General features: G+C 43.6%; 3 protein-coding genes across 10 annotated transcripts; 1 reads left to right on the top strand and 2 right to left on the bottom strand.

Annotated features, from left to right (window-relative positions):
- Positions 1 to 66052: 66052 nt before the first annotated feature.
- SETD3 (SET domain containing 3, actin histidine methyltransferase) lies at positions 66053 to 129837 on the bottom strand. Of its 4 annotated transcripts, XM_055716820.1 has the most exons (14): positions 129690 to 129821; positions 128656 to 128787; positions 105027 to 105136; positions 103316 to 103408; positions 99856 to 100004; positions 98844 to 98916; positions 98065 to 98321; positions 81054 to 81112; positions 79063 to 79177; positions 74658 to 74732; positions 71760 to 71926; positions 71043 to 71128; positions 69170 to 69330; positions 66053 to 68585 (listed from the first exon to the last, which is right to left on the bottom strand). In XM_055716820.1, the coding sequence occupies exons 3-14, from the start codon at positions 105127 to 105129 to the stop codon at positions 68142 to 68144; spliced, it is 1782 nt and encodes a 593-aa protein (XP_055572795.1). In that variant the 5' UTR covers positions 105130 to 105136; positions 128656 to 128787; positions 129690 to 129821; the 3' UTR covers positions 66053 to 68141. The 4 variants fall into 4 exon arrangements, with proteins under 4 accessions (XP_055572795.1, XP_055572798.1, XP_055572796.1 ...); XM_055716823.1 differs by lacking the exon at positions 128656 to 128787 and having other exon boundaries at positions 129690 to 129837; XM_055716821.1 differs by lacking the exon at positions 128656 to 128787 and having other exon boundaries at positions 105027 to 105171; positions 129690 to 129804.
- On the top strand, positions 128841 to 148538 carry CCNK (cyclin K). 4 transcript variants are annotated; one of them, XM_027804931.2, is made up of 11 exons: positions 128841 to 128989; positions 132203 to 132455; positions 133453 to 133534; positions 134139 to 134270; positions 135080 to 135185; positions 135325 to 135382; positions 137718 to 137887; positions 139476 to 139759; positions 143849 to 143882; positions 144953 to 145027; positions 147208 to 148538. In XM_027804931.2, the coding sequence occupies exons 2-11, from the start codon at positions 132259 to 132261 to the stop codon at positions 147828 to 147830; spliced, it is 1761 nt and encodes a 586-aa protein (XP_027660732.1). In that variant the 5' UTR covers positions 128841 to 128989; positions 132203 to 132258; the 3' UTR covers positions 147831 to 148538. The 4 variants fall into 4 exon arrangements, with proteins under 4 accessions (XP_027660732.1, XP_055572799.1, XP_055572800.1 ...); XM_055716824.1 differs by lacking the exon at positions 128841 to 128989 and adding an exon at positions 130193 to 130339; XM_005438855.4 differs by lacking the exon at positions 128841 to 128989 and adding an exon at positions 131409 to 131776.
- CCDC85C (coiled-coil domain containing 85C) lies at positions 148269 to 264056 on the bottom strand. Of its 2 annotated transcripts, none has more exons than XM_055716827.1 (6): positions 263141 to 264056; positions 194583 to 194659; positions 178013 to 178114; positions 161858 to 161953; positions 154042 to 154140; positions 148269 to 152405 (listed from the first exon to the last, which is right to left on the bottom strand). In XM_055716827.1, exons 1-6 carry the CDS (start codon positions 263850 to 263852, stop codon positions 152316 to 152318), a joined length of 1176 nt encoding a protein of 391 aa, XP_055572802.1. In that variant the 5' UTR covers positions 263853 to 264056; the 3' UTR covers positions 148269 to 152315. The 2 variants fall into 2 exon arrangements, with proteins under 2 accessions (XP_055572802.1, XP_055572801.1); XM_055716826.1 differs by having other exon boundaries at positions 178013 to 178117; positions 263141 to 264053.
- Positions 264057 to 276014: the final 11958 nt, after the last annotated feature.

The raw sequence follows: 276014 nt of genomic DNA, 5'->3' as shown, positions 1-276014 counted from the left end.
TTTTTCTACAGTTGTTGCACAGATGTCTTATCTCAAGTTGTGCTTCAAAAATTGTGTTTACAAAAGAAATACACATTTAAATATCTGTTTTATGCTTTACCTACTATGTGTTGGAATAAAAAAGCAGATGTTCAATGAGGCCGTGTTTTAAGGCTAGGTCATCTGTACTGTCTTATATCTATGGGAGAGAATGTCCAGCTTAAAATCTCTGCCTATTCTTCTGCTGTTATTTCTCGACAATTCTTAACAGGTCAACTGAGCTATTGTGATAGTGAGAGACAAACTTCACATAGGTAAGGTTTCATTACTCATTTTCATTAAAAGAAGGGCAGAGATGATTCCTCTGAAATTTCAGCTGTCAGGAAGTGATGATTATTGTGTAAGTTATCTTTCTTTTATTGATAATTCTAACATGTCAGTTACTTCAAAACATATAGATACCTGCATAGGAAGTGTCAGATATTTATACATCCTGATGCCAAACAAAGAGGCAGTTGGTCCCACTGTGATTGCACTTGAGCTCGTGTAGATGGAATTGCTTCAGCTGTAGGATGGCACCACTGGTTTTAGAATTTGACCCCATAGTCTGCAAGGAGATGTGTGAAAGCATGTGGCCACATGCCAGGCACTTGGCACAGTAGGCAAACCACAAATTTAGCCATCTCTTAAAAATACAAGCTGAAGAAATAATTTTTGATGATTATTTAAATTAGCGATGTAAGATCTATTGTAAAGTATTATAATGCACTTTTTGAAACCGGAACATATAAGTTCTGGACCTGATCCATCTCTGTCCGGTACCTTGCGCAGGCATTCAGATGTGTCCAAAAATGAGTGCCCAAAGCTGCCAGGTCAGGAGAGAGTATTTTATCCCCCCTTTAGCCTTTATACATGATGCACAGGGATGTACAATAAGGAGGTCTCTGCAGTGCAGACAGTGGCTGGGCCAGATTCTCTGGGAGATGTTACCTCTTCTGACATGGCACAGGGAACAGAGCTATGCCCTTTAGTCCTGTTCAGATCCTGGACATGTCCCACAGAGACTGTCTCCTTGTAAATGCGGAGGGTACTGGGGGTTTGTACTGTGACCGGAGGAAGGCTGTGCACTGCCCCGGTGCTCTGCCCTGGGTGGTGATCTTGAATGTCAACTGTTGTAAACTCTGAGCAATAATATCTCATTCCGTGGATTTATTATCAACAGCCTTCATTGCCCATTAACCTCAAGGTGGTTTTATTGTACATCACTGTGATGTGGTCACATTTCTCCAGGTTAGAATTGCTGCTTATTGCTTCTTTCAACAACATCGCAGCTTTATGTCCCAGGTGGCTCTGACCTGGCTGTTGATGTAAGGACAGATGTGGGATCCAAAGGCTGGTGGCCACGCTGTGCTGGGTGTGTGGACCCCAAAGTCCTTCTGCTGAAGCCATGCTGTGGGTATCTGAAAGGCAATCCGCTTTATCATTCCTTAGGAGTTGCAGGATGGAGGCAAATGTTCTGCTTCTCTACCTCTCTTGCATCTTTGCCCTTGCCAAATACTTTTTTTTCAGCCTTTCTTGTTGTTTCACTACAGAGCTCCCACACTGGCCTCTGCTGCCTGCATTATTGGTAGGCTGTTCCCTCCCGCTTTGCTGCCTTCCTTTGCTGTATTGGTTTGACCTTTTCCTGGGATAGCTAGCTGTTCCCTTGCTATCTGGAGGTGTTTCTCCAGGGCTAGGTCTCCTCTTTTTATGCTTTTCTGTAAGAGGGACTCATGTGTCCTACAGATGATCTTGGCTCTATTTAGGGAGTGTGTAACATCTCCAGAGCTATAGATTTTGCAGCTCGGCAAGGCGGGTGTCTATCTCAGCTCCTTCTTCTTGAGGTGGGGTAAAAGATACAATATTTCTCCAGAGTCTCATTCTGTCTGCAGGGTCATGAGTCTAATCAAACACCTTTATCAGCTATTCCAGTGTTTCAGGCATTATTCCTGGCAACAGCATCTCACATGTTTCTTGTCCTTTAATTCCCAGTGAGACAGTAAAAATCTTTACCTCCGTTTTCTCATCTTTATCTCTCATGGTCAGCTCTGCATACAGACTTGTTTCTGGTTTCCCTGCTACTATATGGGTGGGTTTTGTCTCCCTTCACATTACTTGTTTGCTCCCTTTCTAGCTGCTGCTCTATAAACTTGCTTTTCCTTGCTTGCTGTGGATACACTACCTGGGTTCATGTACCACATGCTGTGTGATCCCGTGAGAGGACTGTAATACTTCTAGGTGTGGCTCTCTGTTAAGACAATTTCTTTGTTGATGCTGATATGCCACAGACACTGGTTTCCTGGTGCCAATAAACTCTTCAGTCCTTCAATTCCTTGTAATTCCCTTCTTTCTTCATCAAAAGAAGCAGAATATCTCCAGAATGGAGATAGCATGAAGTGACTTTTTAGGAAAGAAGGATGCTTAGAGAAATAACCCAGGGAAGAATACTGATTTGCTCTGTTTTGCTGGGAGAAGGATAATAAATCCTTGCTCTGTTTTACTTAAAAAAGGTGAAAACTCTGGTGTTTGCTGCAAATATTCAGGGTCCAGCTCTTCTGTGCTGCAGACTTTGATGTGGTTGCTACTTTTCTTTACTCAGTGCAGTTATCCCAGTATAAGACTAGCAACAGAACACAGAACAGGCCATGTAGTTTTTGAAAAATAGATGAGGAAAATAGATGAATGAAAAGCCCTGCTCTCCTGGTGTTAATGGAAGCCTTCTTTGTATTTAATACTGTGGAGAAAATTTGTCCAAGAGCAATTCAGCCAAATGTAAATATTGCCCCCTACTAGTACTGCCAAGATCAATGAGAAGCTGGATTATCTGCCTCATAAGTGCTACCATTTACGTTAGATCAATGCTGGGGCTGGGTACATGTATGCACCTGATTTTCCAGTACTTTTCTTTTATGATTTTTTTTTTTTTTTTTGTAATTTCCTCTCAGTGAATGCAATGCTGATGAAAGCTCTCAGGTTGAAATCTCTGGAAAGCGAAGTCATCTGGTTATCAGCAGAGCAGCCTCAGGTATGGCACCAGCCTGTCCCTGGGGTGTTTTCAGGAGACACCCCCCAGGTGGTTCCAGTCTGATGCCCTCTGGGCAGTTGGTCAGTCTGACAAAGGCACTTACATGAGTGCAAACTGCAGGATATGTCTGTACCCCAAGGTTTTCTCACTCAGGATAAAAAGCTGCAGAGATCATTGCTCACTGTTCATGTAAACTTAGGTCCTCATTACTATGTTGAGTTGTTTGGTGAACATGATAAAGAAGTGGAAATTAATTTTCATTGCATACTCACACATTTGAATTAATTTTCCACAAACATTTATAGAGGAAATGTTTTTGTTTCCTCCTTCCAAGAGCATCCCCAGAAAGTGAAAGTCTTGCAGTATCGCAGTATCTAGCAAGAAAGTTGCACCCCGATCCAGCAAAGCAACTAAGCATGTGCTTAAAATTACAAACTATCCCACTGACTGAAGCACTCTGCCAGAACCAGGACATCTTTTTCCAGTCCTGATTTTTACATTTTGTGGTTATAAATCATCTGAGTAACAAAAGACAAGGCCGGTGACACAGGGTAGGCTTATACCACAAATGTACAAGTGTCATCCCCCACAACCAACCCCAGAAGCAGCTAGTCGGGGCCTAGAAAGCACATTTGTACTTTGTCTCGCTCCCAGATCCAAACTCTAAAGTCCGCGTAGCACTGCCCGCCCCAGCCTCCGACAGGACCCTGTGAGCACTGCCCAAGCACCCATGGATGGCACAGACCCTATGCTCGTGCGGGATTTTCCTTGGGGGGGATTCCTACAAATAGACCAGAGGCAGATCAACACCAATTCCTTGGAAAAGTTCCTGTGAGAAGGGATCCCTACAGCTTCAGTACAGCCACAGCAACGTTTTTGAGCAGCTCGGGCTGGAAGCAGCAGTGCCAAAGCTTTACAGGAAAGCTGTACTGCACGGAGCAAAAATGGTTCAGGACACCCTGAGGAGCCTTAAAGCAATATGACATTTTGTCAAATTTAATCCAATTCCACATATTTTGCCAGTGCTTTCCAAACTTCGTTGTCCTATGAATTTGGCAACTCTTCCTTGTCTACCCTTACAAAACAGGATCAGCTTTCAAAGAGAAATGTGCCCAAGCAAAATCTGCATCTTCCTTGCCAGCAACTATGGGAACATTTTCCATCTCCTTTGCCTTTCTGTAAGAGCCATCTCCCTCCCATTCAGCATAGACTTTATAGGACATTCAGTTCTTCACCCTGATGTCCTCTAGAAGGACTTTCTAGCTAAGGAATTTCCAGAGCTTTCTCTTTTGGAAGCTGAATCTCCTTCAAGAAAATGAACAGTTTGGAAAATGTGTTTTTACTTACTGCTGAGACAAAGTATCCATCTTCCATAGCAGGGGTGAAGAGGTGGTATCTCTGACAAGGGTAAAAGAACCAAACAACACTCATACAGTCTGATAATAGCTGAAAGAGCAGTGGGTTATATACGTGCACGCTCACAGGTGCATTCATACCTTGCCATCTGCTTAACAGAACCTGAACTGTCAAGTTGTGTTGCCTAAAAGTGCTAAGAATTAAAGGAAATTTTCCTTTGGCTCATGTTGTCTGAGTGTTTGTCCTGAGAATTTGAGAACTAGGACCACTGTTGTCACAGTATAGCAGCAAGTCTGAAGATTCAATGAGCCTATACTGTTGCAATAGTTTGTATTTTTAGTGCTTTTTCTTGTGGAGTTGTTTTTTTTTTCAAATACCATCGGTGAAGAGGTTAGGTGGGGTGAGGGGAGAGATAACTATCGAAGAAAGTAAGAATATACATCTGTGAGTCATCACTTGTCTTAACAGACCAGTCCTGAGAGCAAAGAGTGCTATAGAAATGTCTATTTTAGTCCAACAGAAAAAAAAAAAAAAGTTTGGAGAAGTGAACATTTCTGCACAGATTGTCACTACTTTGTGAATACTCACTGAAAAAGCCATGAATCTGGTACAGCTCTACAGCAGACAACTTTGGAGGAAAGCTTATTCTCCGGCCGTGAATTATGCACAGATAATTATACTGTTCTTTTTTGGCAGCCCACTCTGTGGTTCCCATCTTGGCACATCATCTTCTGTTCCAAGTCGTACATCCATTAGCTCAAGCCTGAGAGCCCTTCCCCAGGTCACACGCACAACACCCTCTGAAGGAGTGGAACCATGATGACAATTTGTCAGATATGATAACCAACAAATTAGTGCCTCACGTCACCGTCAACGTTTGGGGTTTCTGATACAGTGCGTGTAGAGCTATTCATTAGGCATGTTTGACAGAGGGTGGGAGTGGAGAGGTTGTTTTGTCTTCCTTCACTTTTAATTCTGACAATTGCAAATACGCTGCAGGCTTCTCAGCTCAAACGCTCATTGCACTACCCTGGCTAAATCCTAGTGAGGAGAAGAAATGAGCTCTCTTGGGTGACCACTCCAGTGTGTAGGAGTGAAGCATCCTTTTCATATTCTGTCAGCGCTACAGTAAAAGCAAAAATCTTTCAAAACATCCTTCATGTATATATTCAGATTCCTCATACTTTTATTCCACTTTAGAAACATAAGATCGTTGGAGACGTCCTAGTTCTAACAAGTATTGTGGAAATACATTGTCAAAGCCTTTTAAAACGTTTCCCTTAGATACCTCATCTTAAGAGGCAGCCAAGCTTTCAGCAGCTGTGAGGTACTGTAGTTAGCTACAACTGCTACAATTTGTTGCAGCTCAGCCTCCTGGAATAATTCCTGTCAATGAATCATTATGGATTAGGCCATACTTAAAAGGTTAATTTATATACAACTGCTGGAGCTTGTATTGACCCTTCTTACATTGGTCTAAGGCGCTGAATGTTTTATTGCCTCTCTGTATAAACAAAAGTTCCAGATAGCTGCATATCCTTGACAAGATGTTCTTAACTCTTTCAGCAATGGGCAGACTTTCTGAGACAGCTCTGCCCATGAGGACACCAGGAACAGCGTGTTCGGGGTCGTAGCGACACCTCCTCTTTGGGATTCCTGCTGTGCTGGCAAAGGCCGTCCCACTACATCATGGCAGTGCCAAACTGGATTTTGTAGTTTTATATCCCTGATAAAAATATGAGAAAGGAAAGCTGTGCAAGGAGAGCTGAAATCTTTCATTAGAGGAAAGGATGTGATTTAAGGGATGTGCGTATTGTTTGTGGCTCTTGCTTCTGCCTGGAAGAAGGAATTGTGTGCCTGGGAGGTTGTCCACTTCTTTTCAAGTCTATCACCTTTCTAGTGAAAGCGTGATTCATCCTTACAAACCTCATGTCACCTGATGCATGCTTCCCCACAGCACAGGTAGATGTTAGAGCCTGAATAAAGTTAACCCTATGTCCTGCACATTTCTCTGCACCGTAGCCACAAGATGACAGGTACTGTTCAGGTACTCAAGGTATGGTTTAATCCCCAGATATACACAGTGCTAATATGGCTTGGCAAAACAGTAAAAGCACACTGCAATAAAAGCTCAACGGTGGTTTAAATGTCTGCAGTTGCTCTGTGCAGTAGAGACTGTGTTTGCAATCCTTCGTGGTGCAACCATATGTTATGGGAACGGAGGCTGATCTCAGCCATCTTCTCTGTGTGTCAGCTGCTACAGCTCTGCAGCCTGACCCTCCGCACCAAAATGCCTGTCAGTACTGCGGCCAGGACCTCTGCCACCCTGAAATGACTGCAGCAGAAAAATCAGATGGGAGACTCCCTGGGCTGCATTCACCATGGTCATTTCACATTTCCAGATACTACTGGAACCTGCAACCCCATCCCAGCTGGAGTACCCCTTGCTGTAACATCTGTCCCACAGCTCTTTGTGCTACACAGATTGAGACTTGTCAGCACACCTTAGGCATGGTATGCCTCACATAATACCTGATCTCATTGTATGTATAGCACTCTCCACCATGCGTACTCTCAGCCATCCATTACTCAGGCATCCACTACCCACATATGAAAACAACCTCCTTGTTGCTGCTTGCCTTCCCAAGGTTTGAGAGGCAAAGACATGGGATGCATGACTTTGTCAAGTTTTTCCTAGATGGAGAGACCTAGCCCTTCCAAAGCCATTTCAGCCCATATTCGCCAGAAATCTTTCCATCATTTCTTCCTTCTAACATGGACCAGGATAACTATGATCTACAGTTTTTTCACAACTTGGGATGGTTTTGGTGGGAAAAATGCGTCACCTTCTTTTGCCGAAGAGATACCAGTCATCACAGTGTTGGGGTACAGTGAATTCTGTTGCTGCCATGGGTTGTGTGGCTATAGCTGGGTGCTGAGGTCCCCAGGCTCCTGTGAGACAGATGTTTCAGAGCTAGACAAAGGAGCTTCTAAGCCAGCCTGTATCCATCTCTGTATATCTGGGCAGTACGGCCACAAGCATCCCGGTTTCCTGGGATGGCAGGAAATGTGCATGGCCACCTGCAGATGTATGGCTCAGAGCTAAAATGGAAGTACTCTTAACATATAACACTTTGGGCTGCTCAGGTTAAACTGAGCTACCTTATCAGTACTCATAAACCCTACCCTGACATATCTAACAGTAGTTCTCCCTTCTGCCAAGACAGTAGAGCATTGTTCTCCAGGGACGAAGGACATAAGCAAGACCTCTGTCTCCCCTTTCCAAGTACCCAGAAAGCACACAGGGCCCTGCTGTAAAACATAAACACCATCCCTCAAACAAAGCCTGTCCTCTTCTCCCCACAACCATCCTGAATATATAGAAAAAGTTTTTTGTCTCTCCCAAAGAAACATGTTTCCCAAGTCCCATGCTAAGAGGTTTCCCTCCTTCATCTATGAGATTACCAAAGGGCTAAAGAGCCTTTTCTGCAAAAGCCATGTGTTAGTCATACGTAGTGGAAGGCCTCTGTTAAGCGCAGCTCTAAAGCTCCCCGGGCAGGCTATCAGTACCTCTTTGTTGCTGCTTGCCCCGTATCTGTCTCTCCTCTGTGTAGAGATCCTGTGTCTCCCCCAGGCTCAAGCAACACTGCAGCCCACTGCTGTCCTTCCTGGGGGTACTCACCCAAGCGAACAGGGAAATGAAGAAATCAAACGGACCTCCCTGGGTCCTCAGATGTAAGGAGGTGGCACACCACTTTATACCAAAATGTACATTTAATATCAACTGTACACTTAGATCAGATAAAACCTGCAAGCCTGTCTTAAAAATAAATGCAATGACAACCCAGACAACAGCAAAACCAACTCGGCATGCCCGGGATGCCCAGTTGTGGCATCTTGCTGCTGTTAGACCCCTAGCAGAGCTGGGTGGGCTGGTGGCTGGGACAAGCATTTGAGAGATTTTGTTATGGGAGTGTGACTGAGCAAACACAAAAATGCCTCTTGATCCTGCTTCAGTTCCTGCTTCTCCTGCTCTGGGTAGTGGGGACATGAGATGCCTGGTGGGGTCAGTTTTGCTTAGGAAGGGTTCACTCACTGCTTATTGCCATGTCCACGCCCAGCTGTTGGCTGCCAGAAATGATTTGTGATGTGGTGGGTTATTTTTGATGAAAAGAGATATTTCTGCTAGGAAGAGAAAATGGATCTAGCTCCTGCCCCACAAAAGCAGATAAGGATCCATCTCTGTTTGAAACTAGGGGCTGCTGTAGAAGCCTAAAGCAGGTCAGCCTTTTCTCGTAAAGCCTATGTGGAGGGAAAAAAAAAGTCTCCTCCCATATCCCCTGGACAGAGATGCAGCACAGAAGGGAAGGCTTGCTTTCCTCTTACCATTCTGCCTGAGCTCAAGGCCAGGTTTCCCCCAAGAAGAGGCCCAATCCACCATACACTGTTTTCAGCAGTCAGACTTCTCTTGCAGAAAGCTCTTCCACTTGTTGTACATAATAAAATATTTATTTGCCCAGAGATTCGGTCCTCTCTTCCTTATTTCACATTAGCGTGCTAATCTCTGGCAGCAGAGCAAGTCTCTCTCCCCCTCACACGTGCACAAGTGCTCTCCTCTTCCAGTTCAATGGGTATTTATTTTTCATATAAAGCAGACTAACTGGAAAACCAGAGTATCTGATTACCTGGGGGCAGTGCACAGTGCTGAGATGACATGCAGTGGGCAGGCAAAGAGTTTAAAAGGTGGTCTCTGCTTCCCGTTTTAAATGGCATGGTTGCCATGGGGTAAAATGGGATACCTGTATGCCTTAGCAGCCTTAGGCCCATATACAGTGGGCATCAAAAGTTTCAAACGTAACTCTCCTTCTCTAAAGGACTTCCTTCAATGTCAGGTCCCTCTGATGGGACATTTGGCTAATATCGAATTTTGTGAAAACCCAAATCCACAACCACCTCATCCCTCTTGGCTTAGACAATACCTCTCTCCAAAACAGAAAAATTTCCAGCCCATTTTTTCCTTCTGACGCACACCTCATTCTGGAGAATTGCAGGGGGTTTTTGTCTAAGAATTTATGTTATTGAATTCTTGAGTCCAAGACTGGCAAAGAAAGAAGCTCTCAAAGACCTTTCTGAAATTCCCCTGCATTTGTGAACTTGAAAATAAACAGAAATCTCAACTGTATCATGAATGCTGAGCTCTCCTTCATACTCAATAATCTTAGAAGTCTCACGGGACGACTTACATGAGTGGACAATTACAAATCCAAGCAAGAAGACCACATTTTGTCTTCTAGAAAATCTTTCAAACTTTGACAGGGGGGAAGCCCTACCCCTTATCACCCTTCCCCAAAGAAATCAGCCAATGTAACTACCTTGAAAGTTGACTGTACCTAGAATGCTACTGAGAGCATTTTTCCAACATTGCAAAAAAAATTGTCATGACAACATATTATTAATAACTAAACCTGCTACTGTTTTTCCTCTGTGGCACCAAAATGCTAGAAACTACTTAAAGCAGAAAAGATAATAATCTGTTTAATAAACATGTTTGATTGTGGAAGACAGTGCTTCTAAAGCTTTTCTATTTGAAGAATCACCTAATCTGTATAAAAAAAAAAAAAAGACAACAGGGGAAATCTAAGAACTTCTGGAAATGAAGTTCATTTATTTTTGTCAAACTCTTTTGTTTGAAGGTTTGTGAATGAGAGAAAGCACATATTCGAGAATGTAAGTTTATTTTTGCAGTATGCCTCTGACCAGCGTGGACCAGAGTGTGGGCTCCTGGGCCGGATAGTGAAGGTTCTGTGGCTTGGCCGACAGGATGCTTCGGTGATGAGAATTACTGATGCTTTTTGCCTCAGTTACTGGTTCCAACACAGCCGTTTTGTAACTGCCCACCTCCAACAGCTGCTCTCGATAAACTGCTTGGTATCTCAGACACGACCAGCACTAGGACTGCCTTACTTAAAGCTCCACAAACCAGTATGGCTCTAAGGTGCTTCTTTTCAGCGCAGACCAGCAAAGCCATGACTACTGTTAATGACTGACCACCCATGCAAATCTCACCTAATCTTGGTCTCTGCACCAGGAAGTGTGCTGGTGGCCACCTGCAGGTGCAGCCTCTAATGTACACAGGACATGAGGGCACTACCTCTTGCATAAGCAGCCCTGTTGCTAACCCCTAGTAGCTGCAGCGGTCAGGCTGGGGCTTACACAGAGAGGAGCTCTCCTCCCCACACCAGGCGCCCTTTCAGAATCGAACTGAAGCAGGCTGGCAGGGTGTGAGACAGCAGTTTGTGCAGTTATCGTTCAACCTGCACCTATGTTGTGACTGAATATATGCCCTCAGGTCTACAGAGAGCAATAAACAGCCTTTCTTTAAAAAATATGTTATATTGGAAAGCATTTAGTGTAGTACAAAGCCTGTAACTGGGCGTGTTTGTTGAAACTCTGAGTCATTTCTCAAGTCCACTCCAAAGCCAAGTCATTTGAGTCCTAACGGGCAAAGGAGCAGTTAAGCAATTACTGCAGCACTGCAGTCCACACTGCTGATAAAAGACAAGGGCTCAGCTTGTTGTCAAAGCTCAGAGAAATGGCCATCCCCATTTTGATATTAATCAACAGGACTAAGGTTTTAATTCACACCCTTGTCAATTTCGTGGCAATAGGATGTAAAACAAAATTGGATACAGATTCATTCCAGTCAACCCAAGTTATAATTATTGGTCAAAAGTCACAATGCCAGACACATTTATTGTTAGTTATCTCAGTAATCTTTAACCTTCCATGGCAAAAGATCTCCAAAGAGAAATAGAAAACAAACAAGGGTTGGGCATTAAAACATAATGAGTCAACTGAACCTGCACTAGCCTAAGGCACTATTTTCTCTTCTTTTGTTTTAAATGTCCCTCCAAGCTGGTAAAGCAAGCCTGACATCTGTATCAGGGCACAAGAGGTGTTAGCTTAATAGTGATCTTGTTCATAAGACATCTGTGAAAGCAAAAGCATTAGGTTCTCTGAAATTCATGGGTCTGGTCAATCAAAAACAAAAGCATCCGCTACCACTATGTGATAACTTCACACATTGCTTAGAAGTCATATTTAAACTGAAGATGTTCATTAAGTCTGTGCATAAGCTTCAGCCTCTTTCTTAGGTACTGAAAGGGTAGATACTTCAGATACCGTGCAAAAAGCTCTGAAAAAGTGCGTATCGCTGTGTGAATTCATATGCCACTAGATATTATGTGCACCAGAGCACATGAGGTATGTCCAGAGAAAGATCACTCACCTATTCTTTAAATATGCAAACTGAATCATGAAATGTCATTGGCACAAACAGAACTAGACAGCACGTCTGCTAGGAAGGCAGATGAGCTTGATTTTAAAGCTCTAAGGAGACCTGTGCTCAAACCTTAGCACCGACTTTCTGTTTTGACCACATGTCAATTAATTACTCCGATAATCTTCGCAAAGTGATGGGACACCTTTGGGTGAAGGATGGTGTAAAAGCAAGGCGATACAAACTTTTGTTGATTCGTGGTGTCCCTAAACATGATACTGAAAAAAAGAGCTGGGTGAAACTATGATTTTATTTCACAGGGATCCATTTCACTTTGGTCTGCAAAGGAATAACGCACCCCTGTTTCGTTTTGGCTTTTGGGGTTCAAAAAATCCAGCTTTGGCCCTAAAACTATGGCAATCAGTAGGATTACTGAGGCACTTCAAAGGAGATTTTCAAGCCCTTGATGAACCAAGTCTGTGGCCCACAGATTTGCAGGAACTGAGAGGATGTGACTTGGCTGTTGTTTCCATTTCTTTTTTCTTGGAATGAATCACCTACTTTCACCTAGTTTTGAACTGACATCATGAGAGAGTACTTTGGGCAGGTTTTTTAATCCAAACCTGTGAGCCCTCCTAGCTCCTAAAAACTGTCGAAATAGTTTTAGAAATTCAGGCAGATTAGAGAGGAAAAGAGAGAAAAGGAGCATGCAAGGGAAAGAAAGATAAATTTCTCAAAGGGCTAGCAAATCTCAGTAACCTTTTGACAAACGTGGTCTGAGTTCCAAGTTTGCAATGAAACCTGAAGCCAGGCAAGTTTCTTGTGATTTGGGGCTCTGCTATGAACATTTTGCACAGCTCTAGCTAAAAGGATCTGTCCTGCTGTGCTGCACTCTGTGCCCTGTGTGCAGTGCATTTGTCACTGTGCAGAACAGAGGAGGGGAGTGCAGATCAAAGGCAGCAGAGAAAGATGGGCTCAGCAGCATCCGACGATGAAGGTGCCCCTTAAAGTTTTTGTGTTTTTCTATTTGTTGTTAATATTTTTTGGGGGGACGGATGAGGGGGAGATGCAGCGAGGAATCTGCAACCCTCCAGTCTGTGTTTTCCTGATCATTTCTGACCTTTGCACACTGAGCCTTCTCATCAATGAATGCCCTAGCACTCATATAGAAGTACATTTGTGATCTTGCATACAGAAAATCAATCTAAATTCCTTTCTGGATAAACCCTTGTCTCCCAGAGCAGGGCAGCTCCAGAAGCCCATTTCCAAAACAGTGTTTGTGGTGCTGCAAAGGAAGGATTTGGATTAATTTTTGTTAGCCTGCTTATGTGCAGAGATCTTCAGGCAATCAGAAACATCACCTGCAAATCTTCCTGACAGTACAATTTTGCCTGTAGCTATGAGGTTCAGTCATACACAACACGTCTTCCTTCTAGTCTCATTGCTCTTAGAACAGTACTGGGCACATTTTCTGTTTGCATTACACTTAATTCATAGACTCAGCATTTGGCACTGTTTGTAAGTCTATCATTATCTTTGTTCACATTGACATCAAAAGCTTCCCTTCATGTGTGTGTCTATGAGCTCGGTGGACCCTCTCCATCAATCAATCAAGCAAGCAGGCAATCAATCAATGTACAAGTATCTGAAGCTGCTAAATACAACAAGAGAGCATGTCAGGCAGATACCTGGCTTCTAATTAGGACTAGGTATTATTCTAATTTCTCTGACTTGTTCTGTACTTCATAGGACCTGGGGAAGTACTTTGTCATTAACATGTCAATAAAGCAATACAAATGAGGCTGGAGGGAAATATCATCTCCCAGCACCACAGTGTCAGCCCTGGTCTCTGATGCATTCTTTTGCTGGGGGGCGGGAGGGGGAATGCACTTTCAGACCTAGTTGATCAAAGAAATATCATATACAATAGATTTTCTTTTTTTCAGTCTAGTGGCTGGGTGGCCCATTGTGATTGATTGAAGTTTATGAATTAAGTGAATAAGTGAACACACAATGACAAGGAGGTTGTGCTACAAAAGCTAGGATGCCAGATTCTGCATCCCTTAAACCAGTGTCAGTTGGGAATAATTCCACCGACAGCAATGGAGTTACACTACATTTCTTCTGAGGCGGCTTGGATCTGGCCTGCCTTGTTTTTTGATGGCTGCAATTTAGTTTAATTATTTATGCTAACTCTTTATGCCATACTTGAAATGTACTATGATATATTTTCTCAAGGTAGAGAAAATTTTGTGATATAGGTCATTACTGCAACATTAGCACTATTACATCTTCAGAGAGAAGAGATCCCACTGCTGATGGTGTGAAAATGACGAGGTGTATAGATTAGCATAGAGTAAGAGAAAAACATTTGACTGTAAAAGGGGGGGGGGGGGGAGGGGGGAAATTCCTTTTAACATATCATGTTATTTGGAAATATCAAAACCATCTTATTTCTTTTATTCTTTATGTGATATCTGTAAAATAGAACAAGAAATAAGGAAGAAAGTCTAAGGATCCTGAAAACATATGTCTGGAACTAAAAGGATCCATCTAAATACTCTTCCCATGACATTGCACTTTCCCCTGCCCCCTGAAAATTTCTCCACTGCAGTGACAACAAAAAAAATCCCACAAAAGAATATGAGAAATAATAGCTTTGATGGCTATAGAACCTGGATAAGCAACATTATTTCACTTAGTAAATTATAAATCTTTATTCTTAGGTGGTTGCATAACACAACTTTCAGGAAGAGCTGATCTGTTCATGAGATTTAGGGATTGTTTAATGCATGAATGAACTGCTGCCATCTTCTGACTTTTCTCAGTTCTGCAAATTAAAAAGACAATTTTCTACTGTAATCAAGTGCCCTGGGGAAAATACTTGTATTGTTAGAACTTGGAGGCACCAAGGACTTTTAAAATAATTTTTAAAGATGATGTAGATTTTCGGGTGTCTTTTGCAAGTATATAAAGAAAGATTAAAATTTTGATATGAATACACTGGTCGGTTACCGTGAAAAGAAGCAGATGAGAACACTCTCATCATTGCCTGAAAAATGTTCCTTATCACAAAGTTAGATTCTACTTTGTTCCTCTACAGCTGTATGGACAACTCTAATAAGCCACTGAGCAATGCCCATGTGTAAATGGGGTGAAAACGTGACTTAATGAGCTGGTCATACTGAGATTAGGATGCCATTTGACAATGCAAGCTCTAAGGGAAGGCTCATACCTTACCCTTTAAAAAAAACAGGAGCAAATGAAACATCTGGCTGAGAAAAGCCTTGAATTTAAACAACTCGGTTTCCAATATTTTGTGTGACTCTTCAGCTTTACAAGAGGCCAAGTTGGAACCTCAGTTCTGAGCATCCACAGCCTCGGGGGCATTTGAAATAAGGAACAAATTCTGCAGTTTGAGCCCTTTTGATTATCAGCACCTTTTTTGTTGTTTTGGGGTTTTTTGATGCAGTGTTTGCTCACAGAGGCTGGATATATAATCGTATTCACTTATCTATCAGCCTCACATCTGCCATCAGGGAAATTCAGGGCTCTTTTAAATTTAATAGTTATTGGTAAGAAATAAAGACATTATGGGCTACTTTAAGTGAACTGTGGCTACTGCCTGCCATATTAACTGGTTTTGGATTGCCTTGTCCTTCCATGTGGACCCTATGCAGATAGGATTGCTTGAAGAAAGACTGCACTGAGTCCAAAGACTGGCTATTCATATGCTTCAGGAGGAGATGTGACAATCTGCCTGGGGACAAAAAAAGTTTTGAGAAAGAAACTTTAGGTCCAATGGTAGGAAGTTTTTGGCTGCCACCGCTGAGTTGTGCTGAGCACCAGCTGTTCCCAAAGTTTACAGCTGATCTTGGAGAGGTGTCTGCACTCAGCCCATAGATCTGGGTATCTGGACACTGATTTTGGTACCTGATGGGGCTAAGCCCCTGCAGGCAGCCCCTTTTATACACCCCTGCCAGCAGAGGCACCCAGCCAGGGCGAGCACATTCTGCAAGTGGTCATCCTGCTTTGGGGAACAGCTGCTTAAAGAAAGTTCCCCTGGAGCTCAACATGCATCCAAAAGGGAACAGCTCTGGATAATTTAATAAACCTAGAAATTCACTGGGACTGCACACATAGTCATAAGGAGCAAATTACACGTCAAGAATCACAGATACAAACATTACCTGGTCAGAGAGCCGCCTTCTACTTCCCTAGGAGATGTATCTCTGCTCTTTTTAATTTCTTTGGCTCTGAGGAAGAAGAACAAGCTGACAAGTACAATAAGAAAGAGTCAAAGAACATAACATAGCTCTTTCCCGTGTGCTCCCTTCCTTTCTAGTAGCTGCCCAAATCATACAGGGATGACGTGATTTTCAGTGGGACTCTCATACCCACCCTGGTGCATATTCCCGAGTGAGATGAGGTAGAAATGGAAGATTCCCTTTGCCATGTGAATAAGTAGGTAGACCAGGTACAAGAGCAGGTACGGGACAGCAGCTACTCAAGGGTACTTCTGTCAGGGCAGGGAGAAACCCCAGGCCAGACAGTGCCTCTGAGTATGGAGCTTTTCACAGTCATGGCTGCAGGCAGCTCCTTGCTCTGGTGACACAGCCAAACCCCAAAGCCTCCTGAGATGCATCTCAACTCCCAGCAGCTTCTGTCCCTATCAGGCCAGAACTGACTCAACACCTCAGTTACCCATCCTACCCTTTGCCCTTCACTTCAGTTAAAAAAGAGCAAAGCGCTCTTCATCATGCCTTCATGCGGGTGGCTAGGAGCCCCTCAAGGCATGGTGACCCGCTCTCACCCTGGCAGCTTGCACCATCATGCCTACACAGTATTTACAGCTCTCCTGTGCCAGCCCCACTGCCAGCTGTGAGAGTGCCAACATACTTCCTTTCTATTGCCTGTGGAGAGCCACGAGACAAGAAGGCTTCTGCCTGTGTGCTGAAATGGTGTTGGCTTATGAAGCATATTTAACATCCAAAGGCCAGCTGTGCTCCATTCCATTCCTGAAATCTCGAGCCGGTGAATAAAATGAATGAAATGTAAGCACTGCTTTATTAGCTTCTTTTATGTAGTCACCTCGGGCTGCACAGGTGTGCTAGGAGCTGTTGGGATGTTAGATGTATGCACTCGGTACGTGGTTAAACGATGTGGAGGCATTTCATCTGGGAAGGTCATGATGAGGGAGAGAAGAGCTCCCCAGTCCATTTGACTGTTCAGAGAGACCAGTGACCTGGGCCCCTTAGGAGGTATAAGGCTGAAATACTGATCGCATGTGGCTGTCAAAAATACTCTCTCCTTAGCCCTGGCTAAATTCCAGGAGGGGAGTAGGTATATTTTATAAATTCACGTTCTTTCTCTATGTTCCAGAATAATATAGTTTCTTCTTCTTCCTGTCTTAAACCACCAGCAGTTCTGCCTGGAACACCTGTACCCTCCCATCCCAGGGATGCCCGCAGCTTTTCTGTGCAGCTTCACTGTTTGGAAGGACGTTCCAAATAACTTAGCAGGTTTCCGCATCATCTTTGGTTAGGAAAGGTGTTTCTGCCACGTTATAAATCCTAACCCCAAGAATCCTCGAGGAGAACTTTGTGTTATTAAATGATACTGCTAAGGGCTGAAAGTGGCGGGTTTTCCACATGCTGTTTTTCCGGCCCCTGTCTTGCACCATTACATGCAAGAGCCAACGTTTTGTCATCCTCCCCAGGAACAGGCACAGCTGCAGTCATCCCCATGGCTTCAGAAAGTACCTTCTTGCTTGACAAGGAAAGCTCAGATTCTCTAGGACCCCCTTGAAAATTTTTGTCCATTTGCCCAAGACATTTACCTTTTGTGATACCTCCTGCATTTATTGACTGTGAAAGAAAAGAAACCAAGATTTTAGAAGCAAAGTACATTAAAAGCCTCATGAGTGTTTACTGCAAAATGTTTCGAGTCATGCCCATAGCATTACTATATTGAGCTTTCCTCAAGAAACCTGGCCGGACCTTCTGGTGATTTACAGCCCTTGTTTACAGACATGCAAACTGTGGCCTGTAGGACTAAGGAATAGCTGTACAGCCCAGCATGTTAGAGCTTCCACGCTTTTGGTCTCCACCACTGACCGAGCTTGGCACATCTGATGAACGTAGTCATACGAAGCCTGTGTGGCGCAGAGAGCCAGCAGCCCAGGATGGCCACAGGTCTCCGCTGGGCCAGTTCAGAAGCAGATGGTGCCTAGGAGGGTGCAGTGACATGTCTGGCAATTACAAGTCCCAGTTTTGCTCTCCTTGTTCTCACCTCCAAGAGTAATCCTGGTACCAGGTCAAATATCTTCCCCCAGTGGAGAAAAAAATTTAAAAAGCTCTCAAGTTCATCTGTTGTGCCTTCCAACCGAACCCCTATTGCTGTTCACCCAGGGGAGAACAATTGAAAAATCTTCTTTCTCTACTAGGAATGGAATATGGTTGGTCTTCCATCCGCCCCGGTGGCAGCTGCTTTCCAAACCCAGTAGAGTCACTGCCACATCTGTGTACAAATGGTTCATCCTGAGCTTCAGTGCTCAGAGTACCATTGTTGAGGAGAAGAAATAAGAACTGTGACAAAGCTGCTCCATTGCACAAACTCTCTGTCCCAGCTCCAGACTGACAGAAGTTTCGTCGGGAGAAGGCTCTTTGCCCCAGTGAGTTTGCAAGTGGGGGTGGGAGGTAACACGGCCAGAGCTTCATTTGCACAGGCTTTCAGTGCAGAATTCATTTGGTGACACTTTAGGAATCGCTATGAATAAATGCTAATTCAGAATTCTCAAGTAGTAAAACTAGAAAATGAGGAGACATTGCATAGTGCAGCAGGAAATTTTTTTAAGTGTTTAATTGCTTATTCTGTTCCTTGAGAAAATCTTTTACTGAAAGGGAGGTTAACTTGCATGTGATTGAATAACTCCAGGTGATATATATTTCTATATATCTGTGTGTATACTATAAATAAACACCTCAAAGATTAATATGTGTTTCTTTTTCCAGAAGATATTCCACAGTTGATGTCTCTTTTCACACATCCCACCTACATCTTAGTGTCACTCACTTATTTACCTTCATTTGGAATGAATGTATCTTTGGAATATCTTCAAAGATAATTCACATAGAAGGTTGTCCAGCAGAGAGAGACTGCATGTTAGTTGTAATAATTTGGATTTGATGACTGCAACTCAATTAGTATGTTATATGTTGTGGAAGGTAGAAAGGAATTCCACACTCCCAAGCACAAAGTACTTGACTAGAATTGGCTTGAACCTACATGCTGCAGCGTTGGTGTTAGAAGTGTGTTGAGTCAAATTTAATTCTTAACTTTGAAATCCAGAGAAATTCAGGCTTTACCCACTCTTACTTTACATGGAAGTAAGGAGAACTGCATTAAGGTTCTGACTAAGATCTCTTCTGGGCAGTTTGTTCTAGAATAAATTGAGTCTGCTGTATTGCTTTTTAACTCAAGGATCTCTTCCTTTGTAATGCTGGTTAGAGGACAGCACAGAGGTGCTTGGTGCTCTGGCAGCAGAGGACCATCTCGTTCTTGATGGTCTTGGCATTATCTTCAGTCCTCCTTGGTGCAGTTTCAGCCCTATAACAGCAAAAACCAGGGAGCCCAGGGCTCAGAGTTGCCAGCCAGTCTTTATCTAGGAGGTTGAAACAGTAGTTGGGTCACTGCTGTGGAGTTTCCTACCAACTGCATTGTCTTGATTAGGCTTGCAACTAGACTGACTGAAAGCTGCATATTATAAATTAATTTGTCAAAGGACGGGGGGAGACTGTAAACATCAGGAGCGGTAACCTTGGACCAGCAAACATGTATGCAGTTCTCTAGGTCTGCCTGGTTTCACAGTCCTCCAGGTGAGCAATGTGATCTGCTTACCAGTGACCCCAAACAGACTGTGAAAAGAAACAAAAGGACTGACATGCTTTATGCACATGGGAAATAATCAAGACATTAAAAAATTGTTCTCTGCATGTTATATGAGAATGATTCTTCTCCCTCACTTTCCAGGGCACTGGGGAGACAGTAGCTGTAAGAGAAAGCAAGTATTTTGGGGTTTGTGTGTGTTTGCTTTCAAACTGCAGCCTGAAATGTTTCTTTAATTAAATCCAAAGGAAAGAAGTTGCATTACTGATTTCCCCAGAGATGCTTCTGGTGGATACAAAGGCAGTACAAGCCTTCTGACCTCTTCAGAGGCCAACTTCAGGCACCTTCCTTGTGCCATCTTCTTATATTGCTGGACACAGATGCAAGCTATGAAGTCAATATCAAAAAGTTGTGAAGCTGTAAGTGTTCTGGCAAATAGCAATGTGAACTGCTGGCTAGAACAAATTGTAAATCCAAGTAAATGTACCAATGCAGTACTGAAACTTTTAGCGCTTTCCTGCCTGCTCCATCTTCTGCCACCTGCTTTGCCTGTCCCTGAGGGCATTGCCACCCCTTGCCTGGCACTCTGTAATTGTCTTTTAATTATTGTGTCCTGAATGTCTCTCCTGATCCTGACCAGTACTGGAGGGGCATAGTTGTAAACCAAGTGAGTCTTAGTGCTGGAAAATCACCTGAGAACCATCTGGCTTACAGGGCTACTGACAGGATAAAAAGTGGAAAAAGTAGATATTTTCAGATTAATTTTGCAGTCCCTGTTGTTGCAGGCCAAAGCTACTTGGACAGCCCACATAGCCATCTGTGTCTCAGAGTGCTTACCTGAACTGAACTGTCATTTTAAAATATTTTATTTTAGGCTTATCATTAGCTTTGAACGGAACTTTGTCAGGTCTAGGCAGGGAAGGCAAGTACATGGCTGTTGGCTGAGTCTGTCTCCCGCCACCTTCAGCAGAAGGGATGAACCTGTCAGGGGCTCGTTTGCCTCCAGGTACCCTGTGGCAGTTATTTGTTAGTCCTGTTACCACCGACCCGCTGACAGTGACGCTGGCTCCTGGTTATGGCCATACAGAAATTATAAATTTCATGTTGGAAACTCAGAGACAATTATTATTTTGCGAAGAGCCAGCTCCCCAAGCATGTGTTTGAACACATGATTGTGATTTTGTTGTGAAGGCTTTCTCTGCCCATCGCTACTAAAAATGATGAACCCCCGTTGTCAATGAATCTCACAAAGATCTGAAATTAATCTTTCAGAGACCTGCTCTGGGGCCTTCTGTGTTAGAAGAGAATTTACAAAGGAATGTGTTAGAAGACCTTACAGCCAGCAATGACTTGCAGGGAATCATGCTTTAAAAGCAAAACTATCGTTCAATGGTGCCAAAATTCATTCATTCTTGCAAAGCCTCAGATTTTCTTGCTGCAGCACATTCATTCTTAAATGTCAGGCTCCATGCACGCAGCCCAATTTGGTATTTATATGATGAACGCTGCAAACCAATGCTCCTTAATATAGTTGCAGCCTTGTGATGGGATTATTTCCCTTGTGAAAAAGCAGGATATTAAGTCCATTAAAAGATATGTGAAGTATGGCAGGTGCACAGCAATTCTGCAAGACTGAGGGAAAAAATGATACCTTGATATGCTGAGTTGAGGCCTTTTCTAATTTTTGACAGTTTACATTTCCAAGCTATCTGGTAAAAATCCTCTTTGGTTAGCACCACTGGAGCAAATTCAACTCTCAGCAATGTGGGTGTAGATCTGGAGTAATTCCATTCGGAACAACAGAGCTACTTCAGACGTACTCTAGATCCGTCGTTACACAGGTGATGCGATGGAAAAAGACCAAGAGAGGAATCCAGCTCTTGAAACGAAATGATGATTGCCAATGGCTTGACCATTGCTTGTGTTTATCCCCAGGGGAATTACAACTGGTGAGGTGAGGGACCCATCCTCTGAGAGGAAAGAGCCTTATTTCAGACTCATTTTGTAAGAAACGATCTGAAACACAGGCCTCGCTCAGAGCCATACAGCTCTGTGTCTGGCAGGGATTTGTGTCACCTGTCCCACTCTGCCTGGTGGGGAACTGGGGCACAGAGACAGAAATCGCTGCAGGGCACTGGAAAGCCACAAGCAGAGGGAGGACCTGACTCTGGCTTGGAGGGTGAGGCAGGTGCATCGGCTGTGTTAGAAGGAAGCATTGAAGTAAGGGTAGGTGTGTACAAAACAACTGGCTGGGTTTTTGCATATGGTTGGGCAAACTCTTTGCAGGACAGGAAGAGTTTATGTGTGCAGGGATCAAGAAATGGTTGTTTCATGCCAAGTTTCATGTTGCCGTTCAGCCAAGTTTCCATTCTGCTTCCGCCCCCCTTCCAAAACAGTCAGATCAACAACAGGGTGATGCAGCTTCCCACTTGCTGCGGATGGATTCTGCAAGTCTGTCCATCCAGGCAGCCACTGGCTTCCACAGGGGGCCATAGAGGCAGCATGAGTATGTTTTCAGGAAGGGAGCCAATGCCAGCCGCATGATGACAGGTGTCCCCTCCTCCCCACGTTCCCTATTTCTCCCCTTCCCTTGCTGTGGATCTGCTTGTCAGTCAAGCTGTGATTTTGCCTTCACAGGCGGGGCTGGAGTGGGATGTTGCTGTATACCCTCGATGCCTCTCATTACTACCATGTTGCTAAGGCTTTCATGATTCTTGTCCAAGCCTAGCAGCTGGATTTTGGCAGCCTTCCAGGCACTTCCACTAATGTAACTCAAAGTTACCACAGATTTTCTCAGGGGGTTCAGGATGCTGTCGGACTTTTAGGGATGCTCGCTTTTCCTGTCTGCCTTTCTCTGAGGCTTTAGCTTTAATTCTGGGTAGTCTACATCTCTGGAGCCTTTAGAAAGCGGGACCTGTGTGCTTGTCCCTGATTATGTATCACACCAACATTTCATCAGAGCAAGGCGCAGCTCTGGTGATGTATGACACCAGCGCATCATCAGTCAGCCATCGCAATAATGATGCATTAGCGTAATATGCCTTCAGGATGGAGTTGTATTGATGATGTATTTTCAAAAAGATGGAGTCCCAGAGAAAAGAAACAGTCTGGAGCTAATTCAGTATGAACGTGGCCACTGAGAGCATAGAGTGTGCAGCTGATGGGGATAAGAAGGATGACTTTGCATTATCCACTCTGACCCTGATCCTTTCTTTTTCCCTTTTAATCTTTCCTTCTCCTTTCCCTCTCCTTGCTTCTTTTCTCCTCCACTAGCACTTTTCCCCTCTTACTCTTTGTTCCTCTCTCTCTCTTCTCCTTTTTTTTTTTTTTTTTTTTTTTTTTTTACACTGGTGACTCTCATGGCCACTGGCTTTATTCATATATTCTTGTCTCTCACAGTCTGACCTTGTGTCATGCTGTATAACTTAATATTATCCCGCTAGAAACTTTTTCCCCCCTCTGAGTGAGATAATATTAAGGTGACCTGTAAGTGCAATAGATAAAAATCTCCAGGCCATCTAGGCAGTGACATTAAAAATCATCACAACCCTAAGTGATGGAGGGGGGGAAATCTTATGGGATCTCTCCTTGGCAAAGGCAGCAAATGTGGGCTGAGGAGTGGCTACCCCTGGGATTTCTCATAGCCTTCAGCTTCTGGAAGATGAGAAGTGTGTTAACCCATTCACACAGCTAACAATATTAAAACAATAAACAGTGCTCAATCAAACCCAGATTGTCATCATTCATTGGATAAAAAGTAACCTTTCTAATAAACATTTCTACTAATAAAGACTACAAAAGTAATTATACTATTAGCTCCCCAGCCCCTGACATCCAGACATTCATTTCAAAGTAACTTTCCTGTAGTGTTTAGACTGAGACAATTGAATGACGGAAAGATATTATACCAAGACGAAACATAAATAAAATTGGCTTCAGTCTCCTCTGGAATTCAGGCTATACATGGAACTCAGATAATGCCCTCAGTCTAGTACTAACATGTTGTTAGCATCCACCTCAAGAATAGATGAATTCTAGGAATTCGATCTTTCAACACTTTCAAATGTATATTCTGTGAAATAAAGTATTTCACAATACCTCGCAATACCAAAGCATTTTAGAGTAAATATTCACTATGGAAAATGTAAAAGACCTTTTTGACATGTACAGTTATTTTCAATTTGTTGGGGGTTTTTTTTGTTTTCTCTTGATTTATTAGTACAGTTTTTTATTCAAATTACATTAATACACAGAGATTCCAGTCAGGACATAGCCACCCGTTGTGAAAGGACCTGGGCACACACACTTAAAAAGGCAGATCTTGCTTGGGCACTTAATCACTACGTCCTACACAGCACAAGATTTCTCTTTATGTTTAGAGTGAGTTAAAAATCTTCTGAAAAATGCAAAGGCTTGTAGCCCTGGTGGCTGAAATAATCTGTTTATTCATGTATAACTCAGGCACATCACTGTGCCTCAGCACTGAGCTGAACTGACACAACAAGTGTTGATTTTCCATGTCTAGCTTGTGGCCTTTCTGCTATAAAAGCTACTAAGCAGGTCAGGTGTGGAGACATGCAGAAAATGGACTGGAGCCCCCTCTGCTCATTTTCCATAGCCTACCATGCTCACTGCAGTCAGGACTGGGAAGCAGTGACCTGCAAGCCTGGTGTAGTTCTGCTCTTGTTGCTCCAAATTCATTTCCAGTTAAATTGTTCAGGTGGGAAACTGTAGTATCACTGGAATGGATGTCTTGCTTTTCATTTACTTCCAGTATGAGCTAATTCGTCCTCAGCTAATCCAGATGGAAACCCAGGTAGTTTTATTCTCATTTTACAGGTAGTGAAACTGAAGCAAATTTAATTGACATATTCCGAGTCATAAAAAGAAGGAAGAGCAAGGAGAGGCTTGGAACGAGGAATTTGCTATTCTTAAGCACCAATTCTGATTCAGCCCGGAAAAGCCAATTCTGCTTTTACCTTTTACCCCTTCCCAAATACAACTTCTAAATATCTATTCACTACATATCAGCATGAATAATCTTGCGATTCTTTGATGTTCTTTTCCCATAAACTGCCGTGAGTTCCTCTACCAGTATTAGGTCATAAAGGTTTGGCTTGCACAATAAATGCTGCCATATATAGCTAAGAGATGATCTCTGTTGCTCGCTAGCACCAAAGCTCTAATTGGCTGGTGAGATTGATTAACATGTGAAGCAAAGCTAAGGTCTTTAATCAATCTTAGAAGTCATTTATTGAGAGTATATGACAAAGCCATAAAGGTTATTGCAAATGACATATTTTAATATTAAAACCAGAACCTTCTGCCTTTGTAGAGCCTTAGATATGCTTTTTTCCCCCTGTTTATAATAAATTAAGATTAAAATTAAACACATACAAAATAAAAGGATGAGTTCAGGAATGTAAACCTCTTTATCATTAGTCAGTAATATCCAGAGCACTGAAATTCCTTGCTCCAGAATGCCTCAGAGCCCAGCCCAAGGTTCATTCACCCCAGCTAACACCTAGTATCACTCCGAAGTGGTTACTTATCATCATGTCTGATCTTGATGAGAAATTGGAAAGCACTATGCACACTATTCTCATTTCTCTCTTTGTAGAAGTAAGGTTGAATAAAGTGTAGGTGGTTACATGAAATGTCGGTCTCGGTGTATAAAGAAGTCATATGCTGAGGGCTGATCCCCTGCTCTACAAGGCAGAAGGGAGCATTTGTCCTGCATAGATATCCGATTCAGAATGGATCCTCAGGGAAGGCTGGGGGTTGTAAAGATAAACCTGTTCCTAAATCTGAAAGCTCAGCCTGAGACTACACTTCTGTGTGAGGAGGGTTGTGCAAAGAAATTGCATAAGCATCTGACAGCTTGCTAGCTGGATAAAAAAAGAGAGAGACACCTCTTGGGTGATCTAACATATAGATAGAAAAACATAATTATAACTATTTCTATCTACCTGTCTTGAAATTGAGTAACTATGCTGTTAAATTTGGATTGCAATAAAAACAATCTTCTTTGCGTTTACCTTAACATTTGCCTTGTGTTAAGAGTGACTTTAGAGTAACCGGAAGTCATCTCATTGTAAGGACTTCACAAGCTACAAAATCAAAGTCTTGGACCAACACTTAGAATTATCTCATAGGTAGAGCTGCACGGGACTGCTTAGTGACTTGTTCAGGTCCTCAATGACACCTGAAGAAAGTGTCCATTGCTTCTCTTGGCCCAGGAGCTTCTCCAAAGGACAAGTGCAGAAAGCAACAGCCAGGATAAAAATTTACTGGCAGTTACTGTTTTTCCAAATATCACATTTTCAGTATTGTTCTGACTGCGGTTTTCTTATACATAGTTTTTTGTTTGTTCAGCTGCTCTTCAGCTCCTTTTCAGTCACCTCAGGTGAAATGAAAGGCCAGTCACATTCAAGATCAAACAAAACTGTCATAACAAGGATTTCCAGGATGGTTCAGAAGAAGCCTGATTTCATCCCCTAATACAGGTAATACGAAAGAGGAAGCACCCAAGTGTGATTTTCACATACCTTGCAAAGAAGAAGGAATTTAATTCCACAGAATTTGCAACCTAGATTATCAGATGAGGAAACTGAGGCACAGACATAGCTACCATTCTTTTTTTTCCTGTGACCACACAAAATAGCAAAGGAAATCTAAATGTCTGAAATGCAATTCCAAAACCTTGACCAAACACTAACCTCCTTTTTATTTTTTTACTATTGCCAGTCCTTGACGTGTAAGAGAAACAACTCTAAATGTATGTCCTCAGCATTTAAGCTATTTCCATAAGAAGTGAGGGCTTCCACGGGCAATTGAGTAATCTGGCACAAAAAGATGTGAAAGACCCCACTACTGATTGCCAGAAAGCCAGTGCTTGACCTAAGAAGAGTAAACCCCATACCTTTGGTTTCTCTGACCAATGTAAAGTCTCCTAAAATAGGAAAAGGCCAGCAACAGATAGGAAAGGAGATCTGCAATTTTGTTTCTAATGATGGAGTATGTACGACCCTTAATGATCTCCCATCTTTGGGCTCCCAGTGCCCTGAAGAGCAACAAATGCACAGCTGCTAAGGCTAAACCAGGGCCAAGAACACAGCAAGATGGCTAGGGAAGAAAGAGAACATTTTTTCAGATGCTAAGCCTGATCCTTTGCCCTTTATTGTGTAGGAGTGTCATAATGAGGGAAGTGTGCATATAGAAATTACAGATGGGAAAGGCTATCAGGTCATCTTGTTCATCCTCCTTATAATGAAAGAGGTTCTGAAAGACATATAGTATTAATGTGGGGCCAAAGAACAAAATAAAAGGTATGAATTAAGTGAAATAAGTTCCAAAAGCATTAGTGGCTGTTATAGGTAATACAGGTTAATAAATAACATCAAGGCAGATGTGGACATTAATTGGCCATTTAGATTTGTGTGTGCATGTGTGTGTGTGAAATTATTAGTGACAGACACATTCTAATATATCCTGTCCATGTCCAAAGTATAGGTCAGAAAAAGTTCTCATTCAAGAGGATAATGAGGTGGTTAATGAATTATCCAGTTATTTGATCTGTATTTTTAGTGTGTTTAAACAAAATAACTACAAAATGGCAACTACAGCTGACATCCTGCGTGTAAAGAGAGAAAGAAAGAGGAAGATGACATTTCCTTGCAGGGAAAAGGGCTGGAAGCATTACTTCAAAGTTCACATGGTGCTCAAGAGGGGCTGGGAACGGGGAGGACAAGATGTATCACGTGAAATACCGCACTCCAGAAACCTTTGTCAGGGCACAACCCTGGTTGTGAATGTCATCAGGGAAGAACCATACCCCCATCTAGTTCATTTTACTAGGGTTTGCTGCACACCAGTGCTATCTGTGATGGAATAGGGGTTTGCTGGTTGCTGTAGTTTAGATGAGTTGGGGACTCTATGCCTGAAACACCCCCAAACCTGCATCACAGTGGTTGTATCATAAGCAGAGAACAACTCGTGACAGCTAAGGGGCATTCTACAGAGCTGTCCAGCTCTTACCGGTTCTCAGAAACCTCAAGACAAAGAACAAAACACAAAACTAAATCCAGGTCATAGTATTGCCGCTACACACAGCCTGTGACTGTAGGTGACACAGCCCATGGTCTTTGCAAAAAACACAGAAACTAACAACTCTCCTGATGCTTGCTGGTCTTTAGAAACCTGTGTGGGGCTCATTTGCAGAGGTGATGCTGTCACTGCCTGAGTAGCAGACTGCAGGGAACAGCACGATCCCAAAGTGCTCTGTCCCAGCAGCCATCCCCAGCCATGTTCTCCACACAGATGGCCTCTCCTTGGCATGCACCAAGACAGCCTGAACTCAGCGGGACAGGATCAACTCCACTGGCACAACTGGGCTCATGAGACAGAGAGGCAGATCTCGTGCTATGTGAACACAGCCCATGCTCATTGGAAGCAAATAGCAGGAGTATAGAGTGCGGCCAGACTTCTTGTGTGGCTGGGGCCAGAAAAATGCACACATGGAAGAAAGATGGAGATAATCAGCTAAAAAATAAAATAGTTCTGTAATAAAACAAAAAAAATAGTCCCACAGCTTAAGTGGACTGTAAAGTCCTTTTCGTACTCGACCTGCTGGATAAGTGTTTCTCATACCGTTGTTTAGAAATGGATTGGGGGAATGGAGATGGCTTAACCTCATGACTGACTTTGACAAAATATTTACATACAGAAATACTTAAAATGTGTATAGCACCTCTCCTGTTTGCCAATTTGTGTGGCTCATTAAGCCCCTCCTGAAGAGCCCTCTGCACCTGCAGCAGTCCTGATCCTCCCCTGTCTCCGCTGGCATGCCAGCAGGACCTAGGTGCCTTCCCAGGATGCTGACCCAGCGGGCGATGGGGCTGCATCACTGCATGGGGTGACACCAGCAGCGGGGTGGCTAAAGGGGAAGGTCAGTGCAGCCAGAGCACCGAGTCTTGTTCTGAGGCACTGATCTCAGCTTCTGAACAAGGGGATGGGAATGTTTCCAAAGAAAGAATTAAATAAAGTAAATCCCAGGTAAATCCCAAGACGCCAGTATCTATACATCTGGAGAGAAGGCCCACAGTACAGATATTAACAATGCGGGGTTTAAGAAGACATCCTCACAGGGTGTTTCGCTCTCCCAGAGGTTGTAGGTGAGGGATTGAAAAGCTGTATTCCCATCCTTTTTTCCCCAGAGAGCCCAGCTACCGTGTTTCCCACCCTCCCACAAGGGTTAACGAGAAACCTTTTCGGTGCCCCTGACTTTGTCTTTCCCCCCTTCCTATATTCTAGCTTCCCTTGCCGCATCCATTTGCAAATGATATCACTTGTCTGCATATTGTCACTTGCCGCCTGCCCACCCATTTATCAAGTGTCTGCAGCTCGGTGCAGGCTTGCCCTGTCCTCCCTGCTCCATTGTTCCTCTTGACCCAGGGGAAGGTGTGTGTGCGAGGCGGGAGGGACGGCGGGTCTCGGTGGGTCTCTCCCACCGCTCCGGGAGCGGGGCGGGCAGCGCGGGCAGCAGCAGGCAGGCAGTGCAGCTGGGAAGACACAATTAGGAGGGGAGACTGACAGCTCCCCCTCCCCATCTGGCATTGACAGATGACCTTGCAGGGACAGCAGCCCTGGGCCTCCCCACAGACATTAGCTGATATAATGGGCTAGACTGGACATGCCACGCTGAGAACGTAGGAGGTAGGTAAATCATCCCAGCTCGGTAGAAATAAACTCCATTTACTTTCACAATAGGTTTCCCCTCAAACTCATAAACTTGTTTCTCAGTAACCCTAAAGCAAAATGATCATGGAATTTGAACACAACATTTAGCAAGTCCTAATGAATAACATAATTATCACTTTATGCAAATCAAAGCTCATTTGCATCTGTGAATATTTAACTATTAAAAACAACGCTTTGATCTTGAATAAAAATATGTATATCACATAATCATAGCCTTATGGAACATGGAAACTATCTTTTTTCTTTCTTTTTTTTTTTTACTGTACAGTTTTGCTGCACTTGGGTTTGCTGTTTGAACCTTCTCGGCAGGGACTCCATCTATGGAGCTTCTCCCCCGAGGATGTCTGCTGGGGTCTCTCGGTGGCTGTCATCCCAGCTGGGCACATCAGGCCTTTCTCTTCAGGTCACTTCATCCTTGAGCATGGCAGCATTCCATCACTTTGCTTTTTTCTCCTCTGGTACTGTCCACTTCAGTGGCAGGAGTGAACCCCAGCTCTAGAGCTCAGGTGGGCCGAGTCCTAGCATGCTACACATCACGCCAGAGATATTGCCAAGAGAAGGGTACTTTATACATTAATTACAAAGTAAGGGAAGAAGTCAAACTCTGCTTGCATATTTAAATCAAGCCACAGTGATGCAGACTGTTCTCTTAGGGAAAGACTACCAGGGATAACAGAGGAAACCAGTCTTTCATGGGACATTTCCCACTGAAAGCTCTGAACCTGGGGTAGCCCAGTCAATTTGGGCCAAGGATCTAGCAGTATCCAGGTGCCCCAACACCCACTGATAACATCCTCAAATTGCTAAGAAACAGCTCTTTGTGTCTGCCTGGAGATTCAAGCCATGCACTGTGAGACATTAAATGATAAAGCTCCTGTTTTCATACACTGGAGGTAGTATCACTAGCTGTTATCCTGGGTTATGCTTCATTCACAATAATAAGTAGATTTAAAGAAACCCTCCACTTTACAAAATAACTCCTTGTCTACAAAGATCTTCACAGGTTATTTAACCGAATGAGCTAATGATGAGTAACTGGCAACCCAAAATTCCTCCAAAGGCTGTCACTGATTAGGGCCTCTGGTCAATGAAGTTATCTAGCAAGTGGTCTCAAATGCACCTACCAAATGGGTGGGTAAAGAATATCAGAGCATTAATTGCCCCTTTCTTCTATCTGGTGGCTTGATGTGCCTCACCCAGGATGTGAAGGAGTGGCTCCTCCAGTGACAATGGAGACATCCCTTCTCTGCTGCCCTGCCATCCCCTCCCAGATCCAAGCTGTCAGTTACTACCTTGCCCTGTCTGCAGTAATCCTGTACGCCAGACGGGGACACAAAGCATGCGCTTGACAGTAATTTAGAGAGGATGCAAGAGAAAAAAATAAAACACAACAACAAAAACATTGATTCCAGCTCTTAGCTCCAACCCCTGTTTAAGTATTTTGTCCTAAGGAAGTTTTTGCTGGAGCAAGGCTTGGTACCCACATCCTCTCCATGTAATCTTGCCTGGGATTAAAAATATCATGCTCAAATTCCTTTTTTTTTTTTTTAATGTATTAAATCTGGGATTTGATGATTATTCTACAAAACAATGTAAATGCCTCTCACAGGACTCAGTGAAGAAGTGTCTCCTGAGGATACAGTCAGAGTCTGCGGGCTCAAATGCTTTTCCATCTCTCTGGAAACTGAACTTGGGTCATCCCCATCCTGGCGGAGCACACTAACCGCTGAGCTGTTGCAAAAACTGGGAGTGGTGAGGATGGAAACAGGTGGTAGCACTTGCACCTCTTCTGATATTTTGTAAGCAAAGGCTGGTGTAGAAATTTAACTCCGGGACTGCTTGTAGTGCCGTGATTCCCAGTTGGACTTCAGTGACTTTAAAGTCTGCGCTGTTTAGAATTTGAGTGTTGGTTTGAACTTTGCAGTTTGGGCTTCAGTCTAGCAAGTGCATATTTTAAACAAAGAAAACATTTGGCAAATAGTTGATTCTGCATGCAGGCAATGTCCCTCTGCTCCACACGATTTATTTTTACAAGGGTCTGAGGGAGACACATTTCTCTAAAAATAAAAGGCATCCACATGAGGCTGACTTATTCCTTCCCAAGTAAACTGATCTTTTGCTTGATTCCAAGCACTCTATCAATTTAACTCAAGAAGTACAGTGCTGCTTTGTTGTTATAATGAGTCTATGACTGCATCTTTCAGTCTTTCCCTTTCCAACACAAGACACATGCCTTGCTCCTCTAATGCTTTTGTCCATCAGAATTGATACCATGACCCCTGAAACTTTACAAGTTATTGATGACATTTCGTACACACTGTATAACACAGCAAAGTCAGCAGCTAACGCAAAAGCAAATGATTGGAGAAGAGTAACATACTAAGGACCTTAATTATGGAACTTCTTTTTGCAACAAGCACAGGAAGATTATTTTCTTCAAATGACACAAGGCCTCTTAACATGTATAACTTAAAGTTTAGTGATATGTAAGAAAAAAACTCTTGTAGATCTGTGAAAGGGACTAGAGAAAACATAACTCAGAAACCAGCACTAATCTGGTATTTTTAATAGAGCACCAGAAATCTTCCAGCATGTGGTGAGTTGGCCCTGGCTGGATGCCAGGTGCCCACCAAAGCCGCTCTATCACTCCCCTCCTCAGCTGGGCAGGGGAGAGAAAACATAATGAAAGACCCATGGGTCAAGATAAGGACAGTGCAATCACTCACCGGTTACCATCACAGGCAAAACAGGCTCCAGTTGGGGAAATTAGTTTAAATTTATTATCAATCAAATCAGTGTAGGATATGAGAAATAAAACCCAATCTGAAACCCATCTTCCCCCCATCCCTTCCTTCTTCCCAGGCTTACCTTCACTCCTGATTTTCTCTCCCTTCTCCCCACCAGTGGCACAGGGTGACAGGGAATGGGGGCTGTGGTCAGTCCATCACATGTTTCTGCTTCTCCTTCCTCCTCAGGGGCAGGGCACCTCACACTCTTCCCCTGCTCCAGCATGGGGTCCCTCCCATGGGAGACAGTCTTCCGTGAACTTCTCCAACATGAATCCTTCCCGGAGGCCGCAGCTCTTCATGAACTGCTCCAGCCTAGGTCCCTCATGGGACCACAAGTCCCACCAGCAAACCTGCTCCAGCCTGGGCTCCTTTCCCCATGGGTCCACAGGTCCTGTCAGGATCCTGCTCCAGCATGGGCTTCCCACAGGTCACAGCCTCCTTCAGGTTTATCCAACTGCTCTGGCATGGGGTCCTCCATGGGCTGCAGGTAGATATCTGCTCCACCATTAACCTCCATGAGCTGCAGGTGGATGTCTGCTCCATTAGCCTCTACAGGCTGCAGGGGGACAGCCTGTCTTGCTGTGGTCTTCACCATGGGCTGTAGGGGAATCTCTGCTCCGGCTCCTGGAGCGTCTCCTCCCTGCTTTCTGCTCTGACCCTGGTGTCTGCAGAGTTGTTGCTCTCGCATAGTCTCACTCCTCTCCAGCTCAAGCTGCAGTTGCAGTTGTGCTGCAACATTTTCCCCTCCAGACTGTCATCCCCAAGACACTACCACTGTCACTGATGGGCTCAGCCTTGGCCAGTGGTGGGTATGACTAGAAGCTGGTTGGCATTGGCTCTGTTGAACACAGGGGAAGTTTCTAGCAGCTTCTAACAGAAGCCACCCCAGAAGCCCCCCACTACCAATACCTTGCCATGCAAACCCAATACACAGCATATTTTGAATAAGTGACTCTTCTGTTTACCTGCCCAACACAAAGCAGTGCCCCAGTGCTGTATGCAGAAGTCACTCTGCTGGGTTATGTCCCTCCTTCACTCCGAGGACTGCCCCTCAGGAGGGCATCCAGGAATGACCAGCAGAAATTTATGCTTGAACATCTTGATTCAAAACATGTCCAAAACCAGGTGAAAGAGGATGTGAATGCAAAGTGTGTTTGTCATTGCCCCCCTTTATTCCAAGGTACAGAGCAATGAGGCCCAGATGTTATGACTGCAGGAATGCTAAAAATTTCATAAGTTATTCTGCAGGCAAGAAAAGCCACAGAAGGTCAGGCCAAACAGGCTTAAGGTTTGTGCAGGGCAGGAGCTGTTCCGAATGAATCTTTTTAGTGTGCAGTATCCATTACCAATTGATGTCAGAGATCCTCTTATAGATGGATCATCTAATGTTTTTCCTTAGAAGGGAGAAAAAATCCATGGCAAAGTTTCAACACATGTATCTGAAGGGAAAGTTGGAGTTATGGAGACAGAACTTCTGTTTTGACCAGCTAAGAATGGCAAGTTCAAGTTTTATCCTGCTGTCTTTCATTCTCATGGTAGGACGATTACCACTACAAAAAAAAAAAAGTTGGAAACTTCTATGCTGTGTAAGAAAAATCTTCTGGAGCTCTCTATTTCTGGATGATAAGTGAACCAACCCTGCTTTCATCTAGTAGCCTGCTGTCAAGTAAGCAGGTTTGAACAGGCTTGGGTTTATTAGTACATAAAGTGCAGCATGTGTCGGTCTGTGTTGCTAGGACAGAGCCCCAGTTTAAGTAAAGTTCAAGGTTATACCCAAGGCAGAACCATGTGGATGGTTTGCAAAGAACCACAAGCCTCCAGCAGCTCCCCAAAACTGCTAGGTTTGCTCAAAATGATAGCCAAACTATGGGCATACTGCTGCCTCCTGGCTCAAGCAGGAGCTGCAGCTTCTTTGCCAGGATGTTTCCTATATCACAGGGGTTTCCCACATTAAAGTACCTACATGCCAGCGTTTGCATGGTGGCTGCAGGAGCTCCTGCTGCTCCAGGCCACAGCTGAATCAGAACCCCACCTATGCCCTCTGCTTTGATCCATTTTGAGTCCTCCCTAGAAGTTTCCTATCCCTTTTCCTTGACATTCAGAGCAGTTTTGGCAAAAGGTCAATCAGGCGTGATGGTCTGAGATAAAGATGCAAGGGTCATCAGGACTCTGGCCAACTCTAGGAGTCGGAACCTGGACCCACCCCAGGACTTCAGTTGGTCTCCTCCAGCACCCACCACCCACCTCTGGCTCGGCCATCCTGCTCACAATGTATCCATTGACAGCACATCAGCACCCCATCCCTCAGGGTGGAAGGACCACACATCCCAGGAATTTCCCCGATGTCCTCCCTTCTAGTGCCCACACACCTGCAAATGTCCCTTCCCCCAAGCAGTTTCCCCATTCAGAGCTCCCATTTCCAGCCCATCCTGGTGGTCTGTGGAGCATTGCCCTCACACCCACACCTCACACTCTCAACTACCCACTGTCCGAAGAAACTATCGGCATCGAGAACATTAAGAAAGACAAAGAACCAGCTGATGGCTTGCTCCCATTCAAAACAAAACAGAGTGCAGGAGCAGAGGGCTTTTGTCTCGGCTGAGTGGGGTCCTACACTCAGTGTTTGCCCCATTTGCCACCAGCCCTCTCTTATCACCTTTCCTAAGGCACTTCTGCAAGAAGGGCTGGAAACAGGTCACCCTCTGTGCCAGCAAAGCTGGACTGTGAATGAAGAAAGGTGAGGTTTCCCCAGTGCAACCACCTTCCCTTAGCTTCAGTACAAGCATATAGCTCTTGCTAATGGTGAGCCTTTGCTGGCCACAACCTTTGGTAGGACCAAAATCAGGGGTTTATTTACTCGCATTTCCTAGGATTTCTCTTTAGTTTGTCCATAATTTCATATAGGCATTAAGCTTTTTTGCTATATATATATATATATATCTCAAGTAGAAATCCGTTCAACCAGAATTCCCTTAATAAAGGTTAAAAGATTTGCAGTGAGGAAATGTCAAAATACACTAGCTTATAATTGCCCTCAAATATGCAGTTTTATATATTTACTTCATGGAGAGGAACCTTAGCATATATTTAATTAAAGAAATGGAGCCTGCAGGAGGCCTTGGAATGGAGCTCATTGTATTTTGGTTTGGGGTGAATTTCACAATCTACTCTATGGTTTTATTAATTTCCCCAAGCATGAACAAACTCCAGCTATTTCTGTAGAAAATGGGAAGGAAATAAAACTTAGAAGCCTTTGGAAGTGGTTTTAAACATAGCAGGAGAAATTACAGTATTTAATGTCAGAATCTAGACAATTATTAAAGATTAAATGGCTGCATGCAAGAGAAATAAACTTTGAACCAAGACTCCTAATTGATACTTCAACAAAGGAGACATTTTTATGAAATAGAGATTCTGAAACGGACTTTTAGCATTTTTGTCAATTAACCAAGAATAAATGTTACAATTGGCACTGGGAAAGCCTACAGTATGACTCTTGTTGACATAATCTTTTTGGATTAAAGCTGGTAAGGCTAACCAGAAGACCTGCAGAACAGGAATCCAAGAAGTGAAGCTCTGCTGAGCTTCCTAACATCAGCTACGGATCCAGGAAAGAGTGCAGAAATATGTCACTTAAAGGGTTAAAGTTGGTGGAGAATATACAGCCATAGCTTGGCACCACAGAAAATGGTGTCATGCCAATTGGAAGGTGACAAGACTTGTGGACCGCCTTTAGCAAGAGGTGGAAAACCTGATCTTATGATGCAACTAAGAATGGGAAAAGCACACATGCAATGCCATGTGTGCCAGGACCAGGGACATCAGCATGTGGGGAGCACCACTCTGAGCTTTGAATCTGAAGGTGTGTCACATCATCAGTGAAAATTAACCTCCTGCCTTCTGAAGGGAGAGAGTTCTAAGACTTCAGTGGGGCCAGCAAGGGACAGGCTTGGGATATTTAGGTGGGAATCTGTGACAGGAGCATGCTGCTATAACCTTTTACTTGGCTAAGGGAAAAGGGGGATGCTGTCCTGAAACAAAGACTAACATTTTCCTCCTCCTCTTTCTTCTTCCCGAAATGCCAGGGCCAGAGGAAGAGTGACCAGAGTGGTGGAAACAGTGAAATAACATGTTACAAAATGTGACTAATTCTATCTATCAAGTAGGCTTAGGTGTCAGAGAGCTGCAGGTCTAAAAACCAAGCCAACCCTGTTATTTTTCACTGCTTTACTCCTCCTCGCTTCTACTTTTTCTCATAGGAAAGATAGTGGAGGTTAAAATGTGTGGGAATGGGGGTATTTTCCACTGAAGTAAATGTAATTTAAGTGTTAAAAGGGAGAATACAAATTTCCATGGCAAAGCAAAGAATTTGAGAAACATCCCATGCAAAACCAACTTGTTCATTAAGGAGAAAAAACCTTCAAGAAGTACATTTATCTTTCCCTGGCTGGTAACTCAAAAACTTTTTGATCTATAAACCCAGAGTCGTGTACCAGTAGGAGTACAAGCATTATACCTCACCAGCTCCGTTCAAGTCCCATACACATGACAGAAAGTATAACGTAGGGTGAGTTTTACAGCACAAAGACCTTAAGCACACAATTTTAGCCGAAGGGAACTCCTTACAGAAGGTCTGAGTCAAAGAGTGTCATAAGATCACAAGGCTTGATTAATTTGTGCATACTTCAGCCAAAAGTACTGCTTTCCTCACTGTTCAACATGCTTATAGTTGAGGTAAAAGGAGATTTCACACCAAAACAGGAAAACCATGCTGTCCTAATACCTAACTTCCACCTACCCCAGTGCATACTGGAATCCTCAGCCCTGGGTTAGAGGCACAGGCATCCCAGGGTGCCAGCTCTGGCACAGGGGAGAGAGTAAGTCTGATACCTCAGGATGGGATTAGAGGAGCTGGAAAGGAGAAAAAGAAGCCACCCAAGCTGACGGATAAAAAATGTCTACAAGAGGCCTTGTGTGAAGTATTTAGCGGTGAGGCAATTAAACAGAGGCGGTTACATAGCTACCGCTGGGAGAGAAGGTGACACCTATCTCCTCTGGGAGCCCTGGCTGTAAATACTTTCCTGCAGATAAGAAAAATACAAAAAAACAGCTAACAGTCATCTCCCCCATATTTTTCCCTTAGCCACATAAGAGGTAGGAAATCTGCTTTCAAGTCTTCCTCCTCTCTTCTCGCCCACACACCTGATTAGAAAGCAGATTTGAACCTTGGTCTCCCATTGAGGAGACTGACCTCACACCATCCTCTCAGGTATTTGGGAACAGGACTTTCTTAATACCCTCTGCTGAATCTGATCTACTTTGCCATAGCTAATTAAATACCTGCATTCAATTATAAACCAAACCTGACTTTCCCACCTTTCTCTGTAAGGCCAAAGGACAAGGATATTCCCCTATGATGTGAGAGATTAAAGTTTAAATCACTGCTCCTGAGGAGATGGGCTCAAATGGCTGTGAATTTTGGAAGGACTGGTTCCCAGAAGACCTATAGGCACTTCCCACTCCACTAAGCATTTTCAGAGCATGCCACGAAGTGATCCCACGTACTTTCCTGCACCACTGTAGCATCAGCTATACATGGAGCATCCCTTGCAGGTGCTTCTGTTGCTAGTTCTTGAAATCTCTGGAGATACAGACTGCATGACCTCCCCCAAGTAATCCACTCCAGTGCTCCTCCTGGGGCAGCTTTGGGCAAGGCAACCTCAGTGACACCTGAACACTGGGCATAAATACCCTTTGTACGACTAACTCCTGGCTCAATCAAAGGTACCTCATTTTCAGAGGTGGCTGTTACCTGATGCTCTCAGTGGATGTCTGATGGGTCACATATCTGTCTGGGAAGTCTAGCTGGAGCATTGCTCCTCCTCCTGGATCACTGCAACAGTGAGGGTGCTTGTGCTCATTGCTCCACAATAAGTAACAGCGCCAGAGAAACATTTTGCCAAGGATAGGAAAGACTGGCTGTTCCTCCACCTACTTTCAGTAGCAAGGGGAAGTATTAGAGTCCTCTTAAAGAGGAGAAAATGCATGGACATGAAAATAGGGTGGGAGGATGAAACCTGTCTGCATCAGGCATCCTCCTCCCTCCGGTACTACAGATGCCCTATCAAGAGAAAAAGGTTACATAATGAAAGAAGTCTGCCTACAAAGCCTGCTGCTACAAGAGTTTGCCAAGAAAAGAGACTCGAGAGAGAGAGTGCCTTACAACAGCCTTTAAAGCAAGACATTGCAAGCTAGAACCTCAAAGCAGGATCTCTGACTAATAACCTAGAAGGGATTAAAAGGACGGAAAGACCACTGAATCAACCACAAAAGCACATAACAGGGGATCTCAGGAGATTCTCACTCATCAGTGTTACTGCTATTCCAAATAATAACACTGTTTGTTTTCGGTTACTGTAGAGTGTGGAGGCCTGAGTGACTGGTCACATCTGGAAATCAACGAGCAAGGAGAGAATTTAAATCTAACAGGATGATAGACAAATTATCATACCAAACTTCTCTGCTGTTCAGTGCCATCTCCTTAGGCCTGTCTAACAAAGAGTATTATGAGAGTTGTATGACTGATATGACCGTGAATCCTGTAATAAATATGACTGATATGGCCAATGAACAAAGAGAAATAGCTTTGCTGCCCACTACCTCCCTGTTGTTCAGGTAGTTTTGTCTTGCTCTCTTTTTGTTTCAGCTGTTTTTCTTGCAGCCAAGACCTGGATATGCATTGGCACAAAGGAAGGAAAATAGAGGTGTTTAAATACATAGCTGCCCAGTGAACCATGAAAAGATTCAGACTTGATTTGATCTAAAATTTGGTTAACAGTTTGATATTGCCAGAGACGAAATGCCAGTAAGACTATTACTGTTCCCAAAAGTGGCCAACGTCTGATGCTTCACTGATACTTCCCGAACCGTTCATTGTTTGCACATACCTGTATTAAGTATACATTGTTCTCTTCCCTTGATCATTGTGATTCACACACTGACAGGGTCGAGAGATCCCCATCGAGATCTCTCAGGCCCATGTGGGTTTGGGAGCAGCAGTGCATTTGCTCTGTCTGTTTGAAGGAAAAGCCAGGAGCTAGAGAGCCCTGTGCCCCCTTTTTACGCACACAGAGCAGAGGTACAAGGGACCAGACTTACTCAGGATGCCACAGGCAATCTATGGTGGGGCTGGGAACTGAATCCAGATTTCCTGAATCCTATCCAGTGTCTTAACCTCAAAAGCGCCCTTTCTCACTAATCAGGTATATCAGACCAGTCATCAGACACCTATATGTATATCTGCTTACCCTCAGATTTGTATACCTCTGTGGTCCTGAAAACTCGTTTGTTCTCTCCTGCCTCACCCACAGAGGTTTGATAAGGTGGTAAAACCAGCTTAAAGTCTTCCTTTGTTCTGATGACAGGCGCTGCAAATACAAACTCTATCCAAGCCTCTGACCTTGGTTGTGAGGTCCTGAGAGACGAAACAGCTGTCAGATGGGCTAAATCCATATGGAAACTTCCTCCTGGTTTGTGCCATGTTAGGTGTCTGTTGGAGTATCGGTAGCTGGACGTGCCATCCTAATGTAGGCAGCGTAGGCAAACTGCTGAAAGAGGCTTATCAGCAGCTCTCCAAAACCACCTTACCTGTAGACAGAAGGTAGGAAGGACATGGTCTGCTAGACAGAAAGTGCACAGGACTCAGAAAGAAGCCAAACAGTCTGGAAGCTGCCAGAAATCACTGCCAACGTCTGCAGCTTAGGATCCTGTTACCTTACCCTCAATAAATCCTACCAGATTAGTGAAGCACAGACTCAAGGGCCATATGAAAATTCCAGGTGAATTTGTTAGCCATGGCTCTGTTAGTGAGTCAATCTTCACGAGCAGATCTGTCTTTCCATTTCCTTTGAGAGCAGATGCTGCAGACCTTGTCTCTAGGCATGATCGAAGTCTGCTGTGTTGAAAAGGACGTTGACAGAGGTAGCAATAGGCATGACAGGAGCATATGAAACTCCTTAAGCTAATCATTAAAGCCCAGGATCAAGAAAGCAAGTGCTTGCTTACATGTGTCTTTGACAGTCTTGTCAAGGTAAGAGAAAAAGAGGAGATGGGGGATGAACTGAAAAAGTAACAGCTGAAAAGTGAGCCTGGTGTGATAAGGTGGCGATTCCCCAAAAACAGTGATTCAAATAGTAATATATACTGGTATTAGCTAAAAACATAAAAAGCACATAAGAAAAATATTGTGATACTGGGAAACCTTATGGAATTTAAGAAGACATTAACAATTTTGAGAGATTAGACTATTATCACTGGAAAACCACTTTTACTTTGACTGGAAAAATAAACAGGGGATAAAGTTTTAGAACTGCTGTAGCTGGTGGCAAAACTTGTACAGATATCAGTGGTGCCAAGACTTCATCACAGGAGCCTTGTTGACAGAAACCACCACTATTCTGATCAGCTGAAAGTCTAGAGGAGGGAGAGCCTGAGCTTTTCAGCTTTTCCGCTGTTCTCACCACCCATGGATTTTCTGAGCTCCCCATAATACCAGCATCATTCCCGAAGACTAGTACAGCACGTGGGTACATCTGTGCTGCACATTATAGTGCTAAGTGAGTTAGCTCTAAAAGAACTAGCTTGAGGACAAGAAGCAATCCAGACTTATTAGCATGGTGCTCTACCCATGCTAATTTATTGTGCTAATGTAGCTGTACCACTTCTAGGTATCCCTGAACAACACAGTGTTGTGAGATCCGGATCTGCCAAGAACACAGATGTGTCAGTAGGTTGAATGAGGAAGGTCTGAGACTAACAGGTTGGTTGGTAATGTGAGGTACACCGAAGGAGGCTATTACTTTGTGCTGCTTTAATGCCTTCTAATTTTTTTAATTAAAGCTCGGTTACAACATCCCGTAGGGAAAAATCCCTTGCTGGCAAAAACAGTAGGCCAAAAAACCTCACAAGCTCTTTTCTGGCATTAATGTCTATTACTCTAAGTAGCAGTCCAGCCCAAACTTGTAGGAGAAAAAAGCTACCACACTCCTACCACAAAGGCTGCTGTTCTTTGCCAGTAATTGCTGTTTTTCCATATACAAGGACCAGATCATCTACTTTCATTCAGAATGACTTCTTTTAGATTAAGGGAAAACAGTAGCGAGAAAAAGGGGGGTGAGGTGTGGAATTAAAAAAAAAAAAGCAAGGTCTCCAAGAGAGACCAGCATGCATTTGCTTCCATGACAGGCTGGAGCAGGCAAGTTGAAAATGGCTGCTGCCTATGCACACATGCAGAATTTCTTTGAAATTCCACGTGTTCCTGCTAGGCTTCAATGTTTGCTTTATTACATTGGCCTTTCAGGGCTCCCAGTCGCTTGGGTGCACTGGTATCAAGCCTCACAAATGGCTGAAGTCCCTTAAGGTAGCAACTGGATGCGTCTTTGTGCTTGGGATCAAGACAGGTGCCCAGTTACATAAAGGTTTGGCTCCAGAAGACCAGCAGTGCTGATGTTGATGGTGCTGTCTCCATGGGCACCCTGTGCTATGGTTAGGTCTTCACCACTTGACCGTGTCCACCCACTATCTCAAGTCGCGCACTGAGAGAGTAAATCATGTGGGGAAGAAAAGAAGCATCTTGCTAATTCTGTGTTTGTACCATCTCGCTGGTGGTCTACGGCCAGATCCCATTGGTGTTACTGTAATGCAGCACTAATGCCCACAAACCAGAAGAATCAACTCGGACAAGAAGATCCTTGTGCAACTTTTGCTGAGGCAGTCGGGGGGCACGCTGGCCTCGGTGGCGGTGGTGGCTGCAGGGCACAGCTGCTGGCAGCTGCCTGCCTCTCCCTGCCGGAGGGGGACCGCAGGGCTGCCAGAAAGTGATTGATCTGTGGGGCTCAACGTGAGAGCGACAACCTGATTTATGGTTATGTAGCTGCATTAGATAAAGGAGCTGTGGCCTTTTCCTTTCAGCATAGGTGTGGTCATCACTTAATTATCCCTGGGAAGGTGGAAAGCGTTAGAACCTCAGGAAACTCTTGTGTCTCTGAGTGTGAGAGTAAGAGTGTAAGTGTTAGGCAGCTAAAATTACCTGCTAAGAATTAATTTTACTTTCTCTGAGGCTCTGCTCTTGTTTCCACCCCACACACATGTACGCTCCAGCACGCACAGACAAATACATGCATGCAAATACTAAACAAATACATTCACCTTGAGAGCATTATTGACTATTCGATATGGTCATATTGCTTAAGTTAAAAACTCTCCAAAGAAAAGAGTTTGCAGATTTCTGTCAGCCAGAGATCTATTACTCATGCTCAACCATCTGGTATTTAATGAGAATATGACAAGCTGATTGTTATTTTTTTTTCACATGGCAAATTGAAAAATGCGACTTTTTGATCTGTATTTTAATTACACCCCCTCTGATCTCTCTCCCTTGCACTCTCTTAGTAATATGAATTTGGAGAGTAAACACTCTCTGACTTTCCCTGTTAGCCCTGCCTTTCAAATGGCTGAAAAACCCTTCATTTCTTTACATTTCTCTGATTCACCTGTGATCTGCAGAGGTTTAAGGAAAACTCTTTTCCTCCCAGCTGAGGAGCCAGGGAAGGGCTTCCAATGAGAGGTGATGCTGCTTGGCTCTGCATCCACCCTCCCTCCACCGCAGCTCCCTGGCACCCTGCTTTTTCCATGTCATTGCAGCACTCATGGAAGGGGAGTTATTTGGTGTTACATTTCATGTTATGGGCACTGCTGTTACTGAATAGACTCATACTTTTGCTCGAACGCTGGAAACACAATTAAAAAACCCCAAACCAACAGCAAAACACTTTTGCCACAAAAAAAGGGGAAGATGTTACAAGTCCTAGAAATCGGGATTTTTGTCAGACTGACCCCACCCCGTTCATGACAGGTTGCTGCCTGCTTAGTTGGGCCTCATGCCTATAGCTGCAGCTAAATCAGACTATATATGAAAGCATAACTTTAAAGGGACCGGACTCAATCACATGACACGTTTTTGTCCAAGTTCCACTATCATGTGACAATCTACAGTAGATTTATGAAATTAAGCACAGATGGCTACTTTGTTTTTGTTCTTTGAACTGACAGCTGCTGGTGTAAAAATAAATTAAATTAAATTTCATATAAGTCAGACTTTGAGATTTTTTTTTTTTTTGGTTAAATAATCTTTAAGGTCCCCCCCCCCCCGCACACACACACATACATTTTAATGTTTTACTGGTTCTCGCCTCTCACCCCACGCTCCTCGCATACCCCCAGGAGCCTTCCCCAGCTGCCCTGGCAGTGTCCTTGCTCTTCATCTGGGCACACATCTCTCAAGGGACACCGGACATCCAGCCCCTGTCCCCAAACAGACACCAAGTGACAGTAGGGACAACCTGTGCCAAGCCTGGCCAGTGGGCATAGCTGAAGCAGGGCCATTTAAAACCACTTTCCATCAGGAAACCCATCTAAAAGAAGGGAAAACCCCATGAATTCTCCACCCTGCAAGCCTGCGGGAGAGTATTCCTAAGCCCTTAGGAACTGTCAGCTCTGAAAGGCTGCATCTGCCAACAGAAGTGGGAGGATTGTTATTAACCGAGCTGCTAATAATCCAATATATAGGGAAAAATTAAGGAAGTCACTTCTAGGTAAGGAAAGGAATGGCAGGTGCACAAAAAAGAATGAGCTGACTTTTTTAAGTAAACAATGTTTCAGGATTAGCCAAAGGGTTCTCCTGTATTCACAAATCTCCACGGAGCACTTTGAAGTCTTCTGTGTTTGTATCACTTAAAGTGCTGCTATTTTAGGTCAGTGTAAATAAGTCATGTGTGCCGTCAGCCTTGTACAAGTGCTTTCTGCTGCTTAATAATACATGTGCTTGTCCATTATAGGGGCTACATGGGTACGTGTTGGGATCTAGAGGCAGTCATGCAAAGATCCTGTCTTTGTCATGGCTGCTTAATGTTTAGAATGAGGGCATAGGGTATATGCTTGTGATGACCTAGAGCAGGGCAGAGGCTAAACCTAGCTCTGATCACAGCACCCAATAAATAATTCAGGAGAAACCATCCCATGGTATCGCTGCTTTCGTCCTCAGCTACGCCAACAATCCAGCACCATTACCTTTTACTTTATTTATACACAGATACCAGGGTTGGAGGTAGCAGGGGGTTAATTTGCCACATCAGAATTCTGCCATTTCAATTGCATTTCATGAGTTTGGTGGGGTTTGGTGAGTTCTTTGAGAATTGTAACATCTCAGGTCCCCTCAGAGAAGTGCTTGGCACACATAATGCTTTTGAGATGCAGCATCCTATAAGACACAGTCAGCAGAGCATCCCGGGCCTGATGTCCCCTTTGAATACACGTAGATGCTGAGCTCCAGTCTCAGCTGTGGTTTGGGCATCCAACAGACTCCCACCCCCGTGAAAGCTATTCAGATGACTGGCCTCAAGTGGGAGTAGGACACCGAAGCCGAGATCCCCACTGACCTGATGCCTGGGGCTCCTGTATGGTTCACTTCCTTCTGTGTACCTGGTTGTCTGGATCTCTGTTCCCATTTATATAATGGTTTCATCAGTATGGGGACTCTCATTATGTGCTTATCCAGAAATTAGCACAACAGGGTCCTGTTGTCCACGGCCCTCTAGGCAGGACAGCAGTAAACACAATTAGTTTCACTAATGGTCTAAATTGCACAGTAGTGCTGTGCAACAGGCTGAACGCAGGACAGAGAGCGTGAGATTTCTAGATATCAATCATTTGATCATTTTGCAAAGTTAAAATGAAAAGTAGAAGTGATGGTGAAAAAGCAGGCCTGTCCATGTTGCATAATTACTGAGTTAGTGCTGGAAAAGCACTCAGGTGTTGGGAACTGTGAAGCCTGTTAGGAAGCGGCTGCGCCACATTTTCTTCAATCCATCTGCACGGATTCAACCAGGTAGCCATCACCCTGAATTTGAAGTGGCTTCTCATATTCTGAGCCAGATACTCTACCTTGGAGTTTGTGGGGTGAAAATGGGTTAACGTGCCTGTTTTTCCTGATGGGCATCTGCTAGAGTTGATCAGGTTATATTTGTAAAGGATCTTGCCTTGTACTCCTGTGAGTTTGCTCCCAGAGGAGTCAATTCAGATTTGCCATTCCTCCAACAGAGGAAAATTCAAACAATAAAAGAGCAAACTATCATACTGGAAAAGCCAAATCTCTGAGTTTGACTTGCTGGGAAGGAGATGCCAAAATACCTTTACAAATCTGTGCCTCAGTACCAGTGTCAGGTTTGCAAGGTGCAAACACTGTTCTGAGAAAAAAATGAAGAGGGTTTTGCTAGCAACTTGCCTAATCACACCTCAACAGACCTCCACAGGCTACTGAAACTAAGCACAATGTCTGTGAAATTGATAGCTGAAGAGTAATCTGGTAAAATAAAATATTGAAAAGAAAAAAAATATATTCTGCTTAAATGGTCCTCTACTTTCCCCTTCAAATGTTACAGATCTGATTTCTCTGACAGAAAAATAAGTATGTGTGTGCATCTATATGAAGAGTTTTAAGGAAAGGTTTAGAAACAAGATTTTTAACAGAAAACAAAGGCACATCAGTTAATAAGCATGCATTAATGTTGAAAAAGCCCCATAATAGTGTTTCTTGTGCATATGTGGGAGTGAGGAATTGTAAGAACAAGTGGTGGCTGGTTGCCTGGGTTTATCAAAGCCCAGTAGGGCAGGATCACCTCTTTGTCTTTGCTGTGCTCAAAGTCATCAATCCCTCCTGTTCCTTCCAGAGCTGTGAAAATGTCAAGGGAGAAACTCCTCCTCCTCTAACAAAACCCAAGTGCCATGCAAGCCCCAGCACCAGGCAAACGCCCGCTGTGCCACGCGGCTCGCTGGGGCCGGGGGCAGACGATGGGCAGAGATGATGGGCAGCCATGGGCAGCGCTCCTGGCTGGTGGGATCCCACAGCCCAGAGGCGGTGCTCCCCCAGGGCTGGGCTCCCAGCCCTCTGCAAAGCAAGTAAGGGCAGGCCTGGATGGGGTGCCATGGGATGAAGGACTTTAAGTTACCCCTGAGCAGGGACCGGCCACATTTCCACGCCCTTATGGGGCAGTGCTGGAGGCAGTTCTGCTTTACAGTTGCACTTGCACCCGAAACCGCAGCTCCCAAACAGCCTCGAGCCTCCAGTGCACCCTGCTCCTGAGGGCTCCTGCCCATTGCTCCCCTTCCCACTGCCTCATCCACTCCATCACCGACCCCAGAGTCTCCCCCTAACAAGGCAGCCCCCTACATGCCTACCCTGCCTCCCCAACCCCCAAACAAAATCCTGCTGGGGGACACACTGCCAAACTCCATCCAGGAGCCCTCAGGGAGTCCCTGGGGAGTTAGAAACCACCTCAAATACAGCCTGAGGGAAACGGCCCTTGCTGCCCACCGGGGACTGGTGCCTGGTGGAGAGCTGAAGGTGGCTGCCCAGGTCAGCATGCAGAAAGGCACGGTCTGTTAGATGCTGTGGTCAGAGGCAAACAGGGCAGACGGACAGGAATGCAGACAGGGGAGTGGGGATGGCTGGAGGGGCAGAGAGGCAGCCTGAGGGTGGCCGAGGAGGGTGGGAGGGGAGTGGAAAGGCTGGAGGATAGGGAGGAGGGTGGAGAAGGTGATGATGTGCTGGATGATGTGGGAGATGTAATCTAAGGCAGAGCTGTCCAGAGCCTCCAGCCTGGGAACCAGGTGACTGAACATGATCTGGGGGAAGCAGATGCCTTCACAGCACCTGGGGCACAGCCCTCACCCAGGGAAGCAGGGCTCTCTAGCTCACTGCCAAAGTGCTCTGAATCAGTGCAACCCACGTGTGAAAGGCTGAGCACCCAGGGAAGATGTTCACCCAAGTGTTGCTCCATACCGTAGTGTTGACAAGCTGTTATCAGAGACCTTTTCTTCTTCCTTGCCTGGTGCCCTGCTGGGACAGCATGCAGGGGGGTTATGCTGCTGCTTTCCCCAGGGGGACCAGAGGCTGAGCTGGTGGTTCGTGGAATGCTACTCCCTTGCCACGGCATGTACGTGTGATGGTTTGCAAAGACACCTGTGCAGCTCTGTGGCCGCCTTCCCACATTCAGGCAGGGGCTGTGGGCAGAACAGTATTTTGCCAAGCTCAGCCTGGGAGTCAAATATTTCCCTGCCCTCCATCATTTTATTGCAAAATGATTCTACCAAAAACATCCGGCCCAGGAAGTGATTTCATGAGGAAACAGCCAAAGACATGAATCTGAACCAGGTAAAACCCCAGATCAGTAACACAGGATTAAGCACAGTATTTGCCTCAACTTGATAGTGTTACTGTGCTTGTAATTAAAAGTCTCTTTTCTTCTGATTGCAAAGATAACCTTCTAAGTGTTGCCAACCATAATCCAAATTAGTCTCATATACTCAAGCCTGCGTATATCCTGGAACAGCAAATACCTCTGAGGAACAGATACTGTCCTATTGCTGTCAACGAGGCATCATTGCTAGTGGCAAGAGTTCGCTGTGTAAATGTTCAGCTCATGTATTTTCTTTGCTGCTGCTGGGCACCATGGCACACACTGGTGGCAACATTTTCAGCGTTGTGCTGGCTTTGCCAGGAGAGCTCATGACCCTCAGATGTTTTAGATCACATGAGATTGTGTGTAATGGACAGATAAAAAGATTCCTCCTTCTCTCTAATTTCTGCTTTTAACATTTCAAAATCCGACATTACCTCCTACATCACCTACATTTCCCGGATCCCCTCCTCTCCATCCAAAGCAACAAGTAACTCACAGCGCCTCCCTCTTTGTCACTATGAGTATTGAAGGTGTAGCTTAGGAAGAAACAGAGAGTATTTACAAAGTAAAATCCAAAGTTTCTACAACAGCAGTTGTGGAACCAGGTGGGTTAAATGAATCTCTTGAGGTGCATTCCACACTAAAGGATGAGGCAATGCTTTCTTCCCAAGGGACACTGTCAGACACTGTACCTGCTATGCTCAACATGGCCCATCAGTCTAAGGAACTCATCTTTGGGAAAAAGAGCTGCATCACCATATTGTTTTCAATATTTCCAGGGAGAGCAGACAGGGAGCCACTCTGAGGGGCAAGTCAGTAACTGCCTCACAGCTCAAAAGCAGGGATAGGGGAGATAACCTTGGTGGGAGGATCAACAACAGCCAGGACCGGCCCACATCGCTTCTTCCTGCCCCTGTGCAGGCTTTTGGCTGCCTCTCTCAGCCCGTTTCCTCCTCTTGTGCCAACCATCTCCAGGCAGGCAGGGGAATATATCAACCCAGTTTCCTAGAATAGAGACATTTACTTCTGCACCACAACTAGCTGCTGCCACCTCTGGGAGTCGTTATCCTCCTTGCTCAGGAAAAATACAGTGAAGGGAAGAGGCTCAGATCCCACACAGGTTGGGAAAGAGCTACCTTCTAGTCCAGGGGAGCAGAACGTGAGCCCCACTGTCTCCAATGCCCACCCTAGCTCAGGAAAGCAAACCCTATAACACTACTGCAGATTTCATTGCCCTCAACAGCTACTGATAAGCCATTAAAAACTACTTCAAATAAATCAGGCTAAAAAATAGCCCTAGGTTGGCTCATGGCTTCAATACACATTAAGAATTTATGCCTGCCAGCCCAAAGTTTGTAGTAAGAGATGTTTCTTAGTGACCTGGGAGTAGGTATGTAAATAGTGAATTAGCAAAATGTCCGGATGACACGGAATTTTTTAGGTTACTCAAGACTATGGGGAGCTACGATGTGTTCCAGAAAGACTTGACCAGACAGCATGATGGAAGTAGACATCTGCAAGCTAATGCACACTGCAGGAAATAATTTAAGCTTTCATACATGCCAAGGGACTGTGAATTAGTGATGAGAGGCATTATGGTGGACACAATGCCTTCAGTGGAGCTGGCTGCTCAAAGTGTAGTCCAGGTCAGAAAACGCATGAGGGAAAATTCAGCTATCTGAAGGTGAGCGGGCTGTACTTACTTTGGAGAAACCTTCTGGGTCAGGCTGGAACACAATTTAAAGTTACCTGAGAATAAGGAAGCTCTGGAATCAATTCTCTCCCTTTGCCTCAGCCAGGTCTTTCAGGGCTCACGTTTTACACATCGAGAAGGTCAGAATTAGTTGTCAAACCTTGTAAAAGATCTGGACCTCACTGAATCCTTTATCCATCCATGAAGTCCTTGAAAAGTAATAGATATCCTCACAAAGGCTCAAACTCGGCAATTAACTTCCCATGAGCTGGAATTAGAAAACGTGTCCCATTTACCTGAATAGATTGCATAAATTGTATTTGGAGGAAATTTCAACAAGACAGGTTCCCTGGGTTTTGCTGTGAATAAGCTAAACACGCCTTCAACATAAGGTCCTACTGCACTATCACAAAAAACAAATCCCCCTTTACAGTGTGTAGTGGAAAACAGGAGACACATTTTTTTTTACCTTTCAGACAAGAGGTGTAAAACTATTGCTGGGAATGAAAGCCCTGTAAATTAATTTGTATTAAAATTTCTGCAACACCTTTGTAGATAAATGGAAGTTACGTACATAATTTATGGAGGATGGTATATGTGGAGTCTCAAACCCCCTCAAACACACTCGCTCAAGCATAATGTGCAGAACACTAACACTCTCAGACAGTGTGCAGATTGCAATAGTAAAAAAAAAATCACTCTAATATTGTGCGTTACAATAATAAATGCAGGAATTAGAGGTTTTTACCTCTCTGTAAATAAATTATGCATATGTAGTTTTTAATTAACCAAATTAAATGATTAAAGACACTCCATTCCTTCATAAACTTGTCATGCGAGTAAGGAACATAGCATACAAGCAGAGGTCTCCAGTTCCTCTGAGCTTCACTGTTTCATTTGAAGCAATCTTAGATGCACTTCCTTTTCCTTCCAGCTTTGCAAGGATAGAAGGCACTTTATTTTCCCTTCAGCTAATTATTTTCAGATAAATGCAAGTGTTGAGACTAGAAGCACCACTTTTGTTTGCATCCCCTTGGCGGAATGTTGCTGGTGCTGGAGAAGTACCACATAGCTCCTCAGAAGTCAGTCTGCCCACAGCCACCGGTTCCAACTTTTCTGTCCCTGGATTTAACCAAGGGAGTCAAATAGTCACAGCTCTTCAGGCCTGGGCTGGCACTGTAAGTGGACGACACTCCTGAAATGCAGGTCCATAGCGCCTTCTCTGCAGGAAGTACTGTTGTGCTATTTTGCCAGTGATGACATGATTTGGACACGGTACCACATGGGACACGGTACCATGATTCACACTTGGCTACAAACACCGCTGTCCATTTTAATGTGGGGGGGAATTTAGGCCATAGCTCAACAGTCTCACTTCTTAATTTCATCAAACGGTACTGTAGCCTTAAACCTAAACTCACCAGTCACAAGGAGAAACTGCAGAGATTTGAAGAGCGTTTCTTCCCCGGCATTACCAGTGCTGTCTTACCGCCATGTTACCAAACAAGGCTTAACTCTGCTACATGCTAGATAGCAAATTAGGTCAGTTCTTCCAGGGAATCTCTGGACAGTATCTGTTACTCTCAAAGCACTTAGTTCAAAATGTCATTTTGTAGGTAGAGAAGCAGGCACAGAAAAACAGGGCACCTTTCTCAAGATCCCAGGGTAGGGCTGTGGAAGAGCTGGGACACTCGGCTCTCAGTGTGCGTTCTGCTCCTGGGCAGCACCACCTCCACACCATTACAGATGTTAAAACTTCCTAAGGCTGTATTAGCAGAAGGGCCTACTGAAATTCGCATGTTTCAAAAAACCCAGGAATGTCCACATAATACAGCTTTCGACTGGATTTTACATGTCTCTGCTAGGGAAGAGTACACAGGCTTGCCACTCTGTGTGAAAATGTGCATTTTAGTGCCACTCTTGCCACACGATTCAGCTCAAGTGATGATGCTCTGAAGCAGTGTGAACACAGAAGGAGTTTAAGTGAAGGCAGTGCAGGTATGTCACCGTTCACGGAGCTTGCTGGTATTTCTTCTTTAGTTGCACCAGTGTGCTGATACACGCTTTCATTCACTGCATTTTGACCATATTTTCCTTTCTTGCTATGAAACCAGCCTCAGGCTTAACGAGTTGCATGTAAGATGGCAATATCTCCCAAACCATTCTCGGTGTTTTGGAGATGAACCCCATTTTCAACAGCAGAAGAAACTGACTCTTCATACTCACTTCAACAGGGCTGTGGGATCAAGAGCACAACTGGTTTTAAACTGTGACTTTATGACTTTATGATTTGGATTATACATAAATATGAAGACCAGTAGCTTCAGGGGACCAGATTTACTAATACAGAGGTGTCTGCCCATCCTTGGTACAGTAACCATGCCACCCGTCCTGGGAATTGAGGTAGCTGTTCCAAGGTAACCAAGTATTAAGACTTCTGTGATTCAGACACCAGGTAGTTACAATGGACTGAAGTAAAAATGAAAAGAGTTACTTTGAACTTTAAAAACCCCAACAGTATTTATTCATTTGATTTAAGCTTTGGAGGAAAGTAAGGAGCAATTTTCATCATTCAGCAATCATTGTGCCAATAATCATTCTGCTTGAACCAAAGCAAACGAGGTTCAACCTTCTTCCAAGATATTTTTAAAATGTTATATAAATATGTCATTGAGATCTTTACTGCAAGTTTCTGAGTACAAACACAGTCTTATGGTGAAATGAAGATTACTAGCTCATTTTGTTCGTAGCATGAACCAGGGGTTTTGGATATTAATGGGACATACACACTGGAAAGAGCTGTGATCTTTCGTTTAGAAATTTTCTTTTCCAGAGCTTTATACCTCTCACCAGCTGACTTGTCATTAGGATTTGGAGCAGTGGAAGGAAAAATTCACGCAAAACAATGACAGGCCATTAGGCTACGAGCTCTTTGGAATTTGTTTCCAGTGTGATGGGTCGCCAATCTGGCCGTGCCCTCCAGCATCAGTACAGTACAAATAATTAGCATTACATTTTCCTTTTCCCAGCTGCTTGCAAAACTTATTAGTACACATTTTTGACATGGCAAGAAGCTGCTACAATCTGACATTCATGTATGAACACCAAAATGTGAATCGCATGGCTGTAAAAACCAGGAAACACTTCACACTCTTAAACCACTTAGGTTCTTGGTTTTGTGCTTGGATTCTGTGTGGGATGTATGTGAAGGACACGTGTGAAGGACAAAGACCACAGCATCTGTGGTGGCAGGTACACAATGGGGTGGCTGGAAGAAAGCATGGGAAGAATTGAAAAAAATTTGTCTGAACAACAGAGGATGGGACGAGCACGGCTCAGGATGGAGAGGAGTGGCAGGGCTGCACCTCTGCTCCACATGCGTGCAGGTTGGCAGCATCCCAGGCAGATCAGACCCCACTCTTCCTTGCACAACTTCAGGTTGCTCATGGCCATGGTCTTTTCTGCAGGTGCACTTCGATACGGCAACTCAGGCAATAACACAGGGGTTGTCCGCTGGAGTTATGGAGGAATTGAATGTGGATGGGCTGAGTTTAACATTCACCTCCTGTGGGAGATTAACAGGCCTGATCCCACTTTTTTATATCACTTCACAGTGTGTTAGGAAGTATTGGATATTGATAGCCGAGGTAAGATAGATAACAGTCCAGGCCAAGCTACTTTCAGCAAACACATACAAGAAAACGTTTGTTTAAAATTCATCTAAATATTCTATAACACTCATAGACACCAGAGAACTGAAAGATTTTCCTCACTCCTCAGAGCTTTCCCATTCTCCTTTGCCTGGTCTCTGCCTATTTCCCACATCCCTAGGAAGTGCTTCTCCAGCGCAACTTCAGCCCTTAACTCCAGAAACCGCTCCGGGGAAGCAGCTCCTACTGCCTTTCCAGAAGTTCCCAGATGTTAAAACAAGGTCTGACCCAGCCTGTCTTTGTCACCAAAGGTCTGCCACCCATCTGTCCTCCATACAGACATGCTTAAACCTGCATACATTTTGACATTTGTAAATCCATCTGAAAGTGCAATCTGCCCTTGAGAGCCCAACCGTCCCATGGCGAAGGCTTGCGCAGTCCCTGGTCAGAAACCACGCAGCTCTGACACAGCCCACAGCTGTCTCTGCCCTGACAGCTGGCTGAGCATGTCAGACCATTGCTAGGAGGTGCCTGCCTCAAGAATTGCCCAGTGCAGATGATCCATGTTCTCCCTCACTGAATGGCTGTACAAACTAACTGCTGAGCACACATGTATTTAACAAGAGCCATAAACACCCCTGCAGTACGGTCCTTGTCCACAGTAAAAAGTGAAGGTACCTAGAGAGATGAGTTTTGATTTAACGCACTATTGGGAAAACCGAATTTGGAGCTGAACTTAACAAACTTTGCAAGCAGTTCTGTACTGTTGTTTTTCTAAAATTATGACTAAATGTGAAAAGTGTGGAGTTTAGCAATCTCTGTTCCAAAAAAATGTACTGGAGAACATGTCCCTATTTTTATCTACGTAAGTAAAAATATTCCAGAAGACATTAAACTTGACTATAGAGCTTCTTGTCAGAACATGGCATGCAGCACACGAACTTAGGAAGATTAAAAAAAGCCCAACTGACTGGACTTAGAGAAATAAGAAAATTCATCTGAAAAAATAACTGAAGAAGACATCATTTCAGGCACTATAAGTGAAGATCATCATGGAGCTCTTAGCTTCTGGTCCAACATTCTTGCTAAAATGGGATCATGAAACCTGAGAACTTTTTAATGCATCTGAATTCAAAGCCAGATGTCTAGAAATCACAATACAGGCTCCACCTGTGAACTGTGGAAACTATCATCAATAGTAGTGATTCAAACAATGAGCATGGAACGCGATCGGAGCTTCAAAGAAGCACTAAGACAAAAAGGACCACTGAAACACTTTGATATTTGACCAGGCAAAATGGTCAGATCAAAGACATAAACACCATCACAAACAGCCTTGGTGTTACAAGTACCAGCATATGTTCCAGTGGAGGAATCTTTGAAGAGTGCTGAAAAATTAGAGGAACACAGAGAGGACACCTCAAAATTACTCCCAGACTGGAGGAAACAGCTTACAATGGGAGGCTTCCTTTGCCTATCTCATCAAAAGAAGCCTGGGAGGTAAACTTGATTATTCCATACAAGTATATTCACAGAGGGAAATTTCCAGGGACTACAGAGACAGCTTTTGCATCCAGCAAAACAAAGCAGTAAAAAGTCTACCATTAGGACCCGCAGCAATAGGAAAATTTTTTTGCCTGAAAGTGAGAGTGATCAAACGTTGACACAAGCTGCCAAGAACAGCAATGGAATCACCATCTTTTCCTATCCCTGTATCAACATCAGATGCCTTTGTCTTAGCCAAATGCACATTATAGACATGTACCAGGTAACTGGATGCAATTGAGGAGGTCAGGGTCAGTGATCTAGTGGATGCTTCCAGCCTCAAGGTTTAAATTGAGCTGGAGCGGTTATTCCTACTGCATTCTGGAAAGGATATAACAGCTTCTCCTAGCGCTTCAGGGCTTTCATCAATCTCTTTAAAGGATCAGGATAAGGACCTTCACAAAAGCAGTTTCCCAAATCTGCAGATTCCCAAGTTACTCATTCTACATTCCCATTAATCATCAGTGGTGTAGATCCTGCCTCCTAGTGCTTCATTTGTCTTTCGCATGGTCTTTTTGGCTACCTGGACCATGCCTTTTCAGATGTTTCTAGCTGATAGCAACTCGCTGGGTTATGTGCAAGACTTCTCATTCCTACAAAATTATCCAAGATTCATGGAGTTCAGCTTGATTCTATAGGTGTTTCTCTGCAGTCCAGGGTTAACTAATGAACGCCTCGATTACAGAATTCATGAGAGATGATTTACATTTTTTTCATTAAAAATGTCACTGGAAGTCCAGTCTTCCCATGCTACAATATTTGAAGCCACTGCCAACAGCATACACAGCTGATATTAATTAAAGTAGAAGATGACAGCACTTGGAAAATTAACACTTTTCTCTGCTCAGATAAATGACCTTTAACAAGTGCTTGTTCTTTAGTTAGACTAGGTCATTACTAGACATTACCGAGCATTTTCAATAAAACTGGAATCTCTGGCTCACCTTCAGTTTTAAATGTGAATACTGGAAAGTAATGGAGACTCTCCTGTGAGGCACACAGTGCTGTCTACCACTGTCACAAGCCTGCCCACCACAACAGACAGCTAGTAATCCCTGAGTATCACTTTGCTCTGAGCAGCAGGAGAAGGGAGGTGGTAAGTTCCTTTTGTCCCTTACAAGCAGAGCCTTTCCTTTGCTGCACAGGATCAGGCTTGGCAAGATTGAAGGCAACCATCCCAACACAATTCATTTGATCATCAACGCACAGGTTATGAAAAACGGACAAGTAAGCTTGCAGTCTGTGTTGTCACAGGTAGCAGCCATACCCAAAATACAGGCAGAGTAAACCTCAAATAGCTGCAGTGCTGCACCAGATCCCTGGGTAGAACCTTCTCTCCACCATGGCTTCACACCAGGGCAGTGAAACTGCAGCTGGTTGTGATCTGAGCTCCTGATGCTGCGGTTCTTCCTAGGTTCTTCTGGGGTGCTGTCCTCCTTACAACACTGGAGTTCCAGATCACACTGCTGGAAGAAATCCATTTAGAGAAGCTCTCTGTGCTGGTATCTCCATTGCACACAAGATGTCATGGAACCCAGGACAAAGCTGAAAGCATGACACACCACACGGAAGAAAGGTCAGTCACTCTGTTCCAGTACTTCTGGACAAGATGGGGTGAGGGAAACAAAAATCTCCCACCCAACCTCCTTGTTAAGAGAGGAGGGCTTCCCATCACGCTCCACAGCTAGTGGGCTCCGTCAAATCCTGCAACTTGCTCCTTTCTGTGAGAGACCTTAAATGGAGGTTCTGGCCATACACCATGCTGAGAAATTATGCTGCAGTTTAAGACAGTCAGAACAGAAGGCCTGCTTAGGAAGCAGTTTGAAATTATTGAGAGCAGCACTTCACATTTCCACAGCAGAAGCCTTTATAGGCTGGAAGTCTCAAACCTTGATCACTTCCAATTGAACCACTTATAAAAAAATGTGCACTGCTGGAATATTTTAAATGACTGTGTGCAGTGTGTACTGACTGAACATTAGGGGCTTCAATTAAATAACAGTTCAGAACATAATGAACTGAAAAATTTCACACTCTCTAAAGTGAGATAAGTATGAAGTGAAGGAGAGAGAATTAAGAAATAGTGCTCTGAATGTGGCACCAGCCACTGCCTGATGAGATTCAGCCAGAAACACAACAGAACAGCTTGTGAATTAGTTTTGGGTTTTTTTTTTTCCCAGATCCCCTCAGAGGGCACAGGAAACTGTCAGGTCCTTTTTCATAAAAAAAAAGGGTAACGTTCCTTGTGCTGAGATTGGAGATGCACCTGCCCTGTGAACTTGGCTCATCATGTCTGAAGTTGGGCACTTCTGGATGTGCATTTAGAGTCAGCTGTTCCCTGCTGTGGGCTGAGTGGATAATCTGGAGCCCATGCCTAAGGTTCTGGCCTGAAATTCAGCTAAAACCGAGTCCTCCTTCAGTTCTTACATTTACTAATGAAATAATCTTCTCCTACAACCCATCTGACCCAGAAAGTAGTAGTACAATGTCTGAAACTCTGCTTACAGGTATGGAGAGCGATGCAACGAAGACTGCCCATGCTGTAGTTTTCTCTGTGTGTCAATGAAAGCGGAAAGAGGGACAGCAAAGGTAGAGCTCCTGCACCACAGCATGAGCCACTTGCTCCAGAATACTGCAGCATGCTTTACAAAGGAAAAACGCTGGCACTCAGGGTGCCAACATACGGCACTTTGGTAACAACCGACTTCAAGCAAGGCTATTCTCCCTTTGTTCCAGGGCTGGTTTGTTAGCTTTGGAGGTAAATCCCTTTACAGACTTCCCATGATCTCTAAAGCAGGCGTATTTGGTTTGAAACGGAACAAAATGAGATCTCATTCCAGCAAGTACCGTATTTATCCCTTTACCAGAGAGGGCATGGGTGGCTTTAGAGATCTTGCAAATACAAAAGATGTTAAAATAAACCAACCCAACAAAACAAACCTAAACAAACAAGAAAATTGACACACTTCAGATTTTTAGCCTCATTAGGTTTAACATTTCTGTGTTTGAGGTTACATTTTCAACTGACTCATTAACTATTGCTCAGTCGGTATGATTTCATCCCAGCCGTTTCAGCTACCTCGGTGGCACCTGCTCTACGCACGTTCTCCTCCATAGTAATAACTGGTGAGGTCCTATAGCCAAATGCAGCTCACCAAAGCAGCTGCAGTCTGTAGGAGCCTGTGAAGGCTGAAGATGACGGACAGCCCTATCAGCCTCTACTGAGGCTGATATACTACTTTCATGCTCCATTTGACTTGTAAAGAGACCAAAAAGGTCAGAAAGCTGGAAAGCATGTGGACTTTATGTAGTGACTATTTCAGGTGGTAGAGAGTTAACTCAGTTTGCCAGCAAGTGTTCACAGGGATAGCAAGAATCAGGTGGGAGTCAGAAGCCTGCATTTATTCCAGTTTACCTAATATAAACCAACCATATGAAAAAATTGAAGCAGACTACAAAAGCCATTTACAAGTGTATGCGGTAAGTTTAATGATTTAGGAGTTCTATAAAAATTGTAAGTATGCTCTGATCTTCAAAAAAACGTTGTCAAATAAAACAAAATAGGAGGGAAACTTATGCACACTTCCTCAAGCACCATATTGCCAAACTGATGCGTCTGTTATCAAAGACTCGGTCTGACTGGTCTTCTGAGGAATGTAGGAAATCCAGCTCAGACCACTGAACTTCCATGCTGTCATGCATAGAAAAAGCATCAAAAGCAATGCAAAAACCTTGCTCCTTAGACAACTGCGTAATTACCTGCCCATGGGATAAGTTTCTACCTCCACTCCTCAATCTGAATCTGCTTGTTAATCTTAGGGCTGAGGGCTAATTATCTTCTTAATTTTGCCTTTTCCTTTAACAGAAACCTGAAGCATTAAGACTGATGCTTTGCCTTTTCAGACTCCTCCCTAGTGGTGGGTTTCTTGTTTCGTTTGCTGTAGCATGAAGTGCCAGCGGTCAGCTACGCTTTATGGGGTCAGTTTCATACTGCCCCCGGTCCTCCTGCATAGGGAAGGATCAATGGGACTAGGGCTGGCCCAAAAAGCAACTTTCTAATTCAGATCCAAGTTTGCTTCAATTCGCAGCAAAATTAATTCTTGACCATTCAAACCAGAGGACAAAAAGCTATTAGGATATTGATCACTTTGAAACTTTTACTTCAACATTTCAAGGAAACGGGTTGAAGTCTTTAAATCGTACTAGCTTACACTCTTAAATAAAAGGTCATTCCAAACCCAAATCTGAGATTTTAAATCTGAGTTGCTTTTGTGAACCATGAGGCGCAGTTTTCCTCTGGCTCTCATGACTGACCGTGAACTGTGATTAGGGCTGTCTCCGCATGGATTTTCTGCAGGTTAACCATGTATGAGCTTATGAGGCAGGTCTGTCACTAAAGCACAGCACTACCTGGCTGGTGATTTTCACAGGACTCAGCAATCTCTGAGCTTTCCGCAATTTTGGCAAATTTGCAGATGATCGACAGATTGCTAACACTTGAGAATTAAGTAACTTAAGAAACACCTAAATAACATGTGGGGAAATGCAAAGAGATCATGTCACTGCCCAGGTTTTGTTTCTTTAACAAATCAGCCCCGAAACATCAAAATCGGATGCCTTAAAAGATCCAATGCTTTCAGAAGTTTTCTAATTGAGGAAGAAACGCTAAAATCTCCCCCTTCCCTGCAGAATTGTGCAGTTTAGCCAAACACATTCCTGAGAGAACTTTTTTGTCACCAAATCAACCAGTTATGGCTTTCCCTACAGCACCTTTTGTTACTTCGTGTATCTGTAGCACGACTACTCTTTAAGGTAGAGTCTTTAGAAGCTCTCTGGCATAGAAGCTCCACCTTGACTTTTTTTGTCTGTATTTGACTCTTGGAAATGGGATGACCAGACCACATCATTACGTGTTCTTCAGTGTTTCCCCAACTAATGCTTCGCTTGCATTTGCCACCACCTAACCCAGCGAAGCAGTCAGATCAGAACAGGTACAATTACACCCATCAATGGCAGCCTGTGACAGCTTTACTTTCTTCCCCCAATCCATGGCTAGGGAGAAAACAACCCCAGTGCTTAATAATCTTCTATACCTAAAGATGAACTGCTTATTTTAGTGAACATTTATTCTAAATAAGTAGCAGGAACATTTTTCCTCTTTCTAGAAACAGTCGTGTAGTTTGTTCACAAAACCGTTTCACACGATCCTGAAAGTGTTTAACAAAACCATCTCTCATGACCAGAACCACAGATACAGGCTCTGCCACCTTATTGTAGCCCCTTCCTCATGTCAGAAAACATAATAATGCTTCTTAATCTCAGAAAAGTACTGCAAAAATTCAGCTTTGTGAGAGCTGCAAGGCATTTGGAAACCATTGGGAGAAAACGTGCCATGAAAGTGAATGTCTTCACTGCATGATGCAAATATATGTTAAGCAATAAAATTCTAGTTCCCAAATAGGCTTGTCTTGTTTTGATATTCAAGGATATGAAAAAAGACATACATACTTCTCATTTAATCCTGCCAAGATATAAAACTTGACTATTTTTATACAGTTGCCCAATATGGACAACAAAAATAGCTTTCTTAATAAAGAGAAAGAAAAGGAAAAGGCTGGCTAATTTCTTGTGATGCAAAATCATGAGGTCCACCTCAAGACTGCACATCATTTTTAGGCTGAAGTTCTACCTGTTGAACCTCATTTCACTGAGGAAAAATGCTGCTACTTCTTGAAACCCAGCTTAAGATGACTGAACTGTTCTGTCTGAGAATATTACTACTCCCAAAAGTAAAAGCTGAAGAAAAGATTAATATACTTTGCTGAGAGTAAGCCTGGTAACTATCACTGTGCTGTGTATTTGCTTCTTGTGACAGATGATATTTGATCATTTGGAATGATTACTTAGCTTTAGCTGAAAATCTTTTGGATCCAGTGGCTATAAATCATCTGTCTCACAAGTATTGCTAACTAGTGAGCATTTAGGCAGCATTAGCACAGGCTAATAACTCCTCTCAAAGGGAGAACGGGCAGAGAGTACCTCAAGCACGTGTGTGTGTGCATGCACGTGTGTGTAAAAACCTCTGGGGACAATGCAAAAGTTTTTAAAGAAACAGCTAGACCTCTCCTGTGAATAAATAAGGCACATCACTGCCAAACCGTACTGCAGTATTTTAAACTCAAAGTCACACATTTTTTTTCCGGGGGGAAGTAATTTGGTCTAACCTTGCTTGATGATGTTAGAATAGGAATGTTGTGCAATTACATTGTGCACATGTTAATAGTGCCAGATACTTCGTTACCCCTGTACTCAGAGTGACCCTGTTCAGAAGCTCAGAGTCGAAGCTTCCACAAAACAGGACTGAGAATCTGTGGCAATGATACCGCCATTTCTAAGGTTTGGCCAATAGCACTTGCAGCACTTCACGAAAACATTATACAGGAAACACTGTTATTTTCAATCCACAGCTCCTTATTATTTGAAAGATTTGTGTGCCGTTCCTGCATTGAAGTGTTCAGCATCAACCTGTAAAACTCCTGCAGTAATACTCCAGAAGGCCTCACTACCTCAGCTGATACCTAAAAACTAGGCAAAAATGTACATGAAAAATACATTTCCAAAAATCACTCAGCACTGACATAATACTAAAGTGGCCATGATTTTATTAACATCGAAAGTGGCTACTTCTGATTCAACTGCAAACGCTTCTTCAGTTGATGCAATTTAAAATTAATAAACATGCTTTTTCACGGATACTTTACAGAGGTTTCAAAAATGACAACATACTTCAGTTCTAATTTTTAAACGATAGCTTAAGAGACTCAACATACCGATCTATCCTTTAGGAACTGATGCCGCTACACAGAACCAAAGGCTTATTTTTATCTAATCTTGTGGCTCATTGAAATCCAGGTATTATTAAAACACAGTATAACTACGCTTTGGCCATCTGAAAGCACCACCACCATTTCCTTATTCACTTTGCTTGCTTATACCTTTCAGCTGTGGTTAGACGCTGCTTTAGAGCTGTGAGAAAAATCACATGTATACATGAAAAAAAATAAAAGGACAAATTACGGATTTGCATAATTAGAAGCTGAAGTAGAGTTAGTTAAAAGGGATGTTAGTGGAAATGATTTTAAACAGCTTACTGTGATCTATACTTTTCTATTTCATTTTCCTGTAGTCTGTTTTATGCTGTTCCTTTTACTTCAAAACCATAGCAGTTCTGGTCCTTTTGTTACTAACTGTTCAATAGTATCTTGACAGCAGAACTACATCTTCGTTCTCATTTAATAACTATTTATCATTCTGTATCTGCCCATTTTCAAGAAGGAATAAAGTTAAGTGTTCCAGAAATTGGAAAAAATTGAAACTTGACCTTTATTAAGTGGGTTAATTGTCACAATCTCAGCATGTATGAAATTAATGACCAAAAAGTGGAACTTCAGAGTTTCAGAAGACTAGGTTAATGTCCAAAAAAGTCTAAACTCTGACCTTCTTGACATATGCCAAAAGAAACAGCCACCCTAATAAATTACTACCTGTGTGCAATTATAATAAACCATTCCTAGCATCCAATCACTTGAATTAATTGCTGCAAGGCACTGGGGCTTTCTTAAGATATTCAAGTTAATCTAAAAATTCCTTCGCAGTTCATAGGAGACTGTTTGTGCATGCCCATTTCAGCACGGAGATTCAGTTTTAAGGCACATTTTTATGCCTTTGGACCACAAATGTTGTGCTGAAATGAGGAGCCTTGGCTGAGTAACTAACAGCACTGAAAGTGGTGAACCAGCATGAAATAAAGCAAAGGGAAATGAATTTACCTTAACCCATACCAAAGTAATTGCCGAATGCAGGGCACCAACATAGTTCCCAAATTCCTTACAGAGGAGGAACAACTTTTGTAAATACGACAACAAACTGCAGAATATTTAAATCAAACAGCATTCACAAAAAGAAAGTTAAAAAAAAAAATAAATGAGAATATTCCATTTGCACAGATCCAAGTCAGCAGCAAAACACAAAACCTACTGACTTCCACACCACTGGGTCCAACAAGGATGAATTGGCCAGGAGGACAGCCAGAATTTCTCCTATGGATAGCAAATGCATCTAGGGAATGGGTTGTTTGCCCCAGCCTGGCACAAAGCAAGAGGCCACCTGGCCAGTAACATCGGTAAGTGAAACAAGGCACCATACTGGAATTAAGCTACTCTTGGTCTTGGCACATGTGGGATGCTACAGGGAAAATTGCTTTTTGCCCCTGTTGATTCTATTCAAAGGACAAATGACTTGTGCGTCCAGGGCTGTCAAGCTGGCCCATTTTTCAAGAACAATATATGCTTAATATTGAAAAAAATGCTAAGTGTTTAAGTTCAATTATCTAATTCTGCTGGTGTCTGAATCTGTGCATAAGTAACGGTGATTCAATTGGGAAATCAACATTGCTCACACATGCAAGATTTTATTCCCTATCCTCATGCAGATTTTAAACACCTTTCTGAAGAAGCAAAGTCAAGTCTCAAAGGGCAACAGACCTGTTTCACTCCAATTCATGTTAAGCTTCTCAAAGGCACAAGCTGTGGTGGTCTGCATTACCATTACCTATTTTTGCCATGTCTGAACCGGATTTAATTGGAAAATTATTGTCTGGTTTCTCCAGATTGGGAAGTTAAAAAATTCTGCACAGACATACTCAAACATCTTTACATAGTAAAAATCAGAAAAACAGAAACAAAAGGAGTTCGGAGCACAATCAACTGAACTAATCACTTGGAAGATGGAAGAGCCAGGTTCAAAAGCCTCTTCTGTGCTTGATCAACTTTATACAATAAAATAGTCACAGGCACAAAAATATTACGTGGACAAAGGTCCCAAAGTCTAGACACATTGTGTTTCAGGTGAGTGTCCTGAATACACCACTATCTTCTGTTTTCATATTGCTCTCTGGGGCTTTGTCACGTCTTTCCGTGCTGGATTCCCAAGAGCCTCTCCTTACTCCCTACACAACGAGTAGCTCTCCCGCAACGGCAGAGGAGCAAGTCCCCACACAACAGTGACACCAACCCAGACTTCACCCCGGCTGCCCTCAGCACTGCACTGACAGCCAGGCGAGCAGCCGCTGACATTTGTTCTTCACTGCCAGTTCAACACATTACAACAATTTGTAAATCTTATGTTTTCATCTGCTCCTAGGAAAAGTTAAGTCCTTGTCCAATTGTAAAATGAAGAATCCACAGTAATTACAGTACTAACTGGAGATAACTCTTTCTTTGAACACTCAGCAATAATTCCTAAACTTCTTTTTCTTCAGGACAGCAACCCCTGCCTCTGAGACAAGCTAGCTAGCGTTCTGTTATCCAGCTTTGCTTTTCCATTTAAGAAAGGCCATCTCCTTGCTTTCCCCCCCACCAAGCTTAATGTTTCATGATGAAAAATGGCACCAGCTTCAGCTATGAAAACTTCCTAGCACGAGACACAAAGGCAGAAGTCAAATATTTTTGGTTTTCAACCGCACCAGTCCTGACTGTGTCACTTTCTGGCCAAGCGCTGATGACCAACTTGATTGCTTTTGTAAACTGCTAGGTCCAGTTCGTGCTGCTACTAATGTAAAAAACCGACAACCACCACCAACAAAAAACCGCAAAAGATATTACTTAATTTGTAAGTGAAATTTGATGTCTATATACAATGAAAAGACAGACAATTGTTAATGACTAAAGACAGCGTGCAAGGCAAAAAATCACATTTCATTAGAACATGAGTACCATATACCACCCAATGTGTGCCGCTACACAAAACAGCTATTCAAGCATATTTCAAAGCCTGTTGCTGATAATCCAGGAGTATAAGTACTAGAGTACTCCACATTCAGCAAAAGGCTACCAAAAAAAAAAAAAAAAGCAAAACCTGGGTGTTTTGGTTTCTGCTTGGTACTATAACATAGGCACTTTGGCCTTTGGCAAAATTTCTGTTTGTGTTTTTCACTGAACAAATAATCATAGATTTTATTTGTATTATTTGTATTACACTGAAGCTCAAGTTTATGTCATGTATGCTAACTCTATAGGAGTCATTCAGTCAGTTTTGAAATACACTGAATAAAATAGTGAATTTAAGGAGACATGAAACACAAAAGAATCCAGGACTACTTATGGCTTATTTTTCGGAAGTATGGCTTAGGATTTTTTTTTTTTTTTTAACTGAAAAATTCTCCACATGGTTTCCAAACTTGTGGCATTTGTTAGGAAATAGATGTAGAAACAGAGAAATGCAAAGGAAGCTCTTCTAACCGTGAGTCACCAATTTACATGCTGTACTTTGTACAGCAAGCAATGCACTTGAAAAAGATGCATGTTAGAAACTATTAAATATAGATGGTAATGATGTGAAAATCATGTGGTCATATCCAACTTCAACAAAGATCAGTTAAAAATCCTCTAGAGAAAAAGGAATGGGTATTGCTTCATCAGATAAATTTGGCAGAGAAATGTTTTTTCAGCACAGAGTACGAGAAATAGCAAGGACTGACTTTCAGTCCATAAAATCAGAAAAAAAGCAGTGTATTTCAGGAGCACCTTTATCATGTCAGACTGAAACACTTCAAATTGTGCTTCATAATTACTTCATATGCCTTTCTATAAAATAAGGGTGACAGAAGTGGCAGCAGCAGATATTAACTACTGTTTCTAAACGTGAACTAGAGAAGAACAGTTTGTGTAACCTAAATCTTCCAGTGTACCTCTGAAACATGCAGGTTTTGTGATTCCCTGATGATCATTCCTCTCTAAAGGCAAATTAGCCACAAGAATGCAGCTACTGGTGAGTTATATAGATTTTCTATACATACCACCTTTTAACAATGTCCAAAGGAAGGAATACTTCTTTTAGCGGAGATCCTAGAACACAACTTATTTCAGCCAAGATCCTAAACCATCTTACCTCCACAGCCAGAAGGCTCTCAGCTCTCGATTACTCATGACACCACTTAAGCTAAGGTTGCATTTATATACTTTATAAACATCTTTTCAGAGTGGGGGTAGTTGCTCAATTTTGTAGATTTGACTTTATCAGCAAGGCTATACGGACAACATCTTGCAGCATCGAGACAGGCTGTTAGGGAAACAACTCATCGTTAGGTAGGTTCATGTAAAATTCAAAAGAGGGGTTTTTTCGCCCGTTTTGTTTTTGGAGAGCAGTCCGAGAAATCCAAGTGATGTCTTACAGGAATGCTTCAGATAGCTAGCTAAACAGAAGCAAGATTTGGCATTTAGCCTGGGATTAGTGTGAACAGCCTCTTAACCAAACATTATGAAGAAAGTTAACTTTAAAATGCTTTGAAAGGTCTGTTTTCATGACAGATGGTAATAAGGGCTCATCAGTGCCAATTTTTTTGGTTTCCACCTCAGTTTTCAAAAGCTTAAGTTTTAGGTTATTGCTTCTGAGAAACTATTACATGCATAGAGGAAAAATGCAAATTACAAAATTAGATTACTCACAGTTTTTATTGTGCGCAACATATTTTTCTAAATAACACTAACAGATGAAGAGTAAGAATTTGACCATGCGCTTAATAGACCACTTTCCCTTTCTGTTTACTAGAATCCCTCTTTCCCCCCCCCCCCCAGCTATTTCTCCTTTAACCTTTTCCTGCACACCTGGACAGTTATTCCTCTCCCCACAGACCCCAAAAGATACAGCAGTAGGTAGCAGGTAGAGGTTATGTTTGTATAATACACTCACTAGGGAAGACATGGTAGAACTATATTTTATTGAAGAAAACCCACACATTCTGTCCTGTGGTGACCACAGGCTTTGCTAAGTCATAGTGATCAGCAAATACTGGAACAAAATACAGTGTATCAGATTGAATCAAAGCATTTAAGTTCTGAATTACAGATATAATTTTCAAGGAAGGCTAGTTTCAGAATTGCGTCATAGTATCTAGTACAATGTTGTGCAATGTTAAGTGGCAGAAACAGAAATGGAATATTGGTCCTAATAAAAAAATGTAATGACTTTTGTATGACATTTAAACTGTCAAGACAACAATTCATAACAATCTACCAAAGGCAGCATATAGTTACAAAAATACTGGTTCAGCATCTTGTTAGTGGTGAAGCAATATCCAAGGTGCAATGGCAACGTGCCATTCTTCGTGAAATACTTTTTAAAAAACTAGTTTTTCTATTTTCCCCACACTGATACTAGCTGAATACCAAAACTGCTATGACAACCTGAAAAGAGTCACTACTTACTATGTGTATTGCACTGAAGAGTTATGCAAAAACACATTTTCCAAGTTGCAGTATAAAAGAAGCAAAATATAATAAAACTATGAATATGCCAAAAGACATTCTACTGCAACTGATCTTGGATGATTGCAGGTTGAAATATCTATTGAGCTTTAAACAATTGCCCAAGCTTGTCCATTCTACCCATTATCTTGAACTTAAGGATACAAAGGTAAAAGACAAAGTCCTTAATATTGAGAACAGAATTAAGTCGTCATACTTCTCTCCATTCACCCACAAAATACAAATATTCCACCCTCCTCTCCTCCCAATACCCAGGTAATTTTGAAGTCAAGCCTTGGAACTACCCTTGTTCTGATATTGCACTGTGCTAGGATTGTACTGTTTCCACGCAGAAGTTAACACACATAGCGTGAGGGTGACCAAAACTACTGGAGACAGTAGAACTGCTTAACGTGCAGAGGTATCCCACGAAATGTGCAGAGATACAATCTAAATGGCAAAGCATACTGCAGGCCTGGCTGTGGTCTGGACTTGGGCCAGAAGTACATTAGCCTGCCTGCCATTTCCTTCAAGAGAACAGCATCAATTAATATCTTAACCAAAAGGCAAAGTTGAGTAAGATCAGGTAACCATGTCACATTCAATGCTACATCCAACAACACAGAAATGAAGGAGTTGCAGACAGGAATATTAATCACATTTTCCTTTTAGTAATGGTTTAGTCAAAAGTGTAGCTTTGAAAATCTCTAGCTAGTCGTGAAAACCTGAAGAAGCCGGGAAGTGACCTCACTTTGAACAGTACAGTTTAAAGCTGTGGCTTGGCCTATCTGCTTTCAAACTCTCCAGCAGCACTGCCAACCTTGTAAATAAAAGGTACCACCTGGAAATAAAAGGAAGTCAGCCTTTAAAAGTCGGTGAATGTTGTATTGTAGCAGCCTAACTGACTGAAGAAGAAAGACGAGATATTTTTATGCAGCAAACAAAAGACGAAGTAAACTGAAATCTTCAGAGATCACTTTAAGTGTATACAATTTGGATTCTCATCAACATTTAAAACTACCAATCATAAGGTTGCCACCTTACCTTTTTCTGGACTGGCATACCTGATTTTAAACAGGTTTTCCTCCAGTCTCCCAAGTTTCTGATCCTCTTATCCAGTTTTCTGCTGTACTGCTCTCCCACCTTCATGCTGAATACCGAGTCAGTCCTGCCTTCTGCTTTTCTTGGCAGGAGGCAGAGCATGCTTTTAATTTCGGTAGTCAGAGTGACAGAACAACAAAAGCACAGCAGATAGAAGAGCTTAATTCTTCCCCAGGAAGAAAATACATTTGGTTCAACAAAGGGCTGCAAAATCTTCCAAAGGCACCTCTTTCCCCAGTTTTTGCCTGAAAGCAAGATGGCAATCTTAATTGAAAAGGGATGCTAAATCTCTTAAATAACTTAAAAAATCATTTTTATATAAAGCAGCAAAAACATTTTTCTCTGCTGAAAGAAAAATGTTAACAAAGAAACACACCAACATAAATGCACTGTTCATAAACTTCAGCTAATTTAATTTCACAAGTAAGTAAAATTTTAGGACTATTCTTTAACCTCATCAGTACTTTCCGAAGAAGATTCTTTGGCATCTTCAGTCTCTCTGTTGCTTTTCTCTTTATTTAGATTTTCACTTTCTGATTTGGTCCCATTAAATAGAGAGTTTTCACCATTTACAAACCCATTCTCTGTGACTTCAGCATCAATAGCTTCACTAATCTTTAAGTCCCCTTGCTCTTCCACATCTTCTAGGTTTCTCAAGACAATAGGGAGTCTAGAGTCTGCCACAGTGTTCTCCAACAAGGCAATATTACTCTCTTCATATTTAGGAAGCGGAGCTCCATCTGCCATTTGTTTGGTATAATACTCTCGGCTAGCAGCTGCACTCTTCACTGCTTTCTCTAAGATCTCTTTTTCACCTAAACGCAATTTGATAGCCATTGTCGCGTGTGAAGTAAGGTTATGGGTCTCCAAGAAGGACTTATCATCCTGTTAGAAAAGGAAAAAACAAGTCTGTTAGTAATAACCAACACACACACACACAAATCAACTTTCCTCTCTATGGGTTAACAATAAGAGATGCTAGCTCTTCAGGCTGAGCCAAATGGACACGTATGAACGAGGCGGTTTGCATGGAGTCTCAGTGAAATTTGTCAGGAATTCATAAAGAAACCAAAATTTCTCCTCACAAATACATGAAACATGGCGCTTCACTTATCTGCTTGCTATAGCGGCACATTTCTTTGCAGTCTGGAGAATACAACTAATAGACAACAAGTTGAAACCGATTCCCCATTTTACTTGCACAGAAAAAGCAAGTAGCCTCTACTTGGAGAATCAAAGAAAAAAATACATTAACAAAATTACATTAACAAAATTTTCTTTTCTGTAATCTTACTTGATTTTCCTTAGATAATGCAAATCTGTTTCTATGCTTTAAAAGTACAGAATGAATTATGTACTAACATTCAGATTAAAGTTTGTAAAGACAAGATGGGGGACAAAATCTCTTTTCCTACAACCATAACACAGAACATTTCAGACATTTAAATTAGGTATAACAATAATTTTACCTCCACAGTTGTTTTATAGGTTTTCAAAAGAAGGGATGCTCTGGCTTCTAGGAATGTCCAAAGTTTAACTTCATTGTCCCAGCTAATGGGAAACTCAGAGTTGCCCAGAGTGAAGATTTTGTCAATGGCATGCTCGCCTATCAAGTGTTCCTTCAGCTCTTCTGCAATAAGTATAAAACCAATCTGTTAAAAAACAATCTCATCATTCACATTGTCAGTTGACAAACTGCAGAAAGATTTATTTGCAATAGTATAGCTTTGAGCAGCTAACAAAAAACCCTCTCCTCAAATAAGAATTATCAGATATGCTAGTTATTTCTAGGATTCTTCTCAAAGAGGCAACTGGGAAGGCTTGAGGTTAGCAGAAAATGGACCTTTTGCTCCACTTGGAAAAAAAGAATCTTTATACATCATAGCCTCTCATACACAGCATCACTCTGTGACAGTGAGACAGAATGTTTTGTACAATACTTGATAAACAAAAGGGAGCCATTCTTTAAAGAGTTCAGTGAACTTTTTGATGATAAAAGGAACAGGCCAGAGAGTGTGCAAATAGCAATGGAAGTATTTTTCCTATTGTTTTGGTAATCTTTTTCAGTAGCAGAAATTCTTTACAGTTGGTCAGAAGAGACATCCATCAAACAAACCTCACACAGAGCAGAAGATGTTTAATCAGCTCCTTGACATTACAGAAATTCCATTAATCTTTTAATTACCGAATTTCACTCCTACAAAGCAGATACCACAAACTTTACAAACCACCTGCATGTAGTTTCTCAATAAACAGGTTTCTTATACAGTATTTAAGACTGAGCACAATCGCATATCAGAAATTCAACTAAAACGTCCACTAGCTATATCTTTTTCTCTGAGCCAAAATTCACCCCCTTATCAGCATCCTAAGATTTTCTTTACTTGAATTTACTCCCTGAAGTGGTCAGGCAGTTGGACTAGATGGTTGTTGTACATCCCCCTTCAACTATTCTATTCTAATTTCTTAGTAAGTTCTAAAAGATGGATGACAGGATGCAGTGACACTCAATTAGGCAGAGGGGTATTTTTGTTAAAGAAAGCAAACAGAGCACATGCAAAAACTTAACTTCAGCATTCTACTTGTATCAAAATCCACATAATCTGCACAGCACCCGAACTGGAAGGGAATTCTCTCACTGTCATGAAAAACTGTCACATCTATAACCTCCAAAACTGCATCTAACCAGCAAGCATCTATCACAAACATTTAATCAGAAGTCTCACATGCACAAATTAGGTGAATACTTATTAACTGTACACATATTTTCCCCCCCAAAAGAACCCTAATGTAAGAGAAAGACTACAAAAACAATTTGAAAATACGTAAGTTGGTTTTAGATTATGAATTACCAAAATACTGCAAATACCCAACTTTGAAATGCCTCTTCCATATTTCTCCTATAATACAGAATATTAATTCCATACCTAAATGATTCCAGCAGTGATGGCTAATACGCTATGATTTTAAGCATGTAAACCCCTGGGTCTCACACCATCTTGTTCTGTGAACCATTTTAAAACCTAAAAACTAAAGATAAGCTCCAAAGCGCTCTCATTCACAACAGCCTGGGAGATTAAAAATAATAAAAAATTGCATCGCCTCATGCTTTAGGAGTTCCAAAAAGGCCTATGTTACTGAAACACTTCCTCAGACAACATGCCCAAAGACTAGGTTTCTCACTAGCTTATAGGTCCCTTTTTAACCTCAGCTCCTCACCTTTTCCCATCTTCTAGCTTAACGTTTTATATAAATGTCTATCACATTCTTGCATTAAAAGAAAAACACCACCACCACCCCCCCAACAGATGTAAATTAGGTTTTCTTTACAGAACATCTTACCTTCACTCATACAAAACACTCGAAGGAAAGCCAAAAGCTGGGCAGAGATTGGAGGCTCAGTGGAGTGCAAGGCAAAAACACTCGAACTAATAAAAGAAACAATCAAACAACAACAGTAAGTGCAAGTTCTATTGTCATACCTTCGAACCTATTTCAACGTAACAGACTTTAAAGTATACCACAAATGCACTGTTACAAAAGTAACTTTTAAAAAATTAGGTAACCCTAGTTCAAACCCCTAATCTGTATCTGAAAATAACTATTACCTCTATAATCCTACATTTACAATTATTTTTATATGGCTTTCACAATAAATTAATGAAAACACAAAGTTTCACGTCTGCTGCTCCTAACAGTACCTTCTGGACTGAAAAGACTAAAGGAAAACGCCGTGGTTCACATACTGAGCATCATAGTATGTCTGCAAGGGATAGGAAAGAAAGAAAAACCACAGATTGCTTCGGATTAATCCTTGCCCTGTTTTTGTTCAAATGGTTATTAAAGCAAAGGCTTTTTTCCTTATATATGGTCCAAATTAGATGATAATATAGCTCAGAGAACTTCTGCAAATATTATTACAGTAACTTTAATTTGCTATACAAACAGGAGAAATATTACATCGAAGAAAACTATCATAAACAGCTTTATATATGCTCTACTGGACACTATATACTTTGGAAATGTTTTAAAAAACCCATGGCACTGTGTTTTACTTACGTTGGGATACCAGCACGAGCTAAGACCTCTGCCTTCATAGCATACAGCCTGTCACTTTTACTCACGCCAAGCTTTATTTTCACTCTGTCATGTGAATTATTATCAAAGAAAAAACCACTGTGGATCACAAATTCAGCGTTTGACCGGGTGCCATAAAAAATGTAAATCTAGAAGGATGAAAAGAGAAGTGAAGGGACAGGAAAAAAGCTTAAGATCAGCTCACAAAACTGACATAATTTGAAAGTTATTTCCTGAAAGAGTTACTATTCTGAGTAGAAGGTATATTTGGTTATATAAAGAAACATGCTTTGTTTTCTGGTATCGACTCAAATGCTGTATATAGTATGGCAATATACCTTAGAGGTAGATGTAAACATATCCATGTAACTGAGACACTTTGAAAGGAGAGAAGAGGTTCTTATTCTATACTTTAAAATAAAAATGCTTTATTTTCTCACACTGTCATAAAACACCAGTATCTGGAAATAAGCTTTCAAAGATCCTATGCCTTTTAAATGCTAAAAAAAAATCTGAGACAAGGAAGGCCCATTAACAGAAATGGTGTTTCTGGGGTTATTCCCCCACCCCACCCCCCAATACCCACCCAAAAGAGGAGTCTACACTGCTGAGGGATCAGCTTTGCTTTTGTTTTAATGTTACCTTAAGGTGTGAATATACCAAAGTATATCATACAGAGAGATCTGATCTGTGTTCAACTGGTATTTGTTTTTGTGTTATACTCTGAACTCTTTATCTAAAGCATACAGGTTCTGTAATTCCCATTAAAAAAGATGCAAAAAGGGTTTAACTGGGGGCTAGGCTGTATGAAGTACGTGGGACAAGAGGTCAGAGTAGCAATTGTCTTCTCCCGCATCAAGAGGATATTTTCCCCTTTTGTTTGATAACGGAATTGTGAGGAAAAAAAAGTTTCAACAGTTACAGAAGTTCTTAACCTCAGGGTACAGCAACGCTCTGGATACCTGTAAGCTTCTACTCCTCTCCAGCTAGCAGAGACAGAGTGTTCTGTTAAGGGCTCAGCTACAGTAATGATGCCATTTACTTTCTTTGGTTTCAATTTTAGATTAGAACTATTTATGTTAAGCACTAAATGCTTAAGCGTGATATTAAATTATTGTAAACATTGTACTAACACACTCATACAATGAACAAGTGACCTGCCTGGGTATGTTAAGGCAGTGGTTAAGGAGAGTGTTGCTAACCCTCTCAAGTTTGAAAACTACTGTGATACATCTCATACTAAACTAAAACTCACATTTAATGTGTAGATTACACAATACACTCTCACACTCTAAAACTGTTTTACAAAAAAGCCAATTAAACAAAATGAGAGAGTTGTTTTATTCAAGGCCAGTGTTTGATAGATTCTATGGACTGCTGCTGCCTCACATTTTTTAGTAGTAAAAGCAGGGATCATACACTCTTCCTGCTGAAACTGTAAGAAATAACATCTGCAGAGTATATTAAAAGAGTGAAGCATTATTTAATTAAAGCACTTTAATGATGTCAATAAACAGTTAAAGTTTGCACAGAAATAATAAAAAAAAAAGTCCGATAAATAGCAGACAAAGTGAAACTACTTTAGTAGTTTATTTTAATAAAACTGAAATAGTGGAAGCCTCTATAATTAAAATGGAGAAAGCAGCCAGAACAGCTATATGACACATCCATTGCCAGCTGTGGAAAATTACAAATTGGATCACTTCTGGAAAAACTGTGGACCCCTTTTAACTCATCATACCGGTATTGGAAAAAACAGCAAATATTTGACTACCATAACAAATTCTAAAAGCAACAAAAAAAACATACAATCACTGTAAACCCCAGCATAGCAATGAGGATAAATATACCACTGGAAAGACACACTTAAAAAAAAATTCTTCAGGTATACGTCTTTGTTAAAAAAGAAGGTAACAATACATAATAAAAAAGAAAATCAAAATATTATCAAGTGTAAGGCTCGCAAAATAATACACTAAACTCAGAGACTGAGTTACAAAACATTTTGGGATGTTTCATAGACAAACTCTTTTTCTGGGCATGCTGAATGCAGTTGCACAAGCAGCAGGAAAAGCGGAGTGCTACTACACTTGAGGGTTTAGGCTGGCTGCTGACACAGCACAGGAACCCTCCTAGCAGAGATTTCCTACACTGCTGGAACCACTGTCTTCAATGCATCACTAGTTTTAACGCCCATTTCTGTTTCTTAGCAGTTCTGAACAAAATACTGGATTCTGGACTATTCCATGCATCTTTGCAAGATCTCCCGTGGTACTTTCTGTTGCAGGATGAAGGGGTGCGTACATGTATGCATGCCTGTGTGAAAGGGAGGGTGTATATTTTTTGGTCCTTTCTAATTTTCACTAAACATGGGAATAACAACATGGGTAAAATGACTTGCAAACATACTGCCTTTAACCTCTTTTAAATGAAGACTAACAAGAAATACAAACTAACAACACTGGTAAGAAAGACTCTACAATCTGCTATTGCAGATAAAGTGACACCCCAAATCTAAATTACGTTTATCTTTGGACGTTTGGATATTATGGCCTTTTATTAATCTCATCCAGAATACCAAACTTAACGTCTGTGTAAGTGCATTTACCAATGATTAAATATTTCAACTACTTCTCTAAAATATGAGGAGCCAAAACTCTCCTAAAGCTGCTATCTATCAAGTGATAGAAAATATTTTATTCTGAAAAACACACATTTACTTGGTTTGGTAGCATTTTCACAGAAAATTAGCTCAGCATAATAAAATTCACACGTAGCAGGGCTTAATCCATACCACTCTGGTATTAAAATTTTGTAGGGAGTTGCCAGGTGTCCACAAAACTTAATTAAAGAATAATTATGTAGATAACTTCACATTACCTGTTCTCCAGCCTTGAAATCCTGAAGCGCTACACATTCACACCGGTCATCTTCTAAATTGTAGCCTGTGGTGATCTATCCAAGGGAAGAGTAACAAAAGCACCTTTAGCATTTTGTATTTCTCTCTCCTGCCATTGACAAACATTGTCCTATGGGAAATAGGTATTAACAACAGCAATTGCATACATTTCTCTCTATACAATATAATATAGCTGGTAGTGATAGTTTTATGATTTCTGAGCAGTCTCGTTTCAAAAATACCTCTGCATTAAAGAAAGCTAATGGAGGAAATAACTTACCTGAAGTGAACAGAAGGCTCTGAGGAAAGTACCCTCCATAGACCACAGACAGTCCCGTGCTAAAGCCAGCAGCTTGTTAAAAAGTTCTGGAGCTTTCAGTCACTCCCATGAGACCCAACGGAGCAAGGCACTGACAGCTCTATATGCTGTGCTTTATCCTTCAGCTGCCAACATATTTGATCTCTCAATGAAAAAGGATTATAGAACTGTGGATCTTTAGGGGATACAATCTTCAGAGAATTATAATTTGCTTGCAAATAATCCCTTTATCTAAAAGTTAGGTAACACTCTTAAAATGCTAAAAGGATTTTTTTGATGGTAGCAGGCAATGGAGGAGGATAAACTCTTCTAACCAACCTGTACTTCTCCAAAAAAATTACAAAACTGTAAAGGGGTCACACTAACAAGTGAAGCTATCAAAAATTGTAATACTTTCATAAAATGACAAACAGCTTGTTCTTGAATAGTATTACCAAAGATGCCGGCACAGAGGCAGCCATAGGGTGGAACATAAGCTGCTGAACAATCAGGAAGCAACTTTTATGGTAGGTATTCTGAATTCAGTACTGACAGAGCTAGCTTAGGGAATAATAAGCTCTGGGCCTGGGGAAAAACCTAGAAGAAGCTGAAGACTCTCTCTCATCCCTTGTAAATTAAAACATACTGTTTTGTAAGCTGACATGTGAGTTGCAGTATATCCTGATTCCCATCTTGGATGCAGTTTGTCCAAAGACAGAAGTCCATGGATTATTTTGAAGACTTGGTTGATGGTTTCTATGTTAACAGTGTTGTGCTGCTTGCACCATCAAGCGTGCATTTGTCAGCCAAAACAGTGCTTTCAAAGTGAGCATGGGGAACCTGTCTCCAATCCAGCAAATCCAACACGGCAGCCTGGCCCTGTGGAGGCCTGCAGAACTGCTCTGCATGTGGATGCCACCACCTTGGGTCTATTAATGTGTTTGTGGTACGTTGAGATCTGAAAAGAACATGAGAGTCCTGCAGTACGGCCTGCTGCAAAACACAGGCTGTAGTAGTTGAACACAGAAATTCCTGTACATTTACTATGCTAGACTGAACAATTTTTAATTAAGATCTCTCATTTAGAAGGTTACCTAACCCCGAATTGCAGGTTACAAGTGCTAGAGGATTTACCTTCGCTATGATAAATGTTCTTTATTTGAACTTCCAAGTTCAAATACAGTCATCTTCTGAAAAACTGTAACTTTCTATTCAAAAAAAGGGAACTCTTGACAAGCACTTGACCTGTCCTGAAATTTTCTTAGCGTATGAACTCAGTGAAATACTTCCAAACATGAAAAGTCCATTGTAGTCTCTTGAAATGCCTGTGGAACAGGAGGCTTTCAAGGACTGGGGAAATTCCAGTACATTAAGAGGAGGATTCTGTCAGTTTAAGCATGCTTCACTAGAGTACTGCTCATTTTTTGGATTATTTTTTATTCTTGCCTTTGGTGTTTTTTTTTTTTTTAAATACCAACAGACAAACCAGCAGCGCTTCTGAAAGGCTCTTCTATAAAGCATAATGGAGCACTAGACTCTTATTTCCTCTTTCTTTTAATAGCAGTCACGTAAGAGAATTAACAGGGTGTTTACTTCTCTTCCCACATGATAGCTGACAAATTGCATCCCTTCAGTTTTATTTCTGAAGCAGACTGATACATGAATTTCAAGTTGTGTATAAAGCATCCAATAGTCTGCTTGGTCAGTGATTAAGGATGGACCCAGCCCAACAGGCAGAATGTAGCTTATTCAAAGCTCTGCCAGAACTGGTAATCAACCTCTGACTGTCAAAATACAATCCTACTAAAGAATAACAATGAGAAATGCATGAAGACAACCATTTTGATATAGTTCTTAGAGGCAGGTTGATCTAATTAATAGTGTCAGAAGCAAGAAAAAGCTGGATGGACCTAGCTTCAGTTAAAACCCAACGAGCATTTTATTATCTAGCTCATGGAAACGGGTCTTGCGGAAAAAAACAAGAACAGCGATACATAGTAGCTGATTGACTCCAGAAGTATTTCAGCACTATGTTTGGAATAGACTAGAGGGGTGCATACAACGCCATCTTTTGTTTCTTACTTTCCTGCAGTGAAGAACAATTCCCTTGATGTATTTTAAAGGGATGTGCGATGATTCGAGAAGAACCCACCCTCATCTCACTTTGCAGTAATATAAACTACCACACAGACAGCTTACGGTTATCTTAGCAGCTTACAGTTACCTTAGCAGTTTTTTCCCCCTATTTCTAACAGTACAAGGAAACTAGCACATGACAAAAATAGGCTTAGTAGCTTTTCTTAGCCCATCATCAATATTACAGTTGTTTATCCTTCCTAAATCTATAACCATTTGATCTATTTTCTGTAGAACTATGAAACAAATGAGCGAAGTCTGTATATACATACAAAATATATAAGCGCACCCCCCACCCCTTTAGGATACACTTCAGCATAAAAAAATGCTTTCAACCCTGATATACTACTGCATTAGCAGGTTTAGCTCCAGAGGCTGGCTCCATATCAAACCCATTGTTAAACAGCATAATAAAAATAAAAATTACTTTATCAATTTAAATAGAAGCTTGAATGATTAAAACAACATAACTACTGCTCTTTTAATATAGACTACTTAAGTTTTTCCCTCCTAGAACCTTAATTCTCTTCCTCTTTCCTCTAATCACAACTTTGAAGGTATTCATTAAGAGTTGTCTAATGAATACAGACAAGTCTCTGCAAAAGCATCCGAAAGAGATGCCCAGCAGGAAGAGGGTACAGGAAGTACTTACGCTTGCAGCTAAGACTTCTATTACAAAAATATATATTTCTGATTTTTAACCAATTTTCTTTATACTGGAGACTCTTTTACAAGCTTTATTGCTAAATCGAAATTATGAGATTGCATAACAAATAGCAAAAGACAAGAATCAGTGTTAAAGAGCAACAAGTAATCACCTTTTAATAAGGAAAAAGAAATACATAAAAACCTCCAAACACTTGCAACTTTGTAGCCTAGCCTACCATGCTGTATTTGGTACAGTCACAGTAACAATAAATCAGCTAAATGTCAAGTGAAAACCAACCTGCTTTAAAATTTGTTCTTTTAAACCAGGCTTTTCTTATACCAACAATACTAACACATGCTGCTCTCCTAACACTCAGGTCTACTCTCCCACAAAAGAACCAGATTGCTTGAATAGCATGGTCATATCCACTGTCTACGATAAGTAATACTATCTACTGGAAACACACTTGGAGTATGAATTCTGAAGTGTACCTGAGAATGGCTAAACAACATTGATAAACCATCCTCTTAGAGATTTCCATTTCCTCACTTCAACATTAACTAGCCTGTTAATGAAATCAAGACCTCATCCTCTGAATTAGCTCATGTAAGCCAAAATGTCAGCAGGTCTGACTTTCTATACACATATGTCGCCTTTTAAATGTTTAATATGCCCTAAAGTAGTATTTTTGCATTTTGTTTCTTTGATGTAGTAACAGATGTACTGTTTTTGTTGAACCAGGCTTTGTTCTTGTTGTTTCTGTCTCCATAACAAGGCTCTTTGGGCATGGTTAGGAGAGCAGGCAGTATTTCTTAGTTGCAAATTTCTAACCACTTTCCCTTGTGGTAGCTACAAGAGGCAACCTCCGTCATTGTCTGCTTTGCTATTCTCAGAACACATCTATCCAGTCCTGTGAATCTTTTTCAGCCTGTCAGAAATGAAACTCCATATCAGAAAAATATTCAGACTTGGCTGGAAAAAAGGTATCATGTAACTGAAAACTTTTAAAGGTGCATTACATGTATAGGAGATATGCAAGCATCCAATCACTTCTGAAGTTTTCTCTAGGTGAAGAAAGTTCTCCCTGAAGATGAAGAAAGTTCCCCCTGAAAAAGCTATCATAAGATGTTTAAGAAACTGACAAAACTTTCTTTCAGATATTAGTTTTTTTAGAGTCGCTTGGGAAGATAAAACCCCTATGTTAAGAAGCATAATGAAAAGTGTTATTAAACTGTTCTATGGCAGTTGAAAGGCTTAATACTTAAGCCCTAAAGCCTTTCAGCAACACTGAAGAAATCCTTACCAATCCATTAGTATGATTACACATGTCCCATAAAGGTATTAGAGCCAATGTAACTCTGGAACCATCTTCTGTTGGAATCTGGTTCTGCCGTGTCATAACAGAGGAAACGGCCCATCTACAAAAATTAAAAACATTACGTGGTCAACATTCAAATTGTCAAAATATGACTGGCTGTAATCCAACCCGAAGCAATCATTTAGGCTGGGAGTTTCCGAACTCCGTTTTCTTGAACATCACACAGCAGAAGGCATTACAACTTGCAGGAGAAGTAGCAGCTCCTGTTTCCAAAACTTACAAATAGACCAATCTCCAAATTGGGATGGCAGTCCCACCCCTCTTCTGCGCTTTTTGCAACAGAGCCTTCATACCTTCTATTACCTTAATCAGGACCCACCCCCATGCCACCTCCTGCTTCCCCATCCCTTCACTGCACACATACCTCTAACCACACATCCTGGACCTGGGGTCAGCTATTCCTGCAAGCTTCAAAGCAGTTCACAGCTACTGCTTGACAGCAGTACCTCTCATCTATGTGCAGACTCTTGTAAGAGCCAGGACATATTTCTGCTCCTCACTCCCTAAAAAGCTGACGTGCTGCATGACCTGGAAGCCGGTGTCATAACCTGACACTTGCATGATATTCTGGTAAACTCTGCTCTTCAGTCTGCGAACTTTTGGCTTAGATCAGTATGGCTATATTTTCTGCTTAAGAGACTAAAAAGAAAAAAAAAAAGCCCCAATACTCTGAACAGATACATAGGTAAAAAGAACAAAGAAAGTGTCACAGTGTAGCACACCAACAGCATTCAAAACCCTCCTACAACAGGTTAAGCAAACAGCCTACAGGCTAACTATTCAAACATAAGAATCTTCAGAAAAGCTTTTCTAGTATTTTCTAAAATTTCACTTTTATTTTAGTTCAGAAAAATTAATATTAAATGCATGATGGGAAAAAAAAATCTTAGTTTCACTGTGTTCTGGCCTTCATACATATATCTGTTGTCGTTTTTTGAGGGGGGGGGAGAAGAATACCACCAGAAGAAGGTCAAAATAATTTTAACTCCCACAGAATCCACTACTAACGAGTATTTAATATACAGTATTAAGCTTTCAGAAGAATTTTTTCAGAAGGACTACAGATTGCTAAGAAAGTTACCATCAAATTGAAAGCTACTTAATTCTAAAAAGCAAGTTAAAATTGTGGATAATTTTGATATACAAACACTGACTGAAACATAATAGCAGTATGTTTATTTTTAATAGTAATTTATCTGCAAAATTTTAGACCACTTCACACCTAAGTTGGTGTGTTCCTCGGTGACCCTATAAGTGAAGGAGGCATGCTCTGGAAATCCCGCTTTCATAGACTTGCCCAAAAGTACAACTAGGCTAAAAAAAAATAATCCCTGTAAGACCTCATGAATGCCTTTTATTCAGGTTATTTTAATCACTTAACAGAATTAAAGCTCTCATTATCTTAATTATTCATATTTTTATCACCCCCTATAGCACCTTCAAGTGACTCATACCTCACATGTACAACTGAAGTTCTCAAGCTCTCCTTGACCAACAGCCACTATAAATACTAGTTCTTACTACTATTTGCTGGTAAAGCCGTTTATAAAAGAAGAAATTACAAAAAATCCCCAAACCCAAACCCCAAGCTCCTGCACTTTCAGCTGAATTATTTTCTTAAGAAACAATGGATTACCTTACTAATCTCAGACTATGCGTGCCAGTTGGCTAAATTATGGCTCATAATGACTATTCCTTTGTAACAATTAAAATCTGCATATTTATTTTACCTTCTTCTTCATTAAGAAAGTGTATTAGTATCAAATCCTACATTTAATATTTCAGTAACAACAGGGCTTCCCCACCAATGAAGCATTTCTAGGGGCCCACAGCTTATTTATGTTTATGTACATGTATGTGTATATATATATATATATATATATATATATATAAATAGTATTAAAAGACAGACCAACCTGTAGTCATCATAAGTGAAAGAATCCTTTAAGGGCAGTTTGCTGGCATTAGGATGGGTCTGGGAAATGCAAGTTTCAGAAAAGGTGAAAAGAAAAAGAAAAGAGAAATCAGAAATCAGTCAGCAGAATTTCATTATTTAGCTGCCTAACAGATCCTAACAAGAGCCAAATGAAGCAGGAGGCGTCCAGCCGTGCTACAGAGGGATCATCATGCTATTATGCTCTCATACATCACTGTCAACTTAATTTGTTGTGCCCAGCAGCCGCCATAAATCTGTTTCTTCATATTTCAAGACTGGAACCCACAGACATCGTACAAAAATAAAAAATTTAAGGTGGACTGCATATGTGAAGGTAAAAAAAAAATCCAGCCCTTGATGCAGGGTGGGGGACAGATACCAGACAATAAGCATACATTAGGTTTCACCAACTTCCACATTTTCCTTTTCTCTGGGATACCAGTAAGGTATTTCACAAGTGCAAGAAAAATTATACAAGATTTCATTCTTCCTCGATACCTGTAAAGTTGTTACTCCATAAAAGCTGCACTATACCTCTGAAATAAAAACAGATTAACATGTTTAAATAGTTTTGGTGAGAAATGCTGCTTAGTATCTACATCAACCCATCTACACATGCTCCTATCTAAAAGCACTGCAATGCCTTTGAGAATGCATGCTGTAGTTGTAATTAACAAGCAAAATATTTAGGTTTTAACAAGGCATTAAGAAGCTGTAATACCTGTTACTTTTCTGATCAATCAACTTATTAAAAGCTCCAAAAATACAGGCAGCTTTAAGCCCACACTCACACACGTTCTTTAGAACTGGGTTCCAATTCACAAATGGAAAGCCATAATAGCATAAATTTTAATCTTCAGGTTCAATTATGTCTCAGAGACGAATTGAAGTAAATGATCAAACGGTTATTTCAGAAGATACAAATGATTTTTTGCATAGCTCTATCTTTGCGGCACTCTTAATGCATGAAGCTCCATGTAGTATGCAGTTTTTTACTCTTGATGCATTAGCATCACAAGTGCATGGTAATTTATCATTTCTCACCGTAATGTACTTGCTGGCACCGTGTGCAGGACAGTAGGGGATGAGGTAAAAGTGGCTCAAACCGTAAATCAATTAGAAAACAAAAGCTTGTGCTCAGTGCGCAATTTTAGGCAAATTATATATTACAAAAGACTGCCAATGGGGTGTGAGGTCCCAGGTGCCCGCTCTCCCTCAGCCCCTCCGGTTAACCCTTTGGATGAGCTTTCTCTGGAACGCGACAGAAGTTCGCAATCCCAGCGCCTCCTCTCCCTTCCCTCACTTTTTCTTTTTTCTTTTTCAAGCACTCCATATGATTTCCCTTCACACCGATGATACGGTCACCGGGTGACCCCCCCACCGGAGCTCGGCTGCAACCCGTGTCGCGGGGCTCCTTCCCCTCCGTCTCGGTAGACCGGCCCCGGCAGCCCGAGCGACCCCCGCTGCAGCACGGCGCTCCCGGCTCCGCTCCCCCGGCCAACGCCGCAGCGCTGCCTTCGGCTGGAAATAACAATCTTAAATCCAAATACCACCTTAATATCATTCCTTTATGCCGCTTTAATTTCAACTTTTATTGCTCGCGTTAAGCCTATCTTTACAGCGGCTCGATAAGCCGAGCAGCGGAAGCCAGCGCCAGCAGCGACACGTACGAGCCCACCAGCTTCACTTTGAACACCATGGTGTCCTCATCTGCTGCGCGGCCGTCGGCTGCGGAGGGTCGGGACACCCGAGGCCGCAAGGCAGGCGCTTCCCAGGAGCGGAGCCGCCCGGGTCCCGCACCCCCAGCGCCCCCGCCCGCTGCCTGGCGGACCGCGTGCCGCACCGGCCGAAAGCGCCCCCCGCCTCGGCCCCGCACGGCCCCGCACTGCCCCCTGCCGGCGCCGCCGCCGCGGTGCGGGCCCAGCCGCGCCGGCCCCCCCGCCCTGCGCCCCGGCTCGGGGGGGGGCAAGGCGTGAAAGCGAAGCGGCTCCGCAGCGGCCCTCGGATGTTATTCCCACACTCTGAGCGCCTAGTTTTGGATAAGTCGCCTTTAGCGCACGGGCACGTTTGCCTTAGTTCAAACGGGGGGTCCGGCAAGTTTATCGCAGGAGCAAGACCCCAGGTATGCCAACGGATAACCCCTGTCTGCTGCCCTCTGCGCTCTTCTGCTCTCTCCCTCCTCGCAACCAGCCGCTTTCCAAATTATTTTGCAAACGACAATCGCTGTGTTCACAATGCACTGCGAGTAAAGCGGCACGACTGAGGCTACCGTCGGCTGAAGGGCGCAGATGTGGTTTTCACTGCCCGAGCAGTACGTGGGCAGCGCCCACCAACGTGCTCAACCCCAACAGGGGGCAAATACCTATAGGAAGCACGATATATACGCGTTGCCATTGTCCTCCTCCCTCAGAAAAGATCTGTTATAACTCAGCAGATTGCAGCCTGGTTAATTGCTTATTTGACGTAAGTAGTCCGCCGTAATGAGCAGGTTAAACACGCAACCCATGGGCCAAGATTCGGGATGCCACCAAACACTCCGTAATGCTCCTCATTTGTAAATCTGTGAAACTTAGAGACTGCCGCTATATGGAGACCGTCCAGACATAATTCACACAAAACCACTAGTAAATTACAATAAAGGACAAAATATATGGTCTTAAAAGACACCAGGCAGAATAAAACCCCAGTGTACACAATTACCATATTTATAACATTCTGCAGTACAATATTCTAGTAGCTATTTTAAAGTTAAGATACGTCAGCATATTTTATTTCTGACTTGGACTATTTTATTATGTAACTTAAAACCCCTATAGATTACAAGAATCTGAAAACACACAAAAAAGAACAATATTCTGATTAAAAAATTGATTTAGTATGCAGCTTCTCTTTATAGTCCCTTGGTAAAAATGAAATCTCCCTAACAAACACTTAATAAAACCTGTCAATATATCTAGAAAGAAAAATGACACAAATGCATTAAGTATTAAATACCCTTGAAAAAAGTCACATATTCCATGAATTTTTGATGTACTATCTTGACATTAATGTAAAACCTTGATATTTATAATTGACAGATATTTAATAAAGTATCGAAGATGACTGCTGCATAGCATGCAAATTGCTCAGGCTGATCAAAAAAGACACAGACATATTTAAACTAAACAAACACTTAATACATAAAAAAAATCATATCTAGCTTTTATAGGTTCACACAGCTAGGTCTCTACAGATTAGCTTTGAAATGTGACATTATCCACTACATGAACCCCAATTTTAAGTTACCAAGTCTGTATGAAATAGTTTCAGGAAGTTGGGAGGGGAAACTTTAAAAAATGGGAACATGAAAATGTGAATATATTCATTTAGATGCAGGTCCTGACATTCTACTGAAAGAGTTATTATAAAGAACAAATACCATCTATTTCGTTACCCTTTCTGTGAAAATATTGTCAGAGCTGGCAATCAGGGTGATGGCCACTGCAAAAACAAACAGTGGCATGCTGAATTTCAGTTTCCTCCTAATGCTGCTATTCCTGAATAATAATTTTTTTTTTAAAAAAAAAAAAAAAATCTTGTTCCCCTTCAGCGTTCCAAGCCTTCTTTGAGACATTTGGAGGATATCTCAAAATAACCAGAAATATTAAAAAGTAACAGTGATTGCTGCCAGATTGTCTGCAGCCACTGCGGAAAGAGACAGACTGTTATTCTAGTCACCTAAAACACTATCAGACTAGAAGCCAGTTACTCAGTATGGCAACTAGAGAAAAAAGGGGGAGGGGAGAAGTAAAAAAACCAAAAAGATAAGAAAAAGATACTTTCAGACATTTTTCTCTTTCTGGGAAGCAGTAATATCAAGGGGTTCTCGTCTCACAAGAAAGCACAACACCTCATGCCCCATAGGGGCCTTTGCATGAATAATTTCTCCACCATGTTTCTGGATGGACATCACAGGATAATGATGCTCAAGTCTTACAAATTAGATGCTGGAGTACTCCTCCACTTTTGAGAAGGCTCGTTTGTATTTGGATAGCATGAAGGCTTCACTGTAGAAAGGGTGGATGCCTTTCTAGCCAAGACACCATCATAACCTTCACTGCTGCTACCAAGCCTACGTGGGCATTAACCTCCCATAAAACAGTGGCCACACTATTAGAGGCAGTAACCCCTTACCTCATCCAACCCCAGTATGCCAAAGCTCATTTGCCAGAGCTCCTAATCTTGACAAGGAATTTCCATTAACATTAGCTTAATATTTGCTTGTTTACCAAGTGATGCAAAGTACACGTGCCATTACTATAACATGCAATAGAATGTCTGAGTAAAATCAGAGTACAAGTTCACGTAGCGTTAAATTTGTGTTCATACCTATGCTGCTAGATGTCTTGAAAAGAACTGATACATTTCCACGTGAAGTCATATTGGCCAGTATGTTCCTTTGTGCCATTAGCCCTTGTATACTCCGAGTAAGAAAAAACTGAATCACTGGATGTGATCAGTTAGTGGGCTTTTTTGAAAAGACACCACCTCTCAGCTGAGATAAGCTCACCCTTGGAGTCATCTACTACTTTGTTCTAATACACAACTGAAAAAAAACCCCAACCACCAAACCCTTGTTTTTGTTGGTTTCCTGAGTTTGTAGAGACAGAGATGGATGGATTTCTGTGAAGAATATTTCAAGTACTCACAAGTCCAAGGCAAAACTGCGGGCAATCACTGCATCAATATTACTAAATCAGATTTCAATATTCTCAAAAACCTCTTGTATACAGTTGAAGTAGAGACAGCTCCGCTTCTATCCCAGGAAAGCATCAGATGAAGTGTTGAGATTATACTGGGAGGGGATGGCCTATCACTCCACACTCCTCTCAGCCCCCAAAACACTAAGGGTGCTTGAAACAGTTAAAGCCAAAACCAGTTTAAGCTTCCACCTTGTTAAGTTTCATTCCTTTGAACATAAAGCCCAAGGGTTCATTCCTTTTGACCAAACGATTTTTTCCTTCTCTTCTTTGCAGATTCTCCCCTTTTTCCAATGTACTCATTAACATGGGAAGATTTCGTTATGAGCCTTGTTGGATGCTACTTGATGGTTTCAGGCCAATGTGTAGGTGTACAAAAACACAAACACACACCACACACACACACTTCAGGGCCAGAAGCAGGAAGATCTGTCAGCATTTGCTGGTTACTGTCCCTTTCCCAGCTCTGGAAATCCTTTGAAGCAGCAGCCTTGAAGAGAAACTCCTCTCTGTGGAGCTGCTGAGGCTTTAACTGCCCTAAAGCTAAGTAAAATAAAGAATTCAGAATGGAGGATCCTAGTGATCTACAGGGAAACAAGAATTCACTTTTTCCATTGGACATACGCTGCCTAACCTAACAAGGGAAAGCCAGTTCACTCTACAAGACAGGAGACAAAGCCAAAGATTATTTTACTTTGTAATAAGAGTTTAGAACTACAGTGGCATGCTCTGGAATTTCCAAACAGCCCAATTCATGGAGCACTAGGAATTATATCCACAAACCTGTGCTGTTTATATGACTTCTCTAATGGATGAAAGATCATCCTACTTTGCAAAACCTTGTAGAACTAATCTTAAAATTAAAAAGGTACCACAGGATTGAAACTTATTAAATCTAAATAATATTCTTGCTTATTCTTTATGTCAGCAATTTTTATTTACTTTCTGCCAATATACACAAGAAAGCACTGTTCCAGACTATTAGGGGATTCATGCAGCGGAAGCAGAGTGGAATGACTCCTTCTGGTGCAATGGAATTTAACTGCACAGTTCCTTTTTCTGTACCTTCTACCTGCAAAAATAGTTCCTAGCTAATGAGACAGCAGTGGCATAACAGGCAACTCAAACCATGACATCAACTAACTCAAGGGTCTGAAGGACTGACAACCTACTCCACATGCAAAGTGGACATTACCATTTGGCTGACGTTGTACACAGAAATATCTTTGGACTGATTACAAACGAGTACCCTGCCTGCCATCCTGTGGCATCTCTTTTATTAAATAGAGGCAAGACAGTGATGGACTTTTTAACATCCACTTCTTGATCACTCTTATTTGCAGAATACTTCTTAACATAGAGGATTCTAAAATACTAATCTTTCCCAGAAAAGAAGTTACTTGGATATGACACTTAAATTAGGGACCAAGTTGTCTATACCTTTTCCTGTCCTTCTACAAAATCACTGAAAGCTGAATGCAGCCCCACTAAGGGCTGAAGGGATGAAGCGGGAGAGCAAGCTGGCCTCAGACTGGATGTGTTTTGCAATGAGACAACCTCCCCAGTCCCTCCCGTACCCATTCACGTAACAGAAAGACACACTAGGACCATTATCTCCTGTGGTAAATCTCCTCACAAAGTATGCGTTTAGTGTTCATGTTGAGCATTAGATTGATAGGTTCAGTCTGCAGTACTTCACTCACACACGTACAGTGAGATAGCTACTGTTAATTGTTTCCTCACAAGGGCCTATGCCTGCATACCATGACGTTTCATTTACTCTTCAGGCTCCTCCCAAGGTACAAGGCTTACCTTGTTCATTTTGCTCGGAGCAACATGTGTGCTATGTGCATGCACAATTTCATCACACAACTCCACTATTAATTCAGTGAATCACAAGCCACAAATAGAATGCTGTCATGGAAAGCCTGAAGTGAACTACTTTAAAAGGACAGGGACAATATTTCCTATTCACAACCACACCATATCCAAACAGTTTCCTAACAAGCATCAATATTATGCAGTATGGTCAAAGTTTTGTTACCTGTGAATCGACTACTCAAGTTTACAGACAAATCATACCAGGACTCACTTAGGTGGAAGCTTGGCTCACAATAACTTTATAGCCAAGGTGCTGCACTGCACAACTGGCATGGTATTTGGGGCATGGTAAATCCTACAACCAGATGTACTGGAACTATTGTACACACACCCCCAAAACTAAAAACTTATCACTTCCTCTTCAACTCACATTCAAATCATAGTACAAGAAAATAAACTTTGGTTTACTTAGCAACATATCAATCTCCTACTGTGTGGAGTATTAGCATCGAGTCTGACTGGAGAGGATAATCCACTTTGTAATTTAGTTAAATTACTAATTTTAACAAAGATAAGTCCCCTGTATAATTTTGCAGTGCTTAAAGAATACATCCTCTGAGTATTCCATTCTAAGAAACGTCAGCTTGTTACCATATTTTAAATTTATGAAACATTTGTAACTGCTGTTATATCAGGAAAAATATTAAATCTGCACAGTAAGTACAAACTTTATATGAGAAAGTATACTTGTAAGTGCATGATGATCTCCTGATGTCTGCCGAGGCACTCACTTCCACAAAAGACACAGACAAGATCTCTGGGGACAAACTCAACTGCCCCAGAAAGTACAACTCAGTTAAAAAATAGAAATAAGAGCAACTAACAGAAAAACAAACAAAACCTCCTCTCCATCCTATTGGCTGTAAAACCTGATGCGTAACTGCATGCTCAACCAGGAGAGTGGCTGAGAACCCCATCTTCCCCCAAAATGACTTAAAAGCCCATACTACTAACAAGAGAACGTATTATTCCTCCCAAACGTGGTTTAAACTGTGCAGAAACAAATTTTGTTTATCACTAGCATATACGCTTTGAAGTACATCTCTGCTTCTCTAGAGGAAAGAGGCCATTTAGGCTAGTATAACAGAATCCAAACCGTTCAGACTATAGAATAAATTAAAACCTACTGATTAGGAGAGCCTAACAATAAATGTCCAAAGAAAGATAACATCTATATCAAAAATGAAAGATATGTTTTATCCTGTCTGTTCTCCAACTTTAAAACGTTTTGACTGCAAGAAATAGCAGACACCAAGTAGGATGTGCCTGCATTTCGATCTAGGCCAGCACGGTCCAACTGGCGCCTATCGGCTGAATCTGGACCATAGGATGCCTCCATATGGCCTGCCACCTTTTCCTTGGAGGAGATAGGGAACAGCTGTTTGAGGAGCAAACGCTGCCCGAACAGCCAAACACCTCCTCCTGTGTCCGGCTGGCTCAAAGCCCAGAGCTGTCGCCGTGTTCCTGTGGAAGGCAAGGAAGGAATGGGGGAAGAAGGCAGCAGACCTCCTACCCACGCAAGGACTCGAGCTCTTCATTTGTCCGAGATGGACAGATGCAACCCAGCAAAGCCTGTATAGCTGCTTCTGTGATGGAGAGGGGCAGCCACAGGAATGGCCCAACGAAGCCCCAGGATCTGCTGTTATTGTCATCATAGCTGAGGGTGGGATATACCAGAAGTGACACAATAATCAGGAATTTGGCGCATGTTTGCAAAGTCTAAACCACCTTACAGTAGATACCCTAAGTGGTACAGTACAAGCACACAGTCAATCTTCAGTTTGCTGCCAGCAAAACAGATTAATACAATATTTTGGCCTTCACAGAGAGGAAAAACCACAGAAAGGCGTAAATATATTGCATTATTAACTGCCTGTTGATTAATTATTGATCAAGCAGAACAACTCAGGCACTGAAATTAAGACAAAGCAAATTAGACAGCAACACAATTTTACCTTTGTAACTGCCCACTCAATGGAATTTTAAATCTCTCCTTAAGGCGACATGTGTAGTAGACAAGTAAGCAAAAGGGAAAGATTTCATAGGGTTTACAACTGTGCCATCTTTCTTCCACCCATTTTTCACAGTGTCACTGACATCACTTCTAAGAAAAGCTATTTGATTGGCATGCCAAGGAGTATAAATCAAACAGGGAGAAAAACCGAGAACCCAAAGGGTCTACCTGGTACATGATCAAAACAGTATTATTCTTCCCAATACATTTCCCTTTGACGACATATTGGTTGAACTCAAATGTTTGAATCATTTAAGAGTGTTTTATAAGACAGTATACTTGTCTGCACTCAACACAAACATTATTTAGCACATGAAAGTTAAATGGTAGTATCTTAAAGCCAAGTACAGAGAGATACCAGACATTCTACTTCACACTGACCTGGAAAATCATATGCTTATTGGAATAGGATAGATTAGAAACAGTACCAAAAAAATAACATAACAGCAGCGTAAGTCATATTGAAAGTATCATCACAACTTCAAAAATTGGTGTCAAAATTAAGCTAGAGATGTGAAATCTCACCTAATATACCCAATATTGAAGAGTCAAATGTGATACCAGATTTTAAAGATGCTATAATATTGAGATCTAGAACTCAATGTGTTAAAACCTAACTAAAATGATACTCCAGTGCCCAACAGCTAATAAATGGATTTTAGAATTTCATTCACGCTAAATCAATTAGTCAAATTTTATATGAATAATAAATCAAATTTAGTATCTGATCAAAAGGGATTTCACCTCCAGAAAGTTCTCTGTCCAATAGTGCACACAAACAGATTAAAATATCTTTGGATAGATTACTGCAAGGATTGTGTTCACAATGGGACTACAATTACACTTTCACAAACATTGTCCAGATGTCAATATACACTAGTCAGAAAACTGGTATGAGAGTGTTCCTGTGGAGCACTGGATACAAACCAGACTACAGATACTATTTAAAATTATTAATGATCTCTACCAAATAGGTTCTATTAAAAAGGAAAAACAAAAAAACCAAAACAAAACAAAAGTGATTCACGGGGCAGCTCCTGACTTCTTAAGTAACAGCAGCTTGACAGAAGGCAAAGAAAGCATTTGCAAGTATTTGCTCATTAACTTAGCAAAGAAACATAAAACTAAGTAAAAGAAAACTAGAATTACTTGCTAAAATTGTACTTCAATAGGCAACTTTGCTTTCTCCATTTGGTTTAATTCTAAAATTCTTTCTTCCTGATCTCTCTTGCACTGGGGAGCCCAGCACCGGACACAGTCCTCTAGGTGTGGCCTCACCACCGCTGAGTAGAGGGGAAGGATCTCCTCCCTCAACCTTCTGGTAACACTCCTAATGCAGCCCAGGATGCCACCGGTCCTTTTTGCTGCAAAGGCACACTGCTGGCTCATGTTCAGCCTGGCCCCCAACACATTAATGGGATTATGCCACCCCAGGTGCAGGACTTTGCACTTCTTGTTGAACTTCTTCAACTTCAGCCCATTTCTCCAGCCTGTCAAGGTCCCACTGTATGGCACCTTCCCAGGGATCAAAGTGAAGCTGACAGGCTTATAGTTCCCTGGTTCCTCCTTCCTGACCTTCCTGAGAATAACAGCGATATTTGCTTTCCTCCATCCTCGGGCACCTCTCCCAGTTGTCATGATTGCTCAAAGATCACTGAGAGTCATACAAACATAGAATAGTTTGGGTTGGAAGGGACCTTTAAAGGTCATCTACTAGTCCAACCCCCCTGCAATGAGCAGGGACATCTTCAACTAGATCAGGTTGCTTAGAGCCCTGTCCAACCTGAAAGTGAACGTTTCCAGGGATGGGGCACCTACCACCTCCACCTCTCTGGGCAACCTGTTCCAGTGTTTCACCACCCTCATCTTAAAAAAAAAAAAAAAAAAATAAAATTCTTCCCTACATCTAGTCTAAATCTACCTTCTTTTAGTTTACAACCATTACTCCTTGTCCTGTCACTACAGGCCCTGCTAAAAAGTTTGCCCCCATCTTTCTTATAAGCCTTAATTACAGAAAGGCTGCAATAAGGTGTCCCCAGACCCTTCTCCTCTCCAGGCTGAACACCACCAGTTCTCAACCTTTCCTCACAGCAGAGGTGTTCCATTCCTCTGACCATTTTTGTGGCACTCCTCTGGACCTGCTCCAACAGGTCCATGTCTTTCTGTGCTGAAGGCTTAGAATGCAGTACTGCAGGTGGGGTCCCACGAGTGGAGTAGAGAGGGAGAACCACCTCCCTCGACCTGCTGGCCACACTTCTTTTGATGCAGCCCAGGATACAGTGGGTCTTCTGGGCTGCGAGCGCACATTGCTGGCTCATGTGCAGCTTTTCATCCACCAGCACACCCAAGTCCTTCTCCACAGGACTGCTCTCAATCCCTTCATCCCCCAGCCTGTCCTGATACTGGGGATTGCCTTGACCCAGGTGCAGGACCTTGCACTTGGCCTTGTTGAACCTCATGAAGTTCCCATGGGCCCACTCCGCAAGCTTGTCTGGGTCCCTCTGGATGACATGTGAATCACCTCACAATAACATCAGCCAGCTCCCTCAGCACTTGAGGTGCATCCCATCCGGGCCCATGGACTTGTGTACATCCAATTTGCTTAAGTATCCCCTGATCTGATACTCTTCCACCAAGGGTACAGTACATCTTTCTTGCTCCAGCCTTTCTTCCTGGGGTCTGGGACCTGGGATTCCTGAAGGCTGGTCTGGCTAGTGAAGACTGAGGCAAAGAATGTATTTGGTACCTCAGTTCTTTCCATGTTCTGTGTCACCAGGCCCCCCTGCTCCATTCAGCAGCAGGCTCACATTTTCCCCTACTCTTCCTTTTGTCACCTACGTACTTACAGAAGCCCTTTTGGTTGCTTCTGACATCCCCTGCCAAGTTCAGCTTCTGCTGGGCTTTAGCTTTCCTGACCTTATCCCTGGATGACTGGACAACATCTCTGTATTCCTCCCAGTTCACCTGTCCCTGTTTCTACCCTTCCACCTGTCCATGCTTCCTTTTCGTGTTTGAGTTTTGTCAGGAGCAACTTGCTCATCCACGCAGGCCTCCTGGTATTTTTGCCTGACTCCCTGCTCATTGGGATGGACTGCTCTTGAACTTGGAGGAAGCGATCCTTCAGTATTGACCATGTTTTCTTTCTCTGGTCCCTCTTCTCTCCAGAGCCTTATCTTCCAAGCAGATCCATGAAGAGGCCAGTACTGCTCTCCTGAAGTCCAGCATCATGACCTTGCTTTTTGCTTTGCTCCATCCTCTCAGGATCCTGAACTCCACCACCTCATGGACACTGCAGCAGAGGCCATCTTCCACCTTTGCATCCCCAACAAAACCTTCCTTTTCTGTGCAAGGTCCATGAATGTGAGTAGCATCTCTCCTAACTGGCTCTGCTACTGCTTGGGACAAGAAGTTGTCATCAGTGTTTTGTGCAAACCTTCTGGACTGCTTATACCCTGCTGTATTGCCTCTTTAACAAATACCAAGGTGGCTGAAGTCCCCCATGAGGACCAGGGCCTGCAAACGTGAGGCTGTTTCAAGCTGTCTGTAGAAGGCCTCATGAACCCCTTTCTTCCTCCTGATCAGGCAGCCTATAGCAGATACCTGCTACAATGTCACCCATATTGTGTTTTTACAGACAGCTAGCTTGCTGGTGCCCTTCAGAAAAATCTGCAGTCCTCCAGTGGTCCAGAGTCTACAGGCTGAAAACAAGTGTTTAAATCAATGCCAAACTGCCATCCTGGACAGTCTTGCAAAACCAATCCTTTTTCCAGCGCTTGAGAAGCAGCTACATAGAGATACTACTTTCACATAGAGCGTCACTACCACAGCTGGTTACCATGGCAAAAGCTATGGCCAGCTGATTGGCTCTGCTGATTTCAGACTTATAACTTCGAAGGCTTAAAAAGTTAACCAAAATTACCATAAAATTGTCTTTTGGTAAGGCAGTCTTTAACCTGTGGAAAAGAAACAACACTGCTTCAGACCCACAGTGTCCAAAATGTAAATAGTTTGGGCACTGCCACCTTCTTTAAGAGCACTCCCTGTCTTGATTGACATCTTGTTTTGATTTACCAAAACTTCTCTGTAGTAAACTACAAACAGGCACACAGATGCAACTGAAAGGCAAACACAAAGACCACTGCATATTCTTTTCAAAAAGCTTCAAACTTGATTGTATTTTCTTTAGGAATATAATCTCACTGTGAATGTCTGCAAACTATATGGCTCCCTCTTGTGCCTATTATACCACATTTCAGTGTACAAGAAAAAAAAAAGTTAACAGTAAGCCATAAATATCAGGGCTCTGTTCACCCTTCAGTAGGCATGCAATGCCCATAAATGTTAATGGAAGTCACATGCATACCTTCCAGGGCAAGAAAAAACCCTGCAGCAAAGAAAAGTTCTCTTTGGAACAAACTACAAAAACATCTTGCGAACTACAAGTCTGCTGCGATGAAAGTACTCTTTTGACCATTTGCTGCATTTTGATAGCAATGCAAAGGCCAAATACATCTTTAAAGTACATCTGTTAAGAACTTTTTAACTATTTTTTAGTTATCAAATTACATATGTTTAGAAAGGTGTCAGTGTGATTTATAGAGCCTGGCTAACATGATGCTCAAGGGTTTATTTTTGTCTACTCAACATCCCACCTGTTTCTGCTTATCAAACCAGACTACAGTTGAGCTTGCAACAGCTGTGAAATTCATAAAACTGCCCATTCTTCCTGTGCGTCCAGCCTAAGCACTTGAAGAAAGAGTTAGAACTGCAGTGTTCAGAGAAAGCCACCCTTATGGAGAAGCTAGGGAAATAAAACAGACCAGCACTTGTCAAACAATGTTTTAAACTGCAAACCTATCATTTCAGTAAGTCTAGCAATCCTATTTGGAAAGAAAGTGAAGCATTTAAAGAAATGATTTGTTAACCCTTTTATTTCCCCAGCCATAGAAACATTTTGCAGACTAAAAACACTGCAAAGGAATTAAAAAATCTTGCCTTTTTCAGTGTCTTCAACTATCAACAACACACCTTTCATTTCAAGATGCTACAAGTTTTACTTTTGCAGTAGAATTGCTATCAAGAAAGTAAATTTAGTTATAAGATTTTTGTATTACAAACAGTGCATTTATAAATTCAAAAAAGTATTAGTCTGCACACCTGAAGCCATATCAAAACCCCGGTCACACAAGACAGATTTCATTACAGTGCTTATGATAAAGCAGTAGTAGTACTGAATGAAATGATGGTCTACAAAAATCTAACATTCACTTTCATAAAGCTTGCAGAGTATGCTGCCTTCAATAGGAAAGCGGTTTTACTTTGCGTTTTTTCATTTACATGATGAATTCCTCTCTCCCCACCTCTTCTTACCTTTCCCATACGTTCATAAATTACCCTTAGCCCTAGTATTTTGTGGGTCAATTTTGTTCATAAAATGATATGAGTGCATGCAAGATTATGCTAAAATTCATTTCAGCTTGCTCTTATTTTTGACAGCAGAAACACAAATGAAGAAGTTTCAAAACTTTTCCCCAAGTTTTCATTAAAAGTGTTAGTAGTAGGTACCCAGTACATTCACTTGGCACTCCTGGAGCCAGTTGAAATTATGTATCTCCTTAACCTGCCATTTACTGAATACTAGTAACAAAACATTTAGCTGAAATTGTGGTTACATGGCTGTGCTGGAACATGGCACTAAACATTAGAATACACCTAAAATTTACCTAACATTTATTACCACTCATTCTCTAAGAAACAAGTAAATAAAGCAAATGATTCCTACCTGATCTACCTTCACGCTCACGCTCAACATGAAACAACAGCTATATTATACAAGAACATGAAACAAGCCATAAAAGCATTTGTCAGGAGAATGAAAAATCTGGTCTAGATTTCTGCCCACATGTGGCCAGAACCTACATTTCAACAGCTCATACAAACGGCAGTACTAAACACTTTCTTGAGTATACTAATATAAAGCTCAAAGAGAAGACAGTCATTTATTTAAACATTATTTCCACAAAGGTTTCCCATTGCTGCAGATCAAACTGAACTGAATCAGTTTCTACAATATCAGTTTGAGAAGTCTTCCTCCACGAGCTGCCATATCAGCTTCTGTAGAATTGCAAATGTAAACCAGAAAATATAACAGTGCAGAGTATTAAAGGTTTATTACCATGTTAAAGGAACATCACCATCACTGGGATTCTAAAGACTGTCTCTGCTCCTAAAGTCATCTCATGTACATTGTTTTCTTTACTTAAACTGTAGCTTTTCTTACTTGTAACAGTAAATAGCATGGACTTTGATGTGGAATATAAATTATTTTTTCATGAGACATAACTTTGAAGACATTAGCTCAAATACTATACAAATGATCTTTGATTAGCTTTAAGAGACAATAAGAGAAATAGCATGTTATTTGCCATCCTTAAACAATTGTGTACCACATGAAACTTTCATAAGCAAAAAGTGTTTTGTCAACCATTTAAGCTGCTTTTCACGTAAGAGGTATCTCATGCTTCAGCTGATGTTACACCACTGCATTTCATATACATTCTTCAGTTGTGCTTGCATCACTTTGATATCAATCTACATATATTCATCAACAACTGAGAAGTGGTTCTGAAATACTGGACACATGGCAGTCAAAATCCACAGTTTCAATCCAGAATTCTTTTCTCTGTAAAACTGTATTTCGTGGTTTTTTTTTAATTAATGTTGTGACCACATAATACTATTACTGCGGGATTAGTCAATGAAAATGATGGAACTAGTCCCAGTGATAGTTTAGCTATCTGCAAGTGTAGTATCTGCATGTACTGCAAGAACATGAATAGCAGTCGGAAGGGAAGAAGTGGATGAAGTTACACAACATTCTGCTAATAACTAAAACCAGTAGAACTATTTAGGGGTAAAAAAGATATTCTAAAGAACTAAAATTTAGGAGCTGTGTTTGCTCAGGTAGTACACTTTGAGAAACAAAGTGAAAAGCTGGAAGGTCAAGTGTGAACTGGCAGCCTAGAAGAGCACATGACAAGAAAAGACAGTTGGCTAAACTATTGTATGAATTGTGACACCTGGAAGGAAGAATTCTGTTCCTTCTTGATATTAAAGCCTTTGTTCATATCCTACTCCTTGTCTCAAAATGAAGTGCATCTTATTTGGGTTTCACCCATTATTTTTAAAGACTTTGGTTTTCAAAATGCATTCCTCCACTCCTTATACTTGGTCAATTGATGCTGTGTTTGAAACATATGAGGCTTTTCAAACACCAAAGAGCTAAGCAAAGTAATTTAACTTTTGTTGACTTAAACCAGTTAATAGAAAAGCTCTGGAACTCTGAAAGCATTAAAGGAGAACATTACTTTATGGCTTCTGACCTCTCCTATGGCCAAAAAAATGGTATCTACATCACACAATTGTGGAAATTCAGTACAGAGTCATATGCTTTTCACACAGATGGTGCCATAAAAAGCTCTGGATGTTTGGACATTGAGCGCTACCTTAACAACAACACATTACCATTCACTTACAACATCAATTATGTCTAGACATCAGTCAGAGTAACAGTTCTATCTTACAAACTCCATTTTAATCATTACTTCAGAACATGATGAAAAGTTCGCCCATCTCAAGCCTCCCCATATTCAAATTCTCACCAGATGGGCTTATCTTTGTACTTGAAAGCAATCAAAATAATTATGTTAAATAGAGAACAACAGTTAATCCAGGGTCATTGGAAATACAACATATGCGGTGGTTTTATTCTATGTCAATTAACAATTATAGTTTTACTTTGTTTACTGCAAACTACACATTTTTTCGAAGAGTCATAGAGGCATAGGTTGTAGATTTCTGCAGGTCACCTAGCTTAACTTCCCACTGGCAAACTTCTGATGTCTCGCTACCAGTAGCAAATTGAAAGCAGTAACTGGATAATCCCTTACCTTCTTTTCCTCAGAATAAACACATCCAGCTCCCTCAGTCTGTCCTTGTACAGATAAAGGGCTGAAGCAAATGACATCTTAATAGCCCTCCTCTGCTCTCATTCCAGTTTGTCAACATGTCTCTTGTACTGGTGGGCCCAAAATTGTAAGGTATTCCAGATGAAGCCTCACCCAGTGCCAAACAAAAGGCAGTAATCACTCCTCTCAATCAATTACATTCTTACATATTCATAAGCCTACTGAACTGCAAAATTTTAACAGCAGTTCAAAAAACAGCAGGAAACTGCTTTAACAATTTAAACACCTAAGAGCAATACACTTGGTCTATTATTTTGCATCATTGTTTTCACACTTCCCTTAATAATAGGGAGAACTACATATACTATATGCTACATTTAAGATGCTTACCTGAATAACTTTGTAGAAATAGGCATACTGTCGAGCTGTATTTTTATATTGGCTAAAAACATCATGTATGGCCTGAGTTGACTGAAGATACTGCACTTCATCTTCTTCAAAATAGAGAGGAGTGTCATATTCACTTGGGAGCGTCTGGATGTAGGGCAGCCAGAAAGAGTTGGGGTTGGCTCGCTCACAAAGAAGATGGAATGCCAATGTTATATTGCCCATGGCTTGAAGAATTCGATCTTGAGAATACAGGGATCCTGAATTAACCCAGAAAGGTGAGGCACTGAATTAATTGTCCATGGAAAATGTCAACTAGATTTACTTCAAATGAACATGATGTGGTAACATTAAGAATTTTCAATAACAACAACCACAAAAAAGCTTTTCAGGTTTCTAAAGTATTTAGCTGCCCACATTGTATTATGCTGCAAGTTATTTCACACAGTAAACACCTCGTGTACCATTGCATGACAGAAGACATGAAGAAACTAGAACAATACTCTCAGTACCTCAGAACATTTCATCTCTAAGTGTTATACAAGCTACATGATACGTGTTCCAAATAAGACACACACTTCTGGAAGAAAGTGCACTCAGTCAGAAACAAAGAGGAAAATTAAATTCTTTCCACTGACACTTCAAGCTTCTAGGCATTCCAAACCTGATGGTTGGCATGATAAGCAAGCCCTGTAATAAAGATCAGCTAAAAAAAGAAAGTCTCCTATTGAATAATCCCATGCATATCAACTTCTTGCTTAAGAACTTCCTTAAGCTCTTACCTAATACTGAATTTTTAGCTGACTCAACTGTCATTAACAGTTTTCTAGGAACCCATAGAAACAACTCTTCAGCCTACAGAAAAGAAAAAATGCATAGAGGGTCAGTTAGCATTTATATAAATATGCCAAGTGTTTGAAATGTTCGAATCTGCATTACACAGAGCTTAAAACAAAGACACTCAGATTACAAAATAATAGTGCTTGACTTTGGAACTGCTAACATGTAAATTGCACGCACAGTCTCAAAGCTACCAGATACATTATACTGTTATTAATTACATGATCAAATATTTTCTCTCAGTAGAGGTTTTTTCACATTGCCCATTCATAATTTAGAAGAACTGTTCAGGATTTTTATCAATCAGTAATACTAGACCTAATAACTGTGTGCTATTGAAGCCCCAGAATTAATATAGTATATATTAATATATTCTTTCCAACAATACCCGATTGTTCTTCAAAGCTGTTTCCCATCTGTAAAATGGGAATGGAAAGAGGCAATCTTTAATACTTACCTTTTAACAGTTAGCTAACTGTGTGTGTATATATTCATTACCTGATGATCAAAACAGTATTCTTTACAATTATCAGGTAATATTTGGGGGTTTCTTAAGGGTTTCTTAGATTTTCACTGGAAAGTAAGTATTGCAAATACCTCTTTCTGAGGCAGAAAGACCAATACTTTAAAAGAAGGGACATGAAAGAGGAGAATAGACTAAGTAGTTAGAAAACATGGATGAGAGGGATACATCAATGGGATAGAGCACTCCGGCGATGAAGTAGAGAGTACAGGCAAAAGAGGGGGCAAGAAAACCTGATTAAAAATTCACAGTACTATCCAATAGTCTTTATCAATAATTTTATTTCTCGAGTATGCATTGTTGAGAGCACTTCAGAAAAGCAGTTTCACAAGCAGTCAAAAGGGGGAAGGGAAGGTGGTGTACATTTCAGAGCTCTGCAGCTACATTCCAAACACGATTTTCTAATCTAAGTCAAATGTTCACATGCTCACCTTTATCTCTCTTGTTGCTTTCAAACCAAACCCCTCTTCTTCAAAGTTAGCTATTTCAAAACCCTCTGTGGATGCTCCGTTTTCAGTTGCCCATTTTATCAAATCAGGGAAATAGTCATCTCTTTTTCCATCAAAGACAACAGACAAACCTATATACACAATTTATTAAAAAACATGCAGAAATAAGAGGATCTAGATAGACAAAGAAGTTCAATATAAAAGCACGTGTAAAAAGCTATCTGTATCCCACAGCAGTTCTACTTTGAAGTAGCTAAATCAGAACTGGTCTCTGTTAAGTGTTACTCAATAGTATACAAATGTCAAACTCAATTTTCATGAACTTAAATATTCTGCCAAATTGGCTTACCAGTCATCCTAAAAACACAACCCCCTAAACTGAGCTGTGATGAAATATGAAGCCCCCCTCCTCTTTCCCTTTTAAAAAAGCTGAGTGAAAATATTTCCCAGCTTAATATTAATGATAAATGCAACCAACACAACACGTTAATGCAGTCACGAGGAGGAATTTGAGAGGCAAGCTGCAATTTCATTAATTCAGTACTGGAAATGACGATAAGCAGATCTCAAGTTCCTTCTCTCACATACAAGGCATTTACCTTTCCCTGTAGTGTACGGATCTACTAAAACAGCTAAGGACTGATTATCTTCCTGACATCACAGAGCTTGTCCAAATTTTTACACATTGCTTCTCCAACAGACATGTGGTCCACTGGTGAAATCACAAGCCTCATTCATTTCCTCAGCCTTTTTCCCCTTTACCATCATCTGATTTAAACCTATGCATTATAGTTCCTGGCTATGCTCAGCCAGCTCCTTCTGTACCTCTTTGCCTCTTGCGTTCTCTAGGGCCAGATTATGTCAGAAGTGTCCAAATGCCCCTGAAATGCTCAGGCCATTTTATGGGTGACAAAACATCATCAGTAAATTGCTTACATCCAAAGATATGTTGGTTAAGCACAGGGGATAAATGCATCTTTAGATTAAAAGGATTTTAGGAAAGTAGCATTAGTGTATTTGAAATATTGCCCCATCTCCAATTCATGCATTTCAAGACCCAGAACCAAACAAATCTGCAGTTAACATAAAAGTGTAAGTATCATCTAAAACTATATTCTTTGATGATACAGTATAAAAAAATAAATATTGATAAAACATTTTTTTGAACACAATGAGAATGTGGTGCACGGTGCTTTGAATTTTTTTTTTTTAGAAGCTAGTGTTTCTGCTTTATTTCAAAGTCCCTTCAGTATGCTATTTTCTGTGGAATATATTCAGAGCTAAGGCCTCACAAATCTAGTAGAGCTAGTTGCATAGCTTCTGCAGAACTTGATAGGTGTTTATACTGTCCAGGACTTTGCTCTTTTGGTTTCCAACATTTACTACTGCAAAAGGCTACTGGAAGCTTTTAACATCCAGCTTGTATTTGGAACCACTCTGTAAGCATCTCTGAAATTCTACCTTTGTTCCTCACATATGATGTAGTCCAGTATTTCCCACATTTCTCCAAATTAAAGAGAAGAGCAGCCCCTTTAAATTACAAGCACTAATGGGGAACAATTTATTTCTATACTGCACAAAATATAGCTATACTTATGAAAATCTATATTGAAAAACTAGTTTTATTTAAGATTTTGCTAATGAGTCAAGGAAAAATTTTAGACAGTAATACTACTCAGCTTTCAAATTAAGAGTTTTCTATAATCAAGATCATATTAGTTCACATTCTGCAACCCAGTGTTTTATTCAAGAAGTACGATGCTTTAGGCAGTATATATTCATTTGTATGTCTCAGAGTTCCCAACAGCAATTTATACTTCCTTTGCTAATAGTTTAAAGCCTTTATTAAGCTAGAAATCTCTGTAGTATAAATCACTATGTTGCATTAAAAAATAGTTTTGAGACATCATACTATTGATACTCACTATGTTTGTAAAAATGTTATATTAAAAGACATGTGTATGTCAACAGTGCTGTGGTTAGCAGGCTTTGCATCTTTCAAGGAAAAAAAAGCCACACTCCATTAACATAATGCTGTTATACTAATTCTGCCACCTCCACCAGCAGCCACGTTCCCCATGGATGGTTCGATCTTTCTGGTACAGAAGAAAGATACAGTGAACAGGCCAACCCCAATGCCAACTCTGTTCTTGTTAACATGAATTATGTTTTACCATAACACATGTATCACATCATAAAAACCTAGACATGTACCATAAATTTATAGAAGTCACGGGACAGCAAAACAATGAACCAAGTTCATCTCTCTACAGCTACAGGATGCAGTCACTCCACCTAACAGTAACGTTTATTCTTCCATATGCTCTCTGCCAATAACCAATGTTCAGAGGTTTTAAAGTCCTTTCGCGAAAGAAGTTTTTTACACATTAGTCAAAATATATTAAAAACTGGTGCGAAAAGGACATTTCAAGCCTCTAAGTACTTGTTTCATCAAGCAAGTACATGAACCACTCAAGCTCCATTTTAAATGCAGTCTGGCTTTTTTTCCATCACTGTGTAAATATCAGAGAAGAAAGAATTGTTTCAGGACTTTTTCAGGTATGTCCAGCCCAAATCTATTAATTTCAAGGTTAAAAAGTTATTTCTCAGCCATTAAAATACACTAGTTATAAAAGAGGCTAATTTTAATAAAATTACTTGAAAAGCATTTTTTAGAGCATACCTCCGAATAAAACCAAAGCTAATATGAAAATAAAGTATCACAGTGAGGTTTGCAGAACATATCGCGAGAAAACTGTTCTAGCCTAAAGAATAAGTGTACCTTAAAGTCAGCATGATTGGCAATAAAACTCCATATTAACTGTGGTACCATAAGCATTTCTTTATTTTAGTTGTGTGCTTGATTTATAGCAGATAGATTTATTAGATGATGCAGTTATTTTGTGCATTTAGATATTTTTATTTTGTCATAATTTAGCATCATTATGTTGAACTGCTGAAACTGTTTCTATGTCCAGTAAAGTGTTCATGTTAAAATAAAATGGTAAGAAAATTAAATACAAAATGTTCAGATTTATAGAGGCAGAGGGGCATAATATGCTAACAGAAATCAAAAAGACCTATTATTCTCAAAGGACTTTTACTTCTAGACTTCAGACTGTCATCTCATCACAGTCTCAAGCCCCTTTTTCTACTTATCAGACAGAACTATCACAGGAGCATTTATCTGTGATATTCACTCAGAATTCTAAGTACTGAAATGGTTAACGCAAATATTCATGCCCACCAGAACACTGCAGAAACACTTGCAACTGTAAAAAGCAACTGTATGTCACAGAACTAAGATTTTCTGTCACAAAATAACAGAATTGCATATTTATATAATAACAAGAAAAAGAATATTCCTTTTAGATGCCAACAGACAATTCCTTAGGCAAATCAATACCCTGAGATGCCCTTATCAAAAGTCTTTCACATTTACCTTTTTGCTTTTTGCGAATTTTCTCAACAAGCAAACGAATCTGAACATATTCTTCCCATTCCTTACCAGGACCTGGTGTAGGACTACTGCATTCTGAAAATACAAATGCCAAATAATTATTTTTTTTGTTAATAAAGTGTGTATATATATATATTTCAACATAAGAGATAAAGATCATGGTTTCACAGCAACTTTAACTGAATCTTAACACTACTTGTCCTTCAAATACGCTTACATGGTAAACATGACAATCTCCATTGTTACAAACATCCCCTTCTTCGACATGTGATTAACAGAGACTTTTGAAATTTTCACAGTATACCTTACCTCAATTTCTTTTCTTTTCTTTTTTAAAATATTCTTTCAGATGTAAGAAATATCAAATGTTTAAAAAGCTAGGAAGAAGAAAAGGTAAACAACCAGACCATTAAGTACACAGTTTCTCAGATAAAACAAACAAAAAAAGACTGTTTTCAATAATCCAATCAAAGTACTGTTTACATTAGCCTGCTTGCCAGCATTCTTGCAGTAACAAAAGCAGATGATAATAGCACAGAGCTTACCTTCAGTAACTGAGAAATTTGCTGGTACATGCATTTGACCTGCCTAGTCAATACTGTTTTCATAGATGCATGCGTACTGGAAGGACAAGCAAAGGAACACTTAGCCAAGCTTTAGCTTTAGATCATATCCACAGTGTCTCTGACAAAATTCTAAATGCCAGCGTGTGGATTTCTTGATCTAAGCTGCATAAATCCAAGTGGACAGCTGAAGATTACCTTGCCTAACTGATCTGAAAAATCTTTGCATTGAATAAAATATGGAAGCCTGACAAAAAGAACAGATGATACTTGTCTTTGCTTAGAAAATTAGATCTATGTTTTATATTTGGTAGCAAAGCAGAGGCCAATTGTAGCATAAGCATCAAACTGCTCTGCCAACTCCTTGTCTCCTTTTCATGAGCAATGCTAAAGAAAAATTACATATTTTTTAAGGCAACATTTAGATGTGTCCAGGATATGAGAAATGGACTTTCGTTTCAACAAGCAGTGTAATTCAGCACAGTTACTAATGACAGTAGACAGAGCGAACAGCATTTTAGCATCGTCATATGAAATTATGCTCTGCTTTTCATATTTACTAGAAATAACAGAGGAGCTCCAAGTTCCTCAACTACTGAAACAATCTTTGGTCTACAAACAATGACTAAGCACTACAAAAAGTTTCCAAACAGCAAAAAAAAATTATTTAAGCAATAAAAATATCAGTACAGTTGAACTCAGTTGTATTGCTGCTTTCCACAGTTAGTTTCTCTACTCTGATATCAGTTCAAAGTACTGTTCAAATGATAAACAGAAACAGTGCAATTCTTACGGTTTACAAGAAAAATATTTTTGACAAAGCTTCAATGTCCAGTTATCTAGAGCAGTGTCCTTTTAATCTAATCTCACCCAATATTTATGCTTGTGTTGAGATGTAAAGCCAAACACTGCCAGAAATATGGCAGGTCCAATACATACACAAATAATTATGCCAATAATGGCATATAGTAACAGAGCTAGATACTCTAAGATACATACTATACTATCTTAAGGAGGCTGAAATAGCAAGCTTGGCCAGTTACAGGAAGTGAACAGTTTCAATAACGTAATGTTTTTGAGTGGTCTGCACACCATCCCTTTTCCCAGAGAGGCACAAAAATGAAACTTACTTTGCAATAACTCACTAATTAGATTCAACATTTCCTTTGGAGACACCGTTGCTGCGGCTCCTGTACCTGACTTCTGAGTTTTTACTCTGCTTTTCTTCCCCATCTTCCAACTAAAACAGATGAAGCAGCACACTGTCACCAATCACTAAGAAACAAAATACAGTACTGATGAATGGACAAGACCACCTCTGATCGGTCACTGAAAAAAATAAAAAAGGATGAGGAGTTGTCTCTGGCATATATACCTGTGAAAGTGTTATTTGCATGGCCTGAATGTCAGGCAACCATACAGTGCAATCTGAAGCAATATTTCATGTAGTTGCATATTAATTACCTCAGAGCAATTAGAAACTAGAAATCTTAGAGAGAAAATAAATAAATCATTCAGCTCATAGTTGTGACCATGCCGAAGTAGTAATCCAAAATGAATAGAAAATTAAGTATTCAGTTTCAAGATAAAATCAAAATAATGTATGTATATCTTTGCAGCAGCTCCTTCAGGTTCAAGACAACCAGTTAAGAAAAACTCTTCAGTTACCACAAATAAATGGAACATCATCCTTGGCTGCTTTTTCCAATATTCAAAGTCCCTTGTTCTCATGGAGGACTTAAATCATACATCATCTACTGGAAGGGCAGTGTAGCAGGGTGTGAAATATTCAGGGAATTTCTCACATGCACTGGAAGCAATTTTTGATGCTGGCACTGAACAGGCTTGTAGGGGAGGAGCTGCACAGGATCTGGTACTCACGAATAAGGAAGAGCTGCTTATGCAAATGATGGCCAACAGCAGCCTGGCATGCAGTAATCAGGAAATGGTAGTGTAAGATCTTGAGGAAAGAAAGGAAGTAAAGTAGTACACTAAAGACTCTGGACTCACAAAAGTAGAGTTGGTGCTTGCTCAGGGAACAGTAAGTAGAACACCCTGGGAAGCTACAAAGGATTCCATGTCAGCCCACCATCTTCCTGAGCTCTCTTCCCCGAGCACAAAAACAAGCCTTCCTCACCTACAAGAAAATCAGCAGGCACAGCAGAAGGCCAGCTAATTGTACACGGGACTCCTCACTGGGTGAGCTCAAATGAAACAGAAACATATAAAGTGGAAGTGGGGACAGGCAACCAGAGCAGAACACAGATGCACCCGTCTGGGCAAGCAGAGACCGAATTAATGGGGGCAAAGCTTGTCTGGTGTTGATATTGAAGAGGGATGTCAAAGGCAAGAAGAAACACTTCCACAGGTACACCATGCGCAGAAGATAGATTGGGGAAAGAGTAATTCAGCTATTAAATCAGGAAGAAATCTCATAATGAAAGGTACAGAAAAAGTTGAGGTGCCCAACACCTTGAGCAGGTCTTTACCAGTAAAGTCTATCAGGCTTCCCAAGTTTCTGCATCTAGCAGCAAAGCTTGGGGGAAAGAAGCTATCAAGTTAAAATGCTGTTTAGGTAAGATGGACCTACACTAGTACATAGGACCAGATGGGAAACATCCAAGGTATAAGAAAGCTAGCTGACATCACTGCAAGGCTGCTGGCTATCATCTTTGAAAAGTCATGGTGATTGTCTATGACAGGAAACAGATAACTTACAAACAAACAAAAAAAAACCCAATAGAAAAGCAAGGTGGGGACAGGAGAGGATAAAGGATGCAGGAAATTAGATAGTAGTCTCACCTCATGTGCTGTACAAAATGTAGAGTGAGACCTAAATGGAAGCTACTTCCAGGCACAATGGACATCAATATGACTGGGATCAGACAACAGACTTATAAAGGCAAACCGTGTACAACCAACTTGACTGCCTTCTGAAGAAACAGCTCTGTGGACCAGGGAAAAATCGGCGGTTGGCAATTTGATTTAAGCAAGGCTTTTAATGCTGTCTTCCTGGGTGTCAAACTGAATAGGAAGACAACAAAGTGGACAAAAAAATGCCTTGGACTACGAGGTTCAAAGAGTTGTGGTCAACAGTTGTAAATCTAACTGTCAACTGTTAGACAGGGTATTCCTCAGTGGCTAATACTGGGCAACATCTTCAACAGATTTGGATTCTAGGACAGAAAGCATCTGCAGCAAACTTACAGATGACATAAAATGGGGAAAGTAGTCAACATGTTGGAGGGCAAGGCCACCATTCAGAGGGACCTCAACAAACTGGAGGAAGTAGCCAACAGGAACTTTATAAACAAAGACAAATGTAAAGTTTTCTGCATTTGGGAAGGAAAAAACTCTATACAGTGTTACAGCTGCTGACTGGACAGGCAGCAGCTTTGCAAAAAAGGACTTGGAGACTCTAGCAGACAGCAATTTGCAGTGCACCCTTAAAGCAATGAAAACTAACTGTAGTTTGAGCTGTATAAACAAGAGCACAAACAGCAGGTCAAGGCTAGTAATTATTCCCTTTTGCTTGGCACTGGTGAGGCCACATTTAAAGTACTGTACAGTTTTGGGCCATACAGCACAGGAGATACATCTGTGAAGGACATTAAAATAGCAAAAGGGCTGACACATGAGATGAAAGACATGATGAGGGAGCTGGGTTTGTTCTGTTTGAAGAAAAAAAAAAAAGAGCCCATACTGCCTTCAACTATGTAATGGGGAGTTACACGAAGGGTGGAGGCAGATTTTCTCAGGCAAGCACAGCAAAAGGTCAACAGGCAACAGTCACATGATGCCACAAAGGATATCCCAAACAAGTACAAGAAAACTGGCCATAAGGGTGACTGAATACTAGAACTGGACAGAGATTTAACAGCATCTCCAAGGAACCTTGGAGAATTAAAGTTTGACTTGGCAAGGCCACAAGCAACCCGATTTACCTTTGAAGATAAAGCAGAAAATTGAGCCTCTCAATCTCCAGAGGTCCCTTTCCATCTACATTTTTCTATGATTCTACGTGTTGCTGCAGCTGATGTTTTCATCTCTACACAGGCAGTCTATGCAGTCTATACGGTATATAATATCTTCCTGTACAGTACAGAAGATTCTATGTTCAGTTACTTTGCAGTGAGAGGAGTGTCAGACACAATTCAGGTAACTTTGGCCATCTGAAAGATATTAACTGCCTGAGTCATCAAGATCACCTCAGTCATAGCAGCTTTATCACACACTGCACAGTAAAATCCATAAAAGTGCTAAAAATCACTGTATAGAAGTAGTACTTTGGATTCCAGGTGTTCTGAGCTCCCTGTATATATAAAAGGGACCCTTTTACCCTCAGTCAGTGCAGCTAGCTTACCCAAAATGAAATGTTTCCTCTCATACTCTACCAAATGCTCTTTGGCAGCTGATATTAATACTAGAATGTACTGACCAGCAGCTGAAAAGCTGCTTCTTCACACCAACCAAGGCTGAAACAATTGCAGTCTATATGTTAAGTAACTATATGGCAGATCATTTAAATACAAATGCTATTCATGACAAAAATTCTAGTGGGAAAGGTAGATAATCTGTCTGCTTTCATTTTCTATTAAGATTAGAGTGAACAAGAAACTGCCAAGCCCAAAGCTTATTTTAAATAGTAACTCTGAATGATTAGAAAGCAAGTTAAGGTTAATATTGTTAACTTACTAACTCAAAATTAAAGGAGCTTAAAACGGATGGAAAAGACAACACTTCCTAATAAAAGGGAAAAGATATAAGGCAAAACTGTAAGATGTTTTCAAAAAGAAAGGCAAACCAACCTAACTCATCTTCCAACATTAAACACAGCGCAAGGAAGACTGAATACATGGAGACTGAAGTCCTGGGGCACCCACCCCCCCCCTCGATTTTATCTCTCTCTAGCAGATATCAGAGGCTCAAACAACCCCATCTGCACTGCTTGATGTTAATCAATCCCCGTTGAGTTGCATAACTGACTTTCCCAATACAGTTTCTACAATGAAAAGCCCTTGTACAGTATGGTAACGACAGATCCCACCGATTCAAAGTGGGAATCACACTGGCTGGTCACATCCCTTTAAGTTTGTAAACGAACCCCGGACATTGTCTTGAAGGACAGTGCTCTACCACAAGCAATTACATTTGATACGAGAATTTACAACATTTTTCAGCTCATATGAAGCGGAGAATAATGCTCATTATGAGATCCATGTTGAATTTATAATAGTACAAATTTGAAATAGGATTAACACTATATTATGGCAAGTTGGCTATTTATGTAAGACAAAGAAGAACAATACCAACAAAAAAAGAACTTAGAAAAGTGTACTTTCAGGGTCTTCCCATTATACTCTTTCCTCCCCACCCCCCGCAATGTTCTCATACTTGTAAAAAAGATAAATAGAGTTCTTGGTACACAAGGCTAACTTCACAAAGACTTTATTTTCACATCACCTATTCACTTGAGTGTTCCCTTCTCCCATATGCCACCCTGTTACATTTATTTTAGACCTTGCTGCTCTTAAAAGAAATCAAATCAGATGGGTCTGTAATGGATCCAACAGCAGGTTTGGGGACAGTCCAAAATCTTCATGGCAAGAATAATGCAGTTCTGTGTTGAGTCATACAAATGGTTTTCTACGCTCCCTCTAAGCACAATCCCCCGCATCATCAGAAAATTAAAGCACTCACACAGTATATTCCATGTTACAATGACATGTTATGATGACATATAGTTTATATCAATCAAGATGCTCATAAATATTAAGATAAGTTGAACAACTGAAATTCTTTTGAAGGATCTTCGTTCCTCATTTATAAAAGCAAAGTATGTTTGCCAACCAATAAATTGAGGAAAAGTAATCTTAAGTGTTCTGTATATACAACTACCAAAATACTGCAGGCTTTTTTCTTTTTTAAAGTTGTATTTACGGGAAGGATCTGCTTGGAATACAAACATCCATTGGTAGATTTTATGAGAAGAAAAAAACCTAGATAACTGTGCACTTATGTGTGTGGAGGCATGGAAAGTGCCACCATGCAATCAGAACAATAATACACCAATACATAAAGCTGTAGGAACATGGTACATGGTCAGCACTAAATATTGAATTTTTCCCCATATGAAACGTGTTTAGTAGCAAGAACCTACTTTTGCAGTGAAAGCATTGCCAAGACTTACATCTAAAGGTAAAGCTGATTTTGGAGTATGCGAAGTTCAGCTTCCCAAATATGACAAAAAGAAAAAAATTGAACAACACTTAGTATCTGCTTTACAATCACAGGTGAATATTGTTTTAGAGACCAAAAAAAATAAGTATCTCTAGCTGAAATCTGCGCTACACAAGTAAGAAATTCAAGGCTAGTACAAGATATGTCTCAGCTCCTGCTGCTCAGGTAACATGCAGCAAACATAGGAAAAAACAAGTTCAGTGAACACAGCTCATGAGATTGATGGCACCCCAATCAGAAATGCATTTTTTCAGTTGGATGCTACCAGTACGTGAACATGAAATAAGCTCTATAAGTATCTTCGCTCTCTCCTTTGATGCATGTATCTTGTTTAAACTATTGCTTCTTAGTCATCAGAATTTCTATAGAGAAAATATGCTGCATGCATGATTAAATCAGCAAGTCACTCTCACACAAAAAAGCAAAACCAGCAGACTGATATCTTGAGCTATCTTGTTATGGAAGTATTTCCTTTTAAGGAATCATCTATCTTGATCAAAACTGTACTTTTTTATCTAATTCCCAATCAGAAAAATAGGTTCCTACATCCTACATTACTTATCTCCATTCACTGCTCAGTTACATAGAACAAATATAACTACTTAAGATCTAATGCATCTGGCAGCTGTATTGTTTAGTAAAAGCCATAATTTGAAAGGAATTGCTGCTATACATAGCTGTCTGGAAAATGTATTCCAAATACCAACCCAGCAGAGCTGTGCAGCATTAAAAACTAACCATATATTATATTTTATATAATATATAATTCAAAAATAGAATATGAAAACTTTTTCAAAATTTCTGAAAACATGCAGCATAATCCAATTTCACATTTGGCAAAAACCAGCTCTGCCATATTTAACCAGCAAATGATGAGTTATAATGATAACATGAGACTAAATGTGGAGAAAATAAGCATGGTTCCTTTGTAAGATTAGATTTTGTAATTAAAATTACATTAATAAAATTACAGTTCATGAAAGAGACTTTACAGTCAGATTTCAATTCTATAGAAATTCCTGGAATTCCAAAGAAAGATTCTGACCTTCACAAAAACCAGTATTTTAAAATGTGAAATAAGATTTCAGATATAAGGCATCTTTTTTTTTGCAAGCGACTAAAACTATTGTTAAGTATGAGCCCATTTCTCAACGCAGCAATGAAAAAAGACTGTTTGCCATACATGCATGACAACAGAAGCAGCAATATAAAATATAGCTGCATAACATACAGACAAAAACAAAATAAAAAATCCTTGAAGACTGAGATGAACTGCAGACTTCATAAATATCTGAAGCAGCAGCAATATACATTTCAGTGGAAAAGTGGTTAGGGCGTTTTTTCCTTCCCCCCCCAAGTTTGCTTTTCTGGTTGTCTTCTCATGAATATTTTTTAAGTACTATGCTAGGTTTCCTTTCAAATGAATATTGTTGAAAGTTCCTAAAAGCATCTTGCAAAGAGAGAGCATGCTGACAGCAATGATGAATAAGCTTGGTAACATACAACACAGCCACATTTCCAAATATAGTGTAATCAGCTGGCTTGGCAAAAAGACTCATGCCAAAACTGGCAGCGAGGGGTGTAAATGATCCGTCTTCCTCCTTCTAATACTGCTATCAAAGAGCAGTTGTGTTGTATCAGACTTTGAAATCGTTCCTACATCACACAAAAATAACGCTTTAATGAGCTGTAAAACAGAAATATGCCTCCTCTTGAATTACAGCTTTAAAAAGTGAGTGTGTTCACCTAACAGCTTTAGAAGGTAACCATGAAAATAGCATGTGTTTGGGTTTTTGTTGGTTGGTTTGGGGTTTTTTTTGGTTTTGGCTTTTTTGGGGGGGTCAGGGGGAGAGTGGGGTGGTGGTTTTGAGGTTTGTTTTGCGGTTTTTTGGGGGTTGTGTTTTTGGGTTGGGTTTTTTGTTGTTGTGAGGTATTTTGGTGGGTTTGGGGTGGGTTTGTCATTTGGTTTTGGGTTTTTTTTTGTTTTGGTTTGGTTTTTTTTGAAAAAGACATGACTGCTTAAACATTTTAAGAAAGTTGATACTTACGGTATTAGTGAACTTGGACTACATTTCCTTATGGAAGCAATGACAAGGATGATAAAATATAGATCTTCCTAAACAATACTTCAGAAAAAAAAATAATATCCATTTAATCATTAACAACCCTGCCAGCTTTTCACATATACATAGACCACCAATAAGTTCATTGCAACACTACATAGAGCTGCAGTTAAGTTTGACAGAAAAAAAAAATCCATCATAAGGCACTATAAAGATATCTACCTCTCATTCACCAGTTAAAAATACAAACTTGCAACCTTTGTTACAGAATTGTGAATGCAATCATTGTACTAAACAAAAAAACAGATCAATTTTCATGTATTAAACAGTGTTAGTTTTAAAAAAATTATCCAACATGATGCCGAATATATTAAGTATGATTTCTTCTGGATATGCACCTCCCTTTCTCATACAGGCCTTTTCCAACAGTCCCAGAATCCCTGCAGTGCTCTCAGTTACCTTCCCAGTCTCTTCCAGGACTCCACGTTGCTTTCAGTTCCACCCCCCCCGTGACCTTACTAGCCAGGCAGCAGCATCTTTTGCAAGTTTATATAGTTATTTTGCAGGTATAACTGCACACACAGGACAAACATCAGCACACATGTTGACTAAGAAACAGGCCCAGCAGATAAACTGTTCTCAACACAGCTTTTCTCCTCTAGTAAGTGGACCAACTTATGTCTGAGTTCTCCCACTCTCAAAGCTGATTAAAAACAGCTAGCATGTTGATAGACAAAGCAGGAAGAATCCACCAGCAGACAGAACTAACATGCTCCTATAAGCCTTATTTGTTTAAGCTATTGCTGTTTACTTTGCAGAGTAGTAAACCAGCTACTCGAAAAATCTGCGGAGTTTTTACAGTAACCACCAAGTTAGGAATTCCTACAGCAAGAGTTATCCCTTCAAGTTTAACTTTGCTTCAAGGACTCAGTATATTCCAATGCAATATCTTAACATTGTATCTTCTTTTAATTCAGATCCTTGTCGGTGCTAATTACATTATGTTCTCATTATGTAATAGTTCCCACCCCACGCATCTTCTTGGCATGTACTAGCACAGAAGGTGAGGGGTGCAGATCTAGAATAAGTATTAGAAGGACAGATATGGGTCAACAAGGGCAGACAAGGAGAAGACAAGGGAATTCTCAAGCCATGAGAAGAGCACGGAGAGGTGAGTATAGTAGGTGGCTGTGGGATATGTTCCTTGGCTGCATTGAGAGGGAGGACAGATGAGTAGGATGCACAAAAACCAGGCTTGCAAATTTTTTTCTAGTTTGATTGCCTAGACTAAGTCATTTTCCCCTCTACTTCAGAGAGGGAACTGTATCATCTCTTATATCAACATATGCTAAGCAGCCAGGGTCTTGAGGGACAAGCTTAATGCTTACAGGCAATTGACAGTTGTCCAATCTATATGTAGAGCACAATATTACACTTGATATGACCAGGCTTACAGGGAATGTGATCTTTTGCTTCCACTGATGAAGTTTTTTTCTCCTAAACTTGAATCTTATGACTGTGGGTACAAAGATAAATACACTTTATAGCAAAATAGAAAGTATGAAATCAAGAAGTGTAAGAACAGTGTGGGTGGAGGAAGAGATCTGTGATCTTTAAGAAAAATTCAGCTTATACATTTACAATGAACACTATGTTTGCTTGTGAAAACCACCTACATCATGTCACTTGGAAACCACATAACACTCATCACTCCTAAGGTATTAATCTAGATGTTCCTACTAAATAAATGAGTAATTATTTACTGATTCAATCCCTTTCCCCCCCAACTCTCAATCTCTCACCTTCCCTGTACTCCACCCCTTCTCTTCTTGCTATTAATTCTCCTTTCCCACCCCCGCCCTTTCCTTTTTCTTTCATTTCCTCTACAAACCTACCCCAAAAGCTCCACTAAATACAATGTCATTGCAGTTCACTGTGTGTACCTTCTTTCTCGAGCATGTTTCTGTTCTATTTAAGTTGTAAGCCCTTTTGGAAGTGGGGACCTCCTGTGATTATAGAAGGCTTATAACAAGGAGAACTTTGTTTTTTTTCTCTTTTCTTCCAAACCGGATCTTAAGTATTGCCATAATACTGATGACAATGTTGACAAAAATGACTACAGAAAGCACTAAGGTTAATGATATAAAAGCATATACTGTTTCCACTGAAAATACAATTTGTGTTTCCCAAGAACTCCCTTAGCTGTTATACTATACCCGCACTACTTCCTTCTTTAAGAGCTAGCTTTGATACACTTGCTCCCTGCGACAAGATGCTGTACTGCGAATCAGTCCAATGCACAGTCCCACTAATACAGCACCCTAGGTTCTTCTGCTCTCCCAAAACAACTTGCACCCCTCAAAAGTCAGTTCTTTCCTGCTAGTTAAGAAAACTCTGTAAACTCTCTCCTATACAATATAGGAGTCGTACCATGTTTTCATCTGATCATCAAGTCCAGAATGCCATCTCCGGCAGCAGCTTACGGCTCCAGATACACGTGTTCTGCAGGAAGAGGGCAATCCCAGCACACACATATATTGGTTATACACTGCAGTTCTCTTCCAGTTCCATCTTATGAGATTCTGCTTATGGTTCCTCCCTCCTTTTCTAGTCTCTGCTCCCCAGATTCAAGCCCCTATAAATTCACAGGGATTCTTCCTCGCTCTTCTTAATTAAAAAACACTTACCACATGCCCTAGTATCTTCCCACCTCTAAAAAACAATACTGAGTAGCATCCACCATCTCCTGGATGAACAGTGAGAACAGAAGCTGCTCTACTGTTTCTTTTTAAAGCCTACAGTTTTCATCCTCATCGTAGTCTTCTTTATTTCTCTTCTCCCCCCACCCTGTCTTTTACCAGAAGAAAAGTAACAATAACAGCAACCAAGAGCAGGTATTAGAGAGCTACAGGAAAAGCATGACAGAAGGATTTTTCTCCAGTAGGTTCATCCAGCTTCTTGTAGCCCAAGCTGCAATGCAGTAAACTTCCCTTCTTCACGATGTTGTGAAGTTACCCAAATCAGCTTCTCCAAATTTCAGGTTTATTTTCCTTTCAAAGACCTGATTTAGCCACATGACCCATTTGTAATGGGACTTTGCACATTTCCTCTCTCAGATAAAGCAAAGGCAATAAGCTGTCCCTACCACTTAACAGTAACAGTCTTCTTGAGACAATCTCTCTGCAAGCTTCATGTTTTTTGATTCAGGTATCTCCTTTCCACACCTTTTCTGCTCTTTCACAATCAGTTAGCAGATGGACTTTATTCCCTTTAGGAGAGAAAATTACGTTTTACCTCTGTCTCCACTCTATGGGCTATTTGTTTCTCCCAAACATGTATTTTCTTCAAGAAACCTACCAAGCCAGTGGTTGTTAAGCTTCACTGTATTAACTGATTAAGAATAAATTCTTAAACACTGAACAGGTAAAAACAACGAAAGGAATTTTAAAAAAAAAAAAAAAGGACCAAACCAGAAAATGCCTCTCAGGTTTTCACTAATGAAAAGAACTTACTGGCAAAAAGAAAAGTCATTAGAAATACATACTTATATTCTCGATGCTTACAAATGAATGCTTTATTTCTCTTCCTACAGGATAGGTTGGAGTAGAGTTACAGTATATGCATTTGCCATTACTTTAGAAGCAGTTAGTGTCAACCAAGTACATCAAAAACCATTGTGAGATAACATTTTTGCTTTTGTACTTATTCAGAAAAATTCAGTTCATGCAAAGCATCTGTTTTTCAAGATCCTGCTTTTACTTAATTCTACAGCTGGGCTGTTTACTAAGGCATAAGGCAGTTGCATGATTGACTTGTGTTTCAATAAACCCAGATGCAAAATACATTTTTGATTGTGAGAACATTTCTTACATATTTTATGCTGGAAGAGCTGTTTGCTATGACTGTGTAATCCCAAAAGCAACCCCCTCAATATATATAAGAAACTTCAAAAAAGTTTAGTCCACAAAAGGAATGAGATTAGTTGTTGTCAAGAGCTATCCTCCCAATGTAGCTCTTGGGACCTTCTACCTCTGTCTCCACTCTATGGGCTATTTGCTTCTCCCAAACATGTATTTTCTTCAAGAAACCTACCAAGCCAGTGGTTGTAAGCTTCACTGTTCCTTGCAATAGGCACAGTATCATATCAAAAGTACAATCACTTAAAATTAACTGATTAAGAATAAATTCGTAATTAAGAAAATTAAGAAAATTTTCCCAAACAGTAAAACCATAAATACAGAAATGTTAATACTGCCCCAAATCTTTACTAGCCAGTATGTCGTAGCTATGCAAGACTTACCATTAAAAGAGTTACTTTGGTTTTAACTTTTATCCTGTACACATACATCAGAAAATAACACACTATACAACACTTCATTTCAAATGTTCACATGCTAAGACATGAACTAGTATGTGTTGCCTTTACCTGTGCTTAAACTGATTTGTAAAGATCCAAAAACTCCTTAAATTTCCAAAATACTCCTGTGATGGCTTAACACAACTCCTTCTACTTCCTGTTGCAATGTGCCAATGCTCAAAATCACTTTAGTGCATCATTTCAGACAGTGATGTCTTGAACCATGCTAGCATGCTCACAGTTTACTTACTTCACAGGATAAACACAGAAAAGTCACTAAAACTACTTTATGTAAACCTTAATATCAACCATGAACTATGCAATCAAGAACTAGGTTTTGCTTACAGACAGTAAGAAAATCAGTCACTGCTGATGACTATGAAGGCATGAGAAAGAGTTAAAATTCAGCACTAACAGTATAGCACTCATTGCTGTAAAGTGAATAACTAAGAGCAGAAGTTTAGGCCCCATTCAAGACAGCTGACATACTTGGAAATTTTGACAAAGCCTTGCATGCAATTAAAAACTTTTGGATGACAGTACCTAAGCACACATCATTTCAATGGAAATTGCTTTTTTAACCCAAAATGTACATTTCACATTGGTCAGCCCCCACTATCTTAGACACTAAGAATCATAATAATTTTAATCACCAAAAAAAGAGGCAGCACCTCTTCAAAGGGGTGAAAGAACTTCCAACAATAAGTTAACCCATTCCTCCATGTATTACTAGAGGGGAAGAAAAAAAAAGTATGTGGCATCAGATACGTATTTTGTATGTAAGTTCTCTAGGATGCACAGAAAAGATTGGATGCATATTGGATATATATCACTATATACTACTGCATCTACTTCACATAACAGCTAAAGCAGCAGAAACTGACCCCGGCTGAAGAGCAAAAAAAATATTCTTGGGTATCACTGCATAGTTTTGTTTTGTTTTTTTAAGTCCTTTTTTAATTGCATTGTAGTCAATGGCATAAATAATACAAAACTAGGCAATAACATATATTCCAATTAACTGGACCATCTCCAAGGAAGGGATTTAAAGCTGAAGATGCTTAATGCCAAGGCCTACTGTTTAATTGCAACAATAATTCCAACTAAGTGGCATGCCCTCAAGCAACCTAATAGCAATTGGGCTCACAATTGTTTCTACGCACTGAAAAAATTTCCGAACAGTTCTGTTTATTTTTTGTCTTAACACTTGCCTACCCTCTGCTTTCTACATATACTGCAACTCCAATATGACTTACTGTTGCATGCTAGGCTGCTCCTTTCCAGTCAGGTAATTACATAGGCCCATCATACTGACAACCCACACCTCCAACCATGGCACAGGCAGCAGATCCTATAAAGGTGATTGCCACAGTCCCTGGGTCCTTCTAATGTAACTAATCCACGCGCTGAAGTTTCTCCTCCAAGCAGCTAGGTGATACAGATGTAACTGTACATCAGATAAACCACCTCCTTTTCACTCAAAAGGACTTCCTACCAACACTGTCTTTGCAATACTTACATGAAGTGACAAAAAAGATCTTGCAAATCTCTCTAATGAAAAGGAGGAAGGAAAGATGACATCCACAGCAGTAAACAAGTTCCTACAAGCTTTGAGACCTGTTGTGTGCTATGTGGCAGCATATGTGATTCTTGCCCTCAAAATGAGTTTCATTATATATTCATGTCTTGTAACAACTTAAATTGGTTGAATGTTTCAACACCACTGCTGGAACCAAAAAAAACCACTTAAGGACCTATATTTGGACACTGGATTGACACTACCCAGCATGCACAATTAAATTGTGCTTGAAGTTATAAATATCTGAATTCAGCTACAGTTTTGTGTTGTTTCCTGGAATACCCTGTCCTTACAGAAGAGAATCTAAGCAGTTTTAAAATAACTGCTGTATTTTTCTCTAGCTAAGAGAAAAGCACAGCTGTTCCATCAAGCTTCTGCCCACAGCAGATTAACTCCCTAAACGTACACACAGAGATGGTGCTGCTGGCACTTCACCCTGACCAGCAGTGCTTAGGATCACTATCAGACCACAGTGAACAAAACACACCCGAATGGTACCCAAAGTGTCTATTTAATGCCAAGGATTTCCAGACTGCAGCTTGGACCCACCGTAAGAACTAATGCGAACAAGGAAAAGATAACAGTATGGAGAACTCCAGTGGGTATTTGTGTGCCTTTTCTTAACCTTTCTAGGATACGTGACAATATCTATGCCAGTTAAGGTGCTTGCTGCTAAATCATGCGCCTTGTCCAATTCTCAAAGACACCAGGCAGCCCATGTTGAAAGAAGATTGAGTTCATGGTAGTAGGGAGGAAAAAAGAAGCTTGGAGTGGCACTCCACCTCCATGAGTGTGCGCTGCACTTTTTCAGAACCACACTGTGCACCCAGAGCAGGAAGGTCCACTGTGATACCAGCTAGCTGTACATATGTGTATCTTTCTATATATAAATATCTGTCACTGATCATTCTTGGAAATAACTAATCAGCATTACAATAATTCATTCCATATGTACCCACATGAAGTCTGAGGAAAATTGAGCTCTTTGTTACAGGGTAAGGTCATACAATGATTGCCAACGTACAAACTGTAGCAACGCACAGATTTACTGCAATGCCATAATAAAAACACCTCCAGAGTATTTCTTAATAGCTCAAAGAAAACACTTTCCCAATAAAATTATTACACACCCCACCTGCCCTATAGCAGGTGCTAAAGATTAGGGGCTATTTTTGCAGAGGAACCCTCACTGAAAGGATCAGAGCCCTCAAGCCCAGTTACAATTACACTTCAAGATGCTGTAATTTTAGTGTCCCTGGAAAACACCCATGGCACTCAGTGTTTCTAAATCCCAAAAGAATCCTATTTTGACAGTTTAGAGAAGAACTTCTGGCAATATTTAAGTGCTATGCATGTTGTAAAAAAAAAATATTTAAGATGCTTCTGCTGTGAATGCCTAACAAGTGATGTAATTGAGGGCTTAACAACAGTTGGAAAGCCTTCCAAACCCACTTGCCTTAAGCTCACTCCATATCTAGTGGTTAAAATGGCGAGTATTCTAGAAAGTGTGACTAGAAGTTTCAGATTATGTAGTGGCAGTTTTCTGATCTTTTTATTCTAGACCCTGAAAGTGAAGGAGCAAGTTCCTCCAAGCCCCTCTTTATCTTCTGGTGTTCAGTTGGCAACGTGAGCTCTTGGTCTCCCCCATGTTTACTCAAACTAGTAACACTGCAGTGGTTTGAAAAAAGAAAGCTTTTAACACTGGCGTTTACTGGGCTCTCAGGAACAAGAAAGATGCAGCAATACTGTTACTTGCCTTCACCCCTGAGCTTTCAGATGTCTGATAAAGTAATAACCAAAATGTATACAGACCACAACACACTGTAAACTGCCATCAGCTTCTCAGAATTTTAATCCTCACAATTCAGAAGAACTATGGTAGAACTTCTTGGTAGCGCCTTTTTTTTTTTTTTGTATGTTTGGGTGTCAAAACAGACCAAAGCAGAAATATTCTCGACATTTATTTTAGCACACACGTTACAGAGTAAATGCATTGCCCCCTGCAGTCCCAGAACCCATCCAGGAAGGCCAAACAAACCACTTTCTAAACAAAGCCCTCCTCCTCTGTATTAACGGAGAAAGATTGAATAGCATCTTTCCACAAGATAACTGCCTCAAGTATACTAACGCACTGTTAACATGCCTGCTGAAAACCAATTTTACTGCCCTGCCTTATTCTGATACAAACAACTAGCCATGTCACCAAGCTATTCCTTCAAGCCCCAGGCAGACCATACACCGAAACTCCAGAGTAGGGCTGACCAGACTACTCATGCAGTATTCCAAAGGGTTCAGATAAGGAGCTGCAACCATTTCGGTAGACCCTGCTACAAACCCCTATAAGCCTGGGTTCACTTACCTCTGACCTCTCCAAAGTGAGACTTCAATGTTCTTAATTTTTAACTACCTGCATTCCTGTTTTCCTGAGGCTATCTCATTCCTGCACAGCCAGCACAGATAATCCACTTGCTTCAGATTCCAGTAGTTTGTACTTTCAACAGTCCCAGGCCTTTGAAGACCTAGCACCTTCCCATCTCATCTCAGACCTTCATGGCTTTCTGTGCCATAGCGAGGAGCCACAGCTCAAGAAGCAGCCTCAAGGCTGCTGCCACAGCTGGAGCCCTGTCTCCTTCACCAGGAACACTGCTATTTCTTCTGCAGTAAAGGACCATGAACTGGACATTGCATTAACCAGCAAGCCACATCTGCAACACTTGCAAGATGAAATTTATATCTATCAGTCCAGAATGAAAATTTGTTCCTACCTAATATCTCAAGAGCAAGGGAAAAAGCAGCAGCATGACTCCTGACAAGACTGGCTGTTAATGTTAATATTCTGTTCCCCAGTTCTTGTAGCTGAGCTTCTTGCTTCCACAAATAGAACCACTATCTACCAGTCTGGCAAATTTCTAGATAGAGAGGTGACTTCCACTCAGGCCAAGCAATTCTTCCTTAGAGAGCACAACGGACAGAAGCAAATACAAACACAGTGACTGTTACAATAGAGAAGCTGCTCCTGATGCCTTGTTGCAGGTGATACTGGTAAATCTCTATCCACCAGAGAAAAGTGCATTCTGGGAGCAACAGTACTTTCTGAAACTAGACTGCTCACATCCTATGCCTTAGGCCACTGTGTCACATACTGTCAGGGTAGAAGTCTGCAGAGATGTGCTCAAACCAGCTTTTTGTTATTAACCTGATCTGGCATTTCTGAGAGTTTTCTGGAAAAGATAAAATTTGTATCTTTACAGAAGGTAAAATGTTCCTCAGAGCTGCACAGAATTTTTCTTTCTTTGAGTACAACAGTAAAACAAATAAAAGCTGCATCACTATGATAACTTCCAACCTGCCAAGTAGTTATACACTGTACCTTTAAGACTACAACCACTGTTTACTAGAGTTTGCAAAGTTCTTGGCTGTTCAGTTCATAACTTCGCACTATACCTCCAAACCACTTGCAGAGACCAACTTCGAGACTCCACAAAATAAAACAAGTACTTACTGCATTAGGCTATCATTTCATTTTAGACTTCTAAATGCCCAAACTCAAAAGTGCAATGGGACAGTATTTTTATATTCAGGCATGGATTCAAAGATTTAATAAGCCAGCGAAACAGGTTGTACAAGCCAGACATCCTACAGTGACAGAAGGAAATCACAACAGTATCTGTCATTGCTGTGAAAGCAGGAATGCTATTTTTTAATCGAGCATTAAGAAATGCAAAAATTGTCATTTCATGAACCCTTATAGAGCTTACTATTATTCCCAAGCATCAGTTGGGAACAAAGTCAGAAATAACTGCTTGAATGCTGACTTTCAGAAAAAGGGGCAGAGAACAGATACCAATCTGAATCTGACAACCACATGAAAACCTAACAGTCATTTTCTGCAACTCTAAGCTTTACAGTTATATCAGTGTCTTCACTGTACCAGCACACAAAGCCTCTCAAATTGGTCTGACAACATCCATTTTACTTGCTCCTGACTGACAGAATCAGGTGCAGCACAGTCCAGAGGGAATGGATGCTTCTCTATTTTAAGGAGAGTTAATACATTAATATGCTATCAATGCAACTCTGTTTAGCAAAGTGGAAGATTAAACACTGTAGATGGTTATCCAAAGTAGACAGCCATTTTTCTTTTTTTACCAGCCAACCTTTGCTACTTTCTGCAAGTCAAAAAATACTATTCCAGCATGCAAGTTCCTCAAGGAAAGGAATTCATCCATACACAGCTCAGCTTCCTGCTGAGACCCCCTTTATTTGGGGAAGGCATAGTCCAAAGAAAAGATTATTCAGTTGCAAGATCACACACACTTAACATGAGAACCTCCAAACACTGAGACATACCAGGAATATCCAAACCCAGGCAGTATTACCCTTCACAGTGAGCAGTAGTAGCTATAAATGTGCTGCTGGCTTACAGAGGTTAGTGATGGAGCACCACAAAAAGACTTGTTGAAATGTATTAGTCTCATGAAATTCCTGAAATCTAGCAGTTCTAGTCATGCCACCTGGAAGCTCAGACACCACCCAGATGCCACAGCCTGCATAAGGCAATGGAGTATTGACCCAGAAGGTTGTGAGCCTATTTTGAAAAGTCAGGCTTGTTTTTGTAGAAACCTAAAAACTGGACAAATGGGTCAGAGGTTTTCAGATACACACTGGTAGCTATTTCCTAGTAACATGTTCAACAGGAAACACCCTATGCAGATGCATTAAAGAAATGCTTTTGTATCAAGGGTTCAATCAGTAGAACTGAATAAATTAACCTGCAAATAGGTACAGGGTATTTCCAGCAAACATTAGAAGATCTGAACATTGTTATTGTTAGTTTTGAAGAATTAAGACAACCAACTTTGTGAACATTGATATCAACCTCTATTCTGTTCCATCAATAGTCAATGGAAGAGTATATTGGTGACAATTCATTGATACATCCCAGTTAAAGTCTGGAAAAGCTATTTTAAAACCAGAGTAAGTGTAGTTGACTATCAAAGCAGTAAAACACAACTGTTTTCTGACAAAATTCAAACAAAGAAACAGAAGATGGGGAAGCAGGGCCAGGGGACCGAGGAGGAAGTGAGACACTGAGCATGCAGGGATGGGGTCAGGAAAGTCAAAGCCCATCTGGAACTGAATTTGGCAAGGCACATGAAGTACAGAAAGACAGTAAGAATGGCTTCTACAGGTGCATCAGGAACTAAGGCAAGAGAAGACTAAGGCAAGGTGTGAGCCTGCTGCTGAATGGAGGCAGAGGACCTGGCAACAAAGGACACAGAAAAGACTTCAGTACTTTGTGCCTTCTTCACTGATAAGATCTGCCTTTACGAACCCCAGGTCCGGAGACATGGTGTAAGGAAGACTTACTCTCTGTGCAAGTGGATCAGGAAAAGAAGCATTTAAACAAACTTAAACCCCCCATGTACCTATCTATCTCACAGAATCTCACATTGAAAGGGACCACTGGAGGCTGACTCGTTCAATGCCCCTGCTCAAGCATTGCCGCCTAGAGTCAGCTGCCCAGAACCATGTTCAGATGGCTCTTGAACGTTTCAAAGAATGAAGGCTCAGTCACCAGCCAGTGCTCAGTCACCCTCACAGCAAAAAAGTGTTTCCAGATATTCAGAGGGAAGGTCCTCTGTTTCAGTTTGTGTCCATGGCCTCTTGTCCTGTCACTGGGCACCACTGAGAAGAGCCTGGCTCTGTCTTCTTTGCACACTCCCTTCAGGTATTTATACACAGTGAGGAGATCCTGCTGAGTCCTCTTTTTCTCTAGGCTGACCAGGCCCAGCTCTCTCAGCCTTTCTCCATATGAGGAAAGTCCCTTAATCATCTTAGTGGCTCTCCACCGGACTCTCCAGTAGCTCCATCTCTCTCTTGTATTGGAGCACCCAGAACTAGACACAGTACTCCAGGTGTGGCCTCACCAGTGCTGAGTGGAGGGAAGCAGTTGAAGCAAGTGAACTTGGAAGCCGTTCCCAAATATATGAAGGGCAAGTGATTGGGAATAGTCAGCATGGATTTATGAAGGGGAAGTCATGCCTGACCAACCTTGTAACCTTGATGGGAGAACAGTGGATGCTGTTAATCTCTATGTTAACAAGGCTTTTGACACTGTCTACCAGCACATCCTCATAGACAAGCTGATGAAGTACGAACTAAGTAAGTGGGCAGTGAGGTGGCCTGAAAACTGGCTGCACTGCTGCGTTCAAGAGGTTGGGATGAATGGCATGAAGTACAGCTGGAGGCCAGTCACAGTGGCATACCCCATCCCAGGGATGAATACTAGGACCAACACTGTACACCATCCTCATTGATGACTTGGACAATGGGTTAGAATATACACACAGATTCACAAATTATATAGTTGCAGTCACTAAGACACCGTTCACTTGCTTTACTTAGAAGCAAATCTGCAGAACTAGATCTTTTAAGTCATCCTTGTCAGAAATATTTCAATACAAAAGCTCTTAAACCCAAAAGCTCCTTCTCCCAGCACCTGAAGTTATTATATGACTACATCTATAAACTCTGCCATCAAGTAAAGATAGCCAAGTGGCTCCAAGAATGGCCACAAAGACAATTAATCCAACCCCCCCAGAAGGCCTGGTAGGGGCAGGAAACACCCTGCACTTCATGCTTGCTTGCCACCTTCCCCTCCCTGCAAAGTAACTCACGTTCCCTTAAATTATCATCAGAATGGGCACACTGAGCAAGACCCAGCATATGGGAGATATTGGACTGTCAACACAGGTTACATGGAAGTGGAAACCCACGCATCACATCCTCTTCCTACTTCACTAAAACAATACTACATGAAAACTTCGGGCACTGGTGCTATAAAGCATTAAAAACAAAGGAAGATTCTGTGTTTCTGCTAACTACTTGCTAAGAAATACAAGCAGCATTCTCAAGGTAACAGAGTTTTACTAAGCACTGCATAATTCCATTACTGTGTATCATATCCTAAAATATATGCAAATATATAAAACACAAAACCTAACAATTGATCCACATGGAAAAGGTTAGAATCGGACTGTAACAGAGTAGCCCCAGAGATGGACTCGCCTCCATTCAGTGCAGGCTGCTCAGACTCTTGAAAGAAATCAGTGAAAAGCAACATATTAAAACTGAGTCCATCTTCAGCTACAAAAAAAATATTTTGGCCTACATTAAAATACTGGCTGAAAACCGCACTACTGCTCAGGCACTTTCAGGACAGGTCAGTCGATTCTTCCAGAGATACTGGGAAGACATCCAAGAATAAAAGAAAACAGGAAGTAGATACTAATCTGTTACCCTGATACATAACAGCCTTTAACTTTGGGCTCAAAAAGTCCTTGTGAAACGTAAAAGAATTCTCTCAAATTAGAAGTTATATCCTATTTTGACTCTTAATAGGATATTAGCAACTACAGTCTCAGAAACATGCCTTTTGCTTTATATCTGCCTTATGTATTGGATGTGGCCAGCTTCGGAGCATGTAAACACCTGTTCACATGTACTCACTAGAGATAATACTGATCTTAAGCACAGTCATTCACATCTCAGCATGCTTCAGTCCAGGCTAGAAAGACAGGTGGAATCCTCCTGGCAACTGACAGATCTGCTTCTCTAGCCTGGTAACAGATCCCAGAACTGAAATGCAAGACTTCAGCACTAATTCTCCCTCGTTTCAAACAAATAAAAAGTATATAGTAGGCTTGCTGAACAGTATGGGACGTGGTAAAGGACAGCGAGGGATAGATGGAGCAACTGGAATAGTCATTTGGTGGAAGAGATGCAGGCGAGAGCTGATGTAGGGCAGAGTAGCTAAAAACAGAAAAAGGGAGCAAAGAAGGTTACAGCAGAGGAAGTACAAGAGCAGGAATGCAATGTTAGAACACTTTTGGGCACTGAACTTGCCTTTTAATTACTACAGAAACAAGCCTCTTCAAAGTGTAGCTCCAAACACAAGACTAAGGCCAGACAACATTAATGAGGCATTTTTGTGGAACAGCGAAGAACTCCTACTGTACTTTATTAGGATTTCAGAGGTCCTTTCTCATACTTGACACTTATTAGCCTTGGTTAAAACATTATTAGACACCTAAAACCAGGCCTAGGTAGTTGAAGTGTCTCTAATAAGTTAGTGGCAACCAGGCCTAGGTAGTTGAAGTGTCTCTAATAAGTTAGTGGCAAAGCATGGCCAGAATTTAATAATCCCCTATTTGCTATAAAAAGCTGTACAATCACAGAGGTTCATCAATGTTAGCACAAGTCTAAATCACCTGGAAAAGAGGAAAATTAAACCACTACTGCAAACACCTACGCTGCAAAGAAAACTTTATTAAGCCTATGTTGGTTTCAGGTTAAGGAAAGAATTACAGTATATAAATATTACTGTGATACTGGGAAGAAGCCACTCTACAGAATAATATCAAAAGAGGTTACTAAAATCAGCTGAATGTTTATTTGATGCACTTACAAAAAACACCAAATCCAACAAATTTAGCTAATTGCTGGGAAGCAAGCTGCAAAAGACATTTAGTCTAATAATTAGAATCAAAGAGAAGACATCCTGACAATATTCTGACTTGGTACTTATTCCTAATCTACTAAAAAAAAAAAAGTATCTTGAGCATCCGATCAGTCTGACATTCTCCCCCCAGCCATGACCCACTCTTGAATCTAGTTAGATGCTAAATACAAGACTGACTCCTAAATTAAATATCAACTTCTGGTAAGAAATTATTAATTTGAAGGTAACAAAATGCTAAAGGGCAAAATAAAATGGCTATATCCAAGACAACATTCTAAAAAAAAGTATGTATTTCATAATTTCATAATTACTATCACTTATCAGCTTTCTACTTCTGAACTATTATATTAATCACTATAGGACTGCCCCTATCTCCCCCCACCTTCTATTAAAGTTCTCTTAGGCAGGAGTGCTTCTTAATATAAACACCTCAATCATCTTCTAGGGAAGCTAGCTTACTAACTGCCCCACAGGAAACAACTAAAGCTCGCTCTTAGTGATTAACAACTCCCTTGCCTCTCTTGAACCAGCTCCTCTGACACTATTTGACCAGAAAAAATAATAATATTTACTCTTTGCAGAAAAGAAGCTATTCAACTCTACCACTTTACCAATCTACTTTTGTAATTTCATTTCTTTGCTTGAGTTTAGGTACTCCTGAAGACTCCCAGATTTTTTTTCCAAATTCTCTTCAAAAGAATTAGTGAAAAAATAACTAATGTACTGTTTTTATTTTCATGTTTCTAAACATTTTTAATTTCGAAAATATTAACCTCACTTTATAAAAGTCTAACTTCTAATTCAGAATGAAGCAAGTCACCCTGACTTCAGTTATCAGCATGGATAGACCTAATAGAACAGCCCTGGCCTCCAAAAACACTTGATGCTTAAGCTATGGGCATTGTGATGTGTCCTTTAACAAGCACTGAGCACTCTGACATTCTGGCAGTAAGATCACTCACACTCCCAATACTCTCAAGCTACCTCTTTCTTTCAAAGAGCAACCACTAGAACCCTCATTTGCTGAAAATTACCCAGTGCATCAGTTTAACTGTATAATCAGCACCACTACCACAAAGTATGTAATACTTTAGATACAGAGGACATGTCTAAGCTCAATATATTTATTACAATAAAAATATCATCAAGATCTATGCTTTTCCATTCAGCCAGGCATAATATGCCTTATTTTTAAAGTATGTACCACACTGAATTGGAAGTCTATTTCAAGACTTAGCTGACTTCAACTACACATCAGGCCATCTCTAACTGGGAACAGTAACATAGATACAAACGATTTCAGGGTTTGTGGCATTTCTTTCCCCAACACTCTAAATTTATTTCTAGGCACACCACGCCAAGGATGTATTTTCAACTGTACTTCAACATATACTTCAATCCAGCTTGCTAAGCTTAACTGAAAGTTCTATTAAACCGCAAGCTAGCATGCTTGAATCTCTACCATATTAAATTACTTAACTGAGCGAAAATATCAGGGAACACCCCCACCTTTGTCCCTATCACGCCTTTGCCCCCCCCGAGAACTTGTACTCTGCCTTATCCTTTCATACTAGGAATCAGATACTGGACATGCAGAATGCTACAGTAGTTTAGTCACCTACAAAATACTATGGTTATAGTTACCAACTCAAACCAACTGAAAGCAGAAAACACCTGCCAGACATTAAGGTAACTTTGTAGCAATTTTCACAAAACAAAGCTATCACTCGAAGAGACAGGCGTTTACTGCTCAAAGGCAATTTGCTTTCAGCTTTAGCTCCCGATCACACTTATGTTCCAAGGATGAGTCCATCCAAAAGAGCAGACACAAAGCTTGGGAAAAGAGCAGCCTTGAACTTAGCTGCAAGCGACAACTTCCAAAAGGAAGAACTGAGCTTGTCCCAACAGCTAAATATTGCCTTCGGGTAAAAACCTAAATGCCAGTTTAATTCAAAATTTAGGAAGTTGCTAAGAATTAAAGACAAACGTAACGCACCGCCTCTGCTTAAGCAAGTCTAAGCAAGTGCTGCCGGGTAAGAAGGAAGGGCTCACAAGAAGTTCCGTCTCGGCAGCTGCTGTAGTAGCAGTGGGAGGCTGAAACACCTAGGCTGTTTCAGGAGTAACACCCCTGCAGATAAACAGTTTAAATTATTTATTCTCATTTTAAACGCCACTTTTTTTCCCCTCTGAAGGTTTAACCCCTTTACTGAAGCAGGCTGCAGACCGGGCGAGACAAGGAGAGACACCAGAGCGCTCCTTCCCTGCCAGGGAGTTCTCCGAGGAGCCACGTTCCGGCAGAAAGGCTCCCGAACCAGACCCCAGCGCTGGAGGTACGGGAGGCTCCCTGGGAAGCTGCAGGAGTAGGAGTAGGGAGTATTCAAAATGTGTCACATATAAAAAAAGGAATTACATCACGGGGAAAGCAGTTTTAAGCCATTTGTTTTACTCTGGTTTCTGATCAGCCTCTCGGGGAGGATGGGACACGGGAAACGAGGGTGAAGTCGCTAATGCCACCGCCTCGCTGACTTTAAACCTCGCAGAGCGGGCTGAGGCGAGACCGAGCGACCCGCGGCGGAGCCGGAGGGCGACCCGGCGCCGGCCCCCCCCGGCCCCCCGGTGGGAGGGGGAAGCGCCGCGCCGAGGGCGGCCGGCCGCGCTCCCCCACAGCGGCTCCCCTCGGGGAAGGGGCGGGCGCAGCCCCGCACGCGGAGGGGCGTGACGCGTGGGCGCCCCGCGTGTGGGGTAACGGGCGCCCGGCCCGCCAGGCGAGGGAGGAGGCCGGGGCCGGCGCCGCCGGGGGGTTGGGGGGCGGTGAGGAGGAGGGGGCGGCGAGGCCTGGACCCACGCAGCCTGCCCCGAGGCGGCGGCGGAGTGGGTGTCCGAAAAAAGCGGCACCTCCCGCGGGAAGCGAGGCGGTGGGGCGGGCCGCGGCCCCGCGGAGGGCCGCGAGGAAAGACCCGGGCCCCATAGGGGCGAGGGGATGGGGGGGGGGGGCCTGGCCGAGGGGCGACCGGCTCAGCCCCGCCTTACCTCCCGCGCGGCGGCAGCTCCTGCCTCGCCTGCTGGGAGTGGCGCGGAGCCCAAGCCCCAAGCGCCGGTCGCCGCTGCCCGCGGGTGAGGAGGCGGCGGCCGAGCTCGCCCCAGCCCCGCACTCCCGGCCCGGCCCCGCCCGCGGTCCGGCCCCGCCCCCTCCCGCACCCCGCCGCCGCCATTGGCCGAACGGCGTCCAGCCGGAAGGCCCCACCCCCTCGGAGACTCATGGCAGCCAATCCCCAGCGACCACCCGTTCGCCTTCGCTACCGGCCTTAAAAACGGGCATGGCAGCTCCCCCATTAGTTGCGATTTAACCCGTGCCTACAGGTTTCTATTGGCTTCCAAGGCTTGCAATCTTCTCCTTCCGGCTTTCTGATTGGTCCGTTCCAGGCTACGAGCGCACGTCGCCCGCCTGCTTCTCAGCTCCTGCAGGAGACGGGATTGGCTGGGGGTGGGGGTTGCTGCTTCTCATTGGCCGTTAGGCCGCAGCGGCTCTGTCCTCGCGCGCTGTGCCCTTGCGACGTCGGCGTAATGACGCAGCAAGCGGCCTGGCCGGGTTCGCAGCATGGCGGCGCGCAGGGCGCGGAGGCTGCGCCGTCGTTAGAGGCCCCGCGCTCCGGTGGGGTCTCCTTTCCCACGCGTGGCCTGTGAGTGTGCCGCGGGCGCGGGGGGGCCGCGGGGCGCCAGCAGTGGGGGCTGCGGTCGCCCGCCCTCCCGGGCCTCCCGCTGGGCGAGGGCCGGGGCCTGGGGAAGAGAGGGAGGGAGCGGGCAGGCCGGGGAGGCGAGCGAGCGCCTCCCTGGGCACCGGCCGTCTTGGCTGCGGCGGGCGGCCGGGCCGCGCCTGGCAGGAGTTGGAACGCCCCCCCGTCGCTGTGGGGGCCCTGGGGTCGGGGCTGGACTCTCGGTGGGCTGCATCGCCGGAGGTAGGATGTAAAAACGCCGGGGTCCGGCTCCCGGGATCTTGTCCGTAGTTACGGGATGCACAGAAAGGCAGAAGAAAAACTTTTTATTGTTCTTTGCGGTCGTTACGGTTTGGGTTGGGATGCTCGGGATGCTTCGCTTAGGATGTTCCGGAGCTGATGATTTGTATTCCTGATGTAGTCGGAAGTGCTTTCACTGCTTATAGAAGCAAGTCTCGTCGCTTCGGGCGATTTTAGTGTTTATTGGGCTTTAAAACTCTGGACGCTGTTCAGAGTGTTAGGAAGCAAAACAACTTGTAAGAAGAATCATAAAAGTTGTGAAAAATAACGCTGCTTTGGTTAATGTGATGGGAGTGCGTGGTCGTGGCACGGTGCTCTTTTTGTTGGTTCAGGAAATAGTTTTAAGCTGCCATACACTTACTTGTGACAGCTTGGACTGGTCCGTGACCGGTACCATTACGTGTGAAGGTTCTTCCTAAACCAACGTGGAACAGAGACTGTTTCCTTTATTCTGAAAAAGAGAAACTTCTTGGAATTGGACGAGATGCTGATTGCAGGCATCGTTTTTCTGGCAGTTCATGTGATCTTTTTTCCATTTTCAGAAGGGAAACATCTGGAAAATCAACAGCTTAATTTTAAAAGTTTTAAGTTTGGGTCTTCCGGTGTTTTGCTGGGAGGAAAAATATTGCATCATATATTAATCAGTACTTGTTTATGAAGACCTTTGCAGATGACTGCAGTAATTTGCGCATAGTATCTGTAGTTTATTGAATCACGTAAGAGTAGTTTTGTGCCTGAAATAAAGGCAGCAAGGCAGTCGTCATTCTGCCTTTAAATTGAGACATGGCTGAACATCAGTCATAACTCAAACACCAGAATGTTTCCTGCAGAATTTTGTGGTGTAAATATATATGGAAATGCTGGTAAACACAAGAAAGTATTACACTTTGAGCATAATCAACTGGCTCGTTTTGGGGATGATTTTAGATGCCAGCTTACCCTACGCACAGACTCACGTTAGTTGTCTTGATCTTGGTATGTGAAAGAACACACTAGTTTTGTTACTTTTTTTCTTCAAGTAGTACAAGTACAGACCATTTTACAAAGCTTTTTGGCAAGAGATTTCTGCTATCCTACCACCCATGGATAATTGGTCTCCACCAAGTGGGTAATTAAACAAACATTTAGGCTGCCCTAAAGAATGTGTTTTCCTATTTATGAATAGAAAGTTGACACCCCATCCCCCCCAGCTTTTCCAATTTTGCTGCTACCACCAATGGGTTTTCCTTATCTTGTGGACAAAGCTGGTGAAAGTTGTTCTCCTAAGAAGTAGTAGGTATTGTTGATAATGCATTCTTGACATTTCTTTATTAAACGGGTAATAGCAAAGATAACCTATGTCTCCTTCTTGAATTGAATTTGCAGTATGTGGGGAGGATAAGGGCAAGGTTAAATATTGCTTGTCTTTGAGCATGGAAAAAGTCCCTTCCAGTGGGCAAGGTTAAACACTACTACTCTTTACTCATCTTTGAGTGGGTGTGTGGGAAGTCCCTGCCATTTATAAAGAAATCCTTTTGTATTTTCTTAAAGGTTCTGAAGTGACTATCTGAAGACTTCCTTTTTGAAAACTTAAAAAGCAAGAATAAATGAAGGAGAATAAAGAAAATTCCAGCCCTTCTGTAAACTTGGCAAACCTGGACCATACAAAGCCATGTTGGTACTGGGATAAGAAAGATTTGGCACATACACCATCACAGCTAGAAGGGCTTGATCCAGCTACTGAGGCACGATACCGCAGGGAGGGGGCCAGATTCATATTTGATGTGGGAACGCGTTTAGGGCTGTATCCTTTAAACTCATGTTGTTATGAAATGTCTTTATGAATGGGGATTTTCAGAATGAAATGCACAAGAAATGTCATGTTTAGTTAGCTGTTCAAACGTTTCTTAATCAAAAATCTTTTTGAGTTTTTTTGCCTTTTGATGTAAAGTTTTCCTACACGATTTTTATCCATTCATTGGGTAAACAAGGTTTCAGCTGAATCATTTTGGCAGTAGAGGAGTAAGTGATACAGACTTACCAATTAAGGATAACTTTTGGCAGTTATGAAACTCAGTCTTTTACTACATGAAACTATCTCAAATTTTGAATTTTTCATTCATTTTTCTACATATTTTGCCTTTGAGGCTTCTAACTTCTGCCTCCCCATTCTTGTGTTTTTGGGGTTTGTTTTTCTTTGTTTTGGTTTTGTTTAGGTTGGGTTTTTCAACTTTGTATATATTAGTTCTCACCGCTGTCCCACTCTCTCACAGGCTGCCGCTTAAACTTTTGCTTCCTATATTCCTATGCTTCTTTTAATCTTCTCAAGTCTCTGCTTAATAAAACCTGGTGAAGATGAAATTTTACTCTTCTCTAAGGAGAAGAGCAGGGAGCATGTCCAGATTTTATTTGCATTTGTAGGTGTGAATAGGTAGTAACTTTCTTCCACACCAGCACTTTAATATGAAGTGAAAATTGCTCTGTTCCTTCATGTACTTGCTCCTGGTTTTGACCTTTCCTGAGGCAGGTATGGTTTAACACAAGGACGACCATGCACGGATCCTCCTATAAACATGATTGGGACTTTGCACACTTCCAATAAATGCTTCAGGTATCAACTTCACCTGGGCTGAATCATAGTATTTACGAAGCCTTAAGGGTTTTTGTGGCTTTTTTTCCCTAAAGCTTCTGTTTTACTTGCAGTGTTTACTTGATGCAGCAAAATGTATCTTTTCTTTTGTGCACGTTCGATTTTAAATTTGTTTTATGCTCTGTTTGAAAGTCCTTATTCTACATCACAGACATTACGATACTCTAGCAACCGGAATAATTTATTTCCATCGGTTTTATATGTTTCATTCCTTCAAACAATTCCCAAGATATGTAAGTATTTACAATATTGATGACTTAATACAGTGATTGCACTATGCATGGACCATCAGAAATGATGATATTTTACTTGGGTACTACTGCTGGCCACAACTCTTGAGTGATGAAAAATAAGCATTTTATCTTTTAAATCATTACAACTTAAAATACGCTGTTCTTGCTTGTTTACATATTTCTGTTTATGCTTAGAAATATATTTACATTACATTGCAGTAGTGTCTTGCTGATACTGTTCTTTAGAAAGAGTTACAGCTATAGTGCTGGCACTCCTGTACTGTCTAAAAGAAAAAAAGAAGTGTCAATACCATCTTAAAACTGCTTGACAAACAGTGCTGGACCAGGACAAACTCTGCATTGTGTTTATGACATTGAAATAAAGTTGTATAAAATGGACAGTCCTCCAGATTCTGTATTTTTCCTTTGACAAAGTAAAAGCTGAAATTAACACTATAATAAAATCGGAAATTATTATGCTCATTAAATCTTTCCTGGGAAACTTCTGCAGAACTGTTAATGGAAACTGTCAGTGCTTTTACAGTGTTATACTGTATTGCATATCTACGTGCAGACAACTTTTTGAAAGCACTTTCTTTTTTAGGTGACAGGAGCCTGCTGTCTCTTCCTAGCAGGAAAAGTTGAAGAGACACCTAAGAAATGTAAAGATATAATTAAAACAGCTCGTAGCTTGCTAAATGATGTACAGTTTGGACAGTTTGGAGATGACCCAAAGGTAAAAATAATTCATTTCATCCTACTGAACTCCAGCAGTGAAACACATTCATTGGAGCACTGGCTGATTTTCAGTTACTCTACAGCAAATTATACGTTCAACATGCATTTATGTCTCTTTTGTGTAATGTGATAGGTAACTATGAAAATAATTCTTGATAACGCAAGTAGCTTTGGGAGCCTACTGGGATAATTGTTTGTATAAAAGGTTTACGTTTGATTCCATGTAAATTCTGATGTTATTTTGCGTATTAAGTTTGAGTACTTCCAGTCAGAGTTAGGAATGTCATCAAGCCGTAAATCATATTTGACAGTCTTAATGTTATTTTAGGAAGTAATTAATAGCAAATCTTAAGTAGGAGAACTACATCTCAAAATTACTGAGAAGTTTCCTGTTTAGAGTATTTGACTTTGGAAAACTATGCTTCTCTCAAAATTTGCTTATTATAAGTAGCAGAAGGATGTGAAACTGTGGAGAGAAATGTGGTAAGAGCTTACCTTTTTGTTGTGATTTTGTATGTGTGGCACTTTCAGGCTGTGTCTGGTTTGATTCTTTCCTCCGTGGAGGAATAGGAATTTTAAACACCACATTCCCTCTTGTGACTTTAAATAAATGTGAAGTAGTAGTATCTGGGTTTAAAATAATGTTTTAAGTTACAGAGATTTCTGTTCTCCTGGGAGACAAACCTAACCAAGCAAAAACTGACAGACATGTTTGCCTGGAGATGCTATGTAGTCATACTTTATACCAGCATAAAATATTTGTGAGTAAAAGGAATAATATTGTGGTTACTTTGTAACATTCTCTAGGAAGAAGTGATGGTCCTTGAAAGAATCTTACTACAAACAATAAAGTTTGATTTGCAAGTGGAACATCCATACCAGTTTCTTCTCAAGTATGCCAAACAACTCAAAGGTAAAATATTACAGGGTGAGCAAGTAATGCCTGTTACTAATTTTCAGCACTTAATTTACATTGAGTGCAAGAATATTCTATTCAAAACTGTTTGTCCTTCCTAATTTTATTTCTTAAAACTTTTCTGATTGCTTTTCAGGAGACAAAAATAAAATTCAAAAACTGGTTCAAATGGCATGGACATTTGTCAATGACAGGTAAGGTATTTCTAGGACACCTTTTGACAGTGAAATAATTACTACTGCATACTTCATTCTGGGATTAGATATTTCTTTGGCAGATGGTTGTTAAATGTTTTATTGATTGTGTTCCTCTGTTTTCCTTTTCATCATTACTGTGATAGTTCCACTGAGCAGGGAATCTAGGATGAGTACAGAAGTACGCCATTAAGACCTTTGCAGTTTTAGCGATAATGGTTTAGTGCTGCATTAAAAAAAGTTACTGTTTGAAAGGGCCAAACCCAGTTACAGATCTCCGGGATAGAAGCTGCTTCTTTCCCAATCTGAGAGATGTGGCACATCCTGAGAAAAGAAGTCACTTCCCAATTCCATCATGTTGATCAGTATTTTGGTTTTTTTTAAAGCAATATTTTGGTAATAGTAAACTAGCCATTAAATTCAGTGTGAAATACATTTTTTTAGGACTAGATTTACAATTTCTTGAATAATGGATTTGCAGTACAAGGGTCACATCAATTAATAGGAGTGTGTGTAGAAGCACTTTTCATGTATAATGTGATACTGGGAAAAAAACTAAAACAAAACAACTCAATACACTTTGGTGGTCTTAAGAAGGATTCTACAGAGCTGGGCAGGTTAATTCACCAAGGACAGTTAAATGTAGTTTTTAATTTCCATAGCAAACCCTTAGGAACATATGTAAGTGGCCTGAACTACTCAGAAATGCTGAATAGATTGCTTTCAGTCGTACCTACAGCAGTAGAACACAATTAAAGGAGGTGCATTTTTATTCCTATGCCTAATTTGAAGTAGCCCAGTGTGGATCAGAATTCTGTAGATGTCACCAAAACTCTCCAAATTAACTTGAGCAAAATGTTGTTTAACATATTTACATGTCAAGAGATGTTTACTTCAGCTGCTGTCAGTCTTGGAGGTGATGATCTTACAGGTGAAGCAAAAATATGGCTTGACAGTAACTGTTAAGGTTGTCATGGAAAACTTCTGTTATGTATCCATCAAACTTTGGGCACTATTGGGAATTAGGTGGTGTTTGACAATTCAAGAAATTTCATAATTAAAGAAAATGCACGTCAGGAAAACATTAGTATGAAGTTGGAGCAGTTGTTTTGGGTAATACCTCTTTTCTTGAGAGGCTGTCATGTGCTTACTTAATAAGCACTATATTAGAATTGTACTTGTTTTCTAGGATCCTGGGGAAATAATTCTGTACTTTGCACTGCAGGCGCTTAGAACAGGGGCTTTTGTCTTAACACAGCCACAGTACACCCCGCAAGTAAATGTCATGAAAGTAATAATAAGAAATCATCTTTTTAAGAGCTAGTTCTTGTGTCTTTTTGTACTGTTTACTGCTGACCTGATTCTGCCAGTGTTCAAGTATCCCGTTGGCCTTCAGTTACATGTAGCCCACTGGAGAGAAAATGGATTTAAACCACTGTCTAGGCTACTGTTGTGATGAATTTAAGGATATAATAATGAATTAATCAGTGAATTTGCAGAAACTTAGCTGACTAGCAGAATCTAAAAATTTCTAAGCAGATCCTATGCTACAGAATCTATGGCAGAAAAAGAAAGAAAAAAGGGAAAAGAAAAAAAGGAAAAAAAATTAATTTAAAATTAGTATCAGGAAACAGTAACTTTGATTATGACAGGAACTTTGTTAATACCAATAATAGCAGTTATTTTAGCACTAGCTTTAACAAAGGCTATTCAAAAGAGAACCTTTTACAGTTTTTACAGCTATACCTAAAACTTGCATCGTGCTTGACAAATTGCTTTACAAATTCATGCTGGCTGTTCTGTGGGGGTTTTTTTAGTACTTGTTTACATTTTATTGAAAAACATTTGGAAACTCTGAAATCCTAATGTGGGCATCAACCCCTAACTAATGTAATGCAGTGACAGCACGTTTCTGTTCCGTAGCAACAAACATGAACACTATATTTAGTCTCACACTACAGGTGAGACTACAGTGGAATATAGTGGGCCATACTTGGAATATGCTGTCTTTTCCTTCTTCCTCCACACCTATATAGTGTGAGGTTTTCTATTTTGAAACTCCAAACTTAATATTCTTATGTGGTATATAGCTTCTGTAGGTGTATGCCCTTTGTATTATCTGTGTAAAATTACCTTGTTTCACGATAGCAGTAGTGCAGAAACAGTTCAGATTTGTAAACTGTTTTGTTTAACAAAGCTCTTAATTTTAATTATCTCGGATGTTAGTGTGGTGCAGTTTTATGCTCTGTTAATTATAGCTGTCATAGATTAAAGTGTTGTACTTTGACAATCAGAATTACCTTCAGGGTTTGTTTTGTTTTATTTTATGTTCTAGTCTCTGCACTACGCTGTCACTGCAGTGGGAACCTGAGATTATAGCTGTTGCAGTTATGTACTTAGCAGGCCGTTTGTGTAAGTTTGAAATACAGGAGTGGACATCAAAACCAATGTACAGACGATGGTGGGAGCAATTTGTCCAAGATGTTCCTGTTGATGTTCTGGAAGGTATGAAATGCATTTGCCACAAACAGTAGAATTTCCTTTAGCTGTGTGACCTAGGTCATAAGTAAATGCAGATTGCTTTCTATCTAGGTTTTAGTCAAAATAATCATGTGTAGAGTATGTAGCTCAGGTCACCTGTGCTATGCCTTAACTAAGGTTTAAATCAAACTGGCTTAGTCTGGAAGCATATTGTTATCATGATTAGCCTTCTGCTCAATATTTACTTTATGACTTGTCTAGTTTATAACGCAGTTAATTAGCTGCTAAATTATCATGGGGTGTGTTTTCTTTTTTTCAATGATTCCCTTCTCCCCAGTTTAGATAAGCAGCTCTATGAACACTGAAACTAATGGAGCCTGTTTTCCAGTGGTTTTATCATTGATGTTTGACTTCTTTAACCAGATTATGCTAGGCTGGGGTTTTTTTATGGTGTACCACAACTGAAGAACAGATTATGAGGGATGAATTCTGGTGTGTGTGTGAATTCTGATTGGGAGCAAATTACAGAATTTTTTTTTCATCAATACAGATATCTTAATACTGTTCCCATTGTGTGTATGTCTTGCTCATCTTTACCTGCTGCTTGTCCTTCTGAGGGAGAGAACCCTGGGAAGCTCATAAAACAAAGCAGGAACTTCCTTGACTCTTGTGAAGAAAATTGTGTTTATGTGGCCACTAATTTGTCTTCATTACAGTTTTTACTGACTTACCTGGTACAAATGTCAAGCTAAGCATGTTTCTAGTTCCATAAATTGCTTTAGGAACCTTTTAAAAAGTGATGCTTTTAACAGTCTGGCATTGGGTTCTAAGGGATTTTTGCAAGTGAAACATATATGTTGCTGTTCAGGTGGTTTAGTCCTTGTTGCTCTTAGAACTTTTAGGTGAATACCCTACAGTTCTGATGATTTTTAAAGTGCTTACTTCCTATGTTTCTATTATGGTGTTCTTCAGAGTTCCTTCAGTTTCAGATGGATCCTCTGCTGAATCCTTGTCAAAGAGGGCTGTAAATGGGAATCTTTTCGGTTTCTGCTGCTGCATCAGTGAATACTTGTGGAAGGAACTCATTTAGCTTTTCTAGAAAAGTTTGCCTTGAGTGCTGCTCTTGCACCTGGTTATGTTGGGCCTACATGATTTCTTACAGACCTTTAGCTCCTGATGTGTTGGAAAAAGAATTTAGGACTAGTCCTTCACTTAGTTTCCTGAAACTTTTTTGACTGGCCTAACTGGACATGTATGTTTTAACATACAATCTTTCACTCACTTTATTACTGTCCTGTTTTGTAGTTCTATGGTAACTTGTTTCTCCAAGCACGCAATGTTGGCATAGGTTATATTAATACCAAGACACCTTGTTCTTCTTCTGAAAGGTGTGCAAATACATCTATGTATTGTTCAGCATAGGCAGAAGAAACTAAAAAATGCAGTTGAAAAATAATCTGTTTTAAAGAAGTCAAATCTGTGGTCATTATAAGTAATACTTGCAATCACTTTTTCTGAAGTTCATGTCCAGTAAAAATCTCAGTTGATAATTCTGTATCGAATGTACACTTGTACATTATGGAGGTATAATTTTTTTTTTTTTTCCCCAAAGACATCTGTCATCAGATCCTGGATCTATACTCACAGGGGAAACAGCAAATGCCTCACCATACTCCTCACCAGTTGCAGCAGCCACCATCTCTTCAATCTACACCCCAGGCACCTACGGTACAGCAATCCCAGCAATCCCAGAGTTCAGAGCAATCACAGACTCAGCAGCAAAAAGAGTCGCAACAGTCAGCACAACAGCAGCAGCAGCAACAGCAAACACAAGCACAGCAATCTAAAAAACCCTCTCCCCAGTCAAGTCCTCCTAGACAGATTAAAAGACCAGCAGTAAGTTTAACTTTAACTTGCATTTTATCAGTTCAAGCTGATCTGATGTCCATTTGGTTTAAAGGCTGCAGTGTGCAGAAGACTTGTGTGTGTTTTAAGAATGAGCTTGGTAATTAATTCTGTGTGGTAGACTTCTCTCGGTTTTATGGCAAGTGTGTTGGTGTAGAATAGCCATTATAGTTGTGGCATACCATATCCTTATTCCACATGGGGCAAAACCAGTGGAGAGACACTGAAGTTAGTATAAGCTAATAAGGTTCTAAGTGTTTGTGGTTCTGTGCTATCAAATTTTGTTGTTTTCGCTGTATAGCAGGCTTGATTTAGGGACACAGTGCTGATGAAGACATTATTTGACTCTCTGGTCTTTGATTACAAATATAAGGGAATGGTGACGTTTGAAAGTATGTAAAAATTCTTAGAAAAAGTCTTTCAAAATAATCTACTAACAGTAGAAGCCTATAAATGCATCATACATTAAAGTCTCACTTCGTATGTATTATCACCTCATCTTTGAAAATAAGAAGGTACATTAGCAGTTGGATAATATCACAAGTACTCTCAGTACTTTTCCACAGTCATCAAGTTCAAATGAAGCTTTCAGACCTTAATCTGCACTTTTTGTGGTTTTTTTTTTCACTTCTAAGTTATAAAAAAAAAAAAAAAGTGTTAAAAGTGTGGCCCAAATCTTCTTGCATGTATTTAGTAAGAGGACTGTTTTCAAAAGTAAAATCTTTGGAACAAGTCCATTTAGGAAGTAAATTCTGTACAGCTTTTACAGCTTATGCTCTAACTTGTAATTAATGCATGCCCAAACTAGAGAACAGACATCAAGGTGGAAAAAAAAACAACCCACCCAACCCCAAGAAAACAAAAACCCAGGAAGAAGCAACAGATGATAGTATGAAACTGAATTGGAATAGTGCAGCATCTTCATGATAGCAGCTTCCTAGAAAAGAGAGAGATGTAACTCTGTAAAACCTTGGTCTTGTCATTGCAAGATACGGCCTACTGCTAGAGGAAAAAAATCTCCCCTGAAACGTATAGTTTTTGCACTGAACTTTTTTGAGTTGTTCTGGATAAAAAGCTGATAAAATGAGTTTGTTAGCTTGAAAATTGGGAGAGCTCTTTTTAGGTAGTATGTATTTCTTTTCATACTTTTTCTACCATCAGCACAAATTCTGCTTGACTAGTCAGATCTGTAGGGTAGGGAACTGTTTCCCTATTTTTATTCAATAGAAATGCCTGGGACAGTTTGGCACATCAGAAACTATAAATAACAATTTGGATTTTTCTGTGTGTGTCCATTTAATTGTAAGTTGTTGTAAATGCTTGTTCTTTCATGTAAAGGCTCTACCTCTGCAGTACTACTGATTTCAGCCCATCCCATGTGTTAATGAAGTACCTCATTTTATATATATATATATATATATATAAATATATTTATATATAACAAAAAAAGTTATACCTTTTGGATGAATACTGTCAGTTGTTCTTTAAAAATTGCCTGTGGTCAAGCCATCAGAGCAACTTACCTTTTCTTGAAATTAAGTTTGAGGTCCATCACCTAATAATTAAGGAATTGAATAGTACAGCTAAGAAGGTAAGTCCTGGTATACTGCAGGCATCCAGAACAAATATAAATCAGAGTGACTCATCAGGAGTTTTGTAGAACAGCACAAACAGCATAGATTTGAGGAAAGCAAATGTGTCAAGCTGAAGTCATTCTTTCTCCAGAAAGCAGTCTAGGAGAACAATATGTATAGTGTTTGAAAGATATACTTGGTGCTTCTAAAATGTTCTACAGCGAGATCTACCATAAACCTTACCTAAAATGTTTGCCACCTTCTATAAATAGGGCTTTGCATGGCTTCCCCTTTGGTTTGTACAGAAGATAAATGCACTTTGTTCCTGGAGGCCAGATTTCCCAGTTACATGAACTTTTATAACTCCATTACCTTCTACTGTGCCAAGATACTTTCAAGCGGCTGAGGGATTGGCCCATGACGTAGAGACCCATACCAGATATCTAAAGCATCTGCACATCCTCTGCATCACTAGTGGTGAACAGCACTTGAACGTACAGTTGACTTCACTAAAAATACACTGGTGAATCATTAAATGTAAATGTAATGTAAAAGTAAATGGTAGATTTAATTTGATTAAACTACAGATTGTTAGTGGGAATGATTTTAACGCATATGAAAACAGCACTGAAAGAATAGTTCCATTGTAGTATGGATTGATCTTACTATGAAAGTATTAAATAACAATAGGTCTACTAATAAATAATGTTGACCCTGGGATGTCATGGCTGGAGCAATACAAACTACAATGCAGTAGAAGGACCATAAAAACCCTCATCTTTCAGCAGCTGCCATTATTAGAGAAGTGATTTAAATTTGTATACGCTTTGGTTTTGCTGCTTCTTGGTATTTTTTTTCCCCCTTTAGCATAAATACAGCTTAAACTGTTGCTTGTTTGACCTATTTGGCTCCAGTTGCTATTTCTGTTCTAATGGTGTACCTCAACAACGTTATTTTCTGAATGTCGCTCCATGTCAACAAACGCACAACAATTGAACTGCTTGCCACTTGAAGTGATCAACTGACTTCATGGAATGAGTGATTTTTTGGAAATGTTGCAATAAGTAGTGGAGACTTGCTTCTGTTTGGAAGTGTGGGGAGATCTAATGTTTGCATGCAGTTTTACAGGCAAGGAATTTAGTGCTAGAAAATAGAGAAGAGACCACCCAAGTAAAATGAAGGCAGCAGATGAGTCTGTGAGAGTTACCAAGAAAAGTATGTATGTTTGGAATGGGAAGATAAAGATTGTCCTTAAAAAGCAGGAAAGCAGCCAGAAGGTGGCTGGAGATGAATTGAAGTGGGTATCAAAAGAATGTAAGAATGGGGTAGCCTCATGCAGGCCTTGGGTACCTTTGTATTGACAGCAAAAATCTTGAGAATACCCATCAGAATTAAGGAAAATACATTGTTCAAGTTGGAGTGAAATGTATGTCCATTCTTGTGTGGAAAGTGAAGTGATAGGAACTGAGCAACAGTTTGTGAGGATAAAGCCATTAGAGGCAAATAGTCCCTTAAAAACAAACTCTTTCATTCAAAAGACAGAGAAGCTGTACAGTGTACAGAAGTGCACAGTACCCCTCTGACTTTTATCATTAATTTTAAATACATTTGTAACTAAGCTTTTTGTACTTAAAATTTCAGTTAGGTTTTCTGCTTTTCTCAGAGACCATCCACTAGCAACCTCAGTTGGACTAAGTAAACTGGAAAGATTTTTCTTACTCCCTTGTCTGTGATTGTTAAAACCCCCACCAAACACCACAAAACAACAACAATAAAAAAAACCCAACAACCAAAAACTGGTGATTGGAAGAGTGGTGTGAGGTTTTGTGGTTTTGCTTTGTGTGCATGAATTTATTTTTTTTCTGGCGTAACATTTGGCTTTTATACAGTGCTTTCCATCTGAAGGCTTCTGAAATGTTTTACACTGAGCAACACTTTCACTGCCCTCCTGTCCTGGTAAATAAAGCATAAAGGACTGAAGTGATTTTGGCAAAGGTTGAATGACAGGACAAAGCAGAATTAGGAACAGAGGCCAAGTCTCTTGCTTTCAGTTCAGTGAGCAGTGTACTGGACCATGACGTATGTGCAGTGGATGATAAATAAATTAAACAAGATGTAGTACTCAACAGTGAGAACAGCAGGAAATGCTGGATCTAAAATAGCTGCTATTTTTTCAGTCCTTTCATTCTGCCAGTTAAGCTGGGCTTTCCCAATGTGATTTGACTTTGTTCAGTGTTTGTGTTGCATCTGTCTAAAGAGATGGGACATTTGTAGCCTCCTAATAAAAATATAGGAACTAGGAATGAATAAACGGTTTATTCTGCCTCCTTTTAGGGGAGGGAGGAGGAAACTAGTTCCGAGTTGGAAACTGGTTTTGATTTAGTCAGATCTGTACAAAAGCTCTTCAGCAGGCTGTAAGTTGTTTCCCATGTGTCTCGCTTGTTACCATTTTAAAATGCTTTGTATTTCACAATGGTCTTAATTCTCCTTTCTTTTTTTTAAACAGGCTGTATCTCCAAAAGAAGAAACGAAGACAACAGGTAAATGTTAATATCATACTGCTTTCATTTTACTGTTTTGAGCAAAAAAAGTAATCTGCTGACGTGCACTTAGCTTGTTTGCTTACAGGCTTGGCGGTTGTAACCTATTTTGATCCTAATAATGTGTCTCTAAATATATACTGTAACTATTTTTAAAATGTTTTGAACTGCAAAACTTGAGAAAATGGAGTACAACTGTGCTCTAAGAGTCCCTTAAATACAGTCTGTTCAGTAGAAGTCAACTACTAAACAACTACTCAACTCTCAGTGTGTAAGTCCGTGCGTCATTTGGAGTAGTTCTTCAGCAAGCTGTGGGACCTTGCAGTGACTGAAGGTACTATGTCATGAAAAGCTGCACTAACATTAAGTCTGTTGGTGAACATTTGTAGTCAGTTGTTGGCATGGCTGTGAGTGAAGGGCGTTTTGTGTAAATATATAGGCTGCCTTAAGAAATGCTACACTGCACTGATCACATCTAGTTCTTTTCATTTGGTTGGTTGGTTGTTTTTTGGTTTGTTTGGGGTTTTTTTCCCTTCATTTTGCTCTTTTGGAACAATGTATTTTAAGATAGCAAGGATGTGATTCTGCAACCTTTCCCAAGTAAGTCTGGCACTTCTCACTCTGGCTCTGCCAGATAGATTCCAGAGAGCCGTCTCTTCTCCCTCCTCTCTCCTGTGCAGTTGCCATTCTGTTTGATTTCTGGACACACATTCCCCTAGCAGAGCATAGTTCAACTTGTTTTAACTATCTACGTTAGAATTTTGTGTTAGAAAATGTACATGTGCTCATCTACACTTACATACTGTTACCAGGACAATTGTATCTAGTTAAAAAATACATAGCTTGAACTTCTAGCCTTGTGTTCTTTTGGAAGACTTGTGATATTTGATGTCACTTTATACAAAGATTTGATTTTAGTTTTCTTTATTAAACATATCTAGTATATAGGATTTCCACTGTACTTTTGCATAGTGTAATATGATATGATAATGATTAGCATGAGACCAGAGTTGGAATTTCGAAAATATTGCAGAGCAATAGCCAATTAGGAACTTGTAAATGTGTTTTAGAACCACCACCACCATCTAAAATTCCTAAAATTGAAACATCACATCCACCAATACCTCCTGCACATCCACCTCCAGGTAAGCTTCTATTTTCTTAAGCACACTTACTCTTGCTGTTAATTGCCTTGCTTTACTTGCAGATGTTGGTAATGGTCTGGGGGCAGGGGTTGTTGCCTTGAGTAATCAACTTGGCAGGTAAAAGTGTTAGGTAGATAAGCTCTAGAGGGAATTTCATCTTGGTAGCACAGGCTTTTCCAGACAGAAGCAAAAAAGTTACGATGGAAACAAGACTCCCTAGGTGGACAAAGGCAAAACCAAGTTGTGACTGTTAAAGGCCCAGAAGATTAAAACTGTCACCAGCAGGCAAAAAGGGACTTATGTTCTCAAAAGGATGGCAGATGTCATATTGTATTACTAGAGCAGCTTCCAGCTGTCTTACAGAAGTCCTTCATGTTGCACCTTTAGTATAGAAACTCTACAGGTGTGTAACTTCTGAACAGTTAGGGCGATACTTTCTTTGCTGTGTCCCAGAAGAGGACTTTCAACACTGCACACATGCCTTATGTTTGCAAAATAAAACTGTACTGTTGTAAAAATGTGCTTCCAGCGCCTTGGTGCATTAGCTGTCCTTCCAGTGACCCTTAAATACGACATAAATGTTTTATAGAGCATGGTCTATAATGTAACTGTAACATGACAGCTTCTAACAGGGAGCTACAAGGGAGAAAAACAGTGCTCTGAAATATAGTAGGGCTGGTTTTCCCATTTGTTAAAATAATTTAAGAATGAAGGGGTTCTTCTAAATACCATGTTCGTTATTCCTCCAGTTGTTAAATCTTGAATGCACTTCTTGCATCCAGAATGATTCTGAAAATGAGTAAATGGGGAAGTAATTGCCTCCTATAATTGAAGAGCTGGAAGTCATTGAAATCATGGGTACCACAGCCAGCATACCACCTTGCATGATCTAATTAAGTAGCTGTCTTAGGGGACAATTTTGCTGTTAAAATTATGACTGCATAGGTAAGGCAATTCCTGTTTAGGCAGGTAAAAATTTGTTCCCCTTGTTTTCTAAAATTTTCTTCTTAACGTTTGTTTATACAAGCAATCATTGGATAAGTACTGAAAATTTGCAAGAACAGTCTTTAGAGACCAACTTTTCCCTCAGAGCCCCAAAGACAAAAATCAGATGAAAACGAAGAATGTTTATTGACCAGATGAATAGAAGTACTAGAAGGTGGATTTATCTCAAATTCTGTTCAGCACTGTCAGTTTGGTTGTTGCGTGTCACTGGAAATGAGTGCCCTCTATCTGCTTCTAAATAACTTTAAGAACAATGCACAATGTTTTAGATGTTTATATATACAAGCAAGATGGATGTCAAGATGCCCCAAACATTTTTGTTGGGCATTTTAATACTGACTGTATGACCATACAGAGATGTTGCCATTAGGTCAGTCTTCTTATTGTGGTATTCCTTAATTTATAATGTCTACGTAAGAGGGGAAAAAAAAAAATCAGATTCTTATTTAAAGAGGGGACAGTTTAAAGCACGTTCTTCCCAGAAATGGCTAAGTATAATATTCTGTAAAACTCTGGCCTTTCATTTAACTTCCCCAGACTGCCAGGTACTGAGTTCCCTGAAACTAATTGGTGGAGCAAAGCTTATCAGATTTCATGTCTCAAGCAATCTATCATACTTTCTTATTTACCCTCTGGTTTTCTTTTTTCTTTCTTTTGGTAAAGAGGTTTAGAACTGACTGTTCAGGATTTGACACTTTGGCTTGTATTCTCAAATAGTATTTCCCAACACGGGAGGCAGATGAAAGGCAGAGGGTAATCCCAGCCGCCTCCTGGATTATGAAAGAGGTAGAAAGGAGGCCTGGACTAAAGAATATATTGAAGCACTGGTCAAGAGGGTTTTGGTATCTTGGGTCCCATGACTTTTTAAATCTGCTAGTTGTGATTCTGTCCATCCGGTCTGTTAATTTCTGCAGTTTGTAGAACAATACTTAGATTATAAGAAAACAGTAATAAGAAAGGAAGATGTATTTGACTTTTAGAGTGGGAAAAGCTGACCTCGGAGCTTTGTTATTACCTAGTGACATGAGAAAGTCTGACTGGATACCATATGGCATATAGAGACTTAGAGAATTGAGTCCTCTTTTGATATGTTAACTGGAGGAAAAATTTAAAGTATTCAGAAGCTGTTACTGCCACTGTCCTTCAAAAAAAATAAATGCCATTTTCTTTTCCAGAGCGCAAGCCTCCTTTGACAACTGCCGTTTCAATGGGAGAAGCAGAGCAATCTACTACTGTGGACTCAGTAGATATGCCAAAGGTCCAGATTCCTCCCCCTGCTCATCCTGCCCCAGTACATCAACCTCCACCCCTGCCACATCGTCCCCCGCCCCCACCCCCCACCAGTTATATTACAGGGATGTCTACTACAAATTCTTACATGTCAGGGGAAGGTTATCAAAGTCTTCAGTCAATGATGAAAACAGAAGGACCAACTTACGGAGCTTTACCACCGGCCTACGGACCACCAACTCATCTACCATATCATCCTCATGTCTATCCTCCCAACCCTCCACCACCAGTTCCACCTCCACCCCCTACTTCATTTCCTCCACCCAATATTCCACCTCCTACTCCTGGATATCCTCCTCCACCTACATACAACCCTAATTTCCCACCTCCGAGATTGCCTCCAACTCACGCAGTACCACCTCATCCGCCTCCAGGGCTGGGAATGCCACCAGCTAGTTACCCCCCACCTACTGTTCCCCCAGGTGGACAGCCACCTGTACCACCTCCAATTCCACCACCTGGTATGCCACCTGTAGCAGGACTTGGACGTGCTACGTGGATGAGATAGCATGAGGTAATTTGCACGATATCCCTTTATGTTGACTAGGCAGGAGTAGCTGGCCAAAACCTACATTGTAAAGATGAAGAGGAGGGTAATTTGTATAATTTAGATGAAGAAATGAGAAGGTGAAATGAAAATTTAGCTTATCTGTTTGCAGTATTGTTTATGGTGAGTTATAGGCTTCTAGATTTTAATCAGCTTTGCAGTATCTATTCTAACGTTATACATTTGACTTAAGTTTTATTAATTGTCTTGAGTTATTCCAGCACTGGATTACTTTGTACTAGCAAACCCAGCCATATTGGCTCAATTATGTCAGTAAGAAGAAAATTCCCTTCTAGAAAGCAGTGCCTATTTTTGAGTATCAAAATAGCCAGATATCATGAAATTTGATCTACAATAAGAAATTTGATTTTGAATAATAATTAAAACAACACTATGTCAAGCATAAAAGCTACTTTATTTAAGAGAGATTCTGAACGCTAGCTGACTGGAATAATACTGAGGTGTTTGCCTTGCTGATATTTTTGGTTTGGAATGTACTGGTATCTTTAGAGTATTGTATGTTTACACCTGTTTGCAAATTGCTGTACATAATATATATATTTTCTAAGTGTGAAAGTCTGAATGTAACAACCTACTGTGATGTACATCCTGGTTATAAATGGGACTACTTCATTCACATCTACCCAAATAAAATTGGTTCTGAATTTAGTGGGCTTCCAGGTTTTTCTTACTCGTTCAGAATTTGTAACTATGGTACTTACTGCAAGATATTTCAGCACTGATCTCCCAAATCTTACTCATCAGTTTTATTTAAAAAGAAGGTATTTTATTTTTTTCAACTAGAAGTATACACTATCACAATCAATCTCTTACTTCATTTTTACTAAAATATTTCAAATGAATGTTTTACACACATTATCAAAAAAATCTGTACTATTACTTTCCCTCCCCCAAAAAGCCAGAGTGGTTCAATAATAGGTAAAAACGCGTGCTAAGTTCTAAAGAATTTTGCTATATACACAACAGCAGGTGCTAACTTTTCCAGTTCTTTGTAAATCATATACAGAAAATATAGCAGGGCTGTAAGATCACAGGTTTAACAGAAATCAAACTTTAAACTGATTTCTAAAGCAGCACAAATAGACTTTTCCCCACATTATGAAAAATATACAATTTTATCACTTTACAGTCATGCACTTTGAAAAAGATCAGTAGTACTCTTCCCCCACAGTTTCTAAAAAGATAAAAGGTCACTTTAACACTGATTTCTTCTCATATCTAATATTTGGATAAAAATGTGCCATTCTCAGACAAGGTTGTGCTCAGCAGTCTTACCACTGTTGGTGTGAAGAGCCAACTGAAGCTGGTTATACCGCAGCATTCCAGAAACTGTTACGGGAACGCCGCTCACTTCAGTCACTCCCAACAAAAGTCAAGGATGTGATTTTACTTCCCTTAGCAAGCAAAGTCCATTTGTAAACAGTGGATGCTTTCTTTGCCAGAGGATTGCAGAGCCCAGGGCTTTAATCTTGAGGAAATTAACGCGCCCCAAATATATCAATTCAATGGCTGCTATTTCAAGGGATGCTCCCCTTCCACTGTACAAAGCTCCTCAGGTAGTTTTCACTGAAGGCTCAGCACATAGGTAAGTGAATTTAAGTAAGCATATAAAACATCTTTTTAGACAACTGAAAATGGAGCACCCAAGTAATCCTGTAAAGCCATTGAGCGTCGTTTCACCCCAGGAAGTCACTTCATAGTTCAATTGGAGCTAAGCATGAAGAGTAGCAAGCCTAAACCCCCCCGGACAGTAACACCCCAACATACAGCACTGTCATGTTCTTATGCAAAATTGATGTTGCACATATTACACTGAAGATTAATGTTGCCAAATAGGATCTTAAAAAAAAAAAAAAAGGAAAAAAAAAAAAGGGGGTGGGGTGGGGTGGGTGGGATATACCCTAACACTGTAAAGATTGTTCAGCTGAACTACTGGCTACCCTGTAAAACTGGCTCTATAGGAGCTGCAGCACTAATGGACCTCAACTGCAGCATCTTTCCCCAGTAGGTGAGATCTGCAGGTGGAACAAAAGAAGCTTTGCTTGAAATCATTGAATAGATTATGAGAGAGATTCGATAGCAGGGAGTATTTGAATGAGAATTACATAGCTGGTGTGACTAGTAATCTGATTAGTATAGCTCTTGTCTTGTTGAGAGGACCTGCTAGTCTAATATACTCCTAAAATAGCAAGCATATCATCAACACAATTAACTCTCTACAACTGCTGGCAACATTTGCATTGCGTTAGTTAAAATTCACTGACGTAAATTAACCTTGTTCCCAATATGCTTAAATTCTCTGCTTAATCCAGCGATTAGATGCCACCAAAATTAAAATGGGCTTTCAAGCAGATAGATTAAAGTAAACCTCGGTTCAACATTACATGTTAAGGAAGAATGGTGCCTCTGCTTTACATCACCCTTTCTGGTACGAAAATCTCAAGGTATAAATTGTACAGGAGGAAGACAAGTGATCAACGGTGACTAGAAACTGCAGGTCAAAACAAAAAGTGAAGAGGAAGAAATCCAGATTCCTCTAACGATGCCATATTTTAAAGGTGACAGACTAGAATGGATTTTTCCAGGCTCCACAGGGTTAGGTATTAGCTAGCTCAGTGTCCACTGCCTCCAGCAGCAGAAAGAAACAAACCATGGGTGAATGTGTGAGTGAGAGTATGCACCTGTGTTTTGGGAGGGGATCTTGTTTGTTTTTTCAGAATAACCGTCTCATCTGGAGTGTTACATTGTTCCTTCTGCAGGCAACAAGGAAGTCGTGCTTACTCTGACTGGTTACTATGTATTTTGTTTGTATTCCTCCTCTATTTTTTTTTTTTTTTGCTGGTTACAGATTTTGGCTCTGACACTGCAAATTCTTCACCCGGGCAGCTGGTTTATTGTATACCATGGGACCAATTACCTTTCATAACTTGCAGCATGGGCTCCCTGGTATTTTATCAGTGCTCCTTGTTAATATAATACCACAAGTCAAGAGCTCAACCTGTCCAGCTAATTCAGCTGTCTGTAGCTGTGACTGACTCTTACGGAGAATAAAAAGAAAGTGATGGTGTATGAGGTCATTAAATCTTCAAACTAATCACTAGAATCGATGCAACTTTTGAAGAGGAGGCTTTGATCTTTTCACATGCCTGTCTCTAAAATTATTTTACACCAATGAGATAATAACCAAGTCCTGCTTCCTTGGACTACTGGGAAAGAACATCTACCAAAATACAGGGACAGCTGCTGTGACATCTTGGAAAAGAAGGGGGTCAAATTCTTACCACTATACAAGCAGCTACTCCACAATAGCAGAATATAAGTCCCATTGTTTTATATACAACCATTTGAAGAAGAAAAAACCCACTCGTTTTGGTTCATTAACAAAAATAAAGCTTGAATGGCAGGAAGTAGTCTCACCTGACAGCCCGTGTTTATGTTTTTATTCAGCTCTGCAAGGTGGTGGTTTGATTACCTTACACAGGAACCAGTATAGGTGAGGGATCCAGCAAGAACATTAAAAAAAAAATACCCAAATCTTCCTTATGTGAAAGATGAGCTGCTCTCCAAGATCCTGTGAAAGCCATAAGCACTGTTAGGATGGCAGTTTCTGCTGAATTAGTTTGTAATAAAAGCTTTACAGGAAAAGTGTTGCCATTATTTGTAGGCAATACTGGCGTGTGGCTACGTGACTGCATTCACATTAGGACTGCAGAAATCTTGTGTCATTTGTTCATGAAAAACAGTTCATTAACAGCTGATACGGAGTCTCAAGCCTTTCCGTACGCCTGTGTGAGGAGCACCGCTGTACAACGGTACAAGTGGTTTTAGCTTGCCACTCAAAATTTTACACAGCGCCTCGTGAAAACAGTTGCATGTCATTCTTCAAAATAAGGACCTCCAAAATGAGTGTGAGCAGCTCAGGAGCTTGGCAGGCAGTTAGGCCAATGAATTCAAGTTGGGTTTTCCTTGGAAGGTGCTGCCTGGAGCCACTAACCCAGCTGTAAATCACTGAGAAGCAGGTGGACAGGAGTGATAAAAACTGTGACTTCTCTGCAAGTGACTTCTCTTCTTGTTCCTCTTAGAAATTCTCTTGAGTTGGTTAATTCTACAAACAGACCATTACAACAAAGCAGGTTTGAACTACAATACAAATGATGCAAGTCTGGCATTATTGGATGGTTACCCACTGAACAGTAGTTCCAGAGCACCACAGCCTGGAAATCAGGCCTTTAGCTGCCGTATTTACACTATTGTTACAAAAAAAGCAGGGGAAAATAAAAAATAAAAAAAAAAGAAGGAAAAAAAAAAGGGAAACCCTGAAAAAACCTCAACCCCAACCACCCAAGAACAGGCAGTTAGAAATGCTGAGCTCTGCCTCTTTAGTCTTCACAGAATCGACCCCTTCCAGTCTTCGGGACGGTGTTCCTACAAGGGACCCTTGAACTGGTTTCCTGACAGATGTTGCCTGATGGAGGGTTTGGAGCTCGCAGCATCACCTAGCTTTCGCCAGACAACCTGTAAGAAAAAAAAATAAATAAAGTGACGGGGGAGAGAAAGGCAGGAATTAAACCAACCCCAAAGCCTCTGACGAGGTGCAGTGCTTTCACAATAGCATGCTGCCTGAAAGCAGAATGAGCCGCTCCCTAGCGCTGGGCTGTAATTCTGAGCAGAGCCACTGGATGGCACCTGTGCACCAGTTTCCAAGGAGAAAACCATTGATGCATTTTTCTAATTAGTCCCTCTTGAAATTAGAACCATTTTTGCCTGGGGTAATAGTATAAAACAAATACACTAGGTTCGAATTTAAGTTCAATGGTAGGTCAACCGTGGCATGCTTACAGAAAAGATGTTACTATGAACAGAAAAGAAAATGAAAAAGATAATGATTAAAAAAATTGCATATATATATATATGACTTTCTAAAAACATACATTTTATCATTCCAGGGCCACTGGAGTAAGGAAGAGTATTTTTTAAAAAATAAGACACTTCAAAGTACTTCATAGCTGCCCTGAATCTACATAAATTGAATAGTTAAAGAAAAAACAGCTGATGATAGACAAACAGAAATGAGTCCATTTGGGAGGATGAAGTTTTGCCTTTCTCCCTGCTTGGCTACAAGGCAACGTGGCATTAAGCAGATAAAATATCCTAGTTGGGAAGCCCTCGTTTACTCTGGTCTTGGCTTTTCTCATAGGGATCCAGCAGCCAAAGTGAAATGCCTCAGCCCTTGCCAAGGGTGCTTGCAGTGATTAGCTCTGCAAGATGCACTTGTGTTCCGTACATTCTCTTTTTAGGGTTGAGGTGATTTTCAGAATTTAAATGGAGGGTTAGGCTCCTCTCTGCTGGTGTGAGGCACTAAATGATGCTGCCTGGGTGACCTGCAATGTGGACTTCCAAAACAAAGGCTCCAAAAGCATCCTCCGCCCTGCTGTGGGCACTGTGGTTGCTGTCAGACAGCACATCCCTGACTGCAGGCGACATGCAGCTTGAGCTGTGTTCTAGCAGAGATGCCAAACTCTTTGCTGAAAGCCAAATCATGGCCAAGGTGCTTTGAAGTTGGAGGCAGTGCCACGGCATCATACACCGCAGAGCAGAGGCCTGGTACAAATGCTCACCATACAGGATGTGGCAAGCTCAGTTAAGTGTGGTTGCCCAACACGTTAGCAGTGCTAATAGCACCCCACACATCATGATGCTGTTCAGAGGCTTCAGTCAAGAGGATTCTTCCTCTAACTTCATCTTATGGTTTAGGCCCAAACCCATTCAAGCTGTAATGCATGAATGAAAATGGCAATTAAATGCTCCTCAGCCCAAACTGAGTCCCTAAGGGCACAGGTGGAGTCAGCTACTAACAGGACTGTCCCAGCCAGGGAGAGCCCCCTGCACAGCTCTCAGTCAGCAGACTAGCTACTCCACACCCTTGAAGGCAGCAAAGTGGGAAGTATCTGCTGAGCAAAGGCTGCTCCATGCCATGAATGAGGCACTCGGGTTGCCGATACCCAAAGCAGCAGACAGCAGAGCCTCCACTCTTCTCTTGCCTGTGGATCTCACATGAAGCAGGGCTTGCACACAGCAGACCCCTGCTCTTCCATACTTCTAACAAAAGACCACAAAAGAAAGCCCTAGGGTTGCCGAGAGGCGTTCTTACATTGCACATTTCACGAACAATCGCCTTCTCCTTTTCGCTCAGGTCTTCTTCATAGTTGTCTTGCATTTGCCTGTCCAAATTTTCATGGACCTCAAGGACCTACAAAAAACAACATTACAAAAGCATTATGCTCCTCAAATAATTAAGTGTCCCTAACAACATCATTAGCCAGTATTTAAATTGGCACGATTCGCAAAGCCTCGAGATAAGCAAAGACAAGCATGACACCGTCGGTCGGGGCACCTCCTTCCTCCCCTCTCCCCGGCAATGGCATGCCTGCCCGCCACCTGCACCGTGGCTGCCACCACAGCCCTGGGGGACCACATGATAATTGGCAGTGAGTTGCCTGCGCCCACAAACGCACCTCTTCCAGGAAGGCTGCTGGCAACTCCACCTTGCAGGCAGCCCCCCCAAGGCAGCCCCCCAGAAACTCGTGCCCCCTCCCTTCCCCTCTTTCACAGGAGCAGAGCTTTTCCATTCCCTTCTACTAATCCAAGTCATGGGACAACTGTGGTGAGCCCAGGCCAGCAGCTTTTAGGTGTAACAGGGTTGTAGCGATCAGAGAAAGAGGCAAACAGGGGGTCGCACCCCCAAAAGGCAGAGCTTTTACCCACTGTGCAGCTTAAGCGTATGGTTGCCAATCAGCCAGGAACTTTCCGATCTTAAAACAGACACGGCCGATTTCACTCACTTTTTGTCTGGAAGCTGTTTTTATCCCATTTAGTTTCTCAAGGGACTCCCTTGGAGGCCCACGATGACGGTGAGCAAGAGACAGGCCGTTAGCATAGAGCCCTGGGACCCAGAGATCCCAATTTGATTCCCAGCTCTTACCCACTCCATCTCTGAGCTGGCTGCACCCGGCTGCAAAGGGGATGGGAATGGGGCAGGGAAAACCCCAGTATTGCCTCCCGGATCCCTGCATGCTGACTGCAGTCCTCTGAAGGCGCTGTCCCCACTGAGTGCCAGTGTCGACGTGAATCTGGGTCACCCTCTCCTTGCGCCACAGACGCCCTCTGAAGATGGAGATAATCACCTCGACACCCTGAGCTTTACTTTAATCTCCACCAGCACCATTTCCAACCACAGCACATGCCCCATAAAAGCAAGGGGACAGGCGGCCCTTGGCCAGGGCTGGCGCACACGCGTGTCCCCGGGACGCACCCTGGCACTGCAGCCGCTGCAGGGTAACACTTACCAGCTGCTCAGTGAGCTCAGCTGTGCAAGCACTGATGAATACAGGCTGTACCCACCCAGCGCTGGTGCCAGACCTGCCTGGTCCTCCACAGGCAGCTCCGTTTTGCTGTCTGTCCTCTCATGTCTAGCTGCAGGCAGCAGGCCCAGGTACCTGCCTGCAGCAGCCTCTGCAGGAGTGAGGCATTGCCTTTCCTTTCCCTCCCTCTCATGACTACAAGGCTTTTTCCATCATATTAACAGGAGGAAAGGACTGCAAAAAATGAGAGATGTGGCTCCAAAAGCGTAGGTGTAGTCTGAAAGTGAGCAGGAAAAGGATTTGAGACTCTCCAATCAGGCTCTGCTCTGCTCTACAGCTTGGAAGGCATCTCCAGCAGGCGCTCCTGGATCTGGGAAGAACCAGGTTTCCTTTCAGAGACAGGGAGGTTACAGCTCCAGCACTGACACTCCAGACCTGACACGTACAGTGCCGCTCACGTTCGTGAGCCCCCTGGATGCCCCTCAGCCTGGTGCTGAGGCTCAGGCTGCCACACCTGCGGATCTGCCTTGGGAAGACAAATAAATGCGCTGTGAAAGCAGCTCAGGACGCTGCAAACAACAGTGGAAACATCCTGCCTGTGACTTTTTTCTTAGATTTCAGGTTGACAACGTTTGAAAATGGAAAAACACCTGATTTCTAACCTCTTTCTTTGAAACAGCACTTCCAGACATGTTCCCCAAGCACTGATCCCAGGCCACACGTGGCTGGTAAGATGCAGCACTTCTACGTGGCTGCCGCGCCCCATCATGTGCTGCCCACACCCCACACCCCTGTAGCAGCCGGGAGGCAGCCCTGGCCCCCCAAGTCCCGCCTGGGGCATGCACCATCCTGGCCACCCCTGCAGAGCACCTGCAGAGCTGGCTGCAGCCGGGTGGTCCCTCAGTCACAGTGGTGAGGCTGCCTGGGGGTAAAACACAGCGTCCACAGAAATCCCCCTCCATCACATCCCCACGCACTCAGACAGCTCCTCCGGACAGGCACGCTGCACAAGTCAGGCATATCACAGTGCAGCAATGCCTCCAGATTTTGCTGCTGCATCTGTGCTGACCTACATACCTCACCCAGGGCTTTGCCACCGATGAGCAAGGTGGTCAGCTCAGTGGGGGGGGTTCAAAGCTCCTGGAAGTCTCCCAACACCATCAAATAGCATGTGGTCTTACTCACTGCAATCCATCCACACACACATAAAGCTGTACTCGTATGCATAAATGTTCCTGCGCCTCCTAGGAAGGTACGGAGCTAGATGCAGTGCAGGGGTGGGTTTCACCCTTTGCTGAGGTATACACCACCGGCTGCTCCACAAAATGGGATGCCAGGATAGATTATCCCCTGGTCTGCCTCAGCACAGCAATCCCCAAAATAGGTCATCCTCCTAGGGCCCTTAACCTACTTGGGACCAATCTTTGCACAAATAAGAATTATCCACATCCTTTCTAAGAGGAGAGGAAGGGCAAGAGCAATGCAAAAAGCATGTACAGGCTGACCAAGACAGCATCTATTTTTTTGCTAAAGAGGAAGGAATTAATTATTGATCCAGCTGGACTTAGACATCGAACTTGCTTGTCTGGAGTCAGTATGCCTCCGATGCTCGGCTGCAAAGGCAGCAGCCTGCAGGATCACATCCCTGCGCAGGGCGCTAGGGCTGCCTGGCTGGCAGCTACGCGCCGGCTGTGTCGACAGGGCAAGTGTCAAGGACAACCATGGCTTAGATTAGTTACAGACCACATCAGCTCCAGCCTCTGCTTCCACCAGCCATCAATCTTGCAGGCACAAGAGTCTCAGTGGCCAAAAATAAACTGTTTTTCTACAACTTGCACTTAAACTAAAACCACATTCCCTAGTCCATGAGGTGTGAAAGGGCGGCACAGCCTATTTCTTTCAGTGGAAATATCTTTTAATGGCGTAAACCAGGTAGAGCTGGAGCTGAAAGCTGATCAGATGGAAGTTATGGCTGTACTTAATTTCTGAATGACTCAGGACTCACTTACCCTCAAGACCATCCTGCTCCCCAGGCCCACACCATGTCTGGGTAGGCACTTTCTAAAGATGCGTTAACATTTTGGGTAGGAAAAAAGGATTGAGGGTGATAAAACTCAACAGCCCAGCCTGGAAAAGTATGCTGGAATACACTCTGAAGAGTAAAATCACCTCCTGAAGAAAGACAGGAAGGCCTTTTAGTGCTGACCCAGCCACAGCCACTCCCAGATCCTGCCAGGCGCCTCCTCAGCTGTTTAGAAGGACCAGGTTAATGTTCCTCCAATTACACCGCTGCAGACTACAGACATGCCTTTGCATAAATTGTCTATGGCTCAGCTAAAGTTCAAGGACTGTGAGTTCAGTGTGGACCTAAGAATCTGGGGTATATCCTCCCACGATTTCTGCCACATCCTAACCCAGAAGCCTACAGAAAACAAAGTGTACCCCAGGCTCGAAGCAGCTCACACCATCCCCTCCTTTTTGCTCTTCATCAAGCTGCACTGATAGCACTTGGCCCTTTGCACCAGCGCTACATGATCTCCCTGGGCCAAACACCAGCTGGCAGGGGCAGCCTGCTCTGCTCGAGCACAGAGGCACATCCCCCCCAGGAGGATGGGGCTGGACCAGGTAACACTGCTCTTCTGCCTGGAGATGCCACCTCCTCAAGGAAACCTGCACCTCGCCCTCAATGAGCATGCTGGCTCGTCTGGCTTTCTCCCTACCGACATATAAACCGAGGAACACCTTGAGCATAGTTAATTGTCCTTCGTGACTGCACTGACATCTGCGACCAAGGCAGTATCACCCCAGTCACCCAGCCCATCATACCCACTTCCCTTCTGACTTGCTGTACTGGCCCCACATGACCATGCAACGCATATTTAGAAAAACAAAGAAAAAAAATCCCACCAAGGAGTCCAGATGACTGCAGTAAGCCTTTGGAAGGGGAGCTGGCAGTTGAGGTAAGCGTCTGTACCAGAAAGCACTCTGAGTCTGAGGGATGCTTTCTGAAGGGCGCAAGCCTTACTGATTTTATTGAGTTATAAACCAATTGGACAAAGCACTGGGGAACACGGCATCCTACTTCAGCAAAGGAACAGTCCATATGCCCTGTTAGCACTTTCCCCTAGTTTTGGCAGGGCCAAACCCTGCCTTACCCATGATCGGTGGGAGTGACTGATCACCTGCTCTATGGCTCTGTGCACATGGAAGAGGTCCAGGCTGCTGCTCCGAGGGGAGCTGGGTTATAGGTTAAATGTCATGCTCAACATTTGTCTCCTCCTCACCTCTGCACGTCTTTAGCAGGTTTGCTCAGTTCCCAAGAAAAGTGCTTTGATGTTCACTGAGATACTGAGCTGTGGCATATGTACCTTTTATTCTTGTTAGCAAAAACAGCTGTTCGGAGTGCCAACCTGTCATCTTGCTCCGTATTTAGTAGGCGCAAATAAACAAAAACTATTTCTGAAGCAAAAATAAAGAAACCCCCTAAACTTGCTCAAGGAAGAACTTCCTTGCACTAAATGGCAGGCAACACTCCAGCTACGTAGCTAGCATTCAGCTGCCAGAAAAAGCCAAGGAAAACGCCTAGGGGACATTGCATAGGTGGGTGCAGATGGAGGTGATCTGCACGCCCTGCAGATCCACGCAGAACGCACTGCCCCTCAGCAACCTTTGCAGGGGCACAGAGCCACCTCACTGCAGCCATACCACTTCTGGACAGGCTTGCACGCAAGCATCCCGCCAGACGAGCAAAGTCAGCTTCCATCTCTCCTTACCTTTCCTTGTGGCAAGGAGCTAGCCTGCTACAGCCATGGGGACTTCTTTACACAACCAAGAAGGGTTTTTTCTAGAATCTGATGTGGTATAGCGAAGCGGGAAGTCTTGTTTGTAGGCTGCTCTCCTCTCCTCCTCCAGGGAAGGCCGTGAGCTGTATCACAGGCGGTGAGGGTCTAAGCTCATAGCCGTATCCAGTTTCCCACATGCAGGGGCTGGCACTGGAAAAGCTGCCCAGTTCTGCAGGGTGCAGATAAGATCTACTGCATATGCTACAGCATGCCATGGCCAAAAACCATCATCTTCTACCCAGTTTAAGATCTGTGGCTGGAATCCAATAGCCACAATTTCACTGTGCCGCAAGAAAGAAGGAGGAGAGTTGAGACCATGAACAGTTTCCTCAGTCTTTTCTGTTTCCAGCTGATTCTTAGAAATGGGCCACAGGATGGAAAAAGAAACACCTTCTCATCCCTCCCTGCCATGCTGACCTACGGAAGACTTTCCTCCCCAGTTCAAACATGAGAATATTTTTAACCCTATGCGTGTGAGCAGGACACATCATGTGAGATCATTTATGCACCATGAGAGATGTGACTGCTATGCCACCTGCCTCCAGCCATGGCACTTTCCAGGGTTTTGAAGACAAACGTACTCCACCAGTCAAATTATGAAATTGCAGAGGAGAATTTCTTCCTAGCAATCAACAAAGCTCTGACGTAGAGGATTAATAATACTACTACTACTACTATGTGCAAATCACCAGTCATCCAACTTCCTTTCAATTCATCACTGTGCCAGACCTCCCAAACTTAATTTCCAGTTTCCAAGAATCTTCATTAATTTCCCAGTCCTTTCCACAAGCTTATCAAACCACATCTTAAAACCATTTGTTTCTTGCCCTTACTAAGAAATTAAGTTCCGTAACCCCTGAAGCAAATAGAAACCTAATTTCCCCCCAGAATGTGTTCGTAATCAATTTATAACTATTTGATCTTGTAACTTAAAAACATTATTAACTCTGGTTAACATTGTCCCTCACCAAATGCAATGAAAAGCAGGAGCAGGAAGGTACAAACCCCACAGTCTGGGAAGAAAAAGCCAACAGCAGTAGTCTGGACTGCATGAGGGCTTGGACAATTAAACACAAGCGAAACTGGATTAGTACAAAGCGGCAGAAAACCAAAGGTATTTCCTAAGTCTGCAATGTTCTGCAAGGCATCAAGTTTAGCAGACCCATACGCATGTATACAAAGGAGAAATGTCACCCGCAAGTGCAAGGCAGCATAGCACAGGATGGAGCACAACAGCCTTCTGATAGCACAGAACCATTCGCAACAAGCGAAGAAGAAACTTGTCTGGAAAACACAGGACAGGACAAATATATGTAGGCAAGTGAACTGCCACTTGTCTTTTCAGGGCTCCTTTAAGAACTAGTGAAAACTGTACTAAAGGTACTTTTTAATCCTCGATGGTGCTGGACACCCTTCTTTTAGGATCCAATGAGAGTTATACAATCTGGTTGCATAAAGCGTCAAACTGAAAAAACAAGATTTTCAGCTTGAAGGATCTTTTATAATTTGAATTCAAATTTGATCCAAATGGCACTAAACTTGTCTTTCCTTTTGTAATTCCTCACACATCATAAACGCAAACAGTGACACTCTACATTCTCCTGGGATCTTGCAGCTGCCCAATGGAACCAATATCCTTGCTACCTGCACTACAGCTTCTCCTGACACTTGTTGGTTTTAGCACCAAGAGACTCTCAGCACTAAAACCCAGTGTTTTTAATTCAGGGAACTTACAGATCAAAGCTATGAGCAACATCTCTGCCGTTTACTTATCTGTCAGATGCAGAAACATATAAAGCACAGAGCTTTGTAAGCACCAGTCTCCACGTCTAGCACAGTCTAAGCTAGTGCTGATGCCACTGCTGGACCTTTTTTTCCAGCTATGACCATGGGGATCTGAGCTCCAGAGTAGTCATCCAGGAATCCTCCTTTGATTTGATGAAAGCTTTTTAACCCTGTACAAACTTCTTCAGCTTCAACAAATCCAAATCTAAAAATCAGTATATTCCAACCAGAGCCTGATTCAGTCAGAGGCTTTCCAGCCATCCCTACGGCACCTTGGAAAGGATTTGTGCTTCTGTGTCCCTTAGATGCTGAGAAGTAACTTGCTTAACAAGTTAAACGTAGCACAGGGTATCACATTTTTCCTGCTAATGGATGGTCACTGGGACTTGAGAACTGCTGTGAAATCACAGTGCAAATTTTCTCCTTGAACTCAGCTAGCAGTGTCCCATGGTTTTGATTGCCAACGCTCCTCCTGACTTTAATGCCCACTGATGATGCACATATCTAGACGGGTAGATGTCATGGTTTGCTGTGTATTTACATAAAATGAAGTCTTTCTCCTTTGAAGACTCCTGCAGGATTTTCAGTAACAAAACATACGTAGGAACTGCAGGTTTTGTGTGCCTTTTAGAAACACCATTTTGGTCACTGATGGCACCCTGGAGACCCAGTTTACACAGGACTGATGAACAGAAAGGGTAACCAACACCTTAAGCATCAGCAGCTTTTGTTGGAGGTTTCCCACCCAAAAAACTAGTCATGATTGATCTTGCTTAACTCTGCAACTATATCAAGCCATGATTATCCATCATGATACAGGTGCTAGTTACTGATAATCTGCCTGAGTACTAACTTTCTAGTTGTTGTATTTCCACAATAAAAGCAAACGCACAGTTCTGCCGCCTTGGTGTTTGTTGAACCACACCGCACTGTACTGCACCACGCTGCAAGGCCGTGCGGGGATCTGCAGCATCCTTACCTTCATAGCATGCACAACCGCCTCTGGTTTCTGGCCAACAGGGACATATCCTGCTGCAGGAGAAGATGCAAGATCAGATGTCATGCGAGCTGGTCCCTGTTGAAACAAGAGGAGATACGCTTTAATTCCCTTTGGGCGATTTAAACAAGGAGGAAGAAAACATCCAGAAAATATGAGCGCTAGCTTCTCTCTAATTCAGTTCCCTTCAGCCACCTGCAAAGGCAAAAGACACTACCAACTCCTACTCACAAGTCGCTTGATCACTCAGTCTAGATGTACTCCAGCAGGAGATTACTCTGGTTTAAAGCTAAATTGATTGAAGAAACATTTTTTGCTCTCTTAGAATAACTTTGTACAAGGACAAGATCGAACGGTTCTCACCCTTCTAAGCCAAGGGAGCAATGCAAACAAGATGATTTTCCAGCATAAAGTGGTCATTTCTAAGAAGCTGCATTCATGAAAGAAACAGTTGGCATAACTTCATTGCTTTTCTGGCAACATTTTCACATAGACATCAAGTACCAATCTTCAGCTACAGAGAACATTGTGAAAGCAACCTTAAAACAAGCAGATGTCCAAACCTAATGTTGGCTGGGTTTGTTTCCAAAATGCTGGCCAGTCCTCCCGCATGAAGGATCCCATCGGGAAAGATGCCGAAATTACATTTTACAAAAGATTTCCACTGTCCAAACAGCCTTGGAAGCACTTTTCATAGGGCTTTCCTTTTTTAAAGGCATCCGACTTGGATTATAAAAGACACAATATCTTTATTCAGTGAGATGCACCCTGCCTGTCCCTAATATTTTTGCATTGCTTTGTAGCAGTTGGAGGAATCAACAATGAAACCATTGACCAAACTCATATATAGTCTTCGCAGTTTTCAGGAAACACAAAGAATTATTATACTGGGGGCCTCTGAAAGCAAATTAGGATAGCAGAGCGGCATGTAGCACCATCACAGGAATGCTTTCACATACAACACACGAGGCACTCCATTCTCATCTTTTCCACATTTGAAAACACAGCATGTTTTACGCCTCGTCTCATCGCTTTGCCTTCTAAGCCCAGGCCAGCAAGCTAGCTGTGCCAGAAAGCAGGACAAACGGAGGGGCACTCCACCACCTCTCATTCTTCCAAATGTTTTAAGTTGCGGGGACCCTTCTACTAATAGAAGTGTTCACGTTCATGCATTAAAGAAAAAGATGGGCCAACCCATTAGGCTACAGACAAAAATAGCATGAAAGGCTCCGTGCCTCGGCCACTGGCCTCTGCTTAGCCCATGCCATGACCAACAGCCGCTACCTCATAACAGTGACCTTGATGAAGTGAGCTGCTGGTGATGCAAAGCCTTCCTTCTGAGACTCCGGCATCTCGGAAAAAGGAAAATTAAACTTATTAAGTCCGCAATAATTCTCCATGGAGATTTAACAGCCTGCCAAAGCACAGAGACCAAGAGACAGTCACAGGCTGGGCATGGTTCTGGACCTGCTGGCAGAGGGTTACAGCTTGCTGGAGCTGTGGCCACCTGGGGACATGTCCTCAGCTATCTCATCCATAACATTAAGACTGCAAAATGTGTTACCATTTTCTGACAGGACTGGTAAATGCAACAGAGTCCTTCCAGAATCAACATCCCACAAAGGTCAAAGACACAAATACATGCATAATTCCTCTGACTTCAGCACGAAAGCTGCCTTCTTTCCATAAATGACAAAGATCATGACAACTGAAAGCAAAATATTCAGGAGTTTGTGGCCATGAATCATACTTGATATGGATCTTCCCTTATGGCCCTCTTTAGAAGTAACAGGAAATACCAAGCAAAAGGTTAACATCCAGTGTTTTTTCTGAGTTGAGAGTAATCTGACAAAGGAAAAGGAATTCTGCTGCATCCTGCCACTGAGCACATTTTTAATACAGTTTTCTGACCAAACTAGAGTAGATCATGAGGTCTCCTGTATGACAGGTAGCTGCAGCTTGTCCTCACAGAACTGAAGTCACTAACGAACTACAAAGCATTTCCATGATTGTAATCACTCTCAAAATTATTACAGAATACAAATGAAACCAGAATGATAAGAGAGAAATGCTTTCTAAAGGGGCTAATCACAATTAAGTGATCACCATATTGACAGGATAAAAGCAATCTTGCAAGCATAGTGATGCACTGGATATACCGTATCACACAAAAAAACATTCAAAGGGTCACCTTCCTTCTGGGACAAGTGGCTGAAATTTGGAAAGGGCAAACAAATGCACTGCACCTGAACAGAGGTAAAGAATTTGACTGAAGAGGAGAAAAATAATGTTAAAGAATGAGGGATGCAGCAAAGGAGGTAGACCCAAAACTTGCTGTCAGGAGTCTCAATAACAGATGACTTCATTGCTAAAATAGGCATGATCCTTGGGTCCTTAGCTTGGAAGCCAAAACCCCCAACCAACTGAAGCAGATGTCCAAATTGCTGAGTGCAACCATCAGCAGTAGCAAGTGCACCAGATGACCATGCCACTGGCCCAGTATGCCCCAAGCCACAGAGACCTCCCCACCGTGTGAAACTTACTACAAAAGGCCAACCACGCACCTGAAGAAAGTGGGGGAGCAAGCAAAGACCTCACCAACAGACCCGCTCTTTGCAACTGTAGGATGCAACAAGTAAAAATACCCACATTGCTAAGGGTGGTTTAACAGTTCTCACTACACTTCGTGCTTTTTGTGCAGTTGCATCCTTAGAAAAGGCTCTTCCCAGATGCACATGGAGTCAGTTTTATAAAGTGGGGTAGAGGCTTCATTCCCACTGATTTCAGCACGGTTCACAAAAAACACAGCTTCAGCCAAACTCCTATCAGCTCCTGCAATGGAGGCATACACACATAAAGGAGGCCAGAAAAGAGGGGACTGACGGTAGTCAGCAGGGAAAGAAATGACAACATATCCAGCAGGATGCACGGCCAGCCTTTGGAGGATGGAGGAGAGGAAAGTGAGCAGAGTTCACCGATAGTGTTAGCTGAAGGGGAGGAAATGGAAGGGATTGGAGATAAGGTCAAGGTTGCTGGACTGGAAAACTGCCAACAGTGGGAAAGAATGGAGGGAACGAGAAGAAAGAGGAGGATGTGCATTTTACCCAGCAGGAAACCAGTTGAGATGAAATGCAGGGGAGGGGGAACCCGAGATAGGAGACAGGAGACTGGAAGAAGGGCAGGAGGGAGGGGGAAATCTCAGGAAGTCAGCATTAAGGTAGTAGCTGAAATCACACAGATGGAGGAGGTTCCTCATGCCTAAAATAGGTGCATTTGGAAACTGTGGGTAAGAATTACCAGAGCTGCACTGCAGCAGTCTAACTCAGCTATCCCGAGGACCTCCACCACAGCAGAAACACATGCCCTTCCTGTTCCCTATAGCTGACATTTTCACAGCCATGGGAACACAACTGATTCAGCACCCTGATGGACAATAATAGCAAGGTTAATCTGGTTACATCCTAAGAAGCAAAAATTGTCCATACAGGCAAAAAGCAATACAGTGTGTTTTGGGGTATGCATCACTCTCAATTTCCTCTCCCTGTCTGGTTTTGTCAAACACACTCTCTGCATTAGACTCATAGTGTTTGGTAGCTCAGAGATGTAGCCACATCCTCAGGCATGTGGCTGAGGTATCACATAATTATATAAATGAATGGTGCTAGAAGACAGCTCAGAAGTCGCCAAAAAGAATACCATTATATTTATAGCCAAGTTGATGGGAAAAACCATCTTGATCATTTTTCTAGTTTAATTCTGCTGAGGCTGAACCTCAGCAGAATGAGAAGCTGAGCCATTTCAAAATGCAAAGCTTCTTATTCTTTTTGGCCCCAAATAGCTTTAGAGATGCTCCAGGTTTACAGCAGCAGAGAGAAGACTGGAAGTTAGCTTGTTTAACTCATCACTTAAACAGGGAATTTGTAATTCAAAAAGAAAACAACAGTGCATCTATGTTGTGGTGTCAAATGGTCACCTGGATAGAATTACACTGCACACCATTTTGTTTCATTCACAGCCACAGTTACGCTGCCAAAATAAGGAGCTGCCTAGCAGTGAGATTACCAGCCTCATTAAGGGTGGGAGAGTGGGGGGTTCTAAGTTACGTATCTGATGCATTGGAGTTCCCAAGTACTTGGAGGAAGCACCTTATCTTCCCTGTGCACAGGGTTTGTTGACCACTACACCTCTGAGACTCAGAGACAATTCTCCATTTTCCAAGATATGTCTTTAAGAAGCAAAAGTCCCACGGAACCAAAGGCTGCGGAGCCACGTGTCGACCCATTTGATGCTTCCTAGGTTAGCTGGTGCTTTTGCTGCTCTGCAAACCACCGTGGCAGTTCAGAGCATTTGAGACCGCTGCGGCATGGATCTTTGATGAGTTCAGTCCTGGAAAGAACAGGCCTACCTCTGCTGCCATGGTGGCTCTGGGACTGCAGTGTCCCGAGAGGCTCCTGGTGAGGCTCTTTGCATCCCTCAAGGGAGGCAAGTGCCAAGTACCCATGCACCCAGCCTCTCTCCCAGCAGGGAACACATGACAAGAGCTACTCCTCTGCTGCCTCTGTGCAGACAGCAGCACTGAAGCACCACTGAGCACTCGTCCCTTTCAGCCGTCGCCTGCTCCTCCACTTCAAGCAGATCCGCACTGGATATTTGCTGGTGTCTGCGATGGGAGCAATGCACTTCTCAGAGCTTGCTGTCCCCACGTAGCATCAGCCCCCTCCCCATCCCGCCAGCCCTACATTGTGCATGCCCAAACCACAAATCCGCCAGGCAACCCCAATTCTGTTTGAGCCTCTCACTGGAGCCTGCAGGGCTTGTGGTTCAATCTCCAAGTCTAGCTGTGCCATTAATACAGAGAGGAACTCTGCAGTCCTTCAGACCAGAGCATCCTTGAAGGAATACACCACACATGGGATAAATGCCCCAGTTCTCTATTGCAAAGAATGATGCTTGACTCAGTGACAGCCTCAAATCCAAAAGAGAAAACAAACCAAATCAAACTAGCCTCATTCACTGCCCCGGTCCAGAACCCACAGACAATCAGCAAAGAAACAGCACTGATGTGAGAAAGAAAATCCAAAGGCCACAAATACTGCTAATGATCCTTTTAATCTGACACCAAAAAACCGAAGAGCAGAAGCCTCAACTTGGAGCTGCTGGAGAACATTCGCTGCTCTGTATCAAGCCACCTAACGAGTCCTTGCTGGCTCTATCTGATTGCACGGGATGTGGTCCAGCACAGCCGCTGACAAGCACCACCGTCGATACTCCATTCCTACATGTTTGGAGGAACAAAATTAATAGGACTGTCTGTAATAGGGCATCCTGGGAATCCCTGATAATGACAGACCTCCACAGAGGCAAAGTAAGGCTTGGAATATGAACATTTCTTAATAACAGCGGGACTGCTTTGGAACCCAAGAAGAAAAGACCCTAACTGGGGATGACAGGTGTCTGCTCTTTTAGAGGTTTTGGGTTGGAAATCTCAAAAAAGAACAAAGAAATTGTGATAAACAATTTCTCCTTGATTCCTCCAGGGATCTGAAAAGGCATGAGGCCTTGGTCCTGCCATCAGTTTTCAATCTCTTTCTACTCAAATATATTCTGTCTTTTAATGACATCCTTTCCTACCTCACCTCCAAGAGAGCTGTTCCCGATCTGCAGAAAGATTGCAAAAGACTACATTTCAAAACCCAGAGGAGAACGTTATGCTGATTTTACTTCACCTAACAGTCATAGCCCAGGCACTGAGGATGCTTCAGACCAACGTGGAGCGCGCAACTAAGCATTAATGCTTCTGAACCTCACATCTTCTCCTTGCCTTCTATTAATTTTCATCTACCATTTCAAAAAACAAGCAGACATTTAGGATTCAAACTCGATTAAATAAACCACACTTTTCTAATGGCATACCTCAGACAACATTAAAGCTAAATGGAGTGATATCAGACACTGTGAAGTTTTTATTGCCGAGACAGAACAAGGAAAATTACATTATAGGCAGGCATTGCCAGACAACTCACAATAAAATTCCCAGGCACAACTATTTATCTCACAGTGGTTCTGTATGCAGCCTGCTTACCCAGGTTTGAATTATACTTGGGCCCTTCCTTAGCACCCATCATCACCCAGGTGTTTTACATAAATAAAGGTGCCAACACTGCTCCGTAAATTAGGAACACTTAAGGGACACACAGGAGATGGTAACATGCCCACAGCCATATGGAAAGCTGGTGGCAGAGCTGGGCAGTAACACAGAAAGGTGCCGTGCCTAACTGCAAACCCCAACCCCGGCACGATGGCAGAACGGGGGGCCCAGCATGTTTTGGCTTTGTGAATGGCACTTGTGGCTACAAAGTTTAGAAAGTGCCCAGAGTAGCTCCAGCCAGAGACAGCACTGGGGAGCAGATGGGGAAAATCAGCGGCAAAAACAAGTACCAAGAGCACGGGGCCAATGTAGCACGGGAGGCGAACCCTCGGACCCTCACAGGGAACGCACCAAAGCCCCAAAGCACGGTGTCCCTGTCAGAAATGCAGCACTGAGGGCAAGCACTGGGATCACACAGACAGTTGGTCCATTCAGAGAGATGTTCCTTCACACAGAGATGAGCAGCATCCCCAGGAGATCACCCCCCAAAAAAGTACTCCCATTACCACCAGCCTAAGAAATCCCCTGGGCCCCACAAAGGCAGATCAGACCCCCGCATCATTTTGCATCCCTGGCTACGCTTCCCCTCCTCCACTGCCTTGCAGCTGTAGGGGGGTTAATGGCTGAAACAAAGCCACGGTGCAGTGCAGCGCTGAAGCATGACATGACTCTGGGCTGACATTTCACCCTCCCTTCCTTTGAAGCCTCTTCCCTCCCTGTTGCATCTTCTCATGCCTGTGGCAGCTCTGCCGCTGCCACCACACGTGGTGCTTCTGAAGGGATCCAGCTCCTCTCCTGGCCCCACAGGGACAAGGCTGCCTGAAGGCGCCCTGGCAGTAGCCCCAGGAGTTGTCGCTGGCTGCAAGGAGATTTCCCAGAGGCACGAAGAAGCAACTGGCACCGGCTCCTCTGCAAACCACACTGCACAAAGTGCAGCCTTTTCACCACCCTGCTGCAGTGATGCCAGATCTCTCATGCCTGAGTGCAGGACACCCTCACCAGAGCCAAGGAGCACCCAGCTCCCTCACGTGTCCACCAACGCGATGATAACATTTGGTTATTGTTATTCCACGCCTGACGTGCAGAAAGCCTGCCAGTGTCCACTTCAAAGCAAACCACTCGCTCCCCTCGGATGTACTTAAATGGCTGCATGGCCCTACATTTCCAAAGTCACAGCGGGCTGCCTTGCAGCTGCGAGTGCTTGACACCCTGTCACCCTGCCACCAGGCAGAGGAGAAGGAACATGTGGGAGATCCCACGGACACACACCAACTCCCCAGCACGACACGGGCCCTGGCCACCAGCAGCAGTGAGTGCAAGAGCCATCAGTACTCTGTATTAGCATCTTCCCTATCAAATCAAGGGACTTCATTGCAGATGCTAATCTCCTTTGGCATTACTTAATTTGCTGCCTTTAATCATGGAGAGCAGCTGGTCATGTAAACATTCAAATCCATGACTTAACCACTGGGTCCACACAGGAGCCAAGCAGAGCCCATCTGTACAGCCCAGCCGCCACCTCCCGCATCTTCACGGCCTCCGCTGCATTCACAGATATCTACTTAAACAACAAAAAGGGTTTACATGGCCCTTTTGATTAATAAAGAAACAATTTAACTGTTTTATTGCTTTCTGAGCATAAACATCAAGGACACACAACAAAAGAATAGCTCTTCTCCCTGGCAGGCATGACACAGCTGTACAGGCTCTGCTGGGGCACCAAAGGAAAGGGAGGGTTTCAGAGACAGCCCAAACAGAATAAACAAAGTCAGGACATTGTTTGCAACTGGATCTCATCTACAAACAGGAAGGGTGTCTTTTCTCAGCACCACACCAACAGCTCCAGCCCTGGGAAACTCCTTGGCACATGTAAAGCCAGGGAGAGTGGTCGCTGTTCGGGTCGGTAGCAGTGATGCAGAGCTGGAGCAGGTGAACGCTGTTAAAAAGCCGCACCGACATCTTCAGATGCTCCCCCAGACTGTGACACTATTACCAACATGACATATTCAGAGCAGTTTCAGCCTGTAACTACCTGATGCAAGCAAACAAGAAGTCTGACTGCTACGGACAGAGCGAGCCTGCTGCTGTACTCGTAGAGAAAGTGCACTAACTCCAGCCGACTCACAGGGGCACTATCAGCGTAAGTATTTTGAGAAGTGATAATTCTTTTGATAAAAGGAACGTCAAGCACATTTGATTTCAGAAGGAAACAGTGAGTAATTTTAAGACTTTCCGAGTTTTGAAGCAGACCTGATTTGGGGATGGCCCAAGAGAAAGCCTCTGGGTGGGTGGAAGATGCACACAGATGCAGGAGGATACCTGTGCACATCTGTATTGCCCTTCCAGGTCTCCATTACAGCCTGGCTGCCCTGGCCGTCACTGGGGAAGCAGCCTCCTCCCAGGCCAGGGGCAGAGCCAGGGGCTGCCGTGCCCCTGTCTCTCCCCCAACCCATTGCCAGCCCCACACAAATGCACATGACAAGTGAGCATGACAACCTACAGCAGATCCTCAAAGCAGATGAATTTTTCTCGCTTCCTGCAGTTACCTGTAAGGGTACATTATGGATACTGCCTTTTTAGCTCATCAAATCCCCGAAGTTTGACATTGCCAAACTTTATGCCGGCTGGCTGCCGTGGAGAAAAAAGCCACCCACCGCTCAGAGCCGCGGCAATAACTGCTGATGAAGGGCAGCTGCCTTCAAAAATGGATCTGCTTGTTCTCAGCTGCTGATAATACATTCTGAAGCTTCACAATAGCACTCCCCGGGCTGCAAATCCCGGCAAACCTTTCATTTTGTTTTCCCTTCCGCAGGCGCTGTTGCCGCAGCAGCAAAACGGCTGCCTTGAATTTCTCTCTTTGTCTGCTCAATGGCATCCTGGTGGCATCGGTGACGCCGGCGGGAAGGAGCTGCCTTCTGCCGTGCTTCTCCATCATTGTTGGCCCCTGCCTAAAAAGGGATTGTGGCCATCACTGCTGGTGGAGGAAGCAAGAAACAAACCTGGGGTTATCCTCCGGCACATGCTGGCAGCGCTCAGCTCAACTGACAGCCACGGGGACGGGGTACCCGGATGGGAGAAGACAGGGGCCATCGGGGTGCTGCACAGGGTGGGATCGGTGGAGCGACAGAAGGGGATGAAGGCATTTTGATAGGCTACGACCCGGTGCTGAAGCTGCAAAGAGCAGTCCCAGGGATGGCAGAGGCACCAGGCGGCCCAGGGATCCCTGTGTCCAGGAGCTTTGTGCAGCGCAGCAAGGGGCTGGGGGCTCCATGCTGATGGTAGCAGGGTCACTGTGCTGTGCAGGGACACCTCGGTGCCACACTAAGGTCCCCGGTGCTCCAGGTGACTCTGCAGAGGCATCAATGCCCAGAGGGCTCCCCTGGCTCTTCTGGGTGCGTCTCCTGGGAGCCACAGTCGGAACGGCAGTCTCCGGCCATTTCAAACTTGATTTCAAAAGTCAGGTTGGCTTTAAGAAGCTGATCCAATTCTCCTCCCTGGGAGGAACAGATTTACTCCCACACAGGCTGAGGAAGGGACTGGCAGACTTGCTCTGGGTCCCCCAGTGAGACCTGAGACCAGGCTCGGGCCACAGCCACATCTCCCTGCCTACGCCAGGCTGGCACAGGGGCCAGCTTGGTCCTTCCTCTGCAAAGAGCTGAGGGAGAGACCGAGTCGCCTTCTCGCTTTTCTTCTGCCTTAGCCCTTGTATTGAAGAGGATGGAGACCACCATCTTTCCAGCCAGAAGGAAGAGACAGGACTGTCACTGGGGCTGGGGTTTAGCTACTACGTGCCCTCATATCACCTACCCTCGCCACTGCTCTCACAGGCTCAGGAGACTGCCAGCGCATCAGCCAAGGACTCTCTTACCATCCCTTCCCACCTCATCTAACAGCTTCTCTTTACACCTACAGACCCACAAACGTTTGGGTTTGTTTTTGTAATAGCGTACATGCCATCTGGCAAAATGAAATACACTTCTCCCAAGTATCTCTACAAGGCAGAGCTACAAAACACGGCTGGTTGTGACAGCACGGTGGGAATCAAGAGACGGAGATGAAGAAGCCGGTGTTGCAGCCGAGCAGCCAGAAACATCTCCCAGACTTTGCATACTGCACGAAACAGGCACTGGAGAAAAATACAAGAAGAGGCAGTGCCAGGAAGCCAGGGACTCGGTGGTGGTCTCAGTGGAGTGCTCTCTGCTACATAACAACACTTGTCCTGCTTCTTTGCGTTTACCATGGAACTTGCTGGGTTTGCAGTAAATTTAGGGTAGAAAATGGAATTGTCTCTTCCCAGCCTGGCCTGTAGTCTAAACCAGACTCCGAGAAATGCAGCTTTGAATACCCTAATGGAAATCTCACTTTTTAATGGAGATGTTATTGTAGTCCCTAGGGACATATATAATGGCTGAGCAATAGCACCGTCACCACTGTCTTCTCAGAAGCAGCAGTTTTGCTCAGCCCTCGCAGAGCGTATCTGCAGGTGCTTCCCCTGGGGACTCCCAGCTCTGAACCCCAGATGAGCATGGGTCCTTTCCTCCAGCTACCCCCTACAGAACCCACAGACACATCCTCCTACACCTGGCCGGAGCAATATTTGGAGCTCCTGCTCCTCAGCAAGGGGTCACGCAGAAAACTACCGCAGTACAAATTCAGGAAGGGGAAGGTGATATTTATTTCAACCTAAACCCGATTTCTCTAGCATGTCACTCACACCCACACACCTACAAACTCACACTCATGCATTCACCAAAAGGTAGACGTCCATGACAGGTCAGGATCACTGTGTGTGACAGAAGATAAGGAACACCCACTAGCAAGTCCTAATGACAGCTCTGGCATTCCTCCACATTGACAGAAAAGAACTGGGTTTTGGACAGGTTTTCCACATGCTTTAGGAGTCAGTAGTTATTACAGGCTGATCTTTACATCAGCATCTTGCTTACTCACCCCCCACAAACCCGCCACCTCTTGCTTCTCTTCCCTCATCTTGAGCACCTTATCTAACTAAGCCTTCTTGGAACCACAGGAAGCCTAATGGCACATCACGGTGTAACCTTCCCTCGTTATCAGGGAACAGGTCTTCCAGTGATAAGCCATCTGTGCTGTGGCCTTATCACAGCACAGACCTCCTGGTCCTGACACAAACCACACATCCCATGGTGTTTACCCACTTGTTTGCTGTCTGTTGTTTGTTTGGTCATCAGCACAGGCACCCCTGCATCCCTCACTCTAACATTCCTGCCGGTGTTTTCACACACGCTTTTCCATCCACATTCCATCCACAATAACAACATTGCCATTACAAACCTCTACAGTTACTTCCACCAAAGGCAGGATTCTCACTGTAAGTCACACGAACGCTGCTAGGAAATTTTAAGTCTAAGCCAGCCAGGCTAGCTCGGACTGACAGTTAACAGGCCTGTTCACATTTAATGTCATTTTATGCCAATGTAGATAAACGGCTCCTCCCAGCAGCTGGCTTACGGGCTTTCAAGGCAAAGGTACCTCCAAATGTAGGAACATGAGAAGCCCTCAGGCCACCTCTCCGTGCCTGGGCATTGAGACACCCCTGGGGCACAGCCGGAGGGCAGCAGGCAGGAACGTGAAGGTCTGCAGGGACCATGTGTCCACATGGCCAGCCAGAACACCCAAGAAGAGGCCACAGGGAGCACAGAAGAGAGAGATGCAAACTCTGGACCATGCCTCAACCACCACATTCATCCCTGGCTGTGCTACAGGGGCCTCGAACGCCCCAGAAGCCAGCAGCTGAGATTCCACCCCTTAGTAAATGAACTTTTAAAAGCATGACCATTAGTAACAATATAAGAGCCTTACCGATGCGGACGGGGAATTTCCTTTTCCTCCATACATTCTCCCTGTGTCAGAAATGTAACCCAGCAATCATTACATGTGACAAAAGATTAAGCACTGTGTAGGGTGGCTTTATGAAGAGCAAGAGACCTGAGAGCTGACACTGTGTGGACAACTCCACTGCCCAGTCTTCGCTCATTATTTGATTAATGCTGGAGAAAGCCCATGAGAGAAACAAGTGAACTCTCCAGCAACACTATACTGTTCCAAAAATTAAACATTGCCTTTTAGTGTCCACCCCTGGAGGATCCTGGAGCACTTAATGCTATTTAGCTTAGTGATAAAGAACTGCCTGAAAACCATACTGTGGAATGGGTGATTTCCCACCCAATTCCTTCAAGGGAAATATTGAGGCACAGAGAGGTGAAAAGAAGGTATTGTATGTTTGCAGAAGAGTCCCTCCACGGTGGCAGGCACAGCTCCCAGTCCTGATTCACAGCACTGGGCTGACAGGGCTCCTCCTGCCCCTGCAATGGCAATTACCCAAAACCACCATTATTCTCCTAAAACTCTCAGTGTTACTGAAATGCAATTTCAACCTCACTAACCAGAGGTGAGACCGTATGACTGGGCAATCCAGACTCCTTGGACAATGCCAACAAACAAAACTGGGAGTTGGTAACTCCCACCTGGTACTCCAGAAAAGCTCTGAGCTGGAAGAGTTTCCAGGACAGGCTGAGCATCACCTTCTCTGTGCAGTCCAGCCACACACCTAAGACCCCCCAGCGTTACTCCTGCAACAGCTTCCTGCAGTAAATGGCAGGGCTGCTAATCTGAGCCATCCCAAGTGCTGCCGCATCCACATGGCAGAGCCACAAAGGGAACAGGTGCAGTGCAGGTAAGACGTGAACGCAACGTGGGTGAAAATATCTCCTCTAGTTTTGGGATCACTTCCATTGCTGACACCCAGCGTGCTGGTTTTGGCTGAGATGGAGTTAATTTTCTTCACAGTAGCTAGTATGGTGCTATGTTTTGGATTTGTGCTGAAGACTGTGCATAACGCAGGGATGGTTTTGTTAGTGCTGAGCAGGGCTTACCCAGAGCCAAAACTTTTTCTGCTCCTCACCCCACCCCACCAGCAAGCAGGCTGGGGGTGCACAAGATGTTGGGAGGGGACACAGCGGGGACAGCTGACCCCAACTGACCCAAGGGATATTCCATACCATATGACGTCATGCTGAGTATATATAAGCTGGAGGAAGAAGAAGGAAGGGTGGGGACATTCGGGGTTACAGCGTTTGTCTTCCACGTAACTGTTATGCATGATGGAGCCCTGTTCTCCTGGAGATGGCTGAACACCTGCCTGCCGATGGGAAGTGGTGAATGAATGCCTTGCTTTGCTTTGCTTGCATGCACGGCTCTTGCTTTACCTATTAAACCATCTTTATCTCAACCCATGAGTTTTCTCACTTTTACCCTTCTGATTGCCTCAATCATCCCACTGTGGGGGGAGAGAGCGGCTGTGTGGGGCTTAGTTGCCAGCTGGAGTTAAACCACGACACCCAGGCACCAGACTGGCCACTGGGTCCTCAGCAGTGCACTGCTTGCAGGTACCTCAAAGTCATCTCCCATGCCTGGGACATCATCTGATTCAAGGCTGAGCAGGTCTGGAGGCTGCCAGTGACGGGAAAGATCAAGCCTGCCCAACCAGCCTGCCCCTCTCATCCCAGGGGAACAGCAGGTCCCACAAGAAGCTGCTTGTTGCCACCTCCTCTCAAGCCTCACTCAGAGCCTGAGCCCGAGGGAATCACCCTCACCTGCCAGAGGACACAGGAGCCTCCGGTACACCATGAGATGACTCTGGTTTGCAGTTCCCAGGGCTGGGGAGTCTGAACAGCCTGCTGTCAGTTCGAGCTAACATACGTGTCACACCTTCCCTTGCAATGGCCAGGGGCTTGTAGGTCAGAACTAACCCCCTGCGACTGCTCTTCTTGGATATTTGGTAACCGTTGCAGAACACAGAGCAAACCTATAATTCACCATCTCCATGACACACCACTGACTAAACCGTGCGCAGATCACAGTTTTGAGTGTCTTTTGGTTCTGCATCTTGAGCGTGCACTGGGTTCCGTGATCCAGGATCCATTAGAAACACCAAACTGTTTCATTAACTGAGGTACGTCAGGGCCACGGCGAGCTGGAGTGATGCCTATGTGCAAACTGTGTGACAGTGAGGGATGTGCTGAGGAGCTTTCCCAAAGAGTTGCACAGGCGGTGACGATGATGAAACCCTGAATGGATGTGACAGCTTTGGAGCCAACACCAACTGTCCATCACTCACCCACGTGAAGCCTGTGCAGGCACAAGGAGGAATGATTTCTCACAAACTCACACCTGCTGTCAAACAAAAAGGCTGCAGAGAAAGTCTGGTACATCTAACTGTCCACTTTCTGGGAAGTGCCTGAGACATTCCAAGACATCTGCATGGATTTGTGACTGTTATCCTTCGCCACAAAAATAATATATCGTGTCAAGCCAAAAACCAAAGAGATTTTGGCAGGAATAAGTAAATGAATGGCTACGCAAGTATCCCAGACGACATGGATCTGGTTCCAGATCTGGCTTTGTTTTTTCTCCACCAACTTCCCACAGAGAAGGCAGAACACAGCCAGGGTGACAGATGAAGGTGAGTGTCATGCAGCATCCTGGCCTCTCCATAAAAGCCAGGTGCCACCTCTTCCTTGAGGAGGAGGGAAAGCAGGGACAAGGGGCCAGGAAGGGCTCCAGCAGGCAGCACCGTCTGCCACCAGCCCTCACAAACTCGGTGAGCTGCAGGGGCCAACGCTCAGGCAGTGAAGTCTCCTGCTGGTTCCCAGCCCAGGCACAGCTCCTCTGCAGAAAGCTGCCAGCCATATCCCAGCCTGACCCACAAGACAATGTGTGTAAAAATGTGTGTAGCGGCACTCCTTGGGGCAACCAGCACAGGCTGACTGCATGTCCTCCACCTGCAACCAACCTGGGGTCAAAAGCCTGAGCACAAGGGAAGCAAAGTAAAATCTCCAGAACCACAAGGCACCAGCACAGCCAGACATCTCCAGATTCATACCTGTCTGCCCTCCTTATAGAGTCTCCTGACTTTATATATGAGGCACAAAGTTAGAAAAGTGGATATTCAGCCACAGTCTTCTATTTCATTTGCATGGGTTTGTCCCTTTTTTTTGGCTGGAGGACTTCCATCCATTCTGCAGTTCAGCAGGGGTAGAAAGGGGCTTTGCTTTCACATGGGAGTTTCATTTAAATTATTATTACACCCCTTTTACAGCTCTAAGAGGCACACTAAATCTACAGAATTACTTTCACCCAAGCAGGCAGCCAACGTACAACTGGTCCTACAGCACCTGTACCTGCAGCTCTGCTGCCCAGAAGATGCAGGGTGGCAGGGGGGTCCCCCGCTTGTGCTGCCATCGAGCTTTTGCTCACCCTCATGACACTCGCAGCCCACTCACAGCAGAACTCCCTGACTACATCTACACTCTTCCTGTAACCTGGAAAACGATGTCCCCAAGCAAATGTATTGTTTCAGACAGTCAGGCAAACACCTGGAAGACAATCATCAATGCAGGAGGAACTCGGGCACAGCAGCACAGTATCCATCTTTCACAAGAGGCTTTAATCAAGATTCTCCTGTTATTTGAGAAACAGCAACACAGGCAAATCTTAAGAAACATAAACCTTGTTTGTGAGACAGAAAAACCTGCAATGAAAGTCCTAAGAATTTAACCCCTAAAGCAACCCTGACCATGTGCTGCCAGACACGTGGCAAATCATCTTTTGCCACATCCACAACCAGCTTTTTAGCAGCAGGCATACAGGGCATTTACAAAGCAGGAGCTTCAGGTATAAGAAGACTCACCCTCGCCTTAAAAGATGCACAACAGTGACTGTCAGTTAACTTGTGCTGGGAAGCTGGCGATCCAAACTCAGGTAAAGATCAACGTTTCCAGGGAGTCCCTGTCCTGCCAACAGCTGCAGGTTTCAGTGAGTGTCTGCACCACTAGTTTCAGGGTGAATTCTCAGCTGGGAGAGCTCTCCCATAATCTTCACATGCCCCCCTCCAGCCATGCCCACTCTCAGGGAAACATACGGCTCTGTGTAAGTAAGGAAACATCTCTTACGTTTTGCAGGGCATCTTGATACTGCGGCAGTGACGAAAGCTGTGACTCAGAGTGGTACGGGGACAACCCTTTCCTCAGAGTCCTCAGGTCCCCTGTGCTGGACTGCTGCAAAGACAGTGACAGAAAACAGGACAGTCTGTATTAATGAGAGGAAGGAAAGCTGTGCCCCTTCTGCTGGATTGGCTTTTCCCATGACCGCTTCTGTCCTGTGACCTGTTCCCATTACTTCTCCCTGCAATGGCAGTGACAGTGAACGTCATAATAAAATGCTTTTTCCATGCCCGCACCTGGAAAAAACATTTGCAAGAAGTCGGAGGTGAGCTGTTCAAAGTCTACTCCATTAACTGATACAGCAAGAAGGCATTTTCATTTTACCTAAGTTCCTACATGTTCGTTAAAAACATTTGTTAAGATGCAAATGAAAAAAATATTTTTAAGACTTCAGATTAAATCAAAATCTGCAAAAGAAATCCACCAGAAGCCAGTTTCTAGATTTTTTTTTTTAAAGCAACATAGGCTAATTCATTCACCTGTTTGTGGAAAGCAATGAGAGTTTGTAAACAGTCCTACTGTGATTCCCCTAAGCTTGCAAAATCTGTATGACAGGAAAAGTTTCTTATTTAGTTATAAATCTGCATACACCCACAGGTCTTAAACAAAGTCAAATAAATAAAGGTAGTCTGCATGACCCTGGAAACAAGATAAATACCATCAATAGCCTGCACTCAAAGGGAGAAGCAGCAGCACTGGGTGTCAGGAGTACTGAATAATCTCCCTGGGACAAAGTTTCTGCCTCATGTTATTAGTTTTCTCTGTGATTCTGGAACAGGATAGTCCCAGAACGAGAAGAGCTTCCAATTTATAGAAGTATACCCGTAAAAAGCCAATACACAAGTAGCCAAAATCAAAGGTCTGGAAGAAGATTGTATCTTTTTATTACTGATAAACATCCTCATTAACTTTTCATATTTTTAAGAGCATCAAACAGCGCACTGTCCTCTATCTTAAAGCTATAAGATCATGACCTTTTAGATTTTTATGCTACATTAAGAGTTCTGACTTGCATTTGCTGCAGAAATGACGTTTTCTACTTCAAAAGAACCCAGGAAAAAACCACTGGTGCAATAAAATTTAAAAGGAAATCTCATAAATCAGCTCAACTGTATATAAAACCCCCTCAGCAACCCCAAAGGCCTGACCATAACAGACTTTGGGGACTGTTCTTACTCTCATTTAGCAGAGAAGAATTGGTGCATTCAAAGTGGATACATCATTTTCTATCAGTGTTAGAAACATTTATTCATAGCTACCTACATGGCCTGCTTCGGGACATGTTCAGCCTTGGGTTTACTTCAAAATGTTGTTTTCTTAGATAAAAACATCCAGTGTGACCCAGTGCTTTCATAACCATCCTGGCACACTCACCCTATCAACTTTCCCTTTACAAGCTGTGAAGAAAAGGGCAGTTTTCAAGAAAGGCATCATGAGAAATGGATGCTAGTCCTGTATCACCCAACCTGCTGGGAAATGTTGTGCCTCACATGGAGTCAAGTGACATGGAATGACTTCAACCCACTGGATGTATGGGATTCCCTTGAATTTACAAGATGACATCAGAGAAGATCATGGACTATATTTCTTTCGCCTTTTATAGAGTCAGAGACAGAAAGATGAGAAGGAGGTAACTCTTTTCTGAAGCTAAAAGGTGACTGCTGCAAAACTGAGTTTCCCTCCCCATGCCTGGGAGGTATGTACTTTCAAAGGAAGGTTAGCAGGTCACGAAGGAAGATGATGAGAAGATTCTTAGTTCACCGGCATTGTCCCAGGCATGTGGCGTGAAGGGGTCTCTTGATGGTTATCCTGAAAGGATTTTACCCTGGCTGGTTATGCTTCCACTGGCCTGGGGTGTGCAAACTCTTCTTCACCACTGTATGTGCATGGGGGGGGGGGGGGGGGCTGCAGCCTTTTGGAGAGGTCCTGACACCCTGCTACCCACTCCTTCAGCTTGTCAGCTCAGGAGCTCACCCACCCTTCCCTGACATCTGTAATAAATGAGCACTTGCATGGGTGAGGGAAAAGCAGAATAAAACAGCAAAGTGAAAATGTGAGCTTGTAGCTTTGTGGTGGAGACCCCAGAAGTCACAGCCAGAAGGATGCACGCTGCCTCGCCAGTGTTTAGAGGCCCCGCATTGCTCAGACTTTTGCAAACGGTGTTGAGACTTGCAAGATGCAATGTGCTTATTGGGTACCGGGAGTGTAGAAATAGGCACGAGAACGAGAGATTTGGTGGACATTTGTCTGCCTCCCAGAAACTTGTTCTCTTGCTCTGAAATCTGCATGGGTAGGTCTAAATTAGACATAGCATGTGTTTCATCACACTACAGCTTGTCCTCATGGAAAGTCAAAATGCCTCACTCACCAAAGGAATTAAGGCAACCAGACCCAAGTCTAGTCAACACACAATATCTTATTGCTGTGGCTAAAAATACACTGGTTTAAATTGATTTAATTTAACTGCCCTATGCTCCTGCCTGGAGCAAGAGCCTGCATTAATTTCAATTGGGCTTAAATTGGCTGAAACTGTGTTGGTAAATATACAGATACAGTAAAAACTCTGCTCTAACAAGTGTTTGTAATGGATTAGTTCTATTGCTTTTTTTAAGCAAATCTCATTTAAGACAGTGTACTTACTTGTGTGTGACAAAACTATTGTTAGGTTGTTTCAGTGACTGCTGATTATGAATCTGACCTAATGCATTAAATTTGATGGAAAGATTCCCACTGAGTTCAATGAACATCAAAACAAGCTCTTTAATTAAAGAAAAAAAGGAAACAAAAAATAAAAGGCAAAGAAAGAGAAAAGACATCTAAGAAATAAAAATGTCAAACAGACATCTATCCAGAAGAGAAACAAGGTATTTAGGGGATGGGGTGGGTTTGATAGGGCAAGAAGAGCCTTCATCTGCCATTATTGTTAATACATCCATGGTGGAGATAGCCAAAGAACCACTTTTTCCTATCACTGTCAGCCATAAAGCCAGTCCCTTTCACAAGCTCTCCACTCAGTGTAATTTACCTTCTATGTTTGCCAGAATGTTTCAAAATGTGTCTTACTCTGATTATTTTTACAATAGCCTACCACCAGTCACAGTTCTGCACTAAAAGCAAATGTGGAATTCTCCACCATAGAAGAAAAAACTGCTGCTTCTTCCTTTTTTAAATTAAAATCGTGCACTGACACATATTCATCAGACCTCCCTAAATATTTACGCATTCATTGGGCTTTGCTATCAGTATTAGAGTTAACCAGGAAAGAAAGTGAATCCCTCATTAAAAAGCAATATGACTAATGATGCATCAGAATGAGCAGCCATTACTCCACTTAAACCTAAATTAAAAATCCTGGTATTTGCATTGTCAATTCACTCACAAAATGAAATCTCTTATTACCTTACCCAATTTTCATTACTGAGATGTAAGTGGATCCCAAATTGCTTTTCTAGTCAGAATGGCATTTTAAAAGTACAACCCCTGATCATCTCTGTTCATCATCATTGTTGAAGATTATCTCAATTAATAGGCAACATGTCTATAATAAATTACCCTTCAGGTAAAATCACTTCACATTTCTGGAGTTTCAAGGAATTTATCAGCACAGTCATTTCAATCTGAACTAACACTCCATGGCAAAGTGCTGTTTCGACTGAACTTTTATTGGGAATGTTTCCTAAGCTAAGGAACAGAAAGAGAGGGTGGGACACAGAAAAGGAGACTCATAGTCAGTCGCTACTTAACCTGATCAAATTTAAAACTTTCATAATCTGAAATACACTTGTCCCCAGCAAACAACTGGCCATTGACTACTCCGCAGTAACTCTTGCTCTTTTACAGTGATTTTTTTTCAAACACTAGTTTCATCCAAATGTTGTTAAAAAAAAGGGAACAGGAAAGGAAACAGAGAAAAAGAAAGCATCTCCTGACTTTGACAGTGGTATTGAAGTGCGAGACCTCCCATAGATCTAACTCAGCATCACTCTACGTGGTGTTCCCTCCCCTTACAGCTGACAAGCCTGGGGACAAGCCTGGAGATCCAACACTTTCACCTTCTGTGCAACCTGTGCTACACAGTTCCAAAGCTGACAGCTCCGCAGTGGTTACTCAGACACAGTAACTCTTCATTATCTGGAAATAATGACATTTATTGCTAAATTTTTCAGCTAGGTAGAACCTGAAGTGACCGTGGACGATACTGTTCTTGGACCAAAGCCCGAGGTCTTTGCCAGCCTTGTTATGGAAGAAATGGACCTAGACATGCTCCTCCTGGCAGGAAAGGGAGTTCTGTCTACTTATATCCATAATAAAAGAACAGGACCAACAAATCAGGGGGTTAGTAAAAACGGACTGCAAACTCAAGTGTTTCTCTATCTAGAAACCAGAAATAATTTGGCTATGAACATGGGTGGAAAGTGGTAAATATTTTCCACAAAAAATAATGTATCATTTCAGTTTCTATCTCAAGTATATAAAGTCTTGGTGCTTACTAAAGCCTAAAATTATATTAAAAACAAACAAAAAATATATTAGCAAATACTTGTTCCTATTAAAGCTTTCTGTCCTGCTAGCAGGGAGAAGAAATGGTGGCCTCTGACTTTTGACCTGATGTGCTGAGTGATTCAATTTGAAAATAACACAAATAACACAAGAAGATGGATGGTGTTTGCAGCATTTTAAGGTCAAAGTGCTACAAAGAAACATTTCTTTTCTTTTCCGTTTCTGTCCAGTAAAGTCGGATCAGTGCTGTGGCCACGTTGAACCAATTGTGAAGATAAAGTGTTGAAAACTTATGGACAAGTTAGACAAATTATCTTTTCTGTTACCCTTCAGTGTTGCTCTGCTGGAAGGGAGAAAAAAGGCGACAAGGATTTAATTCTGAAATACTCTGATGTAACAAAATGGACCATTCTTAACATAAATTACAGAAAGACCAAAATTTACTTGACAGATATTTCTCAGCATTTATGAAAGAGATTAGCAAAAAAACAGAACAATTTCAATTAGAATTATGCACTGAAGTGACCGAGAAAAATTAAAAAGCAACACTGTCAGCTTCCAGTAATTCATGAATTAGCATTCAAAACAGTTGTTACATAAGTAGCCTTCAATTGAAAACACTATTTTCTCCTTTCGCCTAAGTTGTAACAGCTGAAGGCTGAACGGAGGCTAAAAAAAAATAATATAAAAATAATTAATCATAAATGATCAGTTTGACCCCATGCCCTGCAGAAATATTACAGCCTTTACGAAGGGTCACAGCTTCCCTTCTCCCCACAGGCTGCAGGGTCACCCTGGAGCAATCTGGGTGTCTACACAAGGGTATCCCATGCCTGAGCATTTCCCAGGCACCTGCCAAGGCTTGGCAGATGTGGCACCGAGGCTTGGCAGATGTGGCAAGAGCTGCTGCAGACCTATAACCTTCTGCTGCACGGCGGGAGCCAGGAGGGACAGCCCTGGTGGCACCTGATGACTATGTCTGAGCACCTGAGATGCTGCTCTCTTCACCTCTTTGTAACTCATTTGTAACCTCCTGCACTGTGAAAGCTTCCTCTCCTGGTCCACATGCCATTAAAAAAAAAAACACACCACAAACCAATCACCAATTTGATGGCCAGGAGTCCTACAAAGCTCCTTTTTGTTTACCTCTGGGAAGTCCCTTTATAAAGGGATGGAAAAATGTGTTCAGAATGAAGAGGAGAATCAAGCATACGTGAGTCACCGACAGCAGACTTCCCAGAGGACTGTCATTTTGGAGGCTTTATAATAATCAGCTTCATTTTCCTACAACGCAGACCCACTGGCACTAAGCTCAAGAGACAGCAGATTATACACCGCACCACTTAAATGTGTTAATATTATATCTGCTATTCAACATAACTTTAGAAGAAATTATGTATCTTAACATGAAATGCAACTAGATGGAAAGGAATACCGTGAGGAATTCACTACTGGCAACAGAAGATACCCTTATTGACACCAGCTCAGAAGATTTACTTCGGACAAATGAATATGCCACACCATCACCCAGCCCTCGAAGAGACAAGCAATTTCCATTTTTTAGTGGCTATCCACCGTTTTACAAATCACAGGATTCCCTTTAGCTGTCATTTAAATACCAGGGTGAACCTGGACCTTAGCAACAGGGCAAGGGCATCCCACTCTGACCATGTAAGCCCATAAGAATTCGGGCTTATGATTTGAGTAATTCTCTATATGGAAAAAATGTATTCTTACTTCATATTCTAGTTTTATCCCAGAAATCTTGGATGTCAGATGGAAAACTCTGCTGAGACCTTGGCTTTGATCACACATATTTGTGAACAGAAAAAGGAGAAAGGTTTTATTTCAGCCCACTGGGTCAGGCTGCCTTCACCTTTATGGACTCTTGTACTGCCCATTACCTGAATTACTTGCCTGTCACTGTAATATAAATTCTTAAACCTACCGGCAACAATTTCCTAAACCATAATTGCTCCAGTAATTGAAACTGCCTCAATTTTGACACTCAACAACCCACTGTTTGCAACTGCGTAATTAAACGGAAGGCTTAGTCAAAATCTTTTCCTGTTATTTCCTGCAGCAAATCAGCTGAAAGTACCAACTTCTCTTCAGGTAGGTAAACGGCTTTGATTTGAAGTTGGTCAAGATACTACTAACCGGTGCCTTTTACACAAGTACAGGAGGGAAATAAAAAATAATTAGGGGGATATTGAATACATTCAAACGATTAAAAAATGGAAATCACCAACATTAGCATGTGAAAGAACAAGCAATCAGAGCCCCAAAGAACCAGCAGCAATATTAAAAGCAGCCCACAGATCCAAGGAGCTGTTTGCAGATGCATTAGCTCTCTCTACCTTAGTGAATTTTCGTGGCAAGCTGTTGCAGTCAGCCAGCTAGAAGGGAACAGAAGAACATTATATATTTGGAAACTTAACAGAAAAAAGTTATCACCTTGGAAAAAAACTACCTTTACCACAGATCGAACTAAGCTGGTCTTACATGCAGCACTTGACAAGATAATATTATTATTTGAACTTTAACCCCTTTTCCCATATTAAATGAATGAAGTCTTGCACAACCTATTATTATCTGCACAAATATTAACAACTTACTTTCCCGATTTAGAGCATGGTGACCCCACAAACAGTTGATAAAGCTTGATCACCTTACTCTTCTTCATAACTACAGATATTTTACCATACCCCCAGAGTTCAACAGCACTATCAGAACACACCACGCTGTAAGAATGACCTGGCCCAAGATATCCTCAGTAAGTCCAGCAGAGCAGTGATATTTTGCTGAGGTAAAGCAAAGCAGAAACACATCTCAAATAACATGAATGAGATGCTGCAAAGCACCTGCCTTGTGCAGCTCTCGTACGGGCAGCAGGGCAACAGCTCTGGTTTCTCTTGACCTCAGCACCACACACGCAACTTTGTGCCCCAGTGAACATCCCCTACCACCCAACCTCGCACAAAGATTTCCTTCTTATCTCATTAATCCCTGTTTTAGGGTCTCATGCACCCTAAGTTGAGGGATGGGCAATTTCACTGTGTGAAGCTAGCAAATAATTGAATTAAGGTTCAGTAATTGCAGTTATCACTATAAGACATAGTCAAGCAAAAATAAGCTCAGCAAATCACATATCTGACTTTAAGTATATGTGAAGAGTCCTATTAGCTTCAACAGCTTTTATCAGGCAAGCTGGAAATTACACACATGAGAGTGCAATAAAAAAATCAACGTATTTGATTTTGAAAGAACTCTGCAAATAAGAAAAAAAATTAAGGGATGAGATTAAAACTGTTTAACATCTTCAGTGTCGCGTAATAATATGAGCTTTCTGTAACAGGAGAGATTAAATTCCTTTACACTGGTTCATATCCCACACAGTGCATCCAGGGATCATTCCTTAGACTGGTGACAAAGGCTTTAGAGGATGATGGTCTGCCAAGACACCTGCTCTTCCCATTCCCTCTCCAGTATTCAGCCAGGTCACGAGCACAGCCTCAGCCAGTTTCATCAATAAAGGTATTTTCAGTTGTTCATGTGGAAAACATACAACATTGAGAATGAGGTCCGCAGCCCTGGCACAGCAGCAGCAGCACAGGGAGCTGTAAGGACGCACTTGGATGTTGTGCCATGGCTGGATCTCAGCCATTCGCAAACACAACGCAGGGATGAGCATCGCCACTTCTGCCTGTGCTCTGACTTTGCCCTCATGTCATAAGCTGCATTCATACAAGCTGGAGAGACAAAGCAGCAGATTTTATCTCGTTGCAACAGTGACAACTGGAATTCTCTATTGTCAGGGGAGCTAACACTTTAGGAAAGGCTTAATAAATAGCCAGAGACAGTCAGTAAGAGGCTTAGCAGATTTTGCCATGTAAAACCACTCTTGGAAAAATATTTTTATTAGTATCTCAGTGGGGTACAGGCAATATAAGCAGTGCAAGTTTCAGACCTCTCCATTCTCTGTAGCAACTGAGGTAGGGAACTTCAGTACACTGTTAATATTCAAGAGTGTCTGCATTTTTTTCCTCTTGTTTTAGATCAGCAGAGAAAGATCAACCCCATAACTCAAGGGAGACACAGATAATCAGCTCAAACCAAATTGCAGTATATAATTATAATCACACAACTGGCAGGCTTTGCTCAAGAGAGAATATGGGCTGGCACAGCTGAGATTCAAGCATGACAGCCTATAACCCAAATAGAAATGCAGCTCAGTAGCTAACAAAGCCAAATGGAGCTATAACCATTGACATTTGATGTAGCCGGAGTCTGTAGCCAGCTTGTATGCAATGAGTTTAGGAGTCTCAGACTAACGGAGCCCATCTGTGACTCATTAGCACCAAAACCAGTCTCTTCATTATGGATGTCAATGGAGAAGCTAAGGAATGCTACTCCAGTTCCACCAGGCAAGTAGATGTAGATGTGGAGGTAGTATTAGGCACACAAGTAAACTCACTGGACCATCCCCTGGCATCACTTTTCATTTTCTTATGTCAACTGCATTCCAGGCAACGAGGCCCAAGGGAAGCATCGCACCTCCTCCCAGAAGCTCAGCTACAGCAACGCCGCTGGCACTGCCTTCAAGGCACTCCCCACATCCCACAAAACATGGGAGCTCGGAACGAGGAAGGTTAAGACCTGACCCTCCTCCTCACAAATCAGAAACAGTCCCTTGTAGGCTTTAACTAAAGCTGGGATCAAGCCGGCCAAGGGTTCTGCTGGCCTTCTTTCTCTCTTCTTTTGAACAGTGCTCAGGACAGGATGGACACTCAAGCCCCTCTCTTCTGGAGGACCGCTCAGATGTCCAAAGCTCTCTGCTGAACCAGGTCTCAAAGAGTCAGGAAGAATCGGTTACAGCCACCCTTAACGTCTATGAGACAGTCTGAATATTCTTTAAAAAATCTTCTGTAAAGACTTAGATTTGTGTTTCTGGCTTCATGAAAAGCAAAACAAAACTGAAAGTTTTGTCACAGGCATATAGTTTTGGGTAAAGCCTCCCCCCCCCCCCCCCCCCAAAAAAAAAAAAAAAAAAAAAGCAATGAATGATTAACATGTTTCCATACTTTCCCCTGTTGTTTTCAGGTATCAGACACTGAATTTTTCTTGATCTGGTGTTGAATTTGACATTGAAGTTAATACAAAAAAACTGGTTTTAAAGCCTCTGCAGCTATTGCTGAGCTTCCCCTCACAACGTTTTTCAGTCCTTCTTGGACAGACTGATTACTGAGAATCTGTTTACATCAAACCACTCGACATGTTACAAAGACAGAAAATTCTGCTTCTTCATAGCCCTTTCTAACTGCAGTTAAGAGCTTTTTCCCCGACCCTGTCCTCACATACAGAAAAATGGAATCTAGTAAAATTATTACAATGCTGGTTAAGCATAGGATATGACTAATCCCACGTTTCACAGCTGGAGGTTAAATGGAGCCTCATTAAACCCAATGTTCTTTGCTTATCCACAACAGAAACAAATGGGGCATGGCAGAGCTTTGTGTGTGTGCATCCCTCCACACTCACCCTCTTACACAGAAATCCAGCTCCAGTCCTTTGAAAATTTTTGAGTTGTTCAGTTGCAAGAAATTATATGATTGTCTTGAACTCCTGAGCCAATCAATGCTGTATGTTTCTGCCTATCTGTTATTTGACTTCTGGATGCAGAAATTCTTGAATTATATTTCCTAGGGTTTGAGGGAACTCTATTTAATGTGCCAGGTGACATTCTCATAAAATCCCTTGATTCCAGAGTGACAACCTCCAGAACACACAGTACATCATCCAGCCTTCGTTACAAGTTGCGAAAGCTTGTTTCAGTCATTGATCCTGCCTTTTTGATGTGCCACTACCCATGAATAGGAGGCTGAATACCAAGAGAATATTTATTTTGGTAGGTAGCAGCCCAAGATCCTGACGCCTGAAGTCAACAGAAGGAACTTCATTGCCTTTAAGGACTTGAAAGTATTTTGGATGCAAGTCTGAGATACCTTTGAACTGCTCTTACAAAACTGTACCTCTCTTATTTGAGGGGAAACCCCCAACATTTTATTCAATAAATAGATATTGTTTACTTAAATCTCATTCCACTTATTTGATAGCAGATCAGTCAGATCACTCTCATCATTTTAATTCATAAAAGAAGGAGGTGAAATGAAACATGCTTGGACATAGATTGGTTTTACATGCTGTTTCCTTGAAGATTCTGTTGCCACAGCTAAGGAAGCTACTTTGGGGGATTTTCTTAACATTTTTTTCTATTTATGTGGGTAAGCAACGCAATTAGAGGCCTAAATCAGAGTTTGGAGAGTGGTCTCATGAAAGGTCTCATGAGAGAAGGTCTCATGAAAATCTGCTTTACTCCAAAATGCATGGAGTCCTGTAGAAAGTCTCACTATTGACCTGAAAGGAATATTTGGATGCGGCCCCTAATATGTATCTCCTTTTTGATTAGCTAAAATTATTTATGCAGTTAAACTTTTAAACAGCACATTAAAACAGTAATATAGTAACCTAGGGCATGTCCTTTTCAGTATTCTGAATTTAAATGGAGACTGAATGCACTGGGAAAGCTTTCATGTTTGAGTTGCTTTCTATTAAAAAAAAAAAAATCTGATTTCCCTCATGAGACCTTAAATTAAGGCCATTATACTTATCGTCCTCACACACACACAGTAGGTAGACTTTACAGGCTTGTAATTTTGTTCTGCTCCTGGTAAGCACATGCAACACTCCTGGCGCAAGCCACGGCCTCACCACAAACCTCTCAAGCCACAATTCAAGGAGAGGCCCAAACGTTAAGACCCTATAGCAACTCTGAGAACCGAGAAGCAACACCACAAGCAGGAACTGTTAATGGCAGACTTGGCACAAAAGCGACTGATAATAAAACGACCGAGGAAATTGCACTCCGACTCTCCTGGAGCCAGCCAGCACATTGTAGGCAATTTCTTTTTTTTTCCTCCATTCTCCTCTGCTCTTCAGGAAAGGATCTCATGCTCTCCACTGAACAGCATTTACATCTTTGTTCTTTGCAGGACTTACGATTCTCAGGCTCTCCTCAATCCTGGGGGTCCAGTTCCCCCTCATTTTCAGACCAATACGCTAGAAACTGCCTGCTCAGTGCATGTTTGTGCCTAGTTCACAAACTCAACAATTTGAGAAGAATTGAGGCAGCCTGTAGGCGCTCTTACCATGGAAGCTCCTAGCACCAAAACCTCAGCTCTGTTTTAATACCAGGGTCTACAAGCATTATTTACTATCATTTTACTATCTGTACAGCTGCAGCCTTCTTTTAATTCAGGTTAAGCACGCAGTTTCTTAAAAGTAAGACTATGCACACTTTTCACGACCTTCCAGGGATGCTCTAGAGATCTTCCAGGAATACTCTAAACCCCAAGCAGCTAGCAGGCAGATACTGAAAATGTTGTGAAGGGCTGGTAATAGAATTTTATTTGGCAATTTTAATTAAATACTCTGATGTTCCTCAGAACTCCCAAGGGTTGTCCGCTCCCTAGAGAAGAATTTTTTGTATTTCTGCTCTGCACTAGGGGAGCTGAAATTTTCCCTGAAAGATGCACGAGGACCTCACTGTCAAACATCCAGTTACTCAGAGTCCCGCCTGCCCGATACCTGTGCTCTGTTCAAAGCTGAGCTTTTTGAAACAAAGGTGTGCAACATGCCCTGGGCATCTTTGAGTAGGAAAATCCCTCTGGCATTCCTGTTCTGAAGGAAAAAGCCAGACACAGCTCAGCAGAGATTATAAGCCAAAAGAAGTCCTGACAGCCAGCCCATGGTGCACAGGACATACTTATAAGGAGAGAGAACAGAGTCCACAAAGCCTATGAACTTCAGTTTTAGTTGTAAGTACCCAATCTTTGCCATTGTACAGAATGAGCTGAAAATGCAAAATCACATGAAAGAATGACCAGAAGTTTGTCAATGTTATTATCTCTAAAATGTATGCATTAGTTACAAAACTGACCAGTATTGACCTTTGGAGCTCCCAAGCTCATAAACATAGGTTTTGCTAATCTTGAAGGGAAAGGGTGTAATTACAAATTCATTTTTAGTTTAAAGGGAAGCATGAGGTGGGTTAAGGGGGTTATTTTCTGCTTGGACACTTTCAGCTCAGAGGAAAGAAATGTGATCTCTCATCCCAGGGATTATATCTTAGTAATATGGAAGGTATCCACCCGCATGTAGTCAGCCAGACACTGCAAAAGAGAGGTTAACGCAAGCTCTCCTGGGCACTCCCCACAATGACACAGAGGAAAAACAGGACTTCTCCCACATGATGTTGCACAGATTAATCGCGTGCACGCAGCAGAAATTAGTGCACGTCTTCCCTAGAGAATTTGAGACTATAAAAGTGATGCCTGTGAAGCTATCCAAAGCCAACACCCAACATTCCTCAGAACTGACACTCATCGTCTTTACACCTCAACTAAAACTTCCAGAAACCAGCTACGCTTTGTGAGAAAGGCTGACACCATCAACTCCAGGACGCTGAGGTCCCCACCTGCTCTGTGGGGTCTTGGCCATTGTGGTTACACCACAGACACCTACCAGTACCAGTGAGCAGGCATCGAGGAGCCTTTTCTGGTAGTGGCATTTGCTACAGCATCTCCCCAGCCAATACAAACCAGGGCAACAAAAGCTGTGTGTTGTCAGAATTGCTGCCAAGGATTTTGCCAGTGCAGCAATGCCATCCAAGAGCATGACTTCTTAGTTAATGCAGCCACACCAGCGAAACACTACAGTGTAAACCTGAGTCAAAGAAAGGTATAAAACTGGAGTCATTTCTCCTCAGAGAAAGGAGAATGGGAAGAGTGATGATCACTGATGTGTTAGCAATGTCAGAAGCAGCTCATTTCTCAACTGGAAATACACATCTCCTTCCCTAGAAAGCAAAAGAAGAAGTCAAAACCAAAAAATCCATATACAGCTATCATAAATAACATCCACTTCTCCATTTACTTTCCTCCCACTGCAAAGGGTGACTTGTGAGATGGTACTTCTCGATCTCCCAAGGGGAGAAAGAGCTCTCTCCATTAACCTGTTCAAATGAGTCTCACCAGAAAAAGAGAACTGTGAATCCCAGCACACCTGTGCTGCAGGTAACACGTACAGCGCAGAGTGGCTGTCTCAGCATGGGCTGGGGACCCCTCGCCTCCCCCACCGAGATTTTCTTCCAAAGTGCTTATGGTGAAAGGAGATGTTGGGAAACAAAAGAAAAAGCGCAGGCTGGGGACCTCTGCATCAACTTAATTCCATGCCTGACGACGATACAAAGACACGACCTCTCAGCATTAGCTTCACACCCCAGATGCCGAAGCAGATAAAGCAACAAATCTCGCTCAGGATGCACTGGCTACCAAAGGGGCATTGTGTCACTGGCCACTGTAATACAAATCCTCCCGTAAAGCTTGCAATAGCATTTGCAACCCCAGCCTTCTCAGGTTTCTCTGGATGAAGCACTATTTCAGCTCTATGTTTAGCACTTGGAGCAAAGCCAGGAAGACTTCCATAACCAGCGCTGATTTGTTAATCCCTTAATGCACAGGCACTGTTTGTTACTTAGGACGTCAGGTTTCATCACTCCTCAGCACACTGGTGATAGAACTTCTTGACACTAGGCTGCAAATATTATTGCAATGTCGATACTCCCAGGGAGAAAGCCAAGCCGAGTTAAAATGTGACTTTGGTGTTGACAAGCCAGTTTGGCGTTACGGAGTTCAAATGGCCAGGATCACCTGGCAACTTTAAAAACAGGAGAAAGTTTGCCAGGATCCTTTTTGACTAGAGTCTTATCCCAAGATCCGCATGGTAACAGCTAAACACTTTCCAATCAGATGAAGCAAGTAAGCATGTAGTAAGTGGATTATACATTTCTGGGAAAGTGCTAGGAGCAACACCTACATACGTGTGTGAGTTTGTACCTATACAGATTTTCCTCATCGTTCCCATTAAAAGAGAAAAAAATGCCAATTAGGTTTGTAGCATGACAGATATGGAGGTGATGCAGTCCACTATTGCCAGGGAGTTCACCCTGACCATGGCAACTTCAACACCTCTGGGCTCCCTAAGGAGAAATGTCTCCCTGCTTACGGTAAAAAGAGGCATTTTCTGAGCAAGATCTAAAATACGTCCGTTCCCGGTCTTTTTGGAGGGCCACTAAGACATTGCACAGGGGCTGCACAGAACTTCACAGCCAGGCTGGCATCAGTGCCTGCCGCTGCCCGGGAGGTGGCTGGCCTTCTCCAGAGCACAGAGCTATTTTAAGATCACTTGTCTCCCTGGATTCAAACATTTGTAGTGACACAGCCTGAAAGGTGAGGACACCTGAGGACAGCTGTGCACATGGAGGAAAAGGCACAGCCTTCCCACCCAGTACAGCACGAAGGTGAAAGGCTGCTGCATGGGGCTGCTTCAGGCTCACGCACCCTGAGACTAACTGGGCTTCATCCTCCTGATGCACTAAGCTCAGGCAGTTATTCAGCCCCTATTAATTTACCACCCATTAATTAACAACCACTTTTTTTTGACCTCATAATGTAGATCCAATGGAGTAATGTGCTTGGCTGTGGTAGGATGAAGCTGGGCCAAGGGCACATTGAGCCCATCCCTGAATCCATGCGCATCCCAACTGCCCAAGCACAGCCCATCTGCTTATCTTATCAATAATTCCAATTAAACAGCGCCGAGGTTTCGACCGCCACCAACTCACTCATGGGTTGGGAGAAAGACAGGGGGAGTTAAAATTAAATTAGCAATTGATTAATATATGAAGCCACTCAGTAGCTGTTGACTACCCTTTTGGGGTTTTAACCCTCTGGTGCCCTGTGAGTTTGGTTTCATGGCTAGCAATGCCAATGAATACACTGGAAATTTGGGGTAGTCTTTCAAAAAAGCTCAGTCAGGTCAAAATGTGTATTTCAGTAAAAATAAGGTTTGACAAAATTATTTGAATGACATTTCAGTAAGCACAGACCCTTTTTTTTTTCCTGTTTGAACAGGAACATTTTAGAAACGTGTGATCCTGAAGCAGTCTATTTTCAGACTTGGTGAAATGCAAAGAACAGCACAACATAAACTGGCAAAAAGGTATTTTAAAAAATAATTAGGAGAGTTTTTTTTTATTTCTAGTCCTTATAATTGGAAAGAATCTGGAACACAGTGACTGTGAAACTTGGTGCTTGAAGTAAGAAGCAAAGTATAGAAAAAACCCTTTAAAATGCCAGGGAGGTAGAACATACAACAGTGAAAGGATATAAAGAACAAGAGAAAAAGGGTAACTTCCAGTGGTTTAAATAGACAGTGCTTCACTGAATTCAGCAACGTTGCCCGTTTACACCAAGTGCTGTGCTTTACAGGGGATCCAGGGGACATAGCAGACAGAATGACTGTTTTTCCGCTGCTTGACATTGCTATATACAGATAGATATGTATCAGGAGTGATCAAAAACCCAGTGGCACACAGAGTAGACTTTGAAGGGCAGATGTAAGCAAAAAATGCCAGTTTAGAGACGTCTGTTCAGTTTTAAGCAAGATCTCAAACAAAAGCTGGGAGCCAGCACTGCACAAAACTATTCTCAAGGTTGTCCTTTGACTACAGCCTCCTCTTTTAACAAGATAAAAGTCAATGTAAATGGGCAAGCAAGACAAAATCCTACAGCAACTGCACAGACAGCACTGGAACCTTGCAGCGCCACCGAGAGCAACAGTGGATCAACATGTTCTGCAGGGATGTGTTAATGTATTTCTGAACCACAGGCAGACACTAACAGGGAGCTTACTTTTTTTTTTTCTCCCTTTTTTTATTTAACAGAAGGAGACCAAATTCTATCGGAGGGCAGTTGATATGAAGAGACCATTATGCTCTTGCCCTGGTAGGGTGCCTACCAAAAGCCCTTCTGTATTCAAGTGGGCAGTCAGACACAACTCTGTATAGCAAGAAAAGGACCAAGCCACATTAATATCTATTAGGCAACAAAAAACCTACCTGGGAAAGAAGCTTGTTGTCATCCTCCAGCAGTTTCACTTTTGTTTCAAGTTGCCTGATATAGTTGGAAGATGTATCTTTAGGAAAAGAGAAAAAATACATATAAGCTTCTTGTGTTTCAGGCAAGTCTGTCAGACAGCAATATGTTCTCTCACTCCATGGAAGGCAAGTTTAGGAAAGACCTAATGAGTAAAACCCCAAGCGTATACAGTAAGGAGGGGATTCTGCCAAAAGCTTTTTTCACTAAAATGTTGAGATTCAGCAACAGCAATCTCTTCTGCGAATCTGTATCAGGGCCACCAGGTTGGGGAATGGGGGGTACAGAAGGAAAGTGAAGTTGAAATATTGTGACACATAATTTTGTAAAAGTAATTTCCTAGTTTTGAGAGCCACTGTCATTCATCTACAATGCACCAAAACAACAACAGAACAAAACGTTTCCTTTTACATTTGAATAAACAACCCCTCCACACTCGTGCCTTTTTCTTTCAAAAACAACCGAAAAACTCACAAAAATAAGCTACTGGCACAGCCCCACAATACGGTCACTGCCACAACTCCCAGTGCTGTAAAAGGGGAAGAAGTGCATACAGCAAGGTCACAGAGCTGCAGCATGCATGCAGCCTGACGTACACAGCTACCTACCCAGGTCATCTCTTTTTCTAGTGGAAGGATGTGACACTAAACAGAAAAATACCAGGACAATAAAATACAGAACACCCTCACATAAAAATGTAACATTCGAACCGGAGAATGTAATGGCCAGTTTACCACTGCAACACTAGATAGGGTGACCTGCTGTAGAAGATAACTTGCTGGAGAGCTCTGTGGGTGGCTTACTGCTCTTCAAAACATCTGGATTTTGTTTAGGAACATGCTTTGAAGCAACATTTTTGCAAATTTTGCAGGGAGGAAAATAGAGGAACCTGGGAAAACCTTTCCTCCGTTGTCATTATATCATAGCAGTTTGCAATAGTTCCTTCCATCCACCTGGATGTCTGCATAATTTCTCTTCCACTTGCAATTTTGGTAGCAGAGGCTGTGAGTTGTAACAGCAGGAGGAAAAGAGTTTTGCAGCTTAAGCATATGAAAAAACCCAAGCATTTCCTGCACTGCTAAAAGGCCTCTGCAGAATCAAATTATATTTTACCTCGTTTAATTTATTGTGGCATGACTGCAAAAGTCACTATTCAATCACAGGACTTTTCGCTAAGCATGAGTTGGTGAGGAACCAGGTGTGTTAATGCAACCATGCCGACACCGGCCGGTGTGCGCTGAGGACCGCCAGCACCTTTCAGGATCAGCCCTGCCATGGTTAGCAGGCACCACTGGCTGCATTTCTGCACCCACAAACATATGCCCATGCACACATGTAAGGATTAAGCTGGCTCTGCGCTGAACAGTTTATCCTTGCCTTTGCTGGTAGCTGCCAAACACACTTGGTGCAAGCCTGAATGCCATTTCTTGGCCACTCTGGGGGCAGCTTAGCAGAAGAGCTAGCCTGCAAGCTACAGCTAATCACTGAGAGTGCTTTGACCATTCAAGAGAAAAATTGGAATATGCTTGAAAAAGTGCTGCCACAGACAAGTGCCAAACCGCACATAAAGGAACAGCAGGACAGATCCGAGTCAAGTGCCCATCTAAAGCACTAACACTCTCAGAGGAAACATGCTCGCTTTTTTGTTTGGATTGTGCTTTGTCCAAACGCAGGAAATCCAAACCAGTCCTCATGGAAAAGGTTAAGACGACACCGTAGGAAGCTATGTAAGTTCAGCGAACAGTTTAAGTGGTAGCAAGGCTCACAGCAACATCACCTGCAGCTGCACGGACTGCACACTCTCTCTGTCCAACAACCACCCCAACATGGGAGGAGTCTCCAGGTCAGAGGAGAAGAGGGCAAACCAAGTAGGTTATAGGATCAATCCATAGCACCTTCCCCACAAAGGCCTCGTGCCAACAGCATTGTGAATTTAGTCATGTGTATCAAAAGATGGCAAGGATAATGCTGCAGAAGATCGGTACTTAAGCCAGCAAGATTTCAGCAGCAGCTTGAACAACTTGCTGAATGAGTAATGGACCTCCCCCTCCAGTGGGGTGAGAGGGGAGTTTGAGATTCTTAAGTACAAAGCCAGGAGGACCATAGACCTCCTGGTCTGACCTCCTCTTGTCTCCCAGGCCACCACACTTTGTTAATCTACCCCTAAATGCAGTCCAGTAATACCCATTTGGCTAAACAGTCCCTAGAGCGGTCTCCAGCTCTGTCTGAAGTCAACCACAGGCTCACCATTCTAACTCGTGCTGGACACTGACAGCCTCCATCAGTAGATCTAGTCAGATAAGGTGTCCTTCCCCGTCTGCCTTCCAGCTTCACCCGTTCCCGCATGCTGCCAGGGCAGCAGCAGAGCCGAGTGCCTCTGCACAATGAATGCAGTGATCTGGATACAGCAGGTCCGGGCTTTTATCTCAAAGTATCAGGGCACTCAAAGCAGCTTCAAGGAAGGATTCACAGTGGTGTCAAAGGAGAGGCTCAATCCACGCCTGCCTGGGAATCAAGAGATACGTCTCCAGACCAAGCACGGGCTCCGCATGCATAAATTGCACAGACAGCAACACTTGCATAAACAAGTGTAAAAATGCTAGATAATGCTAAAGATCGCAATGTGATGCCAGCAGCAGACACAGGCTCCACCAGAACCACAGTATTGACTAAGCCTGTTTCCCCAGCAGCAGAGAGCCTGTTACATGCAGTGCCCCTCCTTACCTTTGTCCTCTCTTATCACTTCTAAGTGTTTATATTACGGACTACCAAGCTGTATCATGTGCAAAGAATAGCAACTAAAAAAAAAAACAAACAAAAAAACCCCAAAACACTTACGGGAACTATTTCTGCTGCAAACAAGCCCTTTCTCACAGCTCTATGCCCACACAGGGCAGAGAAACTGCAGGAATTCCTCTCCTGCAGCTCTGTGCTCAAGCACAGTGGGAAGTCACCCAAGGTGGAGGTGGGCAACCTGAACTTCTTGAACAAACCCTTCTACATGTGCTTGTGGTGGGTTCCAGCACCGCTAACAGCTACGGAAAATCAATGTTAAGCAGAAGCTGTTGCATTCAGGCCCTGAATGCTACAAGGACTGACTGGTTGGTTGGTGGAAAGAATAGAGCATGGCTGCCAAAAAAAAGGAAAAGGAAAGATAATTATGTCCTCACTTTGGTTTCATATCCCTTGCAAAAAAAAAAAAAAAAAAAAAAAAAAAGTTGCTCCTTGGGAAAGCAAGCCCTGCATCCCTAGGAGTCAATGTATACCCCAGCTACCCCCAATCCTGAAATCCTGCCCTGAGATTTGCTAGAATTCTTCAAACACCACTGTTTAACCCCAAAACATGTCTGATGTCTGACCTGAGCCAGAAGATGCCCCACAGTAACATAAAATATATGGAGAGAAAAAAAAAAAAAAGAAAAAAGTAAATGAGCTGTTTTGTCAGCAGAAGATGTTTCATTGTAGGCAAAGGCTGGGAGTGCTCAGAGCCATCACCACCCTCGCTGTGCCCTCAGAGATGAATTGCCTCCGTCCCCTGGACCTGCCTGTGTGCAGGTTAGGTGCCAGATGAGCCATTTGCATCTTGATCTCAGGTCTAAAAGATTCCATAACTCTCGTGACAGCAGGCAGTAATTCTGCTGGACTGAGCAGCAAAACCTCAGGCGGGGTCTCTCCCACATTAGATCAAGAAACACATTCCCAACATTTTTCTGCTTCTGACCTTACTCTTATCAGTGAGTTTCCCTCCTCTCCTGCCTCCCCCAGAGCCATGGGGCAAGGATGGCCCCCCTGACCCACCCAGGAGAGGCAGGAGAGCTGGATCACTGATGGCTCAGACCTCCTCATCCTCTTCATTAGAAACTAAATGAACGGCCCTCACTGCCTTGTCAAAGCCTGCCGTGGGCTGTGAGCAATGTTCCACCTTCACCAGCCTAAATGCACTCTCTCTCTCGTGGCACAAGCAGCACCCAGATCTGGGTGCTGGGGTGTACCCCCAGCACTCCCACCTGGCCACCACCTCGTGGCACTGACTTCAAGTGCACCCATGCCTGCTGGTGCCTTGCCAGTGACCTGACACTTCATCCCACCCTGGCCCGACAACCATGCTGGCTGGCTCTGCAGGTGTGGCACAGTGAAGGGGAGGTACAGTATCATGGAAGCAGACAAGGATGGTAGTGAAGGACACATCATCAAGGATAAGCTTTTTGGGAGGACGCCCTGGCACTTGGTGCTGCCTGGGATGCCAGTGGGGCCAACATCCTCCCCCAGTTATGCCCTGGGGCCACAAGCACCAGCTGTATGAGCAATGGGTGCCTTAGCGGACCAGGTGGCACCAAAGGGAAAAGATTTCCTATCAAAACATCTCACCGCTCATCCAACACCCTCCCTTCTGCAGCCATCACACTTGGCGCAGAAGAGAAGTTGGGGAGAGAGCCCGCATCGTGCCCTGCCAGGCTGCTACCCACAACAAAAAATGGATGAAAACCATAATCACCACCAGCCACCGCTTGCTTGTACAATGTAAATGCTTCAAGCTGAATTGTTTGCAAAGCCATAAAACCTGAAGTCACTTTTCTTTAAAAAGTCTTTGAAAAACTAATTGGATGTAGCTCTGCACATTATCTCCACAAGAGGTAGAAGAGTTGCATTCTAGCCCAGGAAAGAGCATTACTGTTAATATCCACCCTCCTCAAGATTTACTGTCTTAAAAAATATACTCCATCTGGAACAGGGTGTAATTCAACTTGGATGTAATCTAGCTGAGTAACTTTTCTCCACATAGATAAACCACTTAATACTCATTACAGCTAAATTGAGGCAAGACAAATCACTCTACCTTTTTTTAACTCAATGGCCTCAGAGCAGGGAACCACCTGGCTCCTGAAGCTTTTTTAAAACATAAATTAGAAAGTGTTTTAACAATCAAAACAATCCTTCAGCCTGCAGAGCACAGAACAGTGTCATTTTAAAAGACATGTGGAGACACTGGAGTCTTTCCGATTCTCATCTGAGATTTCGGAGAAATCTGTCAGAGGGGTAAATACGATGAATTATACATTTTTGACAGTAGCAAAAGAAATGCTTTCATTGTCTTATACGTCTTTTCTCCAAACCATAAGCACACAGAGCAGAGGTTTGCATGGTAGCTACATGGCTGGGATCAAGACACTTTTATTTAAGACCTTTTCATAATGAGGCCCTAGCACTTCAATGAATCTAAGGAAAAAAAATCCAATTCCTTTACTTAGGGCAGTTTACAGCAGAGATGCAAGAAAAGGTTAATGTAGGTGTCTGTGCGATGAGGAAGCTGTCAAAAGCCCCCAGTCCCTACACTCAGCCTGGGCAATACAAAACAACCCGGCACAAGCAGCCTTGAGCCAACAGAGGTGCCTTAGTCCTCTTCCACAGCATCCCACTGAGGTTTGATTTGTCTTTTTGATGTCTCTTACAAAGAGGGGGGGGACACACTATCCACCTGGGGTGCTGGCTGGCAGGTCAGGACCACGGTCCCCCACTCCAGCACTGTCCCCATGTGCACCATGGAGGTGCCCCACACTCCCAGCAGCAAGGCTGGACACCACTGCCTCCCACAGCATTTTCTCCCCAGGAGCTACTTTTCCTAAGTATGATTTAAGACAGTAAAGCACGGCTATATTTGGTCGGTGTCCTGCAAACAAGGCTCTTTCTCTCCTCATAAAAAGGAGCATCCCCTAATGGATTCTCCCAAATCCAGACCCAAGGAGGAAAGATGCAGGAAGGAGTGATGCTCTGCCAGGTTTATACCTTGCACCCAGCTGCTGCCGCCTTCTTTGCATGACGGGATGCTGACATTTTGGGTTCTTCCCCTTCCATTAAAGATCATCTCAAAAAAGGCCTTCACCTGTGCTCAGTAAAACATTTCGCTGTTTATCAGCCGTTTTGGTATCACACCTCTGCTTTTCAACACCATATTTCAGGTTTCTGTTGCTCTACTAGTTTTGCTTCTTGACACAGACAAGCCAGCTGAAAAATGGGCCAGCGGTTACATCTTGTAAAGTTGATTTATTAAGACAACAGTGCTCTTTCTGAGCAGCTGGGAAACAGATCAATCTCACATCTCCTTATATATTGTCATCAAAGGAAATTGAGAGGTGGACAAAATCACCCCCTTTGTTTTTTCCTAGGCAGTCCCCATCTTTCTGCTCTCACTGGGAAACCCTATTCCAGACTGGTGCACATGGCAAATTTTCACATCAGGCTTAACTCAGCAGTGGCTCAAATGAGAGCAGGGACACCACAAAGCCACTGCTGAGTTACTGGAGTTTTGCAGGTGCTACCCTCTGCTACGGCACCACCAGGGCCTTCAGAGTACGCTCCGCAGTTCGCCTCGGCATGCTCAGCTCTGCAGCGACTCACCCTGACTCAGGGAGAAGCCACCTCCTCCAGCACTTGGAGGATGCTGCCAGTGTCTGAGGGGCTTGGCCCCTGTCCCCTCTGAACAAAGGCAGCTCTCCAGCCTGGCACCTAGCCTCCAAGCCAGCTGGCTGTCACTGAAAATATCACTAAGCGCAGCTGTGAAAGCGCATGAGTGGTGTGGAAGGGCAGGTCTGTAGGTAAAAGTAAATGAAGTATTCCAGCAGTGAGGTGAAGAAGCTCACCAACCTCAACTGTCCTCTTCTCTCAGATCCAAAATACCACACTTTGCTAACCCCAATCCACACGCCTCTCCAGTAGGAGCCTGGCCACAATTTGGGGTCTCCCCTGGGATGTGGTAAGAGAATATGCAATGACAAGGTCTATGGCAGACAGAAGTTCACAGCCTTTTGTAGCTTTGCAGGATATTCTGAAATCAAACCATACCAACCTCCTCTACCCCTTGTCCCACCACCTTACTCACCGTGTGCTCTGTAGGGAGCAGTTGCCTCTGCACTCTGCCAGGCAGCGGTGAAGTGGCAGGAGGGCACTTACAGAAACAAGAACTAAAGGCCAAATCTTCATTATTTCCACAGCTGAGGTGCTGCAGCACACTTCTACTGAATAGACACTGCGGTTAGACTGGGCTAAATAAATAAAAGGACCATACAGAGCATCCAAAGCCACCCATAACATCTGTCTGAATAACACGGGTGGGATCAGGGCTCATTTCCAAGGTGCAGGTGATAGCTCAGGTATACAATAGGTATTCAACCACTAGTCAGAACAACAGTGTGTTGCCAATCCTGTCACAAACAACAAACAAATCTGGTCTCAGACTAATACACATTGTTTTCAACTCTCACAAGCTGGTGGTTACGCACTGGTGACATGGCTGGGGCACTGCAAAGTGCTGCTCTGGCAGGACAGAACATATGCCACTGCAGCTATTTAATTAACATTTCATAGCAAGCCTGTAACTAAACCCTGAAGTTTTTCAAGACCGCATGTTCCAGGCTCAGTTCCAGTTCATTAGGCCTGTCTGGGAGCTCAACAGCCTCAAGTCGGTCTGTAACAGCCCGATAAGGTCTCTCCTGACTTGGGCTTTTACAGCTCACTACTGTGATCTCCAGCCATGACATCATTGCCACGCACAGCAAAACATCTGCCTGTGACGACTGTCAACAGGAGCTCAAGAGCTCCTGATACCTTATCAGGATTCCATTAGGAGGCGGCTGATAGGGAAGGAAAAGCATGTGCATGTGTGTGCCCATGTACCGCAGCAGAGCTGGGAAAGCTGTCTTGTCCTGTCAAAAAGCAGCCACCGGTTTTCCTTCCTTGCTTGGGTGACCTTTACACTACAGTTTCATGGGGGCTGTCCTACCACAGCATAGCACAGCAGGAACCACTGGAATCGCCTGGATGTCTAACCCACTCAACCCATAAAACCTGCTTAACAGGAAGGTGAGAAAACACCTCCCAGTCTTGTAGTCTGACACCACACTTACCCTCTCCCGATGGGGACAACCAGTAGCTGCTCACCTGTTCCTCCACAGCTGTCTTTGTTAAGCCTGCCTGCAGGGGATGGCACCTTCACCAGGCTGCTCAGACGGGCTCCCCACCCGATGTGCTGCCCGCATGACAGACCAGCTCAGCCCTGATCATTAGTCACTACTGTCTGGCCAGGTTTCCTCAGGAAATCTTTCTTTCTATCCCCCAGAGATTTTGAAGGTAAACGACCAAGGAAAAGACTGTACTTGTTTTACAAGTTGTGTTTTAACACCTGACTGTGGGCATCACTCTGAGAACAACCAGTGAGTTTTTTGAGGTTCAGCCTCAGACTGAGCTTTCAAACAAGAGTGGACACATGGTAATTAGAAGCAATAAGCAAACACAGCAATAGAAATATTAACGTCCAAGACACACACAGCCAAACAGTCTTGATGGGTGTATGTGTAACAGAGGAAAGCTGATTTCCATCTGCTGCCGTGCTCTTGCTTCCTGCACACAGGAGCCTGCACCGTCTGAGGGAAGAGGCGCTGTCTGGATCAACTCCAGGTACTGCAATACCTGCAACACCTATCACCGCTCGGTGACACAGGCAGAATTCAGGTTCTCCTTGGCCTCTTTAAGAAGCCATTTGCTGTGCAACCACATAGATGTGCTCAGTGAAGGATTGCCTGAATACAGAAACAACAATTCAAGAGGAAGTAGGACAAAGTTCAAATTTCAGGTGGCTCAGAGCAATCCTCCCTTCCAGACTGGTACCAGCATTTCTCTGTCAGTGCTTACTAGTTGATATGAAGGGAGACAACAAAAGATGCAGAAGCTGGAGGAAGGACAGGGGAAGATCAGACTGACGACTGAACGTGATGCTGTGCTCATGAAAACTTGCAAGAGAGGAAAAGAGTAACACCAACAAACTGGAAGCTTTTTGACTGCCTTGTGCCTTAGTCAACATAGCTCCATCCAAAAAATTTTGCTTCCAACATCAGAGCTGCACTGCAGCAGTGCAGGCTCTTCTGCTGTCGCCAATCCCAGCAGACTAAAGCCATAGCCCATTGACCAGTGCCAAAGCAGTGAATTAGGAGATTGTCATCATCTTCCTTATACTGTACCTCTCCGCTCTTGCTGCGGATTGGCAAAGGCTGATCTACCACACTATGGCCTAAGCAGGACCTTCCACGAGAGTCTTAATTTTAGATACAGAGAGACAAACCCTCCACTTTATCAATTGATAGACTTGTGGATTGCTTCTCGCTGGTGCGATGGACTTCGTGATGCACGGGAAGGAACGGCCAGGCTCTGTTTGAAGTTCGGGCCCTGCCAGCCAGTTGTGCCAGACTCTCCCTCGGGGGAAACGGAAAGTTGTGTCACCAGCACTCCTTCGGGGAGCGGAGCTTCAAGTCACTCACCCCTAATGGGATTCTGCAGCTTTAATGATTACGAAAAGGTTAAAATGACCTGCCAGGCACCCTCAGCTGTTTAAGCCTCTTTTCCTTCCTCGTGCTGCTTTAATCTTGATAGCACCATCACGTGACCTGGTCAAAAAAAGCCCCGAAGCCGATTAGTGGCTTTCCACCAGCTACAAAGGACTCAAAACATTTGGGATGGTGTGGAAGCTTCAGAAAGAGTAGCCCTCTTTGCTCCACACCCTCCTTTTGGAGGGCACCTCAATGGACACTGCAGCCTCTAACAGCTTTCCAGGAGGATACGGTCCCAGGGGGAAAATCCCTGAAACCAAGCCATCAGGTTGTAGTGATTTCTACTTGTATCAATCCAGTTATTTAATTCCACCCTTCTGCTTCCAAAACTCAACTCTTCCCACATGACTTTGGCTACCACTGTGGTAGCCACTGCCCCTGTCTCTACAACAGCAACCAAAGACTAAGCCCACCCCATTGTCAGCATGCTACGCTCAAAGACTCTGTTAAGGTTGGCCTAAACTTTTGTGGCAGCATTCTTGATTCCTCATACACAGCAGTTCTGTGAAAAATGATCCCGAGGCTACTGCAATTCGTAAACTGGGCACAAATCAGTGTCATGCTGGTGCAAAAGCAGAATGTGGGATGGTATCGTGATGCAGAAACAAAAGCCCTGTATGTAAACAGGGGAATAATCCTCCTTCATCGGTGCTATTAGAGATCTTGAATAGGGATCTGTGTCCAGTTTTAGGCATCACGCCTCAAGACTCATGCAGACTAGCTGGAAGGAATTCAGGAGAGAAATAAGGAGGATCAGAGTGTGGAAAGCATAATTTAGCAGGAAAGCTTGAAGGAACCCAGACTGCTTAGCCTGGAGGAGAAAAGACCAAACCATAGATGTAGCAATGGATTTGAGTATGCAAATGATTGTCAAAAAATGATTAAGTTAATAAACTGTTCTCCCTGTCCACCCAGGAAGAGTAAGCTCTCTAATAACAGGGATAATTTAAGGGCCAGAAGAGATTGCCTTGGAAGGTGGTGGAACTGCCATTCATAACAGCTTTCAGAAGCAGGTTAGACAAACATCTGTCAGGAGTAGTTTAGGTAGAGCTGAATCTGCCTTGGGGCAAAGTGATGGTTTAGGTGACCCCGAGATCCCTTCAATTCTGTTTTCCATGCCTACTCTATACAAATATCACACGAAAAAATCTATGGCTATTTCACTTAAATTCCAGAAAGCAAGGACCACAATTATTTGAAGGCAAAAATGAAATCACTGAACAGCCTTTGACTGGCATGTCAGACCCAGTAACCTGAAAACCATCCCTGCATTTTGGTTTCTATCACCTGCAGAAAGTCTCACCTACCTGCATGGTGGCTAGAAAAGAAGAAAGCGGACCTGGCAAGAGTGTGTGAAGAAGAGCAAGTGCTGGGGTAAAGGCCCTCTGATACTAATGGGATGTTTACAATTAAAAGGTTATATTGGAAACAGCTGCCTGTTATAAAATACAGCCAGGGATTTCAAGAGTTAGTACACTGCCCCCCCTCAACAAAAAAGAGAGAGAGAGAGAGCACTCTTATCTTTACGAGTTATCATTTCCAGCTTTACAACAGAAATTCAGAGTCCTAAATCACAGAAGGCCAACATGCACAAGGCTTGGTATGACACTATAGTAACAATATATGGTCTCTAGCCGAAAGAGCTTAAAAAAGAGGAGCTTGGTGAATGCAAAGAAGCTGGGGAATTCCAGGAAACCATGTGGGTTAGGAAACACTCAGTAGCACTGACAGTCTAACTACGGTCAAGATTCACGGCATCATGACAGAGGAAAGGGCTGGAGAAGGTTATGGAGACAGCCATGTCCATGTCTACAAGTCTTAGGGCAATACAGGAGAAAGTACAAAGGTGCTAATTTGAAAACTGAGTATGTTGGAAATGGAGACCAAGTTGTCCTAAGCTATTTTCATAGTGCAGAAACCCCCATAACAAGCTGCTACCTTCCCCAAAACAACCACATCATCTTTCAAGATAAGAAGGTAGCTATGAGAAAGCCCAAAGACTCTTGAGTTTGCACTAGTGAAAGCAAAAAGAGTTGCAAATGAAAGTCAGGTTGGGTTCCAAGCCCTTTGTCACTCTGTCACACCCAGAAAGCTCTGGAGAACAGGCTGAACTGAAACATTTGCATGCCCAACTGCCCTGTTAGTTACAGCTTGCCAATCCACTGAAATGAGTGCAAGTGTATCCCAGAATCTGCCCCCTGGTTTCCATTTTGCATTATCACCGCTCCATCTCTCGGCAAGGAGGAACAGTGAGCATTCACCATCAGTACTTGTCTCTTTGAGTTCAAAGCAGCGCAAGACGTTTGCCCCCAGATCTGAACCCACACAAACACATGCAGATTAGATCCCATCCTTGAAAGATTTTGCTTGCTGCAGTTGCAAAAGCTTCACCATATGTGACAAGACCTTTACTGAAGTTTTTTCATTTTTATGGCAAACTTCTAACCATCAATGGTTCAAAAGCCTGTGGGAAAGACAACAGGTTAATCCAAAGCCTTTTGAAACAGAACAGTTGTGAATGAATTTTGCTTTGAAATTTTAGGTTTGTTTGAATCCTTCAGCATTTTCTCCGGGGCAGATTAACATTACCACCTAGGTAAAAAGCACTGCCAAGTTTCAGATGGCTGAAAAAATTATATTCAACATTGTACATACAAATGGGCTGGTAGGTTTTACGCAGAAATTCCCATTGCCTTCAAAGGGTTCCTGCTTAGAAACTGATAGCACAAAGCAGTCCAGCTCCATAAGGGTTCTCCTGCGTTTACAAAACTACTTCCTAAGCAACCTGTGGGGGAAAAGGCAGATTACCAGATTAACTGATGGGGTTTTCTTTGTTAAAAGTGTAAATAAGATGATCTTAAATATTTGCAAAAGTCATTCCTTACAAACATCAAGTCAAAACTTTTGCAGGTTCTGAAAATGCAATTCAGGTTGTAAATCTGCTCCCCCCTTTTGCTTGGGAAGATTCTTCTGGACAATAAATGCAGTGAGCCTGGGAGAGGGCTGCATAATTATCCACTTCACACAATGGAAACCAGCCTTTCCAACGCAGTCCTCAACCGTCAGGAATCCAAGCTGTGTGATAATTAAAACCCAAAAATCCTCTTCCATCCAGGGAGAAATCAAACTTTAATTTCCACTACTCAAATACTCCTACCACGTTCAGGAAGCCCCCTATTAAAAAAAAAAAAAAAAAAAATCTCATAGATGCAAACGATGCCCTTCTGAGTACTGACAGGAAAAATGTAATTGGCAGCAAGAAAAAACTAATGATTAGGTTAATGAAAAATAGGCTCTATTGACTAGGGCCACTCAACCATTCCTGATGAGGGTAAACAGCCCCCCCTCCTTCTTCCCTGCTCCCCTCGCCTTTGTCTGCCACGCACGGCAAGGCTGAGAGCAGGAACACATTCAAAAGCGATGCCTCGGTGGGAAAAGGCTGGACTCAGATCAAAGTCCTTCCACCCAGGGGCCTGCCAGAGCCCAACACTCGCTGAACAGCCTCCATGTGCCCAGGAATTTGTTGTCCCCCCAGCCCTGGTCTAGGCTGCCTGACACCCCATACTTAGCCCCAGTGCTGGCTGCCCCCGATCTCTCCCCCTGAGCCTGAAAAAGGGCAAGGTAGCAAAGGTGTTAAAAATTGCTGATCATTTTCCAGTGAAAAGCATTTATCCAGTATGGCTGGCGTTTACATACCGGGCAGCATGGTAACAAATCTCATTCCCACACCTGGGGCTGGCAGGGGAGGACTCTTGCCCAAGTGACGAGCAAAATGCATGATTTCATGGTGTCACCCATTCTTGACATGCTACTTGGGATGAGGGCTGGTTGGGAATTTTTAGGTAAAGCAGTTTTTCATAGGAAAATGCTGATTTACCAAGACAGCATTTTTAACACAGGCATCCAATTTCACGCAATTTTTAGCTCAGGATGAAACTTCTGGTCAGACCCTCAGAGAGAAAAAGGGAGAAATCCTAAAATGGTCATGAGCCCATGGCTCACGGCAAGCACCAGGGAACGTCTAAATCCCTGCATGCTAAGCTCTTCTGGAGCTGGGGATTGTTATGTGTCTGTATCAAAGACACACAGATTTCTACAGCTGAGGATATGGACCCTTGCTAAATTGTAAGCAGAAACTCCGCACCTGGTCGCATTTGCCAAAAATTCACTGCAGTTGTAGAGCCAGTGGCTTCTACCAGCTAGGATGGGCACCTGCATGGGTCCCAGCATTCATTAGTTCGGTTTCGGATCTATGCATATTTTGCAATTAGCTGGTTTAAAGTGCTGGTGTCTTTAGCAAGCCAGTGTTTCAGAAAGCAAAGCCATGCTGCAGCCCAGAGCACCAAAGGAACCCCATTCGCCTCCACCCAGTCCCCTCTGATTTGGGGTATTTTCTGAGAAGGTTCTTCTCTCTTCCTCTGCCCGGTTCCTCCTTTTCACCCAACAGCAGAAAACCACTCCGCCTCACGCTCTCCCATGGCAGACCATAGTTAAACATTACATGATGCAATTGCCTAGTAATTTAACTCACTTTTGATAAACACATTCCAATGGCGGTGTGACCATGGGAGGAAGGTGTGTTTCTTCCCAAACACCTTTTAGGACTAAGTACAGACAGGAAAAACAGCAACGCACAGAAACCAATAATGTATGTACAGTTAATTCATTGTACTTCAGTGTCAAGCTGGGAGATGGCATGAATCCAATCCCTCCCAGCTTTCACCTGAGATAAAATTCAACCAAAAAAAAAGAAAATAACTGGGTCACAGAGGAGCCCCTTCGTGCCATCAAATTACACAAGCGGAGCAGAGATTGCTCTTACACGAGGGTGGAGGGAAATCCTCCTTTTGGAAAGCAGCGATGCCCACCTGCCACTTGCAGCCCCTCCTGCCTGCACCCGCTGCCCTGCCACAGGAGTTAGCAAAAGGAAATTAAACAGGAGAAGGGCTGTCGAGTGTAACATGTTGACTATGGCGAACAAGCTCAAGCTTTGTCAGGGCCAGCTGGGAACAGCAGTAGGCCAGCCAAAAATACACTATAACCCAAAACCGAGCAGAACAGGAAGTCCAGGTACCTAAGCGAGTGGCACATGCTATGGCTTAAGAATCCAAATACAGTAAACACATAATTAATGCCTAGAAAGAAAGGCTAGACAATACCTAAGCTTTTCTGAACTGCACAATGTCCAAGGGGAGTAGAAGCAAGATGAAGGAGCAGATTACAATGTATCACTGGGCTGGATTGAAATAATGAAACAATAGGAAACAAAACTTGTTACAAAATAAGTTAATAGTATGATGCTACTACAATAAAAATAGGAGCCATCATTTAGAAATAGCAAGGCTATCCTCAGATAAATCTCCCTGATAACTGTGGCTCACTCTCGTCGATGCTACCACCCTCAGCCAGGAGTTTTAGGAAGCACTCCACAAAGCCGGTCCTTGCCAGCCTGGACCCTTTCCAGGGCATGCAGAGCAACCCCCGCTGCGAGGGAAGGCAGCTGGGGAGCATCCCACAGGACCAGTCCCCTAGTGATTAGAGCAAAGCAGGGAACTGCCTGGGGCAGCCAAGGAGAGCCCAGGCATTTGGCCACCAGGGATAATAAAATCAATCCTACAGTGATTCCGAGAGCAGGCGGTTGGAGGAGAGTTTCTGATCCCACAAGCCAAATTGAGTGCTCGCTACAGCTTTGCAAACAGACTGTGCAAACCTTTACCATGCTTCCCTGAGGTTACACTCAGAAATTAAAACTATGCAACGCAGCCAGCTTTCCCTGTTATTTATTAACACGTTTACTACCTCTCGCTCAAGCCCTTTGGACCGGCAGCTGACCCCTCCCTGCAAAGGGGGTTAACATGTGCTTCTCTGGGTCTGCAAAGCAGCCTCCACGGCTCGCTCCCAGCCTTGCCACTCCAGCTGCACATCCCACAGGATCCACCTCTGCATGTTGGCCTTCAAACACATGTTCTGCATTTCAGCCTTGAGGAGTGGGCTTTCAGCAGTGCGGACCCCTGCTCGCTCCATAGTGTCCCACTCGGGTGTCAGCTCTGGTTACACACATCACAACAGAGCTGGGGCAAAGGGGAGGGAAAGGGACCCTGACGTGAACATCTGCCTTTCCAGCCACATGCTCCTCCATGTATCTCCTGCCTGCTCACTGCAGGGGGTCACCTGGGGGTCCTCTGTGTCTGTATCTCAGGAATACCTGAGAACTAGTAGATGGAGAGACGATTTCCATGGAATTTCTTATTTCAACAGAATAGCTCTTCGTTACATGCATAAAAAAAGACTATTGAGCACAGGCCATTGATAACCCCCATATCCTCCCTAAATAACAAGGTGGGCTCATTTTCTAGGGGTGCACATTGCACAGAGATGGGAAACAAATCATTACACCCAAAGGTAAAGTGCGTTGCTTGGTTCAGGCACAAGGACAGGGAAGGAAAATATACAAGGATGTTTAAGGTAACACCATTCATAAAAGCATAAAGATGTTCCAGGTCATCTAGCACAGAGGTTCCCAAGTTACTCTCACTCTTGAGAGGTATGTCTTATGCCCTCCTTCTTACAAGTCAGGCAGTATTTAGAAAGACCAGCAAATCTGGGGAATGCCGATTCGGGGCTTACCAGAGCCCTGCCTCACACCAGGACAAGTCTCTGCTGCCAGCTTACCGGTAACATCTTGCTTTGGTAGACAGCAGCCCGCAGCTCCCCCGAGTTCAAACCTCAGCTGAAGACCCAGCCCTGTAGAGAGGCAAAAGCCCCACTTGTGGGCCCCTCTATCCCTCCCAGAAATTAACTGTTCCTGTGGGGGGTGGGGGTGTTTTCATGTCTCCTTGAAGCCACCAATATCACCCATCTCCTCCTCAAAGCCAAGTTTTACTCATGTTCTCATTTTAACACAACCCGAGTTAAGTGCCCATTGCCTCCCTCGAGAAACTGTGCCGCAGCCTAATAGCTTTCACCTTGAGGAAACATTTCCTGATGACTTTCTCCTTCACCTAATTTCATCCCATTAATCCTGGTTATACATGCTGGGTCCACTCTACGCCATGCTTCCCCGACCCTGCAGACACAGGGGCTTGGTGAGTACATCTCACCAAGGGTGCTTGTCACCGCTGCCAGAAAAGTGGGGACCACCACACTCATCTGCCACAGGCTCAGCTGCAGCAGGCGTGTGAGAAATGCCTGGGAAGTTGCTTGCATAGATATTTGTCCTTCCCCCCCACAACCGCCCCCTGAATGCGGTTTTAAATGACAGGTCAACCCTGCTTTTCTCTAGGAAGTGCTTTGCAATGCCAATTTCCATCCCACAAACGCACAGCCTGCACGCAGCATTATTTGTGTTGACCAACAGGAATTTAATCAACCAACAATAATAAACTGGGTAATACTCAATTGTATGAAGCCGCCAGTCAGATGAAAGGATTTACAAAGGCTGGATTGATCCCCAAGCCCTGGCAACTTTCCCACGGTCCCCCTCTAATCTGTCGAGCCAGGGAGAATATGTGAAAACTCTGAAATCCGGGTTTTCCTGTGGGGTGTGTTAAGTTCAAATAAGTCTCTCCTCGACTACAGAAGTGTACTTTTTTTCACGTTGTCTGCTCTGCGGCTGGCTCCTACCTAACCCTAAAGGAGCATCATGCCAGGGCAAAGCCCCCCTGGAGACAGTCAGCTTATGTAACCACTAATGCCATAAGCACTACAATGTCTTTAGTGACAAAAAGGCTCAACGCAGGCTCAGACCAACAGCAGCCAATTCACCACGGAGAATTAAAGAAACTGATGTCACTTTGGGAGATCAGTCAGCATAGCCACCACTGCTTTAGCCAACAGCATCTTTCCAGCAGGTATGGGAACATCTTCTGACATTGCAAAGCACTGTCAGGATGGTGTTTGATTACTTGGGGGAAGGAAAGCAAAAAAACTCCAGGCCATCTTATTGCTGCAAATGCCCTCAGGGAACAGCAAACTCAACAGTGTTCCTGAGGGTGGCTTCTTGCAGAGCCACTGAAGGATCTCAGTGAGGTATGTGCATGTGCCCTCTGGCTCTGTGCTGCAGGCTGCTCACACCTCACCTTCATTCTGCAGAGCCTGCCCGCATTTCCAGCTGTGAGCCCTGCAAGCCAGGACCAGAGGAGGGTGACACTGGTCACTGCTGTACAACTCAACATGAGAGCAGGAGAAGAGGCTAATTCAGGCATGCTGCCCCCTGCACACATGGGGGTCCACCAGCGCTGTGGGCCTCTCCTTCCAGCACCTCAGCAGCTCCCCTGCACCATGCGGCCACCATCACACAGCTGAGCAGTCCCATCCCACATGCTTCAGAGCACTGGGTAGCTTTGGAAACGGCCTATTGCTCACATTATCCAGGCAGTCACTGTATTGCTGGTTTTACAGCCATCTCCCCACAAGCCAGGCAAGCATCTGGGTTTGGGACTGAGCTGCAGGACTTGGAAGCAGCCACAATGCTGCCAATGGTGGCTGCACAGGGGCCACCAAACCCAAAGGTAATAACTCTTTGAGCTGCAAATCACTGGTGGCTGGGCAAGTACTGCAGGGAAACACATCATCATAGAAACACAGAATCATAGAATCGTTCAGGTTGAAAAAGACCTTTAAGATAGAACATTGAGTCCAACCATTAACCCCAGACTGCCAAATCCACCACTAAACCATGTCCCTAAGTGCCTGCCATGTCTACACATCTTTTAAATACCTCTGGGTATGGTGACTCAACCACTTCACAAGGCAGCCTGTTCCAATGCCTGATAACACTTTTGGTGAAGAAATTTTTCCTAATATCCGATCTAAACCTCTCTGGCACAACTTGAGGCCATTTCCTCTTTCCTATCACTTGTTACTACTTGGGAGAAGACACTGGCACCCACCTTGCTACAACCTCCTTTCAGGTCGTATGTGATCATCACATTGCCCTAGTTTTAATTCCCCTAGGCACTGCTGGAGACAGGACATCAGGCCAAGGGGTCTTCGATCAGACCCAAAGCAGCTGCTGTCACAGTTTTAATGCTATTGTCACCTCTGCTCATGACGTGGCTCAGAAGTGCCAAGGCGGAGCAGAGGACCAGAGCAGCAGCATGTCCATTGCTCTGCCCCATATCTAGCCAGCTTGTAACCATGCTGACCAGTGCATCAGGGAAATGGGGGTAGAATTAAAAGGAAAATTACACAAACACAAAGTACTCAAGCAAGGGGGGCAACAGAGCAAAAAGAGCAGCACTTAACCAGCAGTACAGGCAGGCTTGACAGTAGCTGCTTTCCAAAGGTCAGCTGCAATATCTGATTCATCCACAATCCAGTCGCATCCCAGACAACTGTCCTAGCATAGCACCTAATGAAAGACACCTTAAAAGCACAGCAGAACAATAATCTTACTTGAAGTGGTTACTCAATCAACTGATGAAGAACGAGATGGTCTGCAACGTGGGCATCAGCTCTGCTTTATGGCCAGCTGTGGTTTGTGGTAGGAAGAAAACAGGGACAGAGATTTCCTGTAGTAGGAGAAGGCTTGGGCAGAGGTTTGGCAGCTTTCACTCCCCAACCCTAGGCTGCTGTTTGGGAGGTCACAGTCCTCTGTCCACAGAGGTATTCACCACAAACACTCATCAGAAAAAGAAAGCAAGCATCTCTATGCAGTCATGAGCAATCTGCTTCTTCAGTCTTGGGGAGAGACCGACCCAAGAAGGCAAACCTGGCAGTCACACCTCCATCCCACCCCGGTCAGCTCACACCACCACCATCAGCTGGTTCAAGTGAATAAACACACACGGATACACAGCACCTCACAGCATGGCAGGGGCCTCCCTCCCCTCCAATCTGCACTAATCTCCTCTAGCGTCTGTGCTGCAGAAGATAATTTAGAGGCAATGGCATGCTCCCGAACACATTGCCTCTCTCACACAGCAATTAAATGTACATCATTGTCTGGCTGTCCTGTATCCTTGGGGCAGGAAGGATTGTCATCATCTTAAAGTCATGATTTACAGAGGTAATAATCATGGCACCAGCCTCATTACATGCCAACTTTCAGGAAATTAGGTGATAGATATTATTCATTAAGTTGCCACATGATACCCATATCCATCCATCTGTTAACATATGAGCTAACATTTTGTTTTGGAGCATGCAAGCTAATAGCTTCTTTAGGAATGAAGCAGGCACTGTCCTGAGAGGCGATGGAGAGAAAAAGAGTAAGATCACAACAGAGTGAATAATTTAAAAAAAAATAATAACAATAGTAAAAAATTAAACCAGAGACCTCTCAGACCCTGGAGGCTTCATGAGTACCCAGCAGCAGGGCACTTAGGCCAAAGCACAGCAATACACAAGTCACAACATGGTGCTCAAAAATGGCATGTGCAAGGCAAAAGCTTCATTCCTGGTAAACTCAGCCGAATGCTGCACATGCCACAGAATAGATTAAATTTGGGGTGCTCCATCCAGCTGCTTCATTGTAGTGAGCTGCTTGGGACCCTCCAAGGCGCTATTCGGACTTTGCCCAGCACAAGGTGTCTGGGCTGTGGGTTGCTGCTCTCCTTGCAGCAACTGAGATGCGACTGCTCGGGGGTTCCTTTGCAAAAGCCCAGCTGCCCTTCACCCTCAGGGCCCAGGGATCCTCCAGCCATCCTCAGCTGCTCCCAGGAGCCAAGACCAGCCTTTGACAGTCCCAGGAACCATGGAGATACATGTCCCTTGTCCCTACACTAGAAGGAATCTGTCCCCTCCTGCCTCCACACACAAAAGGAGGAAGGAGGAAGATGCTGGAGATCGTGCTGTCACCCAGGACTGGGACAAAACCCACCCAAAAAGTGCTCAAGAGTGCATGTCCCAGAAGAGATAAGGGCCTCCAGCACTTTGTTTCTCCCCAAAAACTACTTATCACCCAGTTTTGCCTGAACAAACGCTGAGATGGACATTTTTAGAGAACTCATTTTCAGGATGATTCACTCGCAAAACGGGGGAATTAAAAGGATTCCCAAAAAACGTTTTTCATTTTGATCTTTTTAGGGCAGGCTGTGTTCTTAGGCACAGAAAACAGAGGGTAAGTGCTGAGACCTCAGACAGGCACAATCCTACATTGCACAGATACCCACTCTCAAGTATTAGTCATCATTAGTTAAATAATATAAATGGTTTCCCAGCAAATTTCTTGCCAGAAGGAGGAGTAAAGCAAGTGCTGATGGTGCTGCGGCAGCCAGTGCCAGCCTCTAATATGATGGCTCTGCAAGTCTCTGACAGAGGCAGAGACAGAAAGAGCTTCGGCATCAAGCTACAGCATACCCAGAGGCCCAAATTTATCTTCTCTAACCCTACTCAACCCTTTTAACAAATACTGCCTCGAGCAAATTGCACTAAGAGGTATCACGAAAATAAAAGGGTTCCTACTTACTCCCTCAATGCATAAAAGTGCTGTTTTTAGCCACAGAAGATACCAGAGCCGGCAAGGGATCTTGGATCTGGGAAATCTTGTAACAGCAGTTGCAGGAGGGCAAGGACTGGAGTATGGGGGAGGCAGGGAGCCGAAGCCTGGGAGCTGGAAAGTCTACATTATACTTAAAAACTTGGCACTAACGACAAGCAAGACCTAGGCTACTGTGCCCACCCAACTGGAGGTGGCTACCTAAAAGGGCGATGCTACCCCATGGCATCCCATGACAACCTGGTGACACACAGCATCCCTGACTGGGGCTGGCACGAGGCAGGAGGGGACGTGCAGCTGGGCACAGGGAGCCGGCCCTGGCCCTTGGCAGCCACCCAACACTAGGTCGGTCGAAGCCGCTTGTGAAACCACATGCCTAGTGCTTCATCGCCGAACTGGAGCTAATAGCTCCCCACTGATTTTGCCCTCCGTAGGCACAGGATATTCTGCTAAGCAGAATGAAAAGCGCAACATGTTGTTACACAGTGGTAGTTCAGTCCAGGTAGCACCCCAAACATGCTGGGTAGTAAACCTGTTGTCTCTGCAGCACTAACAAAACTGGTACTGCCAAAAAAGCTGGTATTGCCAATACGCTACATAGTACCTACAGTACTTCCCACACAACGTGATAAAGTTCTGGGTACCAGGCTGGCACTGACAGGCTTCAGTGGTGCCGTACAACACCCCTGCCCCCCACCTCCAAACTCTGTCCTGGGCCTCCCCATCAAGAAGAAAAACGTGAATAAACTAGACAGCAACAAAGTTAAGCAAAGCTTTCTGCAGGGGTAAGGGAGTGTTACTGGCTGAACAGCTCAGTAACCTGAGGAATGACAAAAAGCCAGTGCCTGGAGTCAGCCATACCCCCATATAGTTTGCTAGACCAGAGCTGTGTGTCACAAGCCTTCAGCCCAGCCACAAGAAGAGTCTTCCTCACCTAACCCCAAGCCCTGTGCTTCAGGCAGCAGGTTGTCTTCTTCCTGCCATTCCCCACGTGCCTGGCACAGCCAGCGGGGCAGGGACATGTCCTGTGCGCTAGCACAGGTGAGGCAGAGGACACACAGTGCTGCACATCCCCCGTGCGCTCCTCAGCGCCAATGTTCATCCTCGCTCAGAACAGCCTGGGGCGGGGGGCACCCCAGGTAAAAATGCTGAGCAGAGAGCTGCAAGGCACAGCGGTGCACGCCCGAGAAGTTACACTACCCCTTTTGTGAGCCAAGCCTGCCTCAGCTATGTCTCTCTGTAAATGTAACAACCAACTGGGAATTTTACAGTGTCCTTGACTACGCTCCTACAGGTCTTCTTCCAGCTGCATTAGCACAGGTTCCCAGGCGTGAGCTGAAGGGCTAAGAGTGCTTTTGCAGGGCTGCCTATGACATCTGTAGCATATATTATGAGGTTAGATACTGTTATTAGGATGAAAGGAACATAATGATACCAGAAACTCAGGATTCACACCGACAGATTGGTCTTCCTTCAGGACTCAGCCAGCAGCACTTGCCTTGGGCAACAAGATGGCAGGGGAAGCAAAATGTTCAGCAGCTGAAAGGGGTGAAAATATGAACACAGAATAGATTTGAAGACATTTAGGCTAGAAATTAGAAAAAGGAGGTATGAGATTCACGAACGGTCCTGCAATACCAGTAGTAGGGGCAAAAATTTCAGAAGGCAGGCAGCATCAAGTGGGAGTGCTCACTATGGCACAAGACAATATGCACCAACCCCAAAGGTCCCTTCTGATCTCTTATGCCCTTTAACACTAGTGCATTTTGCATATATATAGATATACATATCATCACCACATGTCACACACAGCATCAATGTGACATTAATCTAAGGGGATGGCCGTTTTCACTGTGCTTGTTTTGGATATTAGAGCATTCCCTCCCTTGTGACACAAAATCTGGTATAATTAGGTAAATCACTGTTGAAAGTAGATTCCACCCACATTAATTTGCCAACATAAAGATTCAGGAGCAAATTCAGTCCTGGTTTATTTCTGCTGAAGTCACAGAAATGACCTCAGGGATGAGTTTGGCCAACTTGAATGCTCATGTCTCATTACTACCAGATGAGCTGCGCACCTATGAAGGGGTAACGGGTCTTTTTGGACAAATGTCCAGGACAGAGGGAATGGATAAAATTGCTCCTTGGCTTAGAATCCTCTAGCACTTCAACTGCTGGCTTCACTGATGTTTTTGGTCAGGTAAAAAATTTAGTTTCAGCTTTTCTACAAAATAACACAAGTAACACACTTTCCTTCAGGTCACTGCCACAGCACAGCAAGCGCTGGGTGGCCCTTGGGAATGTGAGCTTTCAGACAGATTAATACAGCTTCACTGAAGAAGGGAAGATGACAGACACTACTTAACAGACTCCAAGTTGGGCTCATCCTTGAACTGAATTTTCTTCACAATCTTACGATCCCTCAGTTGGAAAAGTCAGTCCCCATATAATGAAGTGCACATACTTTTGCTCTTGGTAATTACTTTTAATTTAGACAGTGGATAAAGGGTAAAGATCTACTCTGAGGTTTTTTCCTTTTACTAGCACTGTCTTCATTTTTTAAGAGGATCTCAAATATTCAGATTCCCAGAACCACAGGTTCAGCGACAATAAATTAACAAACACCATAACAAAATATTTTAGAAATACTGTCATGTTTCCACATAATGACTGGCAGCTTGTTTGTTTACCCAATGGATCTGCAATCACCAGAAGAGCCATGGGGCTTTTATTACACAAAGGCCTCAGAAAGTTTATCATAGGGAGTCTACCATACTTACTGGGTCATCCTTGAATTTAAAACCTTTTGTAAACTGTAATTAATCATATTAAAATGATGCACACATATTATACTTGTTTGTGGTTTTGCCCATAAAGGACACAATCAAGGGCAGGGAATCACAGATATGAAACAGAAAATGTAACTTTTGTACTCTTCCCTCTTACCCCTCAAATTGCCGGTCAGTCTGTTGCACAGGAGCACAAACTGTTTTATTTTGTTCTGACCATCGGCGCTCCCAGAGCCAGGGGTGAGGCAGCTGCCGGGCTGCAGAGCGGCTCCGCTAGGCTGCAGGCAGCCCTGCCGCAGTGGGGAGCGGGCAGCCCCATGGCGATGCACGTGCCGCCATCGGCGTTCAGGGACCCACAACCCACCACTCTAATTTTAGCACTAACAGCCTTGCTAGCATCTGGGGAAGACGTCTGCTGTGCAGACGCAGGCAGTCAGCAGCCAGTGGCAGAGCCCCAACAACAGCAACAGCAAACCCCTGGTGAGATCCATGGAGGGCAGCAGCATGAGGACACAGCCAGGAGCTGCATCTCAGCTAATGGGCGCATGGAGAGCAATGGCAAGAGGAGAGCAATGCTGGCCCTGAAGCACGGGCAGGCTCACAGCGGGAGTGGGCAGACACAGCCAGCACCCAGGTCATCCCTGCATGCCACCCCAGGCACATGTAGAGTCTGCCCCTCCCCTCACTCTCCCCTGCAGAACAAGGAATTGTTCAAAACCCTTGTCAAAAATTATGCACTCCCGAAGTCTTGTCCGATTCATGCACTGCCTCCTCCTCCAAGAGCAGAGCTCCAGCCATGCCCAACTGCCAAGGATAACACAGTTGAGAAAGTTGTGCACCAAGTTATTGGAGAAAATCCCACTTTCATCTTAGCAAAACAACTTTCCCTTCCTACCACCAGCAAAAAAAAGCCCATCCCCACCTATCTGCATTGCATAACCCAGCTGCAGCATCTAAAGCAATGTTTACCTGGGAAAAAGACACTGGGCATATGCTCCATGCCCAGTTCCCAGAATGCAGTGGGATGCAGCACTTGGAAACCAAGAAAACAACAACAGTGGCAGGTATCTGCCAGATCCAGGGATCTCCAGTTTGGAAAAGCAGCTGCCTGGAAATACTATGCACATTAGAGGGCCAATTCAACATGAGCACTGGGGAGATAGGCAGGACAAGCCAGTCGGGGTTTTCCACCGCTGGTAAGTGTGATCCTGCAGCAAGGTTTCTCCCATACCATCATGGCCCCTGAGAGACACCAAACCTGCTCATGCAGCACTGATCCGCACATCAGCACCATGCCCTGTATCTCCCAATCCCACTGCCCTCCACTCACCCCCGGGGCAGCTCCTCGCACCCTCCTGCATGGTACCCAGGCTTTGATCTGCTTGGCATCAAGGAGTCAGTTCAGACACCGACATGAAAATGCTGGGAGCGCCGAGCCCCAACAGGATGAATCCACCAGTCCACGCTGGGGCAACAAGCCCATGTGGCAATGGGAAAGTTCATGCTTCATGCTCTGAAGAGGAGGAATCTTAGCTAATACTGATACTCATTAAAAAAAAAAAAAAAAAAAAAACCAAACAAACCAAACAACATAACATACAAAAAACCAAACACATACAACAAAAGAAAAAAACCAAAACTCTTTGCAAAGCTAGGGGAGGGAACAAAAAAAAAAAAAAAAAAAAAAAAGTACTGTTGTCTTGGGAAATGTCTTTCCCACTGGCTTCTCCTTAAGGACTTGGTTTAGGCTTGTGGGAACTTAACACATTAGAAACCTGCCCATAATTTGCATGCCCCAAACAGCAGGGAGATATCATGGGATCTGGTATTAGTGAGATTTCTTTCCTTTGGCAAAATATATTCCAGAAGATTTACTTGGAGAAAAGTTCACACATCATTACAACTAAACCGTATGTACCTACTGAGTGAAGAAAGGGCACAAGATGACGCATTACCCTCTGGTTTTATTATACTAGCTTTGCTTCCTTAGCTCATTTGCAAAATTAGGGTTGGTCATAATCCTTCCATCAGTCTTTCCTGAAAATTAGGAAGGGACTGAACCAGATTTTCCAATTTAAAAAAATCTTCCCACAGTTTCAGGGATGTGAAAATGGATTTGCCAAGTATTTCATCTGAAGGAGCTTTTTGAAGTACCAGCTCAGCATTCAGATGCTGAAATGTTTCTTTGCAAGTGATTTGGGAGATGCTCCAGTGAATATTCCCCAAGAACACACACAGACTGAGCGATCCCCTTACACTTCACCCATTCCTCTGAGAGGGATGAGAGGGAACATGAGTCAGAGGGTAGACAAAGTTAAAAATCTTTAAATTATGTGCTTTAACAACAACATTAGTTGAGAATGCCTCTTATTTTCCTGCAAATGCTCAGTGGTGATAAATAGGTGCACGATGGAACACCACAGCAGCCTGCAAACCCCTTAGAGATGGGGACCACAACACAGCTACCTCCAGTGCCTCCTACCAGCTCTTTTCCCCCTGAGCTTAGCAAACTTAGTCCAAAGAGGTCCTCCAAGTGAGATGCTGAAACCCCCTCCAGCCAGGTCTGAGCCACCCATTACCATGCAGGACCCTCAATGGGATAAGCAGGTGTTTCTGCTTCTGCAGGGAAGAAAGAGCATCTGCAAACAGCAACGCTGCAAAGGGGCGAGTGGGGTCTCCTTCCACAGGACCAGGGAAGGAGAGACATTCCCCGTACCATGCCAAGTGCAGGGGACCAGACACTCAGCACCTCAGCCCACTCAAACTCACCAGTGGGCAGCAAGCTTTAGGAAATATCCTCCTGGCTCGTAAGGCAATCTTCCTTGTTTTTAAAGCAGTGGTCTACCTGAGCATGCTGGCCATGGAGCTGGGTATGACACCAGCACCCAGACAACCCACAGCAGAGTCCTAAGCCCCATTTTGAAAGGCCCAGGAAAGCCACCACTGCCCCAAAGACCTTACCATTCAGTCGAACACAGCAAATGAAAGAAACCTTGTTACTCCCATTTTGCCAACAGGAACCGAGATACAGAGAAGCTAAGTGACTTGCCTAAGGTCACACAAGAAGCCTGCACCCAATCCCAGTCCCACAAGGCCCAATCCAGTGCCTTAACCACACAACAGCTCCTCTCTTTCATGTGGTGATGGCCTGAAGCTTAAGAGCTGCTGATGTTTCGCAAGGCAAAGCCACATCCTAGAGCCTTTCCTTGGCAAGCACCCCGCAGCAGCCAGAAACTTTTGAGAGCAGTAGTGAAGTCTCATGCAGCAACTGGAGCTCACGGACCATATTTCCACTCCCAGCCCTTGCCCTGGCCAACGCCAAGCTCTCCATCACCTCCTCTCCCTTACCTGCAGGCTGTGAACTCAGAGCCATCTGTTGCCGTAACAGACTGTGTCACCAAGGAAATATAACAATATGTTTATCAATAAAAAATGTTGGGTGTGCACAGAGATACCAGTTAAATTCGCTGGGGCTGGAGCCACTCCTCCTGTTCTCCAGCTCTCCTAACCCACCTGTGACCTTCTCTGCAGCTTTAGACATTATTGCATGCACAAGCAGACACACAGGCTTACTAGTCTGCAGAGCTTCAACATTCCTTCAGTCCAGCATTGCAAGCGGCTGCCCAGAGAGGTTGTGTGGTCTCCAGCCTTCCAGGTTTTCCAGACCCAACAGAACACCACCCTGTGGAACCTCTCCTGATCTCATGGCTGACCCTGCCTTGAGCAGCAGGTCAGAGCAGATATTTCCTGAGGTCCTTTCCAGCCTGAATTACCCTCTGACTGTTGTTGCCCATTGCTCTAACTCCCATTTCCTTCACTGCCCCAAAATGCCCACCCCCAGCAGGCAGCAGCACTGGCAGGACTCGGGCATCTCAGTCCTCATTTGATCACCCCCATGGGGATCACCCCCTTCTCTCACTGCAGCTCCATGCACACATGGGTGTCACTACCTGCACTTACAGCTCTTGACTCTGCAATAAATTATAAAACCTGATATAGAAAAGTAAGAGCCAGATTTTGTAAACCCTTGTCAAGAGAAAGAAGCCAGAGTCATTCATAGACATGGAGCTGGGTGCAGCTGGCCTAGAGTTAGGGAACAAAGGCCACAACCTCAGTCTTAACACTGTAGTTAACCAAATCCAGCTCTCTGAAATCCACCATCCTAGAATTCCCAAACAGCGAACAAGGACCATTCCCAAATCCACAGCAAATAGGAAATTTGACTCTTGGCTTGAAAAATGAAATTCAAATGATTGAAGAAAAAAATTTAGAAACACACAAAATATTTGGGCCAGTAAAAATTTTGAGGGCGGTGTTACAACTTAAAAGAATTAAAAGTCTATCTGTAAAGCTCCTTTCTCTGTGCCAGGATACTCTCCAACACGTTCTTATTCTCTAGTATTTGCCTGGAGTGGTGGGCAGGAATGACTCCTACCAGCAGTGCCTGTCACACACTGATTTCCCCCACGTACTGCTCTCTTTTCTTTTAAGGTTTGGATGTTTTGAGAGACCTTACAGCAGACCGAGGGTTTTCCCCCACGTTTTTGTTAAACAAAATTTTAAAACCAAGCTACCTGAGTGCTCACATTCTTCCAAACAAGTTCACACGCACCTTCAAAATCAGGAAGAGGAAATAACCTAACTTGTGAAACAGGCTGAGATTTACTTTATTTTAATTATTAAAAATGACAGTGTTAATTTCTGGGCCTTCAATATTTCAACTTAATTACCCAGGAGACAAAACTGTCAGACCGAACTCTGTAAAATATACGTAAACAAAGCAAAACATATCAATAGCAGGCAGAAGAACTGAATCTATTACCCCATCCCCAAATGAAATGCCACGCTGCCGAGCACTGGCACGGCTGCAGGTAATAAAAGTGGCGCTGAGCATTTCAGGAGGGAACAATGCTCCTGCATGCAGTGAGAAGCAGGTGACAGCATCCTTTCTTCCATTCAGCCGGGGGTTTTTAAAGCCGTAGCCACTCAGCCCCTCCAAATCCTTTTGTTCAGCAAACAAGGCGCCCTGCACAGATGGCACTGACTTGTGAGACGAACCGCTCTGGTAAGTGTTTGTCCTGGCCACAAGCAGCAGGAGAGCGTGTGGAGCCAAGGACCGGGCAGCCACAAACCACCCTGCAACCGGCATCTGCACTTTCCCCCGCCTCACGGGTCTATGCAGAGAGTGTGCAGGGACGAGGAGAGGCTGGGGAATAAAGAAAAAAAAAAAGAAGCGTGCCCTAAAAAAAAAAGCTTATGTATCCAAAAGAGTTGAATTAGTCGCGACAGCAACACACCCAGCTCTTTGCTCTGCCTCACGCGGGAAGCCTCTCAAGCACAAAGGCGCGCATCCTGCTATTTCTACAAACCACCACCTCCCGCCACGCCAACCGCGGCCCTGAGCTCACCCGCGTTTCCCAGCGTGCTTCCCTTGTTGCCAGTGAAAATGGACCCCTACGTTTCACCTAATTAATTTATTTCTTCCCCAAGCACATTCAGGGGGGAGGAGAAAGAGGTAGGAGTACCCAGGGACAGGACCCCAAAGAAATCTGCATCAGCTTCTTGTCACCAGACCACTCCTCAGGAAAACAAATGCCAAGCTAAATTCCATAAGCCACCATAAATGCAGATTCCTGCAAACTGAAATACCATCAAAAAAAGGTCACATCGGTAGCAAGGGTGGCCTGTGCTCGGAGCCAGGCAGAGCCCTGCTCTCCTGCTTTGCTGCTCCTGCTCCCACATCTGGAGGAGATGGACATCTGATGCTGCATCTCCATTTAGAAAGAAACTGTGAAATCTATGCCTTTTATTGAAGGTGCTGTTACGGAATTTGGTAAACGGATAACATGCTCAGCATCTACTAGCATGACTATAAACACAAAAAAAGGAAAGGAAAAAGCCTGCGGCAAGACTAATATTAATACCCAGCCATGTCACTCTCAATTAAGTTCATATCTAATGAGCACATTTTCTCCTTGCACTGTCCACTGATGCTGTAAGCAATGTCCAATGAAAAGCATAAAATGCTGCTTCTGGAAAGCAATCATCTGTACTGGTGAATTTTGAACTGACCAATTATGAGCATTATTTTTAATGGAACAAGCAGGGTTTCTGCTGACCATAGTCCTCGATGCCAGAAAATGTCTGTGTCCACAAAACGTCCAGACATGTTTCTCTCAGACTGCAACCACTGTTGCTATTACTTGATATGCTATTACTATTACCTCTGCAAATATATATACATACAGAATGTAAATAAATCTCCTGTGCACCCTAACTGACAACCACTCTCACTCAGTATTGTATTTGTATGGGATCGTCTGTTTTCCATGAGCATCAGCTGTTTCTCCAGATTGCACAATATCTGAAACTAAGTGGTCAAATCTATCCAAGCAGCATTCTTTAGTGTTAGGTAGGATGTAATTTTGCTTCGTTGCCCTAAAATCTGCGTTGTAGCACTCAAACATGGAAAAACTTACATCATCCCCCAAAAGTGCTTATCTGCTCCCTGCAGAAGGTGTGGCAGGCAAAACCAAGAGCAATGCCAGGTAGATCTTAAGCGAGTAGAGCAGGATAGCACTGTGGCCAAGCAAACAAGTCCTGACGCACAACTTTCCCTGAAGGAGGTTATGTTACGCCTGGATCCGCTGCTACAGCCTTCATTCCCACAGGCATCCATCCGTCCCCATGCTGCACTCTGTGACAAGGTAGAGGCACGCCCTCCAAAACATTTTAATGAAAACTAGTTGTAGGGAAAAAGTTGACCTGCCTCCCCAATCCAGTTCAGTTTGTAGTCTTCATAAAATTAAGTTTTGGATTGACTATATTAATAGGATTCACGTTAGCCTGCATGACTGGAGGCTCCTGGAGGCAACGTGGAGCTCTGAAGCACGGTGAAGGGCAGCTGTTTTGTCCCTGAGGGGAAGAGTCACCTCTCCTCTCTGTGAGGTCCCAATACATTCCTCTCCCTCCCTGCTTCTCTTCCAGGAAGAGATCACTTAATCCTAAAGATGTTATAGCACATGGCTGGCTGGTTCTCATCCCCTCCCAGAGAGCTCTGGAGCATACAACCATGTCAAAGAACCTTTCTACATCTCTTCTGCATCGAGAAGACCCAGGAATAAACAGGACCAGCTTCCTGCCATCATACAGACATGGTGCTGGCCCACCCTTCTCAGTCAGAAAGAGCACACTAATAACAGGTGGTTAAACCCAAAATACGTATCAAAAACCATCCTAGCCAGTGACAGACCTATTCAGATAGGGGCAGCAACAACCTGAATGCAAGTTTGGAAGCCAGGTATGGGCCTGTCCTTTTACCAGATGCATCTACAGTTGTGCCTGCACTGTTGGCTTGCTCCACAGCTCTAGTCCACCTGCATCCAGCACTTCATCAATAACATCCTGCCTTCTGTCCAAAACCAACAATCAATCAATCACAGGCCACAGCACTAATCCCAGCGGGCTGCTGGATGGAGTAGGAAGACCATGTTCATCTTCCATCCTCCTTTCCTTCTACTGCCAGCATTTTCTTACTGCTTTTTCCCTGTTTTAGTTACCAGGTGTACCTCATACCTAAAGGTGGGACACAGTGAAGGAGCAGAGAAAGAAACATGCACTACGGTACAGTCCACTTCTCAAAGATTTTAACATACAGGCTGAATTCTCCATGAGGATTCCCCCAAAAATGTTTCATAAGGAAAACCAGTTTTCTTCTCAAGCTGGACGTGTACCTGCCATAAAATCAAATCTACCCCCTGGGGTGGGAGAAAGAGGAGAAGAAATGCTCCAAGTCAGTTCAACCTCAAAGAAATAATGCTGCTGTTTTAAAATTACCCATCCTTCTGAAGTCAGTCGGTCACAAGTGATCCTTTCCAAACCTATCTGCTTCGATTTTCCTCACTGCTTTAGCAAGGTTTTAAAAGAGAGGGAGGACAGAAAAGTAAGTATTTTCAGGAGGTATCTGAGCCACACCTGACACCCCTACCCACACTGACATCCACACACCGCAATCTGGTAACGATCATTTTATCACAGCTTCAGATCTGCTAAGTCAAATTTATCTACCAGGCCATAAATCTTGCCATGCATTCGAGCAGAGCCCTGATTTCAAGCTGCAAGAGACACTTCATCCCAGCAATGAACGTCCCGACTCAGTTACTGTTTAACCTGCGGGGTGTGGGGGGGAAATGAGCGGTGCAAACAGCACAGTTCACTTGTTGGCGCGTGCAGCTCGAAATGACAAGTCAGCAGATGATCGAGACACAAACATTTAGCAAATACTAAGGAAGCAAAAAAAAACCAACAAACATTTGTATTCAACAGCTCCACCAAGTCTGTACAAACACTTCAAGGTCAAATCCACACGTGGACTGTTGAATGATTGGTCGTGTGTTACAACATTCTCCCTCCAAAACCTTCAAGTTTTAAGAGTACCTGGCAGAGACAAAAGACCTGGTAGGAAATCCAATCTATTTCACAGGGTAATTATCTTCCATCCTTTAAAACTGTTGCCAGTACTGAAGAAGTGGGAAATCAGGATTATTGCCTCAAAACACTGCAAGAACAGCCCTGTGTCCTCTTGCGCCATCCCTGTGTCTGGCAGCCTTGCAAGGCTGAGCGCTTGCACAACCCCCAGGGCTGGCACATGGCCCATGGGTTCAGGGAGAGGAAAGCATGGAAGCAGCATCCATCAACGAGCAGAGAGAAAAATGCATGGGGGTGTGATCCTAAGCACTGGGAAAAAGGCTGGAGGGCTCCTTCAGTCATTCCTTTGCCACAGGTAATGCCAGCTGGGACACGGGCTTGATGCCCAGCTTTGGGCAAGTGGCTTACTGCGACGTCCCTCTTGGCCATGTTTTGGGACCTTGCTTTCCTGAGGTGCTGTTACCATATGTGTGACTATAGGAGGTGGCTTGACTTTGATGCTGGAATTCCTGGTCAATGCAGAAGAAGACAAGGTAACCTATGGCAGATCAGTGGCAAGGAAGGAGAGGCTGGTGTGCAACCAGTTTTGCCACTGAAGAAAACATAATGGGTGCTGGCCCACCCCATGCGACCACTTTCTGTGAGGTCTATTTTGAGCCCAAGCATAAACCATGATTTCAAGGCAGAGGAGGTTCTTCAACCTGTGTTGCATTCAAACAGTAAGGATGGTCCTTTGGTTTGGTTTCATTGTACAAGGTCTCCCCTGACACCACACTCCAATAGTTTCTTTAAAAATCATCTGAAACACTAGGAAGCCAGAAAAAAAATTAATTCCTAAAGCAATGATGACCTGCCAGGTTTTTAAAGGGGCAAAACCTGAGAGGCTCTCTGGTAACTTGCTTCACAAGCTAAGGGGAGAAATGAAACACTCTGCTCCTTTCCCACAGCTGCCTCTTTTTGAGTATTTCTGTTTGATAGAAAAGATAGTAACAATAAAAATGGAAGTTGGGACGACAGAAGCAAGGACCTGCTCACAGATACTTCAAGGACCCTGTAGCCCTGGCAACAAACTCAGCCCAGCCTGCAAACTCCACTGGAGCTCCAGCAACCCACTTGGACACATGGGAGCCTCCAAGGCACCAGTCCATGTGCCAAGGCAGCTTTTTTCCTCTCCGAGGCCAGCCCATGAAGCATGTGCACCAGTTATGATGCCTCCTTTATTAAGGAGCTTGTTACTCCCCACAGAGACTGACATGCTGAGCTCCTGGTGACCAGCAGACATCCTCTACCAACTCCTCCCTCTCTGCTTAGCATTGCCCTTGCACAGCCAGCTGGTTTGGGGCATAATGTTTCAAAAAAAGGAAGCAGATTGATTTGACAGTCCACTGGGGAACAAGACTTCTCTGCAGCCTAGAAAACATGACCTACAAAGAATGACTGAAGGAACTAGGTTGTTTAGTCTAGTGAAGACTGAGGATAGACACGGTAACTATCTCTACAATACATGACAAAGAGCTGGAAAGAATAACCTGTTCTCCTTTCCCAGGGCAGATCGGACAAGGCGAAACCAGACCTAAATTGCAATGAAGATTTAGGTTAGAGGTTAGGAAAAGCCTTCCAGTTGGTAACGACAGTGCCATACTGGAAGTCACTGCCTGATGAGGTTATGGAATTGCTATCTGCGGAGGTTTTCGAGACCAGGCTATAGAAACATCTATTTGGAGAAGAGCTGCTTTTAGGGCAGAGAGCTGGGCTAGATGACCCTTGGAAGACTTTTTCATGTCCTATCGCCGGTTACTCAATTAGTAACCATGGTTCACAAGTCAGTATCACAACTTTCAAATCAATTGGTTGCATTAAGGCCTGTTCTTGACATCTCCAGTTTCATGCTGAGCCCAGTCCTCCCAGCACTACTGCTCTGTAGGAGGCTGGTCCCCAAATCCTACCAACAAAACAGGCAACAACAAGAGCATGTCTGCTTTGCACGTTGGTTTCTACATAGTGGAGGAGGTCCAGAGCAGCTGGTCTTGCTCACAAGGACAAGATTTCCAAATAACAGTGGAGCTGGCAGGGAATCACACAGAACTCTGGAGCACAGCCATTGCACTCCTGAACTAGTGTCCCTTGGTCAGCTTGTCAGCAATGCTCCTGTAACCTTGTACACACAAATGGAAGAAAAATCTCTGCGAACATTTTTGTTGCCAGCCACCTCAGTCTGCAGTCTGACTGCTGTAATCACAAGGGGTGTATTCTGTCTCCCTGTACATGCGTACACTGCACACATCTAAGACACAGAACATGACAGCTAACCATCGGGGAGGAAAAAAAACAGTGTCTAAGCAGACATCAAGAACACATCAACCTTTTGAACCCAACTCCCTTGCAACATGCCTCTGCCTTACATTCACCTCAGAGCAGTCAGTTTCCAGTTAAACTGGTGCACAAGAGGAGAGTCAAGCCTCTTCCATCTCCCCATACCAAAGATCAGACACAAACACGGAAGGTCCAACCAGGCTCCGAGCCAAAGACAACAGAGGTGGGCCAGGCTTCACTTCCCACCGCAGCACAGGCAACCCCCAGTCAGCATTTCAGCTGAAATACTGGCTTCCCTTCCAGCCCCGTCTCCCTGAGGGCATCGTTTCTTCCTTCCAAGCCATGGCAATGGCCAGCTCATATTGGAGAATACTTGTTTCTGGAGGTAAGGTGCCAGTTCAGCCCACCAAGCTGAAAAACCTCCTCAAAGCTCACATTCAGAGCATGCATCACAGCCCCAAACACACGACTGTTGTGGTGGCACAGAAACAAGTGTAAACAAGCTATCGGCTAAAATACACCATCAAAAATCAGGTACTGTGTAAACTAATAAAGGTCGGGCTTTAACAAGGGGGCATAAGGAGACATATTTAGCATCTTATTTTAGCTCTTCTAAATTGTAAGCAGTTTTTCAGCCATATTAATTCTTTGAAGCAAGCAGTTCTCCCCTAATCATTCCTGGTTTATATTTACATGATGAGGTGTAATGATGCATCTCAGGAATGTTATGGTATTAGTTAAATTAACTAAGACAACTCTGGCTGCAAACTGATGAATTTTAATGTGTCAACATCAGATATGAAAATGCAGTTCTGTGGATCTCCGGATTCGCATGACCATATGGTTCAGAATTCTAATTAATGCCTTTGGATTTCATTTCACATAACTTACAGCTACATTAATTCAATATTTTTTCAGAATTTTGGAAAAACATGTATTTTGCCAAGCTGTGGGTTTTCAGAATAAGTGGGAGAAAAACCTTTTATTTCCCCTTTTTCTAACAACCTCATCTACCTCCATGTGGGCTGGCAGTCCTCCCAAACCAGAGGTCAGCTGGAACTGTTCCTCTGCTCCAACCATTCTGGAGAGACCCACTTTGCAAGAGCCATAAAGGTTTATTACTAAAACCAAACTCATTTTCAAATTGTTATGTGCTGCAAGCAATCAGTCAGACAAACTCTCCAGGAGGAAATCCAATCCAGCCTTCTGAAACACAGTGGTTGTGACATGTAGGGATAGCACAAACCCTGAAGCCAGGCACTGCTATCACCACTGCAGATCACCACAATCGTATGAGCATTGACAGAAGATTTCCAGCTCCGTGGGGCGCTGCACAGTGCATGGGTTTGCAAGTTCCAGTTTGGGGACAGTGGTATTTTCCCTTCTTCATCTGACCCCGTTTCTTAATGATCCACATTCAAGATCTCCCTCTAGGCAACAAACAACATTTACTTCTGCTTCTCATTAGTTAAACCAAATCTAAATAAAATGAAAGCAAAGCCCACATTCATTCCAGCACTCAAAGCAGATCTGGTCAGACATACGAGCCTTCCACTGTTATTTTAGAAAAAATATTTCAGCACAGAAACTAATAATCCTCGAGATCTACATGGTGTGAACAGAGCATCTACAGCATCACTCTGTGGCTTTCTGAAACACGTGCAATGGTTTCAGAAGCCAAGTACATTAACAGCCCACAACAGCCTGAAAGACCCCCACGAGTGACCCTTACAGGCACTGGTTCATGCCCAGAATGAGAGGGCTTCTTATTTGGCTACGCTCATGTAGGATTTCTGCTGATATGATAGTTACAAACCTTTCGCAGCATGGCAGGGAAATGATGGCCTTGAGACGTTTAGAGATTTAAGATGTTTCTCTTATTTTTCCTTCACAAGAGCCACATATAACTACAGGCACTATCAATTTAAGAGCTCAGCTCTGCAAGAACTACACATGCTCAGCTTCCCATCCACAGTGCCCTGCAGGGGGAAGGTTTTAAAGCGTCAGACAATGTTTGCTCCGTTTTTGAAAGGGTCAAGAGGACCCAAGATTGGGATTGCCAGATCTGCAGTTTCCTGCATCCCTTACTTCAGAGAATTGCTGGGGACAAACTGATCGCAAAAATCCAGCGCAAATGCAGAATCACTGGTTGCAGTCCCCAAAGCGTTATTACAGAAACACTAGTGAAGGCCAGGCAATACAACTTGCAGGGACGTGTCCCAGTATGTGCCGGTTGTCTCCTGTCTCTAAATGGAAATGCTCTGGAGCAGATGCAATGTTTTTGCTGCCACAATGGTCAGACCCTGCTTTATGTCTGAGACTATGGACATTATTTGACTAATATAGAAAATAATTCACCAAAACAGCAAAGCAATGGACCTCGTTCGCAAAGAACATTTAGGTACTCAATTCAATTTTCATTCAAGTGTTAGACATTGCTGAGAATTTGGACTACAGACCTGCTCTCCTGAAATCGGGTTATTTCCACATTTGCACAAGAGGGGATAAGAAAACATGAGCAAGCAGCAGGGCAAAGGGCCACTGCGGCTAAAGCAGAGACACAACCAGAGTCCAGCAACTGCTGCTTTTCCCTTTCTCTCAAAGGGACTAAAACTGTATCAACACAAGCCACCAGCCTCCCCACTTCTCTCCCCAAGTGGGAGACACTCACCTCTGCCTGGACTGGATCAAAACATCAGCACCAGCTCCCCTTGGCTACCCTCTTTGGCAAAAGCAGCAGATGAGAGAAGAGAGCCTTGTCCAGCAGGGACCCACTGCCAGGGCTGGGAATGCCGCCTGGTCCTTAGGCTCCTTCCTAATGCCCTCCCCAAATCCAGTTCCATATCTGGCACCTTGCTTCTAGAGGTAGTCTGCAGATGATCTGATTTCAGCAAAAAAAAATAAATAGATCTATTAAATACATTAGGTTCAGACTCTCTTTTCACCCCAAATTGCAGGAGATTACCTGGATGGTTATAAGCAAAGGGGTTTGGCCAATTTTATAGCTTTAAATCACACGGAATGCCAGACTTGCAGGAACAGAACAATGGTGGGAAACAAAACCCCCAGAAGCACTGAACAGAACATTTCTGAAGTGAAACAGCTGCACAGTTTCATCTCACGAACCTCTATAAAAAGACGTTACTAATGCACAAGAATCCCTCTCCATAAATGCTGCGTGACAAGCAGTCAGAAAGACCCGATGAGCATTTACTTAACAACAAAACCCCAGGAAACACTGAAAAAACCCCACCTCAGATTGCAATTCTAATCCTGCTACCAATCTTTTGCTTAACTATTATTATTATGTAGTTGTTATTTGCATTATAAGCCTAGCCACAGACAACAAGCCTTCTCTAAGCTGCTGTTCAGACACAAAAATGAAGATAAGTTTTTCATCCCCAAGTGACTGGAGACATCACAGCTAAATCAGGGACAGACAAGGAGCTGTAGGAGCCTTGCAGGGGCTGACTCCCCATTTCTGCTCAGAGACTAGTTGCGCCCAGTGCACGTGATCCTGCACTGGTAACCCACCACGGCAGAGCATCCCCATCTCAGCCTGTGATTAACCATCCCATCTTCCCCACATACACACCAGGGATCTGCCTATGTTCTCCTCAATCTGTGGATTACACCTAATTGTTATATGTCCTGTGGAAGTGCCTAAAGACTCCTAAAGGGTTTACAGCCCCACTACCCCAGGCACTGTAAAAGCAGCAAGCCCAAGGTCAGATCCCACCCACAGAGACAGGTGGAATTCCATACATTAACCATGGTGGTCTCCAAAGCCTCAGGTGGCCCCAGGAAGCTTTTAACTCAGCCTGAGCACAGTGGCTGACAACTCACCCCACACAACTGAAGAAGAGAGGTTGCCTTCTGCTGAAGCAAAACTAAAATAATTTCTTTAAAAGGAAAAAAAAAAAAAAAAAGGAAGAAAAGGAAGAAAAAAGAAAAAGTAATTCCCAGATTAAATTAAAATTTGTTCTAAATGGCTCTTAAGGAGGAAGGATTTGCTTTGAGTTCCACATTTGTGTGAAAGCAATATAGTTTTATTACAAGATATTTCTTTTTTAAGGCCCTGGGGCTTTTGTACTGGAGCTTCTCACCCCATGGAGGGACAGCGGCACTGAAGCAGGACGTCACAGACAAACAAGGATGCGATATGCTGAAACACTGCCCTCAGATGAAGGAGCTGGACATTCTTTGGTTCTGACAATGAAATACTGTTTATTAAGGCTTGGAGAGCCATTTCCTAAAAAATATAAACTTTATTCAAATCCCAGAGCAATTCATAAGGCTGATGCTAGCAGCCACCCTCATATAAATCACTGACTACATTTTGAAAGCAATCTCATTAGCTCAGTATAAGGAGCTCACGTAGATATTTATGAGTGCTGCAGATCACTCCGTACCTTCCCACATCTTTTCAAATAAGTGGAATATGCAAAAAGAAATCTTCCGCAAGCTTTGAGAAGACCGAGATGTTTCAGAAAGGATTTCTCATCACCATTCTTTTCAAATGCAGGCCAAAAAAAATAAATTCCACTGAAGTCTCTACTCTTTCACTGCAGAGATCCCAGCTGTACTGTTGCTCTCTTTTCTAGTGCTCAGCAAGCGGTCCTTTCTCAGACAAAATCCCTGCTGATGCAAGGGCTCCTAGGAGGCCAGTCCCTGACCCAGGAGACCATCCGCTCCCTCTAAGGTGGACAGATCCTGCAGTGCATCCTCAGGCAGGGCTGCCACAACCGCCTGCCAGAGAGGGTCCGCACACCCTGCACTCAAGGGGAGCTACGTCTGACCATGCCTTTGCCTTGCATTTATTTCCTTTGATCCTGCCTGCATCTTCCCATTTTCTAGACTCATTTGCTGTTGTTCCTCTTCCTCCACATCTTCACTGCTTATTGCTTCTCTGCCTTCTTTTGCTGCTGTTTTCTGCTTTACTTTCACTTCAAATACACATATTTACACAAGAAAAATCACAACACGCCCATTCCTCCCTTTACAACAAAATACAGACACGTGTCCCAGCAGTTTGATTGCTTGGCTCCGCTCAAGAGTTCATCCAGGCAGTCTGTGAGCACTGCTGTATTAGGGATCTATTCCATTGGCAGATCAGTGGAGCCGCTTGGTCCCACCCTGCCAAGAACAGCAACTTCTTCCACTGGGCCAGCCAGCTCCAAAAATGCCACTTTTCTGCCCACAGCTTTGTCTAAACACGTGAGTCGCATCACCACAAGAATGCCGGTGCAGCCACGAAGAAACAGCACCTTCCCTCTTTGCTCCAATGCTGTCATGCCAGTGTACACGTGTGCTCACCACCACCACGCTCTTCCCACCAAGAACAAGCTACAGTGATGCACAGCATGTTCCTGTAGCTAAGGCTACACCTAAGCCTGGAGTAACCACATCGGTTACAGCAAACAAACACAAGAGGCAGGCACCAAACCCACAGAGCTGGGTTGGTACTGCTGCGGCGACACACCTTGGGAGGCTCCTGTTTCTCCACCTCCCAGCCCTGGCAAGCATGTGAGAACAGAGCAGGTCTAGCACCATGCGCTCCTCCTCCTTCCCAGCACTGCACTCACTCCCAACTCTCCTTTCAGAGAGGAACACTTATGACAAGCTGCAGGGTCATGCCACAAGAAGAAACCCAAAGGCATCAAATGAGCCACAGCTGAAGGCTGAGGACTGGGGGCTTTTATGGGTTCAACCCTTTTGAGGCTATAATGACTTTATTTATTTTATATATATATATGTAAATGCACGCAATTTTTAATGAACCAGGCCAGCTCTACAACTTGAATTGTATCGATTTAGGCAGTGTGACCAGGCACTTGAAACCACCACTGATAACAGCCCTGTTTCCCACCACCAGCAGCAGATGATGTGCTATTACAACATGTCCAGACATTAAGCAGATTAGCAGCAGCAGCCTGTTTGAACCCGTTTTGCCAGCTTGGCCTGGGAGAAGGCTCAGGCCGCAGGAGAAGCTCCAGTCTGGCTCCACAAGTACAACTTCAGAGCCTGGCAGGTGCTAAGGTCCGTCCGTCCACCTTGGAGCAGGTCATGGACATATTTTTGCAGCTCTGAGGGGTGATCTGCTCACGATCCCGGATAATGGGGTGGAAATTCAGAGCTTGACAGCCGCCCCTGATATACACCGACCTCTGCGCGTTACAAACGGTAACATGTTGCTAAAGATTTCAATGCAGCCACTGGAAGCCCAACTGTGGGTAACTGCCAGGGGTGACTCGCTATCTCCAAGCAAGGACCATCTAATAGCCTCCATCTGCACAACAGGGAGCCACCATTATTTATCACTGTCAGCAGGATCAGTCCTGCCCAAAACCTGGAAGACAGGGTGCCCAACTCAAGTAGCTAACAAGGATATTGCTGCCTAGAACAGCGGCTTTGTGTTTTTAAGAAATACTTAGAGCCTCCCAGAAAGCAAGATGAGGAACAGAGAAAATAAAAACATCTCTTATCACTCAGGATGCTTTAGCAGAGATTAGATAAAAGTCAGAGGCGTTTCAAAGCAGGAACCAGGGCTCCAAGAAGAATCTGCCAGAGCACCTCTGACAAGCTTGGAGGTTATGGACAGTCTGGGGAGGTCACCCTTCATTTCTTTCGTTACAGAGGAGAAAAGTCTTGAATATTTTTAATTCTTCTGTTGTCATCCAGAGCCATGCTATGGGAAGGCATTAAAAACACTGGCTGAAATCATTCTTTCCTACTTAGTGCCAAGGAATTGATCAGCCCAGGATGAATCCTTTGACTGAAATATTTGTTTTTCCAGCTCTGATGTCTGCCTTGCAAGACCCTCAGTGTGGCAGAGTTAAGGCTCTTTATTGCTCAAAGCAGATTGCCTAATCAAAGCACAGGCTAACTCTCCACAAAGACAGCTCCAGAAGCAGCCCTAAACCCAGCAATAAAATAATCAGAGGCCTCTTGCCAGGTCCTAACACTGAGCATCAGAGGAAGCAGAGGGCCAGGCAGGGGGAGGGAGGCTAGCCAGGTCTGTGCAGCAGTGTCCCCCCAAACCAGGCTGTTTTGGGGATTGGCTCTGCTCCAAACAAAACAAGGGTCCCAGTCCCCTTGTTCCTGGCAGTTTAGTCCAATGCCACAAACAGCTTTGCTCATTGAATGGTGTGTGAGCTGGGCATACTTTAAAGCCCAGGCAAAGTCCTCCACCTGCTGCCCTTCCTCACCTGTTCTCTCTCGTCCCAACCCAGTCTCTTCCACAAAGAGAACAAAATCAGAAAGGGCTCTGCTATGGTGAAAAGGTATAAATGCATACAAAAAATTTTGAAGGAGAGGCCAAAATTTGGATGCATTTTCCCTGTAGCATGCCTGGATGCAGAGCATCATTTCCAGCTTCCAGCTCTGACAGCGCTTACTCAGTCTCTGCACCTCCATCTCGTCCAGCACAGCTTCAACAGCCAGGCTGACAGAAGGACATGGAAAGCCAGCTCAGGAAAGAGTCAACTCAGCTCAGCTTGCAGCAATGAGGCTCTTTGTAGGTCCAGCTGCTGCAGATCTGACTCCCCGACTTGCTCTACAAATCAACCTTTCTGTGTTGGATGGGCTTTGTATCAGACCGAGATTGCTTTTCATTTGGGTGCACAGTCCCATGAGCAAGGTTACAAGATGGCTGCTCAGAGAATTACAGCTCCAGGAACATTTTCAGGAACCAGTTGTTACATTGGCAGCAGCTGCACAAAGCCTTAAAGCACAACTGGAAAGCAGCATCTTGGCATTTGCCTTGTGGCTTCCTAGAAGAGCTTCCCTTTCCACCTCCTTCACTACAGGAAAACCTCACTTTCCAACTCTTAGAATAGCAAAAGCTGTGACTGAAGTATTCCTGAATGAAGAAAAACCAACACCCATCCCAGATAAATAGCTTCAAGGATTGGTTACACAAGGACTTTTCCTAGCATCCTCAATGAGGACTTTTCTGTGCATGCCCACCGAGGGCATTTCTGAGCATCCCCAACAAGAACTCTTCCAAACATCCTCACCAAGGACTCTTCCAAGTGTCCCCACCAGCGGTGAGGGACTGGAGCAGTTTGGGCTATCAAGTAGCCTGCCCTGCCCTTTGCAAGATCCAGCAACCCAGCAGCTCAAGGGCTCAAGGCCCATGTCAGTCTGCAGCAGGGCAGGCTCCTCCGGCTGCAGTGACACCGGTGCTGGCTACAACGAAGCAACACTACCAGGAAACAAAAGTTCAAGCCAACACAGCCCGTGCAGGATTCAGACTGCTGCCACTTATTTCCATACAAGCGCTATTGAAATGCAAAGGCTGGTAATGATCTCTTTGCTGATCATTTTGCAATAGGATAAACACACTGGTGAATACAACGGGAAAGTGAACAGAGAGACCCTGCTTTGCCTCCCACCATTTTTAAAGTGGCATATCTGGACGCATGGCTCTTCATCTGGAAAGGACACCCATACAGTGACGGTTTCACCACAGACTGTACAGATGAGGAAATTTAGAATGAAAAGTAAAAAATCTTCCCTAACCTACAAACTCTGGCACTCGGGAAGGTCCCATAGCACCATGTGAACACTTCAGAGTGCTTCTCCCTCCTGTGAACAACCACACAGCAAGAAACAGTCTACAATCAAGAATTTCTTCTAAATCTTGATGGCAAACAAACAATGCACACTCACTATTCTTAGTTATGACCTCGGATACTTCAGAACTTTAAAACATATGCTTAATTCACACATAGGCAAGTAAGAAAAATTACTCACAGGCAATGAGTAACAAGTGTTTGACATTTAAATGTGACTTACTTGTAAGAGTAGTTCACATTTGTATTAAGGCACACGACACAAGATTGTTCTGTGCCTTTCACCCTAGTCTATATGAAGATTGTTGTCTGTTTCAGAAAAAAAAAAGTGAAAGTTATGTGTAATTACTTGCCTGTACTTTCCACCTGGGTATCATTAATACAGCAGAATGCCATTGAATTTTAATTCAATATTCTTGCTGAAAACCTCACAGAAATATCAAGTCCTGGATGTCATCAATATTGTGGGGCTTGGTGCACAGAAGCAAAATACATCTACAAATCCTCTGGTATCAGTGGATCGGCAGCACTCTACCCCTTTCAAAAAAAAAAAATAAAAATCTATCAGCTTATCACATTTTCAGAAATGCCCATGCATTTAAGCCCAGATCTAACTGGATCGCACAGATACCTGGATTGGTCCTTTCACCTGTCTGGAGCAGAAACAGTGGTAACAAGGCTGAGGAACAAGTGGCAGAGGGTACACCTCAACCGGGAGTCCACACTGGGAAAGCGCTAAATGAACCAATATTCTCTCATCAGGCAAAAGCATTTTCTGGGTATCTATTTTCCATTAGAAAGAGACGGTCATAATTAGGATGAGAGGAATGGCCTCAGGTTGTGCCAGGAGTGGTTTAGATTAGATATTAGGAAAAATTTATTCACCAAAAGGGTTATCAAGCACTGGAACAGGCTGCCCCAGGAAGTGGCTGAATTACCATGCTTGGAGGTATTTAAAAGACGTGTAGATACGGTATTCGGGGACGTGGTTTAGTGGTGGACTTGGTAGTGTTAGCTTTACAGTTGGACTCAATGATCTGAAGGGTTTTTTCCAAACTAAATGATTCTATGATTCTACAATAATTAATTCTAGTTTAACAACATTACTTTCAGTTTTGTAGCTGTGAGATTATTACTGAAGCAAGCCCACCAAAGATGATGGGACCAGACACTCGGACAGCAAGCAATGCCAGAAGTCATTCTTCAGAAAGGCAACCACACTTCTCCAACACTCAGGCCACATCCCTCTCAGAAAGGTAAACTTTCCTAAAGAAAAGATCGTCTACCCGCACAAATAAATAAATAACAATGTGCCTGCAACCGTCCCAGCTTTTAATTAAATGGCAACTGAATAAACAGCTTGGAAGCTGCCGCCCCAGGACGGCCGTAACCCTGCTCCTGCCGCTGCCCTTTTGGCTTTGCGCTCCCGGGGTCAGATTCTCTGCATACCCTTCCCTGCAGCCCTGCCTTTTGTTGGAATTGGCACAAGCTCTGGTTTTGTCGGGGCTTTAGGGGGTTTGTTTTTAATGTCAGGGCAAGCAGTGTGCCTGCCACGCACCAGGCTGCTGGTGGAGATTTCCTTACCTCCTTGAGACTGGAGAGATGTTTGGTAGAAACAGTTTCCAGGAGCTCAGAGAAAAGGCAGAAAGCTTCAAAAAGATATTACATGAATCTCAAGACTTGCTTCCTACCATCACTCATCACCTCTAGGTGAGACCTTGTATTTATAACATCTACAAAAGTATCTGTGGCCAGGTAGCACATATTCATCACAGGTGCAATTCCACCAGCAACAAATCTATCTGCCCTGCCCCTGCTCTGACTTTGTCATGACCAAACAACTCTTGCCTTTAGGAAAGAAAAAACCTACCAAAAAACCCACCACACCTTTGTAGCCTTACCTTTCAATGCAACACAGTATGTTGGTTTATATTAACTGCTCAAGCTATCAAGGTTTTCCACCCTGGACTGCATTATCAGATCTCCCCCGTCCCAGTACAGGGGGGGGGGGGGGGGGGGGGGGGGGGGGGGGGGGGGGGGGAAAAAGACAGTGCTATTGATATGCAAGTACTTTAGAGTGAATTTGCTTTGTGTCTAGGAGAACAGGGATAGCTTTTTTTTTTAGGGCGGGGGAAAAAACCCCAACCCTAAGATACCAGGCTTCATTTTCACTTCTTTATAAAGCCAAGGATCTGTTAAAGTGCAGATTTCCCCCCTGTGCCAATAACACCTGGCAGTACATAAGAAACTAAGCGTTTTTACTGTAATGACATTTCCATTGAAATACATGCAGGCGTTTGACTACGTTTCCAGAGAGGTGGAATATAATTCAGTGAGGAAACACAGATACACTGGGAGGTGAAAAGGGGTAGAGGGAAAATTGCAGGCAGTTAATATTTTCCTGACATAACTGTAATTTGTGAATTACGCGAAAATCCTCTTCTAAAATGTTGGTTAATTTGATCTGAGAATAATTCAGATGTGTCTGTTGCACTCCTGCCCCCCTAAACGCAGACCAGCACGCCCACATGAGTCAAATCCCAAAGAAAAACTAGTCCCCTCTGCCCCGGGCACCCTTCCCCACACGGGCACCCCCCTCCCACACTGCCTGGGGAACCGTGGGCTCCCCGCAATCTGATCAAGGGCTGATGCACTCGGAGAAGGAACAAGGGAGGAGACTTCAAGGGACTAACAATGCTCTTCAAAGAGAAAAAAATGTTTTCCCATGGTTTAAAATTACCATCTGAACTTTAGCAGAAAAGCGATAGCGATGCCGTAGCCAGAGGTACCAGATAGCATTACCCGGCCCCTAACCGTACGGGAATGTAAACTGCGCGCCCCCCCCCCCCCCATCCCCCGCCCAGGTAATGCATGTTCTCAAAATATACTGCTGACCTACGAGCCCAGGTGCCCCATCACATAGGTGGTCTGCTTCTTCACAAGAATGCGACTGGGATTTCTTTGCTTTCATGTCCTCCCTTCTTGAGAGGCTTTGGAGCAGGGGGTCCCACCACTCATTTGAAATGGGGAGAGGAGGGCAGGGGTGTTCAGGTGAAGCCTGCAGAAGGGGTAGGAAGTTTTTTGACAAGATAAACAGTGATTGCTTCCTAACAGCTTAGGCACAGGAACCGCTTCTCATGAGAATGTATTTACACCTAAATAATACATCTCTACGACTAAAGGCAAGCAGTAATCAAAACCTTACATTTCAGCCATGCGCTGCAAAAGTAAACCTCCCTAAAAAGTGGAATGCTAAAGGGAGGAAAGAAAGAGATATGCTTTGATTTATAGGTTACTTTTAAAATTAGCGGTGGGGGAGTTCTCCCAGTAGCCCTTGAGAAGGTCTCTGTTTATTTGAGGAGCTCGCAGGAGCACAGCCTCCTGTTCAGCCCCATAGCCCAGATAGAGCCCGATCTACTCAATCAGTATTTATTTACATTTAATACAAAAGGAAGGCTATCCAAACAAAAGTTGAGAGTGTCCAGCAGATAATTAAGCACACTAATGCACAAATCTATTTAGACAAGAATGAGTGTATTAGTACAATCAAAAGGCAGGTCACAGTTTATAGTCCATTCCCAGTATAAACAAGCTCCAGTGGTGCTACTCATGCCAAAATAGTACTTGGGGGGGATAACACCTTCTCCCTTGTGAAACCCTGACAAGTGCAGGATTTTTGCTGAGCTTCTGCAACAGCATTCCATTTGGGCTACTGGATGCATGTGTCTGCCATCAGCACTGGCTAAACCCACTTCCAGGCTTTGCCACACTACCTGCCATGTCCTGCTGAGAGCCCAAACTCCTGCAGCCCAATCCATCCATCCTCACAGAGCTGTCACTGCTGGTGGCATGCAGGACACCAGCGGGCATCACAGAGCCCAAGCAACTTTTTGCTATAGGAGCTGGCTCAACTGTTTTAATGAAATCACAGCTTATCTATTTTTATTGTTCTCTGTATACCTGCTCTGTTTTCCTGTACATAAACTATTCTTCACTTCCTTCCTGAAAGAGCTATTATTTAACAGCATAGCCGGCATTACCTATTGTATCACATTCCTCCAGAGGTCCATTACAGCAATGATAGAGTGCAACACCAACACAAAAACACATGCACAAACACTCCCTGAACCAAACCCTTGCAAGAGAGCCCTTCTGAACAGAAGAGGCAATATAAATGGAAGAGATCATAAACCTAAGTCAGGACACAGTGCAGAGTGTGGACAGATTACTTCTTACAATTTACAAAATTAAAATACATGGGCTGTAATCATAGTTCTTGCTTATTCTGGACATACCTAACCCTGAGTGGTCAAAGAGGGATATTGCTGGGGTTTCTTCACAGATATTGAGGGGTCAGGCAGGGCTTGCTTTGGATTCTCTCTTTCTCTCAAAAGCTGTCTTTATTTAACCTTAATTCAAACTATCTGAAGCAGCCCTCTCACCTAACTTAAGAAATAACACGGGACTTGGTCTTGAAAACTGTCCTCCCTAGTATTTTAAGGCAGAGATATCTCTTCATCTATGGATACATTTACACAGTGTTCTTGGTGATGTTGCAAAAAAACTCAACTAAAAGAATAATTCCACACCCTGGCTGATCTGAAGTAATGTATCAGCTTTATAACACTTTTTAGTTGTTTTATTTTACAGACATCTTTTTTTAGATTCTGACCTCATTTCAGCCTCTGCTCCCAAAGCAGCTTTCAGTGGATGATTCTTCCACTCCAAGAAAGTTACACTGACTTCCAGTACCCACACAAAACCACTGGTCTCTAATTAGGAATTCAGCTGAATGAGTATTATAATGAGCCCCAGAAAGCTGCCTATAGGCATGGATTTATTTAACTAAGGCCACGCTGTCTGGAGACTAGCGAACAAAGTATTCCCCCAGCCCCATGGTGTGCCCCAGGAGCCCCCATTGCTGCAGGCGGGTAAGGGGCTGTGGCAGCAGAGGGCTGCAACACCGTCGGCTCGGAGGAAGGAGGTGCTTGCAGGCTGTGAAGAGCTTGCTGCTCAGTAAGCCTCCTCCCCAGACATCCAAGCTCTCTCGCAAGGCGAATACAAGTTATCTCAAGTATCTATTGCTTGTGCTGTACTTACTGCTAAGGAAGTGGGTGGAAAGAAGTCACACTACCACCTTCCAAGACAACTGCGCAAACAAGGAGTTTCCTCTATTCTGCTGCAGAAGGCTTTAGTCCAAGTTCTCTTAAGGCTTAAATCCAATCCTACTCTAATCAGCTCCAGCAGAAGTGTATGGCATAGGAAGCATCTACTGCAGTGGTAACATTGCTTTGGGGCAAAGCATGCTCCAGCAGCTGCATGAGGTGCAAGCAGAAAACAAAACCAGATGTGCAAAGCTAAAATTTGCATCAGTTCAGGAAACCCTCACATACCTCCCACCACAGACAAGCAACACAACTGTGGGCTGAGCGACCTCTCCTCACTACAGCTCCCGCTTTACCTCCTCCAAGCACCCTCAGGACCAAATTTAATCCTACCCGTAAGGAAGGTGATGTATGAAACACAAGGCTGGTGGAATAATACTCATTTTGCACCTGCAGGGAAGATGCCCAAATGGCCCTGGCCATTCCACCATAGCAACCAGAACAGCAATGAGAAGTTTGCTGCACACAGATCCTGACTTCACAAAATCAGGCCCAGCCCCAGACTTGCTCAAAGCAACAGAAACTTCCTCTTCAGATTCACACCTTTCTAGCCAGAGGCAAGGACTAGTTAATGCAGAGCTTCCCTGGAACAGAAAAGGAAGTCTGTGGCTCCTCTCCAAAACTCTGGAGGCAAAAGACAAAATGACAACAAGTCCTGGCTGAGTGATAAAAGGGAAAATAATGCAAAGGGAAGTTGATACAGTAGCCCAACAGGGTGCTCTTCCAGGGATGGGGGCCCTGGCCTGGGACCTGCCAAGGTTTCATCTATAGCTTGGCCTTGGCCAAGTTACTCCCCAGAGTATCTTCAGATAATTTAACATCTCCAAATAACCTCTTAACAAACCGGAGAATTTAACATCACAAGGACAAGGCTTTTGTTCCTCCTAGGAAGTTTCTGTGGTCTGTCACCTCTTAGGGGTAAATGTTACCCCAGTGATGCTTTGCTTTTTTTTTTTTTTTTTTTTTTTTTACAGCAAATGAAGCTTCTCACCCCTTTTTACCCCCAAATAAAGAGCCAGGTGTTCCAAAACACAAGTCAAAACACAGTTACAAAGGGCTAAGAGAAAACTAGAGAAGCAGGAATCCCAAATGGGTTTTGCCTGAAGGCAAGGGACAAAGGCAGTGAGATGCAGCAAATTTAACAACATAATTTTACAAGATTAAAAAAAAAAAAGTCACTCTGTCACTACAGAGCTTGGGTGGGATTAGTTCAATACCAGTTTGCCCAAATAAAGGTCAAAAAGAGCTCCTCTGATTGACAAAGTTAAGAGGGTATGGCTATTAGCTAGCTGGTTTCTTAGATCTATTTCTGTAGCTGTCTAGGTGGGTCTGAAGACAAGGCAGATGCCACCCAAGAGCATCCAGGATAAGGAAGTTAGCAGTGGCTCTCCGAGACAGAATCCCAAGCCATGGATTTAAAAGTTAGGGTTGCATGGGCCTGTCTGGATTTGCAGAGTGAATCTGCCAAACATTTCAATGCATATATTTGCAAGACAGACCAAGATCTGTATATGATCCAACTGGAGGCTCTCACATTATGTTTAAAGGATGGCACTGAGCAGCAGGTCTCTGCAGCATGCCGTGAGGCCAAAGCTCCTCAAAGAGCAATCCTTGGAGGAAATCCAGTAACAGAGCATACCACAGCATCATACTTGCTGTGCTGTCTTAACCCTTGGCCTACGGTGATTCATCTTTGTTTGCAGCCTCTAACATTTCCCACCACCATTCATGCAGACACATTAGTAGGATTCAGCCACAGCTTAAAACATCCAGCACGGATCAATCATCATGGGCCAAACCCATCTAAGCCTTTACCCTGGGCCACATGAAAGGGAACCCTGGTCCAAAAGAAGAAAAGAACTCAGAATAGCTCCAGAGCACCCAGGAACAGCCTCAGGTAGAAAAATGGAAATATGGAAGTTTGTCTCCCCCTTAAATACTCCACTTGACAAATTGCTTCTTCACCTTATTTTTCTCAGGAAGGACCGATCCTTGTTCACTGTGGATACTCTTCCGATCAGCCACTACAGATGTTAAGCTGGGTTTGAAGACGACAGCTGTATGACCCTCTCCCCAGTTCCATATTTTCAGTGCCTGCTTCCCTGTCCCAGCCACCCCACAGCAGAGACCGATTAAAATCCGCCCCAGACCCAGGCGATCCAGAAACTCCCTATCACGCTGTCTGCAGTCGCTCCGGCTCACTCAGACTGGACAGGCACTCAGTCTGCACCAGCACCCCTGGCTCCGATGACTGGAATTAGGCTCTGCAGATTAGGCAACTGTGGTGCGGCTTATCTCTGTGTCTAATCACTAATAAAGTTGCAACCTGGTGCATTTGCACCGCGTTAGGTCTCACCCAACAACGTGGGCTTTAAGGTCACCTGCCTCCTCCAATCAGGGCGCGGTTTGTTGCGGTGTGCACGCCTGCCCCGGCGGGCCGCGCTCCCGCTGGCGGGCCAGCGCCAGCAGAAATCCAATTACAGGCACAATGGAGCTGAGGCGCCTGGGCCCCTCCGCGCTCCCGCCTCAGCACCCCGCCACAGCGCGGCTTTTGTCTCAGCCCTGCCATTGTTTGGGATTCTCTCGCATCCCCGGACACGGGATAAAGGGCCGCGTTGGGAGAGATGTTTATGAATGAGGTCTCAGAGCACAAGGGTGCAGCAACACAGGGCTTGAGCGTGGACAATCACGGTTTCTAAAAGACACGTCAAAACGAAATCATTAAAGATTAAAGTCATATGCGCTAGCCAGGAATGAAAAGTTACCAGCAAACACAAAATACAAAGTGAAATCCTAGTCCCTCCAATGCCAAGGGAAGTTTTGCTACAGGCCTCAGCGCAGCCTGGGTGTCTCCCAAAATACCTGTACTAAGTAAAATACTTAGCAGACACCATTGCTTTAAGCCACTGTTTCAAAAAGATTTTTACATTGTATCGATTACCAAAGGGGGAAAGAAACTATTTTAGTTTAATGAGAATGTTTTCTAATTAAAAACCTAGCAGATAGCAGCAGTAAACAGTAGAATCTGTGCCAAAGAAATTAAGTGAAAAATACCAGCTAATAAAATCTAAATCATTCTCCTAATGTCAGGGCAAATGTTCTATTCTGATCTTCAGCTGGTGTAATGAATACATTACACTAAATTCATCAAGAGGAAAGACTTACATGTCCTCTTAAGACCTGTAGGCTTTACAAGGATCTTCCCAACTAACAGCTGTTAATATATATAGACACACAGATGTATATATATAATAAAATAACCTGTAAGACGAGGCCAGTTCTGCAGTGCAAAACTCTGTGAGAGCTCTGGCAGCTGGCAAAGCTCAACTTCTGAAAACACCTCCAGTGTAACAGTACAGCAAGTCTGGCCAAGAGTCAAAACCCAGCTTCCTTCACACAACCAGAACTACCAGGATCCCCGCAAACCCAAATGTCACAATAGAAAGTGCCTCTTTGTGAGGCTCTGCTGAGCAGAAGAAGATGGTAATATTGTGAAACTCTTCTAGACTTTAAAGAGTAGAGGCAGACGTATAATTGCATTCAACGAAACATCATATGGTAATAAGCAGCAATGGAATAGCCAAGTATAAATCTCCCATTCAGTAGACTGTCACATGTATAAATCTATTTACCAAGGATTACTCTGTAGCTCCTACCATAATAAATCATCAGGAAAATGCCTTGTGCACCACTAGCAGCGCAGGAATTCAGAAAAGCAGGTAGGCTATTCTTCACAAGGAGGCATTGATAACTAGCCAGCCTGAGAGTTTGTTATGATACTAATTATGTTCTGGGTTTTTTGGTATGCTTGCTTGAGGGTCTGAAGTTGGGGTTTTTTTCTTTTTTAAACTAAGAATTTTCCCTTTTGCAACGAGAACACTGGTATACATAGACTTAGTACCAAGGCAAAGTCCAGGGGTCCAAAGGGTCCACTAAGCCAAAACCCAGGGTCCAAAGTCCATCCACGGAGGGCACTACATACAAAGACTATTTTGACTTCAGAAGACTTCCGATCAGGTTTCAATTCACCATCATAATTTACAAAATAATAGTATTCTGGCCTAGTTTCCGCTCAATGTAAATGTTTTATGTAGGCTAATCCCAGATAAATAACTGTTTTCTTGCATTATCTAGATCTTTCACTACACATTATGGGCTGCATTAGAAAGATTAAGCACTGCACAGTCAACTAAGAGCCTCTCTATAGGATGCTCCTGCTCCCAGCTCTGCGAGGATGCCACGTCACATACTGATACACCCTGTGTATCTGCATGACTTGCCAAAACCTCTTGCTAATCACCCGAAGTTTGTTATTTGTAGCCACGAGCAAACAGCAGTTCAAGAAAAGCTTTTGTTCTGTGCTGAAAAGCTAAGGGTAGGTTGCATTCCAGAAGTAGCCAGATAAAGAAAAAGGTCACATGCCAATATAGCATTTAATATACCAGAATCAGACTAAAAATATGGCCCAATTATATGGAGCAGCCTACTGTTTTAATGCCATTTAATTCAGTGAGACACACCTCTGAAGTGCAGCAATACACAGAACACTATTTCAGCACCGGAACACACGGCGTAGTACAGCTCCCATACTTCTGGGTCTGTGGATTTCATAGTAGAAGGAAATACTGATGTCCCAGAGACTGTCTTACCAAAATCATTTGGGTAACATCCATTACTGCGCAGTTCAAATCTCTCCTTCCTTCTGTTTATGACCCCAGCTGCCATTCATATGTTTAACAACAATTTGCTAGAAATCAAACAACCCTCTTCGCATTCACGTGGTCATAATCCTCACAGCAGAAAACCACGAGCCAAATTCACTCTTGGTGTAACTCTGCTAACTGCACATAAACAGCCTCAAAAAATGGCCTTCTTCAGCATGGTAACATCTCAAAATCTGAGATGAGTCTGATCTACATGTGGAAACACAGAGTAAACAAAGCAGTTGCCTCTGAAAAAAAGAAAATCTGCACCTTTTTTCAAGTGCCAACTAGCTTATTACTGCAGCTTCCATCATGCCAACAAAATAATAATCAACCACATGTAAATCTTCCTAGGAAACTCCCCAGGTCTTTTCTAATAAAACTACTGTAGAAAATACAGGTATGTTCTCTCCTGTTTCCAGTCCTTACCACTGAGCTTCCACTACAGTCACTGTCCCACCCAACTTGGGAGATTGAAGAACAGCTTCAGTAGCCCCTTAGTCTCCTGGCTTGACCAATTTGGGCCAAGAGGGAATATTTGTGGATGGAAAGCTGGACATAAGCCAGCAACGTGCACTCACAACCCAGAATTGTATTCTGGGCAGTATTAAAAGAAGCCGGGCCAGCAGGTCAAGGGAGGTGATTATCCCTCTCTACTGTGCTCTCAGGAGACCCCACCTGCAGTGCTGCGTCCAGCTCTCAGACCCTCAGCACAGGAAAGACACGACCTGTTAGAGCAGGTCCAGAGGAGGCCACAAAAATGATCAGAGGGATGGAACACCTCTGCTGTGAGGAAAGGCTGAGAACTGGCCTGGAGAAAAGAAGGGTCTGGGGACACCGTATTGCGGCCTTTCAGCACTTAAAGGGGGCTTACAAGAAAGATGGGGACAAACTTCTTGGCAGGGCCTGTGGCAACAGGACAAGGGGTAATGGTTGTAAACTAAAAGAGTGTAGATTTAGACTAGATATAAGGAAGAAAGTTTTGTTACGGTAAGGGTGGTGAAAATTGGAACAGGTTGCCCAGAGAGGTCGTAGATGCCCCATCCCTGGAAACATTCACTGTCAGGGTGGATGGGGCTCTGAGCAACTTGATCTAGTTGAAGATGTCCCTGCTCATTGCAGGGGGGTTGGACTAGATGACCTTTAAAAGTCCCTTCCAACACAAATATTCTATGATTCTATAATCTGAGACCACATTCTAACAACCAACTCTGGTAGCAGATGCATGGTTACATCATGAAGATCACCATCTCCATATCTAGAACTTTATAGACTCCTTGTTGGGATCCTCACTTGTCTCCAGCCCGCAAAAAAGCAGTGAGCTCTAGAAGCAGCTTTTCAGGTTAGGAATGTGAAAGCAGTATGTGAAATGCCTGCTTGCATATGCTTATCCTACAGCTAAAGAGGAACTTCTCCCTTTAGAACTGTCTTTCTGGCAGTTGTCACCAAACACTGAATTCACACACAAAATATTTATAAAATTTATCTGCAATCCACACGATGCTTACATTGCAGAACATCCCACTACATAAATCTGTACAAATAATGAAGACATTCTGGGATGAACATCTGAAGAAGCTGCTAGAGAAAAATCTCTGTGTGTCCATGCAGTGTCTGATCCCACCTACTTTGCAAGGCGTTTTTCACAGGCATCACTCTTGTTGCCCTTTGACACAGGCAATTATCTGCTCCCAATCCAGGCTGACCTCACATTCCTTACCCACCTGCAACTCCCATGTAAAGATAACAGGAGTTTTCATTCACATTAGCTTAGCCTCTTTGTTCTGGACAAGGAAACTATATTCATAATGCCCAAACTGATTTCATTCCAATAGAGGATTAGCTTCAATCTCTGTTGCTGTAGAACGAAAAGGCGAGCAAGAAATTAGCGTCAAATAATTACAATGCTTTTCGCTTTACAAAGGATACCCAGAGGTTTGCAAAAAACAACCCTTTTGCTGGACTGAATCTGCAATAAATTTCTGAGCATGCCTCAGACACACTTAGAAAGCCTACCAAGTCCTGCAGATAAGGCCCAGGACTGAGGGTCTGAAGATGTAAGCTCTGTTGCCCGCTCTTTGCATACTTGGGCTAGTCAACATCCAAACCATAAAAAAGGGGAATAATGCTACTTCTCAGGCTTATAAATATGCTATGAGGCCAAACTCATTAGCGTTTACAAAGCACTCCTAGACTCCTTGTCTGGAAGGAGTTATACAACCATGAAGTATTATTCATGCTGTTCTAAGGCAGAAAAGTACGTATTACTGCAAATCCAGCAGTAGCTTTTCATGCACCATTAAGGTTTACTACACTGTCTTAATCTAATCATAAGCACTTCAGAACCCAGATCTGTCATTCGAAACATACAGATCAGACTTCATCATTGAATAACCAGCTGGGTCAACAATACGCAGCACAGGACACACATGCACTTGCTTTCTTCATTTATCCCACACATCTACAGCTGAACCACTTGTATTTTCAAAACTCCATCATTACTGGCTTTCCTGCCACCTTGCATTATGTCTATTCAGGATTTCAACAGCCTCAAAACTCAAATACTAGACCCGTTTGCACATTTTTGAAAAGCTGAGATGGAAAGAGTACAAAGTTCAGGTCTGTACCTCCTCCAGCATTTATCAAGGGAACTGGCTCCTTTGGGCAACTTTTTCTGCCCGTTATTATTCTGGGATCTCCTTTGCTTGCAATTCTGAAAATGTATTCATAACTAGTGGTAGACTTGCTTTTGACTTGCTGATCAAAATGCAATCTTTATAGCCCTAGGCACCATCATCAATGCTGTGCTGGAGGGAGTTCAATGAAATCAGCTGTTAAACGTAACATCTAACTCCCAAACCACATCTTTGGACTCATTTACTCCATCTCCTCCTTCAGGCTGCTGCCGCACCCCTTTGCAGTGGTCTCCAACTCCATCTCAAGCTAGGCAAGTAACTCTTGCTGCCCACTCCTAACGCACCATGAGGGCATCTTCCCCCGCCAGCTCAGCACAAAGGCTGTATGAGAGCTTCATCTGGGCTTGGCAGAAGTTCTCCCCGCAACTCCCCTCTTGCTTTCTACCCTCCTGCAGCAGGTCCAGGACGCTGGCACCTCCATGGCCCCCCATACCAGGCATGCACTCCATGCTGCCCAGCCCTTCCCTCCAGCTTTACAGACATTTTTAACAGAACAACCCTATCCCTTTGTGTTTAATATGGTTTTGGTTTAAATCCAGGTATGAAATCTCTGATTTAAAAAGAAAAGGTCAAATTCAAATATTGCCATACTTAAACATAACACAGTCAGGGAGTTTTACCCTTTAGATAACATGCCTTTTACAGGGCCAGTTCCAAGCCTTTCCCAAAAATATTGCATTTCTTCACTTTGAACTGCCAAAATAAAATAAAAAAATTAAAAAGACAGCCCTCTACTTTTTATCCAAATAAGGCAGAATGAAAGGACAGGACAGGAGATTTTCTGTCGGAAACCTTCCCTGTCCAAACTGGCCAAGAGGCTGTAACAGGCTGAAAGGAAAAACAGAGGCCTCTCCAACAAGCTGCTGTTTACGTGATCCATTCCTCATCTTGCAGGACTCCAAGGAAACTTGTCTCACAGCTGTGAGATCAGACAGCTTGTTGGACCTATGCTGTTATGGATGGAGGGGATCTACAGCTCTACAGCAACGCCTTCTCAAGTACACAGCCCCACGGCCAAGAAAATCAGCTAGTCACCTCAGACAATTCCAACAGCAAAGTCTGAGGCACATTCAGAACACTTAATATTCTGAGAATGTTGAGCACCTGTCCTTTGAACCGAAGATGCCTTTCAGGTATCCTAGGTGGATCCCCCAAAATGGGCATGCTCTGGATCACTTGCCATTGTGCAAACTCTTGACCTGCTGCTGCGGGGCCAAAGCAGGACCATGACCTGCACGTGGCACCTCTATGTGCACACCCACCCTTGGCTCTCACCCATGAGGCAGCAGATGCTATTGCATTACAAAATGCTCCTTTTACTTACAGAAAGAAAAAAAAAGAAAAAAGAAAAAAACCCACAACAAAACACACAGAAATGGATGAATACATAGCTTTGCATTTGAGCATGGATTAAACAACATTGCTGTTTAGAGGAATGTGTTTTTAAAGAACAAATTTCCAGAGGAATTTAATTATGCTCCTAGGGTTAACAAAAGGATTTGCATGATCAAATTTCTCTTCCTTACTACGCTGTGATGGATGTGACTGAATACAACAATCCACATAACCCCACAAGATCTACACCCATCATTTCAAACAATTAAATAGCATTCATTTGGGGTGATCCTTACGTACAGAAAACATTTAGTATATAAAGGCAAACAACAAACAGGAATATAATTAGTCCTTTTGAACTGAGATGCTGTTTAACTTAACTAATTGAAAAGAGAGAAGGCAAAAGCTCACACTGCTTGGCTAGCGGCGAAGTCATAAAATGTCACTTTTCTGAGACTCGTACTCCAGTAATTATCTTTTATACAAAGAACAGTGACTCATAAATCTTCTTTTTCATAAAAATCCTGCACAAAAAAAGTCTGCAATAAGAGACACACACACACCCATTTTCCTTGGTCAACTTGAGGCTGAAACAAGGTCTTTATGAGCTGTGGGAGTGGAAAGTCATTAGGGCTTCAATTCTAAATGAAAATTAAGGCTTTTAACTTCCCATACTATTCATACTGACAACCTTTCATACATAATTGCCTAGGAAGAGTTACTACGGTCTTGTCACCCTCCTAACGATTCAGTAATACACTGACAAATAGATCCTCCCTACAAATTCCAATACGCAAATGGGAATAAAAGCCCAAGGTGGTTAAGAAGCATTGGGTTCACACCCAAGAGTGACCTCAATGACTTTTCAGTCAGGGCTTGTTAGGAGTTACCAAATTGTCAGCGTCAGAAATAGAGCAATCAAGGTATCAGGTAAGAATTTAATTGGAAAGAAGAAAGGTGTCTTCAGAAATTACAGCAAAGACACCACTGCTTTGCAGTGACATGAGGAGCAATGTGACAACAAGGACCCATCCGCTTCACAGTTTTGATTCTTCACCTCAGCCGAAATTGCACTAGGCTGCCAGATAAACAGCATCTTAAATACACGTGTACATAATATGATTCTCAACTGGGCAATGCAGATGGGATGAGCTGAAATAACAAATGCTGTCCCTGCCCTCTGAAAAATATCATGGTAACCTGTTGCTGTGACAGCAGCGGCATCTTTCTGCACTTGGGGAGAGGCAAACACTGCTATTTATCTTATTTTCCTCCTTGTCTTCTCATTTGGGAGATGAAATACTATTTGACAAGTTTCTATTTTTGACAGTCAGCTGGAGACTGTCCACACTTCATCTTCCTGCAGTCCCAAGAAGTATATGCAATACAGAAAGAAGCACCCCAACACGTAAAGTGCTTTTATCGCAGTAAAGCTGAAACACGATTTGAAGCAACTCCAACTCTTAGAAGGAGAAATGTCTGGAGTTACTATAAAGGCTGGTCCTTCCTTGCTAGCTCATTATAACTCAAAACCTGTGTTGTTTGTTATCACTGGTATCATAGCAATGGCTGGAGGCCCCACTTGAAGTAAGGGTCAAATTCTGTTGAGCACTGTATGAGCACGTTATATATATGACCCAATAAGCCACAAGAAACATGGAGAAGACAAAGGAAATGTATTATCCTGGCTGTATTAAAGATGACCCCCAGATCACATAATCGAGTAAGACTACACCAGAAAACCATATTACAATGAGAAAGTGCACCAAATGTGAGTCCCAATTCCATGCTGCAAAGTCTCAAAACCATCTATCCTTTTGCTATTTTAAAGCTTACACCTAAAACAATACAGTCTTAACTGACCTCCTAAAAAGACGACTGCATTTTGTTACAAGAGGCCAGGAGACAAGCGTGGGAGATTTTCAAATAAACTGCTCAGAATCCAGAAAGCAAACAGCTACACCAAAACCTCAAAAACAACAACTTTCAGAAGACAGTTAAGTACTGTCACACACATGCAGCTACATCCACATGACCTAGAGGACTGACAGCTGCAGAAATCATTACTCTTCCTGAGGTGGAACCTGCAGCCACTCCAGGACAGAAGATCTCCACAAACAAGGCATATATTATTTTGTTTCAGGACATCAAAGAGGAATAAACATGCAGGCTTTAAAAAACGGTCCTCGTCTTTTAAGAGCTGTAACAAGCAGCTAAGAGGATGGAAAGAGAAAACACCACAAATGTTATCAGAATTGGAAGACAGAACGGCCGCTGTGCTGGCTGCAATACTCCACTGGTCTGTAACTTCAAAAATAAACATCACAAAGAAATGAATGAATAATTTAAATAAAGCAGGCTAGTACATAGGTATACATAACAGCAGAGGACAGGTGTATCAGCAGTCTGACCCACAGCAAAATGATTCACTCCCATGCTGGGTTTGAGTTGCAATCAGGAAAACGAACAAGGGGACACTTTATCAGAGTTTTTCACAATATGCCATCTTTCCGCAATGCATGAGCCGCTGGTGAAGATCATATAACCTATAACTACGTATCACATTCAACAGCAAACAAGATTTTGACTCAGTGGAAAGGGATTAAAAGCTCCACAGATCCAAAGCATAGATCAAAGTTATATTCAGCTGCTGGGAAATAAATAAATATGAGACTGCAAACCCCAGTAAGTGAGATAAGAAAAGGAAACTAGGAAGACAAAAGAATACTGTGCATCACAAAAGTCCTTTAAGATTGTACATAAAAATAAGATTTTTCTTAACACCTTTGTTAGGAGCTGAAAAAGATTCAGCATCAACTGAAATGAGTTATTTTTTATAACTGATGCTCTGCTAGCATCTGATGATGTTACTCCAGCATAAAAGAGTGGACTTTCATGTTGGTTGTCCTGCAGCCATTTCTAGTAGATCCTACTAAAAGCAAAAATGGGGGGCAAAACGGTGAAAACATCAACATGACAACAGTAAATACCTGCACATATATAACCAGCGTAATCCTCTGGCTACACAAAAATCAAGCAGACTATTAGCTAAATAGGCCAGATTATGTCCATCAAATTAATAGATTAAAAAACATTATGGATCTCCTTTGAATAAAAGACTAAATAAAGCAAGTGTAAAGAGCCAAGTCTTCGCTCCATTCAAGTCAAACAGTGTCCCCTGCCATAATGTCACTGGGCACTGAGATGTACCACACCGACTAAATGGTCCACAGTCCCGATGATACAAAGTCACAGACATCCTTCAAAGAGCACGGTGTCACAGGAATGGCATTTATAAGACAAGGCATTATCAATAAGTGTCATTGAGTGAATGAAATGTACCTTAGCAAGTAAAAAACTGCACATGAAAGGTGATGCCAACCCTCTAGAGACTGCTTAGTACTTAATGAGAGTTGGAAACCTGGAATGCAGGTTTTAATCTTGCATTTGTGATACACAGCAACCTGTCTTCACATGATCCAGGATGGAAGATGTGGGGAAGGACAAACATTTTTGAAATCTAGTCAACCCCACTAGATCAGAGACTGACAGCAAGCCTCCTGCTGCATTGGTTTCCATAGAAATATTAAGCTTTGGGGACTGGAAATGCTGTAAGGCTTACTTTTTCTTCTTCTCTGAAATAATGGTTTGGTTTTACTGTCCTTCTTCCTGCTCCCTTCCTCTCTGTAGGTCTTCTGCAGCGAGAGAACAGAGCAACCCCTGCTCCACAGCTCTCCCCGCTGCACGAAGCATGGCGCTCAGCACCGCGTGGCCTTGTTTCATTGTCCCAGGAAGGCAGGGGCGACGTCAGACATGGCTGCCAAACCTCCAGGCATAGGCAGCCCAGGAGCATCCTACTGCCCTGGAGGTGGTTTGAAACAGCAGCGAAGTATCTCCTCTTGCTTCCCAGCCTGAGCCCCGCTCCATCCATTTGCTCCACACACTTCTTCCTCCATCTCCCACATTCAAATGCCACCGACGACCTGCACGTGAATGAAACCCCAGCAGCAGAGGAGACTGAGTATGAAATGGGGAGAAAGGCAGCAGCACAGTCCTGAGTGTCACTGCACAGAGCTGGGGGGCAGGGGGAAGTCTGAAGGGCTTTTCAGAGCGCTCCAGCTTTGATTGAACTAATTCTGCCAGCAAGCCGGGGTTGACACAACCTCACAAGACAGCTAGTACATCACCCCTGTGACTGCAGTTTGCAGCTGGCCAAAGCCCCAGTGCCATAAGCCCAGCACTCATCACCACTGCCCCCTCTGCTATAGACAGCACAGCCACCCCAGGCAAACAGAAGACATCCCGTCCTATGAGCCTATAAGAGAAGCCCATGCAGACAACAAGCTAATTCACATCAGATTTAGGACCACTTCAATCCCTGAAATCTCAAATCCAATCAATGCCCACTTCACAAGGACTGTCTTTCAAAAAGGCCCTTCACAGGAGAGTCTCTGAGCAAGGTGAATGCTCAGCACCACCATTGCTTGGAGATGTAAGAAGTCGGTATAAGCCATGAGCTTCCTGAGAGGGGCAAATAGCAAAGCGAGAAGCAGTTTAAGGGAAGAAAGAGTGATATACACACCTGTTTTCACGGGGGACCAAAGTAAACTGGCATAAATGGTCTTGGCCCAGATATGAGTCACTAGAAAAGCGTTCAAAATAACCTGTACAGCAGCCTTCAATTGCCATGGTGATAAATGTTTCCTAATGCCTAAGAGCAGCAGAGTCCTGACTCCACACACCTCATTCACTAACAAAAGGGCTCATTATATTGGGAAAAAAAAATCACAAATGAATTGTGGGCCATTTTAAGCCCTCCTTAGATCAAGGGCCGATTTACACACTCTCCTTTCAATGGGGAGCACTGTGCTCACATCGCTGTTAATTCAGAAGATGGAGCTGGCTCGCTTTTTGCTTCACAATTCAGTAGGCAAAGGCAAGATAGATTCTCTGAGACAGTGTTACTTTTTTCTGCCAGGAGTTATCTATTTGCAGAAGTGGGTCAACTTTCTCTTGGTGGACATGTTAGTGTGCGAGTGCCTAGCAGCGCTGCCTGCGAATTTCTGCCCGCTCCGCGTGCGGAGGAACCTCTGCACATAACTATTTATGGCAGCCAAGTGTTTCATGAATTGCAGCAAGTTAACCACAAGGGGATGATGACATTTGGCGACAGGGCAGGACAAATTCTGGCTGGCAGACAAAAAGTCAGGTTAAAAATACAGAATGCAGAAGCAAACCCGGCCAGTCGCTGCTAATTTGCAGGAAAACTGGATGTGCAGCCCCTAGACCTTCCCTGCTCCAGGCAAGCAACGCCGTGTTTTTGCAGTGGAATGCACTAAGGCCTGAGTGTGAGAGCGGAAAGAACTTCAGCCTTCCTGGGGTCAAGTGTTTTAAGTGCATTGTAAATGGGCTCACAATTTCATTCAGTTGCTTCACGCCACACCTGATGTATACCAGACATTTTTGACAGTTGAGGCACCTCACCTCCACCTCACTTACCAGTGAAAGCAGTCCATCCTTCTGCTCCCAGAGCATCTCCAAAGAGCAGCCCCAGTACAGAAGGATGCTGCAGGGGCAACCTGAGGGGACAATATCACCAGACCCTGCCATGGCTATGTCCGTGTGAGATGCAAGCAAAGCCACAGCCATGCTGGGGCAGATAAAAAGCCCAATGCCTCCCAGAGCAGGCCTCCAGTATCTCCCCAGTTGCATAGATGTAGCGAGCCCTGTCCCTATAAAAGCATTAACTTTCGAGCTTTCAAATGCAACACTTCTGTTAGTGTTCATGCCCCTCATCTCTGCACACACACCACTGAGTGTAACACCTGCCAAGTCTGCATTTTGGGTTCCCATGCCTGCCACTTAATTAGATCACCATTTCGAGCCTCAGCTTTATTTGATGAAATGCCTCCAGAGGACCAAATCATTTACATGTAACCAACACAGTTTATTCCCCTTATTTTCATTGCTTTTGACAAGTCTAAGTGGATAATTCCATCAAAGGCCCATAGAAAATTGCCTTTTAATCAATACAAGTTTTTTTCCTTCAACAGGACAGCTGAGAACAAGATATCTCTATAGAAAACTGAAAGAGGAAAACAAAATTTGAACACACTACTATGGAGAATATATTTCCAGATATGGCCCAATTTTAGTACCTAGTTTAAGCATCCTGAGCCTTATTTTCAGGGACACACGCCACCCTGAAGTTTGGGAGCCTAGCAGGCTAGCACACTGGCAGTGCCCCAGCAAGAAGGCAGGAGCAGGCAACGACAAAGATGCATCAAGTGGAGTACTCCACTGAAGCCCCTTGAACGAGTGGCCAGTGACTAATGGTTAGAAGAAATTCAAGCCGTACTCTTTACTGTCTGAGACCTCAGCGCTGATAATCCTATTAGCAGAACTCACTGAACTTTCAGCAGAGATGGAAACAGGTGTTTCTACAGAGGTCTTGCATCTACTGTACCAGCCCAGGGCAGGTTTCCTGGCTCAATCACAAAGAAGCTGGACACAGTAGCCTACAGCACCAAAAATACCAACAGGTTAAACATGGCAGTATCACAAAAAAGAAAAAAAAGCTATGTTCAGAGGACAAAAAGTGCTCTTGATACAAGAAAGATATTAATTGGTCAAGTAGCTGAAATTCTGCTTAAGCATGGCAGGAGCCACTGAGTTCTGAGAGGTCTCCATCGCAGAGAAGAGGACTTTCTCTGACCTAGGCTGCTGTGCCCATGCAGTGTAGGGACTGCAAAGGGGTGACCCCTGACTGCTAGTGAGAAAGGCGGTTTCCTCCACTTTACCTGAGCTAGCACAGCTGCACTGAAGGATGGACAATGGTCACCACAACACCTGGAACAGGACTGAGCTCACCGGACTTTAGATGTTTGCATATGAGCTAGTTGACCAGGCTTCCTTCCCATCAGCGTAGAGAAAGAGCATGAGTAGTATACAACTCTTCTCCCTCTAAAGAGACATAGTTGACATAAATCATGACACCAAAGTGCCTTTCTGCACGTGGCTGATAAAGGAAGCCCAAAGGGACACAGATGTTAAAGTCTATATTGGAGATATCTCAAATTAAATGGGATGAACCTCACCCTTTGCTTCTGCCCCTGCATCTTCTCATCTCAAAAGCCTCATTAATACATCATGGTAAATAATACATATATTGATTATAAATACACTAATAAAAACAAAGGACTTTGGCCTAAGGGGTGTGAAGAAGAGGAAAAATAAGTACAGGGTAGCTGCATGTCCGATCAATACCAACCCACAGGGAACAGCCATTTCTCTTTGCCACCATTTTAACTGCAATATATCGTACCCTCTAGGTAAATATGTGGACATTTACAAGTGGGAATCAATAGAACTAGAGATCTTCCCACCCCCTCACCCAGAGAGACCATTCTTCTTTCGTTGGAGCAGACAGCAGCAAGACGCCATAGATTAATGTCTCTGCTACTACAGGCTATCTGCCATTAAGTGTTGATGTTTTTAATAATTAAACAAGAAAAAAACCAAAACACCCACACCAAAAAACTGTTCACATTGATAAAGAAAAGCATCAACATTTTACCCAACTGGACTAAAATCAGAGACACTGACAACCACCCAGTCCGTTTTGGCAACCCAGAGCAAACAGCTTCAGTGGAAGGTGAAGGACAAGGAGAAGTTCTAAGGACAACGTGCCATTGATGTGGGGTAGGGCTGGAAATTAAAGCCTGAAAACTTTGTCTGTATGCACAGGATTTTGTCCCAGGCACATCACCAGCCAGTGAGTCTGTAGGCCTCCAGGCTTGCAGATGGATAAACAGTTATCCCAGTAAGATCTAGATAAGGCTAAAACCAGTGGAAGCCCTTGCCCTGGCCTCAGGAAGCTTCAAGTCACTCCTCCCAATATTCCCACGTACTTCACAGTCCAGGGACATATCCTATGGTACCTGAAGGCTTTTTTCTTCCCTCAGGTCATGTTAATATCACTCAATGTGGCTGTTGTCGCCTCCACCCTGAAACTTTGTTCTGGCAGGAACCAGGCAGCAGCAACGGCCATTGCTCCAAAGGGGCTGCCTGAAGCTGGACAGGCAGAGAGACTACATATGCTCAGAGGCTCCAGCCGTGCATACATATGAAAGCCAAAGCACCCATAAGCACAACACAGCAACTGTGCCTCGACTTCTGCCTCTATCTGTGGGTAGATTTGTGGGAACTACGGCATATCGCTCAACACAGATGCAACTGGCTAGTTCCCATCACATAGCTTGGAGGTGCCCCTGTCCTGCAGCCCAGGTCCCAGCTCACGCACAGATAATGGACACACCACTCGCCTTCAGACCAAGCAGATTTCTTATTGGCTCTCAGGAGAATATTCAGAGCTGTTTAAGATTACACGTGTCATCTAATATTAGCCGTTTTCACATTATCAGTTATGCTTACTACCTTATCTTCCATGAGTAAATAATTATCGGCTTACAAAAAACCAGTTTATAAAAGTAAATAGACTTCAGAAAAGTGAAGGGAAGGTGGATCGCAGGTTGGGTTGGGTTTGTTTTCTAAACTCATACCGTTTATACTGAATTCATGCTTACAAAACTGGAGTTCAATACCTCACATCAGGGTGGGTCACTGGGGCCAGTAAATCAAGCCCTGGTTTACCAACCCACTTCCAAAGGACTGCTGATGAGAAAATTAAAATAATACACCTTTGCTCACTAAGTTTCTATTAAAAAGCTACTTTCTTAGGAGCATTTAACAGCTGCCATACTCGTGGCTGCTTTAGAAAAGCACTAAACAAGTGAAAGAGTCCTGCTCAATACCTAGAAAAGCAAAGCATCATACAGAGCCCAACAGGGTACCACTAGTAGGGGCAGCACATTTCAGGTATTTCCAGCTTCTCCATATGCAGAAGCACTCTAGCAAGCAGCTCACCATGCCTTGCCCCCAACCAGCTGTCCAAGGCTCCTGCTATGTCTTTACTACAGGTGCTAAATTCTGCCCTCCACCCCCTTCACTGTCCATTAAGAAAGCATACAAGGGCTGTTCACTGTGGTATTAGCTGAGCTGGTCAGGCAGCCTCTGCTTGATCCACCGGTTAGTTATCCAGGGCTTTAAAGACATGAGACAACAGTCTGCAACCTAAAAATAAAAGGCCACACTTTGTTCTCTTTCACTCTTCTGTTTCATCCCTAGAGGGGGAAAAAAAGTGAATAAAAGGCTGAGATCCAGGCTGCATGACAGCACCCGAAGACATGGAAGGATGCTCGCTGCCGGGCTGCTCCCCAACAGCTCCAGCAACCACCCGACTCACCGGGGTAGTTTTCGACGTTCACCTGCCCTGCTCCTCCACACTGCCACAGGCTTAACAGAATCGCCTCTTGGTCCCAGGCAAGCCCCCCCTCGCAGACTTCTTGCTGTCAGTCAAAAAAGGGGCCTGATAAGCTTTACATTTGCATATGTATTGAGAGGCACTTCCAAAGGCACAGTCGGGGAAATGGCCTTGCTGAATACCGATGCTATCTGAGAATGACAACTATTCAAGTCATTTTACAGTTTCACTACCTAAGTAGAGAGATCAGGCTTGTTTTCATCTTTACAAGGATTATTAGCTTTAAAAGTGCTGATCATATCTGTCCCACACTCTGAAATGAAGCCACAGGCTCACAGCAAACAGCTAGCTTCAGTGCTTCCCACTGAGACCACCTTCCACAGGCACCCCAAAACCAGAAGTCACTACAACCTAAGGTCACGTCTGAAACGCTTGAGCCCACATTCCTCCTTTCCATGCAGCAGCATGAGAAAGGGCGCAGAGGTCTGCACAGAAACATGTATGCTCTACCACCCCTCCCTGCACTTACCCTACACAGGGTAGGTAGGACAAGAGACTCAGGTCTTGGTCCCCTCCGAATGATGCTGCTGGGCACAGTCCTGCACAAAGTGTTTGAGGATGGCAATGAGGACCAAGCTCTGCAAGCAGACACTTTCCTCTTCGTGCAGACAGGGATAACTTGAACCCCAGCTGAAGCATCCCACGGTGCCTCACACCGGGTTTAAAGGACAGCTCGGAGGCCACAGTGGTGTCCCATAAGCACAAAAGCCCTGGAATTAATCTGTTAACCAAGCAGCTTTGTCCTAGTCAGCTGTCAATACCTAAAAAGGATGAGGTCTAAGGTTCACAAACCAAAACTGCGAAGCCTTTCTGTCCCAAAACAGTAACAGCATATCTGCCATGTGCTCTGTGCAGAGCAATGCTTTATGAAAATAAAGTCACATCAGGAGCAGAAGCTATCTGCAAATTTACAAACCAGATACTTCTGATTTACATAGTGCTGGAAGATAGAGGTTAAAAACAACTCCACCAAACATTTAAAGATGCTTGCTGTACCCGGCACCATCCAGGGACTGGATCACCCTTGAAACCAGCAATCCCTGAGGACTGGGTGAGGTGGCCAGGTCATCTCCACCTGTGAGGGGAGATGCACAGCTGCAGCAAATTCATGGATGAACACCTGAGAACTGGGTTGATCACTGCTGCACTCCCTCAGATCTCTTGGGGCATAAGGACTTGCTGTAAATCAACAACAAAAGGACCAGCACTCCCCTGTCCTACCAGGATCGCCAAAAGCTCTGGGAGCTGAAGGCACAGTTACCTGGTAAACACATCCACTGCTGACACCAGTCAGAACCAATCTCTGGGGCTCCAGCCCCATCTCTGTGCTTACAGGAGTGGAAAGGGTACCCCAACCAGAAAAAGAGTCCTCTCTGGTTGGAAAAGAGGATTAAGAACATTAAGACGAGTCTTATATACAACAATTAACTAGATCGGTGCCTGGTTTCATTCCTATTTAACTCTCCTGGCCAAACTACTCCTTCTAGAATTCAAGTTATTTGGTCTTGGTGGTTTCAAAAGAGGAAAAAATCTCCATTTTAAAGACATTCCAATACCATTATTTTAATGCCTGATCACTATTAGACAACAGGAGAAACTGCTTAAATACGAACTGTCAGCCGAGGCTTGGCACAATTTCACAGTGGAGCTTATTTCTAACTTTAATGACTAGGCTGAACAAAATTTTAAGTACTGCATCCCTTCGAGAGCAATCTCTTCTCTACAAATAAACCTCCTGTTTCTGAAACAGAGCAGAGGAATGGGTTGGGGGGGGGGGGGGGGGGGGGGGGAGCCGAGTTGCACCTCTCCAAGGCTGCTGAGCATTCTGGAGCCAGCCTGCCCTGAGAGCCCATGGAGCGAACAGGTGATGCTCTGTGGGGCAGACCTCCACTTTCATCAGATGCTTCCGAAATCTCATCTAGGCTCTTTATCAATCTTATCAAACTAGCAAACAAACAAGGCAAACGTAAACCAAAATATTTAAAGGTGGAGAGAGAGAGAGGAGGAAGAGATGGGAAAATCAGTGTTTATTTAACCCTGAACACTCGGGCTGTTATTTGTCAAAAAAAAAAAAACCAAAACCAAAACAAACAAAACCCCCCAACCCTCCAGATGTGAAAGGCTCCAGCCCTCAGCCCCAGCCATCGGTAACAGTCAAGGAGCAGCCCCCCCCGCCCGCCCCTCCCCGGCCCCCGGGGCTGCTCTACCCAAGAGGTCCCCAAGGATGGGCAGGGGTGGGGATGGCCAGGGCCCCCCTCCCCGGCACCCTTCGCCCCGGGGGCCCGGCCCTGCCCGGGGGGGTGGCAGAGGCTCACCGTTGAGGCCGTTGGGGATGCTCCGGTGGTGAAGGGGCGCGGACAGGTCATCCATGGATCGCCGCATGGCCCCGGCCTTGCTGTCGCCGGCCTTGTGGTGGTGGAGGTGGTGGTGATGGTGGTCGGGGCTGCCCGCGCTGCCCGTGCTGGAGGTGCTGCTGCCGTCCCCCACGTCCCTGGTGGCCGAGCCGCCGTTGAGGTTGGTCAGGCTGGCCTGGCTGTCGATGGAGCTCCGCGAGCCGGCCCCGCTCCGCTCCTCGTCCAGCATGAGCACCATCTCCTTCAGCTCCACGTTCTCCCGCAGGAGGGTCTCCTGCCTCGCCTCCAGGTCCTTCAGCTTCTGCTGGTACATGCCCACCTCCTTCCACATCACGCTGGCCGTGTGCCTCCCGAAGCGCTGCCATTCCCTCGACAGCTTCTTGCCTTTCTGCCGGTCGTCGTCCAGGAAGCAGCAGAGCTCCCTCAGCTCCTGGTTGTCGTCCTGCAACTTCTGGTTCACCTCCTTCAGCCCCCGGATCTCGTGCAGGTGGAGCTGCAGCCGCCGGTTCACGTCCTTCATCAAGTTGCCGTGTTCCACCATTAAGTTCATCTTTTCATTCTCCACTTTCCTCAGTCTTTTCACCAGCTCTTCCTTGCTCCACCTCAGCATCTCCTCTTCCGAAATTTTGCTCAGGTCTTCTTTAGACCCCTCCAGGGAATTTTTGGCCATCATCTGTGCCTAGGCAGCGTTTGCTCTCACACGGTAACGAATGGTTCGGGTTATTCGGATTATTTTGTTCGCCTGATTTCCTGGGACTAAAATTCACTGCAGCATCTCGGGGAAGAAATATTATAGTTCTCCGCAGAGCGCTGGACAAGGAAGAAGAGCAACGCCGGACTGGAAGCTCTGCTCCCCCGCAGACCCCATAATAATAGTTAAAAAAAAAAAAAAAAAGACCGAAACAAAACAAAAAACCAAGCACCAAACAGGGGGGTAGGGGGGAATAAAAGAGCCCCCCCAAGGGGGCTGGGGGCGGCAGGGAGCGGGGAGCCAAGCGCTGCCCCCTCCAAGCGAAGCCTCCGCAGGGGATCGGCCAACTTACCCCGGGCAAAACAACTACGCGGCGGCTGCCCCCCCGCCCCGTTCCCGGGCGCTCCGTCCACTTGTCCGCCCGCCCGCCCGCCCGCCCGCCGCTCCCCGCCGCTCCCCGCCGCGGGAGACCGGGCGCCGCGCACCCGCCGCCGCAGCCGCTGCCCCGCTCCGCCGCAGCTCGCCCGCAGCCCCCCGGCGACGTGGGGCCGAGCCCGGCGCGGCGGCGGCCGATGCCGGTGCGGCGCTGCCGAGGAGCGGTGGGGGAGCCGGCGCCTTCCCGGAATGGCTCGGCTCTCCGGAGGGGGAGAGAGAGAGGGCGGGCGGGAGGAGGCGGGCGGCAGCGCCGGGGCCGGTCCCACCTCCTGCCGGGCAGGGAGGCGCGGCCCTGCCCCAGCCGAGCCGAGCGGCGGCGAAGCAGAGCCGGCTGCTGGCGGCGGAGGGCAGGGGCGCCGAGCGCCGCCCTCCCCGCCGCCCCGTTGGCTGCCGGGCTGGGCGCTGGCTGAGCCCCGGTGCGCCGCGCCCCGCCGCCGGCTCGTGTTACCGGAGCCGCGGCCGCCGCAGCCAATGCGGGGCCGCCTGGCGCCTTCAAACAGCAGGTACAAAGGGACGGGGCCGCTCCCTCCGCCCGCCCTGCCCTGCCTGCCGCAGCCGGGGCCGCTTCCCCGGGGCTGCCCCCCCCCCCCCCCCCCTTCTCGCCTTTTATTTTTTGTTTGTTTTTTCTTTTTTAAAATAAAAAGCTACCGGAGGGAGCAGCAGCCCGGGGAAGGGCGGGGCTGGGCAGGCAGGAAAACGCGCCCGCGGGCGGCCCGGGGAAGCGGCGCCGGAGCGGCCCCGGCCCCGCTCTGGCCTGGTGCGGGGAGAGACCGGAGCCGCGGGCGGCCCGGGCCGGGAGCGGAGCGGGCTTTCCCGAGGGGCCTCCGCTGCCGCCCGCCGCGGGCTTTGTTACCGGAGCCCAGCCCCGCTCCGCCCGGCCCGGCCCGGCTGCCCCCCTCCCCGCGGGGCCGCCGCCTTTGTCCCCGGGTCCCTCCCGCCTGCGCCAGAGCCCGCAGGCTGCGGGAGCCGGCTGCAGTATCCCTGCTGCCCCTCTGTTCCTGGGGCCGGCATGTTGCTCCAGACCTCAGAGGTGTGAGGGAAACTGCCCTGGAGATGCAGATACCGCTTATTGCTCGGTAAAATCTGCCCAGGTCCTGGTGGTCCTTGCTGTCAGGAGCTGGCATGCCAGCATCACTTCTGTGCACGTCAGGCAGAACCCGGTAAAGGGTACCGAAAGTTCATAAAGTGGATTTCCTAAGCAACGTGTAGGCAGATGTCCTGTATTCTTGCATCATAACCCCTGAGGTTTAGCCTAACACACTTTCCCTTGGGTTATGCTATTTCTTTGTAGGATGCTTTTGGCCTGTATCACATTGTAAAAGTGAAAGATGCACCAGATCCAGCAGTGCTGCCAGCTATCTCCCAAATTAGTATCCTTTAAAAGGCTTAGGGAATCACCAGCTTTACATTCCTGAGAAACCTCGGTAAATGATTTGACTCCAGGGTTAACCCAGTGCAGCCTCAGGTTTCTGACCACGCTGAAAAGCTGGGCCTGACAACCTCTAGCTATAAAGAAGCATCAAATCTGATGCCAGAGCGTGGGGTGAGGAGCAGATGGCCTGTGCATAGAGGGAACATCAAAATGGAGAGGGATGGAGGACTGCAACTTCTGCCTTTTGGTGTTATCTTCCTAAGTCTCGGTCAGTAAAGCTGCAGCTTCTTGGGTGTTTTTCTGCACGAGTCTGTGCTCCTGGGTTTCCGAGCTCAGATATACCCCTGGCAAACTAAGACAACTGCCTGTTCCCAGCTGAAGCAGAACAGGAGGACTTCCCTGCTACTAAGGGAGTTCAACCCCTCTATGGGTGCTGTCAGACCTGCTCTTCTCCCAAAGTAGCTTTCATCCCTTTGGTATCACAAGGGCAAGAAGAGCTTAGGGCAGCGCAAGGACACTAGTTGACTTCACATGGGATTTGCAGGTGATGGAATCCTGGTAACACGCCGCACAGACACAAAGGTTTAAAGGCAGCAATCCTCCCCTAGCACACAGCCGCACCAGGGTGGTTTCTTAGAGGGAATTACGTTGTACGAGCCAGTGGTGAGGCCCGTTTTCCCCCTTCAGGGGGGATCACTCCATGCAGGTAAAGCAGGGGCCAGCCAGGACCAGCTGCACTCTGACCCGGATGCCCACCTTGGTGGCAGCTCTCTGGAAGGTGCAGTCCTACTGTGGCCAGTCAGTCCCTCCTGAGGCTGCCACCTCAGCAGCAGAGTCAGCCCTGGGGACATGCAAACCAGCAGGTGTCTGTGCTGAGAGGTCACTGCTCCTGGGGTCTAGGACTCCTCTGACAGGTCCCAGACAGGCCACAGCCAGCGTGGTGTGTGATCAGGCTGTACCTCATCTCCAGCTTCTCACCACCCTGAGCCAGGCCACCAGGAGGTAGCACCCTCTGTAATGGGGTGTGCTGCCACTGCTCATGGCTGCATCGTGTCTTGAAGGCACCCAGGCATTTTCTGAGCCAAGCCTTTTATTTACAAGGCTTTAATCACATCCTTCCCCACAGGAAGCGGAAAGAGCTTCTCCCAGATCCTCCCAAGCACTGATGTGACTAGCAGATCCCTGGCCAGTGGCTGGGGGAAGGAGGAGCAGAGCAGGGGGACCCTGCAGAGCAATTGCTCATCACTGGCCAAAGTCAACAGGGGAGGAGAAGCCTCCAGCAGCTGCACTGCAGACACAGGTGCAGCTACGCTGTGGCACTGCCCAGCCTGGGCAGTGTATTGCTGAGCCTGCCTGATGTTTGCTTCATCTTTTTCCTAAGGAAAGCTCTTTTTTCTAGGTGAAATTTTTCAAAGTTTGAGCTTTATTGATGTTTCTGCAGACACTGAGCCCAGCAGACAGGGGGGCTCCTCAGAGGAAGTGAAGAGATATTAATATCCACAGAGGAAGTCTCTGTGATGATTAAGACTTGCTTTCAGTACGTGGTTGGTATGTCTGTGCTTTCAGAAATGTCAGTGGTACAGATCCACCCTGCCGCCACCACAAGGGTTTTGCCGTGACCAGGTGGCGGTTGAGGCGTGGTGACCTGCTGTGCTGGGCATCTGGAGGCCTCTGTGCTCTGGAGGCAGCATTGACACTGCAGGGTGTCCAGATGGCATCTGGTCCTGACAAGTACCCAGTGATAGACTCCCCCATTAGCAACAAAGAGAGCGGGATGGGGTCGGTGGGTTTGAGTGAGTGAGACCTGAATTGAGTGGACACCATGCGTTGTCGCATGTTCTGCTCCCTTATCTTCCTTCAAGGCAGACCTTGCATTGCAGTAGAGGAAAAGCCCTTCATCTCGGAAAGGCAAGGCAGCAGTTCTAGGGCAGAGGGGTGAAACTGGGCAGGATCAGAAAGTGTCTGTGGCCCAGATGATCTACGAGCACAGTGGAATCGAGGGCTGGGATAAAGTAAGCTTTTAAGTGCTTTCTTCCTTTGGAGGGAAAGGACTAGGTCAGTACGCAGTTATGTGATCAATAGCAAGCATAGTGTTGCAAGCAGATTTTTAATCAACACAAATAATACATAACATTAGAGTATTTTTGATGGGTTTGCAATTTTAGTTTTAGTGAGCAAGCCCTATTACGTGGTGGTGTTCAGAAGGTGTTACGGTTTCCCCGTACTGATTTAAGACAAAGCGTAGAAGTTGGTAAACAACATGCTTCAGATTCCCTTTTGGTACATCTGGCCATGGGGCTTTCTGCAAGCTGCCAGTGAAAAACACTTTTAATATTCATGTCTTCTCAAGCTTTTGATGCCCATGTAAGACAGCATCAAAGCCTATCCCTTGCACTGAATCAAATGGACACTTCCACTCTCTTCAGTCAGGGATGAAATTTTAAAGTGAATTATAGCATGCTAAGAATTTTAGAAAAAAATCAACCTGCTGGGTAAAATTGCTCTTGATGTTAACTCCTGAACTCAGCAGGTGACACAAAGAATGGATTTGGTCCCTGATGGAACACAGCGATACACAGCCTCATTGAAGTCTTACCAAAGCATTCCCTCTACAGGGCTACGTTAGTATTACAGAAGACACCGGCACAGCTCAGGTCTGTCCTACCGCTTCCCCTCCCCGGGAGGGGTGGCTCTCCCAAAGCCCACTCATCAGGTGTGGGAGTGGGCAGAGGGGCAGGAGGAATCCCAGTGGGACTCTCCCAGGACCTTGCTTTTCCAGGCCAGCCTAGGAAGTACACACCGCTGCGTATGCGTCAAGGCTGTGCTCCAGTTTACACGCTCTGAGGACCCATCTCATAAAACATGCACTCCATGAATCATTTACATGGGTTATAAATCCTCTGTGGCACTGGTATTTTCCTCATAAATCAGCACCAAGGACTAAACCTTGATTAATGTTTTGAAATACACCATCCAGATTACGACAGTGGGAGCTGTTTTGTGCAACAAAGCTGTGCGATAACAAAAAAATGTGCAATGCTCCTATCTCTGCTATCAAGACCGGTACCCTGCTTCTAGCCTGATGAAGCAGTACTTTCAGCCAGAACATTTTTCCAGGTAGCAGCTACCTGAAGAACTGTCATGTGTCGTTCTTCCTCCTTTTCCCAGATCAGCTGAATCTTCCTGTGAAAACCCTTCACCCCTCCACATGCCCATCTCGCTGCTCTATGAGGAAAAGGCAATCTCTTACAAGATTATGCAGCACTCCTTAATGCTGGCTTCTGGCAATATAACTGGGCCAACCAGTTCAATCACCCTCCTTATGAAAGTAGTATGCTTTAGTAGAAGGTTTTATCTTGAGTCCACAAGACCTTTTTGTTTTGTGCCCTAAAACTGCCAGTAAAATTCTGAAATGCAGCAACTTGTTTGAAAGCCTTCAGAATATTCAGAGAAGAATTATGGATGTGACTAGCAAACTCTTTGCCGTGCCAGAAAAACAGGTCCTCCAAAAAGCATAAGCAGTAACCTCTAAACGCTGCTACAAAGAGCAGCATCCAAACTGGAGACCAGGGGATAGAGAGCTGGTCCCCAGGGGAGATGGAGAGCTGGTCCCCAGGGGAGATGGGGAGCTGGTCCTTGAAGGAAGGCATGGGAGATGTGTGTGCTCAAGGTGTGCCATAAATTACAGCTATTTTCCAGTCCCAACTCAAAGTGTCCTGCATTCATCCAAGAGGTCACATTCACATGTTGGGTCCAGAACTGCTCTGTGCAGACACCCTTAAAGGGCTGTCAGAGAAATACCAAGTCAGACCTTTTTGTCTTGGTGGCAACTACAGAGCAGGCATACATGGTATGCTCAAGTAGAAAAAGCCCATAAAAATCCCCTTACCCACAGTGTTCACCAAAACTTCATTTTCACAGAAGTTTCTAAACATTTCTTGCAACTCAGTGGAGTGTTTTCCCCTCACCCTTAATCCATATGTTGGTAAAAGACTGGAATTTAAATCCTAAGAAGCAATAGACATGTGCTGCTCCTAGCTGGGAGCTGCAGGTGATTGACACTTCCCAAACTCATACATAATAGCTACAGCAAAATTTTCTCCGCTAGTTTCGTGTGTGGTGGGTGTCCAACTTCATTGTGCAGTCAGAAGGCTGCATAAAATATCAGAGCAATTTTTTTCAAGTATTAAGCAAAATCCCTAAACGCCTCTTAAAATATTTAAATCATCAGGATCACCACGTGCCTGTGAGCTGAGGCCATGTGCTGGTGAGCTGAGTCACCTCCTCCACCATCATCTACCCAAAGAGGAGTGCCACTGAGACCTTGAATCCAAGTTTATGTCAAGAAATAAAAAATTGATGAAACTTCTTCTGAATAGGTAAGGAATCAACAGTAGCAGGAATAGGGAGGCAGGCAGACTAGATCAGAGCACTGGTCTCTGTATTGTCTCTGCCAGTGGCAAATGCCAGATGCTTATGAGAAAACTGTGATAAACCTGCCCATAGGGTGAGTTTCCTCCTTTCTGCCATCTGGCACCACTTGGCTTCTTCCCAGAAGCATTAAGGTTTACATCCCTTCCAAAAATATTTACCATTCTATCTAACACGGGAAGAAGGCCAGAGAGAGCTTGATACATCTTTGCCTTTTGTAAATACTCATTTATGAACACAAGTGATCCAACACATATGTGGGAGAAATGGAAGGTAAGGTTTTACACCTGTCTCAGTGTCACTAAACTGCACCCCTCACTTGCCCTGACATCGAGGCACATTGTTGAGGACAAATTCTGCCCCGAGTCACATGCAGAGCTCACAGGAGGGGGCTCTGTGTATCTAGGGGCACAACTTGGTTCCCATAGCCTGGAGGTACTTGCCCAAGGTTGTTTTGCAAGACAAAAATACTTCCAGGTTTTAGCTGTGTCTTTCCTGGGTACACAGCACCCACCAACGAGGACAGCACAAGGAAGCTCCAGGGATTTATACCTGCACCATTTAAGCCACTGGTGATTTAAACAATGGCTTTGCCAAGAGTATATTCATATTACACGCGTTTTGCTTTTTTTCTCTCACTGCCTCTGTTTGTGTTTCCCTTTCGACGGAAACACCCCCGTGCAGATGTTTTGGGTGAGGCAGAGTGGGTGCTGTTCCCTGTGTGATGATGAATTTAGACCAGTTTCAACTGAATTATCTTGTCATCACCGGTTTTAAAACAAGAAAAATTAACGCAAGAATGGAAAAATATCAGCGCTGTTCCCAGGGAGCGTTCTGTTTCATGGGGAGCGGTTGTAGCCTGATGAGGCTCTGAGTTTGGCAGGCTGCCCCCAGGCAGCCCCCCCGGGCTCTTCTGGGCTCCCCCACTGCTGCTCCACTCCATGTGCATCCTCTTCCCTGGCACAGCTCTGTGCTTGGGCTTGGCACTGGTGGCTACAGAACAGACACCTCGCTATTCGAGCAGACGAGGCCATTGGTATTAGCAGCATGAGGTGTAGGAAACCTGAGCAGTACTGCAATAGAGAAAACAGATGATGTTACACTATCCCCCATCTTTGTTACACTCTTATTTCTCATTTCCAAATGAATAAATGACCTCTTAGAAGTATTGATGCACCAGGGAGTTACAAATACCTGGTTTTATAATATAAGCTAGGCCTGTTGGTACCCTTTACTCAGTGGTAAAGTGCATTTTCTGCTTGCAAGACAACAACGCTGCTGAGGACCTAATTTTGCCTTTTATAGCTCACTGAAGCCGCTGGGATTTTATAGCAGATGAGAAAGGAGAGTCATGCCCTAAAATGCTGACACCACTTCTGTATATCATAGAGATATCTGAATAATTCATAGTGTCAAGCAGTGCAAGTTAAAGGAACAGTGGCATAAGTGACAACATTCAGTTTTAGTACATCCTACACAAAAATAAAAACTCCACAAATTTCTTACGCAAAAACTGTCATCACTCTTTCCAAGGAAGAACTACAATAGCATTGCAAGATCTGGGGTTATACACCAAATACGGGAATTTCCTTGCCATCAGACACATTACCCTTTACCTTTGCCTTGTGTGGTATTTGAAATGAAATTAAATTGGGAAACGTGGCAATGTGTCCTTCCTCCCCCCCCCCCACTGCTCTCACAGGTCTCCTGGCTATGGATCACTTTCTGTTCCTGATAACGACTGCCTTTCAAAACAATTAAGTCCAAAGCAAAGACTGGAGATAAGCTGTTTATGGTGCTGGCCCATCAGAGATCCTTGAATCTCTGAATCTGGGGATGTTTTGGATTGAAGCCAGACTCATGTTTTTCCAAAGGGCCCTCATCCTCACACCAAACTGAATGAGGGAAAGCCCTCCAGGAAATCATGCCTGCAATTCAGAAATAAATGTAGCGCTTCCAGCTCGTCTCTTGCACACATGAAAATAAGAAATCCCCTGAAGTTTGCAGATCTGATTTCTACTTGATACTTCCCACCCATCAGCTTGGACCGGTGACCCCCACTGGTGTGGGCTGGGTGCTAGAGAAGGGACGCGTTGTAAACCCTGACCCCTTGCTAGCTGCATGGCTTGGGGCAGGGGACCCTGTGACATGCGTCTGCAAACTTGGACCAAGTGGGAAGGTGGTGTCATTTTAGACCTCCTAACTGGCACTCCTTTCGGTCAATACACCGGCTCAGCCGAAATCTCCTTCCTAGCCCGGGTGGCCGCAGCAGGTCCTGGCTGCAGTTGACTCTGCTGCCTCTGCATTCTGGCCATGTCCAGCGCTGCTGCTGGACAGGCACCCTGTTACCAAGAGGGATGGGATGCCATCTGAATACAAAGTGGAGGCAGGACGCCACGCTTTCCCCACCAGAGGCTGGGGGAAGCCCAGGTGGCAGCAGGGTAATCAGATTGCCATGGCAAGCCTCAGCGCCTTCATTACATTTCCCACGCCTCTGTCACCAGTGTGATGCCACTTGGCGTTGCCTTCTCTGGCTCGGTGGGTCCCAGCAGCGCTGGTCTGGCTTGGGCTTTTGCCTCCAGCTAGCAGGTTGCCGTGCCTTTGTGTTTGCTGCTCATTCTCCATCGGCCGTTGTTTACCTCTGCCCTGAACCCTCCCCTCTCGCCGACCCACATTATTGTCTGTGGCAATCTTCATTGCCGCAGAAGTAAAACTCTGAAAGTGAGTAATTGCCTTTGGGCTCTGATCATTTTTAAGGATTTGGAGATAATCTGTCAGACCCAGGAACCATTCTGGCACTGAGCAGTCAGAGCAGCAAAGATCTCCATCTTTATGACCTTATGTTTAGTCTCATCCCTTTGTTTCCAGAGCAGAGAAACTTGAGGAGTCACATTATGGTACAACTCGAGTTTTGCTCTGCACATACTACTTTAAACCATGATGTACATTGATTTTGATAGCATGCAGGATGTACCAGGCTTAATTGATCAATTCTGCTTGCACATATGAGCTTATGTGCTGTAGTCCCTGCTTCGCCTTCATTAGAAGTGAATGTAATGTTCAGGAAAGTTTCCATAATTGACAAGTCCGGAAACCGAAGTTCCAGCTGAACAGAGCGAATCAAAGCAAATTTATCATGACCTTCTGCTCCCTGCAGTTTAACCCCATGTCCTCTAGGCTGCCCTTATTGCTGAGATCACCAACAGCATTGCCTGTGAGGACCAGCCCTAGGGGTTGCTCTGGTCTGGTCACCTGCCCGTTAAAATGTGCAGTGGCTTGAACAGCATGCCTGGGGCTTCCACCTGGGCCCTGTGGACTTCTGCTCTCTGCTGACTGATGTAGCTGGTCTACTACTGAGCTGGGCTGGCCTTCAGCCCGTGGCTCAAGAGTAGAAAATCTGGCAGGGTGGTGGCAAATGGTATAGTGCCAACAAGGGAGTAGTATGCATTGCCACCAGAAAAAGATTGGATCCAGTCTGTCCATAAAGCTTCCAAAGCTTTATCTTAACCATGCTTATTTTAGTAAATCTAGCTTTGGATATTTGATTATAGAAACAGTCCCGAGCAATTAATTTCTCTGTGCCAAGAGAAACAGTAGTTACTGCTGTACACGATACTTCTGTTTGGTTTGCAGTTGAGGGAACTGCAGAGGACAGTGAAGGAGAGAAGCTGTGGGAAAGGGATTTTTCATGCTACCTGAACTGGGAGGCACATCTCTGTGCAAACCCTACATAAGCAATGAAAAGAGAGTGAAGGATGAGAAAAAAAGAGGGGCAAGTTCCAGCAGCAGGCAGTTTAGGGCAAGGGTCTAGGTTAGGTCTAACTGCATCACAGGGAGCCAGGAAAATATCCCCCAGGAGCCAGCTCACTGACTGGGGAACTGAAAGCAGTGATCAGAGCTTCTCCTGATCCTCCTGTGCATGGCACAGCCCCTTCAGCTACGCAGTGTTTACTCACCCCCTCAAGACTGTCTGCTGCCAGCCCCTCCCCAGAGCTATACCTGTTCCATATCTGTGACGGCACAAGAGCTGCACATCCCTTGCCTATCACCTCAGTCGCTGAGCACACTGACTTCTCACACAGTTTACTGCACAGAAGGATTGTTGTTGCTGCTTTTGTGCAGACAATCAAGAGCAAATAGTTTCGACATGCAAGTCTGGTGTCCTTGAGAGACTTGCTGATCATGGGGGGAAGCCTTTCTGCAGTCAGCGCTGTTACCCCGCATGGGTTGGAGTCTGCAGCTGGGGACCATAGAAGTGACTGTCACAATAAATAATGATAACAACAACAAATATTAATATTATTATTATTAATAATAATAATAACAATAATAACAATAATAACAACAACAAGAAGTTTTCAGAGACATGCTCCTTTTCTCACTTACACCTTATCACCAACATCAGCAACATTTCTTTAGATCTAAACCCTGAGCACAGGTCTCTCCTTACTGCTGGGGGCCAGGGCAAAGGCAAGGTGGGCTGTGGGAGCCACAGGTCACTGCTACCGCCCCTTACCCTTCCTGCACACAGTCACGCTTTTGTTCTTTGCTTCACTTGCCTGACTTGACAGACTGGAAAAGCCTCCATGGGGCCTGGGAGGGGACCCTGCCCCACATCCAGCACCAGCCCAGCTGGAAGCAGCATCCCTACCAGGGCAGGAGCTGTTCATTTCCATAGGCAGAGCTCAGCATCACCAAGTTGAAAGCTGGGAAAAGGGAGAGAGGAAGCTGCAAGGGCTATTTTTACATGTAGTTTCTTCAAGTAATGGTTAGCTGCCATTTCTGTCCCAGGAGCAGGCTGTTTCGGGGCTTGCAAACACAGGCTAGCTAGTGCTTGCTGCTGAATACTAGCTGGATCAGACTCCTGATATATTGGTGCCAAAATCAAAGTGTGTTTGGCTGCTGATATTTTCATGTATCTTCTTAGAGGCAGATTATTTTGCAGTCCTTGTACTTACCACGTATGTTAGGTAGGTAAGCCTAGTCATTTTAGTTTCACTGGGTGAGCTTAATCCTCTCTTGGGATAAGTGGGAGCAGCTCGGTTAACTTGAAGGGATTTTATACCTTCTATAATTTGATGCCCCTGCCCCTGTCCCCAGCTGTCTTAAAAGGCCACACATAGTGGTCTTAATAAGAACATAATGAAGACTTGAAGCCTCTTTCCCATTTGGAAGTACACTGGGCACTGGGATGCAAAGGGGCACGGGAGCATAGGAGCCCGCACAGAGGACAGAGCCCGTGGTACGTCCCTATCACCCAGCCCCAGCACATTCTGGGTGCGGGATGGTGCTTTTAGGTGCTGGACAGACGTACCTTTACAAACTCCTTCCAGCGCAGGACGTGACTCAGACACATGCTTACCTCTTTGTGACGCTAATGCGATAGACATCTGCTGCGAGGGAATAGGGTGGCTCAAGGGACCGGCAATAATGAGATAGGAGCCTTTTGTCTCTGGGTTACTGGTTCAAACCCAGGCGAGGCAGGCAGTGACTGGGAGCCATTACCGCCCAACAGCTGCTAAATGGCTGGTGCCAATTGGGTCAGTGTCCTTGGTCAACTTTCTCATTAACAGGTGTTCTCATCTCAACACCACAAAGAGAACCCAATTATCAGTCTCATCCCTGACTGTGATTTACTAGATACAGGGAGACATGAATTACTTAGTCACCAGGATGAGCTTGCCAGGAACGGGGTGTGCTGATGGAGGAAAGATGTTTTATTTTAAACTGCCCCTTCCCTTCGCTACCCCTGGGATAAACAGAAGGGTTAAGCCTTTGGAGGTACCAAGACTACACTTTTCAACAACTTCACACACTCATTCTTGCTCCTGCTTTTTACTGTGATAGTGCTAAAAGACTCTAAAAGTCTCCTGCTTTAACCTTAGGGAAATTGTTCCTGCCCACCA

The sequence above is a fragment of the Falco cherrug genome, chromosome 7 (assembly GCF_023634085.1).
Source record: "Falco cherrug isolate bFalChe1 chromosome 7, bFalChe1.pri, whole genome shotgun sequence".
Lineage (NCBI taxonomy): Eukaryota > Metazoa > Chordata > Aves > Falconiformes > Falconidae > Falco > Falco cherrug.
Note: the sequence above shows the minus strand (reverse complement) of the source record. Positions and strands in the feature narration are given on the sequence as shown.

Excerpts from the sequence above, each read along its gene's own strand:
- SETD3 (XM_055716823.1), bottom strand. The coding sequence starts at position 105,129 with ATGGGGAAGAAAAGCAGAGTAAAAACTCAGAAGTCAGGTACAGGAGCC. Across the intron at positions 71,927-74,657 it reads ATTTCAAGGCTGGAGAACAG|ATTTACATTTTTTATGGCAC; the intron begins GTAATGTGAAGT and ends TCATCCTTCTAG. Across the intron at positions 71,129-71,759 it reads GCTCGTGCTGGTATCCCAAC|TTCGAGTGTTTTTGCCTTGC; the intron begins GTAAGTAAAACA and ends TTCTTTTATTAG.
- CCNK (XM_027804931.2), top strand. The coding sequence starts at position 132,259 with ATGAAGGAGAATAAAGAAAATTCCAGCCCTTCTGTAAACTTGGCAAAC. Across the intron at positions 139,760-143,848 it reads GACAGATTAAAAGACCAGCA|GCTGTATCTCCAAAAGAAGA; the intron begins GTAAGTTTAACT and ends TTTTTTAAACAG. Across the intron at positions 143,883-144,952 it reads AGAAGAAACGAAGACAACAG|AACCACCACCACCATCTAAA; the intron begins GTAAATGTTAAT and ends AATGTGTTTTAG.
- CCDC85C (XM_055716826.1), bottom strand. The coding sequence starts at position 263,852 with ATGATGGCCAAAAATTCCCTGGAGGGGTCTAAAGAAGACCTGAGCAAA. Across the intron at positions 194,660-263,140 it reads CATCCCCAACGGCCTCAACG|ATACATCTTCCAACTATATC; the intron begins GTGAGCCTCTGC and ends CTTTTCCTAAAG. Across the intron at positions 154,141-161,857 it reads CGGTTGTGCATGCTATGAAG|GTCCTTGAGGTCCATGAAAA; the intron begins GTAAGGATGCTG and ends TGTTTTTTGTAG.